Consider the following 251,343-nt stretch of genomic DNA (forward strand, 5'->3'; position numbering starts at 1 on the left):
TCTAAACTGATCATACATCAAAATTAGAGCCATATTGTTCCTTTTACAGTGAAACTGTTTATATAGGAAATATTGTAGCAAATGTTCCCTGCCTCCACCCGGGGTTGTGACTGATTGCAGAGTGAGATAAAAGCACTTGTGTCCACAAACAGGAGAAAAGCCTATATGCATGCAAGAAATGAAAAGAAGGTGTGATTTTAACACAAACACTATTATCAACCCAGGGGGAAAAAAAAGATTACTGGAGTTTATGCAAATTCAGAGAAAGCCAAAAGCATATACTTACACCCTGACAGACTGAAAATTAGGGGTTGGGTCAGATAACAGAATTCAGTTTGTACAGTTCGGAGTAGCTCCTGGATGGTGTTTTATTTCCATGCAACCAACGGAATTAAAGTCATTTAGAAGAGACAGAGATGGCCCTCTAAGGGGAACCGGTTTCCCACCAAGCTATGAGAAACAGTGATGGAAAGCCAATCCTTTGGCTCTTTAGCGTTTTCCCTGAAAGAGCTAAGCTGGTCTCATGAAGTTCAGCTGAATTTCCCCTCCTTTACAGGGAGCCTTTTTTCCTTTCTTTTCATCAAAAGCTTGCTCCAACTACAAAGTGAAGTGGGAAGTTGGCAATTATCCTACAAATCCAGGTTATGTTGTTTGGTCAACAGAACTGTAGATTTGGTGGAGCTCTAAGGAATTCTAGAGATTATCCTAGTCTGCAGCTTTCAGACTTTGAATATCTTGTCAATGGAATCATGTGTAGAAGAACCCCAACATGCAAATTAGATTCTAACTAACCATAACAGCCATTCTAACATCATAAATGTATTTTAAAAGCAGGCAAGAAGTCATGATTTTAACGTTTAACCTTTTATATCATGGACAAATGAGAATGACAAGACTGGTTTGACAAATAGAAAATATTGATACTTGGGTTTATGACAACAGTTTTACATCTGCCTCAGCATCTAGTTCCTTGCTTTTGAAAGCACCATTTCTCGCACAAATAAGCAGTGCACTATAGTAACAGTTTTATATTTTAAAAGTATAAACAGCGCAGCCCAGATGGCTCAGTGGTTTAGCACCGCCACCTTCAGCCCAGGGCCTGGTCCTGGAGACCCAGGATCGAGTCCCACGTCAGGCTCCCTACATGGAGCCTACTTCCCCCTCTCCCTGTGTCTCTGCATCTCTCTCTCTCTGTCTCTCGTGAATAAATAAATAAAATCTTTTTAAAAAGTAAAATATAAGTATAAACAGGAAACTTGATCTAAAAGATTTCAAATGTTGGGCTGCCTGGTTGGCTCAGCTCTGGATCTCAAGGTCATGAGTTCAAACCCTATGTTGAGCTCCATGCTGGGTGTGGATCCTCCGTAAAAAAAATAAATACATAAATTTCAAATGTCAGAGGACACTGTATTCCAAGGCCTTCGTCAAAACAAGATCACATGGCCACACAAATAAAAGGACTGATGAGCTGCAATATATAGAATTTGGGGGTATATGGGTTTTGTTATTAAAATTCTTAAAATTGAATAGAAATAGACTGTAAAATAAAATTCAAGTTAAATGGCTAAAAAACTCATGAATATGGTTTGAAAACTGCTGATGTAGTTCAACATCCATATTTTAGAAGCAGGGAAACCAAGGCCCGGAATTGAAATGGCTCCCCTGGGATGCAGCATAAGGCATGGGGCAAAGCTCTTTCAGTGCCCCATTTCTTGCATTTTCCATATCTCTGTAGATTGCTCCTTAAGCTCTAAATAGGTTTTATTTTCTCCTGTTTTTATTTATTTATTTTTTACAGATTTTATTCATTTATTTGAGAGAGAGAGAGAGAGAGAGAGCACATGAACGGGGGTGGGGGAGAGGCAGAGGGAGAGGGAGGAACCGACTCCCCACTGAGCATGGGGGACGGACGATATGGGGCTGGATCCCGGGACCCTGAGATCATGACCTGAGCCAAAGGCAGATGTTTAACTGACTGAGCCTCCCAGGTGCCCCCATTTCCCATTTTTAAAACCAATAAAATAAAGAAACAAAAAACCTCAGTGACCCAACACCCCAACGTCTTCATCATATTCTTACCTGCATTTCTACTCACTTTTTAAGTTTCTTGAAGAATATCTACAATTTCCATCTCCTCTTCAGTCAGCTCCACTGTGACTGCCACTCCTACCTTCCCAGCAATTCCAAGTCTACTTTCTTTTTGCTAAATGTTGTTGTCTGTCATCTACACTAGATTGCAAACTTTATTATGACAGAAATTTGTGTGTGTTTTGTTCATTGACGCATCCTGATTACCTACTCACAGTAAGCACTTAATAAATATTTGTTGGATAAATTAACAAGTCATGTTAGAGTCCTATCATTTGTGACTAAAACTGATTATCAAAAATCTCTAAGGGCAGAGTTCCATTTTCAAATAACACTTGATAAAGGACTAAAAGGGAAGGATATGGTTGGTCAAAAGCAACTGCCTAGTAAGAATCATTACAAGTATAATCATTTAATGGCTCTAGAAACACTTCTATTGTTATAAGAGACCAAATTTTAATCCAACTGTGGCACTCAAAGGCTTTCTCAGTCTTGAGTTGTATCACTGTAGATGACAAATGCTTCCACTTTCCATAAGTCCTGCAATTTGGAGCTTATATATGCCCTTTTAATTTTACCTGTCAACCTGCCAGTTCATTTTCAAGCTCATCTCTTCCTTGTCAAATGCAGCCACCAGAACCAAGGCATACTAGTAATATTCTGTTTCCCAAACTCTCATATTTCCAAGTAATTGTAGATGACATCCAATCAGCAGCTCATGATGATAAAGGTTTATTTCCCACCCATACTGCATGCCAGCTGTAGGACAGCTACAGCTCCATCCTATGAGTCTTCTTTATTTTAGGACCCAGGTTTAGGAATCAGTCTCTTTTGAGGACATTGCATTCTCATGGCAGAGGGCAAGAAAGGAATGGTCCCTAAAGCTTCTGCTCAGACATATAATGCAACACATCTGCTCACCTATCATTGGCCAAAGCAATTCACACGGCAAAGCCTGATGCTAATAGTTGGGATGCATTCTTGCCATGGAGAGGGAGGTCCTATAGAGAAAGAAATCTTATAAAGATGAGAGCAGTTAAGGGGGTAGTAAATATTTGGGGAAAGAAAAAGTAACAATACGGTCCTCCACAGTTACGGTTTGAATATTGAGAATGAGAGAAAGATTGTAGTCTAAAGAGACTCCCATGTTTCTAGTCTGGGGAGTAGAGCAGATTATGATGCTATGCCTCCAGTTTGGAAGTATAGGTGGAGGAGCAAGTGGTGAAGACAAAGATTATGGGTTCCATCTTGAACATGCTGAGATATTGCCAGCTGTGCCATTCCTGAATAGAAATGCCATTTGACACCTACTTAGACTACACTAACTTGGATTTGAAAGACAGTAACTGTGCCAAGATACAGTTCTGGAGTCATCCATCCATATGCATATTGTGGATGGAGGCACATGAGTGAATGAGATCTCCCAGGAAGTGTGCAGGAAGAAAGAGGTGAAGACTGAGGGAAGTACATTCTTGGAGTTCCCAATTCAGTTGTCAGCAGTAAAATGAGAACCTACAAAAGAAGAAGGAACAGATCTAGAGGCCCATGGAAATCAAAGGAAGAGAGTTTTCAGGAACTTGTAAACAGTATCAAAATACTAGTAACTGACAACTAGTAACTGATAACTTACTAGGTACCAGTCACTGTTTTAAGCCCTTCACACATATTATCTCAATTAATTTCCACAGCACCATAGGAAGTAGGTTCTATTTTGTGTATAAAGAAACTGAGATTAAGAGAAGTTGGATGACCTGCCCACGGTCACCCAGAAAGTGAAGGAAGAGGGATGTAGAACCAAACTGCATAGTTCCAGAAATCACTCATAATTCGAAGGTTATGGAAGGAAGAAAAGGGATGAGCTTCATTGTTAACTACATGGAAGTTGTTGACTACATGGAAGCTGTGGAAATGGAATAGTGTGGGAATCTAGAAAAGGAAACAGTTCCTTTTGGCTGAACTGATCAGGAGAAACTTCATGATATAAGGACTAAAGGATGAACATAAGTTGGGCAGGCATTCTTCCCTTCCTTGTCTCCCCTCACCCTCCCTGATCAAAGCTATAGTTCAGAATTGTGATCTTCTAAGAATTCCATCTAAAGGGCAGCCACAATTTTTGAATTTTTTCAACCTGAGTGAGTTGTCACTTCCCCGTAGTGACCATCCTGCCTTTGGATCTTGTGGCAGAGATGGCTGGCTGGTCACCAGTGTTTCCTCCTCTCCTTGTAAATACAACTACATCCCACAGCATCCTTTGCAGCAGAAATGGCCATGCAACTGCGTTCAAACAATTATACATGGAAAGTAATGCTGTGTTCCAGGCTTGGCCCATAAAATACTGTCCCATGCAACCCCACATTCTCCTCTCTCTTTTGCCTGCTTCTTTTGATGTCCTACATGACCTGTGCTGAGAAGCCACATTTGAGGATGGCAGAGCCTCTGTTCATCTCGACATCTGAATGACTCCTGAAGCAACCTCTTACCATTAATAATGAACAATATCTGGATGAGGCTGTTATATGACAGAGAAATTTTTATGGTGTTAAACCTCTAAGATTTTAGAATTTGTTACAGCAGCTGTTACACTCCTAACCAATACAGATATCTTTCTCTATTACAGCCACCTCGCATTTCCATTTCTTGAATAACTTTGTGTTTTCCTGGGCAATTTTGTACATCCCTAAACTTTAATACATCATAAGTTGTATAATCTCAGGAGAGCAGATAACAAGAAGATGAAATTCAAGTCTCTCTGTAGGAAAAGATCTCTAAACTCTAATCTCTAAACTCAAACCTCTGACTCTAAACTCCTCTGGGTCCCTTTTTCTTTATAGACAAAGAAAAGCACAGAATAGACATGGTCTAAATCTCTTTGTAGCATAAAAGGTCTCTCTCTGCAGTGTGGTGACAAGAATGTGAGCAAGAGCCTGCAGTGGTGCAAGGGTAAGGTGTCAAAGAGAATATGCTTTGGTGTAAACGAGAGGTCACCAGATTTCAGTCAGATCACCTTATTCCAGTTGCATGACCTCAGCCATATCCCCTAATCTCTTAGTTCCTTCACTGTAAAATAGGAATAAAAATATCTACTCTGTAGACAGTTTTGTTTGCTCAATCAACATTGATGAAGTACCAGAGAGGTAGTCCTGCCACATGAAATGAGCATGTGCATATATGGGAAGAGGTTTTGTAAGCAGAAAGCATTCAGCAATTGTTGATGACTGTGTTCCCATATCTCTCTAACTAGGTCCCTGCTAATGTGTGTCTATGCTCAAAACCAGTAAGACAGACAAGGATGTGCATCATCATTGTATTCAAAGGATTGTAATCTGTTTTGGAGACTACAGGAAAGGGTTTTATATAATTGGCCCCCATGTCCCACTAGCCACTTTGCTCTTTCCTCAACTTGGAAACACAGGTTTCATTCCTTGCTTCCTCTGTGTGTGCCAGCATCACCAACATTCAGTTTCTTGCTCTTCTATAGACTCTAGCCATCCCCAGGTACATCTGATAGGCAAGAGACAGAATTTCAGCCAATGGTAAGCAGGGAGCAGAGCCCCTCAGTCTGTGGCACCATGTCAACTCACCCTTGGAGAAAGGGTTTCACTCACTGTGGCAGCTCTGTCAGCATCAGCAGGGCACATCTCATCTCTAGGTCCCGCTAGATTTCAAGACCATGTAGAAATCTGGAACCAAAGAGCTTTACTCTCTCGTGACCACCTGCCAGTGCCACTATGGTCATCATCAAAGAAGGCTGCCTCAGATTTGGGACCACTGGTTGTTAAGACAGGACAGGAGAGCAAGGTTGGTAGGCTATTCTCTGGTTCATTTTCTTCCCCCTTCCAGAAAACATTTCAGATTCTGAAACAGTTCTGCAGCTAAATAACTACAGAAAGGTTTGTAAGACACTGAAGCCAGTGTCACAAGGTAGGTGACTTCCTCTCCAATATTCAATGTCCTCAACTGTAAAGTATGGGATATAGTATGCATTTCTGCCTGTCACACAGGATTGTTGTAAAGCACACATTAAATGATTTTCACAGATGGTGGAGGTATTATCCTCAGTATCTTTATCACTATCTTACTGAAGATCAGCCTCAAGACCCATGACTCAAAATCATGTCATTAACAGGCCATCTTCTAGGTCAACCACACTGTATGTAAGACCACATCATTTCACATATGAAATATTCAGGATCTCTCTGGAACTGAGGCTTGGAATAATAGTAAAATTTCAGGAATCAAGACACTGCAAATTCAGGATGTATCACTCCAAGGAGGGAGTTAACTAAACATGCCTTTGCACCAAGTACAAAAAAAGGACTGGAAAAAAAAAAAAAAAAAAAAAAAAAAAAAAAAAAAGGACTGGACATGTAAACAAGGCTTCAAGAGGAGTATTGACCCTAGTTTTGAGTTAATCTTCAAAGCATTTTGCTCTGAACTTTAAGAAATATTTTCAAAGCGACATCTTCCTATAAATAAGTAATACAGCAATTCGGAAATATTTTTACTGCTTTGTTATGGCAAGTCCCATAAGGATCTACTCATGAAGATTCTGTTCACTGAGATTTCTTAATTAAAAATGTATTTGCTGAAAATATTCTATAATTTATACTTTATAGTAAGAATAAAAATTACCTTTTATTGAGGGCCCATTGGGGCACACATCATCTCATTTAACCCTTAGGACAACATGACAACTCCCAGATATATTACAGAAGCTACTTTTTTCTTTGCTTTGTACCAACAGGAAAGTCTGGTTTGGGGAGCGTAAGTAACTCATCCAGTGTCCTAAAGCTAGAAATGATGAAGCAGAGATACAAAGCAAGGATTACATGATTCTCCTTTCTTCTAACCATTTTTTCTATTTTGTTTCTTAATTAAGATGACCTCGAATGCAGCTGGCCAACTTAGTAGGGACTTTGCTGCAATGAAATATGCTAAGAGGATCAGCCTTCACATCATCAGCTGGCGTGTTTCTAGAAAGCAGTAGCCACACTTGATCAGATCTTTATTAGGTCCGTTCAGCCTGGCTGGGTGTCATCATCTGTGGATGCCACAGGAGGCTTGATACTCATGATCACGACTTCCAAGTTCTCCTCATTGTCCGGGAACTGATAAGTCTAAGATATGACCTGGGTCACAAAATCCCCTAGCAAATAGGCAGTGGACATAGCAGGTTAACTCAGGGCCTATCGGGCATATCTACCATCTTCTCCTTGACCTTCTGCTGACATTGCTCCGCAGCAGCCCTGGCACTTAGAGGGAAGGTAAAGGACAAGAAACATTAGTCCTTCTCGATCCCTCCCAAGAAAGAAAAGAGACCCAGCTGGAAAGGGCAGTGCAGTTGTTTCACGGTAATGCAGGCTTTAGAGGGAGCTGGCCCCAACATAAGGAATGTGCAACTCTATCCGCTGCTGATTTTCTCCCCAAAGAGAGACCCTGTGGAACGTAAACTTCAACCAAGAATTGGATTTTTCTTACAATGTCAACAATTACTTTGTTATTAAAGAAAAAAATCTGGGAGGGAGACAGCAGATGGGCACATCTGACAAGAGGCAGGGAGGAGGGAGCTGTTTCCAGGTAGTAGAGAAATTGTTCAAGGACAATTTGTGTGTGAAAATATAACCCCTATAAATCTGCCAGAGCCAACAGGGCTGAAGACGAATCGCTTACAGCAATGTGTCGTCTCTCCCCAGCAAAGCTGACCACGGGCTTAATTTAGGTGCACACCCTGTTTGTACTGGGTTTCACATATTTTTTTAAGTGAAGCATGGGCAACAAAGAAGTAAATTGATATCAGTCCCCCTGCCTTGTCCCGTTAATAGCATCTTTTGCCTCCTGGTATTTTTAGAGCTTTGATTCAAAATATAAAAGTCTATGCCATAATCCAGATCAGCGAGCATATCATTGCCTTGGCAATAGAATATTGGCCTAAGAGCAAGAGAGCCAACTTTTTGTTCCCAATGCCATCATCAACTTTCTTGTTCTTGTCGGCATGACTAAAAAGGATGGGAGAGCTGATCCATTATTTAGCCAGTTGAGAATTGCCTAAGCAGCTCATTCAACCCATTAGGATATAAGTCACATTAAGGCAGAGATTCTTTTTTCTTTCCTTGTTCATGCCCTATCCCCAGTGCCTGAACCATGACTAGTTCATAGTAAGAGGTCAATCATTATTTATCACATTAATAAATGAATCATCCATCCATTTACCCATCCTTGAAGACGAATACAAAATATGCATATATTTTTTCTCAATGGAATTACAAATGATACTCATTACCTCACTCGACTTTCTCTCTGAGACTTGAGTAAACATATTTCCCTATTACTTTAACTGCTGGTCGACAATTTTGAAATAGGAACTCATCTCTGGGACGTCTTGCACCAATGAATACTTCCACTTAATTTTCAAACCCACCCCTACCAACTCTTTAGAAGTGGCCCACTTTCTTAACTTCATGTGCTCAACAGCTTGGATAATATAGGTTACAGACAATTAAACAAAGAGTTGTGCTCAGAATTATTGCTCTCTAGATTATCAGATTACAGTTTTATTCCATCATACTTTCTTAAAATGAATGATCTATCAGCTTGATATTAGAGGTTTTAGAAGAGAGACTTCTGATATGCCCTTGGCTAAGTCACTTCTTTCTGGGGCTCCATCTCCTCATTTGGAGAGAAATACTTAGACCAAATCAGAGGCACCAAGATGGCAACACTCAGAGTGGATGAAAACCATTCACTTCCTATTTGACCTGCATGAAATTTCTCTCTCTCTCTCTCTCTCTCTGTGTGTGTGTGTGTGTCTGTGTGTCTGTGTGTGTGTGGCAGAGGTGAGGTTAAGGGGTGGGAGAAGAGGTGGGTGAGTTTAGTTGCATAGTTGCCAAGAGATAAAGACATCTTCACATAACAATCCAAAAATCCAAATTCCTGTCTTCCCTTTAGAATTCAGACCAGACAACTACTGGTCTAAAGCCTCACACAGGAACATTTAGGAGCTATTTCCTTTCTAGTTTGATCTCTCTGGTTCTCCCAGTGCCCTCCGACTCACATCACTCCTTAATGCTGACCCCTGAACTGGGTGATCTCTGAAATTTCTTCCATATTGAGGATTCTAATATTATAGAATTGTATGCCAATACCATCATTTGGTGTTGGGTATCTAATAAGCATTTGATGAGAGTCCACAATGAGTAAAACTCTGTGTTGTCATTATATATGACTTATTTGTTTTTTAAGATCATGGGGACACTTGATGCTCTGAGTCTGTTTCCTCATCATTAATGAGAAGGGCTGCTAAACAGGAAACTATGAGGTCCAGATATCTAACCTGCTGCTGGCCTCACTTTGAATGTAAAGCTAAAGGATTAGAATGCTACCTCATTACTGCTTCTCAAACATGTCCAGATATTAACTTTGAATGACTATAAACTGTAACAATTTGCTCATTGACTTTCTCCTAGTCAATGAAGTGGATAGTATATGTTGTAAGCAGTACATTTTTCCTGTGGGACTCAATAAAGCTATTTTTATTTTGAATGGAAAATAAAAACAGCCCATAAATTTTGTTTATTTTTTTCTGAATAATCCCTCCCGTTTCTCAAATTCTCATTATCTCACTCCACTCAAGTTCTGTGATTCTATGAGTGCTTGTGTTTTTTAATGCCTTTCTCCTCCCAGAACAAAATACTCCAAAACTGGAGATGTTCTGCAAATATCATATTGACAGAAATTAAATTGAAATTGCCTAAATATGCTCTACATGCTTTTTAATACAATTACCTTCTGGTCTTACAGGGGCCCTGTAAAGTGATATTATCATCCTACTTATACTCTCTGAGGCCAATAAGAGCTAGAACTCAGTGCAGTCTGATTAGAAATCCCAAGCTTTTCCCACCATAAATCATGGCCCCCTACAGAAGTCTGTCTCCCAAACTGTAGACAGTTATATGACTTTAGATGGAAGGAAGCACCAATGAGCTGATTATCCCATCATTGCTATTAATAAGTAGATATAGTCTTCTCAGTGAGGAACTTACTTTAGAAAATTAGAAATCAGTATAAAATTGAAAATCTCTCAGGTTTATCAGTAATTACTTTTCATTGTTGAGTTTTATTTTAAAAACTTTTTTACAACATTTTTGTTTCCACTCTCTTTTTCTGGCTAGTTTCTATTCACTGCAAGTGACACATTTTTCTTTTTGTCATAAAAAGTTTTAAAAGTGAGTCAGTATAAATAAATAGTAACCAGGGGAAAAAATATAGGTGGCGAATTGAGAAACCAAAGATCAGAAAGAAAACATGCCAATGTTTGAAGTTGGAGAAAGACTAGTCTGAAGGAAGAGGTGTGTGATCAGGGCTCTTGGGAAGGACTTGCTCTGGTTACAAATTAATGAAAGTCCTTCCCCAGGGAGTCATCTTATTGGCTGGATGTGGAAAAAGACCAGAAATAATGAAGGGTCAACTAGGAGAGATGTTAATCAAGGAAGAGATCTCTTTTTGTCTTTGTAGTGTTTCTCATTTCCTCCTCCATACACCTCTGTCTATCTCTTAACTTCACCCCACCGGGGCCCTATTTTTTTTCTATGAGGAAGTGCATGCATCTTTAAATCCCACTTAATTGGTCACTGCCGAATCTGACTTCTCTCTTGAACATTGAAGTCACTCAACTCAAGTAAAAAGTTTCTTCTCTCCTCAGTAGTGCAAATGGAAATTATCTGCATAAAAGTAATAAAATAGATGAATAAAAACTCCTTCTGTAAGAAAGAACATTAACAAGAACACAAATTAGAAAATACCAAGTGTTTAGAAAGACTTCAGCTTCATTTTATTTAAATGCTCCATTGTTTGTAAAAAATTTCTTAATAGCTTGCAAATCCAATTTTTCCACTACCAATTTTATCCTTGGCCACTTGGCAAACACTGGCTTTTTTTTTTTTTTTTTTTTTTTCTGCCTCTGTTATTCCAGTGCAGAATTTGGAGATTTGGATATGTGAATCCTGAATTATGAACCATTGCAATAAAAATATCATCTCTCTGCTGGGAATAGCACTAAGAAGCATCAGGACCTAGACTGTTACAAATTATTGGGAGCAGACTCTCTCTCCACCCTACTATACAATGAAGATTCAGAACACACAGAGAGTAGAGACAAAAAGTCTCTAGAGGTAGTTGATCTGTAGTGAAACCCTTTTATAATTTAGTACACACAATTGCATCTAACTTTTATACTAAACACATATTACTCATTACATAATTATTGTAGGATTGAAAATGTGTGACAAATGTGCCATAACTCCTCCCACTCACACCACGGCAGACATTACTAATCAATTGTGGAACTGTTTCTTATTAGAATGAGTTTGGAAAAGAAAGGCCAGACAGGGTGTCTTGATTAACCTTTTCCCTCATAATAGAATCCATCTTTCCAAGGACTTTCCAAGTCATTTCCATGACTGCCAAAATCAAAGCCTCCCCTTTTATAATGCTGGATAGACATCATTCAAATCTTCCTTTTTTGGTTCTTATTTCAGAAGCCCCAAGCAGTTCATGAGCACTTTCTTTCTTCTGTCAGACCTTAATGCAATGGGTTGAATTTCAGTTTTGGCCAGGTTACTGCCCTTGAGAAAATTGAGGCTGCCTGCCTATGTCCCCCTTAATGAGTCATGTCTGCATTCTAAAGGCTGTGAGTAAAAATCTTAACTCAAACTTATTCGATCCATTCTTCTTCCTGAAAAATCTGTTTCAGAGATCAAACTTTGGGCAGTTACTTTAGGAAACCTTGCCAAAGTGCTATTTTTCAGCATATAACGTTCCGCCTTGTTTGGACATGAGCTATACTCATCTCCCTATGCCCACTTCAGCCACTTAGGCTCTCCTTAGTGGATGTCATTTCCAGGAAGTTGGCCTCATTGATCATGCATGAATTCTAAGTATTGACCACCCATCCTTATAATAGTAATCTCCTCTCTGAGATAAGATTTGGCTTGTGGTTTAAAATAATACCCAATGATGCCTTGGATCAAGGCTTTTTCTTTTACTTACCTTATGCTTATCTTATTTTGCTCTCACAATAGTTCGATTAGGTATGAGCCACTTTGTGTCATTTGTCCCATCAGCAGATGACAGAAACTGAGGTTCCAGGGAGTAACTGAGAATATGTCTTAGTGATGATCAAACTAAGTCTATAACCAGTACCTTCTACCACTCAGGCTTGACCTAGAAGCTAATTAAATCCTTGCACAGAATTGATTCTGGACTTTTCAAACATTTGAAGCCTCGTGTATTGAAGGCTTAGTCTGGTAGATTATGTCTAACTTTAAATCACTAGGCTTCTCTGTATTGAAATAAATAGGTTTGTACCACCCTAGTTATTGCTGTTGTTTTCCCATTGTTGTTATTTAGTAGAGTTCCTGTTCCTTTAGGGGAAGATCAATGTAACTATACAACTTATTCAGAGTTACAGCCAAAGAAAGCAATACACACTGCCTATGGAGTTCCAGGAACATTAAAATAATTCTCAGTTGATAGCATCAGAGAATTCTTCATAGAAGAGGGGTCCTTGAGTTGGGTTTCAATGAATGATGAGGAAGGGAAAGAGGAGTAGAGACATTCCAAGGGACATAACCATCATGAATAAAACTTCATGACAGTCATGAAGGTTTTTTTGTCCTTTCAAGATTCTGATTCCCACTATTTGAGACAGAATATTAAGAACCATGGATGGCAATAGTGTAAGCAATTCCCCTGTGTCTGAAGGCACCCTGAGGTTAGACAGACACCCAAGAGCACAAGGCGCATTTTTTTTTTTTTTTTTGCAACCAGTCACTGATGCATTAGTTGTCCTTAGAACCAAGTTGCTTATCAGTGGCCCATTCTTTGATGTACACAATATTTTCTCATTCTCATGCAAAATGCTATGCAAATACAAATTGGGAGGCTTCTCCCTGCTACCTCCTTCCAACAGTACTCCCACCCTTAGGGCCTAAATGTTTAGAAGTTCTAAAATTACTACAGCATTTACTGCTTCTGTACTTCCCAACTAGGATTTGGGAAAAACAGCAATATATCAAAGGAGGAGACTTTTCAGGATATAGAAGAGAACATCGTATGTTTATAGAGAGGAACTAGGAAGGGGAGAGATGGGTGCCAAGCTAAGCAAAATCCCCAAATTACCAAAATGAATTGAATTGACCTACTCTAGACTCCTCCTTAGATCAGATACCCTTTGTATCACATCTATTTAAAAGAAAAAAAAAAATCTACCAGGAAAGCGCTTTCTATTTGGCAGAAAAGGTAACTGGTAAATAAAGTTATTTACCCATCTTAGATTCCCTCAGATCTCAATTTCTAACAATGGATGGTTTAATCTTTAACCAGATAAACTTACCCTCTTTGGGGAGTTAACTAGCTAATGTGCCATTCTCCAGAAGATGGTGCTTTAACACCAAAGGGTCAACTTTATTTTTTTATTTCTGAATCCTACAAATTATTCACATCCCCTTAGAAGCTTCCTCTTTAGTGAATTTGAGCAAGTTATTTAATCTCTCCATGCTTCAACTGCTAAAAAGGACTGCTGAGAGTGCTTCTATCATAGGAGTTGTAAAGATTAAAAGAAATAATTCATTCCAAGTATTTAGTTGAGCTCCTAGGACATAATGAGTGCTCAATAAATATTAGCTGTTAATTTCACCTTGAACCTTCTCTGGTTATAGTCACTGCCTGTATTGCACATCTGCACAAAGTGTGCCAGTGGCTAAGGCAAGGAAGGTTGAGTACTTTTTCTCATACATACATATGTGTGTGTGTGTGTATTACACAGTAGAAATTTTGAAACTACCAAAAAGTACAAAGAAACATAATTGCCTCAATTACACTATTGACATAAACTTGTATGTTTTAAGTTAAAAACATTTCCTTTTTAAAACAACAGTATTTTTAATATCTTTCCATGTCAATAAACATGTTTCTATTACATTCTTAATGTGTGCCATGATTTTTATAGCACTCTTCTATTTCCATTACTCATACTTCTGCCAAATTTGTGTTATTTTAAATAACATTCTGGTGTAGATTAAATATTCTTTTTTGTGACCTTGTCCAAAATTTTCTTTAGCATAAATTCAGAGATGGGGAATTTCTAAGTCTGAGGATATGTTCTATCTAAAGGATGCATTATATACTGCCAAATTGTCTTTCAGAAGAACTGTACAAATTGGCACTCCCCTCCTTGGGGCAAATTCCACTCTCCTACTTCCATCCCAACATGGGCTACTCTTTAAAATCTTTGCCAGGTTGATAGGTTGTAAATCTAACTTCATTTTTAATTTAATTGTTTTTAAAATCAAAAGTAACAAAACAGCTTAACACGTTCATCAAATATTTGAAAATTTTTTCTTCTGTGGCATCCCTGACGGTGTCATCAAAGAGACGGTAAAATGTGTGTCAAGACCACATACTCTAGACAGGATTATCGGAGTATGAATGCATGCTTTATCTCATTCTAGCTGTGTGATCTCAGGCAAGTTACTTAGCCTCTCTGTGTGTGTCAGCACCTTCATCTAAAATGTGGATAATACTAGCACTTACCAAGTACATGCAGGCATTTAGGATATTGGTTGCCCATTTTTCAAATGGGTGTGTTGGACTTCTTTAGGTGGATATGGTGAAGAAGGCAAGGTGAAGGATATCCAAAACAAGGAGTGTAATAAACAAAAGCATAAAGGAACATGAAGTGTCATGCCAGCTCCTACATTTGAACCTTTCCAATATTTTCACATGATTTAAAGAATGAAAAACAAACATGGTTTCATGCATTATTTTTCACTTCACGAAACCCAATTTAAACCAAATGGGAAAAAAAAAAGTCTTGACAAATCAACATGAAATTTTCTTGATCTAAGCCTGACTGTCCCCCCTGGGTCCAGCAGCTCCCAGGCTGAGCAAGCATGTTGAAGTATGGCTACACTTGTTTGAGAATTCTATGGGCCCCTCTGCATCTCAAAATATAAATTGTAACAGAATACCTCCTTTCTCCTTGTTATGCAGCACAAAGGGGGATGGTTAGAATCCAATTTTGTGTTTTAATATTGTCCTCATGTGTGGGTAACACTACCTAGAAATGCCATCCCAGAAATTCCATGGAGAGTCGAAAAAATTCATCTGGTTCAACCTTTCCATTCACAGTGAAAGTTCTAGACCACTCTAGTCACAATGGACCCCAAAATGGGCAAGCAGAGAGCTCAGGGAGCTTTCTAACTTGTGGAGTTGAGGGGTGTTCTATGTAATTTGTTTAAAGATGTTTAACCTCAACCCCAATATTGACAAGATTGGCTAAACATGAAGAGACACAATTACTTTACCCCATTCTGTCCATACATCCCATCCCCAAATGGCTTGAGGTATTTTATGAAGGTGGAATTTCACAGCATATATTTGAAAACTATCTGTCTAATGTGCCAAACCTCTCTTCCCAGAGCATTGCCTTACAAAAGTCATCCAACACCACTTAGCATCTCTGGGTTTCAGTTTGCCTCACAGGTAAAACAAGGGTACAGTTCTAAAATGCCTTCTAGAACAAACATTTCATAATTTCACTTATGGTATCATGATTCTATTTATTCCATTTAGGCTATGTATTGACTCAAAGAACAGACTTTCCTGAGACAAGGCACTTTATGACAGCAGAAAATCACCACCCCCAAGATTACTATTCTTGAAAAATCACCCAAGGGGTCAGCAAAAATTATCAGCCAGGCACAGGATACAATTCAGGGTGCTTCAATTCAGACCTTGACAAGCCAGGTATACTCAAAATGGGCACTGCTTCCAAAAATCAAAACCGGAGTATTAACTTAGGCAAGACGACATTTTAAAAATCAGTTCACCTGACTTCACAAGCAGGACTTTTCAATACTTCAATACTTTCAACACACCCATTTGAAAATACTTTCAATTTCAAAGCCATATTTAATACTATCTTCTCCGAGATGTTTTCCCAAGCTATTGTCCCTGATTTTTCTCTCTGGTCTCACACTCTGGGATTCTCATCTTGGGTTGCACATTAGAATTCCCTGCTAGGGGGAGGAGGGTAAAAAGTCCCTATGACTTGTGCACCGACCCTCAGAAATTCTGATTTGATTGACCTGGGGGTGTGACACCAGTGTCCTATCTTAAAAACTCTCCAGATGAGACTGGCATGCAGAAAGTTGACTGCCACCGGTCTAGTAACGTACTGGCCCCAAAGTAAGGGGGGTACTTTATTAGCAGGCTGAACAAAAGTTTAGGAGGTCTTCTTATATGTACTGTATCTAATTCTTTTCAATTTCCTTATAATTTTATAATTTATGTCTTTGACTAGATTAGTATCTAGTATTGCACTTGTAATGGATTAGTGTAATGGTAAATATATACTTTACTAAAAAAATACACATTTATCTGGTGTGCATTCCAAAACAAGGGTTTTCTGATGGAAATATGTCCTCGGAAAGTTTGGATCTCAATAATTCATTGGGTAAGTAGCCATTTCTAGTAAGTGGGCCTTTCTTTAATTATAGTCTTTGAGGTCTGTTTTTAGCTAACTTGTATAGTGTTATTTGCCTTTCATTTGTGCATTATGTCTTGTCTCCCAAAGCAGATTGTAAATCCCTTTAAGGCAGAGACTCTGTTTCTTGCTTTTTACTATTGCTCATCTTTCTTGGCATGGTGACCCATGGCTGTTCAACTTTGGGCAAGACTTAGTTTCTTCATTCAAAAAATATTGATAATAATAGAACCAACCTCATAGCATTTTTATGAGGGTTAAATTTGAGACATGTTCCTAAGGTATGTCATGGGCTCGGTGAATAGGAATGATTTTATTACATGTTTGTTGAGTTGAACTCTTATCCCATCCATCTTATATGGAAAAGCATGTACCATACTAGAAAATGAGTAAAAAAATGCATAAGACATGGTTCAATTTTAAGGAACTCATAGTCTAATAACAACAACAGCACCCCAGACATTTAAACAAACATAAGGACACATAATAAATGGTTAGATTGGCACATGTATAACGTGCCATGAGAATATAGCTAAGGGAACAAGTTTTCCTAGGGCCTTGAAGCATGAATAGGAGTTTTCCTACAGACAAGCAAGAGGCATGGGTTTAGAAGACTAGCATAAGCAAATGCATAGAGCACTGGTTCTCAAAGTGTAGTTTGGGGACCTGTGAGAATCCCTGACACCATTTTAGGTGGTCCACAGGGTTAAAATAACGATCATGATAATTTTTTGCTTTTTTTTCACTTGCATTCTCTCACAAAAGTATAGTGGCATTTTCCAGAAGCTACATGACTTGGGATATTCAACAGATTGAATGTAGAAACAGCTATGAGAATCCAGCTGTCTTCCATTAAAGAGATTTGTAAAATGTAAAACAATGCTTCTCTCTTCACTAAATTTCTTTGTTTTGGAAAATATAGTCATTATTTATTAAAAAAAAGTTACGCTGACATGTAATGAGTTTATTATTGTTATTTTTAAATGAGTTAATGAATATTTTTAAATGTTTTTCTAAAATTTCAATTATAATTTATAAGATGTTAAATATCAAGATATAGATAGATAGATAGATATAGATATAGATATAGATATAGATATAGATATAGATATAGATATAGATATATATCCACCATAAACAAAAGCTTTTTGGGGTCCTCAACAATTTTTAAAAGTGCAAAGGGTCCTGACACCACCAGCATAAAAGCAGAAGATTGCATGGTCTGTCCAAGGAATAAATGAATAAATGAATACATGCAGTTAGCTGCCTCCAGTTCTTTTTGCAGGTAGACGGAGTATAAATTATAAATATATACATCACGCATTCACACACAATGAATCTGATTATCATATCCTCACAGCCCATGAATAACAGATAAAATACACCAGAATGCTGAAAGAGTTAAACTGAATTTATTGGTGATTTTTGAAAAGGAGGGGGGAGCAGATTTACTTAATCCAGTGAAAGTCATTGCATATAAATTTGCAAACTAAAATACTCCCTGGGCTGAGGTCATGTGTTTAATTTTAGCAAGCAGGGTGAATATGTTTGGGTAGGTATTTATACCAAGTGGTGGACAGAGCTGGAGATAGGTTTGGCAGTGGAGACAGTGATACAACCTTTATTATTTTCAATGCAAAAAAAATGAACTATTAATGTGATGTTCTGGTTGAGAATTTAAACTCTCAAAAAATCTGGAAATTCAAAGTCATGGTACCCATAGCAACCATAACTCTGCCCCCTTGCATGCCCAGTGTGGAGTATTTTGTATTGCAGTACATGCTGTGAAATCTATGCCTAAATGTGCTATATAGCAGAGTTACAGTTGCTGTGGGAACTGTAACTTTGAATTGCCTGCCTTTTGTGTCATTAAACTTTCAGCTGAAGTATTGCATTAAAGGAATTTTTTTTTCCTCCACTGCGTTCCCTCATTTAAAAAAAAAAAATTGATTGGGTATTTTTTTTAAAAGGATGTAAATGATGTTAGACTCAAATGGAAGGATAATGCATTCTTGTTTCCCAGATATATGCACTGATATAAGCATTAGTGAATTACCACATTTACATATTTCAACCTGCAATAACAAGTCATAAAATAATCCTCTATTTATATGGCACCTTTAATCCTGAAGGGTCCCATCTCACACATAGACACACTGTAACTGAACCACATTGGAGGAGAAAACTCAATAAATATTTAACAGCACCCAACAAAATAAAATTATACAGTGCTTTAGGACAGGCAGTAGGGAAGAAAGGTACTGTCAACCAGTGGTCAGAACACAAGCCAAGGAGCGCGAAATCTCAGGCTTCAGTCTCACTTTCAAGGCATTGGCTCTGTCCTTGCGTCAATGATTTAAATCCTTCACAATTCTGGATGTTCCATTGTCTCTGTTTACTGAGGAAGTATTCCTAGATTCAATGGCAAGAAAAGACTTCAAAAGGTCATTTGGTTGTGTCTACTACTTCCAACCAGGGAACATACCTACATATTCTAAAACAGACAATTTCTACTACAAAATTCTGCTACAAAGGGCACAATAGTAAATATTTTAGCTTTTGAGGTCCATACGGTCCCTGTCACAACTACCCAACTCTGCTGTTTTAGCGTGATAGAAGCCGTAGACAATACATAAATGAATGAGTATGGCTGAGTTCCAATAAAACGTATTTATGGACACTGAAATTTGAATTTCACATAATTTTTCTATGTCACAAAATATTATCCTCCTAGAGATTTTTTTCAACCATTTAAATATGTAAAACACATTCTTTGCTCATGTACAAACAGGTGGTAGGCTATAATTTGCCAATCCTTGCTCTAGAAGTTTGAGTTGTATGTCAGGCTCAAGGCTACCTTTAGACAGAGATGTGCTCGTAAATATTTAGCTAGCTTCCTATCCTTAAAAAAAAAAAAAAATGTGTGTGTCTGTTTAGATCTAGATATGTACATATGTAAATATCTAGATTTGGATATATCCAAATATGTGGGTGTATAAATTCATTATACATTTTGTTGATATACAGGAAGTGTAGCATAAGTGTGCAAACAATAATAAAATATACAACACTTTTCCCTGTAAATTTCATATAGCCAATCTATTCTCATAGAATGCTATTTGCTGAACTCTTGTGCCCAGGGCTAACCTATGATTGCATCAACAAATGAGTATAGTTCCAAAAAAAAAAAGCCAAAATAAGCAAACAAACAAACAAAAAAACAAGTGAGTATAGTTTCAATGTGAATGTTAGTTGATCTTTTCATTTATATTAAGGAGTAAGATGAAAGTGAAAAAACAACAACGATATATCTCAGAACTTCAATCTTTCATAAATGACATGAGCAACTTCTTTGCTGAATCAGATAATAACTTTCAAGTATTTCCTCCTCTTTTTTGTACTATTCGCAATATAATTGGTACAGACTTGACACACTTTTAAGTTAATTTGCATATTAGTCAGGGTTCTCTTAAGAAACAGAACCAATAGGATGTGTGGATATATATTGGCTTACATGATTTATGGAGCTGTAGAGTCTCAAATATGCAACTGGTAAGCTGGAGACCCAGGAAAGCTGATGGGCCAGTCTCCAGTCTGAGTCCAAAGATAAAGAATCAGGACGGCCATTGGTGTAATTTCCAGTCCAAAAGTCAGCAGGCTCAAGATTCATGAAGAGCCAATGTGTTAGTCTGAGTTCACATGCTGGAAAAGACCTACATCCCTTTTCAAGTAGTCAGGCAAGAAGAGTTCCCTCTTACTCAGACTTTTTGTTTTCCTCAGGCCTTCAACTGATTGGATGAGGCCCACCCACATGGAGGGCGAAAGGAGGCGATCTGCTTTACTCAGTCCACTGATTAAAATATTAATCTCATCCAAAAAATCCTCACAGACACACCTAGAATAACACTTGACCAAACATCTGGGCACCCATGACCCAGAATGATATGTAAATTTAATCATCACAATTTGCAATATTAACATTTTTTCTCCATCATCTTCTTAGGTCTAAGCAATCAACAAAACAATAAAACAAGCCCTGAGTTGTAATGTTTGCTGAGTTCTATGGTCTAAAAACTCCCACCACAGTCAAGTTCAAGCCACCAACATGCCAATGGACATGGACTGGGAAGAGATGCTCCGTAGTAGACCATCTTAAAGGATTGCAACAATAAAAATACAAAAGCTAAAAATAACCTCAAGCGTATATAGATAATAGTAAAATGTAGTAATTAGAAACTGATGAGTTTTGAGTATATATTACCTTTGTTTTTAATATAATACTTAATTGTGACTTCATGTAATTTAATGTTTACTACTAGAGATGTTTAATAGCCAGTTTACAAAATTCCTGAAAATGTAACCATCAGCTCTGGTGAGTAAGAAATGGTTAGTTCCAGCACACCTTGAGAAATGCCTTGTGTAAACCCTGAACCAGGGTTCATCTGGTCCCCTACCTTCTTCCTGAAAAGGCTGACCAATTTCTGACCAAAGTTTACTGAAGACGAGAACAGAAACAATCTCACTATTCTTGGTATTATCTTTCCTCTGAAGTACTCAGATCTCTTTACACCCTTAGTGAATTACTACATTTACATATTTCAACCTGTAATAACAAGTCATAAAATTATCCGTCTGTGGCATGGCAAAATGTAGGTGGAGGCAGCCAAGGGACTTGCTGGCGCTTCCCGTGGGTTTGGTTGATGGCCTAGCACAGGGGGCTGCCACGACACAGATGACCAGTCTGGATAATTCTGCCACAATTATCTGAGAAATCCTGACAAAGCCAGAATTAGGGTTTGAGTCCTGCAGATAATTATAGCCATGGACAAGGAGACATAGGAAATCAGTGAGGAATGGTCCCCTTGACTTTCTGTCTAGTGATTTACCTACCATACCCACTCTGCTGCTAAATAATGAGTTGCTTAATGCCTGTCAAGTAATTTTAAGTTATAAATCACCAAATACAAGGCATCATTAACGTCTATTTGAAACTGCACAGAGAAATTTTTAGTAGGCAGTATATGAGTCCCTTAGTAGAGCCAAGAGTCCATGTCTGTACATTTTCTCGTCTTCTTTTTAAAAAATCAGGTATGGCAAGATGTTTTAACAAATCTCAGATGACTGGGATCTCTGTTCTTAGATGATCTAAGATCGCCGTCCCCAGCAATACCATGCCGAGGGGCAATTTGATCAGATTCTTTATTAACATGTGGATCACAAATGAAGCTGAAGAATTCATTTCAGCCTGTGAGTTACCACCACCCATTCCCGTCCCCCCCCCCCCCCCGCCCCCAGCATTTCACCACCTGAGATGAAATGGTGTGTCATCCCAAGAGAGGAACAAGGTCCCGATTTAGTCAAATGTCACGTACACCACCACGGTGTGCGCAATTTAAAAAAGAAGAAATGAAGCTTATTTATTTCTAAAATAAATAACCCATAAATATCAAGGCACTGGAAGGCAATGAATTGTTAACATTTAAGGGAGCTTGGGTGTCTCTGTGATCAGGGTGACTGAGTGGGACTTGGCTTTCATTTACAAATAAATTTAGGAAAACAGATTCAGCGTTGCTACCATGGCTGGAAATGGCTTGGGCAAATTTGACCCACCTTCCCTGAGAATACCTAATTAATCTCAGACCTGGGAGGAAAAATCAAGATTAAGATAGGAAGTCTCCATCTGCACTTTGGGCAGAGGAACCTGGGGCCTCGGCGTCCGCAAAGGGCATCCCATGACCCCTCCCTGGGGCATCTTCTCCGAGGGAGGGCCTTGCTGCTCCCTTGGCTTTGGCCTCGAGTGCAGGAGAAAGCGGTACCCGGCTCCCTACCGACCTTCCCGCCCGCTCCCAGGTGCAGCCCCACGCCCCCCGCAGCCCGGGAGACCAGCCACAAATCGGAGCCCCACATTGAAGATGTAGCTCAACCTTTGACCACTAGAGGTCCCCTGGAAAGCAATGACCCGTATAACCCGGTTTATCTTCCTCCAACCCAATAGACTTGTTGCACTGAGTCTTGGCGAGCCAGCTCTGCGGGAGGCCGCCTTATTAATAACGCCACCCACCCCCAGCGCCGACGGCGGCGCCAGCCGTGGAGGGGGGAGGGGACGAGGCGGTGGCTGACCCTCAGACGGGGCTGCAGTTCCCATCCACGATCCAGTCTGCAGACTCCGGGGCTCCCCCCACCCCGGACCCCACTTCCTGACCAAGCAAGACGGGAGAGCCCCTAAGTCGAGGCGCCCAGGTGGGCAGCGCGGAGTCCCAGGGACTTCCAGCCCGCGATGGGCTAGCCCAGGGACCGGGGCTGCAGAATCACCCAGCATCAGGGCCACCAGCAGGCCGGGACCCACCCTCCCCCGGCGTCGCCCCCACTCTTTCCTCCCCGCCCCCCTTCATCTCCTCCCTCTGCCTCGGGATCGCCCAAGTGGCCCCGAGTTGAGCCGGTGGAAGGAGATTAGGGAACCATTCACCGTCCCTGTTCTGATCCGGGCGGTATTTTCTGCAAAAAATTAGCGGCTTCTAGCTGGAAGAGGAAAGGAAAAAAGGAGGGGGCAGCCGAGGGGGAGCTGGAAAGGAAACAGCCAGGTTGAATTCCCAGTCTTTATCAAGCAATTCGCTCACCAGTGAAAGAAAGCTGCAGTGGCAGATTCGAGCCACATGCGGTAGTGTGTAGCAATTAGTAGATAAAATGCTGACTAAAGTGCTAAAACATGAAGTATTATTGTAGCCAAGGTCAAAAATGCTTCAGTTGTCTTTTGCAATTTGGGGGAGGGGGAGGCCCAGAGGTGCGCGGAGAGGGTTGAATTTTCGAAATGGTTGCCTTCTTTCTTCAAACTGTACTTTTTTTTTTTTTTATGATCCTGTTTATTATAGCCCAAGCTGCCTAATTATGTCACTGCTGGTTTTTGCAACTAACTTAATCCTCCTGATCCTTTATGAAACGATTCACAGGCACTGAAAAAATGTGTCTACTGCTGCCCCCACCCCCTTGAGGGGGTGAGATTTAAAAAAAAATTTTTTTTTTTTTTTTTACCTCTTAAATAAACCAAAGAAAACAGAGTTGGATTGGGGGGGGGGGGCTAGTAAAGCAGCAAGAATATAGATGTGTGGGTATAGTATAGTATAAGAAAGAACCCAGAAATAGGGGGTCATATAAACATATACTGCTTTCTTTCCCACTCCTCTTTTATACACAGTGAGTCCCAGCTACAAGCTTTTTTAATAGATAAATAAAGCAGTTGCTTTCATGATTATAACTGTCCTGAATGGATTGTCTTCTTACAACATTCAATCTGTTTATGAGTATTTACTTTACATTAGCCCAAGGACCCTGCACTGCAGGAGTTTGCCTCTATTCCCCTGGGTGTCGGTGTCTCAAGTCTTACATCTGCTCTGTGATTGATGGAGCCTTGAATCCACGTTATTACTCTCTCACAAGCAGAAATCAAACAGGCTATTAACTACATTACTTCAAAGAACTGTTTCAATACAATCTCCTTATCTTAATTGAAACTTTCTTTGTATGGATAGTTGCTACACAGATAATTTACAGGTGCCTATCAAGCATCATATTAAAGAGGTAAAACAGAGGATATTTTTTGGTTTTTGTTGTTTTTGTTTTGATTTTTTTTCTTTTTTGTAAACACACACCACTGTGATCTGTGATTTTAAGCGCCATTTACAGGATTGGACCAGGGGTTTGATTTATTAGATTTTATTATGTTCGTGGGGGTGGTAGTGGTGGTGCTGTAAAAAAGAGGGAAGATACTCCAGTGATACAGTTTTGAAATTTAACATTCATCTGATTACAAGACTGCAGATATTCAAAAATATTCAGACCTAGATCCCTGCAATTGTTAACATCTGAAAAACCTTATCGGGAGTTTACGAGAAGAGAGATTACGCAGCATGCAGCCTAGTTCAGCGCCTACCTTGAAGAGACATAGAAACAGGGTTTCTAATTAGATGAAGTCCCTCACAGACACTTAAAGACTTAGAGCACCAAAACCAGCAGAAGTTGCTTAGATGCTCTAAAGAGCTGTGTATTTTTTAAGAGAGAGATTTAATATACAATCCAGGGATACCCTCAGGCATACTGTTGAGGTTTCCTGCATAAATGCTGCTGCATTGGTCATACAGGAAACTGACTCAGAGTCGATCTCAAATATGATCTTGTCAAAATACTGCAACTCAAGTTTTTAAATATAGGATGTCTTGAACTGGATGTATATATTTACGCTAACAGGATAGAGACTAACTGAAGCCTTAGGCATCTCTCCTGTATTTAAAAAAAAAAAAAAAAACTTAAAATGCCCTTCAGTCAAGTCCATTCATATGTAAAAAAATGAACAAAATGGGTTATTCTAATCAAACGTCTGCAGTATGCATCCTAAAGTTAAAGAGAGAGAGAGAGAAAGCAGGGGAGAGCTGTAATTTCTCTTTGTAACCCATGTTTATAAAATAGAAAGATCAGATGAAATTTCAAGGAAGATAATTAAAGAGTGATGTGCAAGTCATAATTTGGCTAATGCAAAGATGGGAGACTGTGAATTGTTACATTGTCCTCCTTCATTGTGCGGAGTTGTGATATTACTTTAAATTATTAAAATAGTTTTCATCTTTAAGAATACCGGCTCTTTGGCATGAGCTTTTATTACTTATTGTAATTGGAGGATCTGCCATTTTCTTTCGTTTATCTCTGTGTGTATAGAAACGAGATAGATCTTGCCTTTTATTACTTCCCCATGTTCTGAATCAAAAATGTGGTTTAGATAATGTTAAGTGCCCTAATTCTTACTGCAGCGGACGCAGACGTTATGAAAAGGCATAAAAAATACACACAGAGGGTCTTTCCACCTCAAGTCACTGAATATGAGGCATTTGTGCTCTGCCGGGTTTATTAACTTCAGCCATGTGAATATAATTTTCATTAAAGTAATCCTGTTTCAACTAGATGCTGTGACTAGAGGTGAAACGTTGCGAAAGCGTTAAAAATAGCTTACTAGTAATTTCAACATCCTGTAATTTTATCACAGATCAAGTTTCAACTGTCATACTATACAGACCTTATTCCCCATATAGTACATGTTTACTTTTTTAGCATGCCAGACCCACTTTAGAAAGATTGGTGCCAATATAATAAGATCGGGGCGGGGGGGGGGCGGGAGGTGCTGGAAGGAGTGGGAGGAGAACGGGGAAGGGGGTGGGGAGCGTGGGGGAAGCGAGTACACCATTTTACATCAACACTGCGAAAATGCAATCTAGCCTGGCGGAGGACGGGCAGCTGGGTCGGGGCGAGCGAGGGCTTTGCAGTCTCTGCCTGTTCCTTGTTCTGTCGCTCTTAAGTTTCTCTGTGTTTGCATAATAGCCGTGCATGCAAACCTCGCAATGCTCCAGGGCTCCGGAACAATAAATATACACATTTAAAACCTTTATTGTCTTACGGTTCGTGCCCCCGGTTTTCAACAGCTTAATTTCTGGTTGTATTTAACTAGTTTGCAAATGGATTTTTTGCAGTTTCAAACTATTATGAGGAAGCTCCCCTCCCTTTTTTTTTTTTTTTTTTTTGGCGGGGGAGGGGGTGGGGGTGGGGTAGGAGTCGGTATATTATTCCTGTAGCGCTGGGTTATATAAACACATTATCATTTGAGAGCGCCCTTGGCGTCCATCAGCATTGTAAACACGTACTAGTGTATATACTTCAAAATTAAAGAATGCACACGCAGAACCGGGAGCCTGAATTCATATTCCGAGCAGACTCGCTGCTCGCATTTATTGATTTATCATGCATCGTTTATTGTTCCAGTCCCTAAATGCAGTCACTGTCCGTTCAATATTGTTTGCAAAATCCTGAGATGTGTGTGCACTGCTCACTTGTCTTTCTGGGTTTTTTTTTTTTTTTTTTTGCTGAGTATTTTTTTTGCGAAGCGAACAAATGCGTTAATATTTATATGTTTATATAATCGATAACCCACTTTTCCCTTCCATGTAAATAGGCATCAAAAGATAATTTAACAGATTAGTTCTCGAAAACATGGCAGTGAGGAAGCGTAATTTAACTATCAAACAAATCTACATGTCTAATAACAGCAAATCTGCTAAGGAGCATTAGAAAGAGGAGCAGCGCCCCGGAATCTCTGCAGGAAATGTTCTTTATATTAGACATATACAAGCAGGTCCTGTCAGATGCACAGCGGAGCTCGCTAGCTCTCGCCTCCTCCAAAAATCTCATTAGACGACACCCCTAGACAAGGGAGATTGGGAAGAGGGAGATCTCATCTTCACACAGTTTTAGGGTGGATTTTATTTTTACAAGTCTTCCTATCTGGTTTTTGCCTTGATCCATCCGCTTCCCGCCGAGATCGGACGGAACCTTTCTTCCGATTATGAATTTGATCATCCCACATTTGGAAGGAAACCGACACAGTTTTGACAGGAGCTGAAAATTGAGTCGTCAGAGAAATATTAGGACATATTTTCAATCATTTTGGTGCCGAAGGGGAGGCAAGAGCTCAGTTTTATATTGAGACATTACGCCAGCTGAAGGCAGAGAATGTTTTTCCCTGCCAGGACCTGATGCAATCCATTCAAGCCAACAAGTTTGGAGAGAATGTTGAGTTCAATCAATTCAGAACGTCGAGATGGAGCCCAACTCACTCCAGGTATTTCGCTCTCCTCCGCTCCTCCGATCCCGGCACCCCCCGGCACCCCCCAGCCCCCCAGCTCACCCACACCTCTGCACCCACCCACACCCCCCACAAACTTTTCACCAAACTTTTACCCTCTGCATCCCCCCAAATCATTTTTATTGTTTAAAAAAATCCCTGCACTGATCATACATACATAATGTAATTTTACCGCCTCAGATGGAGAAGTAGGGAGAGGTGGCGGTGGGGGTGCCCGGAGTTTTTTTTTTTTTTTTTAAAGGGAGGCAGAAAAATTGTGGGCTCTATTATTTTTCCACCCAGCTTTATATCTGTTGGCTCTTCTGTATTAAGAGTGTGGATGTCTGTGTGTAAATGTGTCTGGGAATAGATGTTTGTGCTCTGATGGCTACGTTATTTATTTGGTGCTTTTTTTCCCCTGCAGTGGGTCGGCTCACCGTGTGGCTTGCACGGACCTTACATTTTCTACAAGGCTTTTCAATTCCACCTTGAAGGCAAACCAAGAATTTTGTCCCTTGGCGACTTTTTCTTTGTAAGATGTACGCCAAAGGATCCGATTTGCATAGCGGAGCTCCAGCTGTTGTGGGAAGAGAGGACCAGCCGGCAACTTTTATCCAGCTCTAAACTTTATTTCCTCCCAGAAGACACTCCCCAGGGCAGAAATAGCGACCACGGCGAGGTGGTAAACTTATATCTCCCTCTCTTCTTTCTTTATTATCCCCCCCCCCCCAACACCAGTAATGCTTATTACAGGGCAAGCTTGAAAATACTGTATTCACTTCTGCAGGCGAGCAGGATCGACTCCTTTTTTAAAGGGGTAGCGCCACTAGCTGGGGCTCGAGTATTTTGCCATTGTCAGAGTTTGGCTGTCAGCTTTACAAAGAGGATCCAACTGCTGATTTTAGTCAAGATCAAATAACTTGTTCGAGAAGGGTTTTGTTCAAGGATGTGTGTGTGTGTGTGTGTGTGTGTGTGTAAGAGAGAGCGCGAGAGAGATCGTTCGCTCTCTTGCTCCTGCCGCTTGAACATCACATGCTTTATATATATATATATATATATATATATATATTTTTTTTTTTTTTTTTTTTTTTTTTTTTTTTTGCCTTTTAAGATTTTTACCTTCGCGTCTGGCTGGGTCGGGGCTGGGTGGATTTCTTTCGGTGGGTTTCGATATGGTTCACTTTTTTTTTTTTTCTTTTTTAAAGTAAGTATTTGATATGTTTAAGAGGGCGGAAATTACGAAATGGAGGCAGAGTGAGATCAAAAGCTATTGAGTTGGCAAAGACGTGTTGAATAAAGTGATAAATGACAGGTACTGGAATAATACATTCAAATAACTTGCAGATCTGCCCGGGCGGATTTCAAAGCGGTCGTGTAACCGGCACAAACACGTTAAGCATTAACAACTATCTCTCGCCCCCACCCCCTCCCCCTCGGACAAGCCATTTGATGTTCTGGGTCTCAGTTACTCCACGCCGAGGGGACGCCTTCCAGCGCGGGGTCCGGGGCGCGGGGCGCGGGGCGCGGGGCGCGGGCGGGGGGGCGTGTGCTCGGGCCCCCGCCCCGCGGGTCGCTCGGGGGAGGGCCCGGGCCGCGCCGGCACGTTCCTGGGCGGCCGCGGGGGCGCCAGCCGCGCTCCCGGGAGGACGCCCGAGGTGAGCCGCTGTCACCGGGCGCCGGCGGCCGCCTCCCTCCGGCCCTGTCATCTGGCGTGTGGCCGCAGCTCTGCGGGCTCCCGGGTCAGCCGGCCGAGCCCCGCGCCGCGGCGCCCACCGGGGGCTGTTGGGGGGAGGCTGTGCCCTCGGTGCGGCGGGGAGGGCGGGCGCGCGGCCGCCTGGCAAGGCTTTGTGTTGCCCGGGCGCGAGCAGGGGGATCAAACGGAGACTTCCGAGCGCAGCTAGCTTCGTGCCAGGCCCTCGAGCTTTCGAGGGAGCCGTACGGATCTTTTTGTTAAATGAATGGTTCCCCGCTTAACTCATCCCGGAGCGTGGAGCTGCCTGCCAGTCCTTCCAGAATTGCTTGGTCTGATGGAGTTGATTGTACTTTTGGCATCGCCCTTTCACTCCCTCTCCCCGGATCGAATTACCCATCAGTGGTCTATGCCGGTTAATTACTGGAGTTCGTCAAAACCTTCGCCCTCGGATCTGCCTCCTCGGAAATAAGCCCCGCCCTCCTCCCCGAACGTCCCCCCCCTCCGCGCCCCTCCGCGCCCCCCCGCCCCGCGCGCCCTCCCCCCGCGCCCCCCCGCCCCGCGCGCCCTCCCCCGCCAGCTCTAGGTTTTAAACGTTCCTACTTTCCGACGTCTGCCTGCAATTTTGCAAAGGTGTTGTTTGGAAATACTGTGAAAAATCCTGCAACCTACCAACAGGTTGAGCTCTTTCCCCCTCCTGAGGTCTAGCTCGGGCCCCCTCCCCCGACCCAACTTTCCTGCGCAGCTGTCTTCTTCCCCTCCCCCTCCTGATTTCTTATTATTTGCTTTTCAAATTTATTACTTCAACATGGCCTGTGATCTGGAAAAGGGAAGGATTAAATATCCAGAAAAGAGCTGGTGCCTAATAGACTTCTGACTAAACCCAGAAGGAAATTATTCAGTGTTTTATGAGATATTTTTGTGGTCACTCGCCCTTTCTCTCTCTCTCTCTCTCTCCCCCCCTCTCTTTTTAATTGAAATTGAAATATTTTTAAAGACCCCGAATTTGACCCCACTTGGTCCAGTTTTAATTTCTGTTGGCGTAATTAAATACTGAATTCTGATTTAAGAATAAAAGCAGTATTAGCCTAAGGTTGCATCTGTTAGAACTGCTGATAATGAATAGTACACAGTATTTTTAAATACACGAATTAAAAAAAATTGTTCATTAAGGGGAAATGAAAGCGAGCCGTTGTAATGATCTGTACATTTCGTCACTGCTATATGAGCCATACCTCCGAAAATTAATCTTGCCATTTAAAAGTAAACTCTAGGGGGTTTGGGGAGGGAGATGGCTCTATTTATAATCCTCAGCTGCATATACATCGTCTAATATTATGCATGATTTGTTTTTTAATGCTAACACGGCTGGTAATTAGCTGTATGATTATACTTGTATATTTCATTAGGACTTTGGCTGATGTCATTGTGAATTATTCAGCCATATTAAAACAATTTTCAATTGAGATAATGACACGCCTCAAAATTATGCAAATGCAGGCTGCATTGTGCAAAATAATTATGACAAATGTAAAGCAGGTAGAAAGTTTCCCAATGCAGATCGGTTTTCCACCCTGGTGATGTCATTTCCCCCCTGGCCTAAGTTAGTCATTCATTAGCTGAATAGCAGCAGCAGTCTTCTCTGGAGGAGAGCCTACAGAAACCAGCATTTACTGCAGGCACCTAGAGGGGGCAACAGGGTCCTCTCGTTAAGAAATTTGCTTTGTTTTCACTTACTCCATTAACTTGTTTATATACAGCGAAATGATTTTTGTTATTGATTTTAAATAGTTTTGAATGATGCATTTAGCCATTTGCAAAGTGTAACTGAAAGAGAAAGGTTTCTTGGTGATGTGCACTGTTACTTGGAGAAAATGTTCAGCACATTTAATCAGCCAGTACAGTTTATTTTAAGTAACCAAATGGAGGTTAATAATTTCTTGATTGAGCTGACATCAGCATCCATTTCCAAAGGACAGCCAGGACTCGGTATGCTTTTTTGGTTTAAGAGAACCATTCTATTTATGATCTCTTGAAATGTAAAGACGTCAGTTCCAAAAGCAGGAAAATTATCATTGTGCAAGATTAGAAATAGCGTCCCTGTGTGGTGTGCTATGATCTGCGGAGGGCCTTTTTGGGGAATGCTTTATTGATCCTTGCAGTAATTGTATGAGGCTGGATAAGGCAGGACTTTGCATGCCATTTTACAGATGGAGACAGAGGCTTAGAGAAATTATATGGTTTGTCAAAGGTCACCAGGCTAGAACCTAGGCCTTCCTAAGCTTTAGGGTTAGTTTATTTTCCCACTGAATCCTACCCCTGGCACCAGAGTTTTAACACATCATATTATATTCTAGAAGTGTGCACTAATGTGGGCAGCTCCTTGTTCATTTTAGAATCATGACTAGTCAATCCATTTTGCCAAAGGTCACCAGATTTTGGGTAGCAGAACCATTCGTCTTCTATAAAGTTCAGCAAATTCGAGCTAGTGGTATCTACCAAGAACAGTTGTGTTTTAATACCATTATTAATAATCATTAACAATGTATTATTAGTAATAATAATTGTGATAATGACTTACTGCCGCCTTTGCATACTTCCAGCGCTGGCAGCTGGCGTTGAGGAAGAGCAGTCCGGAAGGAGTCACATATTGATTCTGCAGCTTAGTATTTGTTTGACCTTGAACCAGGATGAACACTCTGAGCCTCAGTTTCCTCAGCAGCAAAATGGGGACAATAGTAAGGCTTACTGTGGGTTGTTGTGAATATCAAGAGGCACTGTATGGGCAAAAGTACTTCAAATACGGCGCAGTCCTTAAATAAGTAGAAAAGAGTGATGATTGTGGAGGCCTTTATTCTAGAAATTCTTAATTTATAAACAATAAACAGGATTACTTTTATGCCTGTGTAGAGGTTCCCAGGCCTAATCATGATACTGTCTTAAATTACCATGCAAGTGAATAGCAGGGCCATCTACAAGGAGTTAAGTGTCTTTAGTAATTACCCACAATTGCCACATTCAGCCACTACTGGCAAAGTAGGCGGGTAATTGGTTCTGTTACTGGGTAACTTCTGATTACATTCATTTTCAAATTGCCAAGCGCTTAATCTATTGGCAATATACCCTCTTAAAAGACGTGGATGTGCAGGCTTGGATTTCAGCCTGGCCGTGGGCTGGATTCTACAAGAAGCTTTACTGGTCACCCGCAACTGTGCATGTGGATGAGTAAGCTAATGATGTCAGTAAGTCAAGATCAAGCACACTGGGCACTTCAGATTCTAGCATGTAGTCAGGATTTCTACAAGTGGTTACTTATCTGGTTAAAAATGGTCAAAAACTCATATTCCAGACCCCCGTTGAAACTAACTCGATTGGAATCTCTGGAATTGGGGCCCAGGATCCTGCATTTTAAACATCGCCTCACTTTTCTAATCTATAAAATGGAAATATAGTACCTGCTCCCTAGGATTGCCTTCAGGATTAAATGAGTTGATACATGTAACGTGCTCACAACTGAGATCGGCACATAGTAGATTCTTCAATAGTGGTTGACTCATTGTTATTATCGTTAATATTCGTATTGTCGTTCTCATCGATGTTTGAGACCACGACCACTGCCTTTCCTAAAGAAAGGTTTTCTCTATGAGAGGACAGCATATAGGTGAGTTTGCTAGGACAAATTAGCCAATACAGGTCTCCCAAAATCGGGTTGGCTTTCATCCAGATGATGGGTTTAGTTATGTCACCAAAATAAAAAGCTCCCTGAAGATTTACATTTCAGTATGAAAATATGTTGTCCTCTGGATCGGCAGGATTTGTTTAAAAGATTGCCTGACTGGATCACATCTCAGGTTCATCAGACACGTTCTAAGATCTAGGAGGTGCTGCGCTGACTCTGTTGTGGCTGTGGATGAGTGGCTGGCCACTCAGTCTCTGGCCAGTATCGATGAGCTGACTTTTTTAAAAATTTCTGAGCCCTCTTCAGTGACCTCACTGGCCTTGGACAATTTCTTTAGCTTTTCTGAGCCTGAGTTTTTCCGTCTGTAAAATGGATCTAATAATGATCTCTACTTTGTCAAGAGAATTAGAAACAAGCGAAAAGGGCCTGCCACCTAGCATAGCGCTTCCTACACAAGAGCTCAGCAAATGGGGGATGCAGTTACAGCAGTTTTTGGTAGTTTTAGTAATGACCTTCCACATGGAGAAGGAGTAACTTTGCTCTAACTGGTTGGCCCTTCAGAACTAGGGTGAGAACTCATGAGCTCTCTGGAGAGAATTTAGAGGACGGTGACAGGCATCAGTGAGCTCAGGCCTAAGGGCCAAATCTGGACCTCTGTTTTTGTAAAGTTTTATTGGAACACGGTCAAACTCCTTTGTTTACGTATTGTTTATAGCTGCTCTCAGGTTACAGGGGCTGAGTTGAGTAGTTGTGACAGCGACCATATGGCCTGCACAGTGGAAATTATTTACTGTTTGGCCCTTTACAAAAGCGTTTGCTGACCCCTGGCCTATGAAGTTGATCATATAGGGAACGGGATTGTGTACTTTTTTTTTTCTCTTTCTTACATGGGTTGGAGGAAGGCCCAGTAATACTAAGAAATAATTTAACAATATCTGTCAAAAATATGTACATAAACAAATCTGTTTCAGCATTGATTCTAATGATGTTAAAATTTGAGAATCAGTAGAATATGTACTGAGTTATATTTTGTGTGGTTCACATCCTAACTCCAGCAAATGTTGGTATCCTCTATCTTGAGTTAATCAAAAACTACTTGTTGAGTGCTAACCATGTACTCAGAGCTCTGCTAGGTACAGAGATGAATGTAAAACAGTTCATGGTGTGACCCTGTTTCTCAAGAAGCTTATCAATCTTCATAGAGAGATGAGATCAACACGTTTTTAAAAATGTAAAAACAACATAAGAACGTTATATAACACGTTGGTGAATTGTGCTGACAATAAATGTGATGTGTGTTCAAAGGAAGGCTCGCTACTGTCATGAGTTTGGAAAAAGCATTTATTCAGCTCCGCAGATATTGATTGAAGGCCTACTGTGTGCTGGACGACAGGCTACAGAGATGAAGGAGAATGGCCTCAGCCCTCAAAGTGCTCATCGTTTACTCCCATGGACAGACATTGGTCACAGAAAAGCCGTCACGCTCTTTCTATACTCCTTGGTTCAAGTGGAGATTAACCAAAGTCACTATTTATAGACTTTCCTGATTCTTTCTGAAAACTGGAAAGTATTGTCTTTATCTTTGAAGCCTCTGTCACTCAGTGCGCATTTATAGAGCACCTACAGAGCCTGTTCTGGGCCCTAGGGATACAGTAGTGAACGAGATAGACAAGAATCCTGCCTTCAGGGCTCTTCCAGGGCTGTGGTTGGTTTTACCCTCCCCTGTACTCTGCACATGTGCTTTCTGTGATGGTTATCTGTGTTCTGTTCCTTTGCCTGTCCCTCCCCTCCCCCTCCTCCCCAGCCTGCTGCTGTTCTCCGGAATGGAGGGCTGTGCCTTACTCACCGCTGGGCCCCCCAAAGTATTCAGCACTGGTCACTAAGTATTTCTTGAATGACTGAATGACATCAGTCATCTAAAACGTTTTTTCCCACAGCCTGCTTTCCGTAAGGTCAGCCCGGTTTCTTCCTGGCAGAGGACCTACGACCGAGTAGTCACTCACATGTGGGCTGGCTCCAGCACACCCCACCTCACCCATTTTCTTTCTCTTCTAAAATCCACAGTTGTTGCACACCAAAGATGTGAAAAAAGTGTAAAGGGTTTTCTTGAAGAGTACTCACCAGAGAAATTGGTGCATATTTGAGAGTGATGATGAGTCTAGAGACAGCATCCCCACGTTTGAGTACTTATCCCATCTTCAGCCTTCAGCTCATAAAAAGTTGGGGCTGCGGGGTGGCAGTCTGACCAGACCCCGGCTATCGAGGGAACAATCACTCCTCCTCACCTGAGTGTGGTTGGCAGTTCCTGTGAGCCAGCATGCTGCTCGGGCCGATGGTCTTAACTAGGCCAGTGTTTGATAGTGAGTCAAGATTGTAAGCAATTAAAACCTCCCTTGACATTTAGAGTGTCAGGCACCTACTAGGAAATGTTATTTTTATGAAGTACACGAGTCCATACATGTAAATACTTCGTTATTAATTATTAATAAAGTGTACCATTGTTCCTAGTGGCATCTAGTGATACATGACTCAAGCTCATTTATCAAAGTCTAGTTTTAACCAATATCCAGAATATAATTGCTCGAATCAAATGCATTTGCTTGTCATTTTTTATAGCCAGGGTAGTTGGATATTTGCCATCCTCCACTCAGAATAATACCGTAGCTAGTGATTACCCGTTGGTTTGGCTTTTAAAGAAATTTAGAACAAATTTATCGGTTGTTGGCTTAAAGATTCATCCGCCTCCCAGAAATGTGGTCTCAGATTTCCTGCATTTCTTGAAAACTCTGCTCCAGTGCCCTCGCACAGGCACGGATGGCTTTTTCCAGCCACGCCGTGATCTCTGCCGGCTTGCAGGAGATTAGAACCCAGGCCTTGGCCTTCAGAGAGCATGGCTCACATCCTGGACTGAGAACGTCCGTATCGACAACACATTTCTGACATGCAGATGATGATTATTGCTGAAAGGATGCTTTAGAATCATGCTAATGGCATCAGTCTCCAGCACACACTTGGGTAAATTAATTCCGCTTTTAAAATCAGATGCACTGTTAGCAGTGTCAAAGATGGATATTTGACATTTATCACACTAGACGAGGACGTGTGGTTTAATTACATGAATTTTCTCTAGAATCTTTGCGGCTGTATAAAGAGACGCACAGTGGCGTGTGTCCTTGCACGAGTGACCATGAAGTTCACAGCTCTGTCCCACCCCTGTGCCACGGCGAGGAACGCAGCAGGGAGAGGCCGTGCATTACTGTTCAATCCAGTGGCCCCAGAAACGTCTTTCCCCCTTACCATACCTTTCCTTCTCGTGACTCCGAGCACACCCAGGCTGGGTAACACACCCCCTCCTCCCCGGAGCTGAGTTCCAAGCCTGATCGGTGGCACTAAACATTAAACTCTTGTCTTTGAGAATAATAGGCTTTGCTTTCTACACCCTCAAGCATGTTGAGCTACTGTGCAGGCTGGAAAATAAAAATGTTCTAATTGTGTCTTTTAAATAAGCATAGGAGTGAATTAATTAGACCATATTTTGTCTTTAGTTGCTTAGTTACACAATAGTATTCCTGAGCACGAGTAAGATAAATTGGCTCTTTTTGTGCTGCCTGTCCTTTAATCATAATTACTGTATTGCTTAGGAGAGTAAAGCATACATAGATTTTGAATTTTTTATTAATAGTCAAAAATATGCACATGATATATAAAGTATATGCTGTGCAACCTGTTTTATATGCTTTTATGTGGGAAGAAGTTTTATTGTGGTGGTAACATTTGCATTAGTTGCTCAAAGATGTAGTTCTGGGAAATACATAATTGAAATGTTTTTGAATTGCTTTTTCTGGCCTTTTCAATCTTATTCAAAATAATAGTGCCTCCAGTCCTGGAGCAGTCATTCTCATTTGATTTAACATCTTTCTTTGCACTGCATTGCGAGGCCCGGCCTTAACCCTGCAGAGCCTAGACGGGGCTCCGTGATTCGTAGGCCTCAGACATCGCACCTTATGTTTTTGGGCTGAAGCTGTTGGGGGAGGGGGTGTCCGGGACAGCGGGGCAGCACAGCACCTGCATCCCGCAGCCATGAAATGCCCTTTGCCTTTGGCACAGTCCCACGTTCCTTGCAGAAGGTTCCAGGGTTAGAGATCATTAAGAGTTTGTTCTAACCGGGGCTGGACAATGCTATATTCTTGCCTTCTGGGGTCTTGCAAAATGGGATGTGGCTCCCAAAACTTGGGTTTCTGGCCCCCTATCTACACCCACCCTCCACCGAGGAGGTAGCAAGAGCTGGACAGCTTGATATAGTTATCGAACAATGGGAGAGTCTGGCTTAAGACGTAGGATGCATGCTGGGTAAATGTATGTGAAAATTGACCCCATTGTTCTGTTGTATTTGAAAAGCAAGTAAATTATTTACAGATATTTGCTAATTAAAGCACATGTTGTTTTACCAGCACAAAAGAACACAGTATAACTGGAGACAAAGAACTAAGTGCAAATAATTTAAACTTGCTAATTCTGTGTATTTTTCTTAAGGGAGGAGTGTTTTTAAAATATGTATAAATACATACATTATAAAGTGTGCGTGTATGTATATACGGCTCTGCATGTGTGGGTTTTGGTTTGTTTTGTTTTGACACCCCCCTCCCCCATGGGGAAGCCTTACATGCTACAGGCCGGGGTATCACCCGTTACTTGTCTGTGGGCCTTCCCCAAGCCTCCTGTGGAACATGGAGGTGGAAATCATTGTGAGGGAGTACTGTCTTCCCTTTGGTCCAAGCTCTGCTTGCCGTCCTCTGGTTTGAGCTCAGCTCCGGGTACCACTGGAAAAAAAGAAACTATCCAGGTATTATACCAGAGTATAAAAACGTTCTTGCTCATTGCCTTGTTCTCTGACTTCCCTCCACGACAGGACAGGTTTGGTTGTTTTTCTTCTGTGAAAACCTGACCTTGGCGATATTCTGGTTGGAAATTGGCATTGTGGAATGAGGGCCTCTGACATGGGGTGAAGGGTTCCGATGCAGAGAAGGTTGCTGAGAACATGCTCAGATTCTCAGAGACCTTCTCCTGGCTGGAATATTGGCGTATCCATAGGTGCAGCCGGTCCCTCTGGTCTGCCGACTGCACAGACATGTTTGGTTTCAGGTGTGACTGGCTGGACATCCCTTCGGCTTTGTTGATAACGAGGATCAAGAAGACTTGCAGTGGTTATCTAAGAAAAAGACTGGGCCTGATTTGCCATGGACATTTTAATAGACTTATAGGATATTCAAGAGAGCAAGTCCAGCCCCCTCTATTTAATGGATGCAGAAAGGCCCAGAACAGTCTTAGGCCTAGAAGCCAATGCCCTCAGACACAGTGGTCTGCTGCTTTGGGGAAGATGGGCTGCTCTCTTAAGGTTCTAGTCTGAGGAAAGTTAGGCAAGTGTTTCGCATGGGTGTGTCCCGGGTGGGTCATTCTAGTGCCCTGTCTTATACCAGTAGATGGTGTCTCTGTGTGACATCACTCGTATAAAATCACTAATGGGAATACGGACATTAGTGCCAAGATACTTACCCAAGGGTCAGTGATTATGAAGAAACCAGGCTTCATGTTCACAGTCCCCTCTTTAACATCTTCTTTCCTGAAGCTAGGAGGACCCTCAGATAGTATTATTTATATTGGCTTAAGAAAAGCTTTGCTGAGATGGCATTCTTGACGGCAGGTGGAATTGGCATTTCTGCCACTATCTGATATTCGTGGATGGTTTCTTCCATTCAGAAATGTTTGTTGCATTCCTACTATGTGTCATTTCTCTCTAGTAGGGATATTATGAGTGAACACAGTGACTAGCACACAGATAAGGAATTCTGTTCTCATAGAACTTACTCATTCTCTCATAGTAAGAAGCAATTTGATTGATTTATCCAAAATGGTGGAAAATCGTCCCCATACATTTTGGTCTTGGAACCACATTCGCACTTCCTTCTTCTAAAGTTTTCTTTTTTCTATGTCTGTGCAGCGCTTCCTGTCCCCCTCTCACTTTAGAAGATATTGAGGGGCTGACAATGGGGCTTTCATTATATACTGACCAATTCTCTCTTTGAATTTTCATGAATATGGTTTCTTTTAGTCCTTTATTTATTAGTTCAGCATATGGCTTCTATCCTGCTCTCTAGGAACGTGCAGACAAATTGGTGGTTGACAGATACACAGAAGACTCAGTAATAATACTGTGCACTTGAGGAATAAAACATTTAAAAGGGTTCCTTAAATCCCCCCCACCCACCCCAAGGCAGGCGTGTGGTGTATCTCACACATTGAACAGGAGAGGAAACTCAGCCTCAAACCCAGCCCCCCCCAAGAGCAACATCTGTGTGCTGCACAGGGCCCTGGAGAGACAGAGGTAAGAAACCAGGCAGATCCTGCCTTCATGGAGCTTCCCGTCAGGTGGAGAGTGCGTAATTAATCAAACTGTCATAAGCAATAGGTCATTGTGTGGCATGGACAGTGTGACAGAGTAAAAATACAGGGACCTATGACAGGCATGCCTGGTCTTGTTGGGAAGCTCTGTGAGAGCGCTTTGGAAGAAACAACATTTGAACTCAAGTCCAGAGAGATTCTGATGAGGACTTGGGAAGAGGTTTCTTACCAAGATGTGGAGGTGGGAGCAGTGTCCCTCCAGGAAGATTTCTGGGCTAAGCCTAGTCTTGGTGAATCCAGTAAACAGGTTAGAGATGGCCACTGATGCATACCGGAGGCACCTATTGTTCTAGATGTCATTGAGACACCTAGATAGCATCTTCAGAGCTGAATTACATTGGCCACCTGTGGAGATATTGAAAACAGGGGGTCAATAAACTAAGGCCCACTGGTCAAATATGGCCAGCTGCCTGTTTTGTAAATAAAGTTTTATTGGTACACAGCCACTCCCAGTTGTCGACAAATGGTCTTGGCAGCTTTCACACTGTGGTGGCAGAGTTGAGTAGTTGTGACAGAGACCATGATGCGCTAAGCCAAATATATTTACTATCTGGCCCTGTACTAAAATGACATTAATAAAGGGGATAGTCAAACGAGATGCTTACGGCTTCACTCATGACCTTTTATTTACTCCTTACGACCGTAATACCACGAGGTGGGTTCTAGCATTGTCTCCATTTTTGCGGGAAGACAACCTGAGAGGTTAGACAGCTTGTCGAGGTTTCTAAATTCCTTCACCAGGTAAATGACAGAGACAGAATGGGGACTTGAGCTGTCTCAATTCCAAAACACAGATGGCAAATGCATTGCACTGTCCTGTTGACAAGTGGAGGAAACACAGGCGCTATGAGAAAAGGGGTCTCAAATTCACTGAGATGTTCCCCTGTGAGGTGAGGCCTTGCAATAATGGGATCCCTCTTTCAAGGTCCTATTCAAAAGCCACCTCCTCCATGACATCTTCTACTGTGTAGGGAAGAAGGGGACCTAGGGCAGGTGCACATGCGTGAGTGCCCACCGGTCCAGGTAGGCAAGACCAAGTGGAATGAGGCCATCTGAGAGAAAATATGATGCTTGAGGGAACCGGGGACATGTGACTCATACAAATATTGCTACTCCCATCCAGCTGATCATTACGGGGCGGGAATGCCATTTCATATTGCCAGGTCTTTCCACTTTTCAAGAGAAGTGTCAGAAATCTGAGTTTTTGTGTGAGTTTAGTTGGCAGTTTAGTTCAACTTTCAAAGAACACTGTGGGCCAAACAAAACCTATCCTGGGTCTAGATATGGCCCCCCATCCCCTCCCTTACCCCCAGCTGCCACCTTGCACTCTCTAGAGCAGAGCTTTGGACTATTCCATCCTTAAACCGCTCTTGTATTTGGCCCATTTTCTGCAAATAAAGCTATTGGTCCTAAAGGGACAGCAAAGAAATGAGAAGGGCAATGCCAAGTAGGCAAAGCCTTCTCCCTTCTCTCGAGCCAGAGTTCCACAGGTCTGGAGGGACAACAGGAATGGCTGTGCTGAGACAGCAGGGCTCTGTCCGGGGGCCCGCAGTTAGGCCTGAAGGCACAGGACCTGAGATGCAGAAGGAAGCGTGCGCGAGTGGGAACATGGCCTGTGGTCGTGCTGCAGGACACCTGGGGAAGGGAAGCTTGGGAGAGGCTAGAAGATCACTAACTCTCATGGATGGGGTGTTCTGAGGAATGAGGGGGACAGAGGAGGACATTCATCCTTGACAGAAGAAGCCATAGGCAGATAGAGAGGAAGGACACGACAATATTGGCTATGGTCGGCTCTGGGTGAGAGGGCAGGGATTTAGTGGAAAATAAGGTCCACTGAGGCCAGACTTTAGGGGATCTAGCAGGTCAGGCTTGTCTTGAATCTGAAGGCAATGCTGATTAGTAATTTCACCTGTGCATTTTATCTTTCCGGTAGAAATATAAACTCTTAGTCTAGAAGCTTGAGAAAACCAAATGGGCATATATACTCTGCCAGTTAGTAGCTAGAGGTCATCTTGGTCTGCTTACTTAATCTTGTTGGGATCTCAGTTTCTTTACCTGTAAAATGGGTTCATCTTGCAGGGCCGTGAATATCCAATGAAATTTATATGGGCACAGAGCTCCAAACCCTGGCCTGGCGTCCTAGGCCTTTAGCAGATGCTAGTTATCGATCCTTCCTGGTCAGGGGCCAAATCATAACGTTATTGTCTCAATGAAGTATGTCAGGTGCTAGACTGTTAGTAGCTCCTTAAGTAATGGATTGGCTGAGTAGTTGGACTATTAACTATTGTTCGAAAAATGGTAACTAAAAAAACTTAATTTGAATAGAGTTTTAACTTCCTGGCTTCCCGTCTGTCCCGAGGCTTTTCTGGCTAGGTGCAGAGTTTTTGATCCATGTTTGGGGTTTCTGGTCAAGTCTCTGTTCTGATCTGTACTATTTAGGCCTTAAAGGACCTTGAGGGGGGCGTCTTCCCCATCATCCACAACAACATAGGGTGAGATGGGAGGATGATGGCATCAAGAGACAAAATCTGCCTTCCAGATGTTCCATCTTGGTACGCCAAAGAAAGTGCAAACCTGCTTCTCAGGTTCTGCCCCCCCACACCTTGTGCTACAAGGAAACTGGGGTTGATCTGCTGAATGTGCACAACATTGAATTTATTTAAAATCGTCTCCCTCACTTTCCCGCTGTTTAAAAAAAGCCTCTCCAATTTCCTATTCTTACCACCCCACCCCACCCCACCCCCGATCTAAAAAACGTGTTTGACCCCCCCGAGATGGATGCTGCCTCTCCCTCCTCCTCTGTTGGTGGTGGTGGTAGGGAGTGTATTTTGCACGTATCTTGAAGATGTACAAGGGCAGGTTCTTTTAAAAAGCAAAAAACCATCAGCAAAGGATGCAAAGGGAAGGGAAGGGGTCCCAGCCAAAATGGCTGGGGGATCTCAGACGAAGGATCTTCAAAATAGAGACTGCCTGCTGGGCCATTAAATCCTTTTGCTTTGGGTTAATCCCACAGTGTATATCAGATTACTGAATTCAGATGAAAACACTGCTGTAGTACTCAGTCTCCTCACCAAATTATTCCAAAATCGAGTGTACATGGGTTATAAATACAGAAAATAATTGAATTCTGTGTGTCTTAAGTGAAATAATCTGTTCCATTCTGTTTCTTGTGAATATTCTCCATAATAGTCTAATTGTGTTTTGTGCTCCTGGGAGCTGAATGTGCGTTCAGCAACAATGCATTGGGTTGTAAAATATGCATCCCCAACTATCTGGGCAGGCAAAAAGAAGGATCTAGTAAAAAGGCTGAAGATGTTTTTCCTAATGCAAATTATATGAATCACATAAATGGTAGTGTCTTTTAAAATTATCAACAGGCTCTGGTTTTTTTCTTTCCAGTTATAGGTCCTGTTTCTCACTCCACATTTTTGATGTTATAGATCAGTAATTCAATAGACAGCCAAGCAGGTGTTCAAATCACTCCTGACCCCCCGAATTCCTTAAATGACCCCTCGAAGCAGTGGAGTGAAAACATTCTCAGCATGTCAGAATATTGAGATATCTCAGTTGCCTTAATTTTTTTTTTTGGCTTTAATTTTTAAAGGCAATTTTCTGCCCTTTTTATTTGCTTGTTTGTTTCTCTTTTTAAGCAAAGAGAAGCCACATCTTGATCTTGGCCATGAAGATTGGAGGATTGTGTATCTACAGGGCCCGAAATTGTGTTCATAAGCAACACAATTCTGACTGGTCAGCTGTGCCAAGGGCTTTCCAAAGATGAATCTGGAAAAGGTGGGAGGAGGAAAAGAGAGACACAAGGCTTGGGCTTCTTCTCTGGTAGCTAAGGATGTAATACAATACTGCTCTTGAAAAACATTTCTATTTTTAAACATAGGCCTTTTGGCTGCAAATTTTTATTCAATTCAATTCAACCCATATTTATTAGTATATCCGGGGTACTTTGGGGGCAAAGAGATGAGTAATATCGGCTCCTTTTGCTTTAGTTGCTTCAAGGAGAGAAAACATAAAGTTACCCTTACTTGGCAAGAATGTCTTTTACTTTGCCCTTTCATCCAGGAACGTATGCTCATATTGTTAAATAGTGTTCTTGGAAATTTTTGTTGGTCCTCACCCGCCCAAAAAAGAAAAGTTCTCTTCTATAGGCAGTTGTTTCTGGATTTAGGCAGTTGCAGGAAGCGTTTTTCCACTTATCAACGGAAATTCGGCTAATTTTCAAGCGTAGTTGAAACTGGTATTTAGCACCTTCTTTTATAGACTTCATTTCATTATCATACAAAAATGTGTACATGTATCCCATATTAAAGATGAATATATTTAGTTATCTATTGTATAACAAGTTGTCCCGCAATTTGTGTCTTCAGACCACATTTATTACTGTTTCTGTGGGCTAGGAGTGTGGGTAAGGCTTAGTGGGGTGCCTCTGGCTTAGGGTTTCTCCAAGTTGCAGCCACGGTGCCCTCCTCAGCTATGGTCATTTCAAAGTTCACTTGGGTAGAATCTACTTCTAGGTGGACTCACTTGCCTGTTGGCAGGCCACAGGTCCTCCAGGGCTGTTGGACTGAGGGTCTCCTTCCTTCTGGCTAGTGGCCGGGGCCTCCCTCAATCCCTCGCTGTGGTTTCTCCATGGGCCAGTTTCCAGTGTGGTGGCTGACTTCCCTCACAGTGTGTGAGAGAGACAGAAGCCACAGACCTTTTGTAACCTAATCTCAGAAATGACATACATTTGCCTAATTCTGTTTGTTGGCTGATGTGCAACCCACACTCAAGGGGAGAGTATTACCCAAGGGCATTAATATGAGGAGGTGGGCATTGAGGGGAGCCATATTAGCAGTCAGCAATGGAGCCAGCCACTTTAGTGTAAGGCTAGTCTGATGAGGGTTGAATGATACTCTTTTTACCCTCTCTTTGCTCCTTTTTTTTTTTTTCTCTCTCTCTCTCTCTCCTTTTGTTGTTACGTATTCTCCTTGGGTGGTTCCTTCCAAATACCTCTTCGCTCTTCTGGGCGTTTAATTATAGGAGACGTACATGGTAGACAGCAGATTGCTTTAATCTTTTAAAGATTTGATAGTCTTAGAGCATGTCAACAAGCCATATTGGGTCTTTCTTAAACCTAACATCTTGATCAGTGAATTTGGAGAGTTTTGCTGGAAAGGGCATTGGTTCTGGTATAAGGCTGCAGAGAGAAGGGGAAGGAGGACCCTATACCTGATATAATTAAACAGGCTCCTTAATCTATAAGAAAACAAGTATGTTTCATGCACAGTGGTTGAGGAGGGGCAATAAATCAGATTGGTATATGTCCATGTAAAGACCTAAACGTTCAAATGAAAGGGACTGTTGTCCTGGATTGTGTTTCTGACGAGTGCGTCTACAGGAGATGAGCATGTCCTAGCTACCCACCAACCGTGTGCATATGTCAGAGAGCAGCTGGCCTTCTACCTTTTAAAGTCTGTGGAAATCAGCTATTTCACAGGAAAACTTATCTATTTCTCTTTCTGGGAAGATATAACCTGGTTTTTAACAAGCTGTTCAAAGCATACATGTGTAGGCATAAAAGTTTGAAGAAAAGATGACATTGAGCAAATTTTGGTCCATTTTTAACAATGGAAGTTGATTTCTAGGGTAGCTTCCATGTTCAACCCACAGGAAACGTAGAGAAAAGGAATCTGGATTCGGATTTAGAAGCATGCATCAGCTATAAGACATGCACCATGGTGCGTGCGTGCGTGTGTGTGTGTGTGTGTGTGTGTGTTTAACCTTGAGTTTGACATTGTGCCTGTGTATCCTCTGTTTTCTCTGCATGCGTGTTCTGTATTCTTTTTCCCCCTCCTCCCCTCCTGTCCTCACCTTGCTAGCTCCTTCTGTTCCTTAGGGTAATAGCAGAGAGTCTTCTCCAACCACTCGATTTTGAACTCATCCCCAGTAACACCCCAGTCTTCCATGATTGCCTCTTCTAGTTCTTTTCCTTCTGCTTTTGTTTATTACGTGGCTTCTCTGCCCCACCCCACTCTCCCCTAATGTACACACCCCATACATACGCTACACACTGCACTGAATGACGGTAGGCTCCAAGAAGATAGGGATTTTGGTCTGTTTTATTTCTGACTGTAACCCCAATGCCTGACATATAATTGGTGCTCCTTACATATTTGTGGAATGAATGAAATCACTTATGACAGTTTCTCATTATATAAATCATATTTAGCTGAGGGCTATTGTTGATTGTCTACCCAACTCCCCCCACCCCGACCACCAACCCCAGACAGGCAGCCATGATTCAGGGGTTTCTCTCCCAGCTACCCTAGCACCTAGCACAGCTTAGAGTAGATGCTCAGAACATCAAGAAGGGAAGAGTGAATGGATTCTCTGGCAAAGGACTAAAAAGAGAGGAGCCTTCATTTCCTAGCTGAGAATAGGAGGCTGCGAGCACCATGCATTTTTGAAGGGGCAGCACCAGTGTCTTAGGCATCCTTATCTCTCAGCCCAGTGCTTGGCACAGAGCACAGTCAATACAGGTCAACTGGATCAGATTGAGTTGAATTAGGGAAAAAAATCGCTCCTGACAATAACACTGGATGTCGCTCAGCATGTGAATGCTCCCATGAATGCATTAAAGATGGTTCCTTCTGTATTCCCTCCTGCACCTGTTTTGTCAGAATGTCCAGAAGGACATGTGTTCATTCATTTGTCCATCCATCATCCATCTATCCATCCATCCATTTGTTCATTCATTCACTCACTCATTCTTTAAGCTCCATGTGGGAATATACCAGATACTGGAAGGCATGGAAGGCCATGCAAGTTTCAGCCCTGCTTTCAGAAAGCTTACCTTGAAGAGACCTGGGGCTTTGTACTCTGGTTTATACAACCTCCCTGAGGTGTCAGAAGAGTTGGAATCAGGCTGTTGGAGTTGCTTGGGTCTGTCCCCTGTGCCAGCCTGCACACCACAGTCTTTGAACAGGAGTAGAAAGGTCACCAACTGTGGTTGCAAATTGGCTTTTGCATTAATCCTGGCTTATTCAAAAACACTCAATATTTTTCACTGAGTTTAGAGCTTTTGATTGAAGCCTGAATCATTTACCACGGCAGAGCATATCACCAGTATAGGAAAAACCAGAACTTAAAAATACAAAGCCCCTTTAAGTAATCCAATATAGGATAATTACATTATTAAATAAAGCTGTGGGCCTCAAATTATTCCACCGCCATAGTACACGTAAGGATAATAATGGGAACTATGCTAAGTGAACAGAACAAGAAAAAATGTTTAACAAGAGGGAGCATGTCTAAATCATATGTTTATGTTTAAATGGAGGCTACACAAAACAGGAAGACTTACTTGGTTTCTACATTAAAGCATTCTAAATAGGCATGAGGCTTTTGGTGATGTTCTGTGAAGACTGCTCTTCTCATTAATGACAGCAGTATTTTAGGACTCCGTGCCAGATCCCCAATAGCCCTGAATAATTCAGACAGCCCTGAATAATATGGTTTTCATATACCAACAGAGGCAAAGAGTCTTCTTCCTTTTAGGGTCCTTATGGTGTGTAGGTTCTGCTGAACTGTGTACCTGGGCAGGAGGTAATGTGCCTATAAAACTGGGTAAAAAAAGATCAGAAGATGTCAAAGGAATGGTTTGGAGTTGTTCAGCGTAATAGATCATCCGTGTTGGGTAGAAGTTGAGTTTGGGTTTTATTGTTACTGTTTTTGCTTTTATAGAATGTTCTCAACTGAACTTTAACACTCGAATTGGGCTCATTTATCTTCTTTTGCTTATGTTTTAATGGCCACAGCTAAGAATATGGGTGCCAAGCTAGTTTTTATTATAGCAACCTGTAGGTAGTTAAAAAAAAAACCTAGGCTGTGGAGTTAAGACCCTATTAATTTGGCCAAAGGGAAGGTGGGCGGGCTCCACCATTAACGCGTCTTTCAGTATATATCAAATACTTGCCTGTTTAGGGAGGAAATATCTAGGACGCTGGGATGTATCTTGCTTTCTGTGTAGACAGTTTTTAATCTCAGGGAGGAAAAAAAGGCTCATCCATGGTCAATCTGAAAGGAAAGATATGAAACAGGGAATTAATGAGAGGATGTTTCTGGGCTTTCTTTAGAGATGGGCTTCTGGTCAGGGGAGCAGGCTGCAGCCTAACAGGTTTTAGATTAGCCTGTATTAAAAATGTATTTAGGACCATAAAATATTTAGGATTTTTGAATTACTTGTTTGATACGCAAATGCCTTTGGCTATGCCGTGAAGGATGGTCGCATTACATCTGACAAATCACACCTCAGAGCAGTCTTCTGTTTGCTTACTCCCTCTAATTGTGCCAGGATGGATTTCCAAAGTTCATTGAGCCACAAGCTTCACCCAAACGTCTGCAGGGAGGGAGGGAGGAGGTTGAGAGAGAAGGGGCTGGCTTGGGAAATTGGAACCCAATACACTAATGAGGCTCCATGGCAAATCCATTTCATCATGTTCAGGGAGTCAAATTAAACCTTAGCGCATACTTGAGAGGATATCTTCATCACTCGGACAACAGAAAATTCTTCACATTTTTAAAAAGCACATGAACGGCAATTCCTGTAATCTTACTTTGGGGACAAAACCACAATACAAATCAAAAATTAAAATCCCTTTGGCTGCAGAATGACCTTAAATCCCACCCACCCCCAGCCCCCAAGACACTGTTAGGGCAGAGTTCCCTTATCCTAGGGTGGGAGTAGCATGGAGTGTTGTACTGAAAAGACCACAGAGACTAATCTGCCAATGAGATGAGGGTGTTACCAAATCTGGCTTCTGGTTTCACCTCAGTTTTCTCATCTCTAAAATGGGCCTGAGAGCACCTACCTCAGAGGGTCCTTGGAGAGATCAGATAAAAGCGTGTCTGTTAAATTCATGGATTAGTGTCTAGGTAAAGTAAAACATCTCAGAGTTTTCCACTGCTCTTTCTTCAAGGACTGAGGGAAATGACTTAGGAACCCAGACAATTAGTGACTGCTTTCTGGCCCAGCTTCCCCCTTGGAGGTACCTAGCAGTAACTACAGGTATCATTGTTCCCAGACAAAGAATTAAGAAGCGTTAGGAATACACACAGCTACTCATGGGTGGCATCTGGATACTCGTCACCTTCACTCCCTCATCTTCAGTTAAAATGATGTGATGTAGTAATAGTAATAGCCGTTGTTTCTTGGGTGCCTTCTCTGTGTTGACCATTGTACTCTGATTGCTTCAACATCCTGACTGCCCAAGGAGGCAAGGGTTTTTTTAATCTTATTTCCCCCCCATTTTTTTAAAGTGATCTCTATGTCCAGGGTCGTGAGCTGGAACTCACAACCCTGACTGAAATCAAAAGTCACATGATCCACTGACTGAGCCAGCCAGGCACCCCACCCCCACCCCATTTTTTAGATGAGACCTGGGCAAGATGATATCATGTCCCAAGATAAATATGGACATTAAACCTAGTAGAGCTGCATCTGGGTTAGGCAGACTTGGAAGCCAGTGCTTTCTGAGTGTCTCTTAGTTTCTCCCAACATGGAACAGCCAGAGATGGCATACTGTTAAAATAAGTAGTTTTGTGTGCTTTAGGCACAGCACAGTCCTTAGCTCTTTGGGAAGTCCAGGAGAGGTAGAAATTAAGCAAGGGTACCTGCCACTGAAAAGTTTCAGCGGTGTGGGTGTTTCCTGTAGAACACAGAATTATGCAATTCAGCATGAAATAGTGGTGCCTAATAAAGATTTACCATTATGTCACATGTAATAAGAACAGTAATTCCCAGTTCAGGGACCAACTTAGTGTTGATATCATTTTATTTTGTCTACTCAGGACGTTAAAAAACAACTACTATCGTCTATTGCCATCTTTATTTCTGAGGAAAAATGGATATTATTACACCAGATGAAAGGAGGAAGAATGAAGTCTTAAATGGGAAGAGTGTGCAGGGGCCCCGCTAGAGCAGCCCTGCTCCCTTCTCTCTGCCCTCTGACTGTTTCACTGGTTTGCTCCATCGACACAGCTCCTGGCCCTGTGGCTTCCAGTGGGGTTCAGCCATAGCATAGAGGTGCCCTGCAAGATGAGGGTAGGAAGGAGGGTGAAGGCAAGTATTTATCCCCTGTTCTTTCCTGTGAGGTTCCTCCGGACTTTGGTGTCCCTCTAAGGAAGAGTCACCGCCACCGATAGAAGGGTTTCCTCTCTTCTGGTAACCACTGGTTCCTTGGCTTTGACCTTTTGGCCTGGAAGTGATGATAACCAACCTGCGCTCAGCCCAAGTTCGTGTACTATCCATCTCTTGTGGTTCCTTTACATCCTATCAATAATTTTATCATTAGAGCCTTTATAAAATCTTCCTTGGATTTTCATTACACAAGTATTCCATCTGTTTCCTGCTGGGATGCTAACTGGTGCAAAGATCATCCCTGAAATCTAGCAAATGGAGCTTCACGAAATGCTCATGGCATTGTCTTTATTTTTCTCATTTCATGGCCAGCCAGTGAAAACTTCATCTTGTTGACCCATATCACCATTCTGTCCTCCCTGACTTTGTTGGACTCTGACTGGCAACCATGTGCCTGTAATGAAACCTTTATACTCATTCTGTAGGAATCCTGTTAGTGGAGCACACCAACATCTAACAGGGAGAGTGATCAGCCAAATGAAGGTGCCTAGAATAGCAGTCATCTGGACAGGGTTTGAAAGCATGCGAGTGGCCAACCCAGCCAGGCCCATTGGTGGCACTGTCTTACCTTTGCACACCATGGGCACATCTGCCTACCACGGTGGTTAGTGCACAAGCTGATGTGCTTGCACTGGTCTTTCTAAATGATAGCATTTAATAGAGGGTTTTGGGCTTCTTTTTTTTTTTTTTTTTCATTTTTAGTTTCTATCTAGATGAAAATATCCCACTCTTGTGGAACCAATTGGACTATTATTTTGGTTTCACTATTTATTTAGCTAACATATCACCTGTTGTCATGTTTGTGTTTCCAACATTTATCACATTTTGGTTGCTACAAAGAATATTTTAAAAATCTAGGATGTTTGGGGAAGATTGAGATGAATATGCTGTGTTTTCCTGTTCTCATTCAGTCCTCCTCCTGCCAAACCCTTTGATATTACATCTATGTGTTCATAATCTTTGGGCTTCATTAACATAGCTGAATATAGTTATCCTTTTAAAAGATTTTATTTATTTATTTATTTATTTATTTATTTATTTATTTATTTATTGGAGGAAAGAGAGCAAGCAGAGGAGGAGCAGAGGGAGAGGAACAAGTAGACTCCATGCTGAGCATCGAGCCCAACGAGGGACTTGATCCCCTGACCCTAAGATCATGACCTAGGCTGGGTTGGGTGCTTAACTGACTGAGCCATGTAGGCATCCCTGAATATAGCTATCCTAAGCAATGATTGGTTACTAGTTACCACATGATGTTATAAGGAAGGTTGTGTTCATGTTCTCTCTCCTGAGGAATGATATATTTATCATGATAAAGGTTTATCTGTGTGCAAGAGAGACCCAGAATTAAAATGTTTAAGTAAGTTGGGAGTTCAAAACCTCACTTGTGTCACCACCTACAGGTATATGGTTCAGGGATGGTATGGTGGTTCTGCTGCATGAGATTGCCTAGAGAGCCAACTCCTCTGTTTTTTTTCTCCTAAGAGATTTGTCCTCATGTGTATGTTCCAAAGGTATATCCATTCCCTTTAAGGCCATGACCTGGAAGTTGCACACACCACTATTACTCATACTTTTTTTTTTTTTTGTAAGAACTTGGTCACATGACTGAAACTAGCTATAAGAGGAGCAGGGGAAATGGTGTCTTTATTCTGTGTGCAGCAAATTAGCAGTTTATTACTAAAGAAGAAAGGAAGAATAGATTTTGGGGGAAAGCTAGCCACAGTTGGGGGATTTAAATTTCCCTTGTGTTGTCTAAGATCTTTTCTTACGATCAGCCAAATGGGCTGTGCAGTTCCACTAGGTGTGAGTTGATTCTGAGACATCAAATTGACAATATGGGACTAGAGTCTAGATGAATTTTTGGAACCAAACTGTAGAATGTAGTTAAAGGGTGAATACTGGAATTCCCATGGAAAATGATTTCCTCAAAGAGTAATATTCAGAGAAAGAGGATCTGGACCCAGACCATATCTAAGGATCTATGTTACCTACATTTTCCCAGTAGGGAGATGGAATAACGAAGAAGAGAAATTGAATGAAGCAAAGAAATATAGAGGTGGTAGGTGTTGGGTGGGTGTTCTTCATGGATCCATTGAGTTTTTGCACATCTTGTGAGCAGAGCCACTGATTTCCTGTTCTGGGCTATCTTTTCAAGGATGCCTATATAGTGAACAGCTTTGGAAGACAGAGCTAGTGTCTTTCTATGGAACAAAGAGTAGGCATGATTATTGATCAGTATTAAAGATTTGGGTTCTCTACACTCAGGGTCCTATCCTGTAATGCACCCCACTGCATGTTCACGTGTCATCTCACCCTCTTTGTATCCCATTTTGACAATTAGGTATTAAAGAAACAACACAAACATGGTATTTCACTGCAGCTGTTGCTGTGAGCAATAAACCATTCTTTGTCTCTGACCAGGAGTCTTCTGTCCTCTGCCAGCATCTGTAGAACTGTGGCAGGCCAACTTGTAAGTTTGAAAGTAGAGTAAAATCTCACACTCTTCACAGTTCTTAACAAGAGGGAGAGTTTTGTCGAAGGAAGGGTTGTTCTTTATCAAATGCCACTAAGAAATCAAAGGAAACAAAGAATGAGGAAAGGTCTTGGGTTCATGATATAATACAACATTGTCAAAGGTTTTGAACTCAAGACCCTTTATATCCAAATTATCAAGGACGCCGAGGAGCTTTAGTTTATGAGACTTATATCTATTGATATTTACTGCATTACAAATTAAAAATGAAGGGCACCTGAGTGGCTCAGTGGTTGAGCATCTGCCTTTGGCTCAGGTTGTGATCCCAGGGTTCTGGGATCTCATCCTGCATCAGGCCCCCCACAGGGAGCCTGCCTCTCCCTTTACCTATGTCTCTGTCTCTCTCTGCGTGTCTCTCATGAATAAATAAATAAAAATCTTTTTAAAAATTTAAAAAATAAATTAAAAATGAGAAGTAACTTAAAGTACTTGGTAATTCATTTAAAAATAAAAATAATACGACATCCATATGTAGAAAAAATGAATGTCAAGCTGAATCTCAAACATTATACAAGATTAAGCCAAAATAGATCATATTTCTAAATATAAAACTCTACAACTTTGGGAAGGAAACATAGGAGAAACTCTTTGTGACCTGGGATTAGGCAAAGAGCTCATAGGTGCAACAGCAAAGCCACGATTCAAAGAAGAAACAACCTGATCAAACTGGACTTGATCAAAATTTAAAACCTTTGAAGACACTGTTAAGAGAATGAAAAGACAGCCACAGAACGGAAGAAAATACTCCAAATCACACATCTGACAAAAGACCAGTAGATACAAGAAAATGCAATGTTAAGAAAACAAACAGTCCAATTTGAGAAATAAGCCAAAGACTTCAACATGTGCTTCACCATAAAGGATATATGGATGAAAAAGTAACACCTGAAAAGATGTTCGACATCATTAGTCATTAGGGAAATGAAAATTAAAACATGATAAGCCACTCCACACATATTTAGAGTAGGCCATAATAAGTTAATTAACAAAGATGGTATCGAGTACTGACAAGGAAGAGAAACAACTGGAATGCTCATCTATTTCCTGGTAGGAGTACAAAATGGTCCAGCCACTCTGGAAAACCGACTAGAACATTAGATCTACACTTACCCAGCAGTCCCTCTCCTGAGGATTTGTTCTAGTGAATTAAAAATGTATGTTCACAAAAAAACCTTCATGTGAATGTTTACAGCAGCTCTAGTTGTAGTCACCAGAGTTGAAAACAACCCAGCGTCCCTCAGTGGGTGAATGGATAAACAATTTTGTGACACATCCACGTCACAGGAGATACTACTCAGCAGTGAAAAGGAATCAGGCTGTTGATACATCTGCAACATGGATGGATCTCAAAGGCGTTATGCTGAGTGAAAGAAGCAGTCTCAAAAGATTTCAGATGGTATGATTCAATTTATATGACATTTGGAAAAGAGAACACAATAGCAAGAACAGATCAGCGGTTGCCATGTGTTAAAACTCATAGAGCTGTACATCAAAACAGGAAATTTTACTGTAAGTTAATTTAAAAAATAAAAATAGTAATATAAACCTATTATATAAGTGCCACATTTTTATGAAAATTAACCATATTTTGAAAAACAAAGAATTAGTAAAAACAGTGGCATTGTTTTACATTTTTATAAACTCTTTAGTGTCTAGCTTGAGAGAGGCAGCTGGATTCTCGTATCTGCTTCTGCATTTACTCTCCTGCCTTACCATATGTCATATAGTCTCTGGAAAACCCCACTCTACACTTGAAAGAAAATAAGACTGAAAGAAGCAAATAATGTCTTAGTATTATTATGATCTTTGTTTTGCTTGTACGGACCACCTGAAATAGTCTTGGGGATTCCCCAGGGTTCCTGGACTACGCTTTGAGAACCACTGACATAATACACTGTCCCAAATTTCAGTCATTTTCATAGCATCTTCTCTTTTATTTTATTTTTTTGCCATACTCACATGTCCTGTGTTTACTTAATGGTTTTGTTGAAATCAACCTATTTTTTTTAACTTACATTTATTTCAAGAGGAAACTTTCTAAATCTCCTATAAATGGAAAACCAGTACCACTTTCCCATAAATGGAAAGTAACCACAAAAATAAATAAGCAATGAGTAACTTATAAAAAAAAAAAAAAAAAAAGTTTACCCCTGAACCATCTAAACTCATCTCTGCATGGCACACTTTGGAAAACACCAGTGCAGAGGACTTATGACAATGAAAATGTGGCTGACTCCAACATCCCACTGCATTTATGTAAGCCCATTTAAATCCTCGCAATTACCTTAAGAGGTAGAGTATTATTGTCCTTTTTTTTTTTCAGTACATTAAAAAAAAAAAAACACAACAACAACATAGAAGCACAAGGAGGTTAAATAAGTTTCCTGGTGTTCCCAGTGAATAAATTGCAGGCCTAGGATCAAACCCAGGCAGAGACTCCGGAGTCCAGGATGAATGCTATGTTGGCAGATAGGGGACCTGAAGTCTTGTCCAAGTTCTATCGGAAGTTGGTAGGAGGCTATGTCACTGAACCTCACCATCTTTGTCAATAAAATGAAAGAGGTGGACTACGTCAGGGTGCGCAAGCTTAACTGCTGGCCGGCTGCCCAGGGGCCAGGCAGGTAAGGGAAAAGTGGACTGGCTGTAAGACAGTAGAGAGTGATGGGGTCACCAGTAAACTAGAGATCTCACATCTTCTCTAAAGAAAGCACCCACTTTCAGCTGTTTATTGTTTTTGTTTTGGCAGCTCTTTTGCATTTTATTTATTTATTTTTTTACCGTTTTGTTTTTATTTTATTTTATGGAAAGATGGAAGTCCAGAGACCTACTGGGAAGTTGCCCACTTTTTTGAACACGTGGGGAGGCCAACAATACACAAACAGGCTCATTTGTGACTTCACGCCTAGATACTCTCCTCTCTGACAGAGAGGATTCCATGATGGAATAAGCTGTTTTTATACAGTGGTACACACAAAATCCAAATGACAGAAACAAGCCACTTCAAACAATGGCGACAGGGGATCTGGACTTCGGTAGCGTCTCGACGCAGCCTCCATAAATATTGATTGGGAGCTGGGTTAATTGAATAGCCAAGGTACATTATGAGAATAACAAAGTGTATTCCTTTGTGTTCCTTTTGTGTTGTATTAGAGAAAATCAGCAATATTTATCCAGTGCTAATTCTTGGTTTGCAGAGAGCTAATGTAATCATGAGATGAGCTTATTGAAATTCTTTTCTTAGACATAGAGGCTTGCCCGAGAACGGCGAGTATTAGGAACTTTAGTCAATGCTTGCCCGGAATAGTAAATACGAACATGTGATTTATGCCATTGTGTGTACAAAGCAATGTTTCCTGAGACATTTTCTATATATATGTTAGCTGTTTTGTTTTTTTTGGGTTGGTTTGTTGCTTCCCCCTCCTCCGCTTATCAGATTTCCTTCTAAATCCTGGCATTTGACAATGTTGCAGGGCCAGTTTCTCTGTGAATCCACAGTAAAACATACTGGTGGTTGCACAATTAATCCAAACTTGGGTTTATGGCTTATGCGTGTTTATGTGAATTCCTGCATTTGTTTTTATATATGTGTGTATATTCATGAAGTCTGTTCCTGAGAAAGAGAAAGGGAGGAAGGACAAAATCTATAGACTGAATCTTGAAAGATGGGTTTATTCATCAGTGACATCATAAGGATTGTATTTTCTCTTGGTTAATAAACTATTTGTTTGGCGGGCGCTGTAAGCCAGCCAGAGCTAGTCATGCCATTTCTTGGAAAAGATCTGAAGCAACTGGTAATTGAAATGATAATCATTTGATCATAGTTAGAGCTATTTGAAAATAACACTCATCTCCAAACTGGCCTCTTCTGAGGAACCATATTTGGTAACATTGTTGCCAAATTCCATCTTTGCTAATATTGAGACTTATATACATGATAATTATTTTCCAGTATATTCTAAACTTGATTTCTTGTGTGCCCTGTCCAGAAGCTGTTCCCATATGCTTTGAAACCATACCCAGCCTGAATTTTCATTCTGACATTTAATAATCACCATGTAATAGCTATAAAATGCGTGACAACGACAGATCTTTTATTTCAAGAGGATGGTGTAGTGAATCTGAGTGAAATCATCCGTTGAAATGGTACTTTGTAATGTGCTCCATTGTTTATAAAGTACTGATTTTTTTTTTTTTCTTGAGCAGAGGATAAAAACAGTTTCCACTTTGGGTCCCATTCAGTGGAAGTCCATATTTAATCATGATAAGAGAAAGGACTCCATTACGAAAGTTTTACTTTTCATTTTTGATAGAGTATTTATTTTGCTGCTGCCTGACAAACTTTGTTCTCAGAAGCAGCTTGGAACTGGATGAGGAAAAGTGAAATTTTAGATCCTACCTTAAAACATTTTTAAAAACTAAATCCAGGGTTTCTTATTGTGTGAAGCTTATCTTAATAAACCCTTTTTTGTTTGCTTTGGAGTTGCATGTGTAGTACGTGTGTGCGTGTGTGTGTGTGTGTGTGTGTGTGTAGGTGGGGGAGGAGAAGGAGGAAAGAGTCATGTTTAACAGCAAAATTAGCCAAAATCACTTGTGAATTCCTTTTGTTTAATAGCTTAGAGACATCTTCCTGTTGTTGTTTGTCAAAAATATTTCTAAGATTTTGTAAGCTTAGGGGTTTTCACAGCTAAGCTTTCTTCAGAAATGTGAAGTAAAAGAAATGAAAGAAGTCAGTTCAAGTTGAAATGTCAAATGCTTCAAATAATTTAACTTAAAACCCAGTGAGATGATCTTCTTAAGCCTTTTCCAAAGAATCTTCAGTAAGAGAGGCCCTCCTTCACTCCATGGATGGATATCTATTAAATATCTTGCTGGATTAATTCTGAGTCAGAGAAGTTGGTTGTTCCCTGGAAGCAATTAGAGATGCTTAAAATTCAAATTTATGATCCATACGAGAAACTTAAGTTTCAACTACTTTTCTTAGATTCAAAGACTTTCTCTTTGCTCACCCTCTCTCCTCTTACCCATATGTATTAAAAGAAAAAAATCAGTTCATTTCTCAGCTTACAAAGTTTTTAAGAAACATGAGAATGTGTAAGTTTCTTTCAGTGGGAAGCACATAACATTTATGAAGTATTTCTTTTGGGATTACATCACAGTTTTATTTAATTTTTAGGACAAAAGTTAAATTCAATATTTGTGTATAAGCCAAGGGAAAATGTACCATAAACATAGGAATTTGGGGGTGAGTCAGAGTTCCAAGAATCCCAGATTACTTAGACCATTTATATAGAGACAGGCTAACCATTAGTCACCTAGTTCTCACTTTTTACTTTTGCAATTAACTGCACCTAAAAATTAGCTTTCACCGGAGTAAGTGGTCAGACAGGCAGAGTGGGCTTTGGCAACTGGCATTAAAAATGGCTATCAGAATCACTACCCAATTTGGGGAACACTTTCTAATCATATTACAAGTAGATCTTCTAAATTATTTTTCAACTAGGCAGCTAGCAGTGAAAAACCACTGAAGTGAGTTATTGAAGATTCTCTTGTCACCAAAAAGCACATTGTCTTCATGCATAAGGTTGAACCACTCAAATAGTATCTCAGAGGAGCTTTGTTGAACATTTCTCATTTGCCCTACAACCACAAATAATGTTTTGTTCTTCCCTGACCACTTCTTGCAGGATGAAGTCATTGCTGTTTCTGAAAAGGTAATCGTGAAGCTTGAAGACCTGGTCAAGTGGGTACACTCTGATTTCTCCAAGTGGAGATGTGGCCTCCAGGCTGGGGCCGTGAAGACCACGGCCTTGGGGAGGAATGGACAGAAGGAAGCTTTGCTGAAGTATAGGCAGTCAACACTCAACAGTGGACTCAACTTCAAAGACGTTCTCAAGGAAAAGGCTGACCTTGGTAAATATAATTTGTACTTCCAAATCTCATGTGTGGGTGTAGACAGTAGTAACCTACTTTTTTTTTTTTTCTGGTTGTAGGCCTTTCTGGAAACCCTGTCATATATATAATTTTATATAGACATAAAATTTATTTGACTTCAGAGGGTCTTGGGAATATGTATGGATGGATTGTTGGGGTATGTAAGGGATGGATGCTGGCTGCCGGATTGCAGGGCCTTCTCCTGGTGGGACCCTGAGCCAGGAACCAGGTGATACAACACATGGCCTTAGGCAGCTCCCATTTGGTGTCAAGGCAGAAGACTTAATTAGGGCACCTGAGATTGAATTAATGAAGAGTTTAAATATTTGTTCTGAGGAGATAGTATGACATCTCTTAACACCATGTCAGGATTTCATGTGTTTGTTTACCAAGGCTGGGTGGGAAGCAGAGCGAGGAAGAGAGATGAGTTACTTAGTGTGGAGCAATGTCAAATTGTTTCGCCTCCTAGTCTCAGTTTCCCCATCTGGAAAAGATGGGGACTTTACTGCGTCACTGAAATTTAAGATATAAAGGGTTTAGTTTACCACAGTGATGACTGGCGTATACAAGGGGCTTCCTGATGAATTCTTTTGCTTTTTCTTAACACGTTCTTCTCCAGAGGCTTTCTGTGGCCATTTCTTTTATCCTCTCCCGTCTATTTGTATCTCCCTGTGGTGCTCACTGACTTACTCTCCTAGCGTTGCTTAACACCAAAGTTGTTGACCTCTGAGTTAGACTAGTTATTTCCTCTTTAGGCAAAGAGGAACTTCACTTTTAACATATTAAGGCATCTTTTTCTTTCATTCTAGCACAATGCTGATTTTCATAGCCCTATTTTATGCCTTAATGTGACAACTTCCTGTTTTCTTTAGCCTAGGATTTAACTATTACAACAAACCCAGACTCTTTACTTAATTGGCATAAAGAGACTGCATAACAGCAGTAACTGTCTTTCCTGTGATTCTGATTTGTGATGAGCTGTACTGTGCATTGGGAATCATATTAATATTTTCTTGCAATTTGAGTCAACGACTAACAGTTTCCTGTCATCTTTTGGTAAATGTCAGGCGGTAATATTTTGGACATGGCAGCCTGACTTTTGAAGAAAATTATTAATCTGGTGTTTTATTTTAAAGCCCCCAATTTTTTTTTTTTTTACTAAATTTCCTATATATGCTGTTATATTCCCCAATTTCATGAACACACAATGACTAGTCTCTTGATGTGTGATAATGCTGGATAATACATGTGTTGTATTACTTTTCTAATGTTTGCTCTAAGTTGTATTGCTATTGTCTTATGTTCTCCCTAACATTTAAACATTTCTTTTGTTTGTTTGATTTTTTTTTTTAGTTATGGAATATACTGTTACTAATAAAAAACTAAACAGGAAACCCACGGGGGACAAAAGGATGTGTAGATGGTTAAGCTTGATGTCACACATATAAACAAGAGTATTTATAGCAGACTTGTTTTCTGTTTAAAATTGATAGTTTATTAATGAATCTGAAAAGAAACTCAATCTCTTAATTCTAGCAAAAGATTTAGAGGGTTTGATCTTACTGAATTCTAAAAAAAAGTCCATGATGTACTTTTTAATAATTAATTTCAGAAGAAATTGATTTATAGTGAATATTCAAAGTACTTAGTGGTTTTTAAACCTAGTGTTTGGTAGACTCACTAGGGGAATTTTAAAAATAATACTGATTGCTAAGTCCAGCTTCCCCAGATTGTTCATCCAGTAGGATTAAGGCAAGGCCAAGGAATGTGGCCTGAAAAAAAGACTTCCTAGGTGATTCTGAATTTTTTTTTCAGTCTCATTTGGGAAACAGCAATACAATTAGTGCTGAGAAAGGGAAAATAATCAACAGGAGATTTGATGGGGAGGCTCTCCTCTGGTGAACAAGAAACACCATGTTACTTTTTCCTTCTTTTTTTTTTTTTTAATGTAAAATACCCCTTTAAGGATAGAATTTGGGGCCTTGAAATTCTACTCAGTTGGTATGAACTGTGGGGAATTTGAGACAAATAGCTTTTGTAATTGGAATGCACACTGTGTTGTAATAATGTGGAAAGAGAAACAAAAACTTTCCTTAATGTAATGAGTTTCCATTATCTGCTTGATCTAAGGTTCACAAGCCTACATTGTTAGGATGTATATATTGGGGAGACAGGGGGTGTCACTTGCTGTACACATTCCTGTCCTAGCAACTTTCTCTTCAACCTCTTCCTTTTTGTCTGCAACATCAAAATATTTGTTGTCTGCACTTTTCTTTCTACACAGTGGTTTTCTTATCTCTCTCTCTCTGGGCCACACTGAAACCACTTCCAATACCACATTGTTAATGGAAGTTCACACACTTATTAGGTTTTTCCTTCTGTAGAACACTTCCAACTCCTCATTGTTCTTACCAAAGAAAGAAGATGAACTCTGAGATTATTTAAGACCCCCCTCTTTTTTTTTCTGGTGGAAGTAAGCAAAGAATGGAAAGATCTCACCTTTCTTGTGGCTAAAATAAAACTCCGATACGTTATGTTTTTAACCGAAGGATTTCATCACGTTAAAACATCAATAGCGACAAAATAATTAAGTTGACTCTTAGAGAAGGGATTTTACCATCTAAAAGCTAATTAAAGAACTCTTCTTGCTCAATGTTTAGGTAGAATAAGTTCCCTTTAATCCCAGTTTGTGTCACTTCCTGTCTCTCTCTGAAGAGTAAAAAAACAAGAATGTTCTCACAAATGTGTGTCTGCCAGCAAATTAATACTCCGCAAAGAGAAACTCTGCCCCAAATGGCAGCTTCCAATAACTGCTCTGATTCGAAGCACAGCTCTTTTTTTTTTTTTTAATTCTCTTCCCCTTCAAGGACAATATTTGTGGATATCATGTTTGCTTTTTACAAATCTCTGCAGTTTTCGTTTAAGATTCAAAATGACTGGTGACTAAAATGACACATCTAGATAGTGGGAAAACCAATAATCTTCAAAAACACTCCTGAGATGTGTTAGCATGCCTTCGTCCCTTTCCCTCCTCTTTGTCCTTTTCAAAGAAAGAAAGTTCAGTATGAAACCAATTCAAATTGTGACTTTACTCGGTAAGATGTTTTACCTTCTCCACAGACAGTTTCATACTGAAGTTTATAGGAAAAGGAAAAAAAGAGAGAGAAAGAGCTATGTTAAAATACAAGGGTTAAGGAATGTATAATTCATAAGCGTAATGAACACAGGAACCTGTTTTTCCAGAAGAATCGGGTTGATTAAATCATTCACTACACAAGCTTCTAGTTATTTATTTTTGTCTTTAGAATTACAGTAGTTAGCTTTTGTAATAAAGTGGACTTGATACCCATATTTGGTATGGCAGTTGGACGTCGTCAAATGAAGAATTATTTCATTTTACAAAATTTTTAGCAACGAAGGAATATAAACACTATCAGTTAAACATAGGAAACTTGCATTTTTTTATTCCTTGGGCTATAGTTTGAAAAAAATCAAATTATTTTATATAACACTGCTTCTTACAGAGTTCCTTTAAGTGAAGTATGAAAGCTGCAGTGTAAGCTTTATTGGCCTATAAATATGTCATTATAGTTGGACTACATTTATATGCTTTGGATTGTTGTTTAAGCCAAGAAAATATGTCTCTACAGGTTGACTTTTTATTGAAACCCTTTGAGGCATACAACAGAATGTATTTTAGGCCAAGGTTATTAAAACAGCATTTTCATTTTTTTGCAGCAGACTCATTGTCAATTATGCTGCCACAAACTGTCTGTGGATGGGCAGTTATGAATGGTTTCATCTCCAAATGTGTCTCTAGAAAAAAGAAAGAAAAGATAGAGCGTCTGAGCTGAAACTGAGAAAAGAGACCAAAGGATGTGGGTGTGGGTACAGCTGAATTTAATGATGGGGGTTCCCTTGGTTCAATTTCTGTTTCTAAAGGCCCATCAAATTGAGAAAGTGTGGCTTCCCCTGTCCCTTCTGTTGCCCGGATTTTGTTATACTTTGGGGAATAGACAACATGGTGGTGTTGAAAGAACAGTAAGGAGAAGGTCGGGAGAATCTTGGCTCTTCCTGTTCTGGAGATCTGTCACTTCCTCGAAGAGTCACTGTATGCTTATACCTTTAGCTGTAATTGTGTAAAGTAGCTGTAATAGTATGTACCCTGCGTTATCTCACTGGGTTTTTGAGAAGATCAACTGAGGAATAATTAGTGTCAATGGAATCATTTGTGATACTGAAGTCCTAGTATTATGACTGTGTTATTATCAGAAGGAAGATTTATATGAGAGGGAGCTATGCAGTATGATATTAGTTTATTTGTTCATTTTGAGCTTCCCTAATCACACGGTCTAGTGTTGAGGGCATGGTATACCCTTATTATTATGTGCCTCAAAAGAAGGCCGATACTATTATTAAAATCCTTCTGATCTTTGCATACACACACACACACACACCACTCACACTGTAAAATGATATTTTATATGTACCCTATTACATATTTATATGTTTCCTTACATATAGATATGTATATTTTTATGTTGTATAACTTTTTTCCTCTCAAAAATTTTGTCAAAATAAGCTGGCTCATAAGTGGCCAGTAATGTCAATGACTTCTCAAGTATTTTTAGTTAGAAATTGACTATAGTCTTTGCTTGGAAATTCTGGAGGCCTTGTATTTCAAACGGTTATTTCAGATCACTTTGGAGTTTGATATGTCAAGCTGCTTCCTGGCGTGTGGATATGGGTAGGATTCTTACTCTGCAGACAAAAACTGCTTAAAGGGCTCCAATAGGAAGCATGCTAAGGTGCTGATAGTTTATCAGGGAGGGTTTTTCACTTGGTACATCAAGTGAACTTACTAGGATTGAAGACATGCTTCTTATTAGGACAGTCCTTTCCTTTCTTCCTTCTTTCTTCCTTCCTAGATATAAACTTTCTATGTATATGAAACAGTCTTGTGAGCTTATTTGGTATTTATATTTAACTTCTGTTGCCATGTTAGCTGTACTGTTTTCCTTAAGGTAGAAATTTCCAGAGTTTCTTAGATGATATGTTGTTGAATTATTCTGTTCATGAATATCACAAGGAATCCCTATAGAAGGGCCTCTTCACTAAAACCAATCTGGCCTTTATAGAATCGTTGAGTTCAACATAGAAATCAATTACATATGGAGCTTATCAAAAATTTGTAAGGGTACTTTCTAAAGGATTTTCTCACAAGGCCCTATGACAGTATTGTTGTGTGAACCACAGATTCTTTTAAAAAGTTCATCGTGGCACCATTAACACCGGAGAAGCCTGCTATCCAGGGACTAACATGGCTGTGTCTTCAGGAGGTTGCTTCGTGCCACTGTAAATTGACAGCCCAAAGGACCTCTGAACAGGAGTATGTTCATATTTCCAAGAGTCTGTGTCCAAGACATCTAAAGCTTTCGAATAACTTTTCTAAGCATCTGGGAACAGATCAGGAAGGTTATTTATTTTCATTTTAAAGTCAGAATTCAGCTTGCCCATGTAATCAAACAGTTGAACATTGTCCTGAAATAATGGTAGAATGTGTGTGTAAGAACTGTCTTGAAAAAATGACAATCGTGTATTTTGTCTGCACTCAGCCATCTTGGCTGTTCCTGCTGGAAAGGAAGTCTGCAAAATCTAAGTATGTGTGAGCCAGTCGGCAGCTGGTCATGGATATTGCTGTCTGGATACTCGTATTGCCATCACTCATGATGGCTCATTCCAAGTTAAGCTCCTCTCGTTTGGAATTTCTGTTGATTGCGGATCTTCTAGTGTTTTCTAGAGTAATGAATGCTTTTTAGAATTCTAGATTCCTATCTTCATTTGATCATGGGCTGAAGATGGATAGTCAACAGAAGAGAAGTTTGTAGAATTTAGGAGTTTATTCTTTTAGAATGGAGATGTCAGGGCAGAAGTAGGAAGAAAAAAGTGAAATTGGAAGTTTTGGTGTTATTTTTAGTATTCAGGTTACCAGTATTCACCTCTTGGCTACAATGTGTGCACAAGGTAGGAAACTCATGCTTTTTTCAAGCTCTTCAGAGAGTTGTGAAGCTGGACGTTGGTCCAGTTGATGTTTCTCATCCCCTTTCATTGAACTAGTCCTTAGTGCTATTTCTATTTGCCTAAACAATCCCCATTTTTTCGATTCTTCCCCGGGATGTGGTTCTAAAAATCCCTCACCATCCTGGTTACTCATCTTAGGATCTACTTTGGGTGTTCTTTTATACCTGCTTACCCATTTATGTTTTATGAGCTCATCTGTGCTGAGAAACCTAGACCCAAACAGCTTCCAGTGGAAGAGGGACTGTGATACACATCCATCTGGCTTGGCAGCCTCCAGGTAGATCATGACACTGACTAAAGTATGGCACTCTTCTTCTCTACAGCTGTATGGCCTGGATTTCTAATTCTCAGAGCACAAAGGGGAAAACATGTTAATTCAGCGACTACTGAATTTTAGTTACTTGGTTTTTTGTTTTTGTTTTTAAACAGTAGCATTAAATGTAGACTATTATCTAATGAAAATTATTGTCCATTAAGATGGTGGGAGTCTCTGTGGCTCAATCCCAGTGCTGTGTTCTTTTGGCTTCTGCAGTTCTGTTGTTGTGTACTCTAGCATTTAAGGTGACACTTGCCTCAGCTGGTTTTTGCTTCATTAAAGGTCCACAGTTGAATACCAGCTTGGTGTCCAGCTTCTTTAACCTGCTCCGATCAAATAAGAGAAAGACTAACAAGTATTCCCTAAATTATCATATGTGTTAGTTTAATGCATTAGCATCCTCCTGGACTCTTAACTATTCTGGTTTTGTTTTCATTTTCTGTTTTTCTGGTATTTTGTCTTTAGTCGGGTATTCTGTGGCCATTTCTATGATAAAAGGACCACCATGGAGAAAGCAATCAACCTTTTTAATTTTGTTTTAGCTTCATTAATGAGAAATGTTAATTTCACAATCTGATGGGAAGATAACCAAAGATGAAAGAAATTCAGCTGCGGTCTGAGTCCTTTGCTCTCTCTGTCTCTCTGTCTCTCTGTCTCTCTCTCTCTCTACACACACACACACACACACACACACACACACACACACACATATAAATATATATACACTACCTTTAGTTCTTGGTTACATACCTGGTCTACTGGAAAGAGTCTTTTGGCAGCCTTAGCTTCTTGCAAGCTCATAAATTTCTGGTATCATAGATAGATTGATGAACTTGGACCAATAATTCTATTTGCATTTGGTGATAGGAGTGCGACATTGACTCTGTACCTCAAATGTGCTTTAAAAATAAGGTTTGATTCAACAGCTCCCCTTCCAGTTGGAGATGCAAAATGCTTTTCTCCTATTATTGTGACTCTAAAATGTTTTTGTTTGCTTTCCACCTCTCATCCCTTGAGCCACTGCATGGTTACTGACTGTGGGCCATTATTACAGCTGTTATCACAATGGTATCACCTTGGAACACAAAGGACATACATCGTACATGTGAATTGATGTGACTTTTCCAGAGGGTTTTGTGAGCAGATATTTGATTTGGGCATTTAGGCTTAATTCTCTTTAGTGTTGACGCTGATTCTTCCAAACAGCTCGTTTATCTTTTAGAGTACTTCAAATGTGAGGTTTTATTGCAAAACATTAATTTTCCTAAATGTCAAAGATTCACTCCCCTTGTCTCCTCCAGCATTATGTGTGTAAGTCTGTAGTTTGTACAGGTCACTGCAGAGAAAAGCCGAGTTTTGGACTTTTACCCCATTTTAATAAATGTATTTATTTAGGACAGACTGAAGTAATGGTAGGTTTTCAAAGCCTTTCCGAAGTGCTTCATGCACAGTAGGGGCTGAGCAAATAGTCCTGCCATTTCAGGATTTCTTGATTGCCTTGCCCCGTGAGTACTCCGTTAGTGTGCTGGGATGAAGTGGCAGTGCTTCATTCTTCCCCGAAATCCCAGAGCCATGCCTTGCCTCGAACTTTCCTCATTTGGACCTCTCCACTTGCTTTCTAAATTTTTATAATTTCTAACATTTTTATCCCGTGGACCCTTTTAAAATATTGCCTTTCAGCCTGTAGCCGCCCCCCGCCCTTCCCCCCCCGCCCCGCCTTGCTTTCTTGGATAACCTCATGCCTACCGGATAAAGTACGAATGTTGTAGGCAAGCTTCCAGTGAACTGTTTACCCCATCCTCTATTTCTTTTCTTTTTTATGAAATAACTTTCATTGTTGTGGTTTTTTATTACCAATGCTATCCATGTCCATATTACAAAATGTAGGCATTGCAAACAAAAAGCAGAAAAATGGAAGTTGCTTCTTTCCCTCCCATTCAGAAGTAAGTGCTTTTGGCGCTTTGATATATCTATGTGCCAATGTATCTAATATGTGGATAGACAGGAATTCATATGCATAAACTCTTTCCCCATAAAAATGAAATCTAATGTTTGCCTCCCCCATTGAAATCTATACAGATGTTTTTTGTATGGCAGTGCCTCCTGTCCTAAAATGCTCTACACTGTTTCTTTGCACCTGCCTAACGTTTCAATATAGAGGTATTTCTATTGTTGGACATTTGGGCTGCTTCTGTTTTCCTAAAACTCTATGAAGTTCTGGGAGCTCTGCATGTTTCCAAGACTATTTCCTTATATATCTATAAAGGTGGAATTGCCAGCTCAGAGTGGACACGGAATGTTAAGACCGCCTATCTCTCTACCTTATCTCCTACCCTTTATGTACACCTTCTTTAGTCTAACTCGTCTGACTGCTTGGTCTTCTTTCTCGTTAACAACATGGACCTACCCTCCTGCTCCTCAGTCTCTGCAGTGCATTTTGAGTGGCTCATGCCTTCACTCATTCTTGAAATGCCCCTTCCAGGACTCTTTACCTGTAGAAATGCTGTTTTCTTTAAGACCAAGTTAAGCACCTGAAGCCCTCGTGAGCCATGCAGCTCATAGGATTTTCCCTGCTTTTGGAGCTCTTAATCACATTGAGTGTCTCTACCATCTACTGAGCACCTTACTCTGTAACTAGCAATATAATTCAGTATCTTTTTCTTCTGTGTTTGTCTTATCTTCCCCGTAACGGTCTTAGGTCTATCATGTAGGCACTCTAACTTCAAAGTTACACCTACTAGGTTGAGTAAACATGTCACTTTTATGGTCAACCTCTGAAAACCTCTGGAGTTCTCTGCTCTGAACCAAACTAGAATCCTTCCGTACTTTCAGTGGTTGACTTGACTTCTTGTCCAGCACTTCCTAGGATGATACACTCTAGTGGAGGGGCTGTCTCATCAGTACCTGGTAGGAGAAGCAACCTGCTTGGGGCGGGGGAATGCCATTTTTAACTATTTTGGCTTAATTTGTAGTCAGCCATCTATAGACTTATTCTGAGAAACTCATTAAGAGGGATTTTGAACATGCTCGAAGCTAGCCTTCCAGCCTGAGGATTTTTGGTAGTGTTGTAGGGGTTTGTTGTGTGTAGACATTTTACGTATTAATACTGGCACTTATTAATTCGTCCCTTCCTCAAGGGAATCTTTTACATGTTTCAGGATTATAGCAGTTACAAAAATGTGCAGGGAAATAAACAAATCCAGACTGGACTTGCTCTGCTTTATCTTTTTTATTATCGGCTTGTTCGTAATCTGTCTTTTTTTTAGGTGACAGGTTATTAAGGAGATGGTTTTAGCATGACATCTAATGTTTCGTATTCTAGGCAATTGCGCTGTTTTAATCCTCGTCTCCCTTAAAATGGTTACTTGCTAATCATGATGGAGGATATTCTCCACCTTCCAACTACCCATTCTACTTCTTTGGTTCACAAAGAAGGTATTCTGTTAGGCCCTACAAAAACAATGCTTCATGCGTGGCCTATTCACTCAATAAGAAATAAAACATTGTTTTCATAGCAGTGCTGATAATAAGGCAGATTTCAAAGCATGATGAAACGTATACTTTTCTAGCAGAGAAAAACCTATAGTTACCTGGCTAATTACCCATCACGTGACACTTGTGTGTAAATATAGGCTTCTCACATTTGTAGCTTCTGTACAGGTTTCTTTTTTCTTTTTCTTTTTTTTTTAATTGAGAACACTTAGTTGACATTGTTTTGTATTAATATTTTCAATCAAAGATTTAGAATGAGGAAACAGAAGCTGCCATTTTAGGGTGTCTTCTTTTTTACCCTAAATCTTTGGTACACTAAAGGTGCACTAAACCTTTGCAGCCTAGACTTTAAAATAAGACAGGCCTGGATTCAAATTTTTGCTCCGTAAGCTCTATGACCTTAAAAAAATCATAATTCTGCTTTGATTGCTTATCTTTGAACCAGAGTTAACAATACCTGTCTCACGGGACTGGGGATGATTAAATTCAGTCACGCGTGAGGAATCATCAAGCACACAGTGGGAGCATTTAGTCAAGAACATTTTTTTCCCCCTTTCTTTTTTCCTTTAAGTAAACCCAGGGCAGCCCGGGTGGCTTAGCGGTTTAGTGCCGCCTTCAGCCCGGGGCAGGATCCTGGAGACCCAGGATTGAGTCCCACATTGGGTTCCCTGCGTGGAGCCTGCTTCTCCCTCTGCCTGTGTCTCTGCTTCTCTCTCTATGTCTCTCATGAATAAATAAAAATCTTAAAAAAAAAGAAAAGTGAACCCTACAAAATGCTGTTTCCCCCCAGAAAGTCAGTTAGACAATTGCAACATAAAAATATACCAAGATAATAGATAATCATAGTACCTGACTTCATTGAAGTTCATTCATAAACATTGGAGTAGCTATTCTAAGGCACAGAAGTTAATTCAGGGTTAAATAAGTCATGATCTCAGTTTTCTAGGGGTTAAGGGTTATTTTGAAGTGCTTTTAATGTGATATTTTAAAATTTAATTCTGTCAGAATTTACCTAAGTGTGTATTGTCCTGCAAACACAAAAGTAAAGGCAAATGGCCTGCCTCTGATCACCCTTAGATCATAATTAACAGCTGATCCTTCGTTGGTTAGAAAATTTGATGCCAGGAATTCAAATGTACGTTGGGATATCACAAGTGAAACACATGAAATACTGGCCTCATCTGGTGCTTCTCTGGCTGTTCATAAAAAAGAATATATATCTCATTAATAATTTTTATATTGGTTACATGTTGAAATAATGATTTTGATATGTTGGGTTAAATAAAATATATTATTGCAATTGATTTTACCTTTTCCTTTACATTTTTTATGGATACTAGAAAATTTTAAATTATGTGGTTCACATTATATTTATATTGGACAGTGCTGATCTAGAGAGATTTGAAGAACTATGATGGTTAGCCAAACTTGAAGTAGGATCACTGTTTGTATGCACCGAGTGCTTAAGAAGGCTAGGCACTGTATTTGCCATGGAAAGAAGATGAAGATGGCTGTGAACTGGCTGTTCTTATGGTATATTAGGTGTATATAGGTAGGCGTATGGTGTTTGTGTGTTTGTGGAATGGTTCAACCTGGAAATCTGTTTGTCCTTGAGGTGCCTAATTATTCTAAAAGAAACCAAACCACATTGTGAAGTGGTTTTGTGTGTTTTCTCTTGGAGGTCATGAGCAAGAATTTTCAATATACATCATGACAGCCTGCATTATGCTAAGGTATCAAACATCTCCAAAATCTCAGTGGCTTAACACAACAGAGGCTTAATTTTTGTTTATACACAGTTCATCATGGCATACAGGACTCTACAAGACAAATTTTCCCTCTGTGATGGCTCCGCCTTGGTGGTTCATGCTTATAGGAAGGGGAACAGGGAGGTAAAGAGCTGAGTACTAGAGTTCAAATGTTTACACTCAGTAGTAACATGAAGTAACACACATCACTTCTACTCACATCTCACTTCTTGTTCAGATTAATTCCATGGTCATGGCTTACTTCATGGAGGTTAGGATATATAAACCTACAGCATTCTTGGAAGAAAAGGAAAATTGATGTTGGATATACATTTGTAATGTCTCACACGTGCCCTTGGGATATTGATCAGTTTCATAGAATAATAAAATCTCAGGGTTGATAATTTAGTTACAAGTTTCTAGTTATGACATCTTTCCTGCACTTACTACTTCTTAAATGTCTTCTGCTGAAATCTTGATTAGTTGACCTTTTACTGTTTTCAATGATTGTGAACTCATTATCTTATAAGGCAGTTCTAGCTCATCTTTGATCCATCCCTGTGTTAGAAATGATGACTTATTGATGACTTAAGTTTGAAATGTATGGTTTATAGTACAAACTACTGTATTAATGGTATAGTCTTGTTACTAATTCTTGTAACAGCCATGTGAAACCAAATTTTCCTTTTCCTTGATGGTGTTTCAGATATTTGAAAAGAGCTGTCCCCAGCTTCACACTTTCATTCCCTAGGTCAAACACCGACAGCCTCAATCGCACATCCCACATGAAGCATGGCTTCTAATTCTTTCCCCTTACTGGTAGTCCTCATCTAAAGGAATCTCAGCTGTCCCTGCCACTCTGAGTGTAACTATATTTGTCTCTACTTAAAGAAAAGATGGAACTGTAACTCCTTAATTTTTTTATACAATACTTGCAAAAATTTAAACCATTTTCCCCTTAATTTCACTTTTTTATGATACATATAAAACTTCAAACCATTCAGAAGTAAAAGTCCTTCTCTTCCTTTCCAATGCCACTCCTTCTTTAGGACTTACACATTACTAATAATTGGTGGTTACTCTTCCAGTTATGTGTGTGTGTGTGTGTGTGTGTGTGTGTGTGTGTGTAAGTTGTTCTGCTTTAAAAATAGGATCTTACTGCGTACACTATCTTGCAACTTGCTTTTATCAGCTACTGAAGTAGCTAGAACTGTGTTGTCTAGTATGGTAGCCACTAACTGTGTTGTCTAGTATGGTAACCAGGAACAGCTACAGAGCTCTTGAAATATCGCTACTGCAGAAGAGAAACTGAGTTTGTAATTTTAATTAATTCCAGTTTTAAAAAATATTTGTGTGTGTGTGTGAAACGTAGCTTTATTGTTTTGGTAGGGCTCCATATCACTTTGCTGAATGTTTAGCATGCAAATTGCATGTACTATAAGTATAAAATACCAGATTTCAAAAACTTACCATAAAAAAGAATATATATCTCATTAATAATTTTTATATTGGTTACATGTTGAAATAATGATTTTGATATGTTGGGTTAAATAAAATATATTATTGCAATTGATTTTACCTTTTCCTTTACATTTTTATGGATACTAGAAAATTTTAAATTATGTGGTTCACATTATATTTATATTGGACAGTGCTGATCTAGAGAGATTTGAAGAACTGTGATGGTTAGCCAAACTTGAAGTAGGATCACTGTTTGTATGCACCGAGTGCTTAAGAAGGCTAGGCACTGTATTTGCCATGGAAAGAAGATGAAGATGGAAGAGACCCAGTCTCAGGAATTCATAGTGTAGTGGGGCAGACAGACACAGCTACGTTGTGACATGGAGATTAGCCAGTACATGGATGAAGGTGTAAGCAATGTACACCAGAAGCACAGAAGTTTCCTAGGTACATGTCTTGCAATGCGAGCCAATTTGAAAATGCTTAAAGGGTGGGGATTAGGATTGTTGAGTAAGTGAGATTCCCATCCCATGTGATTCCTCTGTTCTACCAGTATATTACTAGAAATGGAGAATCTCATGGTCATCTCTGGCTTAGATCTTTCTGAATGGCCTAACTCATCTCACTAAGAACTTGGGTTTTGCTCAGATTTGGCTTTCCAGGTAGAATTCCTGTGTTTGATGTTAAATGCTGACCTTTCATTGTCTCTGATAAACACATTGTGGTTCATATCAAGCTTGTCTTGTTAGCAGAAGAAATATGCGTATTATCTGTTCCTTGTTGAAATTCCTAATATTTTGTCAAAGCTTTAGCACTTCTGCCCAGAAAGTGTTCTGAGATGTTGAAGGGAAGATAATTAAGCTGAGGGCTCTTTCTTGATTTATTTGGGTTTATAGAGTTCCATTTGTTTCATAACTAGGAAGACTTTTATGCCTACCAATGCATTCTCTGATGATAAAAGGATATCAGTTGAAATTCAAAATGTTAAGTCTTTATCCTGTCATTGGATGTCCTTGATTCATCAAAGCAATATTTTCATGTGATATTCCTTGCTTGTATTACCTACAAGCTAAGAAAAAAGTTGGCAATTTTAGATTGCAAATGATAGAACTTTTCCATGAAAATGTCAGCTTTCTGCCTGGTTACATTATTCATAGTTGCAAATGGGGCTAGTGTGGTTAATCAAATCAATTCATATAAAACAATTTCTCCTGAAGGCAATGTTAGCTAGCGGTGGATCTCACAAAATCAGAGAATTTACCCTGGGCAGAGCTTTCTGGCTGAATGAAACTTCTGTCAAATCTGTTCTGGGAGTGAAAATAGGGATAGTATAGATCCATACTGCAGATAGCCAGTTCATGTTTGGCAGCCCATGTGGCAGCCCATGTACTGATGATCATCTGCTTTCTCCCCGCCTCCCCCCTCAAAAAAAACCTATAGCCCCTATAACTTAGGCTATAAGTCAAGTGCCTGAATGTTCTGAGGAATCATGAGTCATGGGTTTTTAACCCAGGATCAATGAATAAATTTTTGTGAAGATGCATAAAAACAACCAATGCCAAATCTTCGCAGAATTCTCTGTGCAAATACACATTGTCTTGGGAAATTATTCAGAGCATTCATTTGATTCCGAAAGAAGTATATGATGAAAAAAGGTTATGACATACTTTTTAAATGCCTGATTATCAGTTACCCCTGTCCCCAAAAAATACCCTTCAGGCACTCTGGCCAAATCTGATGTCCTGCCCTTTCCTGCTGATTCATTCACATGTTATTGGGAGGAAAAATAATTGGATTCTCCTGTCTTGATGGTGCTTAACCATTGGGGGAGAGGTGCCGTAGATGATTTTGAGAATCTAAAAAACACTATGGATCCACTGCCGAGAAAACATTTGCATCCACAAAACCGGAATGACATTTGAGGACACTCATGGATCCTGTTGTGAAATTGAACTCTTGGGTCAAGACTGGTGGTTGCTTCTCTCTGAAGAGTAGAAGATAATCATGCTAGGAAGAACAATAAGGATGATAATGTGTCCACTCACAACGCTGATGGGATTCTACTTTCAGATAGATATGGGGAGATTTCTGGTTTTTAAGTATGTGTGGCTCTCTCATCTCGTATATTTTTCTTCTATATTTTCAAATTATAAATTTTGGCAGCAGGGCTAGGCCATAGGCAATTCTTATTTTCTACTGTCTGGGTAATTTGGATCTGCTGTGTAGACATTATATCTTTATTAGTCACTTCCTCTATAGGGTGCCATAAAAAGACTTGCTACGGTGGGAAACCCTCTGCAGACTCCTTTTGATGAAGTAGAGCGCCCTTTTGTAGTGTAAATACATTTCCTATGGCTTAATTTTTATATATCAGATTTTCATAAAATTAGGCCTAAGGATTCTTTTGAAAGGCTTTTTGTCATATCGACCCAGTGGCCACTTCTAACAGCAATTTGTTTATTATGTGAATCAATCTCATGCTCAATATTCTTAATATTTATAAAATAATGACTTTTTGTCTTTTACTTAGGGAGCTCTGTATATTTGCTTATGGCTCTGCATTTGGTTTATTTCCTGGGAGTATGAGTTGAAGCCCAACATGAGAAATCTTTTCTATTTTATTCTGATCAAGACCCTACCTGCCATTTACTAGACTAAACTACTTACAGGGAAGGGAATGAAGGTCCCTCCCCAGACCCAACTTTTAATCTAAGATATTGTCTGGCATGCAGTAGGTGCTCAAAATGTACATTGTATAAATGGATGGGTAACTAGGCTTTAAATCTTTCATCTGGAGGCAGCATAATATAATTGCAGAAGTCTTGAAGACCTGGACTGGAACCCTGGATCTCCAATGAAAAAAAAGTTATAATAATCCCTACCTCTCAAGGATATTGTAGGATTTAATAATATACTAAATTTCAGGTTCTTAAGACAATGTCTGGCACAATAAAGTACTTGATAAACAGTAGCATAATTAAAGTCTTAGACCTTACATCACGATGTCCTAGACTTTAGTTATTTATAAACCAACAACACAATTTTTGTCATATTGATGACTCCCTATTTTATAATTTACTTAATATTTTTCTTTCAATTGGCTACTTTTTTTTAACCTAACTTGATTTAATAGAAAATTTTATTTCACTACTATAAATGGAAAACCTGTATCACTTGCTATATATAACAGTGAAGATAAATACAAAATTCTTTAAAAAAATTGTTTATCCATGTACCACCTAAAATTGACTTGGGTACCACTAGTGTATACCACACTTAAGTCATTTCCTTTGAGGCTTTTCTCTTGGGCAACAGCCCAGCCTGGCTTATTGATAGCAAAGAGACCTGCTCAGGCTGTGGCAAGCCTCATGTCAACAACAGGCTAGGAAGGGTTGGAACCAGTTACACTGAATTAATCTATAGGCTAGGAAGTGTAACTGCCACACAGATGTGAGGTCTGAAAATAACCCACCACGCACCTGCCCTTGTTGTGTGTGCGTTACAGCGTTAATTGAGCACCAATAGATGAGATGCTGTAGGAACAGTAGAAGAAAGACATGAATCTTACCTTTGAGCTGCCTAGACTCTTGTGAATGGTTTAAGACTCAGCCCGTGATTAGGGTTGCAGACTTAAGGATCTCAACTCTGGGCAGTTTCTGAACATGGATCCCAGGGGGTTAGGGAGAGGATAATTGTTATTACCCTCCACTGGCCCCACACAGTGATTGTGTAACCTTGCAAAACTGTAAAATTCGTTTCTTCAGAAATTTGCCCAGTTGCGGGTGATTGCTGATGCTGAATCTTTCAGGTTGCCTAGATTAGAACAACACTCTTGCCCAAGGGTTGTGTTCAAATAAAGCAGAAGAAAATAAACCCTCCTCTGAAGGAGAGTGTACTTTAGTGGCACACGAAAAACAAAGGTGAAGGCTCACATCTGTGTTGTGTTGCATAATTGATAAAAGCTGAAGAAGCCCAATTGGAAACCAGCTCATCATCCATACTACTCTCCTAATCATTTAAATATGGACGGCACGTTTTAGGATGCTTGTTAATGACTCTGCAGGCACGTTGGTAGTCAGAACATTGCATGTGGTTTGAGAAATGGGTCTGGGTGTGTTTGCCAGACAATTGGATTCCAACCGTGTACTGAAGACCAGCCTCAATTTGACTGTGCTCTACTCTGTTATGCTGCGAAAGAAAAAGATAATTCAGCCAAGCATTGCGCCGTTGGCTAGAAACACCACAGTTCTGAATACAAATATTACTAACGGTAAATGAATCATTAAAGGAAGAGTAGCATAAAATATCTGACAAATGAACGCCTGAAATTTGGACTAGAATATATTTTACCATCCAGGAGCAGTACCTTAATTCGTCAACCAAAATATTAGTTGTCCATTTAAGTCACCAAAAAACATTTATAGTCTTAGACCAAATGATTAGTAATTAGGACTTACAAGCTATAAATACACAGCAGGCATTTGGTGATACCGTAATAAACCACGAGAGAAGCTAGAGTGGTTTCTCATGTTAGTAGAACCTTGAGAAGTATTTAGATCCATGTTCTCAGTGCCACAGTTAGGTTTTTTTCTGGAGGATGGGGGGGGGGGGGGGGGTTAGAAGACATGTGCAACTCTTTCCCACCAGAAGCAGTGGGAGTATACTCACCGTCCTGAGGAAGTTAGGTCCTTGGTTTGTATAACGCTTGGATATTGTAACAAACAGTATAGACTTAAAGAAAAATAAAATTATTCCCTCCTGTTTCTTTCTCAGTCCCCTCCCTCCAGATCCCTTTCCTTTGAATGAGTTTTGTATAAATGAAAAAAAAAGACAACAATGGAAAGTTCCTGGGCCTCTCAGTTCCTCGTCCCCAGTTTGGCTGTTTTATCCCCTGTTTCAGGCTGTAAGAAGTAAAGCATTCATCATTCCAGCTCTGGACTTTGTTTCCCTATCTTTTCCCCTGCTGGCCTGCTAACGCTGGAGATGCTCACAGGGGTGCCGACCCACACCTGCCTCCTGGCTTCACTCACAGCTCCGGAAGGCGGCCCGTCGCTGGGAGGGCGAGAGCTAGGCCTTGTCCAGAAACAAAGTCTGGTGACATCAGTTCGGTGGAAGATCAGCCCAACAGCTGGTCTACAGGCCAGTGTCACTGCCCTGCAGGACCGGCCCAGCAGAGCATCTTATATTTGAGCAAGGAGCGAGGCAAGTCTTTGTAACATCCATTCGACCCACAGAGAGTTCCATGGAAATTCAGGCCAAGTGGTGTTGGGGGGCTGTTGAAAGCTGCTTGCCGCATGATAGCTACACTCCTCATTTCTGTGCCGGTAGCCCATTTCAGGAGATTTCGGGGATCCTCGCCTAGGCATTTCTGTGTGAGCTCACAACGACTGTATCTAGCAGGTGCAAGGAAGAAATGTCCTAAGCAGCCAACACCCCTACACTGTATATTTTTGCCCATATCTGTGGTCCTCAACTCCCTTTTAGATTTGTGTCTTTCTTGATTTTGAAGTCTGGAATCAAATCCAGAGTCCAGTTTACCAGAGAGTTGGAGTCACGGGTGAAAATCAGCGCATGTGCAAATGTTGGGTCCTCGGGGGACCCCAGTCAGCAAGCAGGGGCCCCCCCAGTGTGGCCAGAGTTGACCCACAGTGCCTGGACAGAGCAGAGTGTCCCAAGGGAGGATCCGGGGAGGCAGGAGAGGAGGCAGAGAGCATGGAAGACAGGGGCTGGGGGTACTGGCTGTTTACTAACTGGTAAGAAAGTCCTTGGAAACTGGCTAGGCCATCGTGGTGCACACCAGCCAAGGGCCCTGGCTCAGTGTGTTAACACGGGGGCAAGAATCCATCTAGATTCTGCTTGTAGCTGACTGAAAGCCCACCCTACAATGCTTAACTGAATAGTGCTCTTCAAAATGCACCAACTAAAAATAGTTTCATCTGCAGTGTGAACATAGTTTCGTATTTATACTAGCATCTGGCCTAAGGAATTGAAGACTCCAGTCTTTAAATAGCTCCACTCCAGCTCTTGAATACTCTGAGAAGAAAATCTATCCCAGTCAAACACCTTGTTTACATAGCCATGTTTCAATGCAAACAAGCTCCCTTTTTAAAATGCAGAAGAATATTAATTTGGGAGTGATGGTGCTTTGGGGGTAGTCTTTTTTTAGGGGGGGGGGGGAGTGACTCAAGAATGAATTTAAAAATCTGTCCATTTAGTAAAAATTTCTGAGACATCTACTGTGTTAACATTTTCATATTTTCCCAAATTAGATTTGCAAACATGTAAATGGTATGTGTGAATTTGGGGTGCCTCCTTTACTGTCATACGTGAAACCAGCTGGAATGAAGGTCTTGGGAAGAAAAATTTATGCTGCTGCTAATGCCCAACAATAATAGAAATATAAGCCTAGATATACTTTAACTTTTTCTACCAGCAAATGCTCTGGGGCCGGAAATCATTTGCCAGCAGGCAATGAATGTACTTTTGTTAGTCTTAGGGGGATACTAATGGTTAGTCCCCATGAAGAAAAATGTGAAAATAACACACTAAAAGTAAACATTACGAATGGATGGCTAATGATTAGCTGTTATAGTCCAAAGGGGCAGGGTATTTTTTTTTTATAGTTTTATGACCCTTGCCCAGCCTTTATTGAAAGAACAGTGTATATTCAGAGTTACATATTTCAAACATATACCTCCTTTGAACATCTCCATAAAGATCATAGCACATATTCTCCGCCTTCATTTGTATGTTGTGGGGGGAGGAGGATTTTTAAATACATACTGGTTTTAACATTATATTAAGGAAGAGGAAGAGACAGTTATTTTTAAAATTCAGCTCATGAACCCACAGGGTGGGATATAATAATAAGTCTTCCCTGGTTCTGAAAATTAAGTAAGGGTAGTGTGATTGCTCTGTTAGGGTAGGTGAGTTAGTACATGATTGCTACAGCATAGCCAAGATAGATCCCTGTCCCAAGTGAAGAGCTTTTGTGTACCCAGGCCTGTTCAGAGAAATAAAAATGTTAACAGGTTGCTTTTTTTTTTTCCTTATTTAAAACAAAAATGGCTTTTTTTGTGTCCCTGGGGGCTCTAGTTTTACAACTTAGATTAACTACTTTAGTAAATAAAAGAATGTCAGTAGAATATTGCCCACTAAAATGTTAACATGTGGGTATTTGGAGAGTCGTAACATAAAAGCAACTTCTCAGTCCTGGCTGTTGAAATTAGGTTTGAGGCCATGGGTTGTTCTTCACGGTCTAGGAAAGTAAATGCTCCGGCTGAATGAAAACTAGGTATATTCTTTACTCTGAGAAACAGTGAAATGTCATAATTTAGGCACCACTCTCATTTTTTACCAGCGGGACTTTTCTAGATAAAAATCCAATCTAATTCTAAATCATCCTTTTAAAATGTTTTTTTTTCACCATTACAAATATGGCTTTTTTTTTTCCTGCAGAAAGTAAAGATATGCAAAAAGAAAAAATAAAAATCATTCACAGTCCCATGACCCAGAGAGTACTACCACTGGTAACAGTTTAACTCCAATTTACTGTATTTCTTAATCCCAAGGTACCACTGGTTGTAAAGATGCATCACTGATTTCACAACAGCTTTTGGGGAACAAGAAACAATGTTATTCCAGTTTTTAGATAGGTACCGATTTCAGAAAATTAGTAAATTGTGAAGGGGGCCAAGGAGTGCCTTTGAGAATTGATTTTAAAAGGCCCAGCTCGCCCTTCTTTTCCCAAGAAGTTATATTACCCCCAGGTCCCCAGCCCACAGTGAATTCTGCCCGAATCCAAAACCCTTGGAATTGGAAGGAACCTCAACAGTTCAATCTAATCTCACAGTAATCCTCCCATTGATCTTCCTGGGATGCTGACTTGAGTTACCTTATACAACCATGGATTTTCTGTTTTATGTTTTCTGAATTTTAGAAAGTGCTTTGTTTTTATATTGGACCAAATAGTATATCCCACCACATTTTCCCACTGGGACTGGTTTCCTTAAGAAACCCCACAAGAGAGGGTATACATTCTTTTCCCATCCAAAAGTCCATTAGATATTTTAAAAGGCAACTGTCGCATTGCTTTCAAGAGCTCCTAAGGTTTTACTTGGTTCTTCTGACATCTTCTGATTTCTAGGTTAAACATCCCTTGTGCTTTCAACCTGAAATAATTCCTTGTATTCCTGTTGATGTGCTTCAATTAACCAGTACTTGTTTAAAAATAGCATCTGCTATTTTTAAAGACTATATATATTGTTTAACCAATGTGGCGTAAAATAAGACCATTACATTCTTTACTCTGGACCTATATTTCCATAAATTCCACCCGATGTTTTATTGTTTCTTCCTAGCACTATTTTCTTTTGACTTCTATGGAAATGATATTTAACTAAGAAAACCAGGTCTTTTTCATATGAAATGTTAAGATGGGCCACCACCATCCTGTTCTTATACAATATATATATTTTTTTCCTTTTTAAAACTAAGTGTAAGACTGTGTTCTCCCTTATTACATTTAGCATTATTTGATTTCAGCCAATTTTTAGCCCTTTAAGAGCTGAATATATATTTGGATCATATCTTTGGATCTCATATATTTGGATCATAGCTTCCCACTGTGTCATCTGCAAGTTTGAGAATTCTTCTATATCTTTACTCAAGTAGTTGATAAAAAAAAAAAAGCAATCAGCAAATAAACACAAGCCATTCTTATTATTTAGATGTGACCATATTCCTACTTGAATTTCTTTCTAAGGTATATCCTCCTAACTTGACTCCAAGTGTCATACAGAAAGAAGCTTATCTTACTAGTCAGTTTTGCATCTTCCAGAGCTCCTAGTTTGGAGTAAACTTTTGATGGATCTGTTGGCCATTAGTGAGTTATATGTCTACCTCACCTTACCTTCAGCCAACACCACTATTCTTTGTACATGAACAAAGGGAAAATTGAGTGGTGTAAAACCACACAATGGACACAATGGAGATAGTTCACACAGTGTCGTGTATCCTAATGCAAAAGAATCCTTTTTTCATCCATATGTTTTCTTATACAATGATAAACAGAGCTGGTTGATGGATAAAGGCTCATCTTTCAGCTAGATGATTTATTGTGTAGACAAACTGCCCAAACATTTAACTCAGTTTTTCCTTTTCCAAGCAGATGTTTTGCTAGAATGTAGATACAGCTTCCACAGATACCTTGCTGGCCTGTGAATGCTAATGTCTCTGTTAACGTATGTGCCATTTACAATAGAAGAATGATGCTGGCATTTTATTTAGTATAGCTAGATGTAATACAAGGAGCTGCCCAGGCCCATGGGCAGTTCATGTAACCTGGTTGGGATATGCTTGTTGTATTCATGCAGATAACTATCTGTTTGTACATTCTTATGCTAACTTATTTATTCATTGGTTTATTCATTAAACACTTACGGGTCTCTTGTGTTCAGGTTCTGTTAGACTTTAGCTTTATAGGAAGATTCTTGAAAATATTAATTTTCTTATTGTATGGCAGTATTGGGGATGGATCATTTCATAAAAACTTGGGTTAGAATTTGTGAGTAAACAAAGATACTAATCTAATAACGTTCAATAATTCATCATCATAATCATAAATTCAATTTGGTAGGCCAGTACACACACACACACACACACACACACACAAATATTTATAGTATATAAATATATATGTGTGTAGATATGTGTACATGTATACATATTTGAACCGATAGTTTCCCCATACCTTACTTAATACTACTATGAATGATGTGCTCTAGCATTTTCTTTTCTGTTACATTCTATTTAATTTTTTATCTCTTTTTTTTTTAAGATTTTAGTTTATTTATTCATGAGAGACACACAGAGAGACAGAGACACAGGCAGAGAGAGAAGCAGGCTCCATGCAGGGAGCCCGATGTGGGACTCGATCCCAGGACTCCAGGATCACGGCCTGGGCCGAAGGCAGGTGCTCAACCGCTGGGCCACCCAGGCATGCCTATTTAATTTTTTTTAAATGATGGTTGCAACCCACCTACTAGATTTGGTAATCCTACTAATAGGCTGCAAGCCTCAGATTAAATAACACTGACCCAGAAAGCATCATTTTGCACAGTGTCTTCTTTCTGGTTAAGACACTATTTCCAAACTGAACTGCTTGTCGATCTGAATTTGATCAACTGTTATCCAGAGTGTCCACTTCTTTAACAATTCCTACAGAAATTGTGTTTATTTTCCAAAATTTAGAAATGAACCTTCCAAGGTATCCTACTTCTAAGGCACCATTACTGGCGTAGTTCTCTGTTCTTACTGATAATCTAATATACAATATTGACATAAGTAATTAAGCTGTCCATGTTTAAAGTAAAAATAAACCCCCCATTGTAGTCTTTTATGACACAGTGCCCTTGGTTTTTCAAAACACGTGGGTAGGTTTGCTGTTCTTCCATATGCAGCGTGTTTAGAATTTATCTTTTAAGCATTGTCTGAATTGGTGTGTGACTCCTTGGTGGAGAAAAAGCAATAATTTCCTGCTTCTTCACCTTGGACCTAAGAGAAACTGCTTTCAACATCCCAAAGACAAAGGAGAGCTTCTATTTATAGGCTTCATGTGGTTTCTAAAGTTTTAACCAAAGTGACTAGAACAATAATAAATTGCTTTCACATTTCTGCCCATAGAATTGTTTATTTAGCATTTTCTGTAAAACAAGAAACCTTCCATCCTCATGAAAAGACTGTATTTTGATTGCCTGGGAGATTTGAAATGATTTCTAATCTTGCCACAACTGTCTTCTGCTGTATAAATGAAATGTTTCATTTTCAAAGAGACTGTCAGGATATTCTGAAGACAGTTCCTTCTCTACTCTTCATAGTACCCCCTCGCTTCACCCCCACCCCCTGCCAAATAAAGTGCTTTGCTTTGGATTTTTCACGAGAACAACGGCATTATTTCATATATTGGAAGATACGATTTTTAGCAGGTCCTAAAATGCGTATTTTCTACCACTTTTTGTTGTGGTTGTTTCATGAAGTTGCTCCAAAGATTTTCTTTTTGATTCACTAATTACCAAGAGTGGCCAGTTTTCTGGGGTGGTCAAAAGGACAGTAGCCCTTTGGATATGGAACAAGAATTGAACGTAAAATATTGTATGTATGCAAACCACTATCTCTTTTTTTTAAGTGTGGTGGGTGGTGGTCAGGGCAATAAATACCCACAACAGAACTCCCTTCCTTTGTTGAAATAGGCAGACCTCTTCATGATAGCTAGACAAACCATATCAAGGGACTGCCATTTTATCAGGGTGTTGAAGAGGACTGAGTTGACCTTATCAGTCAGCCTTCCTGACCTTAGGGCTTAGCATTTTCAAATAATTTATATGCTCATACCCCCTGGATGCCGATCTCTAGACCTGCACTAAGTATGAAGGAGGCGCAGTTTTTTAATGGCACTTGACCCAACCAGTTTTCACTGCAGTATCATCATGTTCTGTTGTCTCACGATCAGAATAAATTGACATTTTCAATTTACTAAGTGCTTTAATTTTGTTTAGAAGTAGCCCATAAGGCTATCCTTTTAGATTTTTTCTTTTGCCCTAAAGTTCTCGATTTCCATTCTAAACTATCTGACTGATACATTTAATAAGGAGAGTTTTTCATAATTACACTTAAAGAACTGGAAAAAGTCAATTTGAAAGCATATACTGTTATGCCATTACCAGAAAAGTGACTAACATCCAAGCAGAGAAAAATAGCCAGCCCACTAATTATCTTAATATATATAATCAGGTCTCCAAGCTGCACTTAATCAATATCTTCTTGCCTTGATTAGCCATATTGAAATACTTGAAACTCTGTCTTGTAATATGAAATTCAGAGATACTTATAAATGGTGATAGCTTTTATTTACTTAGAGTCAACAGTTGATGAAAAAGCTCTTACTTAAATAAATTGGCTTTGAGAACAAGGATACAAACAGAAACATAATTCATTCATTTTATAATTGTTCCTTTCTGCTGTGGACATTAGCCTTTGGCATCTGGTCTTTAACCATAATCTATGGCCAGATATAGCCAGGGCACTGGAGGCATGCGAAGGTGAATTCAAATCGGGTAACGCTTGAGAATTCCCGTTAAAACAAGTTGACTGAAATCTAAAACACACTGTAATATAGACAAAGGAATTGTTATTATAGATTAAATGTATGTCGAAGATATAGAAGGATTATTGTGTCTGTTTCAGATGTAATTTCATGCCTGAGAATTTACATTGAAGGAAAAATGGTCTGGATCCCATTAGCGAAAGGCCCTGTTTTGCTGTCAGTTTAATTAAATGGAAACCGCTGGCAAGAGCGCTCAGGAGGTTGATAGAAGCAATACTATTTTGTATGTTGGAACAGGAAACTGTTAGGTCTTCCAGTTTGAAAAGGATACAAGAATGAAACCTGTGATTCATTTTTGTTTACAAACTCCCTCCTAGTTTACAATGACCTAAAGTGATAAATTAAGTACAATAAGTTATACATAGTGTGCAGGACAATGGCTTGATCCCAAGATATGAAATGCTAATCTCTGATGAAGAAGGTAGAACTTATTTTAATGTGACTTTCCCCTAAACAATGCGTTCTTCAACAAAAGTAATTGTTTCCTTTGGTTTATTTTTTCTGTAAATAGATTGAGAAAGGGGGAGGGGTGTTTAGTTTGCTTTTAAAGTGTGCGTGTGTGTATGTGTGTGTGTGTGTGTCTGTGTGTGTGGAGCAAAAGAAAGAGAAGAAAAACAAAAGAAGAAAGGGGGAAAAGAGTAAAAGAGAGACCCTGAAACAGTGATTTATCTGTTAAGTGTGTTTGGCATCCTGCCTTTTGGCTGGAATTTTTGAGAGAAACATATTTGGTTTACTTTAATGGGCAAAAGCTCTGAACCTCATTTGTAGAAAAAAAGAGCATGTTTTCTTTTCCCTTTTTCAGTTCAGTTTATTATATCTTGACATTCTGTCTTGTAATTGAATAGTAATTCTGAATTTAGAGCTGGAGAAGAAGAAAATTTAAAGGAGAGGCCCTTCTTCCCCCTTCTCCTTTCCCCCTCCCCCTCCTCTCGCTCCTTTCCTCCCTTCTCCCCCCTCTTCCTCTTTACATTTCAGAGAAAAGGACTAGCTGATCCCAAAGTTTTATCTCTTTGCACAGCCACCCTTAGAACTGGCACCAAAAATGATTAATTTCACTGAGACTATGTAGCTGTCTTTGTAGCTTGGACTATGCTGGGGGTTGTTGACATGTTTGTGTCTATTCTAATAACATGAAGTCAGTGTGTGTTATTAGAAGGAAATATTCAATCTCAGTTTAAAAAAAGATAGCCAGCGAACATATTCTATATGATACTGTCATGGTGGACTCATGACATTATGCATTTGGCAAAACTCTCATAAAATACACAGAATGAACCCTAATGTAAACTATGGATGTGATTAATAACGATGTATCAATACATTGGTTCATCAGTTTTAACAAATATGCCACAGTAATGCAAGAAGTTTTAAAAAAAATATTTTGTAGGAAGTTACTAGCAGCAAAAACAAGGTTTAAGTATGTAAACCAAAATCTAATTTTCCCCCTTAGTTTGGTATTGCTGTTTTATCACTATTATTAACTAAATATATGTATTGGATTGTCATTCCCTTAATAAATATATTGTGAGGAAGTTATCAGAGTTACAAAAAAATAAGTTGGGTATATTATTTCAAAAAGATTTGATCAAATATTTGGACCACCCAACATTGGTGAATTTATATGGGATCATTTTCCCTCTGTGTGCCCACATTTATTTTCTTCATCTCTTCTAACTGTGCTTCTTTTCTTATAATAGAAGTACTGCATGGTTGGGGCACCTGGGTGGCTCAGTCAGTTAAGTGTCTGACTCTCGATCTCTGCTCAAATTTTGATCTCAGGGTTATGAGTTCAAGCCCCATATTGGGCTCCACCCTTGGCATGGGGCCTGATTTAAAAAAAAAAAAGTAATGCATCTTTATCATGTTAAGATGATATAAAGAGATTGAAAAAAAAAATAATTACCCATAATACCACTATGCTGAAATAACTACTAGGGATATTTATTGTCACTCCTTCTAGTCTTTTCTTTCCCTGCTTATATGTGAGCTTTAATTTTTTTTAATTTATACTGTATCTTCAGTTTCATATCTCTTTTCTTATTTAATGTGGTCTTTTATACACAAAAGATATTGATCTGAAGTATCATTTTTAATAATGGACTCCACTGTATTCCATTACATGGAAGTACCGTAATTTGTTCTCCTATTATTGGACTTTGGGGTTTTTTTTCCCTAGCTTTTGACTATTATAAACAGTACTCTCATGAACATCCTGAAATTATATCATTTTTTGTATCCTTGATTATTTCCTCAGGATAAATTCCTAGAAGTGGTGCTTGTGAGGTCAAAGGTCAAAGCTGAATTCAGAGGCTTTTGCTGAATATTGGTTCAGTTGTAAAGAACATCTCCAGCAGAATTAGGATATCACATACACTGAAAATCCTTCAATGCTTGGCATTGCTGAAGCCAATGTAAAATGAAAAATATGTTATCAAGTTTCAAGAGAAGTTGGGCAAATTTAGATAGAGATAATCTTGGGCAGATTTGTCCTTTGTGTGTAGAACATGTCTCTATATGCAGAATTCTGTCTCTAGTTCTTGCATTGTGATTGGGAGAGATACCCCAACTCTATCTAAGAGTGTTCCTAACCACTTTCTTCTCCACCTGCTAGAACTTACTATGATGTCCCTTTAGGGCTTATATTTCCCCTAAGCTTTCTACTAGAAGAGACACACGCTGCTGCCTTTTAGAATGTTCTAGCTCCATGCCGTGGGTGTGCGGTGTGTGTATGTGTGTGTATGAGGAGGAAGCATTTATCCCCATTCTCTCTGTGCTCTGCTGTTCACAGGTGAATATAAGGGATTTGCATTAGAGAGCTAGCCAGCGATAGGCTGGGACATCGGGGAAAGGGTTAAGCTGAAAGACCGTTGCAGCCAATGAACATTTATCCTGATGATGTCACAGTGGTGATATCAGAGGCTCCAGGGAATTGATTATGAAATTACTCAGAACTGGAAACATTCATTCCCCTCTTAGTAGCTTTTTTGAGTGTGACAAAAACCAGGATAAATTGAAGTTTTAGTAAAATAGGTCTATGTGTGTTGCTCCAGATTCATGAAGATCATTATTTTGAGTATAGTTAAATTAACACACAGGCACACACACACACACACACACACACACACAAATACATAACTCACATGCACGCGTGCACACTCACGCGCGCGCACACACACACACACACACACACACACACACCAGATGCCAGTGTGAAAAAGGGGAGGAGGGGAAAGCTTTTAATCTTTGTTATTGATTTTCTGTGTGTACAGTTTTATCTAAAGAGTATGGTTTACCATGTATTGTGGGATTGGGCTTTCAGGCCAATAAAAAGCCTTGGTTCTTAGAAAATAAAATGAGATATTCAGGCAGCTAGTTTATTTTAATTTCTTTTCTTTTCCACTTCATGACAGTATTTCAAATAATTAGGTTGATTTATGATTACAGATAGTTTTAAGATGTAGGATGCTTTAACAATGCAGTGCCAGTTTATTGTATCTGGCTTTATCCAATTATAAAATTGAGTTTAGTCATGTAATGATTCTCTAACTAAAATATCAATCACAGTGCATGGACTTTTCCAATGTATATACTGCGAGGCTATTTTAAGCTTCTCTCTTCAAGGCGCCCTCACATCTGAATATGCTTACTTGGCTTTACTCTTTAACATGTAAGAACACATGAAACTTTGGCTACATTTAGCCTCCAGAGTCTAATGCACATGCTTGGTGACAGCAAAGGGGGAGGTTTTGACGACGAGCAGAATATGATAGACTAGAGTAATTATTTCCGCAAGAAAATGAGCATCCTACGTTATTTGTACAAATAACACAAAGTGATTATTTGGCTGTGCTGTTGTAATGAAACAATAAAAATCATACTTAATTTAAAACAGTATCCCCCAGGGTCTTCTTTTTTATTCAGAGCATTTTTGGCTACTAAAACAAACATGATTTGCTGCTATGGTTAACAACAGCAATTTTAAAGGAGGGAGGGAGGAAAAGGAAGGGAGAGGGAGATAGAGGGAGAGAGAAGGGAGACAAGCACATCTTTTCCTCTCTTTCCTTTAACTCTAGCATTCCAGAAATCCTGATAAGGGCACACAAAACAGGAATGTTGAAATAAGTCACTTATTGAAGTAAGTCACTTATTGCACTATTCTTTCCATATTGTTCATATAACCATTTATTTACAATAATTTGAGTAATCTCAGAGTTCCTCCTAAAGGCTTTTTTTGGCCTGGATAAAAAGTGCAGCTTTAAGATATTTCTCCTAAAATAAATTTGAGACGGTCTCATTTATAGTCAGCAGTGCCTTGATTACTTGCAGACACACTGGAAATTTACATGCGCTTTTCTCCTTTATAAAACACTGATCTGTTCATATCATTAGTTCCCTCATGACTAGCGCTTGGCTGCTTGCCAAGCGGTCTAAATCTGTAGTTGTAAATCGTGAGTTGAAATAGCAGAAAGTGGATTTGTAACTTAAAAAGTGTAAACAGTTTGGAAAATGAAGTAATTTTGGAGTATGATTGATTGCCTTGTGATTGTACTTTAAATTAGCCTGGGGTCTTGGGGGCAGATATGTGCTCTAACTGCTTATTATACATTTTCAGTTTTCGAAGGAATAATAGCATTGTTGGTAGGCTTTTAAACAATGTATGCATCTCCTGGAGTGACCTTTTAGGAAATGAATAGTTTTATTGTGTGTCCATTACTTTGCCTGAAACAACATTTTTGAGTTATTAATTTGACTTGTTCTATAAATAAAGAATTCAAAATGCAAAGCAGCTGTGCAACCCAGAGCACAGTATATCATGCTTGTGCTTCAGAACCACTGTTTGAGATTGATAATCCACAGAACAAATGGTTTCTTGGGTGATAAATTAATAATGTTTTCTGGAGCCTATGGTTACCAAAGATTTGTCCTTCGATATTGCGGAAGCCAAAATTATTATTAAGGAGGACAATCGATTAGTTGGCCTTCTGGGGCACTGGACGTATAGGTCTGCTTTTGTTAGGGGATCTCAAGTCATTTAACAGCATAGATAGAGAGCAGGAATAGCTCAGTGGGTAGTTTCTGGGCAAAATATAGCAGCTGTGATAGGCAGAAAGCCTGAACCCAGGTATCTCTTACCCTGATTTACCAACTGAGTCATTAGGCAAGACAGCGAGGCTCCGTTCCACTTTATTCCCCAGCAATAAAATGGGTATAAGAATTTCAACCTCACGAAATCGTTGTGAGATTCAAAGATGTTAAACTGGGAAAGGATTTTATACATGTAGAATGCCTTGTATTCCGTGAGTATCATCATCACCAGCATCATTATTATTTTCGCCGCTACTGTGTTATTATTACACTGGCTTTGGTGACCTGGCCTGTCTGTTAATATCGTGAATGGCTCATAGATACAGGTTTTGAGCAATGGTCTCATTCAGTCTTCGCTTCCATTAGGGAGAGGTCTAGGAAAAGTTGTTTTGTGCTAACACTAGAATTTTAGTTTTTTGTTTATGGAAACAATTTTCCCAATATAGCCCTTTCCTTGTATTTTTTACTTTTCTTCTTTGAACTCAACATTTATTGGAGACCACATTTTGTTCCCGTGTTTAGAGATGAAGAATCTCAGTTCCTTAAGCAATTATTAGAGCTTTTACTCCGTGTCAGGAAGAGCCTGCGGTAGGCATCGGGGACAGAGAGGTGGCAGGAAGATTCTCTTTGCCTTTGCAAGTGTTCGAGCCTCGGGCAGCGCTCTCCAGTAGAACTTTCCGTGGTGATGAACCTGCTCTGTATCTGTGCCTTCCAATAAGGGACCACCAGTCACATGTGGCTGGTGACTGCCTGAAATATGATTAGTGTGACCGAGAGACTGACATGGAGCATTTTAAATTTTATTTCATTTTAATTCATCCAACTTCAGCCACCTGTGGCTGGCAGCTATTGTATTGGACAGCCCAGCTCCAGAATAAAGATTTGCTTGTTTAATTGCCAGGTTGGGAAGTAAACCTAAATATTTTGGAAGCTCATGGAGACTAAATTACCCATGTTTCTATTCTCCTTAATGAGACACAATGCCAAAGCTCAAAACATTGGCATTTGGGTAATGCCATTGGACAAAATAGATGAATTGCTTTTTAGCATGTGTGTTGTCGAAACAGGGAATTGGTGCATATCGGTAGGGAAAAAGGAACAAAATAACAGGGCTTCAAACCTGAGCAGGCGAACGGTGGTGGTGCTGAAGCAGGATCCTGGCCCGGAGGAAGCCCCCTCCCACCCACCCCCACCCCCACCCCCAGCCAAGCCAGGGAGGGCTGTTCAACTGGCTGCCCTGGTGAGTGCAGGTGATTTAGGGGCATCCATGCCCAACAGCTGTAGGCACAGAGCGAAGAACTCCTTGCCCCTCCCCCCCCACCGGGGAGAATGTGGCACTTGGCATTTTCATTTCGAGTTATCAAAATTCATTCATATCCACGGGACAGAAACCTCCAAAGGTACTGGGTGTGAAATGCGGCCATCCAGGACAGGAACACACAAGTCATCGGGGGAACGGCCCGAGCGCCAGAGCGCACCGCGGCTGCTGGGGAGCTCTGCACCCACAGCTCTGCAGCGTTGGACGGCGATGCATCTTTGCAAGTGACCTGGGTTCCTCAAAGTCCTTTCTTAGTTCCTGCCTTAGTGAGTTTCCTCTGGGAGAGGAAGCAGCTTTTGGCATTGTGGAGCAGTATTTAAATACTTGTGGTGAAAAGTCTAATATTAGAATGGGAACGGAGAGACTTTAGACATCATGAAATCCAATCTCTTTGCTTTGTTTTTACGTTTTGAATTCAGTGTTCCTGGTTGAGCAGCGGAGAGCTAACCAAGGATTTCCCAGAGTAGGTGGCCCAGTGGCAGAGGGGTTGGCTAAATCCCGCCCCCAGACGTGGCTCCAGCATCATTTCCCACCTGACCCTTCTGTCGCCCTGCCTCAGCGGCCAGCCACTGATAGGAGGTCTCTTCTCCATCCTTCTCCCACGTGGAGCCCTGTTTTGCTGAGCAACAGGGCTTAGGCCTCTCTGCTCTAGACTAGCTTTCCTACCCCCAGGTCCTCAGCAAACAGGGGCTTACACTTTGTCCTGCGGTCCAGGCAGGCACAGCACTGGGGAGGGGGGTGAGGTCCACAGTACCTTTCTAGTCACCCACAAAAATGTCTCCAGGGGAGAATACAACATTTTGGTCGAAGCAAATATTTTAGTACATAATATTTATATATTCGTCTGAATTCTAATGCAGTCCTACAATACAATATTTAATATTTTCCTATGGGGGAAAGGGCTCAGGGAGAAAAATGTACTTAAGGGCTTTTGGAAGTCTTTTTTAAAAATATTTATTTATTCATGATAGACATAGAGAGAGAGAGAGAGAGAGAGAGGCAGAGAGAGAAACAGGCTTCATGCAGGGAGCCAATGTGGGACTCGATCCCGGGACTCCAGGATCACGCCCTGGGCTGAAGGCAGGCACTAAACCGCCAAGCCACCAGGAAGTCTTTTGGAAGTCTTAATGGAGTGCTACCTTCACGTGGTCCTCCCTTCCTTAGAAGGCAGTGACCCCATCCTTTTACTGAGAAGAGAGAGAGTTTGCCCCAAATTACAAAGCCAGTGCCAGGTGTGCCGCTCCCTTCTGAGGCTGCTTCTTTATAGAACATCCAGGAGATTTCTTCTTAAAACGATTTATTCTGGGGCTGGTTTTTCTACACCATAATGTAATTGTGCTTTAATCAATAAAAAATTTCCTCTGGAACAACGGGGAGGGTGGGGAAGAGAGAAGCCTGGCAAATGTGAATTGTTGTTTATTTGTCTCTCTTAAACAACATTTCACGTTAAAGCAGCTGCAAATGAAATGGATTGTATTAAAACCTTCTTAGAAAAATAGCTGCTGATCTCATAAATTCATCGAGCTTCCAGGTTCCAAAGGCCTCTCTTAAAATAATCCTAAGTGTCGCACACTCAGTAAATACCTGCTTCCCTGTAGTGGGCAGTGCAGGAATTAGAATCACAAAGCCAGACTGGGCCCCTCCTGCCTCCCTCCAAGGGACACTCCTTGGAGTGTCCACCCAGCACAGCAAAGGGGAGGGTCACAGCTTCTCAGGACTCTCTCCTGTCCCCATAGTGTATGACACCTGGATCTCCAATGTCATCACTCAGCTGAGAGATCGCTCCCCTGGGCATCCCTCTGGCCCGGCGCACAGCTCTGTTCTCAGACCTGCCCCCGTGCAGCTCCCTTCGTGTCATACGTTTATCTGGGCATAGGCAACTCTCAGCAGGCCGGAGCAGTGGCTGTGACCAGGGCCTGTGGAAGAGGCCGACCTGGACCAAGCCACTTTAATCTCTCTAAGCCTCAATTTCCTCATCTATAAAATGGAAGCAGTAAACATCTCCCTCAGGACTGCTGCAGTGATTAAATACACATTAAGGGCTTAGCGCTCGCCTGTCTATAGTGGATGTTTACTGTACTGGGGCAGGACAGGGTGGGATGCCTGAACCCCCAGACGGGGGGCCCCAAGATCCTCGTTTGACTTTTTCTTTTGTGGGGCATCCAGCTCTGTGATGACTGTGGGAAGAATAAACATCAGAAAGCGTGCCTGGCATTTTGCAAACTGGGCTGTATCTTACCGGTCCAGGTGTGTGAGATGCTCTCAGGGCATGGTCGCAGGTCAGTCACACTCAAGTTTTGTCAGAGATGTGGCCAGTTCGTCAGCTTAAGATCTTTTCCAAGCCCATGATGTGCATCCCTCAAGGCAGATCTCTCCACACCTGTCCATGGCCTCCTGTTGGTCACGGGAGGATGCATTCTGCGGAAAAGAAATACCTGACTTGGGTGGAACTGAACTCCATGACCTCCTGTCAGATGCGCCTGGCAGGAGAGATGCCAGTGTCCTCCCAGCAGGAGTGTCACATGGGTTTCACCAACTGTCTCTATAGAGTCTTCTCTGACACAAACGGTGTGACATTTTTAAATGCGTTTTCTTTTTTTACAGGTCTAGAAATCTTATTTAAATCAATGTAATGAGACACTTTGAACAAAATGTAATCATTCTCACTTCTCAAGGGTTGGGAGAAGCAGTCTCACAGCTGCAGAGTGGGGCTGAGCTGGTTGTGTCCACACGGGCTGGCGTGCTCGCCGTGTGCTCTGACTCCTCACAGGGTAGCCTCTACGTAGGATTGTTGGTGTGTCTGCATTGAGTGAATTATATTCTGGAAGAATGAAAAGGGCTGTTATTTCACTATGATTTTTGAAAGAGTGGGAAACCTCAGATCCAAGCAGAGTTGCTGGGCCAGACCTCTCTTTTCTCTTCTGGGCTGCCTTCCTGTCTTGAGAAGAAGCAGTTCTCCAGCTTTTCGGAGGCTCTATTGAAGCAGAGGTGTACAGTTTCATTAAAGTGCCAGGGTCTGTGAGGTCAGGAGAGTCTTCACTTTGTCTTTTGCAAGAATGTATTTATATATTACTTCTGAAATTTTTAAAAATATGTACTTTTAAGAAGGCATCAGCAAAGATAAAAGAATTATCTCATTTCTTCTGGCTGAAGCAATCTGGTCTCCTCATGGTTACCTGTGAAGGAGCCACTCATTGACACTGATACAGAACATTTTTAACCCAAGATGTCATGTGGTGGGAAATTTTGTTGGAAGACTCTTCCACTAACCTGGGCACAAGAACATTTGTCCCAGCTTGGAAGCCCAGCTCAGTTGGAGAAAGGTGAGAGGAGATGCAGCCAGCAAGAAAATGGTGGTGTTGGAAGCCCCCTGGTTGGGTTCTCCTTATTGTACATGTAAGGATGAGACTCTAGTTCTAGATGTCAAAGCGTGAGCAATCTTACAATAAGAATAATCCCCTCCTCCAGGTGGTAAATTATGTTCCTTTTTAAGAAACTCAGGCACATGAGTTTCTTAAACTTTCTAGGTATTTCCATACCTAGAAATAGGTACCCTAAACAGAAAGAACAGAGACGACTAAATCATCTGCTTGATTTGAAGGCTGGGGGAAGGCAGAGGGATCTGATGGATCTTGGGGCATCTTTCTTGGCTGCCTAAGACCGTGTATGGAGGCTCGCTCAGATGCCGTTCATGTGTGCCTCTGACTAAATCCTTAGAATAACTGGTGTTAGAAGCCCTTTAAGCTTTGAGATTTGTTATTGGAGCAAGGAAAGGGTGTTTGGGGGTGTCCCACTCGACTTCAAGGACCTGAAAGCTTAACAGCCAATAAAAAGAGCATTGGTGGAAGATGAGTGCTAATTTTAGGCAAGAACAGGCTATTTCCTCATGCAAGCCCTTCACTCTCAACTTCCATTAAGACCTGAAGAGCCACAATGGCTTTGTCTTAAGGTAGGATGAGAGAGTGGGGTGATTTTCTCAAGTCAGGAGGAGACAAGCATGGAATTTGTATAACATGCAATATTCGCTGGTATGTAAGTATACTTTGGTGGCATCTTGGCTGGTGTTCAGAGACTTGAAATCATCTTGATTGTAAAGAGTCACTAAAAAGAGCTGTTAAATTACGCTTCTTGAATTACATTTAGCTCTGAAGTATTGGTTCTGTCTTGGCCTTATAAATGATAACGCCGATTACCTAGATGTTCTCTGTCCACATCCCACCTGAGGAAAAAAATCGAAATGGGTTTGAATTTCAGTTGAGGCAAAATATATTAATAATATCCTTCATTATTAAAAGAACTATCGACCACTTCCATGCACAGAGCATGAAGCGCTTGCCCTGTAGAAGGGGTGGGTTATTTGTAAGCCAAGTGCCAGATATAAAAAGGAAAAAGGAAGCATTTCAGTTGTAGGTGACATAGGTGATGTATTCGTTTTTCTTCTGCCGGACTCTGGTCCTAATCCAAACTGCATTTTTAAAAACACATTTTTGTTCAAATTATTTCACCAACCATCGCTTTTGAAATTTCAGACTTGAACATGATGAAATAAAAAACATCACTTCCACAGCTGGGGCATAAACACCTCCAAAGTGTGGAGTTCCGGGTGTGCTTTGCATTTTAATTCTTTGTCCCTTGGGCCCTGTAGTTCTGTTTGGAGCCACCATCCCTTCTTCACCTGGGGTGTCATCTCCTGGCTTCTGCGCTGGAGCACAAGACTGGGCGCTCCTAGAGGGTGAGCCCTGTCATGTTCACCGATGAAAACTCCTGATGACCAGCATCTGGCTCTGAGCAGGAACTAAGTAAAGACTTGTTGAATGTTCGACTAAACTGCAACACATTATTCTTGAATATCTGGTTGATCCAATGTATGATACCCTTCCTGGGATCTTGGCTTTCAACGCTGGCCACCATGGCCTCTTTCTCCCTTAAAGAGACTTGATTGGGATGTTGAATATTGTCCCTTCTGAGCCAGGGCCAGAGGAGCTTGCGCAGGCTGCAGGGGCAGATGGAGGGCTTCTCTCCTGCGATGAAAAGGAGGAAAATGAAAGCCAGGGTTCAGATCTGGCTCTCCCCTAACACATCTTCCACCCTTGCTCAAATGAATCAAGTACGATGCTTGAATGGTACTCCCAGTGCCTTCAGGATTTACCCTGGACCCTGTACCATGGCCCCCGAGGTTCTCTGCCTCTGCTTAAGTGCCAAGCCTGCACTCCAGCCATGGCCCTTTAACTCCATCGTCTTCATCGCTCCATAGCCCTTAGACCCCAAGGCACCGAAGATGTGCCTCTTTCCCTTTGAGATGCCAGCAGCAGACAGCCCTGGACTCTGGGCTCAGATCCATTCTGTAAGCCTCCTTAGCCGTGTGACTGTGGCAAGTCACTTCATCTTTTCATCAGTCTCCTCATCTGCAAAATGGGAATAATAATGACTTCCTATAGAGAAGGAGAGGGATGTGTTCATGATTAACTCACAGAAAGGGGCTGAGCGAGTGACTGTGTTTTTATCAGCTTTGGGGATGTGTATCCTTCAACACTCAGCTCAAACTTTGCCTTCCTGAAGATTTTCTTGACACTGTGTTGGTGCTGAGGACCTACCTCTGCTGTGACTCTGTGGGAACACTATTTATCTGTTCACATGCCCACCGCTTCTCCCAGGCTGCACATCCCTGAGAGGAGGGACACTGGCTCTGTGATCTTCGTCCTCCCGCCATCTATCACTTCCTAATCCACAGGACATGGTGTTTGACCAGTCAATGGATGGCTGGTAATGTTGACATCAAATGCCACCTTTTTCATGATGCAGAGGGTACAGTTGTGTGAGCTATATGTGTGATAAAGATAAGATGATTTGTGGATCTTTGTCCTGGGACCCAAAAAGGGGGAGAAAATAGAGAGAAATAACACTACTGGCTTCCCTGAGCCTAACATTTGCTTCCTGAGGGGTTAAAAGTGGAGAAGTATGCTGGTGAAGGATGTTTTATACAATGGCAGTCTCTTTCTGAGATTATCTTCCAAATAAGGCAAAATCAAGTTTCACTTTAGGGATTGTTTTGAACATGAGACTGGAAGGGATACTTTAATAGCGCAACCTGAAACGAGAAGTTTGCTTCTCTTTAGTTCATAAAATCACGAGGATTTCCAAGGCCACTGGCCCATTGGAGAGGCTCACAGAGTCTCTCAGATCTCATGAATCTTCCAGACCCCCTTTCAGAGCTTTGGGGCCAAACTGAAGGCAACTGGGGTGTAACGGAGATAACACGATATTTCGTGCCAGACGACCTGTCCCTGTCATTAGCTGGGTAACCCTCAGTAAGTCCTTCACCTCGTCGAGCTTTCTGGGTCCTCTTGTGTAAAATGAAGAAATTCATAAGAGACTTCCAAGGGGGTTCTGGCAAGATGGACTGATCTAAGTATGTGAAGGGGCTTTATAAATTCTGAAGTGTTCTACAGAGTGATTATACTATGCATAGTAACCTATTTCTAATTTAACAGCGTTAAGCAGGATATGTATGCAAGAAGGGGAGGTGCAAGGAGCTGGGCAGTGCTGTAATCAACATTTGAGTGAGTAGTTCCCAACATGTGATCAGAAAACGCTAACCTCATGAGGTGAGCCATGAATGACCAAAAAAAAAAAAAAAAAAAAAAAAAGCAGGGAAGGGGTGAGAGAGGATTCTATGGCAAAATAAATTCAGGAAAGGCAGCATATTCCCTCCTATGGATTGAAATGCCCATTAGGGTGTTGAAGACTCCAAGAAGCCCATATGTGTCACTTTGTTAAACTCAGCATTTCCATACCATGGTACCCTTTCCCACATAACACTTGATTATATGCTCGCTCCCTTCTCTCCCTAGGAGCTAGTGTTGTGTGGAACACTTTGGGAAGCCACTTGCAAAGCGGTCCTAATAGTGAACATCTAGCGAGTGTGTAGTGTGCCCTACACTAGTACTTTTCATCTTTTAACTCATGTATGCTCCCAGGAAAGTACTGTTTTTTTATGTCCATTTTAGAGATTAGGATCCTGAAGCTCTGAGGTTGTCACTCCCCAGATCTCATGGCTGGGAGTTGGAGTTAAACGTTCAGCCCTGCTGCTCTGTCTTTCATACATGCTACTTTGTTGAACCCTACAAATGACTGCACTATAGGGCTCCTGCTTCCCAAACTCTCAAAGCAATTGCTCTTAATGCTCACTAATAAACTGGTACTGACGACAGATAGACTCCGGAAGCCGTTATTATGGAATATGTGATTTTTTAATGTGTAGCCTACTTTAAAGAGCTAACCTGTGTTACCAAGAGAAGAGGAAGTCCCGCTTTTAGCTGCAGCGCCACCTGTGGTCGACCGGTAGAGAGCTCTGACTCTCTTTCTGCTTAATCCTCCTGTATTTGTGCATCCGACTTCAGGATTTTTCAAACACTCTGCATGCTTCAGACTGGTTTTCTCGTTCTTATTTTCATCCTGCCCCCAAAAGTGAATCTCACCATCTGTTTCAATAGGTGCTTTAACACCTGGGATACTTGTTACAGAGCACTAATCAATCCAGAGACAGTTTCATTTAGCATGGTGGCAGGCTGGTCCAGGAATCTTAAGACCCTCAGCGGTTCTGATACAACTGGCCCACAGAACATATGTCCTCTCCTGGTTTTCATTTAAACTTGCAGTGTGGGGACATCCTACTGGCTTACCACTTGCCAAATGAGAACCCTGGAGGAGTATCAGTCAAGGTTAAGGCAAAACCAGATTTCTACTCAGAAGGTTCAACCGAAGAGATATGATCAAAGGGAAGGCTTGTAGAGGTGTGGTTAGGATAAAGGAAACCAAGAAGGGTGGTTGGGGCACCCAGGTTCTAGTAACAGCAGGAAGCAAGGAAGGAGATATTGCTAGCTGGTGAAAGCTGGAGTCCTTGAGGAACTGCTGTGAGTTAGGGGTGCAGCCACTGGCACAACTGTGGTGCCAGAGCTGGGAGGGAGCAAGAAAGAAATACCCCAACTTCTCTGTTTCCACCAGCTGATCTCCTGTTGGTGTTTTCTGTCTGCTGAATTAAGAAAAAGCCACGGTATGAGGAAGCCCTGTAATACAACCCTTAGAGCTCACATAGCAAGGTAGAGAGGCTAGATAATAAGTAGAAGACACCAAATAGTGAATAACCAGAAAGCATTAATTTGAAATATCAATTGAGCATTAATTGAAATTAACATCAGTTGAAAGCCTACCATGACTTCACTTGTATCTATAATGTTAGGGAGTCATCCAGACGTGCTAGAGACCCTGCTCCTACCCTTCAGAAAACCCACAATCTAGAAGCAATTAGCTGTTCTCCAAATTAGGGATCAGCAGAGACAGGGACTAAAGAGATCAGATTTACTGTCCATAAAATCTCTGTCACAATACAACACCATAACTATGCACCTCTGCTGCTGTTACGCAAACGCAACCATACTCTGTCAATGAATGGAAATGGCTGTGTTGCGATAAAACTGTATACAGATAGGTTTAGGGCCAGAGTTAGCCGGTAGTTTCCTAACCCTTGCTTAACATAAACCATCTCACAGAAATATCAAGAATAGGGGTGCCCAGGTGGCTCAGTCGCTTAAGTGTCAGGCTCTTGATTTCAGCTCAGGTCATGATCTTAGGGTCATGGGATCAAGCCCTCCATCGGGCTTCATGCTCAGCACAGAGTCTGCTTGTCCCTATCCCTCCCCCTTGCTTGTGCATGCGCTCACTCTCTTTCTCAAATAAATAAATAAAATCTTTTTTTTTTTTAAGAAATATCTAGCCTGGGGATCTGTAGCACTGGTAACTCGTGATATGAAACCGCAGAATTATTAACTGGAATTAATATATTAGTCACCAGCAATTTGTTTATTGTGTCTTTTATGAGAAAAGGAAGTAGGTGTGGATATTAGAGATTGGGGAAAGGAGGAATTTTGCAGTGGACATGATTTTCAGCGGATGATAGATATTATGGGAAATGTGAATAAACCGGATTCTTCCTCTTGCTGTCTTATATCAGCTTACTCACAACACTGTATAAAAGGAAGCAAGACAGAGCATAGCCATAACATCAGCTTTCAATGATAGTCTTCCACCATGCACTGTGAGAGTACATTAGAAGGTGCTGGGGTTTTTATATGACTGCATTGCCGTGAGATTGAATAGTGGTTTCAGTTTCCAGTATGTTTTATAAGTATCTCTTTCCTTCAGATGTTAAACTAATTTTCATATTGCACACACTAGAAAAGAAGAAAGAAGAAAGAAAGAAAGAAAGAAAGAAAGAAAGAAAGAAAGAAAGAAAGAAAGAAAGAAAGAAAGGAAGAAACCCATTCTGAACAACTGATGTTCTCTTGGCATTGTGATAAAAAAAAAAAAAATAGAGCAGATGGTGTGTGGAAATGGCACCAGGTGAACCTATAGTTATTTAGAGCAGGAAAATAGATAGAACTCAGAGAGAGGGAGTTTACCAGGTTTTATAGTTGAGGCTTTTTTAAAAATTTTCCTTTGAATGATTTTTTATCATTCATCAGAAAACCAAGGGTGTCAAGCAAGAATCTCTGCTGAAATAATGACGCAGGGTTGCTTGCAACCTTTTGGCCTTTGCTTGGGGCTTGGGGTTATCAGAACAATGAAGCAACAGCCACCTGAGGCTTTCCTTTCTTGTTCTCCTCTTCCAGTTGTGTTCCTGAACCTCTCTTCTTTTTTTTTTTTTAAGATTTTATTTATTTATTCATGAGAGACAGAGAGAGAGAGAGAGAGGCAGAGACACAGGCAGAGGGAGAAGCAGGCTCCATGCAGGGAGCCCGATGTGGGACTCGATCCTGGGTCTCCAGGATCATGCACTGGGCTGAAGGTGGCACTAAACCACTGAGCCACTGGGGCTGCCCCTGAACCTCTCTTCTTAAGGTTATAGGGTCCTAGAGTCCAGGACTGAAAGGTATTGTGGGGACTGTGGCAAATACTCAGAATAGCCCCATCCATCCCGGCTGTGCCTTCAGGCCCAGATTGTCTGACACAGTGGCCTTCCAGCTTCTTTTCTGGTGGGTTCTCTACTGCTTTGCCATCCGTATGACAGCCACCAGCCACATGTGGCTATTAAGCCCTTGAAATATGGCCTGTCCAAATAAAGAGATACTACAACTGTAACACATGCCAGATTTCAAAAACTTAATATGGAAAAAAATAATGTGAAATATCTCCCTAGTAATTCTTTACATTGCACATGTGTTGAAGTAATATGTGGGTATACTGGGTGAGATAAAATAGATTTTTTTTAAAAGAATGTACTCTAGAGAAACACTTGCACTTGTCCTATGAAATAAGACAAAATATTTTCGCACTTTATACATGTATCATATCATTGTATTGTGTGCCTTAAATTAATACAATATTATCTTCGGTTATATTTCAATAAAACTGGGGAGGGGAAGACAAAATATTCATTGAATTTTGCTTTTAATAGAAAAAATAGAGCCAAAAAAGATAAATAGATTATTAAAGTTATTTACATTTTCTTTTTACTTTTTAGATTTTACTTGCATATTTGGCTCTCATTATGTTTCCATTGAATAGTGCTGTGTTAGGGCTGCTTTAGATTTCCAGAACATCGTATGTGGGCTTTACCGGTTTCCAGTGGACAGCTACATTTTCTCATCATCAGTATGAATGAGTTTTTTGTAAATAGGAGGTAGCAAATGTTAAACATGATACAGCTGGCAATTGATTATAATTAAAATGAACCTATATGATTTGATAAAAATCTTAAGTTTCAAAATCTGTATTTATTAAAGTTTAACAGTTTTGAATAAATCATATGAAAGGTTTTATTTAATTTACTTCAAAAAATCTGGTAGACTTGCAGAGCATTCTACCTATATTTAAAGGGATAAGCATCATTAACCTTAATTGCTCTGGCTTTTCTGAATTCAGAGCATCCTAAACACAGGCCAAAGTACTCTATTTCTATTGCCAAGCTTCTTTAACAGAAATATGTGGAAGAAGGGAAAGAGCAGAAACCTATGGTCTAAAGTGCCTTGATACAGCAGTAAAAGAGGTTTCTTCAGAACCGAATTTTGATTCGTCTCTTTAATGGTCCTAAGACCAGGAATGAGTGATAGATAAAGAAAAGGATTGGCTGTATTGAGCGCAGTCTCATTCCTGGGCAGGTGGATGGAAGAATGGGTGATATAGACATAGAGGATGTGTCCCACACCTCTGTATGTTCCCTAGAAGAGTCCTCTTGTACCCGTTGGATGGGGGATTACCACTTTGAAGACCACTGATTTAGGATGAACCGCTGAAACCAAACAGGCCCTTGCTGTTTTCTCCTTGCTAACCCTCTCCAGAAGCCCTGCAATAATAAGAAAGAAAACAATGCAATCTATACAACTCTTGACACCTCAAGATATGAGCTCCTGGAGGTCATTACAATAGTTTGGAGGTGCTCCAGCACTCTGAGGATGGTCCACACACTCCTCAAGTGGTGAGATTATTCCAAAACCCAAAAGTTCCCAAAATGAGATGTCTGCCTAAACTCATGACCCTTCATCTGAAAGGTCTCGTGACCCGTGACTATGGTGCCATTTGCTGGACAACTTTCTCCAGATTCCCTCGGCCTATAGGAAGAGCAGCTGGTCCGGAGCCTAAGGTAAACCAAGGACATGACTGCTCTCACTCCAGGATGGGAGGATCAGGTGCTAACTGCAGTGCGGTCGGCAGGCAGCTCCACTCACCAGCACCCTTGCAGGGGTCTGGGCGGGTAACAAGAATTGAGGACATGGATTTATGCCCTCCAGGAGTTTATATCCTAGTTGCTCGTTGGACAGACACCTCTCCTCCTCCCAAGAACAGCTAAAAGCCCCTTCACACAGAAAACAAACCCCTTCCAGACATTTCCCTTGTTTATTGTGTAAAATATCCATAACATTTACCATTTAATGCTTTTTTAATGTACAGTGGCATTAAGTACACCCATGACGTTGTGTAACCCATCAGCACTATCTATTTCCCAAACTTTTCCATTAAGTTTGTACCCATTAAAGGAAGCTTTGTACCCATTAAGCAACAACATCCCATTCCCTGTCCCCTCCATCCACAAGCAGCCCCTGGCGACCTCTAGTCTACTCTGTCTACAAGAATTTGCCTATTCTAGAAGACACGCATAAATAGAATCATACAATATTTGTCCTTTAGTGTCTGACTTATTTCACCTTGCTTAATGTTTTCAAGGTTGGTCCATGTCATAGCATGTCCCAGAACTTCATTTCTTTTTATGGCTGAATAATAGTCCTGCATTTATATATATCACCTTTTGCAAAGCTGTTCATCTATTGGTGGACAGTTGAGTTGGTTCCCCTTTTTGACTGTTATGAATAATACTGTTATCAACATTGCTAGTGCAAGTATCAGTTTGAGTCCTTGTTTTCAATTCTTTTGGGTATGTACCTAAAAGTGGAATTATTGGGTCATATAGTAATTCTATATGTAACTTTTAAGGAACTTCCAGACTGTTTTCCACCACAGCTGCACCATTTTACATTCTCACTAGCAACGTACGAGGGTTTTAATTTCTCCACATTCTCACTGACATTTGGAGTTTTTACCTTTGTATTTGTTTTTTAAATAATAGCCACGTTAGTGTGTGTGAAGTGGTTATTGCACTGTAGTTTTGATTTGCATTTCCTTAATGATTAATAACATTGAGCATTTTTTCATGTGTCATTTGTATAGCTTCTTGGAGAAATACCTGTTCAAGTCCTTCGCCCATTTTTAAATTGCATTGCTTGTTTTTTTTTGTTGTTGTAAGAGCTCTTTATATATTCTGGATATTAATCAGATATTATCAGATATATGATATGGAAATATATTCTCCCATTCTGTGGATTGTCTTTTTACTTTTTTGACAGTGTCCTTTGATGCAGAAAAGTTTTCAATTTTGATGATATCCAGTTTACCTATTTTTAAATTCGTGTTGCCTGTGTTTTTGTGAAATCCAAAATCATAAAGACTTTCTGCTATGTTTTGTAGCTTTGGCTCTTAAATTGGAGTCTTTGATCCATTCTGAGTTCATGTTTGTACATGGTGTGAGGTAAAAGTCCAGCTCATTCTTTTCCTCTGAATATCTACTTTTCCCCACATCATTTGTTGGAAAGACTGCCCCTTCCCCAATGAATGGCCTTGGTTCCCTTGTCAAAAATCAGTTGGCCATATAATGGAAAGTTTACTTCTGGATTCTTTATTCTGTTCAATCACATTTTGTCCTTATGCCTCTACCACACTGTTTTAGTTACTAGAGCTTTGTGGTAATTTTTAAAAAGATTTTATTAATTTATTCATGATAGACAGAGAGAAAGAGAGAGAGAGGCAGAGACACAGGCAGAGGGAGAAGCAGGCTCCATGCCGGGAACCTGAGGCGGACTCGATCCTGGGACTCCAGGACGGCTCCCTGGGCCAAAGGCAGGCGCTAAACCGCTAAGCCACCCAGGAATCCCCTGTAGTAAGTTTTCAAATAGGGAAGTGTGAGTCCTCCAACTTTGTTCTTTTTCAGTATTGTTTTGACTGTTTGAGACCTCTTGAAATTTCATATAAATTTTCCCGATATTCCCATCTTTATTTATTTTTTTAAAGATTTTATTTATTTATTTATTTATTTATTTATTATTTATTTATTCATGAGAGACACAGAGAGAGAGAGAGAGAGAAAGCGAGAGAGGCAGAGACACGGGCAGAGGGAGAATCAGGCTCCATGCAGGGATCCTGACATGGGACTCGATCCCGAGTCTCCAGGATCACGCCCTGGGCTAAAGGCGGTGCCAAACCGCTGAGCCACCCGGGCTGCCCTGTTCCTATCTTTAAAAGAGAAAATAATCACTGGTAATCTCACAACCTAGAGGCATTCATCTACTATGAATGATTTTGAAGCATTAAACAAAACAACATGGGCTACCACTTCACATCTCTAGGATGGCCATCAAAAGACAAATTATAACAAATGATGGAGAGGATGTGAAGATGTCAGAAGCCTCATACACTAATGGAGATCATGTAAAATGGTACAGCCTTTTGGAAAAACGGTCTGGGGGTCCGTGGGTGGCTCAGCAGTTTAGTGCATGCCTTCGGCCCAGGGCATGATCCTGGGGTCCCGGGATCGAGTCCCACATCAGCCTGTGTCTCTGACTCTCTCTATATATATATGTCTCTAATGAATAAATAAATAAAATCTAAAAAAAAAAAAAAGCCAGTCTGGCAGTTCCTCAACAAGGGAAACACAATTACCTCATGACCCAGCAATTCCACTTCTGGGTTATATGCACAAGAGAAAGAAAAACATATGTCTACATAAAAATCTTTACATAAATGTTGATAGTAGTACTATTCATAGCCAAAAAGTATAAACAACAACAATTCATCATCTGATGGAACGAATAAATAAAATGTGGCATATCGATACAATGGAATATTATTCAGCAATAAAAAAGGAAGTACTGACACACATGACAATATACATGAACCTTGAAAACTTCATGCCAAATGAAAGAAGCCAGTGGCAAAGAACACATACTGTATGATGCTGTTTGTGTTAAATGTTCAGTATAAGCAAATCGGTAGAGACAGAAGATTAAGCGATTGCATAGGACTGGTGAAAGTCAAGGTAGATGTGGGAGCAAGAGGGTTTAGGGTTTCTTTTTGGAAGAATGAAGATATTCTAAATTTTATTGTAGTGATGGACGCATACTTCTAAATAGACCAAAAGCTCATACACTTTAAATGAACGAACTGTCTGCTATGTGACTTGGGGCTTAGTAATGCTATTGAACAAAAGACATAAGTTTGAATGTATTGTTTTATACTTTACTTTTTTTTCACTTAATGTAAAGGAATCTTTGCATGACCTAAAATTGATTTACTTTTGCTAATTTTAAGGGCCACACAGTTTTAATGAAGTAGATGTACCATTCATTACAGACATATGCACACGTATGTATATGTGTGTGTATGTATGTGTACATGTATAAAATGTCTCCAAAATGCTAGGCATTGAGTAATCCGTACTAGTCAGTTCTACACTCTTTTGGTGTTTAGTTCTCCATACACATTTGTTTTTGTTTTCCCCTAATATTAACCACTTTGGAATTTATGAGACTTAGCATGATCAGTGTTCGTGAAAAGTCATGGCAAATAGTGATTAGTCATTTGGTGTAAGGCACACATTTGGATCTTACATGCTGAGACATTGATGTGAGGAAGTTAATTATTCTGCTATTGATCTGTCCTGTATCACCCCTTAATGGAGGTTAGTCATGAGTGTGGGAGCTTAAAGGTCTCTCAAATGTAAAGGGTTTATACAGATGTTGCATAGTAGGATTGTGGTTCTTGCACTGATGGCACGTGTAAGATGCAACTTGAAAATAAAAAGCCATATATATAGAATATATATATATTCTATATATATGAAAAGGAAACATATATATATATAGAACATATATATGTTCTATATATATAAAGATGGCAGAAATTATTATGATTTTTAAAGCCAGTTGGACTAATGAGGTCAGGTTTTTTTGCCTTTCAATTGTCGTGGCAACCATAGGGGCTGACTGGATCATAGTTCTCATTCCTTGAAGTCAAGACAAAGTTGAGTTTAATGAAGTTCAAATCCACCGTAACAGCCTTACCTGGCCCACTAATAAATAAATAAAGGTGTGAGTTAATCTCTGAGAAAACTTTTGCCACGGTTTTTAGAGTAGGAGGAATTTTGTCTAAGCCCTGGCTCCCTGGCGTTCTCATAGATTCTTTATATTTTCTTCTTCTGATACTGAAAATCATTTATCCTAATGAATAAAGAGAATGGCTAACTATAGCCTAACAATTTGTGAAGGGGAGGCAGGTTAAGGTAGGTCAGGCTTCTTAGAATCCCACTCCAACCGTGGTCACCCCGTTACCCACTTGGCAGTCTGGCCATGTGGTCTCAGGAGTAGAGACACTTATTGCCTAGCCACAGTCACGTGCAGCACTCACATTCAGCTGACATGAGCCATATGGAAGTAGATGCAGAATTCTCAGAATGAAATCTAGAGTGGCTCCTGAATGTGGCTTAGGATTCAGTGACCACTTGGGAGAACCTTGGAGATTGAGCTGGCTTGCTTCCCAGGGGGTTCGTTTGTTACTCAGAGAGATGGCAGTGTTTGGTTTTAGTTTAGCCTGGTATTGTTTTCCTTTTGGAGTGAGGAAGCAACAGTCAGGGCAAGAGCCAATATGAACGTACTAATACATATTTTTATATTTGTGTGTCCATGTAATTTGAAGTGGCTGGCTTTGGGAAACAGCTAGTTAAAAGCCCCGATTTTGCATTTGAAATATTCTTTGTTCTGTTTACAACCATGCACAGAGAGATTTTCCCACATTTTCTTTTTTATAAGTTCTCCAGTGATGTTTTCGTGGCCTATCCTGGGAAGATCTGTCTTTCCATTTATCAAAACAAATGGCAAGCTGGGGACCATTTAAAGTCGTTTTTTTAGTTAATAAAGCCAATCTTCTTGTTCTGTTATGTTAAAAGTACATTATCTTTTTATTGCCAGCTCTCTATGGCTAGGTCTGTTTTCCGTCTTAGCAATCTCAGGGCTGCCCCCATTTGCTTACTGTGTAGAGAATTACAAAATCATCACGGGTGGGGCAGTACCAGCTGACTTACAGTACAAACCATTTCTCAAAATAACCACAACAGTGCAATACTGATGTGTCATTGACGTCACAGTATGTTTTTATGAAATAGTTTGTGGCATTTTCATTTCTATTCCGGATGGAATCTTGTTCTCTCTCCCTTTTAATCAGGCATTTAATTTATTTTTATTATTAATATTTTCCACTCCTTGTCTTGGCATGCCTCCAATTTAACAGCTTTGATGAGGGGGAAAAAAAATAACAACTGACGACCCATCTTCCCCCACCCAACTCTGCAACATCAGTTAACTGCAAATGTGTTTTCCCCTTTGATGTGTATTTACCCCTGGTACCAAGGGTACCTACTGCCTGAGGAGAGATGTAGAAATATGGCGTGATGCGTTACACACTCACACCAACTTGCGATCAGGAATTGATAAAGTTGATGTACAACTTTGGAATCTGAAACACTTTCTACCCATCCAAGCTATGTAGTCATAGGCACTGCTGCATTTTGCTTTTACAAATATCTTTCTGTATAATGTCCTGTAATTAGAACAGGAAATCATTGAGTAACTGTGAGATGAATAAGAGCACTTAGACTGAAAAGAAAATCACCTTCCGAGAAATTATATTCTCTCTCTCTTTTTTCTTTCTCTCTCTCCCCCCCCCCCCTTTTTTTTTTTCTGCGTGTTACAATGTTGGTAATGATAGTAACAGCTGTAGCTGCTCTTATCTGTAGAATTTTCATGCTTAGGTTTTCTGAAATGAAAAAAAAAAATTCCTTTTCAGTAATAATCAAAAGCGAATGGACAGAAAATAGGAAATGCCTAATTATGACAAATATTCAGTGTCACAACAGAGCAGCAATTAAATGGAAACTTCAGTATAATTGTCAATAGCAGTAAGAATTGGACTCATGCCAGGTACATAAAGTTGATGCTTCGCCGTTGGTTGGTTGCTAGGAGCACGGTGAAAAGTAGAAAGCTTTGAGAAAGGAATGCCTAATGTAATAAAGTAACAGAAAGAAGCATAAATCATTGTAAGAGCCTCTCGTATTGACATTATTTTACTTAAATTGTCTCAAAACTAGACATCAAGTTTTATAACATGAGCAAATTCATATTTGCTTGGGGAAAAAAAAAGAACACTGTATGTCGTCTTTGAAGGACTGGGGACTTTGTGTCTCAAGCATAGCCTTCATACATATTTGGAATCTTTTAAGTGAAAATCTTTAAATGTTTGTTTCTATTGGCATCCAAATGCATTTGCCCTAATACGATTAAGAGAACTAAAGGGCAAAATACTTGGCAGATTTTTCAGTTGAGGTAATTAGGTGCAGGAAGGAACATGCATACTTTTTCCACCAGGCTCTATAAAATCCTAGTGCAAAGATTTTTTTTTAAGGTTTTTTTTTTTTTTTTAAGCTTACTGATTTTAGAAGTAGATTATAGTGGTTTTCAGTAAGCATAATAGTGTGATGTTTCCGCAACAAGCCTTCCCTTTCCCCCTCACCCCCCAGAATGAAAAAGAAAGTTACATTTCTAAATGTTGTGTGAAAGATAAAAGCAAATTTCTCCTCCGGAATTTATGTTTTCAGCCTCCTGTGCGTTTGGTCACCATTATCTATTTTTAAAAAAAATAGCATTATGGATATTTGAAAGTCAATGCTCCATTAATTCATTGTGTTTGCTATTTCATGCATCTCTCTTTGTATAAAGACAACTTGAGCAACGTGCTATTCAGAATGAATGCCTGCTCTTACCCTCTCCCCCTCCACCCCTTCCCCATTCCCAGCCCAACTCTGAGGATTAAAGCAATGGTATACAGTTACTGTTTGAAAAGCTTGGGTGGAGTCTCACGTTATAATTACAGTTTCTCTGTGGAATTCTGTTTTGGACTTTGAAAATATATAAATAAGTGAAAAATTGACATTGAGAGAGGTTAACAAAACGTGTAATTATGATATAAGCACAGGATTAGGGTAATTTTGGTTGAGCATTACAAGCAGTGTACTTTAGGTATTAACTTTTAATAGGCAAAATTCTTCTCATTGAAGTTGAAATGAGGTTTAGTAATTTTGGGTCTCTTATTCCCTTTGAATATTTCATTTAAAAATAGGCATATTCAGTTTTTTTTTCTTTTTTGGTGGAGAGGGAATTGAGGAATGGGATGACATTTTAATAGTGTATCATAATATGGCTTAAAAATTTCAGTCTTTGCTAGCAACAATTTATTGCTGATCATTTTCTTTTGACAGAAATCAAGTAATGCCTATATAACCCAACCAACTACAGCTGACTAGAATGTGTTAGAGTACGATTCCTTGGGGTAATACTTTGATTTCTTTTCCAATGTGGGTGTGGTTGAAAGAAAATCTTTGTTCCAGGAACACTTTGTTTGTCTTTTGCTGAACAAATGTACAATTTAGCCATTCTTTATTCATTCTTAGATTTATCTGCTAGACCTATTATGAATTAAAAAGGGGAAAATGTCCTATGCAGCATTTATTGGCAGCCTCTGTTTCATGGGTAACTGCATACGAGTGTTTGTTTATATGTACATGAAATGCATAAGGAAGAAAGAAGTAGTGAGGAATTTAAATAAGAATTCTTGAAAGGGTTGTTTGGCTTTATTTGTTTCTTAGTGTACTAGGGCAAAATAAAATATGACAGCTGTTGAACAATTTAATAGTTTTGTAGCTGTATGAGGAAGAAGTTAATTTAATGCAAAGGCTTAGGGGAAAGTTACGGGATCATAGAATTTTAGATCTGGAAAGCTCTTCCAAACTCAAAATTTTATTCTCTGTTATACATACCTTTCTTGTGAAGGTGACCATGCTTTGTCTCGAGAAACAAAAAAAAATTATCTGGTTAACTAAGCATGTCTACTGAAATTCATCCAGGGTAAAGTTTCTCTGAGGTATCTTCAATCAGAGAAACTTTACCCTACATGAATTGTTGGTTCTTCCAGGTCTCACCTTTACTCTGGATCTTCTCTGTGCTCTCACCTAGAACGCTTGTTAATTTTCTTAGGAGTCCTGAGGGTCTCGTGGGCTTTGTTCGGTTTTGTTGGGGTTTCATTCATTCTTTTTTTTTTTTTTTCGGTAAATATTAAAGGCGATTCCTATGGGGATGTCTAATTGTAAGGTTGGAAATTTGCCTCTGTCCAAACAATGCCAAATGGAGGGTTCTTTTCATAAGGAACAAAATTATCATAATTTTTGTGTTGGTATTATTAAACATTGCCACATTAGGTCAGGTCCCAACTGGGCCTCTAGCCTCTTAGTATGGAGGAGGTTCATGAGGCTCAGGGGTTCTGGACTTGCACAATCTAAAGTTGGCTTTATTTCCTATTATGTGAGTAGAAAGCAAAAAGTTGATATACCTAGTACCCCCCCTTATCCATGGCTCCAATGGGTGCCTGAAACTGCATATAACACCAAACCCTATCTCTATAGGGCTTTTTCCTATACATACATACCCATGAGAAAGTTTAATTTACTAGTTAGGCACAGTAAGAGATTAACAATACCTAATAGTAAAATCAAACGGTAAAGTAGGCTCTCTCTCTCTCTCTCTCTCAGATTGCCTTATTGTACTCGCCATTCTTCCTGTGGTGATGTGAGGTGATAAAATGCCCTTGTGATGAGAGGAAGGGAGGTGAACAACATAGGCACTGTGATGTAGTGTTAGGCTACTACTTGACCTTCTGATGATACATCAGAGGGAGGGTCATCTGCTTCCATTGACCACCGTTGACCACAAACTGCAGAAAGTGAAACCTCTGGCAAGGGGGGGGTTGCTGTACGTGAAAGGTATGTCAGTACTGTTACATCATGATGGTGTGAATTACTGTTTCCCGAAGTCACAACAAGCTGATTTATTTAACTGGAGTAGAATTCTGGCCTATACCTGGTTGAACTGTACAGTCCTTGATGCAACAGAAGTTTCATACTTTATGTGACCAAAGCCTATCATCCTCATCCCTAATACTGTACATTAATTAAATCTCTAATAATAAGATGTCAAATAAACAAAGATTATCTTTCAAGCACGCCCACATAGGAAAAGAAATCAAAGTATTAGCTTAATGAGCATTGTAATTTTGCTATTATTAGTAGGTGTGACATTTTGTCATAAGGAAAATCCCTTGAACTTGGAATTAAAAGACTGGGTGACAGTCTCACCTCCATCACTTTCTGCTTCCTGGAGATCCCGGGCTAGTCACTTGGGTATCTGAACCTGTTATCCTACCTCTGGGTTGGGGGATATTAACGAGCGCTAATCCTACCAATAGGGTTGTTGTGAGGAAGAAAAGAGATGTGTTTTGTGGAAGACCTTTGTAAATTTTTGTGTTTTACCATCAGTACCAGAAATCATAGTAGTATTTCTAAAGAAACCATCCTTCTGTCCCTCTTATTTTTAGTTGAGAGGTCTTTTTTCATTTGCCATCTTCTGTGCTTCCCTCGACCATCCTGGGAGAGTGGCAAGGAGAAGGGAATTTGATCCTATATTCTGTTCTGGGCACAGCGGGGGTGTGGATAGAAGCAGATAACTGGAAACAGGTTATAAGTACGTGTACACTTTGGAGCCCCAATTTGTGATGTTTCAACAACAATCTTTTGACTTTATGCTAGTGTAAAAGCGATAGGCATTCAATAGAAGCTGTACTTTGAATTTTGAATTTGGATCTTTTCCCAGGCTAACCATACATGGAGCAATACCATTGTGGTGCTGGGTGTCAGCCACGAACCGCAGCTCCCAGACAGCCATGCGGTCACGACAGTGACCATCCAACACCCAGCCGTTCTGTACCTATGCAACCACCCTGTTTTTCACTTTCACTACAGTAGTCAATAAATTACATGAGATAGTCAAATAGTCATTATAAAATAGGCTTTGTTTTAGATGATTTTGCTCAGTGTAAGTGTTCTGAGCACAGTGAAGGTAGGCTAGGCAAAACTATCGTGTTTGGTAGGTTAGGTATATTAAGTGCAGTTTCAACTTAGGATATTTTCTACTTACAAGGTGTTATCAGGACATAGCACATCAAAAGTGGAGAAAGATCTGTGTGTGTGTGTGTGTGTGTACACACACACACACACACACACACACATTCAGAGAGAGAGAGGGAGAGATCAAAACCCAAACTAAATAAATTACTATAGGTCTACACAAAAAGGTAAACCCAAACTCAGAGATAGTGATTTCAAAGTTTAATGTGCATAAGTTCCCTGGAAGCTTGTTAAAAATGTAGATTCCTGGGCCCCAACTTTAGATATTCTGAGTTAGTGGTTCTGGACAAGCCCCTAGAGTCTGCCTTTTTACAGTCACCCCAAATGATTCTGATGGGGGCAGTCCCTAGAGCATGCTCAGACCTACTATCTCCAGAATGAATGGACATCACAGGACACATTTCCAGGACTTGGACCCAAAGGAGCTGGCAGGTTTTTCCTCCAACAGAAAGAGGATTCATGGCTTGGCTTGTGCTTTGGGAACTGCATGAAGAAAGAAGGATAAATGTTTCAAGATAGATTGAGGAAACAAACACAAAAATCAACCAACCAGCAAACCCAGGTCATTTCTAAGCACTAAAGATAGCCAGGGAGCTGACCACATCCAGAACAGAGAATTAGGAAGAGGTTAGAGATGGCATTATCAGGAAAAATGGGCAGAGAAAAACAGAAGGAGAATAAGGGGACAAGAAGGAAGGCCAATTCCCCCCAGCATCCAGGTGACATCTTCTGCTGTAAAGGTAACTGTTCCATTCTTCTGCCATCATTCATCCTGAAAAGCACAACTTCCTCCGTTTCATCTTACGAACACTGAGAAACTAGTACAATCCCAGTACAGAAAGCCGATGGCACAACCAGGATAGAATTTTGGAGTAGTGTCTAGATTCGCACAGTATTTACTATTTACAGGAGGTGGTAGTAGGTGTGGGGCATGCTGACAGAAGTCCTGGGGGTTCATGGTTACATCCCTGTCCCTTGTCCACGGTGTCTTGGACAAGAAGAGTATGACAATACAATTGATGCATTTGGGGGCTGCTTATTCAAATAGGACTTAGGTACCCTGGAATCCTGATGGTGTTCAGTGATTATTTCCAGTATAACTTTATGTGCTTTAACTCTATAGAAAGCACAAATTCGAACCCAAAGTGTGAACCGGCATCTTGGTCTGCGGTAAAAATCTCAAATTGTAACGTCTTGGGATGTATATCAGCATTTAAAAACTGAACTTCATTTGGGGACTTGCCTTCAATGTAAACATATTTCCTTGTAATTAAATATGCCAGCTGACAAAGTGGCTACCCACAAACCAGGCAGGAGTCTAAGAAATGTAAACTGTTAAAAGATGTCATCTTGAAAGCAGCTAAACATCTCCATTCTCGAAGAAGCCTCCAGCCCGAGGAACTCAGTGAACATAATTAGAAATACATCTGGGTATTGGCCTCCTATCTGAAAAGGTCACATGCACACCTTCCACTGGTACTGGTTATATTCCATCATTTGTTCTGTCCTTACTCATTTGTCTCCCACTGGTTACCAGATGGCCACGATAATGTTGGTATCCTTAACAACTGTCTTGTGCAATTCCCGGCAGCATGGTAAGGGCTCAAAATATTGAGTGTTTTCCCTTTGGATAAGCCAGTGACATATCTGGGAATTGCTTACAAACGCGCTGATGGTGTGGTTATAGAGAGTGATGGCAGACCAGGTCATGGAGCCTAAATTCAGCTTGACGTTATGCAGGTGGCAGGCTACCAGAGGGGTGCTTTTGCCATTTCTCAAGCTTCAGGTGAAGGAAGGAGTCCTCCATGCAGAATCTGGTTTTTATAAATAAGCACTTAATATAGTGAGGTGTAGATAAGCATTAAGATCATTGTAAAAAGGAGCTTCATGGAAGTTGCTGAAATGTTCTGAGCTAAGTTGGTTCTGATGGAGCTGTCACAGGATGCTTGGGGAGTCTTCTCAGCATGGTTCTCTGAGTTGTGCCAAGTTACCAGATGGATTCAAGGCACATTAGAAGCTAAGGGGCAAAGGAAAGGGGGGACAAGGCAAGTGGATGTATCAATCAAGTTGGGATAGGTCATGCTGCAAAAACAAATAACCCCCCAAATTGCAGCCTCACTTAAAACAACAAAGGCTTCTTTTGTGCTTGTGTTATATATCCATTTAGGACCAACGAGGGCCTCTGCTCCATGTCGCTCTTGCCCCAAGACCCTGACTGACGGTGCAGCCGCTAAGCGGCAGGGGAGCGTGTTGTAGTCAAGCACTGGCCCTTCAAGTCACTTCTATCATATTTTTTTGATCAAAACCAGTCACATGGCCCCTTGACTTGAGTGGGCCAGGAAGCATGGTCTTTCCACAAGACCGTAAAGAGCACCAGAAATATTTGCTGAACAGCACCAACCACCACCCGATGAGATGACGATACTGTTTGAACTTACAGGCGTCTCTCTGGGGCCAGATGACCTTTCCAGAGACTTCTAGCCCTGAAAGATTATATAATCTCAAAAAAAAGAAAAAAAAAAGCAGACTCTGGGAAAATGTATAAAGAAGCTCAACCAAATTGTAATTTTGTTCTGCTGATGAGGCCTTGAATGCTTGTAATATAAATGAGGCTCTTTCTACTGCTTGCAGGTGGCCCAAACCTCGCCTCATCTGTCCACCTGGCCTTTCCTCCGCGGTACCCCGAGGCCTGCGAGCGGGACTGGGCTGGGGAGGTGGGGCCGCCGGGGTGGGCCACCACGCAGCCTGTGTTGGGGATGAGGTGGGGGGGAGTCTTGTTTGCAGTCTTGTTTCCCTTCCATTCGAAAGCAGAGCGATCGTTGGGATTGTGGCATGGCCACGGCTGCCCGGTGTTGGGGGGAAGAGGCTAACAGACGTGTTCTCTTGTTTGTCTAGGGGAGGACGAGGAAGAGACGAACGTGATCGTCCTCAGCTACCCTCAGTATTGCCGGTACCGGTCCATGCTGAAGCGCATCCAGGATAAGCCGCCTTCCATTCTGACGGACCAGTTTGCGTTGGCCCTGGGGGGCATTGCGGTGGTCAGCAAGAACCCGCAGATCCTGTACTGTCGGGATACCTTTGACCACCCAACTCTCATTGAAAATGAGAGTATATGTGATGAGTTTGGTGAGTCTTTTTATTTTGTTCTCTCCTTTATTTTGTGCATGTATGTTTGCTGGTTTTCGGTGCCCACCAGGAGCGGTGATGGGGGACAGGGCTTAGCCCCCCCGCCCAAGCTCTGTGTGCCCCCCAGATGACTGTGGCAGAAAGTGCCATCGCCTCCTTGGCAGCCTCTGTTCACCAGGGTAAAGGGTAATTATTTAGAATTTGTTGTTTGATAGAGGGTCTGAAGTTGCTTGGTCGACCTTGAAATTGGACTTCAGGACAGGAAGCTTTCATGTTCGCTCTTTCTTAAAAGGCTTTGGCTATTCAGATACTGATTTTTTTTTTAACTAATCACTCCCTTTTCAGTGTGATAAGGAACTGTAAAAATGCACCAGTTGTCACCACTTCAGTGCTATAGGGCGAATGGATAGATTGATGAGAGATAGATCCCTGTGCCCCTTCATTTTTTCATATGTATGTATGGTTACACATATATATCCATCTTTGCTGGGCACAGTGTATAAAAATATGTATAGATATTTATATATGTGTGTGTATATATATCTAAATTCAGATCTCTCTCTCTTTATATACTATGCCCCCCAAAGATGGATATGCACACATAATTTTATCTGCATCTCTTCTAGCCAATCAGTCATGTGTCTCTATAGATAGAAGCAAAGGAGAAGATATATCATAGGTTTGGGAGCCTTTGCATGATGCAGTGAATGACTGGAGGCAAGCCAGGATCACATCTCTCACATCTTCATTTTCTCATCTGTTTGTTGAAGAGATTGGATCATATCAGTGATTCTCAACTGGCTAGGCAGGGATATCAGAATACCCTGGGGGTGCTTTATCAAGCTATACATGTTCCTTGGAAATTCCTGTACTTACAGAGGCAAAGAGGCTGAGACCCATGGCCCAGATAGAGCACTGATAGGGTCCCTTTGAGTTGAAACATTCCTTGATTCTGTCGTCTAAGGTTTTCCCAAGGATCCCCAGTTTGTGGATTATTCGGATTCGGAGTTTTTGCTTACTGTTACAGGCCTCAGCATGGTTTGGGAAATCCACTGTGGCCTCTCTACTCTCATTATTCGTGACCCCAGCAGCCCTTTACCTGCTGCTGCAGGGGGATATTGTAAGTAGGGGTGAGGGTGAGGGATGTTCCAAAAGAGAAGGGAGGAAAGAGGAAGGAGACCTTGGTTCATTGGACATGGCATTTTTTTCCTTACAGACTTTTTTTTGGATGCCTTTCACAACTCTGTCTTACCAGATGACCACCGGTCTATAAGAGAACAGCAAGGTTTATACAAGTTATTTATCCCTTCTTCCAAGAAGAATTTATTGTCATATTTTTAATATTCAAATAATCATTTTATTCAAGTAGGTGAAGTATCCAGTACATTAAAAAAAAATACCCCTCTTTTCAGATCAGCATTTACAAATCTTCCCTTTCTAATACTTCTGTTTTGAGTTGTTGTTTTTTTTTTTTTCCATATCCCCTACTCCCAAACCCTCTGTCCTGCTTGCCACTCAAGAGGTCTGTAAATTCCTGACACAAAATAAAACTGAAGGAATGCTTTCCCTCATTTAAGAGTAGTCAAAGTTAGAGTATCACAGCATAACATAGTGAAAAATGTTTTAACCTTTTTGGCTAATTTAAGAGTTATTAGTCATTGGGCTTCAAAGCTATTGCGTCTGGAATTGGTAATAGAAAGAAGTTCCAATTTAACAGTGATCACAATGGTTGTTAAGAGTTACTAAATTAGTTTTAAACGTTCTCACAAACACAAGCGTCTGACTTTTGAATGTTTTCCCGAACTTTTCTTCTGGTAAAGCTAATTTTAATGCTGTTTTTTCTTCTCCAGCCTCTTAGAATGGAAACTTTCTTTTGGAATAAAGGTACCTTTACAGAACTGCTAGATGGCCAGTTTAATAATTAGAATATTAGATTTTTTCTTTTCATTGAGTTTGTACTTCAGATAGTTTGTATTTCGTGTAGTATTTCGTTTTAGTAAGTGAACCCCTCTTCCCCCCCACCACAAAAGCTTATTTTTGACCTGATTTAAACACTTTGCCAGCACCCCACCCCCGCCTTCCACTTTTGGTCCTACATCTAAATTTCCAGAGAACACCCTTTTAAACTTCCAACTGGTTGTATTTGAAATCAACATGGGTTAAAGCGTTTGTTAAAACGTGGGGTTGGGTTTCTCTAACCAACTAACAGTTGGTAGAAGAACATAAATTTAATTAGTGACTAGCATTAAACAAATGTTCCTAATATTAAACACTGCCAGATGACCGAAACACTTCTGTCAGATTACCACGAGTGCCAGGGGGCCCACAGACGAATTTTCTACACAGTATATATTCTGTACCACACGTTTGGTGACTTCAGTAATTGGTCAAATGTAATTTAGGTAACAGTATGCCTAGGCTGTAAAAATCAAATTTTATTAGCCATATCACCAGGTGGATGAATGGTGGAGCTGATGGCAAAGAGTTTATAGCATTTAGCAGCTACACCTTTGACACATGAAATTCATAAATTGCCATAAAATACCTGCAAGGCCCTTCTCAAAAAGGACAGTGTCTGCTTTCCTATGATTAAATAATGTTTATTTTATTAACCAATATATTTTTTGCTTTCTTCTATTAAATGGGATTATGGAGTGGGGGTGAGAGAGGGTGTTCAAAAGATAAATAAAACACAGTTCTTGCTTGTTTGGAGGATTTAAAATTCTAATTGGGGAAGACAGGATTAACGCACCTGAAAGGTTAACTAATGTTACAAGAAAGTCAATGATTAAGTATTTGGTGAGTGTTGCAGAAAGCAAGCACAGGAGGAATTTAGCAGTGGGCTGGTGGGGTGGGGGGCTTGGGAGGGTGATCATGAGAGGCGTCAGGGAAAGCTCCGTGAACAAGGCAGGACTCGGTCTGGTTTTCAAAAACAGGGAGAAAGGCTAATAGAAAATTTTTCGGAAACAACCTAAATCACTTAGAATTCATGTCGTGACTCTCCATGTCAAGAATGGCTGCCTTCACCGTGGGTCAACTGTTGGCCTCCACTAGGTTTGTTTGCCCTTCATGAATGGTCTGGTGCCCTCTCTGCCAGGAGGACGTGAGTGTGAGTCCACGGACCAAGGCTGGGGCAAATCCAGGCAGTGGCTCTGGAAGTGGCACTAGGCTTTCTTGGGCAGGAACGATCCACATTTTCTCTGCGTGACCACCTTTCCCAACTGCTCAGACACCTCCCCCTTCCCTCCATTGTTTAAATGTTGTCCACGGAATAACAAGTTTAATTGAACAATAAAAGTGAGGCTTTTAAATCTACAATGAATCCCTATAAATAAATTCTCCGAGGAATTTTATGAAGCTGTTTAATGAAAAGTTTGATTAGAAACTATTAAAGAAAAATAGAATCGATGAAATTTCATCATTTAGTCCCACATTACAGTGGTGTCATTTTGATTTTTATTTACATTGAGATATTCAGAATAGAGTAAATATATCCTGGTTTTAATTAACTATCCTCCTTACTTGGGAAAGGTTATTTTAGGCTTGAAGGGTTTTGATAGCGTACCATCTGCTTTCTTCCGTGTGTTTTATTCAAGTCCCTTCCCTGCTTACAGCGCTGTGTAGTGTCTAAACCTATGACATAAGCATAAATTGAATCATATTAATGGCAGGTGATTGAAAAGCTTCAGCCTTGACATCCTGCCTGAATCCTTCTATCTTGTCAGTAACAGTGCTCTTAGAGGCAGTGTGATCTTTTCGCAGCACAAGAGAATTGACTATTTTTAAAACTAAAGCAACGGACTCCCCATGAAAGCATTGTGAAGACTGGTTGTATTGCACATGCAATTAGGAAATGAGATTATAATAATAATGAGGGGAAAGTGACATTATGAATGACAATTTTTTATAAAAATCTTCACCCTGCATGTAATTCCTGCCCCCACTGTCCTGTTAGAACCTCCTAACGTGAGGCATTCTTCGGCTATCCCCACCTTGCTTTTACCTTTTTATAATTTGATTCCTCTTTTGTAAAACACATACCATCGTTCATATTGTTACTATTGTCTGTGCTGTAGAGAAAACAGACATGTGCAAACAGTTGGTCTATTTTTCCTGTTAGAACAATTAAGTGTCCACCAGTTTGTAATGCACAATGTTTCCCTTAACACCACACGGATTGATGTCGCGTGTGCGAAGTGTTGACAGCTAAATCCAAACAGAGGCGTGCACAGTACAGTCGATAAATGGATAACTTTAAGGTACTTGCTTTTGTCAGAGAGATGTAAGGTGGGCCCAATATATATAAATGAGATGAAATTACTGCTAAAATGTGGGTTGAACTAACTGGATTAAGATATAGTTGATTAAAAAATAATAAAAGATAGTTTATTTTAGTCTGAATTTTGAACTGCAAAGAGACATAAGTCATGCTTCTAAGTTCTTCGGAGTCAGAGTGTGTGTGTGTGTGTGTGTGTGTGTGTGTGTCGGGGGCAGGAGGGGGTTGCTCCTTGACTGAGGAATGGGATGGGGTTAAAGGAAGGATGTGGTATTCTCCTGAAAAGAGCAGAGATGAGATGGGGTGCCGTCTTGACGTTTGGTCCATGTTAGGAAACCATGAACCCTGACCCTTAGGGAGAAGATGGCAACATCGGTATTAAAACATGTCTTTTGCTGCAGTGCAGGGAGGATAGCACAGTTTAGGGGGAAAGTGCTAGGCTTACAGATCCGCTAGGTATTAATCCAGGCTCACCTGCCTGATTTGCTCTTCCTCCAGGCAAATGAGGTGAGGCGCCTCCCTCATCCCACCTTTCACACTGGGTGGTAATAGCTCATCACCAGGCTCAGACTAAGTCTGTATTCACTTGATTTAAAAAAAAAAAAAAAAAAAAAAAACAAAACAGTCCTCATGATCAGTGAAGATTCTCTATTATTTCTAGGAGAATCTTAGGTCTTGGACAGCTTACAGTCATCCAAACCGATCTCGCTCTGTAAATAATAAAGGATCCATTTCTCTAAGGCTCTGGGACTCTTCCTAGAGCCTTCATGGAAAAGAAAAGTTTTCTACTTTTTACAATATGTTTTAAAGAAGCTTTTCTGACTCTGCCCTGAACTTTCCCTTTCTGTTTTCCTGTTGGGTGAAATAATGACATTTTAGACAAAAGAAGAAAAAGCCAAGGGAGGGAAGAAAACAAAAGAGGGGATGAAACCTTGACTTTTTATGAAGGAAAATTCAGGATGTGTAACATTATTTTGAAGCACAGAGGACGAGCTGGACTCTGCCTCTTCCCCTCTAAACATCACATGTTTTGCTGGAAATGAAAGGAAAGGCAGTTGTTTTGTTAAGGATCATGGGAATTTGTAAGTGAGTAAACATTTTTTTCCTTGCCAAAGTAGGTTTCATGGTCACAGTGGATTTTGATGATCAAATGGCCTTGTTCCTGGCCCCTGTCCACATTCAGCCTTGCGCTGCCTGCCTGCCTGCGGTGCCCACCGATCGCCCAGATGATAGCAAGGCAGATGTTTCTCTTTAACTGAAGCTGAGTGGGAAAGGAGTCAGGCTTCTTCTATACTGCAATTTATGCAGAAGTCCTTACCCTCCAGAGATCACTCTTGGGGGACTGCTTCGTCCTGGAAATTCTCTAGAGGTTCTGTTTATCATTAAAGAATGGTCTAACCAAGACCATGCTTGGTACCTTCTCTTTGTTGCATGTGCTGCCCAAGGAAGGACAGTGGAAGGTTGAAGTTCATCACACAGTGGGGTCAACTGAACCCAAATAAGCCTGCTGGTTGTGGTATATTGGATGTGCTCAGTAGTACATGTAATGATTCACATATGGTGTTGGCTTCCAGGACACTGGGACACAAAGAGGGCTGGGGAGCAGACCTTGGGCAGAGGTGTTGGAAGCTAGGGTACCATCTCTCTTAAGGGTTAATGACCAGAATTGTTATGTTGTTACTGTAAACTAATTTTCAGAGTCATGATATATGGAATGGGTCTGATTCGTGAATTTCTTTTCTATTTTTGGAACTTGGAAGGATACTTTAAAATAACTCTGGACTCCTTTTTGTAGCTTAGGGGACTCAATGGGTTATTAAAAACTATTTGGACTCATGGGTACAATAAACTCTTGTTCACTCCAGAAGAAAGGATTTGTGTCTATATTGGCTAATATTTCACCTAGCATTTCATTTAGAAAAGCAAGAAAGTTATATCCCATTACATTAGCAAGATCAACATATTCCTCTCTAGGGTGAAACAGATATTTTTATCAGTTCACACACACACACACACACACACACACACACACTATAGGAAAGAACCAGGTCATTGAAAAATCACAGGCAAAAGTGCTAGTTAGGGAAAGGGATGGGAGAATGAGGTTCAGAATAAGTATGTATTCACTTGATTTTTAAAATCCTCTTGATATCAAAGATACCCTCCAATCACCTTCATTGTATCCTGTCAAGGGAATTGGACTGATTAAAGTTCATTGGACTGCTGGAGAAGCTGTCTGGGGGTGCCGAGAGCCCACCACAGTGCCTGACACACAGTACATTCTTGTCCATTTATGCATTTCACCAATATCTATTATCTGTTCACACCTACTGTGTGCCCAGTATTGTTCTGGTCCCTGTGCACACAGTTGTGAACAAGACAGAAGAATTTATGCTCCTAGTAACCTTATAATGAGGGCTTTGGGGAGAGGCTTGGGAAAGTATGGGATAGCCATGGACCGTATGTCATGGATCTAGACCATACCTCATAGAGCTGTGGGGATTCAAGCACTTAGATGGTACATGGCACGTACTACTTAAGTACTTCTCATTAACTAAGTCTCCTTGTACCTCTTGCACCACCACCCAACACAGCCATAACCATGTATCGAGTCCATAGTAGTTCATCAAAAAACATTTACAGACTTATTTCATACCTATATAGACTCTTGGGGAAATGAGGTATCATTTACTACTAAAAATCATTCAACATCGGCTCATTCCAGAAATACTTGTTTGTTTGTCCTTCTGCATGGAATGTGTTTCCCCAGATATCTTGGGTCTGGCTCCTTTTCATCATTCCAGCCTCAGCTCAAATGTCTGCTCCCCAGAGAAGTCTTCTCTGACTTTCCCCTTTTTGCAAGTCTGGCTCCACCCCATCACCCAACATATAATTATCTTCCTGTAACTTATCACTATCTGAAATTAACTCTCTTATTTGTTTCTTTATATGTTTATAGTCTGTCTCCCCCATCCCCACCTGTGCTATAATGCAAGCTCTTTGAAAGCATGTTCACAACCGTGTATCCAGGGACCAGAACAAGACTGGGCACATAGAAGGTGTGTAATAAATATCAGTTAAAAGAGTGAATGGATACATGCATATCATGTGTCAATACCATTGCTCTTTGCCATTTTGCAGATAAGGACACTTAAGCAACAGCAAAGTTCCATGGCTATCAAGTGGCAAAACCAGGGTTTGAACCTAGACGGTCTGGCTCAGTATCCAGGCTTTTACCAGTTACACTAGATTGCCTTTCAGCTTGGACCAGGCTCAGAAAGATCTCTCCAGCTTCCTGAGATCTGGCTACCTAGAAACAGATAACTGATCACCAGCTCTCTAGATAATGAAGGCTCAGTGGGTTCTGTAGGATTTAGAGAGATCGATGTGGGGAAGGGAAAGATCATAATGATGCAAAATCTGAAAACCATTGGATGGGATCAGGAAACTTTGATAGCCAGGCACCGTCCTGGCTTGTCTGTATTACACCAGCCTCCCTGATTGAGCCTTTGCTGCCTTGTGGTCTCTTCCACACACCAGCCAGACGGATGCTTCCCATCTCAGAAACAAGCAGAAGCAGATAAAAATATAGAGCCCTGTAAGAGCTGCAGGTTGAAAGGAGCAGAGCGTAAACTGCCCCGTGTTCTCATGGGCTCTTTCTGAGGCATGGGGTTGCGACGCTGACAGGACTTTGATTGTACACCTCTCTCTAATTTTCTGCTTAGAACGCGTTGGCTTTCCCAACTTGGCATCCTCCCTTAATGAAAAAATTATAGGTCTAATTTCAAAAAATGAAATGTATGCAAGCTTTCCTGCTTCTGTCACTTCTTTATTCCTGTAGCACATAAATCATTTCCCTTTTTAAAATTAAATTTCGCTTGCCATGATTTGGTAATGGGTTTTCGAAGGAGGCAGAGCAGCCAGGCTCTTGGCACAGGCGCGGGCTCCGCTGCCTGCTCAGGAAATCTTCTCATTGCTGGCTGGCGAGGGCCTCGATTCCATCATCTGGGCTTTATGCTCCCTTTGGAAATTGCCTAGAAATTCTCTCCCTTAGAATCTCTTTTCTGAACGGCCTTTTTGGCTCTCCAGTTGCCATCATGGAGGACTGAAGAACAGATGGGATTTGGGCAGAAAAAGACTGGTACCTTCTAATGCTTCTGGGTGCTTACATTCATTCATTGAGCACCGGCTCTGTTTACGGCAGAACTCCAGGCATTGTTGGGATGTTGGTCTCTGCCGTCAAGATGCTTAAAAATCAACTTGGCCAAGATAAGACGTAGAGTAATGGGCCACTACAAATCTTATTGTGATTTTCTTAAGAATTCTGCTTCTTGGGATGCTTGGGTGGCTCAGTGGTTGAGCGTCTGCCTCTGGCCCTGGGTGTGATCCCGGGGTCCTGGGATGGAGTCCCGCATTGGGCTCCCCATCGGGAACCTGCTTCTCCCTCTGCCTACCTGTCTGCCTGTCTCTGTGGCTCTTATGAACAAATAAATAAAATCTTTAAAATAAAAAAGAATTCTGCATCTTATCATGAGCGGCCTGATAACATAGTTTCTGCAGGATCACAGATCTAGCATGTTGTCAAAGTTAGCAACCCCCACCCTGGTCCCCTGACCCTGGAGAACATACTTTTCCACCCCAAAGTGAGAGGGGCATGGGGCTAAGATTCAGGACTTATTTTGATGTTCAGAGGAGATAATATCTGCCAAGGTTTACAAATGGGAAAGCTTTGCCACATGGTGGACACCGCGAGGAAGTCCACTAAGGGCTAACTAGAGGAGGCCAAACTGTAGGCGCCCCTGGAGTTAAAGGATGTAAAAGAGGCCTCTGAGAGGAAGTGGATCTTCAACCGGACCTTGAGGGAGTCAACAAAAAGAAGGAAGTTATTTCAGGTGAGGAGGTGGAAAATACTCCAGACTTTGAAGCTCAAAGAAAGGTTGTTTCCTCTGCCATTTTTAGCTGTCAACATAGACATTTAAAACACACGCACATGCACACACGCATACACACAACACAACAAAACAAAACAAAACAGCCTCTGCAAGCAAAACTTTTTTCTTCCTAGAAGATGTCACCTTCCCCTGAGGGAGCCAGGTGCCCCTGAGTCCTTCTCCCAGAGGCCCCGTTGTGGTTAGAACCCAGGGGAAGCCTCTTGGAGGAAAAATCAACTTGTCTCTTATTAAATTGGAAATTTCCCCTTGGGCCTATAAGAAGGAAAGGGAGGGATGCATCAACTTTGCAGTGGAGGGTAAAGGAGTGGAGTGCCTCGTTGTTTTCCTGGGTGTTTAAGGGGAGGCTTCTAGGTTGAAATTGTAGCTTCTGAGGAATCATCTAGAACACTGTTCACTCTGTGTCCTCCTTCTGTGCTCCTCAGTACTTTTCCAAAGTTGCTTTTTTTTTTTTTTTTTTTTTTTTTTTCCGCTTGGTATTAAAGTTAATGGATTCTATTGCATTTCTCTTCCCTAGACTCTAAGCTTCTACAGGGGGTAAGAATCATGCCTGACTCACCTCTGCATCTTCCACATATGTTTGTGGAAATAATATAAAAACCCTGCTAAATTACAGAAGGCTTCAAATCATCATTTTATCTCCTTTCTTAGAGTCAAGTATTTCTTGACCTCAATCTTTAAGGTTTAGCTCATTGCCAGTTGATTTAATTCTCCAGGGAAGGTATCTAACTCAAAGGAAATTTTTCTCAACATTTATTCACCTCTTCAAACCAGAGGAAAGTTCTTCATAAACTGGTCAAGATCTTCGGTTGAGATTATTAGTTTGTTAGGATGTTTAATAGATCCTGGGATCTGCACAGGCTAGAAAGGTGTTCTCTGAGGAAGTCAAGCAGCATCCGTAAGTCGAGGCAAGTGGTAGCCTGTATCTAGAAGTCACCACACTGATTGATCTTAATAGTCTGTAACCTACAGATTTCTGAATTCAGTGTGAAAACCAAGGAACGGTGTCAGTCATTAGCATATAGGACATTGACAAGTTCCAAGGAAACGTGGACTATATGGATCTGGAAATAATAGAGATCACAGTTCAGGCTGGAATCGTTCGGAAAGTGTTGAGAAAAAAAGGACTTAGCCAGTTTAATGTTCATTATTAGGAAGATTACTTGCTGGGTGGCACTTACACCTGAAGGATACTTTGTGGAGCATTGACTTGCTCCGTGGTATTTGTAGATGAGGATGAGGCCTTCTGTCTCTCAGGAGAGCTCCATGGAGGAGAGCTCCGCCTTTGGCCGAGGCAACTTCACAACACACAGAGTTGAACAGGTCACGCTTTCTTCGTCACAGCTCCAGACATGAACATTAGGTCTTTAAAATAATAGATAAGCTATTTTAGCAAAGATACCACACACGGGGTGCCTGGGTGGCTCAGTCAGTGAAGCGTCTGCCTTCAGCTCAGGTCATGATCCCGGGGTCCTAAGATCGAGAGCCACGTCGGGCTCCCTGCTCCATGGGAGGTCTGCTTCTCTCTCTCTCCTCACCCCCTGCTTGTGCTCTCTTTCGATATCTCCTTCTCAGATAAAACCTTAAAAAAAAAAAAAAAAGATGCTACACACAGTGCCAGAAACTATACTGCCCCGTCCCCAGCACAGACACCTTCCAAAAGTGAAAGGATGTTGGTAAAAGTGTGTTCTTCTGAGGTTTGTCTTTATCACCATCCAGATGACAGGTCCCATTCTATTGAGAATTCGTTCTATACCATAGTTGTTGAAAGAAAGGCAATCGGAATGTGTCAGGACTAGATCAAAGGGGACAATTGGGAGCCCTCATGAAGTGGTCTTGCTGACCATTGGCACCCTTGTCATGGGCCAGGGCTGGGATGAGAAGTGGCCTCTGAAAGCAGAGAGACTGTGGCTTCTCTGCTCCCAACCCCGGTAGCTACTCAGCCCACCCTCAGCCTGGCCATGAACAACTCAGGAGAGGAATGTCCATCACGTGGATGAGTGTCCCTCCTACTTTTCAAATGGTCTTTACCCCGTCTTCAATGCCTTGCCCCAGAACTACCTTGTATAACCTCCAGGACCAGCGTCCATGACCCTACTGGGCAGTTGAAGAACTGATTTGGGAAAGTCAGTAGCTAAACGTGAATGCAGTGGTGATAAGACCACAATGGGCTTGGACACCCCCTTCTCAGTCTGCGCTCTTGAGGCCGTTCCCCCGAATGGGGCCCAGTCCTGAAGGGCATGGCCTCACAGCTGCGAGGTGTGTGCAACAAACCCTCATCAACCAGGATCTTCAGTCAACCAGATGCTACCTATTTCTCTTCCCCTTTGTACAATGTGTCAAGGAGGGAAAAAATAAAAAACAGCTCTTATGTTTTTCAAAATATTTTTCTCATTATCAAATTATTGCCATTATATAAAGGATAATAATAATAATAATAATAATAATTAATAATAGTTGCCACTCTTCTGTGAGCATGTGTACCATATGTTGGGCCTTATGCTAAGTCCTTTATGCACATGATCTCACTTACTCCTTAAAGTGCCCCTGGAAGGAATCTCATATTAACCATCACTTCACAGGGAAGGAAGCAGAAGCTAAGAAAGGTCACATCAGCCCAAAGTCACACGGCCCATAAGTGGTCAGGCTGGATTCCAGATCAGGTCTGTCTAGCTTCAAAGCTGGTATGCTTATCCACTCTTTGATATTGCCTCCCTAACTATCGTCAGTAATCTCATCAGAGTTTATCAATTCCTTCCAGACTTTTTCCAAAGTGTTTTTATTTACTGGAGAACATTTTATATATGCAATTGTTACATCTTAAAATTTTAGTCATTAAAAAATAAACACTCCCCTATATTATTATGGACAGTTTTACAAGCACCATGTTAACGGTTACATAATACTGCACCAAATGACTTTATCAGAGTTTACATAATCCTTTTCTATTAGAAGTTTGTTTTCGTTTCTTCTAGGGTTTTTAGTGTTGTTGCTTTAATGTATAATGTATAATGTATAATTAACACTGTAATGAACATCTTTATATATAAAACCATCAGCATTTTGATGGTTTCTTTGGGATAAATTCCAAGAATCTCTTATTGCCAAAATTATTTTCCTTCTGAGCAATAGCAGAGCCGTGGGCAAAGCAGAGCCAGCTCTGCGCTTACTCAATTGGCCCTTTCTACTGGATCTTCTTCAGCTACCGCTGAGGACGCTGAGAACCCAGTGTTCAGAATGAAAATCCAGAGTTTCTGTGTGGCTCTAAAGCACAACAGGAAAGAATCTCTTCAATGAATACTTGGGGGGGGGGGGGGAGGCTTAGGCAAGAAAGTGAGCTCAGGCAAAGATTTTCAGTCTCCTGAAAAATTCACTAAAACTTTGATTTTTAGCCTCTGACCTCCTGAATTTGAATGGCCAACATCCTGTCACTGGTATATTAATCTTACTTGATGCACACTGAAGATTGAGACTTGATGCTATAGGGACACCTAGAGTTGTAGCTGGTGGTAGGGGTGATGGGGAATGGAAGTTGGCAGTGTAATGACTACCGCCAGCCAGCTCCTCCTTGCTTCATTGCTTCCACCCAGGTGTGATGCTGGGACAGCTGAACCATGATTGTGCTGATGTGCTAGAGTGTGGTGACAAGTAGCAACAGAAGGTAGGGTATGTTCCCTGGGCAGTCACAGGCCCAGGTAAAAGGCCTCGCCTTAAGTAAAAGTGCAGAGCCCTGTGGCTCAGTCAGTTAGTATGTGGTTCTTAATCCCCACTCAGGTCTCCATCTCAGTCAGGGTGGTGAGTTTGAGCCCCACATTAGGGTCCATGCTGAGTGTGGAGCCTACTTAAGGAAAAAAATGTGCAGAGCTATGATTTTAGAAGCATACACTCTAGTGCTATTAATTACCCAGAAATTAAGAAAAAACACAATGTACCAGAAAGGACACTTGACTGGGAGTCAGGAGAACTGGGTTCAGAATCTGACCCTCTTACCAAATAGGGAGCTTCAGCAGCTCAGTTAACTCCAAGTTTCCAGTGTTACACATAAAATGGAAGATTGGACTAGATTTCTGAGCTTTTTTGAATCTTAGCCCGATTTGAGAATGTGAAGAAAGCTACTGAATCTTCTTCTTATGAAAATGTGCATCATTGTCATCATTATCATCATGGTTTTGAACAATGTTAGCAAAAATGAACATATCAAACAAATACAGGAAATCCGCATATATTTTTCAAGACTTGTCCACTCTGTACAGTCTTAGATTATGAACTTTTACACCAGGTGATCTTTCAGTTCCCTTTCTGTTCTCACATACTTGCACTCTGTCTACAAAAATAATGATTTGTAACAATTCTCTGTCAACTTTATATATGGTTAAGTAGGACAACTCATTTCCTGAGAATTCTGGTTAATTAAAAAATAAAATAACCAACTTGTACCTTTTATTGAGAGCATACTATGTGTCAGGCACCATGTTAGGTGCCTAACCATAGTCTGTGTCCCTAAATGCTATCTATTTAATGAATCCTTATATTTTATATGATTAATCACTTCAATGGAAAGTTTAGGGAAGCCAGCTTCCACACGTACCAAGCACTTAGTACATACATCAACTCCTTAAATTCTCACAATACTTTGAGGTAGGTAGTGTCCCTGTTTTGCAGATGAAAAAAATTGAGCTTCAGAGCCATTTAAGAGGAAGTCATCCAACAATAGTCAGGTGGTGGAGCTGGGATTCAAACCCAGCTCTGTACTTTACAGCCAGTGCTCTTCTGGGGTGTTCAGTGTGGCTCTTTGTAGTAAACTGTCAGCCCCACTGATTCACGTAAATAACAATTGCAAGAGTCCAACCTGTGCTCAAAAAAGAAAAAAAGTCCCCGTGGAAGTAGCTGAGTACATTCTTTACATTCACCTGCACAGTGTGTGTTTCCCTGCCCCCTGGACAGTCGCCTTGGGATGATTCCTGTGAGTTTAAGCACGGTCGGTCCCTTCGGCCTTCCCTGACACAGACTGAGCACCTGCTGTAGGTGAGGTGTGACATGGGAAGCCCGGGGAGTAGGTTTGGCTTGTGCCCATTGTGGGCAGCAAGCCCAGGGTTCCCTCAGCGCGCACGGGGTCCCTTCTTACACTGGGCTAAATAGGGCAAACCCTGACCCCTGGGTCACATCTGGCCCATCGCCGTCTTCAAGAGTTTTATTGGAGCCCTGCCAGTCTACACTCATACACTCCTGTCCGATCCACGACTGTTCTTGGGCCTCAACAGCAAAGTCGAGTATGCCCTGCAAGGCTGGAAATATTTCCACTCTGACCCTGTACAGAAAAGTTTCCTGACCCTGATATAGACCAAACGTGGAGGTGCTATGTGTCATCAGATCAAAGACCACATCATTCATAGTACACGTCATTTTCATGTGCATCACTAAGAAACAAAAAAAAAAAAAATTGTGATTTTCAGATGCCGCCAACTGGGAGACCACCGATCCTGGGGACCTCAAAGTGTGATAAGAATTATGTACCTTACAATGGAAATTTGGTACTTTCCAGAGAGATATTTTAGAGACGTTTTTAAAAAATGTAAATATGGATTGTCATGAAGACTATTTTCCCTTGCCCATAAATCAACCAGGCTGTTGACTCCCCATGAAACCTATAATAACAGACCATGTGATGGGACCCAGTGAATCAGAAAAGTGCTGGCTTTCTGGCATCTGTCTTGCCAAAGACTGTTGCTATTAATGAGTAGAAGAAATATTTTGGCTTTGTTCTCTGATACTATTTTCAACTCCCGTTAGTATAAATATTTAGGGTGTCTCAGCACAGTGGCTTGTGTGGCAGTAAAATTGTTAGTTCTTTTATCTTGGGGCTGGAATATTTGAACAGTATGCTTGCTCTTAAAATGTGTTATGAGGCTGCATACGAAAGGCTTTGTAGTAGTTTGGAATGGGAAGCTTCTCAGATGCTGCTTATGGTCAGATTCTTAGCAGTCTGAAAAATATGCTAATTACACAGAAGGCTCTGAGCTAAGAGTGAACTCAATATTACGATTTTAAACTTCCTCAAAACAAAAACAGGACACCACTTTAGGCGAGGTAGCGATTAATGGCATAAACGATGTGTGCCTTGCGTGGGTTCACAAATCTATCGCCATGTGGACACGCATTTGTAGACACACAGAAACTGCCCAGAGAGCATCGCTATTTGCGAATATAAGTCATGGTATTATGTTTTGTTTTTCCTTCAAAAATAGAAATTTAGGAATTCTGAGTCAGACCACTTATTATTTGGCTAATTCAGCCACAGAGTAAATTATTAATGACCCCCAGATGTTGTTTATAGTGATTGGATATTTTCAGTTGTGAAGTAATATTTTCTTGTGTGTGTATGTGTGTGTGTGTGTGTGTGCAAGTGATATTTCTTAATATGCTCTATGGCATCTAAATAAAAGTTTGATGGCAGAACAGTTTGCATGTCCAATGTAATTGCTTCTAAGTGAGTTCTTCATTCTTCACATTTTTAGCTCTAATTGCTTTTTTTCCCATATGTCTAAAAATAAATATTTGCAAGTTTTGCGTTCTGCTACTCATTGTAATACATAAAATATTTGTACACTGAGCAAAATTCACTGATAATGTTCGCAATGGGCTATTTAGAGAAAGTAAGGTTTGTGTGGTAAGAGGAGATAAAATACGTTTTTATTAGTATAAATGCCAAAGAAAGCCATTTATCATATTTTGAAAGAATATTTTTAAAGGAGTGGCCAGATATTTGACCTCTGGGACTATTTAAATAGATTCAGTTGGAAAAAGCTATCCAGAGTCAAAAATAGTCTGTTTTGCTATATAATGGATATTATAAATGATCTTTGGAAGGTGGCAATTAATTTTTGATTATCAGGGGCAGGGGCCCCACTCTGTAGATTGTCCAAGTCCCTGACTTCCTGGGCAGACCTCCTCTGCCTTCATTTGAGTTCATTCCAACTCATTAGCACCTCCACCCGAAGGTTGGCAGAGAAAAGGAGAGGAAGAAAAAATGAAATCACTTCTGCTGCTCTTAATGGCCTTTGGAAAGAATGGATCATGAATGAAATAGAAACTAGTGGGAAAAATAAGCTATTGGATTTTCAGGGTTTTCTCTTATCCTTGCCTTCCTTCGTTGACACAAATAATCAATAGTTGGCTTAAAGACTTTTAAATGAACTGTACATTGGAAGGCTTTGCAGTTATAATAGCAATATTATTCCCTTTACGCTCCCAAAGACTGGGTGAATTCCAGAGAGGTAAATATTGCCCAGTCTCCGTGTTGGCATGTTTCTGAGCTTGGTGCCTTTTGTTCTGTTGTTGTTGTTGTTTTTTCAACAAAAACAAAACCAAAAACCCCTGCTCCCAGTCGGTCTTTTAGTGCACAGAATTCCCCTCCCTCTGTCCCCGTATTAAATTTAGTAATTATTTGTGTGTGTTCAGATATAAACATCTGCTTGGCCGCCATACCCTGTGATCATGTCTCTGATACTGACCTGGTGATACTTTGCGTTAATGAAAGTTGGCAGGTTTGGTCTTTCTCATCATATTTGCTTCTTAATGTGTTGTTGTATTTACAGTTCCCCCAGAACAACTTATGACAAAGGTTTGCTTTTATCATAACAGCTGCCAGATTTATACCACATCTCAAGGTTCTATTAGACGTGACAATAAAGCAATTCTTCAGTGTTTGCATTACTTAGGCATCTTTTTGGTATATATTCTTGAAGTTATTATCCTGGCTACATGCATCTCCAATTTCAGTCCCTCTCTTGGACCACCATGCAGCCCCGGAGCTTGTGAGCTTTGTCTTGGAAGCTCCTTCCATCAATCAGAATACCAAATTTACATTGTTAGGTTCCCTGGAGGTGTTAGAGCTCTGGATTCAGCAATTATTGTGAATAAGAACCTTGCAGCCAGGGTGAGTGCCAACATTCCAAGTGCTAGCACAATGGAAAAGAGAAGTGGTTTATGTTAGAATATGGTCACATTCTTCTGATTAAACCCACTCAAAAAAGACAACATTGTAATATTTTCCAATGACTGTTTATCATGAATTACGTCAGCCTTCGTTTAAATTGCTATTATTTCTCCTTAATGTTTCTTGGTGTCTGCATAATTTACGGCTCTGGCAGCCTCGGGACTATGAAATAACCTTTCACAACCAACACACAATAGTAAAGAACATGGCGTTTTTGTTGTTAATTATTATAGGACTCCTTTAACTTTTACAAAGTGACATAAAATATTGTTGAGGTATTTATGGCTCGAGCTACTTTTACATGGATCTATTTTGCTTCTGGCTAGTTCTTAAGTAAAGCAATCATTTGTGGTTATTAGGCCGCCGGAGATATTATGTCAGAACTGGTTTAAGAGTATTATTATGTATCACATGTCATACACTACATGTCAGCACTTGAGGCTGTCTTTCAATAAAAACAAATGTAATTTTAGTTTGTGCTCTTTTAGGGATCGGTGATTTGTAAGCTAACCTGAGTTCATTTGAAGGTGTCCCAACCGTTCAGGAGGGAGCCCGTCTCGGCCTTCCATCATACCCTGTTAGGCCCTTTCCTGTGGATTTAGGGCCTTTCCAAAACAAACTTTGGCAAAGGTTTAATTCAGAGTGAAGATTTGCTTCTGGAGAGCAGCAGAATTAGCAAGGACTAGTTCAGTGCCCATGGCTGAGCTGGTTGTGATTCCCCCATGCGGTGGTTCTTCTCATAGATTTCCTAAGCCCTGGGTCTTCCAGTTACGGCCTTCCAAGGAAGGGAGGAGAGTAGAGTCCCAGCCCATAGATGACCCTCCTTCCCTCATTCACAGGGGCTACCCCCAACATCCTGGAGATGAAGTCTTGGGTGCAGGGTGGTAGAAACAAAAAGGATGGGAACTCGTCTGCATTTCCACAAAGCTCCACTTCCAAGCAAACTTTGAATTAATATGTCACTCCCCTGGGTTCCAAATACTGTGCATATTTTCCAGTCCTTGCTTATTTAAAGCAAGAAAGGAAGGGCGTGCCAGAAAGTTTTACAAAGAATGAAAACACATTAGTGACTCATGTGAACAATTACTGATTTTCTTAACATATAATTTCTTAATTACTGTCAACCAAAATAATTTGCATGATAATATTTTCCCCTTCCCACCCCCATCTGTGTTTAAAGAGCCATAAAATAGTGATCAAAGAGCCTGTTTGATCAATAGTAGGGAAACTTAACTCCTTAATGCTTGGTGGATTGATGGGATTCTGACATTGGATATTCTTTAGAATAATCACCTCCAACACAATGGGCAAAATGAGCTTTCCAGTAAAACAAACAGCTTTGAAAAGAGCTCGGGGGCATTTTCTTTAGCTTGAATTCAAGGAGGAAATTGTGACTTTTATGAAACTTGCATAAATTTACATGTATCCTGTCAGAGTTTTAAAATTAGACAACATGCCTGAATGCCCTGGAAATGAGTCTGCCATCCAGATTTAGAGTGCTTTTAGCTTTTTTAATTAAAGACATTTCACAAGCCAACCCCAGAGAAGAAGAGAATTAAGCATTACATAAGAATGTAGCAAAGTTTGAGATTTAATGAGTGAATATTACAAATTTATAAAGGAGATAAAAGGTGTGAAAGGAGCAGTTATTGGGAGTTTTCTGCCTTTTTTTTTTTTTTTTTTTTTTTTAATATATAAAAACTGGAAGAAGTGAAAAGGCCAGGCTGCCATTTGCTGTAGCCCTCGTTCTGGAACTGGTTCAAAGCTCGCAGAACTGACTGTGGGCTGTGAGGCTTGTTAATGAGCACTTGTGGCAGTGAACTGGGATCATGGGCTTGTCACATGAATATAGATACACATATATATATAACTCAGAAGATAGAAGACAAGAATTGTGGCTGCCGTGTGGTTGTGAGAAGCTCAAAACAATGAAAATCACCCTAAAAGCTGCATTTTTAAAAACTCCGTGCCGAACCCTACAAATGCTCATTTCAAATTCTTTAATAACTGCTCAGGGTGAAATATAGTTATTGAAAATTGTTTTGAGCTACATATGTTATATCATTTAAAAAACTTAGACTAAATACTGTCAGCCCATGTTTGCTTTCCTAGCATGTTCTTCATTTATTGAGAAATTCAGAATGTAAAACATCTGGGAATAAGCTGCTGTGTGCAAAGTCATCTTTAAAATGTGTATATTTCAGAACTTCTTTTGTGTATTTATTTAGAAATATGGGAAAATTCTGTAAACATGTTCTGGAATATATGTAGCATTTGAATATGAAAGAGAAAGTTGGCATAACTGAAAACCCAAATTTCATTTTCTATAAATATTACTCTGTTGGAGGAATGGGTTTCTGAAATTAGAAAATTCAGATTATGGTTAGCGATATTTACAGGGAAGTGTCTCTCTTTGCCCTGGACTGAATGTGTGAACCAGAAATGTCCATTCTGGCTCCTTCTGGGGTGTGATGTGATGTTTATGTCTAAATAAAGGAGTTAATTTATTTCAGCATTTCAAGGCCCTCGATGGAGCTGTACAAACCTGGTGGTGTAGATATAATAGAGTCCGACCAGAAGCGCTGCTCTGCTGGGGTGTTAATAGCTCCCTGGTTTTGTTCGACAATTAGTCCATATATTTTATAGCTGGGCCTTTAAGAAACTGGCTCCATCAGCACAATCACAGTAATTGGAAGATGACACAACATAGAGAGGAGTCAGGAAGGGAAGTTATTAATGATTTGTAATTTTCTCCTTTTGGGAAAAGTAGAAATAAGACCCAATATCACATAGTTCTTTTCAATTCTTGTAAATTTCACATTCTCTAATCACTCTGGTAGCTCTGAAGCCCCAGGGCCATTCCCTCTGCCCCGGGCTCTTTAGTCCTCTTCTTTTTTTTTCTTTTTTCTTTCTTTCTTTCTTTCTTTCTTTCTTTCTTTCTTTCTTTCTTTCTTTCTTTCTTTCTTTCTTTCTTTCTTTTTTCTTTCTTTCTTTCTTTCTCTTTCTTTCTTTCTTCTTTTTTTCTGAGATGGAATTCATGCTTTATGATATGAGCAGAGCTTATGTAATTAAGTTGGTTGGTGTAGTCCTGTGGATTGGACTAGATGAGCTCTAACCTCCTCTGAACACCACTTTCTTGGGTTTCTAAAACCCATTTTGGGGATGAGATTCTCCAGACTGCGTACAGGACTCCAGCTAAGGGGCACTCCAGCTTCATTTGAACTCACTGGGGCCTGGGGTCCTTTGAAAACCTTCCTGCTTTCCCCTATGCCTCTCAGCCACTGCGATCCAAAGCCATTTTCTGGCTTTGTCTCTGGACTTGATATGATTTGAGGGTCACTGTCAAAGGAGTGTTAAAATCAACGTGTTTTCTCTGGACAACAACTCCCAGGGTCTTATAAAGAACCAAAATGAGGGGATCCCTGGGTGGCTCAGCGGTTTAGCACCTGCCTTTGGCCCAGGGCACGATCCTGGAGTCCCGGGATCGAGTCCCGTGTCGGGCTCCTGGCATGGAGCCTGCTTCTCCCTCCTTCTGTGTCTCTGCCTCTCTCCCTGTCTATCACAAATAAGTAAATAAACAAATCTTTAAAAAAAAAAAAAAAGAAAAAAAAGAACCAAAATGACAGAAAGGAACTGGGAGCATGCTTTCCAGCAAGGAAATATGACTTAAAATTTAAACAAAAAACAAAAACAAACAAACAAAGATCCACAGAGATCTCCTGTAACTGGAGTACAAGGTTAAATTTGTTCATTGACCAGAGCAGCAGAACCCATTGAGCCAGTGTCAAGAACCATCTCTTCTCTTGAGAGTTTAGATGAGGTCTCTAGATCAAGGAAAATACTGGGACTAAGCCAAAGAGACATGCCTCTGTGCTTATCTCTTTCTTCTGCCTTGACTTCCGAGACACTGGGTCAAGTCTCCCACTCTTTCCCTAGCACCTAGCAGCTATGGCAGAACCATGTGATCGTGGATGATTCAGCAAAGACTTGTTTTGAGGATTTTAGCACGTTGCTATGGATAACTCTTTTATCTGTTCATTAAAGTAACACTGTTCTTTGGACATGCTTTGCTAGTAGAGTCAAATGTTTGAAAGTAACAAGATACTTATTAGAATATTCATCAGTTCAGACTGTCCAAGGGTTTGCTCCTTAAATTTCAGTGAGGAACCTCTTCCCACAGTGTCTCCTTCGGCCATCATTCATAGTATACAGTTGACAACCCTGAAATAACTATCACTGCCCTCCGAGTTCCATGAGTACATAATAACATAGAGTCCTTTTCAGTCTCTTCACACCCAACATGACCAAACGGCATATTTATACAGATGTGGGCAGGTCATTGCCACATTTCGAGGCATATTCTTATACCAGAAGAATGAAATATTGAAGTGCTGCAGGGCTTGGTCAGTTTAACTTTGTTTTAGAGGGAGAAGAAGCTATACCATCACATCAGAAACAATGGACTCTTGTCCAGGAAAGGGGGGAAAAAAAGAAACAAAGGATAAGATAGCTGTGACTCTAAAAATAGAGACAGATAGTGAGATGTCACAGTAATCAAGAGAAGGGAAGCCTTACTTACAATATTAACAAGAATGGTACTTTTGGACAAAGTCAAGAAGGATATTTCTGATCTGCCAGTCAAGCCACAAATATTTATTGAGTGATAGCTGTTCTGCCTTGAACTATGCCCCAGGCATAGTGGGGAAACACAGCCTTGTTGGGAGAGTTAGTAAATAGACTTGAACCAATTCATAAAACAAATTGTGAATAGAAGAATAGGAGCTAGCTGTGTTATGAAGACTATGTGTAATTGAAAAAAGTTAATAATTATGGCCAGGGTGGTCAGGATAGCTTCCTGGATGGTCTTTAACTTGGAGGAGGATAGAAAAGACTTGGGTATGTCCATACTGTGTGGCACACTCATGCTGTTTGAACCTGATGAGACTTTATGTCCCACTTCTAAGGGCTGACATTCAGAGCAGCGCATTTTACAGCCTACTGGATATGATGGAGTTTTGGGTGAAATAGCTACAGAGCACATAGCCACTAATCCATGGAGACGCAGCCTTTCTCTGGAGGTTATGAAGGTTTTATGGGTGATTTTTCACACCAGTGCCTCACCTTCCTCCATCCCAAATGATCACAGTAGCATTTAGCTGGTAAACTATGATTCTTCTTGTTCCTCCCAGAGTCCTTTGAGTGGATGGAGGAAAATAACATGAGCCCATTATCACAGATGCAGAAACAGTGTTACTGGGACTCGTCACATAAACGTGTTAGTGGAGGAGTCTGGAATAAACCTGATTCAAGTTACTGTTGCTGCTTTCATGTTCTAGTGATGAGATGCTGAGTTAGAGGCTTCCTGTGGCCTGAGAAGTGAAGCCACCATTTCACCATCACTGCTGTCTGCCCACCTCTGGGTAATAGATAATAGGTATTGAGGAAATTTACTCCCAACTTGCATAATGTTTGGTCTGCTTTCTTCTTTATTCTGCTGTTGTTAGTTGTTTTAATTAACTTGAAAGAGCTTTCTTCATCTTGAATACAAGAATGACAATACCTGTTTCCCATGGTTTTCATAAGGATTGGCCAACATCTAGGAAATGTTTAGCACAGTGCTCCTGCTACTATAATAGCAATAGTGGTTATGATCAAGGCCACATAGAGATGGAGCTGGTGGTGTACTCTCTGCTGCTTCACTCCTTTTATATCTTGGATAAAGATAAGAGACAGCATCCTCAGCAATATCCACACAAAGACATGGTGGATGTTGATTTATGTGCCTGCCCCCTCTACATAAGCAGTTTCACATTCGAGCCTCAGGTTTCTTAGCTTTAAAATGAACAAGACAATCCCCTCAACACAGGGTTCCTTATTCATCCATCTATTTTCCTTTCTGTTGAAGCCACCATTCCTATGTTTAGGGAAAACTTATTATGTATCAGACATTGCATTAGGACCCCGATTCAACCTTAGTGAATTAAATAGGCATAAGTACCTTGTCCTCATGAAGTCTAGAGTCTAGGAATGTGACTAGTAAGCAAGGAGATACATATATACAAAAATGTGTATGTATGTGTATATATAATCACACACACAAGGAATTACAGGCCATGATAAGAGCAATAAACTCCAAAAGACTGCTATCTGGATTAAATGAAATACTGTATGTGAAAATGCATCAAAGGCTATAAAGTGTAGACCTTCAGAGACTCTTAATTTTGACTAACATAACACCTGCTGGCTTTGGCAGCCAGTGGCTACTGCAGAGCTTAGTGCGTGAGGTTTAGTAGTGACACCACCACTGCTTTTTCTTTGAGGCTTATTTCAGAAAGGAGAGTGGAAGGGAACCTTTCTGTTGAGTTTATAATAGCAATTATGAGCTGATAAGGGTAGACCATTCATCAAACGATCATACCTCCGGACTTTATCTCTTTGGGTCAAATGTTTCCTGATTGATATTGACTACCATATCTTAAGCAGCTTTGAACAGATAAGAAGCTAGAAAAGAAATTCCTTTGAAGGAGATTTGACAAAATTATGTTTTCTGATTTTTTTTCTTTTAGAAGAGAGATTAACCTCTCATTGTTCTTCTAAAGGGTACAAAAGCTACCAAACCATTGAATTGAAGAAAATCTAGAAAAGTTTTCATGGGTAGATATTGACTTGAGTTCCCACTAAATACAAATGATCATCTGTATCAATGTTCTTTTCTTGTCCTGAAATTGTTTGGAAAGAACTTACAAAGTACTGAGAATGACCCTATACCACAGATACTTAGAAGTAGACAATTATCCCAAGAAAAGATCCTCTTGATGGCTGTATATAAATGCCCTACTAGAAACAGAGCTGGAAGCAAAAGTCTTGTAGGTTAAATATAATTTATTTTCATAGAACATTATTTGTAGAAGCAATGTTTTAAAGATGGGGAGAGTAGATTTCTGACCGTGGGCCTGATATCCAGCTTTTAATAGAAATGACCATCAACATTGCAATTAATCAACTATGTACCCAATTATAAAGTATATAATTACATTCTGAATAGTAAAAAGCTTCCTAAAGTGTATATAAATCAATTAAACAGGGCAATACAGTAACCGATCACATAAAATTATATTTAATGAGATGTGTCATCTATCACAGTGTTTTCCACACAGTTTTTTATCATACATCTTCGTGATTCATTTGTGCCTTCTTTTTTGCTGGAACGAAGCTCACAGTAAAGGAACCTCTTGATCTTGGACATAGAATTTAGTGACAGGGCCGCCTGGGTGGCTCAGTTGGTTAAGTGGCTGCCTTTGGCTCAGGTCATGATCCCGGGGTCCCGAGATAGAACGGGGCGGGGGGTGTCGCAGAGGGCTCCCTGCTTGGCAGGGAATCTGCTTCTCTCTCTGCCACTCCCAGTGCTTGTGCTCTCTCACTCTCTCTCTCAAATAAATATATAAATAAAATCTTTTTAGAAAAAGAATTTAGTGACATTATTTTGAGCAGACATATATGGGTGTCTTAAAAGAGAGTTTGGAGTGGGGAAGACTTTGGGTCATTTCCAATGGCTTTGGGGAAAGGTGACATGGATTTGTCTGTCTGCCTTTCCTTGTTATACATTTCCCTGTAGCAAGAGTGGGCATTTGCACTTGTGGTCTTGCTACTGTATCCACAATCGGCATCTATTGCCTTGAAATTAGCTGGATGATCGATTGTTTGTGTACTTCTGCAACAGCTGCTAGATAGGACAAGAGAGGTGTCATTGGAAAAACCTGTTAAATACAAATCAGCTTGATCAAGTCACTGTGAGTTGAGAAGTGTAGGTGTAACTCGTGACCAAATTGCGGTGCCTATATTAGCAGAAGTCCTTCAAGTTTCCTGTGTATCATCAAGCAGATCATTCCAAGTAGGCTGACCCGGGGCCACTGGGACTGCAGCAAAGGAAAAGTACATTTGCATTTTTAACTTTGGCAAATTGGAAGGACTTCTAAAAATTTTTGATAACTATAGTCTCTAATGACTCTCATTAAGTGGATGCTCAAGAGGTGTTTGTATGTGGCAAAGACACACCAAAGACCTTGGTCGCGCAAATTCTGACATGTGCCTCAGGAAGGATTACAAAGGAATAACTAAGTGGCTGCTAAAGGTCTGGCTTTCCAAGAAGGTGATGATGACACTCCTTTCCCTCCTTCTCACTCCTTTCAGAGCCTAAATGGCTTTTCCATAAGCGAAGTCAGTCTCATGCTGAGTAATTATACCCAATCCTTGTTGTCAGAAACAGAACCATACAGAACAACTGGCCAGGGCAGGTCTGCCAAATGGGGTGATTTGAAGGCCTTCTCTGTCTCTCTGGGAGCACATGTGGTTGTTTTGATCCCCACTTTCCCACATTACATACTTGCAGTGTGAACAGTTTGTTCATTTACTCCTGTGTCCAGCAAACATGCTTTGATGGTCAACTCCGTGATTGCCTGTTGCCCCGTGTGAGGATACAGAGCTAGTACCATATAAAGAACACAACATAGAGCTGACCTCAGAGGCGCTCTCATGCTAGTGGGGGCACCCCTGAATTAAACAGACACTTAGTATTTAAGTATTGTCTTTAAGTATTTAAATAGCATTTAAGTGCTAAGTGAATCCTTCTTCTCAGATTTAGTAGGAGAGAGGAAGATATTTATTCTTTTTTTAAATTTTGATTATTCCCTTGAATATTTTACTGGAACTAAGGTAATTGAGGGACTGGCAAGTTTTACAAGTGACTAATATATTAATCCCACTCTTCCCTGCTGCCTTGTGGGATTGTCAGTTGAGTCAGGGCTTAAAAATGGAACTTGACGAGATTTGCTCTAAAGATGTTGACTAATACCAATTAAACCCCTAAACATCACAGATTGATTACGCCTTATCCACTTTTTTTAAAGACCGAAAGATGCACCTAGTTAATAACTGGCTCCATGTCCTTAATAAAGAGCAGGCTAATTAAAAAATTATTTGCTAGCTGAAAATGAATAAATTAAGAATCACATATTACAACAGTCACCCTCAACCTGCAGAAGGAGCCGAACAGGGGCTGGTGGGGAATGAAAGGAGTCATTGTGAGTCCTTTATCACCCAGCATGACATGTACAAATGTAGAGCCCTGTCACGGAGACAGGGTGCTGGGGCAGGAAGGCTCTGGGCAGGGCGAGCGGCCAGGTTGGTCTTCCCCTGTGTTCCTGATATGGAATGAAAGAGCAGGGGAAAAAAAACAGGGTGTGTGTGTCCCCTCTTCCTCCCTCCGTCTCTCCTAATCCTGCCTGCCTAGCCATTGGGCCATCCTGCCACAAGTCCTACACTCACCTCCTTGAATCCCTCTGTGTGTCGCTAAAGCCCGCAGCATAGAAAGTCTTCACCACAGTGATGCATTTGTCTGGTGGTGTCTGGTCAGAGGACAGCATCCCCTCGCACCCCTCCCCCTACCCCACCCCCAGTGGTGGTCTATACTGCCAGCAGTCTGGGACTTTCTCGGGTTCTTCAACTTGCTGTCCTCTCCGTTGACTATGTCTCTGTCTTCGTATATGTCTTTTCTGGAAAAGATATTCTCATTGTCATTTCACCCCTCAAACTGGCAAACTTCCCCAGTCCTGCTGGCCTTAGCTTAAACATCACTTACTCAAAGAGGTCTTGCCAGGTGCTCCCAGGACTTGAGCACCCCGCCCTGTTCCCAGCGCTTCTACTCTTGCTTGTGGACAGCACCTACCCATCCCCTTTCCTGGAGCTTCAGCTTTGTGAGAGCAAGGCCAAGGGAAGTCTTGGGAAAACCCTGTGTCCCCAGGAAGTAGCCTCCCGTATCCTAGGTGGCCAGTGAATGTGGAAGGCTTATGCCACTTCTGACTCCCAACAGACCAACTCAGTTCCGCTTGCCTAGAAAGCAAGAAATGGGTTTCACGTTTCTTTGGTGACCCTCACGAGGCTAATTGGTGCTCAAAAAATATTTGGTGAAAACAATTCTTAGCTGTGGTATTCTATTTACCTTAGCTAGGAATGAGAGGAGTTTCCTTTAATAACGTGTGGGACAGGGAGAGACATGAACGAGCTCGGGCTTGCTTCTTTCTTAGTTTGAAGCAGTTACATAAGCACCAAAGCACCAGCGTACAGTCCTGAGTGAGCAAGCGTGTGTTAAGTGCGTGCCAGTTGTCACTGCAAGCACTTAGCAGCTTCTCCCCCTGGACCTCCCGTCTGAGGGAACAGAGTTTACCCCCGCCCCCCCAATAGATCTTTGAGCCGGCTGCTGTGCAGAGGCAGGAGCACGCCAAGAAGCCCAACTCTTATGCCACATGGGTCCAGGTCTCAGTCTCCACTCACCACTACATACTACCCTTGTGCTCCCGCGCAACTCCTTCACCTCTCTAAGCTTCAGTTTCCCCATCTTTAAACTGGTGTTGGTGATATTACCCACCTCCAGGGGATATCATATGAGGATTAAGTGAAGTACTACACCTAAAGCTCTTAGCACAGTGCAGAGCATGGAACACTTGCTAGAGATCGACAGTGTGTACCACAACTCACCTCCAAGTCGAGGGGGATCTGCTAGCCTCTGCTCTCTACTTGTGGGATAGTTTGAGGTGGCAGTAGGGACACAGAGAGGCCTAGGATTGATCTCTCCAGAATCTTCCAGAGCCATGATGTTCTTGTGTCTCTTTTCATCCTCTTCCTACCCCCATAAGCATTCTACGCTTGCACGTGCCATGAAGACTTCTGTCCATTCCAGGTGCTCCATGCCCTCTCTTTATCTCTGTGGATTTCCAAAAGTCAACCTGAAAGTGTAGTATCATATTTGTTATTTAATACAATTTTATCTCTGATAACAACTTCTGTTGAGCCCCTCCTCAGGCTCCAGGCTCACCAGGGAGTCTGCTTATCCCTTATCCTTCCTTCACTACTCCTCCCCCCACTTACTCAAGCATGTGTGAGCATGCCTGCTCTCTCTCAAATAAATAAATAAATATTTTAAAACATTATTTCATAGGGAAGATGTAATCCTTGATTGGAATTAACCAAGATGAGACTATATGGCCAAGAAATGGTAGGAAGAACAATCGAAGGCCCAGAAATGATAATAATAATAGTAGTAGTAGTAGTATTGCTGCCAGTGCTGCTTATATGCCATTTACTATGTGCCAGGCATTATTCTGAGCCCTGAATCATTTTCTCCATTTTGCAGATGATGAAACTAAGTTACCCATGTGAACCATATAGTGGAAAGAGTATGTAATTAGCCTAGTTGGCCCTTAGGACTCTGATGGAAAATTCTTTTTCTTCACTTAATATTCAACAAAAAGGGAGAGATCACATTGCCACAAGTTAGTTCTACCTTTGTTTAGTTTAGACGTTTGACTCAATTTATGGAAGACTATGTCTTTGTAGCTTGATCATGACATTGGAATGTCAAAAAAAAAAGTGCAGGGAAAATACACTATAAAATGAAGTCTGCATTTACTGGTAAGAAGCACAGAGCATTTGGCATCAGCGGAAAGCATAGTCTTTGATGTGGAAAATAGAAGAGTTCTTGCTGTTTCCATTTGGGTCAGAGAAAGAGACGATCGCTATATGATAAGTTTAGTGGGTTCTAAAGCTAGATGTAATAAGTGACGAGACACAAGTTATCCTGCCCCGAGGATATGCAAGTATGAAATACACATGTCAGGAAAAATGTGGTCAGTGAGGAACCACACAACAGGAAAGCAGAGAATATTTAATAAGATAAGTCCCAGTTATCCTGGGAGTGAGATTTGAAGAGGAGGCGATTTACATCTTTGAGTGAGGGGTTGTGGAGGGATGATGGGAGATTCAGAGTCAGTAGGGGAGAAATTTATGGTGAATCATCTTACCCCCTGACATACAGAAGCCAGGACAGCTACCTAAGGAGGAAATGTTTTATTTTAGGTATGGCAGTGTCCTCAGTTTTAAACAGTTTTCCCCCTGTTTTTGAAAGTGTTCACACAATTAATGCCTCTTGCATGTATTCAACAATAGTTGCCTAGCAACCATCAAGAAGCATTTTTGGAGCGCAAAGGGTCTAAAAATGAATGAAGAGTGAATACAGTTTGAGTTGCAGCTGAGATGACTGGATTTCAAAGTAGATCCCCCAGGAATCAGGCCATGCATCTTTCAGAGTAATGAGATCTGGTCTGGCATCCTTGGAGACCCACTGAAATGTCCTATTCATCTTGGACACATGCAAAGGGGGAATATGTTTTTTAAAAAAAATGAAGCTTGATATGCTTTTCTGCCTTTAGGCAGGACTGCTTTCTACACAATCCCAAATCCATGTGGAGATAATGAAGTTTTGGAAAGCCCCTAAGAAGAAGGATGATAGCACCTCCTCTGGTAACCTACTTTAGGATCTTGTAACCTTTGGACTGAGACCACTAGATATAGAACATGGGTTATCAGGGAACTGCCTCTTTTCTGCAGATTACTGATTTATACCATTGGCTGGCTCTCACGATCATACTTTATTTGAAAATCTAAGTGAGCTTCCAGATCAGAGGTCACAAACTCAGGTACTCAGAGGTGTCAGCAGGGAGCTCAGAAGGAGAAGGGCAGGTGAGGCCTGTAAGAAATCAGGAAGCTGTGGGTTACCCAGGCTCTGTCTAAAGGAGCAGTTGCTTTTAGCTCCAGTCTTCTGCTGTATTGCAGGAACATGAGCTCAGTGTTGTCAGAGCTCTCAACTCTTTAAAAGCCAGACACACTGATTTTTATGTGAAAATCTCAGATTTTAGATTAATGACAGTGATAAACAAAAAACAAAAAACAAAACAAAACAAAAAAACCCTGTACAAGCTAAATAACCTATGGCACCAGGCAGATTTGGTCTGTGTATCAGTCTTGTCTAATAAACCCCTAATGCTATAGATGAGAAAATACTCCTGCTGAGGGGTATACTTATTCAATTCCATGAAAATGTGAACTCGTTAAGTCAGGAACTGTGTTATTTTCTCTGTTTTATCCCCAACTGGACTAGCACAGGGTCAGGCATGTGATGGCAATGCAACAAATATTTATGAGTCAACAAATAGTGGATGTGAGAAACAAAACAAAACAAGGCATTTAAAATGTTTCTTAAATGACTCCTTTTTTTCCTCCTAAGTGACCTTCCATGACTTCCATATAGATGGAGTTTCCTCTTCTCTTTTGCCACCTAATGGCCTTGTTAAAGTGAGATTTGATTCGTAGAAATGTTCTTATAAAAACCCAGAGGAAAGCCTTGTACTTTTTCTGGGTTTCAGCCTTCTCATAGATTTGCCTATACTGGGACATCTGTGGACACTAGGTTGCTTTTCTCCTTGGCCTACCATATGCAATTCCATTCAATTGATTGTCTATTTATTGAGCTCCTACCATGTGCATAGTTCTCTGTGTGGTGATTCCAAGGTAGAGGGGATTCCAATGATCCTGGGGGCCTCAGGAATATTCAACAATTCTAGAGAATGAAGATACTTAACATTGTCTGCTTTTTTCTTTTCATTTTAATGTGTTTTTTAAATCCTATTTAGGTAACACTTTACTGTGTGGCAATTTTCTTTCTTTGCTTTTTGTTTGCAGATTTAAAGTGGTCTAAAACTTATAATCAATTATTACCAAGACATGTTCTCCCCTTTAACAACCTACTTATTGCCTCTATGTTGAAAGGCTCTGCCAGAGTAGACGACAGTTAGCCTCCAAGGAGGTATACCAGGTGCTTGTGTCAAATGATCCTCGAGCTTTCATTCTACTTATTCTTTCTTCCTGGGTTCTATGAGGTGATTATCTCTGTGTCGAAGGCTCAGGTAGTTCCAGAGTGTCAATACCTCTCCCACCAGAGAACCACTGGCCTCTTGAAATGTTTAAAGTGTTGTACTATTCCCTCGTGTCCATGCCTGTAATAGCAATAATAATGGCATCTACCATTTATTAGTGTCTTCTGGGTACCAAATAATGTGCCAGGCATGTTGTCTCATTTCATCTCTTTCGTAGTCTTTCTCCACCATTCATAATCTTTCAAGAGAGAGATACAATCCCGTTTTGATACATGGGCAAACCCACCCCCAGAGAGAAATGATGACTTGCCTGGGATCATACCGGTTGCCTGGTCTGTGAAGTAAATGAACAGCTCTGTTTTCAAAGTCTGCACCCTCTTGACTTCCTTGTGAGACTTGGAGATCCAGCAGCAGTTTTACCACCTTCACCAGTGTTTTGGAGATGAAAGGGGAGATGCTTTATGGCTTTTTCAGAAGCGAACTCTAGGGGACATTTTAAACAAAGTGGATGATTTTGCATGAGACTGTGTTTAATTTCAGAACAGTGTCCTTTGCTGGTGAAGATAATCAGATGTAATGTCATCTGCAACCTCTCTGAGTGCGTGATTTCATAAAACTGGTGTAGCAGTTTATTATTATAAAATTAGTATAGCATAGAACAAACCCGGGATGCAAGCCAGATGAAATAGACAATGAATAGTTATATAAGGTTTTGGAAGCACATGTAGTAGAACACAAGCTCACTGTATTTTCTTCTCAATTGTCTGCTGTTTGTTCATGTTTCCTTTTCAACATGATTGCATCTCAGTTTAATAGCACTTGCCATCTCGGGCTTTATGGTGCCAGGCCTGACATAGTTACATCCCCTCTGTGCTAAAAATATTGCATGTATATATTCAACTGCAGCCCGACATGTTTAGCTAATGGGTTACTCGGAGCTATGCGCTTATATAATTAAGTGATGTATGTAATTTTGTGTTAACACATTTGCAATGTGTGTTTTCCTGGTGATTGCAATGGTTTATTCTGTGTAAAGTGTGACATTTTAATTCCCGCTGAACAATTTCCTACCTTGATTCGCCTTGTTTTTGTGGCAGGGGATTATTTTGCAATCAAGATAAAAGCATTATTTATGAAATTTTTAGACTATCCCATTACTGGGAACTTTTAACTGAAGATCAATCTCCTATCTTATCGATCCCTTTGTTAAAAATCTTTATTGGAATTTAAATTTAATCTCTACATTATAGATCTGCTGAGACTTTAGTCTGTAGGCACATTTTTTTTAGGCAGCTGCACAGGGATGGGGACCCTTAAGAAGTAATTCTCACTAGGCAGCCTGCCATCTTATCTTCCCCAGGGAACTTAATTTCTCTTAGGTGTCACTGACTTTTTCCCTGTTTAGGGTTCTCCAGGAGAGCCAGCGTCTCTGCAGGTTGGAGGGTCTTGGCAAACCAGGTCAGATTTATAGATTCACAGACAGGGCAGATTTCTGTTAAGCATTTAAAGTGATTGGCAGTAGTCAGGCCTCACAGTTTCAGAGTGGGAATTAACATGTGGGGATACACTCTTTCTCTTCACTAATTGTAATTTTGGCCAACAGAAAGTGCTACAGGCAGGAAGGTGAGCCACCAAGGACAACCTAGCTCCCTTGCCCTCTTCAGAGGTGTTTATTTCCTCCGGTGGGATCAGCGGTTGGGGCAGTTTAATAAACATTTGTTAGACCCTTCCCAGGCAGTACTTTCAAAATATGGTAGGAGAGAGTCACTGGTTCAGTAAACATTTATGGAGCACCTTACTCTGTTGAGCACAAGACAGAGTCTGGTGAGGGGGACACGTCCAATTTCAAAGTGGGAAGATAGGAGCTAGGATAGAGGCATGCATGCTAGAGAAGCTACAGAGTTCCCCCTCCAGCTGGAGATGAGGGGAATGAGGGAGCTTTTTGAAGGGGGTGTGGTGGCCAGTGTCAGCCTAGGAGGAAAAGTAAGAGTTGGGACAGGAGGGACAAAGGTGAAAAAGGAAGGGTATTATCAGAGGGAAGCTTGTGAGCATGGGCCTGTGGGGGTAAAGCCATGAGCGGTGCTTGTGCCCCCCAAAGCATCCGTTATTGTTGGATGAGAACAAGGCCAGTCCAAAGCAGGGTCTGCTGTGGTCCATTCCCCCGGCGCCCAGGTCCTGAGTGCCCAAGGCCGCCCCTCATCCGAGGAGGGCCCCTTCGTTTCTCAGCACAGCCCAGCGACAGCAAGCAGGTGGCAGGCGCTGATGCCAGTGCTGGAGGACTGCCCCGTGGCGTCCCGCGTGCACGCCTCCTAGTCCCTCCCGTTTGGGTCTGAGCACACTTTCTATGTGGTGCACAGAAGTTTCGCCAGGAGGACCCACAGGCCGTGCGCTCCAAGTGAGCTTTCTCAGTTGTATGTTTTGGCATTTGGACACAGTGGGAATGTCCTTGTCAGCTCCCATTTGACTTTATTAATTGCAGTTCCTTGGAAAGTGTGTTTTAGTAATGTGGTCTTGGGATGAGAGAGCTCACCCCACAGAGACCCAAGAGGAGGTATTCAGGGCCCATTGAAACACCATCTGCTGCCAAGGCGCTGCTGCTGCTGCTGATCCCGTGCGGCCCACAGGCACCAGTGTCTCCCGCGGCTCTGCCACTAGCTGGGTGACTGCGGGCGAAATCGCACACTCTCTGGGCCTCCCTTTTCTGGTGTGTAAAATAAGAGTTTGGACTAGTGGTAGCTAAGGATCTTCTTAAAGTCTGGAGTTAAAGCATTTTATAAGTTACTCAGAGGAAGAATCCTACCGTCACGACACCTGTGGATTCACCAACTCCTAGCAGTGAAGTCGTTTGAAAAGCCAAGAGGCGCTCTCTGTACTGCATGTCTTGTAATGATTCTCTGGCTCTGTATTCGAGGAGATCCTCTACCCCAGCCCTTGGATCTAGGTTTTGATTTTTTTTTCTTTTTTTCTTTTCTAAGATATAAAGGGAATCATTAAGCCTCTGAACATTGCTAGAATATATGGCCCTATGGATCAAGTAACCCATTTTGTCAGTGCTGTTGCAAGAGGCTGTCACCTAGCAGCTCTGCATTGTTTCTAGGCCCCGCCCCCCACCCCCACTTCCCCGAGCCCCGAGGCTGTGGTTAATAATGTCAAAAGAATGTTTTAAAATTGCTCTTCTGTTGATTCCAAAGAGTCAGAGCCCTCACGTGGTTAGAGTCCTGGGCTAGGAGTCAAATTCTAAATTTAATTCCAGCCTCTATGAATGTCTTCGTTTCTCGCCTCCTTACCATTTATCGTGTTTCAGTTTTCTCATCTGCAAAATAGGCACAAAGTGCCTTGCTCCACAGAAGTGTGTTTGCAGGCAGCCTCGTTGGAGATCAGGATTAGCTTTATATCAGGGCAGAATATAATTTTCCATTCTGTAATAGGCATGAAACAAAAGCTCTTTGGAGTGTGCACCTTGTATGAACGCCCCACGCTTAAATTCTCATGAGTCTCCAAGGTCGGCAAATCCCACTCCCTTCTTTATTATTTTTTTGGTTGTTGTTTAAAGCTAAACAAGGCTAACTAGGGAATTCATTTGGAATAGAAAGACATGAAAGAAAGGGTATTTCAGCTTGCACAATAGTGCAGAGAACAAGAATCATCATGTTTGCTAAAGAACTCACAGCTGTTTAATTTTCTAGTAAAATTACTTTAAGAACTTTACTAATTCAAAGACAAAACCAAACAACTGTTGTTGCAAAACTGAACTTCCACGTGTGAGTAGAAAAGCCAAGCTGAGATTAATCTGCCCCTAAACTCGTATTAAACTCATAATAAACTCATATTAAAAATACAGAGCATGTTTGTGAAAGCAGAATGGAGGAGCGGCCTTTATCTGAAAGGAAAGGCACATAAAGAAGGAAATGGTACATTTGCTGGTAATATGACAAAAAATAGTTTATGTGCTCATGTACTTTGCCCCCAGCTTTTTCTTAAGCTGCTCAGTCTGTTTTAATACCAGGTCTGTTTGCTTTTTGGGGATGGGCCTGTCGGGCAGGAAATTGTCGAAAGGCGTACAGCAGAAATTTTAAATGATGTTTTTAAAAATTAAAATTAAATACCAAATGGAGTAACCAATTATTACATTGGCAGTTCAGATTTTTGTAAAATTTTATTTTTAGAGGCTATGAATGAAATTGTGCACCTACACTTAGCTCTATAAATGGCAAGTTTCCATATGTTGCCTATTGTCAAAAACAAATAAACTGCTCCTTATTTTTTTAAAAAATGATTTTCTTCCATATTAGGAAATTATTCAGACTTCTTTCCTTGGTTCCTATAATTCCAAACCAGTTGGAACATCAGTCTATTTTTGGTTAGGAAGGAACTTTTAAAATGTGGGCATGAGTTTTTTGAAGTTTCTAAATCTCATAAAAATCAATTTGCTGCATATATATAATAGTTATGGTAGTAAACATAGTGAAGTCATCATATGCCAGAAAGACAAAGTTCTCGTTTCCATCTTACAAGCCCCCCTGCCATAGCAGTCCCTCCCCCTCCATCCTACTCTGCATGGGAGGGCTGCTAAATGTAAATTTTAAAACACATACGACAACATAAGGTTGTGATTTGTGACTGTGTCTGTCAAGAATGAAGTGCTTACCTGTATTTGATTAAACTCCTAGTTTCTGGGTTTTTTATGGTCTTCCCATCCCATCACAGAGACTCACCACGAGAGGGCAACCGAGAGTTGACTTTCAAGCTAACAAAGCTAGAAATGGCTTTAATATCAGCTAAGTGTTTTAACTTGCTAAGGATTTCTTTCCCCGCCTTCCAATTGCCACACATGCGGCCTCCCAAGTTTCAACTCACAGCGAATAATAATCCAAATAAAGTTCTTCTGAGGGGAAATATAGACAGGCTGGTGCAGACAAAAGCTTTTGCCCAAATAAGGATCCCTTTTTGGAGACCCCATGTGTTAGATAACCATCAACTGTCAGTTGGTCATGAGTTAATAATGTTGGATGCTGAAATATGCATACCATGTGCTATAAAAAATGTTTGGAGGACAAAGACAAATACTGGTAAAGTTAGATAGCAGAAACATCCCAGAGGTGTGCAGACTGCTTGCCTAGTTATAGGTGGAACCTGCCAAATAATTTCATTTTAAAAATGTTATAAGTACTGCGAAGTACAATGTGTAACATTCCCTGCACAATTTGTTGGCGTTGTAGGGATTTGCTCTTAATCTCTCTGCATGTTACTGCCTTCGATGCTATAGCAACTTCTGCCTTCTAAGAAAAGAAAATATTTCCTAAGCTTATTTCCATTGCTACCATTGCTCTTCTTTTATTTTTACAATGGGAACCCTAATAGGAGGGGCCAGGGAGGGTCTCCATAAAAGAATCTAGGAGGATGTGTGGCCCTTTGATTGGCTGTTGTATTTGGAGAGCTGTTAACCTCTAGTTCTGTTTCCCTGTTGTTGCTGCCATGGGAATCAAAAGGTGAGGGGGTGGAAGGAAGAGGCTTTGATTTCAGCTACTGTGACCAGTTATTTGGGAGGCTGGGACATTGGGCCAGGTGGCCACTGAGCAGCTGCTGTCTTCTTAAAGTGACACCCCAATGGCTTTTGGTGCTAAGAATGAATGGGGAAAGAATGTGTCTCCTCCTATGCCCCCTTGAGTTCAAACCTTTTTGTTCTATCAACTTTTCAGGGCTCATTGGAGTGCTTTGTCTTTAGGGAATCAGCTCACTTTCCTTTGTATAAAACCATGGGACTTGAAGCACCGTGGCAAAGCCAGGAAGGCCATGCCCTTGGGTGCCTTTAGGACCCACTCAATCCGATCTCTCTACCTACTTGCAAGTCAAATCGCCAAAAAGGTAAACTCAGGCAGACCATGAATTTATCCAACAATTTGTGGTTAAGAAGCTTCTACCTTCCAACCAGCCCAAATCACTCAAGGTCTGTTTTCTCTTACTCAGTTTGCAAATGGCTTACATTATACCCAACCCACGTTGGTAACTGGAGAGAATAGTTAGTAAAATTAATAATTAGACAGCCTCTCTTTTTCTCTGTCTCTTCCCCTCTTCCCCCCAAGTGTCCTGTCAAGGCTGAACATTTGCTTTGACATCTTAGTTAAGGAAGTTAATGAAATAATATCTTCATCGGGCCGTTGAGTAACCTGGAGTCAATGATTACCAGATTTGAATTTTGCAAAGGAAACACCTCAGCTTTGGCAAAATTCTCAGATACTAACATCGATGCATGACTATCCTTGTGTATAACAATAAATGGAAATCTTAAATTTCAATGAGACTTTGAATCATCACTTTTGCCCATGATTCTAGCTTCAGATGTTAATCGTGTTCTGTCTACTTTTTAACACGTTTTGAGGACATATCTGTAACCATAACCTTGAATTGTTGACTAAACCAGCATCCTCCAAGAGAAAGATAAAGAAAGCCACATGTAACTTAACATTTTCTAGTAACCACATTTTAGAAGTTAAAAAGAAACAGGTAGAATTGATCTTAATAATGTGTCTTACTGGGCAGCCCGGGTGGCTCAGCGGTTTAGCGTTGCCTTCGGCCCAGAGCCTGATCCTGGAGACCCCGGGATCGAGTCCCACATCGGGCTCCCTGCATGGAGCCTGCTTCTCCCTCTGCCTGTGTCTCTGCCTCTCTCTCTGTCTCTCATGAATAAATAAATAAAAATCTAAAATAATAATAATAATACTGTGTCTTAATCCAGTATATTCAAAATATCATTTCAATATGTAATCAATATAAAGTGTTATTAATCAGATAGTTTACATTTTATATTTCCTTCTGGAAATCCAGTGTGTGTTTTATGCTTATGGCACATCTTAGCTTTGTACTTAGAAGTATTTCAAGGGCTCAATAGCCCCACGTGGCTAGTAGGGACCGTGTTAGAGCAGCTCTGAACAGTTAGAGAAATGTTTTATCTTACACTGAAAAAAAATGGGAGGAAGTTCTAACCTCTTGTGTGTGTGTGTGTTCTCTTTGTTCATCTGATGGTTATCTGTCCATGTTTCTCCACAATGTGGCACACACTCAGTTGCACTAGCCGAGCGCTGTAGCTTGCCCTGCCCCTCCACACACAACCCAGACTCTTGCTCTTCTCAATCTGGACCCTCACTTCACTCCGCTTCAACGTACACACAATTCTCCACCAGGTAGGGACTTCCACGGTGTCACAGTCGAGTTTCTGAAATCATTCGCCAGTACTGCGGCTGTGTGTAGCCACAAACAAATGAAGCCCAGAGATGGCACTCATAGCTCATAGAAGGAACGAGGGCTGGGAGGGCTTTACCTGAGCAAAAGAAATGTCTAAGAGCTTCAGACAAACGAGAACAGTCATCCTTTTTCTTTTAGGTAAGAGACTGCCCGGCTCCTTAAATTATTCTTTCTGAAAGGTAGAAAAGCAAAAGAAAGTGAAAAATCCCCTTCAGGTACAAACTCCTTTTGGGATCTCTTAAAAAAAAAGGGGGATTGGAAGCTTATTCCTTGATGACCTTTTACTTTTTCGTATGTGTATGTGTTTGAAAAACTGAACCGTCTCTCATAACGTGTTAGTCCAAAGTCTGTAAGAAGTTAAATACCTCCATGTTAACACACACACACACACACACACACACAAATGTCTCTTTTACTTATTTCCAAGTAGGGAATGTTTTCTTTAGAGATGTAGCAAATCAATTATCCTCCATGTTGAAAATGGAATATCTTATTTCCAAACCTGGAGAAATGTCTGAACAAGAATGTTCTGTTTATATGAGTTTAAAAACTGTTCTGATATTTGCTGCTCCTTGCAAGGCTATTCAGCACAAAAATGTAACTTTCACTTCTGTGCTGTCATGTTCAATATAACACTATGGAACATATCAATCATGGACTAGAATGAGCGGGTTTATTGATTGTAACAAAAAGAAAAAAGAGAGACAAAAATTCTCTGTGTTTAAGAGGTCCCATCTTTATAAACTCCATAAATTAGAGAAATCCAAATGTCCTCAGAAAGCATTTTCAGACTAGATCCTTAAAATAGCCTAATTGTTTAAAAAAAAAAAAAAAACAAGTACCTTAAATGAACATTCTATTCTTACTATAGACAAGCATACCAACAAAGACTAAAACTGTATTTAGTGAATAGTTTTCAAGAAATGGAAACATAAGTTATTTCAATATCTTTAAAAGTACACAGTAAACACTGAAACGATGCACTTCATCTAATAGTTGATAGCTTTCAGGCAGTTTTTCCTCAAGATCCCACACGATCCTCTCCATTAAGAGCCTGAGACCCAGGGCCTGGAAATGGACCCTGGGTACCCAACATCCAGGGGGAAGAACAGCAGGAGAAATGAGCAGACGAGTAGATGCGAAAGTAGGAGTGTGAGCCCCCGTGGCATTGTTAGAGACCGTTTTTGATTTTGCTGGGCTTGTGACTTTGTGACGACGAGACCTTGTGGCTGGGGAAAGAAATCAGACACTTTGTGTGCAGCATTAGCACCTAGACCGCACTGCCACCTGTACTCTGTGTGCCAAGCTAAGCCCTCAGGTGTCCACCCTGCCCTGATGTTTCTTGACACAATTGTAAAATTTGGGCTTTTAAGGCAAGAGTCATCCATCGGCTCCTGATGCCATGGTACATATGGAGACCTTGTCACCTCAAAAACAAATAAGCATTTTCGAAACAACTGCGGACCGCCACCTATGTCCCCTTAACAGGCCTTTTCTGAGAACGGACCCCCTGGCGGCTACTGTGAGTAGCCAGACCAAACCAAAGGGAAGCTGAGAGTTTGGAGGTTGGGCATGGATTTCAATCTCCTGCCCTATTTCCAAAATTCTCTCCTGAGACACTCAGTCTCCTGAAAACCCAGAACCTCTCCTCACTCTACACCTCGATGCGCACCCCCCCCCCACCATCCTGCAAGTTGTAGTGAAAAATGTGTCTCTAATCACCTTCTTTGCCAGGGCCCTTGTAGACAAGCCTATGATACACTTCTAGAACATTTCTGCATTCCTTTGGAATTCACTACATTGTTTCAGAATAATATATAGATAACATTTGGTCATTTAAATTTCTCTCCCTCTTCAAGACACAGAGGGGAAATAAAGATAGAAATCTGCCTGTCACTGCTGGGAAAACCTGAGGGAAAGAGGTTTGCCTGTGTTTTAATGGCAAGAACGCGTGGAGTCACATGCTTTCAAACCAATTAGCAATACAGATGAGCTAGCAAATCAAGTTCCATTTATAGGGTGGGGGGAGGGGAGAAGTCAAATAATCTGTGTTTTTAAGTGTTTCTGAGAAATGAAGACCTCCGGGGCAGAGAGAAGGCGGATCAGGAAATAGCTATGCAAATCACATGCCAATGAAATTACTAAAACTTTGATCGGGGGCATTAACAATCGCTCCAGCATTCACAAGTATGAAACAAAGCGTGAGTAAGACTGGGCATGTTTTGGAAGGGATTACAAGAGTGTTTACTTACATGGTTTGTTGAGCAGTCAATGAAGTCCACGGCTGTTTGGACGTAAGCTGCCCAAGCAGTCCAGGTACGACAAACACACTGGGACATTCCACTCTCATTAGTGACTCGTGGGGATCCCAGTGATTCTGACCAAGAGCCAAAGTGGCTGGGCCCCACGTAAGGCCCGCTTCATTTTCAGCCCCCCCCCGCCCCCCCCCCCCACCCTCTTTCTAACAACACAACTGCTCAGCCTTCACAGGAGGTGAAGGGGACCGGGCTTGTGGTCCAGACCAGGCCAGGGCAGGGCTTGGGCCGAGGCAAACGTGGACGCGGAGGGCGGCCTCGACCTCCAGGGTGGCAGTGCGCTAGGCCCTCCGGGGGCACCCGAGAGGGAGGGCCTGTGGCTCCTCCTGCCTCGGTTCACCCCTCCCAACTGTTCTCTTTATTTGAGAAAGAAAAGGACCCTTGCGAAGGCAACTGGCAGAACAATTGTGGAACATGAGAGCACTCTTGCAGCGGGGGTTGTTTGTGTTTTTGTCTTACCTGGCGTCTTGCTTCCAAGTCATCGCTTACGTCGGAAGGTCCCACAGATGGAGGCAGGCTCCTCAGTGGCCCCAGGTGCTCGTGTCTCCGCCGACGGGGTTGCTTCCCAAACATTCCTGTTGGGTGTAGAAGATTGTTTATGGCAAAACAAAATCAAAGTAAACTTGAAAATTGTTAAATCGATGCTGTCGTGAATGCTTTGCGAATTCGCAGAAAGACTGGACCCTTAACAGACTCTGAGCAGCACAGCGGCCGTCCAGGCCCCACGCTCTCAGGTGTGCAGCAGTGAGTGCGGAGCATAGTGCGGACTGGGAAGAAACCTTTCAGGGAATCATCTATGAATTTTTAACATAAAAACCTTGGCTTTAAGTTAAAGCCAGAATGAGGGCTGAGAGCTTCTGTTTTTCTTTTCTTTTTTTCCCCAAGTATTTGAAAACTGAAATTCTGTAAGAGATTATCTGTGAAATGCCTTTCTTTTATTACACCCATAAATTTCAGGAGTGGCTTTGATCAAGCCTTCTGCCATGCTTGGTTTCTAAATCTTTTACTCATACATTAATAACTTTAAAAACACTCATCCTATTTTTGTTGTAGTGAAAGAGGAAGTTTCTAAATAGTCAAAAGGGAAACATTGAAAATAGAACACAGTAAATGATAACTAAATTAGGGTATTTTTTTTTTCCAGCAAGAGTAATACTCCGTGCTGAAACTTGCCAGAGTATTTTAAGATTATTGTCTATAAAGAAAATATACCAGAGAATTAAGATCCTCAGAGGAAAGGCATTACAGAAATGCAAAGTATTATCAGCAATGTGTACTATACATGGAACCATGTTTGTCAGTCCCTAATACATCAGTCAGAGGAGTTTAGTTTTCTGGCTTGTGTTTAGTGCTTAACACACACACACACACACACACACACACACACACACACGCCCCACAAGGGCTCTAGCACAACTTGCAAATCAAGTGAGTTAACGCTCTGCCAACTTCCTCTAGATATTGACCCTGGGGGTCAAACTCTTAGGAAAATGATGCCTGGTTTTCCATCCCCCTAATTGCAGTCCCCACCAACGAGCTAGTCCTATCTCTAAGTGGAAGCTCACAAAGAATTTCTCGAGAGAATATGGAGCTGCTTTGGCAACAGAATCCTCTCTGCAAAATGAGAAGAAAGAGTTGTTAACTGATGAGTCAATCCAGCTTTTATAGCAGTTTATCTTCGTGGTATTTCCAAGAGCATAAATGTTATAAAAAAAGAGAGACGGTCATGACAGGAAGAACACAGTAGAAAAAAAACAGGAACGTTTAAGCCAAAAGCAATTTACTTTGCCAGTAACTGGTTACATTTCCTTTGTTTTATTATTATTATTTCAAGAGTTGGGGTTGAGCTGAAAGTTTCCCACACCTGCACTGCCCTGACACATAACTTGTCAGAACCCATAGTGAAGTGAATATATAAATGAATGCCTGGAAACTCTGAGCTTCTAGACACTTTAAGAAAACAAACAAAAAAAGCCTTGTTTTGCTATGCTGTCAAAAAAAGAGGGGGGGGCCTATATTTTATTAATATTTGACGGAATTAAGGAAAGGAAAAAACAAAACCCATGGGTCAGATGTCAAAGTAGCCTGGAGCACTGGCGGTGGCTGATTCTCCCGGGATTAACGCCTATAGAAATAGCAGTGACTTCACAAAGGTGCATACTCGTTAATTTCATGACCCTGAGTAAGAGGAACAGATGGGTAGTTGGAAAGGAAAGATTTTTTTAAAACCACAGAGATGTTCCACTGTTGAGGCCAAAGAATCAGTGGCCCACTGCAAAGGGGTAATGTGCACGGTGCTCCAAGTTTTATTAGAACTGTGTGGCTTTAGTGGAAACCTTTCACCTACTGCTGAGTCAGGTTGACGGGGACCCGGCTCCGTGTCAAGTCTGTAGGATGCTGTTGCGGCCCGAGATGGCTCTAGCACCCTTGTACTCTGTGGTATTTGAGTGTTTTCATTTAGGGAAAGCTCCCTGGTGACTGCCAGCCCAAGTTAATCATATAAATATCTCATTATGAGGCAGAATGAGTGCCTGTGTCTGTCTGTTAAAGTTACTTAAAACAAGGACTCTGGATACAGTCCAGCTGCCTGGGTTGGAATCCTTCTGCTCCCAGTAACCAGTTGCATGACCTGTGACAAAGTAATTTCATCTCTGTCTCAGTTTCCTGGTCTGGAAAATGGGGATAATAATCTCACCTTCCTGTTGGTTTGCTGTGAGTTTTAAATGAGTTATTGTATGCAAAGTGCTGACTGGCACAGAGAAAGTGCTCCGTAAATACCAGCTATCATTATTATTTGTGTGTAATATTGAAAACATTCGTGTAAAGAGCATTGACTGAAGTCCGTGAATGAGCCAGGCCCGGGCTGGGCTGTGGATTATATACACATGTAAAAGTAACCGTGCATTTATTGCTTCACACTTTTTTTTTTTTTTTTTTGGAGTGGAACTGACTAGAGCCAGTTGTGCTATCAGCAAGTGTACTGCTGGCTTCCCACACTCCTGACCACCACCACACCATAAAGCATTTGTATTCACTCGCCTGCCTAGCAAATGATTTGTTCTCTTGACTGTAAGGGGGAAAAAAAGTAGCCTGGGAATCAGAATTTTTACTCCTCCCTCCCCCAAAATACCAGCCCCTCAATCCCAAAGCTTCACCTGGGGTCTTATGGTTCCAAAAGGTTTCAAATTGTATCACGGGCCTCCCACCCAGTCCTGCATGCTCCATTCTCCCTGGGACGTAGAACATCTGGTCTTCAGGGCACTGGTGCACTAGGGACAAGATCACAGCCCTTCTGAGATGCCAGACACAGAGGCTTAAGAGTCATCAGGAACCAAGGGCCTTTGGCTTTTCTGTCTCAATTCCCAGAGGAAATTTTCAAGTCACTGGGTTATGTTCCCAGAGCTCAAGTGTAAATAGTAAAAGTGAGTACAGTTTTACAGGTGCCTGGTGTGACAGGTACACAAAGGGCCAAGTTGGTGGGTTTGGATCTTGAAGACTTGAAGAAGGTACACGTGGGCATCTTTATTTCCATTAGTCACTTATTCATTCCACAGATTTATATTATGTAATGCCATCTCCTGGGTGTGTGCCGGGCAGGTGACAGATGCGTCTCACATGGTTCTGCCCTTAAGGACTCTCTGGCTGAGGATAATAATAACCCATAAACCACAGCTAAAGTACCAAGAATACAGTGGTACTCTCCAGAAGAGAAAGTCAGAGAAGGAGGGCCGAGGGGAAACCAGAAGAGAGGTGTTGGAGCTTGAGGCTTGAGGATTGGTGGGATTTGCCTAGCCTACCTGAAATGTCAGCCACGTGCCTCATCAGGAACAAAGGGCTTTTTTTCTCCTGATCAGATCCCATTTAGAGTTTAAGTTTGTGTGACCAGAATATTAGGTGCTAGCCTGTTCTAAATTTACAATTCTGAGAATCTGCTGGGGAAGGGCATGTGCTTCTCTGGGTTCTGAAAACAGCTCAAAGAATGGAGAAAATAGACCCGAATTGAGGATGACCTATTGTCGGTTCCCGGAACCTTTGCCTGTATTTAAAACAGCCTGTTCAGTACAAGTTCTATCTAAAAGGCCTTTGGGATTTGAAAGCTTTCTGGAAATAAATGCTTTTAGCTTTAAGTGGGTTTTTTTTTGTTTTTTTTGTTTTTTTTTTTTGCCAAAATGTGAGGAAGGAGAGATCATAGTTAACAAGTCTGAGAACAGAGGCGATACTGTTTTGTTTCTTTTCCTGAAATGTCTCAGACCAACCCCAAGTTCTGTTCCTCTCTGTCAGCTCTCTGCTCGGCTATTATTTTGATAAGGGACATGAAAGTACATCCTTCCCTCTGGGTCATTAAAGTCTTAGCACTTGGGGCAGTTGTGGAAACACTTCTGTGCTACACTGAGTCTTCAAACCAAAATAGTCTGCGCCTTGGCTCGGGGCTGGGGCCCGGCCGGTTCATGGAAGGTGGCATCGGGCTGTGACAGGGGAGCGGGAGGTCAGGAGCCAGGGACCGACCGGCCGATGAAATCACCAGCCCCGTGCAGGGAGGGGGAGAGCAGAGCCTCCCTGCCAGTCTGGCAAGTCGGCGAGGTCCTCAGAGCTCATCCCACACACTCCGTGCTAGTCACCGCCGTGTGTTTACATGAGTAATGGAGCTGCCGGGGGAGGGGAGTTGTAAGCAGAGCGGCCGGCCGGCGGCTCGCAGTCGCAGTCGCAGTCGCAGTGGCAGTGGCAGTGGCAGTGGCGGTCGCGGCCGGGCGGGCGCGTGGGGAGGGAAGCTGACATCCACCGACTCCAGGCTCCAGGGCCGGGCGGCAGTCACATGCTGTGGCTTTCATGAGCACAGACATCCTCGGGCAGATGTTCGTCGACTGGAATGGGTAATCGCTACTTTCTCTTTGCTTGATTTTCGGGCTGTGGGTCTGTTTACCTGTGATCACTCCAGGCTGGCTCTGGGGGCCGCACCTGTGCACACTCGTCTGGGGGGAACCGAGGGGAACCGAGGGGACCCCGGGGCTGGGAAGGGGGAGCCTGAGCCCCACAGCCACTTGGTAAACTTTGGCCGGACTGCAAAGGCAGCCCGGCTTTGCTGAGCGTCCCCAACAGCAGAGCTGTTAGCCACAGTGGAAAGTCAACTGAGGGGGACTCATCCTGTTGGGAAGAGGGGTACACAATACCAAAGGTCTTAACCCCCTGGTTCAGGGGCTGATGTAAGGAAGGCTAGCGACAATTCAAAGCGCTCCGAGTTGTTCAGATTTGGCGCTGGCGTAATCTTAACTGAAAGCAATCAAGGAAAGTGTGGGTACGTCGAAAGGGCTGGAAAAAACTGCTCCGGGGGATAATTCACTCGTTTGGAATTGTTCAAGGGCTGCTCGGTTAGTGGTTTGTTTTAGTTTTGCTCGGCTTGGGTGACTGATGAGGCTCAGTGTGAAAGCCGATGCCGATGCCGGACAGGACAGTCGGAGAGGAGGTAAACAGCTGCAGCCCCCTTCTTGCTGCTTTCTGTATGGATCTTAAAGGGGATTCAAGCTCGACATGAAGGATGAAGCAGAGCTTTGAGTCGCGTCTTGTCTGTGGCTTTAAGAAAGTATAATCTCCACGGAATCAGGCTAACCCCAGTGTGATCTTTGCAAGTTATTTTAAATGACCCTCAAGATCTTTGTAAACACTATATTGAAAAGGAAAGGGGAGCGTGCTGATCTGAAGGTATCTGCCCGATTTGTGGGATTTGGAACATGCTGGGCGCAATACTGCTCGTCAATACATGTAAGAGTACCTTTCTGATTGTTACCATGAACGCTCTTCATGTAGCTCTCTCTCTACTTATTTGTATCCGATCCACTCATTATCCGATCCACTTATCCACTTATTTATCCACTTATCTCTCATAATCTAAGAAAATGCTCATGTCTCCAGTTTTGAGGAGGGAAGTTACAAACGCTACATTACTATGATACCACAGGGGGCTTGCAGATCACCTAGGTTTCGGAAAACGAGATACAAAGCAAAAACAAAGAATTAATCTCCGAGCCTGGCCCAGGGTTGTCCTTCAGCTCAGCATGTTTCTTTTCTAACAATAGGGAAGTGCATTTTCCTTCTTACTGTCCTTGAGAGCCGAGAGCTTCAGTTTATTTATACTAATTAGACACGTTAACGTGTAATAGATTGGCTTTGGGGAGCGTGTACAGAACCGTACAGCCCACTGAGACGGGCCCTGCGGAGAGAGGAGCGTACGTGAGGGCTGGGTACGCTCCACACGTGGGTACGCCTCTGAGCGGTGTGGAGGGCAAGAGGGCACCGCGCTGTCAACATTCCTGGTCTTTAATAAGGAAACCCATGCAAATGAAAATGTACATCAATTGTTCTTCTTTTGTTTTCAGCGCCAAACCTTAAAGGCAGACCACGCAAAAAGAAACCATGCCCACAGAGAAGAGATTCATTCAGTGGTGTTAAAGATTCCAACAACAACTCCGATGGCAAAGCTGTTGCCAAGGTACGGTCCTTTGGTCCCTGCTATCCGTTTGGCTGCATCGTTCTATTTTCCCTTTTTTCTCTTTCTCTCTCTGCTCTTGTGTCTTGGTGGCAGTTTTCAATTCAGAATCTGACTTTGGTATGCACAGCCCTCTGTGTCTGTTCCCGCCACCTCCCCTCCCCTGGGTGGTTGGGGGAGGGGGGAGTGTAGGCATTCTGATTAGTCAACAGAAAGACTTCCCACCTCCCAGTCAGGCCTGTTGGGGGAAAGGACAGATGATTAAGCGCCCACGTCATTGAAGCTGAGATTTCATAGTAGGTGACACAATGACATAGTTTACTCTGCTTGTATCAAAAATAGACCAAGCTGAACCATCCTCTTTCTGAACGTGTTCATCTAAATATGTTGCAGAGATTAACAGAGGATGAAATTAGAAATGGCTAGAATTGAGTTTTTTAGTTATATATATATATATATTTTTTCAAAGTCACCTCTAGTTTACCTTAGATTAAAACTGAAGATATTTACCTGTATGGAAAAAGAGTTACATGTATACAGGTACCCATATATGCATCTGTATCTTTGTAAAAATCTCTACTAACACTGAATGAAAATCCAAACTCTAAATGGTTTTTCAGGGCGCAGGCCCATTTTGCCCAAGCATTCCTTGGAGTCTCGAAAGTACATGCCTGAGGTATTTAGCCCCATGAAGGGTGAAGTGTCACTTTGTATATTTAGACTTATCTTTTTGACTTTTGTGGGGTTGGTCAGATTTGCATGGTTCTGTTTACTGGGTGTTTGTGCTTAGGTGTTGATTCTGTGCCAAAGACAACAATAAGCCCTTTAGGACCTAAATTTGAAGATCACGTGCCAACTGATACTATGTTTCCAGATCTAAGGTTTAATTTTATGAAAACGAGAGCATTTTAACTAGTGGTGGATTTGGGAGATTCTGATGTAGAAAAATATGAATTTAGTTCTGTGTTGGCAATCTACTGTTTATCTGCCATGTAGGCCACTCCTCTTCCCTGTGTTCATGAAGCCAGTCCTTCACATTTTATAAATCTTATTTTCAGCAGATGATTGTATTTTCAGGAAGTTCTGAGCACTTTCTGGGTAGGATTTCTTCATGCTTCCAAGAATGCAAAGGGTTAAAAAGAGATCAACCAGTAGAAATGTGTATTTTCTAGCTAAACACAGATCTGTCTTTCCCCAAAGTTATTTGTGTCTTGCTCGTTTAGCCTTGTGCAAATGAGTACACATGGGTACCAAGAATGACATTTTCTGGTAATTTGGACATCTCGGCCCTAGGACTACCTATCAGCTTCCATGGTCTTGAAGAATGTCAGGAGGAACAGTTTATTCCCTGCGATGTGGTTTGCAAGATCTGTAGAGTGGAGCGAGAAGGTTTTAGGATCTTAATGTTCAGCTGAGCTCCCACTGCTGGTGTCTTATGCTGGCACCCTGCCCCATACCTCCAAGGTGACATCATGTGTTTACCCCAGTATGTTCTGTACCTGAGCCCAGCAGGATGAAGCTTCTTCTCATGTCATTTGGAGTTACTAACAAAGTATGCCTCTGGAAATTTTACAAAACTCATACAAATTGACCAGAAAGAACTGTACCTCCAATATTTCTCACCATGGAAGGCCATTCAAGGCTCTGACTTGGACCCATAAGACTGGACAGGACAGAGGCCTGTTCTGTATTTCATTTTCACTGATTTCTTAGGAGGAATCATAGTCAAACCTGGGTTTTCTGAGTGACCCTTTCCACCACCACCCGCTCCACCAATGCTGCCATTAAGAATCTATACAAGGAGGTGGATCATCCATCCAGTGTTGGTTTCAGTGGTGAGTGGATGAGGCATCTGCCGCTGTCAGCTCCTGGGCACTGGTCTAAATCCCCCGCTCTTCTCAGGGTCTTGGATTACAGTTCTGCTTTGATTGCTTTCAATGGGTCTGGCAAGACCACTTCAACTAAAAGAAACAGACTCGTAGGTATGAAATATGGTGGGCTTGTACATTGACACCAACAGATAAATGTAAAGTCTCTACAGGATGAACAAGCCACCTCTGGGACCCAGGACGATCACTAGAACGGCATTTATGCCTTAAAGGGGTCTTTTCTCATGGAACACTGTAATAGAGATTACAAGCCTGTGACCATCTGATCACTTCTAAACTGGAGGCAATATTTCAGGTGACAGTTTGGCTTTATGACCAATACCTGTGTGACTGTGTTTTACAAAAGTGCCTCAAACAGACTATTTCTGATTATGGATACATACCAGCTTCCTGCACACAGCAAAACTCTCTAGATTGAGAACCTCCTGGATTTGTGGTCATCTGCATGGCTGGAAGAACAGTGCGAGCAATTTGCCGGTCTCTCAATGAGCATGTAAAAACCAGCTTTGCAAGACTCTTTTTTTCAAGGGACAGAGAATTTCATGGCTTTCCAAAAACCGCAAAAGTCACACGGGGAAAGAGGCTACCAGTTCTCTGAAGATGTCTTCAAAATGTCCAACCAAATCCTGCTATTTCCCTGGGATGATCCTCTTTTGGCAGCAGATATGGGCTCAAGCCCATTCATGTGGTGATCTATACAAGAAAAGTCTTCTCAGTCCAGGCATCTAATGGGAGGCCTCCACTGATGGAAGGCAAATGACGTTTCACACTCTGTAAGCACTTTCAAAAGGCCAGAAGTATGTTACAGGTGGCTTATATTCTAAAAGGAACAACAAAAAAAAGGGAAATCACGGTGTGCCATGTTCTTTCACTTAAATCATAAACGTTCCCTTTGATATTTCACAAATGTGATGCTTTCACTATCTTTCATCCAGTTTGGTCCTCAGGAAGCATCCTCAGGGATTATCCTTCCTACTTCCCTGGGAAGAAAATGAGGGTCTCCTAGCAAGTTAGTGACCAATTCAAAATTAGACTGTAGCTTCATCTTTCTTGCTGGGTCATCACATCTTGCTGCCCCAGTTGAAGATTGGATTAGTTATAACTCAGTCCAGTGAAAGGATGTGGTTAATATCAAATAGGTGGTGGATCATTGAAAACATTAAATGTGGATTCTTTAATTAGCACTTCCCTCAATCGCTTTAGAAACCCCAGAGCTCTGAGTCAACTCAACAAGAATAAGGTGTTCAGGTTGGGAAAAACAGATCTAGTAATTAACTGTCACCATCAAAAGATTGGATTTCCTCAAGGTCAGCATGAAGACCAGCTCCTGTTTAAAATTGCAGTAGATTAAAATGTTAAGTTAAAATGAGACTGTTCGGGGTAAATGTGCAAATAGGTAGAAAGGAACTTAGCCAGGTCCTACCCAGAAACAGAGTAATAGCCTAAAGGGCAGCCTGAGAAAGGAAACCACTGCTGACTTCTTACAAAGCACCTGTGAACCCCCACCTCCCACCCCTGCGAGGAGAAATCTGCTGGCTCACCCACGGAGGTTCCGGACGGAGTTCAGTAGGTGGCAGCCTGGCTTTACCAGGAGCCTTCTCTACAAAGCAGGGAGTCTGAATGACTTTGGGCCTGGTTTGTATACCTCGTCCATGCTTTCTTTCTGTTTCTGGGTGATTCTGCAGTTTGAGGCAGGAGGTTAGGCGGCCACCTGGACTGCCTAACCTATGAGGTCAGAAGCACCACTTCTGACCTCATAATATAAATAATTGGCCCATTATCGCTGCAGATTTAAGACTCGGCCTGTTTTAGATGCAAATCTTAGATCTACTCCTGTTTGTGCAAAACCGGGGTTTGGAGTGAAGCCGACCTGAGAGTCTAAACCCAGAGTTCTTTTGCTGCCATGAGCCAGCTAACAAAATACATAACCTCGCCGAGCTTCATTTTCCTCAACTGTAAAATGGAGCTGGAGGCCGCCCTTTGATGGTTGTTAGGAACATTTGGTAGACTATGTGAAGCCCTCAGCACTGTATCCAGCTCATTGTAGGAGCTCAATTGATACTGGTTTCCTTCCCTTTGCTCAATATACAATAGAAGGAATGGAGCCCTTTTATACTGTGGAAACCACCTAGCTTTATCTTATATTCCTCATTTGATAGATCACGTTTCTAAGCTGTAGGTTTTTACTGCCTAGTAATAAGATACGCTTTTAATTGGAAGTGTGTTTTGACTATCGATTCCATTTTTTTTAATGAGTATCAGTAAATTATAGTGTTTAATCCCAGAAGCCCAAGAGTGAGACCACCTGGGTTCAGATCCCAAGCTCATCACTTACTAACTTGGACATGATCCTATTGCTGTCACCCATCCCCTGTGTGCCTCAGTGTCCTCATCTCTAACACAAGAATAATCACAGGCCTCACTAGCTTGTGGACAGAAGATGAGATAATACCTCAAAAAGTGCTGAGAACGGAGCCTGGCTACATCGTAAGCACTCACAGAAGGCCAGGGGCAATACAGATTAAAACTGGAATGATTTTATGATTTCAAAAAGCCATTCAATTAGAGATTTCATCAGAACTTGAGGCTCAGTCTAAAATTTGGCAGTGAGAAATGATGACGACATAAAGTTTCACAGGATGTTCACCTTAATATAATGAGACAAAGTACCAAAGTTTGAAAATATCGTCAGTAAAAATTCTACATGGAAAAGTGTTTTAGTACCATTTCTAATACCCCCTTAAAAAATTAAAATCTTATCTAGAGTCTAGAGGCTCCAGTTGAATGAGTTGTACAGGAAGTTTTATTTTTTCCAGAGCCAGTCTAAAGATATTAACCTCGCATGTTCACTTGAGAAAAGAGGTTAAAGAAAGCCCTTGCAGGAGGATACAATTCCCTTTTATAAATAAGCATAGCCTTTTATATTCTTAAGGCCTGGGAAGGAGACGCCGAAGGGAAAGAGAAAGAGCGGTCAAAATCTGAAATGGAAAACAATGTCGAATATGTGGGACATTTTTATTCATAACATTTCCCCAGCGCTTGCCCTCTTCTCTCCGATGTTAGATACGGAGATGTAAAGAATATCGGAATGTACACATTCCCCATGGGCGCACTTGAACTCAAAAGTCTGACCCTTTGTACTTCCCCCTTTTACAATTAAAATAGCTCAGCAACTTGGCGTTATATTTAACAACCATCAAAGGCCTCTTGTAGAACATGGCAGTGAGGAGGGAACATTGGGTTAGCCACTCAGTTTTTCGAGGCCCACATTCGCCTAGAGTGTGGAAGGAATGACATCTGGCACAGTGGCCGCCATTAGTTTTTTAATTATGGTGCTTTCCACTTTAGTCTCCATGGGTTTTTAGCTGACCTCTACTCTTTCCTTTGTGGCAAGTTTAGATCTCCTATTACGTTCTCAGAGCTGACTGAAGAGCCAGGAGCCCTCGTTAAGGAGTGGAATCTTTTGTTTCCTTCTGAGGGGGTATCTGGGCATCACCGTCACGTGACAGATCTTGCTGTTATTCCTGAGGCCAACATCCTCTGGCATTGACATGTGTTTTTTCAGGTTGCTGGAAATAGTAGCAACAAGCTAAGTTTACTATGAAGAAATAAACTTTCTTTCATGTTGATACAAAGTGCAAAGTATGGGACTCTTCATTAAGAAGACAGGGTTTCATCCAATGACCTTAACAGGTGGCGGCCCTTGGGAAAATGAATGTGGACAAAAAAGCAACAGAATGGTACCACCAGATCCCAACACTGTTTCTGGTTTCACATCAACATGCTTGTAAGGACTCTAACAGAGGCTGGAAAATTTGGCAAACCATGGCCCCCTCACCACCTGTTTCTATAAATAAAGTTTTATTGGAACACAGCCATACCCATTCCATTACATGTCTGTGACTGCTTCTATGCTAGCTGAGTGTCTGCAACAGAGATTATCTGGCCCTAAATCCTGCAATATTTACTACCCGGCCCTTCACAGAAAAGTCACCACCCAATGGTATTCAGTGTTGCCGCTAAAAAGCTACTTCAGGGCAAGGTTATTTACTGGTTCACCCTTCCCACACTGTGCAAGCTGTCACTGGCTGTGTCTGTAAGCGTTCCGAGGCTGTACTTGATTTGATGTGGCATATTTTTCCCCCACTTCCAGGTGAAATGTGAGGCCAGGTCAGCCTTGTCCAAGCCGAAGAATAACCATAATAACTGTAAAAAAGTCTCAAATGAAGAGAAACCAAAGGTTGCCATTGGTGAAGAGTGCAGAGCAGATGAGCAGGCCTTCCTGGTGGCACTCTATAAATACATGAAAGAAAGGAAGACGCCAATAGAACGAATACCCTATTTAGGTTTTAAACAGAGTAAGTATGCTTGTTTTCATTTCTGAAATATCAAAACTGCTCAGATTCTTTAAAGTGGGAAAAAAAATTGACTCAGGGTTATGTTGAAATCCTAATGTGGGGATGATGCTCTCTCTGTTTATACTATATCTACAAATCATCCAGGCCACGGATTTTTCTCCCTGCCCCTTCCCGCTACATTGTTCCCTACTGGGGCAGTTGCAGTGAGATATTTATAGGCTTGAATCCACTGATTATGACTGGAAATAGACATGTTGAAAGTTTCTCATTTTCTGTTTTGTCAATCTTGAGTGTCTGCAACGCCTTTCTTCTGAGATAATAATATGACGTAGCTTTATCAGACACAGATGTTGCCTGCAAAAAAGGCAGCTTTCAAGAGGAAGACATTTAAAGGTGGACAAAACAACCAGAAAGCAAAAACGTATTTCCTAGGCCCCAAATTTGTGAAGAGATAACAAAAACCTGACTTCACAGGAAACCCGAAATACACAGATGGGAACCGAAAGCCCAATTTTGGATTACTTTGATGTAGACACTTAAGCATCATAATACATTTTTAAGTAGAAAAGGAAACTCACAGCTGAGCAGAATTCCATAGAAAAAGAGAAGAAACCCAGATCCAGCCCTGATTTCACAACCGAATATATATTTTGCCTCTGTCTGGATTTTGTAGCACACAAAGCAATGAGCCCCTGGCTTGAAATAATATTTTCTCCAAACGTATCTTCCTAGATTAAAACCATGTGTCATTTTGATGAAGAATGTCAAACCTGTATGTTTTACATAACAATTTACATACCTAATAGCAATTGGCACTGATTGCAAGAGAACCCTCACAGCCATTATAAACTTATATAACTACGAATGATTACAATGTTTGTCTGAAAACTGGTTGCTTGAAATAGAAGTAAAATTAATGTACTATGAACAGCTTTGTTGCATTATGCATTGGTTCAGATTAAATCAAGGCCGAGGCAGGGCTCTTGATAGCTTTGAAATAGTGCAAGGTTCAATGAGGCTTTTCCAACATGTTGTGTCAAAGAGCCTTTTTTTTTCTTTTAATTTTAATTTTATTCTTCATTTCCCTTACCAAGGAATTACTTGAAATTCAACTTTCCCCTCTTGTAAAAGAGTCAAAGCCATAGCAGTCCCATTCCATAGTATTTGGGACAAATGAGCAGGATTGCTAGCAATTTGGCTGAGTTGTTTAACAGCATAAATGTATGCAAGCCCCACAAAGAGAAATCTGTTCGAAAAAGGTATATATTCGAAATATCACACAGGCAAGTGAGGAGGAGACTAAGTGGACTCAGGACTCAATCCTTACTGAATGAGTATCTTCCTTCCCTTTGATCTGTTTTATCACTACTACTTCAAGGGTAAAATATGTGTTTTCCTACTTGTTACAAAGGCACCATGTGTTAGTGAAATACGGTATGAGTTCTTAATATAGTGCTGCCATCAGACATTTATACTAGAAAGGTAATCGTGTATTAAAGTGGCTGTTATTTATTGATTATGGTAAATTCTTATCTGAAGGAAGCATTATATAGTACCCTTTAATCAATGGCTTCTTTCTACGGGTTGAACAAGACCAACCCTAATTTTGAAATCTCACACTTTTCCCAAGGACGCTGTAACTTAGCTTCTCTGGGTCTGCTGATGGCAACATGACTAAAGCTGTGTTATCCTTTATCCCCAAAGTAGAACCATTTCCGTATTTGTGACTGTTTCTTAAGAAATATTTTAAGTGGTAATAATATATCCTGTTGTCAAATGCCCTTTGGCAAATTGTTTCCTAAGAACTTAGCTCTCTGGGGTACTAGTTTTGTTTTTGCATTTTTTTTTTCTCTTTCTCATTGAAAACAAAACAAAACAAAATGTTTTAATTGACATTTCTTGGAAGTATGTTAATGCAATGCTTATCTAAATACTTATTGTCCCTCTAACAGTTAACCTTTGGACTATGTTTCAAGCTGCTCAAAAACTGGGAGGATATGAAACAGTAAGTGTTTAAGCAACTTAAATGAAATAATTTTGCAATCTAACTCCCCCACCCCTTCTTTGACCAAAATGGAGAAAATGTAAAAGCAAACCATCACTGACTGCCTTCTCAAATGGCTCCACACTTTTGGGGGTTTATTGGGCCGCTTTTGGAAATGATCCCAATTAGTTCCAGGTTTGGCAAAATTGTAAACTTGTCATAAAAACTACAAGTGGAAAACATATGTAACTCTCCCCTGTCAGGGAAATTAGTTGGGTCTGTAATTTTTTCCCATGTTGAGAAAGGGCTATTATTGTACAACAAGCCAAGATTGCATAAAAGAAATTTCCCTTGGCAACATACCTGACATCTGTTCATGTCTAATATGGGAAATGTATTAAAGGCTTTCAAAAGTAATCAGTATTGGCCATTAAGGAATAGAATGCAGCAGAATCTTCTCTTATTCTAGGGCAAGGAAGCTTTATTAGACAAGGGTCAGTGCCGCATAAACAGGAAGTTATCAAACTTATTCAGAACAGGCTCTGACACTCTTTATCAGCTAATTCTAACTGACAGGAATGGCTTATTTTTAGCCCACAGGAAAATTTGATGGCCACGGGTTTTACAGCATGTATTTTGAACCAATAAAATGTTAGAGCAACAAACTAAGATTAAAATCTTGAAAGAAGAAGAAAGAGCTGTATTAATATAGCACGCAGAGATGAAATCTGTAATAAAATCAATTGACATAGGAAGATGTCGTCATTGGAAATATTTTCTCCTCCACACAATGATCAGATTAAGTTGTGCAGTCTCTTCTGCAATTGAATAAGAAATTATTTTTTTCTTTCCTCACAAAGTAACCTGGGATATCTTTATATCACAGTAAAATGACAGTATGAGACACAAAGTCAAGAAAATGAAATTCATTTTAGCCCCACCATAATAACCAGTGTTTCTTGCCAGATATAGCATATTGTTCCACAAACTAATATAATGGTTTGATGTCAGGGGTTTGGAATGGGAAAAGATGGCTAGCATGAAGTGATTCAGATAATCTGGTATTTACTTTAGAGATACCTGCTATGAATTCTGACTCAGAACTCTAAGATGTGAGTAAATGTGGGTGTAAAATGTTTGTGTAAGACCTGGGATATACATACCCGTATATAAAGCAATATAAAGCTCATATGAAGCACTATAAAATGTGTGTTTCAGAGACATGAATTTACTTAAATACTTGTTTTATCAAGTACCCTGGGTAAAAATAAATAACATAATTTTTCACTTGGTTGGATCTGTTGATAAGACAGAGAGATTGACTTCTTGCCATGGTGGCTTCATACTTTTGCAAAACCTTAAGCTAATTCTAGCTTTTGTCCATGTGAAAAAGATAACTTATTCAGAGCTAGTCTCATGGCTGCAGGAGTCAGCCCCATAGCCTAGATTTTTTAAGTCTAACGCTTGATATTAAGAATAGGAATGCACATTTGTATGGACTGCAGATAAGTTACATGATACTGTACAATATTATGAAATGTCTTTTTTTAAACCCAGAAATGTATTGTTGTCTACTGATAGGGAGAGTGCCAACAAATTTCACAGAATCCGTTTTTCCTGCTTCTTTGTATCCTCTGTATCTTCACAAGGATCTGTTTTCCCCCCATGCAACAGCAAGTGGGTGTAGAATGCACAAAAGAAACTTCTGATAAGTTTCAGGGCATTTTCAGTATTCTGAACCCATAATAGTTTTTTTTTTTCTTTTGTTGAAGGAGTAGAAATAACAAATGACCTCGCAATCAGCAGATCACCTGAACACACATTTAGTACGTCTTATGTGTTCGAGGCATTGTGTGGGACGCTCTGGAGGACGCAATAATATCTAAGCCAGTGGTTCTGGTTGCTTGCTGTCCAGGAGAGGCAGGGATTATAATTAAGAGACAAGGTAGAAAAAGATCCGTTCCGTGATCAGGGAAAGTACTACTTCATTTAGAAATGAGGGAAGGAGGACTTGTGGCTCTCGTGCCATCTGAGCAGAATTTTGGAGAATAGATGGAATCTAGATAGGAATGATCATGGCCTTCCAGGAAGAGAAAGCCAGATGGAGAAATCAGATGTGGAGGTAGAATGATGTTGGACATAGAGAGTTTGAGTAACTTAAAGTGGGTGACTAGGTGGCTGGGACAAGTGACCTCAAAGGGGGGTCCAGAGAGGATGGAGCCCTGTGAGAGGAGCTTTTTGGTTGGTAGCCCCTGGAATTATTCTGTAGTCTGGCTGGGGGTGGGGGTGGGGGTGGGGGACGAGTGGCGTATAGGAGATTGATAACAAGCTAAGTTACGTTTTGCCACTTGTTCTGCCTTCACTGGGTGTAGGTGGAGCCAAGTGGAGAGAGGCTGGGATGGGGGCATGTGGGAGACTGGATCGCATCTGCTCCCCATCTGCTGATGTATGAGCTGCAGGCCTCTCCAGCCAAGCCACAGAGAGGACTGGCAACCCCTGGAAAAGCTGCTTCCCTCCTCCTCTCCCTATTTACCCATCAACTCCCTCATTGTTCGTTGGGCCCCTGCCATTCCTCACCTCCAACGTTTTCATCTCCTCTGAGGCAGGGAATCTACTTAGAAAACATATTTCTCTGTTCGCTATAAAATCTACATCCAAGGTCATGAACTGGCTGAAGCCGGTTGGTCGGTTGGTCAGATTTTTCCTCCCTCCCTCCCTCCCTTCCTTCTCTCTTCCCTTTCCTTTTTATCTCCTTAATGCTCCATATGATCTTGCTGTCCCTATGGGCAGGGAAGTTTGCCACTCCCGTGCTACTGGAAGCTTTTGAATCCCCCAAGTACAGGATACATTTTTCTATTGGTATATGTTGACCAATAAATGAAATGAGATGTTCACTGAGGATTCGATTTTGAAGTCGGTCCAGCAGGTGTATGAATAAGATCCCGTCCAAGGGCTTAAGTTGTATCACTGGGTTATTGAAAGACATTTATCTATGCGATTATCTGATATCAGAAGCAAGTGCAGATTTGTCATTAGAGCTCAAAAGAGATCTTGGAATCTTCTAGATCCGTGGTTCCCAAAGGCTACTCAAGAACTAGGGCTCAGATTTTCAGAGGGGAACTTTGTAGTATTCAGAGCTGTGTAGACGTCCACCCTGAGATATTAACTCTGCGGTGGGCCCTGGGCCTAAGAACCCAAGAATCCTGTTTTCCCAGCACTCCGGGTGATGTCAATTCAAAGCTAGTGGTAGAAGTGACCACTGGCCCTCGTGGCTCCTTGCTTCACGGTGTAGACCCATCTAAGTCAAGCATCAAAGATTAGAAAGTTGTCTTCACGCTATTACTAAAGAAGCCCGCCAGAATATTACCCTTTCTTTGGTTCCGAAGCAGCACAGAATTTCCAATGAAGGTTTTTCCATTTGGTGAAGCGGTAATCCAACTAAGTTGGGACTCGATAAGCCATTTTCATTTTGAATGCGGGAAAGCATAGCATTGAAACCTTTTCTTGTTTTGCAAATTGGCCTTGTATTTACCCTGCTCCAGTCCATACCCTCATTTTACAAATCAGGAAACTGAGGCACAGCGAGGTGAAATGAGTCACAAGGTGTCGTTGTGGGCTTCTTTGGATTCTGACTTGCAGAGAATGTTTGTGCACCATTGCCATTACCTCTGTAGCAACACTGGGAGGAAAGAGATGCATTAAATGACCCTTCTTTGTCCTTCCACCCCCAGAAGTCTCCTAGGTGTCTACAATGCCTTCTCCCTCTTTGGGGTGATATTTTGGGAAAAGCCACTAATAGCCTACCTTTCAGTCGGTTCTTTGTACCTACCCCGATCCTTACCAGGCACACTGACTACTAGCTGAGATTATCAGATTCTTGAGAAAAATGTGTGAACCTAGGAGATGGGTCGAGAGGGCTGCATGATGAAAACATTCAGTCATAGTAAAACCTTGCAAGTTGAAAATGTGTAGATGTATCTCTTCTGCTGTTAACTTGTGATTGGATAAAGACATCTCTCTGGAATTCCTTCTGGTTTTAAAAAGAGGCCATCTTAATTGGCTTGTTTTTGTTTGTGGTTATAAACTATTCCAAACCTTCTGGTTTGAATTGTGGATTATGGATTATTTCATTGCAGCCCTTCACAACCCTCAAATTGAATTAAAACAACAACAACAAAAAAAGAGGAGCAGAGGTTTTATTTTAAGCCTTTATAAGCATTTGACTAATGACTATATTCAGTTCTCTTGGCCTCCTCTGCCTTTGCTGGATTGAATTTGTGTCTCTGCATCCTTAGGTTTAGAGATCCTACAGGGCTTAAATGGATTTGATTCCCTAAAAAAATAATATCCTGGCATTTTGACTGGCTGGCAGTGAAGATCCTTCCTCTACAATCATACATCCAACTTCTCCTTCCAAGCATTTTAGAGTGTAGGTCACCTGCAGTTGCTGAGGGAGAATGGGATAAAGCTGCATTGAGCAGCGAGCAAGGTCTTCACTCTAGTGTCTGGTGAAGCAATTACAGCTTGAAGAGTAGCTTGGGGTATTACCAGGATGCAGCGTGTTGAGGGTGGTTTGCTAACGTGATTTCCATTTGGCTAACCATGTGCTGGTGAACCAGAGGCAATATTTGGAAAGAAGGTAGAGTAGGGAAATGGGTCTTGAGAAAACCTTGTTCTAGAGGCAGAGGACCACGCAAGCGGTGCCTTCCAAGAATGCCCAGTTAGCAGCTCCATCTCTCTCCACGGATGAGATAGGACCATTATTTCTCATCTAGAGGAAGAAGTCACATGTCTCTTTGCTGGAAGGATTAGGCTTTGACACCAGATTCTGGCTTTGACATCATTTCGAGACATCCTCTGAATCTAACCCTAGTAGACTGGACGGACAAAGCCTCTTGCTTAATTCAGAATTCTCGAGGCCAAAGATGATGTCATGTAGTTTTGAAAGGCTCCAGTTCCTGGAGTACTACCAGGAAAAAAAAGTCATCTTCCTTGAATTCAGTCCGCCCTCAAGGTGTCCCGAGAAAGAGGCTGTTTCTCAGAGCAGCCTGGGCAACACTGTATGCAGGCAAATGTTCCTTTTGACTTCACATCTGCTACATTCTTAAGCCATAGACACACTAAAGTCCTGCAAGGTTCCTGATTGCCGTTTCCTAACCAGGCCACAAAAATTCTAAGATTATTTCATCCCTGCAACCTCAAAGGTAAAGAATGCAAGGCTCCAAGGCCATGTCTTGGGTTAAAATAGTTTTCCAATTTTTTTTTTTTTTTTTTAAGGACCGGGATAGTTTCATCAAGTAAACTATAGACAAGACAGATTTCTTTCCCACCCCCTGGACCCGTTTTCTTGGCCGCGGTGTGGAGGTTAGTTTCAGGCCACCTCTAAAACTGGCTTCCAAAGAGTGATTTGAAAACCACTATATTTAGAAGCAATGAACATACACAAGCATAATGGGTATGAGTGCTTTTCACTAAGTTTCTTGGGTCTTACTCACACCAGGGAAAGGAATAACTGACAAGTGTCTTCAAAGTGAGATGAGGTCTCCATGCATGAGATTGATTTGCTTTCCTTGGGTGTGGTCTGCTCAGTTTTTTCTCTTGCTTTGTGATTAGTCATATGGGATCATGCTTCCTGCTAAATTATGAACCATTGAAAGTAGTAACTTCTCTTTCTTTTTTATAGTATCTCCCCACCCTCAACCCTCCATCCTCTACTTGCTCCCTCCATGCCTCTGTACCTGGCACAGTGCCCTAAAATAGCAGGCAGTAGGTGATGGGTTGATTGTCATGAATCCCTATCATTTCAGTGAAGATCTTGAAGGAGATGACAGGGGAAGCACAACCCGAGAGAGATCATTGCTTGAATGAATTTGGCCATTTTCTTTAGGAAACAAAGAGCCAGAGTTCTTCGTATCCTTAAAAACCTAAAATAACAGAAGGTCAAATTGAAACACGAACATGACCAGGAGTCTCCGGCTTAATGACAATTAGTCAAACTCACCCCGTGGCTAGATCAGACTTTCCACCTGAGCGGAACCGGAGGGCTAGCGACTACTAGGTAGACATTGGGTTTTCCCAATTGGGGTTTTAAAGATAACGCACATTCTGGACAGCAGAATAAAAAACCTAAGCAAATGCACGCTTGGGCATGATGAAAGCATACTAGTTCAGGAGGCACACTTGTACAGGTGAGAGCACAATGCCCAGTAGCTGGGCCAGGAGCAACTCTTGTGCCTTTCCTTTCTCCTTTTGGACTCTCGGACCCACTGTGGGTTTGGACCACGGGAGGATTTAGATGTTTCTTGCCTTGCAGCCTGTGGATAGCACTTGAATTAAAAGCGCATCTGGACACAAAAAATGGAGATGTGTACCCAGGAGAATTGTGTACTTAAAAGCATAAAAGCATTTAGCAGTTGGAAAGAGCACATTTTATGACTTTCCTGTGGAAAGAAAATATCTCAAAATGGCCTGATTCATCCAGGCTGGCCAGTGGAAGTTCAGTAAACAGGGACCACTTCCTGGAAGGCCTGGCCCTTGTCTTTGCTCCAGATGAACCCTCACTGGTAAAAACTGTATTTAAACACCAGAAACTGCTAGCAAGGGTTATCGCAGACCCCTCGCCAACCGTACATGGCTTACTATTGCCAAGTAATCCTTGATGCTGGCCCCCTGCTGCCATAGTTTCAGTCCTAGAGTAAGGAAGATTTTTTCCCCTCCTTTTGATAATTCATTATTTGTTCTTAAAGAATTTTGTCATTTCTGTGAAAGGCAAGTGTTGACTAGGATACTACTTCCTAGTCTAGATGATAGGGTATAGGAGTGGGGCGCGGTCAGTTTCCACACATTAAGTATCCCATCATCAGTGGTCTCTGTTCATTACATTTTTCACAACCTTTATTATTTGGTTATATGTGTGGTCCTTTGTCTATGGTATCCCTCCCCCACCTCAACCCCACATGCTAGGATGTGGTCATGTTGGATGTTGGGTCTGGTTTTCACTGTTGCTTCCCAGATGCTAGCATATCACCCAACACGTAGGAGGTGTTAAAGAAATGTTTGGTGAATAAATGGTCAAGTGAATGGATGGATTTGAATATAATTGAGAGTGATTGTGATTCAGTGGTGAACATAATAGAGAACCTCTGTTCTAACAAGATACACAAGTGGTCAGGGTAGAAGGAGCCATAGTTTTGCTGGATGCAAGTAAACTTTCAGAGCACTGTTAACCTAACCCGCTTAGATTCTTGCTGACCTTGTCGCTGTGCTATTTCCCCACTAGTAAGAGACCCACAGCTCAAAATTGAGAACTTATAGCAGAAGCTATGATTTCCACAGTCCTCTGCCTCACGTGAAGCACACGATCCCCAGATTCTGTATTATCACCCTGCTATACACTTGGACCATTCACCAGCTCATTCTGATGGGGAGGTTGTTTTGATGTATGAAAAAAAGTCTGCTCTTGGGACATAAGACATTGGTGTGAGTCCTGACATGGCCATTCTACTGCTGTGTGTCCTTGAGCAAGGTGTGCAACCTCTCTGTGTCTTACTTCCTTCATCTCTGACAAGATTCCTATAATCTACCTCAGGTTGATGGGAGGATGAAATGATACCATGCATGTGAAAATACTTTATAAAATATGAAATAGTGTGCACGGAAGAGATACAAAGATGACAAGAGTGGTGATTTCCTCTGAAGTGCATGTAGGGACATACATAGGCTATTTCCTGACCATTCCAGGCACGCCAGGGTGCACACACATCATCTGAGGGAGGGAAATACGGAGGTGTGTTCAAGGGGCCTCAATGTTCTAAGGGCTTTGAGGAATAACATAGACACGTGGGAGGGGATCCTGTTTCGCTTCTTCCTTGACACAGATCTTGAATAGACCAGCCTGAAAGCATATTATTTGAAAGATCGGAGGGAGCTTGTATTTAAATATAAAATAATTACTAAAATATGTATTTTGAGTGTTTTGAAAGGGGTTTGAAACCATTTATTATAATCTAAGCCAAGCTCTAAATAAAGGAAGATTTTATTTCTAGTCATACCTGCCAGTAGATGTAAGACGTGGTTCTGTCTAGAGAGAACTATTGAAACAAATCGGTTCAAGAACGCTTCGTGGGAAATTGAACAATGCAAACCTCCCATTGTCTGGAGGTTGAGAAGGGCTTATAGAAATAAAGGGGGTTTTATTTGAAATGGAAAAGGTGCCATTTACCCTATAATATTTAGCCACCCCTCCCCTCCTCGTTAGATTACAGTTGACAGAGCCCCTGTTTACAAGTTGAGATTTTTTTTTTTTCTCTCGGATTGATGCCTTTAGCCCGTAAGTGAACTCCGCTGGCAGCTCTGCGGGGCTATTTCAAAAGAAGCCTGGTGCTCTGATTGCAGCCAGTGCCACTGGCACCCCTGCCACGCCCTGCCCCCTGCACATTCCATTAACAGAGTTTTCCTGTAACTCTGTTTAGAAAGGTTCACAAGGACCTCAGACTGTGCTCTGTCTCCTGGTTTCAAGGAAATGCTAGACTCGCTCGGATGTAGTAGATGACGTGGTTTCCCCAAATTCATCATTTGCCAGATCATGCATCTGTTATTTTGTAAAATCTTAATTTATGTACAAAAGTAAAATTAAAGAAAGAAATTAAACAGGACCATAATGTGCCTCTCGGTAGTTTTGCAAGCTGCCCGGTTTTATTCACCCAGCGCCACAGTAGACGTAGCTTGTGTTTTCCCTTTGGAATTTGTTTGGTTTCGTAGGATTTGATGGATAACCCGTTTTGCTGACCTAAGTGAATAAAAGTAAACAGGTTGCAACGGACACAGTTTCAGATTTTGGTTTTGTCTTGGTGGTTAGAGGAGCTGGCATAAAAGTATCCCGGAGATGACTGCAAATTCCATAAGCAATTTGATCAATTTAATTAACTTATGTAGTAATCTTATTTAGTGTTTAAAGTAGTCAACGCATCACATAGGTCAAAAATCAGAAGATACAAGAGGAAGCTTGGTGAAAAGCCTCTCTCTTTTTCTATAATCTTGGCCACCCAGTTCCCCGCCCCTTATACAACCAGTGTTAATTCTGATTATTTTAAACTGACACTTTAGCTGAAATCTTACTTTATGGGGTGCTTTATCACATGACCTAAAGGATCAGAGTATGAGTTTGGGTCCTTGAGGGGAAAGAGCTGCATAAAATATCTAGGGAGATGCCTTAGGTGAAATGCTCTAAGGGTGACAAAATATAGAGCCCAAAGCAGAATTCTATGTTTATTGTAAAGAAAAGTACCACGAAAGAGATCCCACTGTGAAACCCCAAGTCTCCCCATACCCTCCTTTGGACTTCTGTGTCTCTGGGTTTCCAGAACAGACTGTCCTTTTCTGCCTGTTGCATATGTATTGAGTCCTGGCACTGTGAACCTCTTATGATGCAAGATTGAATTTCCCATTGCCATTTTTTCAGATAACAGCCCGCCGACAATGGAAACATATTTATGATGAATTAGGCGGTAATCCTGGGAGCACCAGCGCCGCCACTTGCACCCGCAGACATTATGAAAGGTAAGAAGCCCTTTCTTGGAAAGCCGTTGCTTAATTAAAAGTGTGTTCATTGGAAGAGGCGTCTGGTGAAGGATAAGATAAGGGGAAGTCTAAAGGACCTTTCTGGAAATAGAAAATATCCTCTGGCATTTTACCTTGCATACCGCCTTGTGATTTTTTAGGGGACATGGCTTTCTCTAGTTACAGGGGCTAAAATTAGATGTTTTTTTCTGTTTGGTTTTATCCTGTGATCACCTATTTGACAATACCTCCCCACCCCCCACAAGCCTGGATTACTCAGTGTGTTCTCCATAGGTTCATTTACTACAAGAACCTTCAGCTTCTGGCAATCATAAGTCTGCAGTGTTACTAGGAGGTTGCCATGTAACCGTATTGACATTGAAATGTATTAATGTTGAATGTATTAATATTGAAAAGTAAGCATTTCTTTAATAAGGAAATTGGCCCCAGATAAGATCCATTGTTTTTTTGCCATCTTGGTATCTTTTCTTCTACGGCTCTGCTTTTGACCAAGAAAATCCTTTCTTGCCAAGCTTTGCGTGGTTCCATTTTCTAACAGTTTCAGCTTCTCTCAGAAGGTAATGATCATGCAAACAAGAAGTAATGCCGAATTAGCTACTATGACGGTTGTATCCACAGGAGTGTTTCCTCTTTGCACTAGGACTGTTGTTGCCCACAACAGTGCAGATCTGCTAGCAAATTCATGCATTATCCTTGCTCTGTGCTCCCACTCCATACTTGATTTGTTAAGGTCGCGCCAACTTCTTTATCCCTGGTCTTTCCCTGCTGACATGTTGACTGAATCAGCAACCTGGTTTCAGATTCAGAGCTTGTAAGATCCAAGTAGAGATGTGTGTGTGTGTGTGTGTGTGTGTGTGTGTGTGTGTGTGTTAATAACGGTCATGAATGGAATGAAGTCAAGACCCAGATGAACAAACAGGCCAGTCGGCTTGCTAGTTTGAGAGGTAAAACAGAACTGCTAAGTGTAATAGTTGCTCTTTACTATTCCAACTTCAACCCAGATGCTCAACACCCGCCTTTGCATCCTACAAATGCATCTTCAGATCATGTTATCTAGTAGATCAACTCTTAGTCATATTTTTTGAGTTCAGTTATATTTTTATCTGTGTTGCATTTAGCAAAGAGCCTCTTTTAGTATAGCCATTCAGTGAAACTTAGAATAGTTTTTGTAGGAATAATCATAGTAAACTGGGTTGGGTTTAGTACCCCATGAATAATCCCCACAAAGTATTCCCAAGAGATTGCCTTACATGTTGGGGTTATGGTCCAAAAGAATTTTTAAAAATTGGTAACAGGAATTTGAATTATTACTCGTTTTCAGTACATTATATCAACTTTTCAAATGTGAGTGTTATTTCTCTCAGTATTTAATAGAAAACCTACATTCTCACTGTACATCACAGGGACACCACTGAAATCCTCCTACAAAATAGTATCCATATCTCAGGTGAGTGTTGTGTAAAGAGCGCTTGAGGGAACACATTTGGCTGGTTTTGACTTAGGAGTCAAGGCTTTAATCAGAGCATTTTCATTAGAAACACTGTATTTTCGAAGGACTTCTATTCTGATGGGAAACCCCCCCCTACCCCTATCTGCAAATGTTCCCAACACCTGAACCATCAAACTTCAAGGACCAGATAGCCATTAAAATTCACAAGAAAGAGTGTATCCCAACTGTTAGCTAACTTATCCAGTTAAAGAATGAAAATTAATCAAACATATTACAGAGCTATCACATGGTAAAAAACAGATTGAGTTTGGGATAGAAAAAGGATTGGATCTAATAGTAGAGTGAGTGTGTATGTGTATAATTAACTCAAGCAGTTATCTGGATAAAAATAGCCTCAATCATCATCATCTTTTTCTCCTTCTTCTTCTTCTTCTTCTTCTTCTTCTTCTTCTTCTTCTTCTTTTTATTTATTTGAGACAGAGAACACACAAGCAGGGGGAGGGGATAAAGGGAGAGGAGAAGAAGACTCCCCATAGATGTGGGGCTTGATCCCAGGACTCTGGGAGCATAACCTGAGCCAAAGGCAGGTCCTTAACTGACTGAGCCACCCAGGGGTCCAAAGAGCCTAAATCTTAAATGAAATACCAGTATATATTCTTTTGAAGATTGTGTACTTTGTTTCATGATCTACCTCACCTGGAGTAGTAGCATCCAAAATGCCTTCAATCAGTCAAATTGGAAAATTCTAGTAGAGATACCTCAAAGTTTACTGAGAAACATATTTAAGATTCTTAAAAAATGTCTCTTCTCTCCTCATTCTTGGGAGTAAAAGGAGTATTTCATAAAGGTTAGATCTCCCACTGGATTATATTTTTTGAAAAACTATGTCACTCCCTCTGCTAAATCTGGAATTTGTTGGGTCAGTGTGTATCAGGATACAGTAAGGAAAATAAGAACTACACTAGGTATTCAACAAAGAGAATCTATTGAAAAAAAATGTCGTAAAGTGCAACATTAATATAGAGGTAATAACCACAGGTTCCCTAGGACCAGGAGAATAGGGTAAGAGGGTTAGGGTGTTGCCACCTAGAAGTTTAGAGAGTATGCCTCACAGAGCTGGGGTTTAGATCCCTCCTGGGGACAGGCTCTCAACCAGTGCTGGTCCTTACTGAGCCCAGAGGTGGAGCACCGAGGAGCTGCTCTCAGACCTGAGGAGGCGGTGCTCCCTGACTGGTGTTGGACCTCAGAGCAAATGCCATGAAACTGGTCTGGGATTGTTGACAGGAGCTAGAGGCTGGAACCAAATGCTGCTGCTAAATTACTGTTGGGTTGGCCCTGAAATGAACAGCAAGCAAAATAGAAGTCCTTCCTCCCCTCCCTGGTTGGCTAGGGCCCCATTTACAGAACCCCAAAAGGAAGACAGCTGACAAAAGAGGCCTGTCATCTGCAGAACCCTGGTCCCAGAATCACCAAGCATAGCAGAGTAGATTTGGAGCTACGACAATAGTCAACTGCCAAGTGGGCCCCCCAACGTGGAAATCCCTGCACAGATTCAGAAACTCCAGTTACAACAGGGTGATTAGCAAGGTCCTTTACCCTTCCTTGTATATCCTTTCATCATCTGGGCTCCTTTCACATTGCTGTGATCAGATACCAAGGATGTCTTGAATGACTAATAATTAATAATAGTGAAGTACTAAAATTGGCAGAAATTGACTTTAAAAAAAGAGAGAGAGACTCCAGGGAGCACCTGGGTGTCTCTGTCAGTTAAGTGTCTGCTTTTGGCTCAGATCATGATCTCAGGGTCCTGGGATTGAGCCCCATATTGGGTTCCCTGCTCAGTGAGGAGTCTGCTTTTCCCTCTCTCCCCCTTGCTCATGTTCTCTCTCTCTCTCTCTCTCTCTCTTTCAAATAAATAAATAGAATCTTTAGAAAAAAAAATGAGACTCCTCTTATAATTATACCAGCCTCACTCATTTTGCACCAATCATGATCCGAAAGGACTCATCCCTGCTCCTGTGTGTTGTGGTGGGGAGAAAAATCTGGGGGCAACTACTCTAGGTGTCTTACATCTTTCTCTTTAACACTTCTCTCAGAGAAGGGCAGAGGACACTCAGATCTGTCCCAGGGACTAGAAACAGTTCTGCTTTGGTCAGAGAAGAGGCTGGAGCTCTTGGCTGAATCCGTGCTTAAAGACTTGGCCGATCACTTTCCTTCTTGCTAGTTACAGGCTGTGCTAACACAAAACAGAGTGGCCTAGATTGGTGAAGGTTCACCATTTTCAAGAAGGATCAAGAAGTAAGAAAGACAAATATCAGGATGTTGCGGGCAGACATCTCGTCCGGAGATGCCCATGGACATTTTTCATACCTTTCCCCATCAGATCAGAATGACTGGGTTGCTCCTGTGCAGCCAGTCATCTGGTCTCACTCTTTTCACTCCGGTGTACAGACTTGATCCCTTTCCCCCTTCCCTATCGCCAGCTTTGCTTTCCTAGAAGATGAAGAAGAAATGAGTGATCTGTGCATTATCCTTTGATTTATTTTTCATGTGGTGCGGTTCGTGTTTCCAGTAAATGTTTTCATTTTCCAACAAGAAAAAAGTAGCCGGGGCCTCAGTAAATATTACTTGTATATTTAGTTGAGCACTTTTGGTTTATTAATGAGTGTAATAATGAAAGTGTGGGTTGTTGAAAAGAATCAATGGGTGTTTTTATTTAAGGCATAACAGAAATGGTACAATGCCTGTGAATGCATCATTGTCGCTGAAGGCCTGACTCGTCCAAACTTGCCTCTGATTGGTTTAAATCAAATAGGTCCAGGCACTTCATAAAAATGTCTTTGTCAGCCTGGTTTTGCTTCCAAACCTATTCATCTCTGTCAGTTTTTAATATTAGTACCAGGCTCCTGGCCATAGTCCATTAGTACTGTACTTAATTGCTCATGTTACAGCTGATCACCAATATAAAAAGCATTCATGTTTCCCCATCGCGAGACCGTTGCTACGTGGATGTCTCAAACTCAGTAAAGCTCATGAAGTGTGATTATTCTGGACACTTCTTGCTCAGGATATATAGTCAAGCTACCAGAGGTTGGAATGCAAAGAAAAAATGCCCACTGTCAGCTGGGTGGGACCTTTCTAAGTAGAACACTTTCTTTCTCATCCATCTCTGCATTGAAGGTGTCCCGAGTCACCTTTATGAGTAAAGGAACAAAAAGGGAAGATGGTTATTTTTATAGAGTCCTCTCAGCTTGATTTTCTGGAATAGTAATTCACCTTAAAGACTTTGTTTTCACATGCAGATTTGTTTTCTTTTTTAGAAAAATGTCTTTTAAGCACATGCCAGAGGGGGACAAAAAATCTTCACACAGAATACCAGATTACTGGTTTGAATTTTCCTGGATAAATTGCATGGTGTGTGTCTGAGGAGCACATGAAGTTGTTATTAAGGATGGAAAAAGGAGCATTAAGGCAAAAGGACTTTATGATGTGCTTTGCCGGGTATTTAGAAAATCAAAATCATAAACAAATGTATTTGCTTATGGGGAAAATGGGCAATTATGCTTCATCTTCTTATGTACGTAATGCCCAATTTCAAATTCTAACCTTTGGCTTTTCCCGTAAGCATTCCCCAGGCAAGACTGTTCTGCTGCAGGGCTGGGGGAGACTTGGGGGGACCCGAAGCCAAGCCAGATGCATCTGGGTAGAACCCAAGTGACAGTCTGCTGAACCTCTTGCCTTTCTCCTCTGAAGGTAGAAAAGGCAGTGTGTGGGAGGTTCACGTTTTGAGGAAGATAAATATGTGCTTTAAGGTAAATGCCAAAAAGATATCAAGTTCTAAGGAACTTGACTAATCATGTCATGAGGAGAAAGTCAAGGGGGAAAGTAAGGGGAGTTGCGGCTCTCCCTATGTCCAGGACACAATTTGATCTATTCTTGCTCATTTTGATACCCTTGAAGTTAATCAGAACCCGATTCAGAAAGATACAGGCAGGGTCTCAGCATTTTAGATCTGAGAGGTCCCTTAGTCATCCTCTACACCAGTACTAGTCTGTGAGGCTAGTGAGGCTTTCTGGCCTGTCTGTGCTCCACGAACAGAACAGTTTACAAATAAGCATTGTTACACTTATATAGCAATTTGCCAGAATAATTTTATGTCCATTGAGACTAATAAAACATTGGGGGTATTTTATGTGCCTTGCTTTAAATTTCATTGTTTTACTAATCATTTTCATGAATTATGAATTTAACAAAAGTGTCCCGTCAGCAAGACAGAAAATTTAGAAACCCAGTCCTTCATGTCAGGTCATTGAAGAAGCACAGCTCCACACCACTGGTCACAAACTCAGATGTTTATGGGGGACATAGCATAGGTGGATGCAGGTGGCCAGGTAGGAAAGTAGGAAGCTGGTACATACAGCCGAGCCAGAGAGGTCCAGTGGGATCTGCCAACACCATTGCTTTGGGCAGATAGAGTCTCAGTGCTGTCAGACTTTCCATGGTTTCTTGATGACTTTCATGTGAAATCACCTGATTTAAAAATAGTAGATCCAGTATTTCTGAAAATATAAGTTAAATTAAACCTACCTTTGGGCAAAAGTAGCCTATAGGCTGTCAAGTTCTGTGAGGACTGAACCAACTTTGGCACTGGGCTAATCCAGTCTCTGCTCAAATGCCCTGCGGTTGAGGGGTGAGAAAGAAGAACCATCACTGAACGTGCTTTTCATCTAAACACTCTTCCACATACTGAGCAGGACACCTTCTGTGGCTTCCCAATGACCCTACCTTGCCTGTGGAGGCTGACTTTCTGTGCATGCCATTTCCTTGGTGATGGGCCTCCATATGTTTGGCTCCCTTCTCACTTCAAGTCCTCCTATTCCATTCAGCCAAGCCTCAGAGCACGATTTATGGATTTTCACCAGCTTGGCCTGCTGTCATGTAGATGCCTCCAATTTGTGTCACTCAGAATACCCAGAGCGATTCCAGATGTGGCATATAGTACTTCTTGGGATGTAGCAGTATCAGTCTATCAACATAACCTAAGATTACATTTGAAATTGGTAAGAAGCCCTCCTAGTTGCTGGGTTATTTTTCTGAGGTACGATAGATTTGCCATTTGAGCAACTGCCGTTTTTCCTTTGCTTCTGCCTTCACGAGCCAATGGGTGTTTTTTGAGTGTCTACCACTTGCAAAGCACCCTCTGGGATAATGAAAACGTATGAACCAAAGAGTTTGGAATAAGGCTGGCAAACAATGAGGAAGTGCCCATGCTACCAGAGAACGCGAAGGAAACACGATGCTGGTTTCCACAAGCCCAAGTTCAGCTTCAGAACTCTCCTCAGTATGGCACGCGCAGGCCATTACCACTGACTCATTAGAACTGGAAGTTGCTGTGATCCTTGGCTTACCTAACATCATACAATCCAACTCATAGTCCATACATATCTGAAAGAGAGTTAAATTATTTGAGGTTATAAAAACTTCAGGTCTATAAGAAATTGATACAAATAACAAATTCAATAGGGATCAAAGAAAGAATAGAGAGAATTTTCAAGCTGGAATGAGCAAAGTCTTCAGGAGGATCTACAATTTTGACTGGGTCTTAAAGAGTTAGGTTATAACTTTAGAGATCGATCATCATACATTGCCTAAAATGTTCAGCTGTTGAATTTGAGACTGATAAAGATACTAATTTTGAGGGCAAGGATCATGGGCTATTGGTTTCCTGGAGTCTCCCCAGTGGACCCAGGAGAGTGTCATGAACATTTCAGGGACTCAGGAAATTGGGATTGAATGAATTAAATTAAATTTGAACAAAAAGGATGGTTTTCTCTAGGGAATGTGTGTTAAGAGGTAAGGAATGAGGTGATGGAAGAAGCTATTAGGTGAGTACTAAGGCTGAATTTCTGAATTGGATACACCGATGCAGGTATTACAGTTTACCTTTATAGTGCCTATTGACTGTCTTGCCCTGAGGTCCAAAGGGTAGACCCTGTTCCATCTTCCCCCATGGGCACCCATAGTGGGGTTGAGCAGTCTATGGACTTGCAACTCCTTTCTAATCATCATCTCAATGATGGGGGCTCTGGCCAGTGGGCACAGCAACACCTCTTCAATACTGCCACGCATGCCCTCTCAACCTTTTCTCCTAAACCCACAGAAGGCCTCTGGCTCTTAGCAACACCCAGCGGTCAGGGAAATCTAACAAGGCACCAAGATTCAGACAGGCTGAGGCATAGCCACAGCCCTTCTGTCTACACCCCACCAAGCTTGTTCTTGGGGACCTACAGAATTTCTCCCGAAAGGACGGTCAGTTAACTTCATAAGCAAAAGCCTCCCTCTGTATCCCTCAGAGTGCTTAAAGTGCTCTGCTACCTTTCCAATGCCTGAGTATTTCAAAAAACTTCTAAAAAGGAAAACAAAGCCCTTGCCAGGCCCTGGAGTAGAAAAACTGGTTTCTGTTTAAAAAAAAATAAACAACAGCCTTGGAAAAAAAATCTCTATTTAAAAATTCTTAAATTTGCCTCTAAATGCAAGTTGTAATTAATAGAAGTTGGAGTTTACACTATAGAGTGTAAAAACACCCTCAGGCACAAACTAATCAAGTGTGTGTGTCATGCTGTAAACTACAGCAAGTTCTTTGTTTGACCCAAAAAAAAAAAAAAAAAAAGCTTGCCAAACAGCAGTTTTTCTTTGTCAAGCTCCTTTATTGTCTCATTTTCGTTTTCTTCCTACCTCCCCCCTAACTCACCCCTTTGAACCTGGCTATAGTATTTAAGAAACTTTTCAGGTCCAATGTTTTATTGATAGTTTTCATCAAGCATGAATTTAAATTTGAGAATAGATTAGGTGTCTTAGCCCCTTTTCTTTTTGATAAATAACAAGAGGTTTCTACTTATGATTTTCTGTCCTCAGGGCTTTATCATTAAGATTAAATAACTGTACTCTCAAGCATGCCACTGCACAAACATCTTTTCAATTACGTGAGTAACAGATGCCTTCACAAAGGAACTATTGAAAATTCAGAGAGCCTGTTTCCAAAAAAGAAAGAAAAAAAGTATCAGATGACAGAAGAATGTAATTGTTTACCATTAAAATATATCCTTAACTCTTCCACTGAAAACCTCTTGGAACATTTTGTTTTTAGATGAGTTATTACAAAGTTCGATCAAAATAATAAATGTTTGGGGGACCTGATGAACATTTCAGAAGCTCCATAATCCATGCTATCTCACATACATGGGACCTAAATGCAATAGTTCTTTGCCTGTTTTTACATAATGAACACTGCCTGCCTTCATTTCTGGGGTGCTTATTCTGTTGAAAACACTGTAGTTGTATTTGTCTATTATTCTTGAAATAATGTTCATCCGCCCTTGAAATGGATCCGCGCAACTTGATTCTGAGTCAGTCATTGTTTTCTCATCGAGAAGAATAATTGCCGCCACCTTTGCTTGCTGGCATTGTGGAGGGCTGGGTGCTGCTTTGGGTCTATGCCCTCTGTCGTGAGCGTGTATTTTAATCCCTAGGGGCATAATGTCAGCCTTTCTTAAATCCATTCCAACTTTCTTCAGTGTGGTCTTAAGTTGAAAGACATGGGGCTAATGTCAGTCTAGACCCTCACGGAAGTGGCAAGGAGGCACCCTAGAAGCAAAGCCCCTGAGGAGCTTTCATTCTAGATGGGGAAGCCATGAGAACCTCAAGTGTGTGGTAAGATTCAGTGCTACAGGCTGAAATCCACGGAGGATATATTATTCTTAATTTTCTCTTGCCGTCCAACATCAAGTTGGGCCTGACCTAACCCTGAGTTACCACCTTTTAGAGAGTCATGACATAGTTATCCTGCTGGCATTTTGTTAGAGGAGAATTGTGCCAAGTGCCCAAACCACAGGGCTGCTTCTGTTGTAACGGGCTGACTCCTTGTGGAATGGCCACATGAGTGTTTTATAGGACTACTGCTTCTGAGAAAAGGAGAACGCTCACCCTGATTTTTTAGTGCCTTAAGACATAGGATTCTCTTAAGCCAGGGGTGATCAGTTCGTTCAGTGTCTCCTCGGTGTCGGTACTTTTAAGACAAGGTATTTAAATGCACTGCTACCCTGCTGATATGAAAGCAGCTCAGAGAGGCAGGTAGATCTGTGTTTGAACTCAAATTTTGACATTTACTAGCTGCATGCCTTTGACTAGTCATTTAATTATTTCACTCTGAACCTCAGTTTCCTCAGCTATAAAATGAGGATAAAATAAGGTATCTGGATATACATCTTTTTGTACTGGTTGCAACTTAAGATATACAAAACGCCTGGTATTGACAGGCACTTAACACACGGTGGCTACTATTAATATCATTATACCTAATCAATATATGAGAGCAATCAGAAGTTGCCCTCCCCACCCTCCCACCTCACCTTTTAACCAAGGTCCCCATAGACCAATGTAACTCCAGTTCAGGGGGCCTCTCATCCTCGAACCACCTCTCTCACATTGACAATCATTTATAGGAATCAAGCCACCGTCTTGCTGGGGCTTTGGTCCATGAACCCTTTTTCTCTTGTTTAGTTAGGGTTACAGGCACTCCAGGACCATAGAGGAAGGTGTCAGAGTCATTAATGGGCTGAAGAAACAACCCTCCCACCACTTCCAGGGGCAAATGGACAGTGTTAATGCCCTCAAAAAAAGTTTCTTGTTCATCTTCTAATGCCTCTTGAGTAGGTAGTGATAGGCAGGTCATTTTCCCAAGAAAGAGCTTTTCTAAAGACTAGTGGCCGTATAATGCTGTTGATAATAATGTGCCACATACCTTTTGGGTGTCTTACACAGAACACAAAGATGCTATTTACTACACCCACTTCCTTATTAAAGAGCTCGGTACAATTTACCCTTGGTGAGCTCACGGGCTAAGCTAAGTCTTCTATACAGAATCCACACTGCGTTTTCCCATTGCTTTCCTGTCTCCCATGAGTCCTGCCATAGACTCATCCTCCATGACCTCCATGTCAGCATGGACTCTCGCTCCATGGCTTGATGGTCAAAGTCTTCAATTCACCTCCTCATCTGTTGGAGAAAGACACCGGAGACCTCTTTCTCAGCTCTCATGGTTACTGATATTTTGCTCCTCATACTCTGCACACTTTTTTTTTTTTTTCTGCTTTTTTTTTTCTGAAACTCACACCATAAAATCAAGGAGATCTTTACCCAGGGCCCACATCTTTCTTAGATGGAGCTTGGCTTTTAAAAGAACAGGAACAAAGTTTCTTTTGTACCCAGTGAGTGTTGTGCCCTCCGAGGAAACATCCCACTTCTGTGTGTGCTGCCACAGCACATTTGTGTATTTGACTTTTGTTTTGGTGCTGTCACCTAAATGCTCTTCCACCATTTTTATGGTCTTGGTCTGGGCCATTTTTATGGTCTTAGTCTGGAACCCTGAGAGGTGAACAGTATGTGAGATTAGAAACTTTCTGTTCTTCTTGGAACCTTAACCAGTGTGCATACATCATCTTCGAAAAAGAAAAATATACCTTCTATTGGCTCCATATTTGGTGAAAGATTGCTTCCCACACTTCACAGTGAAGTTATATTTTCAATTTCTGGCTGAGAAGGGAAATGTCTGGCCAAGCCTTAGAATTTATCAACCCTGGAATCAACTTGGAGGTATAATGACTTCATTTGGGATCAGATCAGGTCCGAAACCCCAGTGGAACCAATATGACATTTCTTTTCTACGACCGTGAAAAAAAAACCTAATATGTATAAGAATAGCAGTAGCATTTTTGCCTTGACATGCACACCAACTTTATTTCCCTGTGACCCTAAGATATTCTGTTCTAAGGTCACCAGCAGATCTTTGGGCCTAGACTTTTTCACAGGTTTGATGCCACGAGAATGTCTATAAAGTAACTAAGGTGAGTTCGAGAATCAATTTCAACCCTAAAAATTTCCTACTTCTTTCCCCAACTCTCCAAATTGAATCAGTTCTAGACAGTATTATAATACCGTTTTGCAGAGTTCTATAAATAGATGGATTCTCATTTCTTCTCCTAAGCACTGTTTGCTCAATGTTTTGGCCCAAAAGTTCAGTCATTCCACGCAAGCATTAATCAATACAGAAGATTATTAGTGGTTACTCGTTCAGATGAGATTTGACATTATTTTCCCTCTGCCTATGGTGAGGGAAGGGGGAACGCTGCCTAATAAAGATGAAGAGTCTTTCTTCTTTTGTATGAAATGCAAATGATGAGGACATGTGCCATATACAGTTCTTGAATGTGAGGCTGCCGGTTTTTGTTAAGAGAAGCAAGACCCTGGAGGATTTTAGAATTTGTAAATATAAAATTATCTGCCTTGGTGTTTCAAAAAAAATAATAAAAGGGAGAAAGAGTTGGCAGGTTGCCAGATTACTTACATTACAGTAATAGATTTGCTGACCCCTGACTTCTGCTGTAGAGAAATGTATTGAATTTTTCATAATATCAGATGAGGCCGATCTAAAAACCTAGTATACGGAGCACCATTATTTAACTTGAGATTTAACAAAGCCGAAATCTTTTCAAAGCAGCAATTTCTTGGATGATGATAATTTAGTGGCTCAGATGCTAATAAATCAAGGTTATCATGCTATTGATTTGTTAATTTTAACTCGGGTTGATTTTGAGTCGTCTTTATTTAAAAAAAAGAAAAAGAAGGAGAAGGAGAAAAAAAATCTTGCTTTCACAGTGACTGAATTTAATAGGAATCTTGGTGATAGCAAAAGGCTCCCCTACTGTTTCTGCTTTGGGGTGGAAAATGTTATTCTTGTATTATTCCTAGGGAAAAATAAAATCTCATGCTGCTACAAATCTTATGCCTATGGAAAGATGTTATTTTTTAATACACGATGGCTTACCTATTTCAGATCCATTAATGGCATCGTAAATAAGCATTTTGCTAATCTGAAATGTGAAATCTGGGTAATAAGAAAGGCCCATTTATCTGCCTCGCTCTCAATTCCCAGAGTAGATGTAGATCAGGGGTAAAAATCTCTCTGGATTTTCTAATGAATATATTGCTTCTCTTCCCCATTACTTCCGCCCACCTAAAACCCAACCCACATTCTTAGAGTTGCAGCCCATTGAAAATATTTCTCCTGTGTAATGAGTTCTTGGGGGCTGGGGTGCATTTTTGCTGTTATCTGTATAGTTTAGAAACTGATTAAATCTTTGTCGTACTACAAATATTTGAGGAATAATCATCCGCAAGGCATAGGCATGTTGCATTATACTAGATTCTTTATACAATACGAACCTACTCAGCTTCCTCTATTGGGCAATGTTGGCCTTCATATTGGCTAACCTGTTTTTAATGGTATCACATGGACGCTGAACGTTTAAATGTTCAGAAACCTATAATAGCTCTCGTCCTCTCGCACTGTAAAAACTTCTAATAATCAAATGATAAGATCATATCCTGTGGGGTAATTGTGTTGTACCGTGACAGGATAACTGAAAAAACATTCAGTGAAAATCTCACCAAACGGAAATCACTATATGAACAGCGATTGTTTGTGTGCCGGGTGAGACCGAGCCCTGTTCTTCAGGGCTTAGCTGGTCATATTTCTACTTGTTTCCTTTTAGCTGCTGCCTTTCTTGTTTTATTTTGGGAACCTTTTTTCCCTGAGCCACTATAATTATCTTTCAGTGATTTAGAAGGGCGGGGGGGGGGGGGGGGAGCCACTCAATTGACCTTTATACACACACACACACACACACACTCACTCACTTGCTCACTCACTAGCTCACATATACCCTCCCTCTGGAAGCCTTGAACAAGCAAGGCCTGTGTTTGGATTCAGTTTTACCTTAGTCATGCCTCTTTCCAGATACAAGAAACATTTAATTCCACATTTCCTGCTTCTGGCTTTAGGCCTTTGACCAGCAAAGTGAAATGTATTTTTTACTGCTGTCGGCCAGCCAGCTGCTGAGTTGAGTGAAAAAGGAAAAAAAAAAAAAAAAAAGAAAAAGAAAAAAAGAAGGGGGGGGAGAAAAAAGAAAGAAATGAAATGGAAATGTGGCCCTGCTTCTTGAATCTGCAGTTGTGTAAGGAAATTCAAGTGTCCTTGGCGCCCACCCCTCTGGGGGGCCTGGTGGCCCCAGGACAGTCAGACCCGGAGGTGAGGGGTCCTCTGCGGCCCACGCTGGGTGGGTCTCCCACCCAGTTCTCTGCCTCCTGTCACCCTCTCCCCACACTCAGAGGTAACACTACCGTGCTTCTCTGCCAAGAGAGCTCCTCAAGGTGTCGCCGTCTCAATTAGAGAATGGAGTCGAGGGCAGGGTGGTCCCAGTCCCAACCAGCAGCCACCACTGGAATACCCAGACTTCAGTGCTGCTCAGGTTCCCATGGCAACCAAACACAAGTAAAACAAACCTATCTGTCCCAACAATAAAAAATGTTTTCATTAAAGTCTATTTAAAATATTTTTTTCCAATTTAAAATATTTGATGTGTTTGGCTCCCAGACAGTAATCCCCAACCTGCTAAAGGGGATCGAGTCCCTGGCAGGACTGTGTAGATAAAAGGGATCGGGGTAACGTTGGGGACTTATAGACGAGACGGGATAAATTCAAGTATGAACAAGATTGCTTTTTTCTCTCTTCTTCTGCTTAGTTATGCTTTTTATTATATAAACATTAACTGTAATATTACAGTGGGAAGCAGGTATTTGGCAGCCATATATTATTTTAGTAAGTCGACATAGAGAGAACAGTTTCCAGTTTTAGCAGCTGTAACATGTTTAAACTCAGTTTGTAATGGGATCTGAAGATAACTATTCCCCATGGGCTGTGTTGATCTTCATGGCTGGCCCACTGCCAGATGGAGGGCTCGAAACTATTATTCACGCCTCCTTGCACATACCTTGTCCGAGCATGCTCAGTAAACGAATTCTGTTTCTAATACGTTGTAAATTGGGATTTCATTTTCCCATAATTTACTTGGTATTTTATTAAACACTGAAATATTATCACAAATGCCCCACGTCTGTACTCGCAAACCTGAACAGTTGTGTATGTTTAAGGGGCTGAGATCCAGATTGCGTGGTTAGAAACCAATTTCAGGATAGCTAACAGATATCCAAACCCAAGAAGTTTTTGCCTGGAAGTCTTAGTTTAAAAATAATTAGGGTTCCCAATATTTGAACAGATTTATGTTGTTTAGAAGCCAAGTACATTTTCTTCATTGAGTCAACTTGTCTTATTTAAAACAAATTATGTTTGCTGTATTAAAGTTCATATTTTTAAGGCTGAGTCTTGTATTAATCCCACAGTGAGTCATTAATCATACCAAATGCATTATAAAAACTTTAATCACTGAAGTTGAAACTGAGATTGTAATGCAATCCATCCCTTTTAATTACATCAGCTATTTTTCCCTTTCAGATCAAGAGCTATGTCGCAAAGGGAAAACAGATTAAAACTAGAGCTGTTTGATGTTTCTCTTTTTAGAACAATTTTATGTACTTTGTTTAAAAAGTTATATAATTAAAGCGCTTGAATTTTTCAGCCCTCTGATTTTTGTGGCTTGAGTGGTCTGTCCGCCCTCCTGTTGACCGGGGACTCTTTTATTCGGCACCCTAAAACTGAGCTCATACCGGAATCCCCTACCCACCTCAGAGCTCAGGAGAAGACAGCTGTCTCTCAGCCCCACTGTGCTTGCCTCCCGTTAGCCTCTTTATCTGAAGTGTCTGGTCAATATTTTGACATGAATGGAAGTATCAACTTTGGAGGCAGGCAGAAATTCCATCTCTAACAAATGGTGTGCTGCTTCGGCAAATTATTTAGCCTTTTGGGGCCCTCATCTGTTAAAAAGGAAATAATAATAGTAGTGGCAGTGGTAGTAGTAGTAGTGACAGTTATAATAATACTCCATAAAGATGTGGAGATGACATGGAATAATCTAGGACACTAACCTGGCACATACTAGTACCTCCTAGACTAATCATCCTCATGAGGTCAGAGGCTTTGAATATTTTGTTCACTGCTGTATCTCAGTGCCTTGAACACTGAGTACACAGTAGGTGCTCAACAAGCAGTTGCTGGCAGAATGATAAACGAATGGCAGCCGTCATGAGTGTTGCTCTTGTTGCTGTGCTGATGTTGTTGGCACTTAGCCCTGTTTCACAAGCTATGATAATGATGTTAACTTCGTGCGCTTCCGTCGGCATCTTTGGTATATAGATTCACAAAACCACAAAGATGTCTTGCAAAGAAGTAGGTATGTTACCAGGTACTGGTTTTTGACTGAGGGAGTATATCCCTGAACCGTGGAGTAAGTTTCTAGAAATGCGCTGGTGTCACTGGAGATGGAGTCATCAATAAACTGCTTGTATTGAGAAAAGAAACGAAACCCCAATAGCATCGATGCTCCCGGAATTGCCTCTCATGATTGATCGTGTCTTCTGATGTCATTCCAGATTAATCCTACCGTATGAAAGGTTTATTAAAGGGGAGGAAGATAAGCCCCTGCCTCCAATCAAACCTCGGAAACAGGAGAACAGTTCACAGGAAAATGAGAATAAAACAAAAGTATCAGGAACCAAACGCATCAAACATGAAATCCCTAAGAGCAAGAAAGAAAAAGAGAATGCCCCGAAGCCCCAGGAATCACCAGAGGTGAGTTGCTGTCCTACACACACACACACACACACACACACACACACACACACACACCCCTCTGTGAGACTCGTCCTGTCCCAGGTCTCCTGAAGCCCCGCGTCACAGCCGGTGCCTGCACACCCGCAACCCCAGACTGAGAAATCAGACCGTCTCAGCCCCACCGTTCCCCAGAGGGTGGATCTGGGTCTGCTCAGGAGCTGGAACGCAGTGCGTGGTGTTACATGGGATAGGCCAGGAATCAGATCTAGAAAGATGGGATCATCCTACAGAAAGCTCAGGTAGCGAATGCCAGCTTTGAGATAGAAGGAGCCAGAGCTTCAGCTCTTTGAAGCCAAGGGACTCCAGTGTGAACGATGTGGCTTCTTTGCCATTTCACAGCCAGTCTATGTGAGGAGTTGGTGTGACATCGAAACACACTTTTGTGGGTTCTAGCGAGGAGGAATGTTGAAGTGATGTGCCGTGTCTCTGCAGGACTGTCCTCAAAACTTCAGAGATTTGTTGGCCTCCCGGAATTGACCTCTGTGCAACAGCCTTGGGTTGAGACCAATTTAGAAACATCTTAAGTACATATTATTTATGGGAGAATTTTGAAATTGTTCCTCTGAAACCATTATTATCTCTCATGTTAACAGGTAGTTTCTGAACCTTTTAAAACCAGTCCCAGCTACCCACAGCCCCCAGCAGCTCTTTGGTAGAAGCCATTACTGTCAGCGTACAGCCGGTCATGGAGGCTGATCTGGGCTCTGTTTCAACATGAATAATAAAAAACCCTGCTGCCCATAAAAAACAAAACAAAACAAAAAAACTTAGCAGCCACATTTGGAGACAGCATGTTCTAGGATTCAACCCCAGAGGGAATTTTGGTACTGATATTAAACACCCCCTAAAAATCAGGTTTATAATGAACACATAAGAGACTCCTTAATTAAACATTGGCTTGAAACACAACACACAGCAACCTCCTAACTAGAAATTAACCTACCCAACTGACTCCTGTTTAAGAAGATGATAGGAGTACCAAGAAAAGACTTTTTTGTTGTTTTTATTTTTGTCTCATAATTATTCTAAGCTTCAGTAATTAAAAAAATGGGGGGAAAGAGATGATGCAGAGATTTCTAAACATCTGCAAGCTTGCAACATAAATGGCCAAAAGCAAGGAAATTCCAAGTTAAGGCTCACATTCCATTCTTCCTTTATCCTGTTGGCCTGGTGATTTATTATAGGGTTTTGGATCAGTGAGTTCTGTTAGATACCATATGCACAGCATTGCCAGAGCACCAGAGGACAAACTGAGGCCAGAGGCCAGCTGACCTTTGAGTGGCTCCACTTTGGGGATGAAGTTTGAAATGGTGGTTTTGTGAGGTGGGGGGTGGAATCCTCAGCCCATTGCCCTAAAGCCCATCAGTGTGGGAGATGCCTGTTACCAAGAGTAGGGCCCGACTCCCTCCAGCTCAAAGAAACCCTTAAGGCCCTCAGGCTCCCTGTTTCTTATGGGCCCCAATGCCTTGGGGCCCTGTAAGTGTCAAGGGTTATCATGATCAGGTCACCTGAACAACCTGGCATCTCATACCCTCTCCAAGGTGCCCATATGGTAAGAACTGCTTCCCCACCTCCAATGTACACCCATGTGTTGGACCACGTGTATTCCTTCTCATTGACTGGGTGTTGGGGGTTTGGATTTTATTGCTGTCATTGCGGTTTTTATGGTCCTTAATTTTTGATGTTTTCAATATGAAGCTGTGAAACTCAATGGAGATAGGAGGTTTTTATAAAGCTCTTCCAGTCAAACCCACTGTCTTCAGGTCATTGGATTGCAAGCTGCCTGGTGGGAAGGTACCATTAACCTATCAAGGAAGATCATAAAATGCCATCCTAGAAAAAAGGTCATCACGTTTTTTCTGCCTAGTTTTCAGAGACCCCCTAAACCTGTTTGTTTCGGGTTTGTTTGTTTTTGTTTTTATTTTTTTAGATTTTATTTATTTATTCATGAGAGACCCAGAGAGAGAGGCAGAGACATAGGCAAAGGGAGAAGCAGGCTCCCTCTTCTGGGGGTTTTACGATGAAAACCATAGAACGCCCTGTAACCAAAGGCCTAGGTCACAGACACTTCAATGAGACTGATATCCCCTATAGCTTCACTTCAAACAACAGCCCCATCAGAAACTAACATTTAAATGCAATTTGCCTTTTTCCCTTGCCAGACTCCTTTTTCTGTATTTTCATGTAGTGTATGAGCTCAAGAGACCAATGGTGATTGTTAATGTAGAACAAGTAATGATATTTGTACTGGAAAAGGCAGCTATTAGTACAAGAGAGAGAGAGAGAGAGAAAAAAGGAAAGGAGAGGAGAGGAAGAAGGTAGAAAAGAAGGAAGGAAGGAAAGAAGAGAAAGATGATAAGCAAAAGCTCTTAGGTCTAACACATCCCTCAAAGACAGGGATATCTTCAAGTGGATCTCCGAAAGGGTTTGATTCCTTAAAATTTTTGTTTCTGTGCATCCCTACACCAGCATCTTCAGTTTTACCCAAAGATGTTAATGTGGTCGACACTTCTTTTCTTAACAAAGAAGAACAATGTTCAAGGGACGAGATGGAGTGGGGCCCGAGGTGGGGGGGGGGGGGGGCGGGGATTCCGGGTAGAAGACCAGCTCAATACAACTGTTTTGTGACTGTTCTCTAAGACATGTCAGGGCAGAGTGACAGTTTTGAAAGGGCTTGTCAGCCAGCTGGGTCACAGATGGAAAGTTAAAATGACCTTCTAAGGTCAAACTTTGCACAGCTACATAAAGCAATGAATGGGTCAAATTGTGCCCACAATTTCTGTCAATAGGGACACATAAAGAGCATCCATCTCATTGACTACAATGTATTCCAGTGAATAGAAAAGCTGTATTTGTGGTGGTGCTCACTGGCTGAATTTTGATAACTTCATTTTTAGCTTTAATAGAACTGTAGTTTGCTGCAGCCTAGCAGGCTTCGAGTCCTTCTGTCCCCAGGTAGACAAGGCTGGTGTGGCATCTGCATAATTTTCCAATATTTTACCATTTTCTGCATGTCATATGGCACCGGGTAGAAATGAACACTTCCGCGTTGCTAATTTTATGCATGGCACCAGCCGCATTGGGATGGGATCTGCCCTCTCAAAGAAGGGCAAGGGGTTCTAGTAAGTTTGTTGCTTGTTGTTGACACGGGGTTGTTGGTTGGTTTTTGAAAGAGAGATGCTTAGGGGAAAAAAAAAAAAATCTTTCTCCAAAGTGTCATAAAGCACAACATGTAATTTAAAACCCATTTGGATAATTGACTGATTTGACAAGAAAACAACCTCAGAATTAAACTATATATTGGAATCAAGGAGTGATAGGGTTGTTGTATACCATCAGTACATACCACTTTGCGATTCTGATAGGTGTCTCGCAAGGGACTTGGCGAGGCTGCGTGTCTAGCCCAATGTTTCCGTAATTTAGATTTCTTTGTTTAGAGCTGTGATCGGGAGGCAATAAAGCTTTACCGATACTCCCCGAGCTGATTGACAAGCCTGTTTTCAAGAAAAACTGCTGCGTGTAATATTTTGCTTCATAGCAAAATGTGTCAATGCGCTTGGCTTCCTTCTGACCGCCTTTTGAAATATCTTATCAGGTTTCATCAGAGCCAGAGAAGGAACAAGAGACTTCGAATCAGAAGAGCATCACTGAGCCCCTCCCAGCAGCAGAGGGGAAGAGAAAAATGGAAGGGTACCAGGATTTCGCGGCGAGGCCCGTGGGGTCCCGAGCGGACCCCGAGAAGGACAGCGATGCAGACCGAGGTGCCGGCGGTGCGACGGCCGCAGAGGAGGCGGGGGAGCAGGGGCCTGTCCCCCCGCTGCCCAGCGCCCCTGCCGCCCCTGACAGGGGCCCGGCCCTGGGCCCCGGGGCTGGCAAGCAGCCCCTCACCTCTCCCAGTGCCCCTGCGGACTCGAAGCAAGAGCCCCAGCCCTGCTGCTTTGCAGAGAGCCCGGACAGCGAGCCCCAAGAGCCCCCCTTCCCCGGCTTCCCCGCCGCGCAGCCGCCTCTGGCCAGCCAGAGCGAGCTGGAGGAGGACAAGCTGCCCGCCATGGCCGACTACATCGCCAACTGCACCGTCAAGGTGGACCAGCTGGGCAGTGACGACATCCACAATGCGCTCAAGCAGACCCCGAAGGTCCTGGTGGTTCAGTCCTTTGACATGTTCAAGGACAAAGACCTGACCGGGCCCATGAACGAGAACCACGGGCTTAACTACACGCCCCTGCTCTACTCGAGGGGCAACCCGGGCATCATGTCCCCACTGGCCAAGAAGAAGCTCCTGTCCCAAGTGAGTGGGGCCGGCCTCTCCGGCAGCTACCCCTACGGCTCCCCGCCCCCTCTGATCAGCAAAAAGAAGCTGATCCCGAGGGACGAGCTGTGCTCGGGTTTGCCCCAGGCCCACCCGGGCCAGGGGAGCGACCACGCGGCGGTGAGCCGGCCGTCGGTGATTCAGCACGTGCAGAGCTTCCGAAGCAAGGCCTCGGAAGAGAGAAAGGGCCTCGGTGACCTTTTCAAGCACGACAAGCTGGGGCGATCGGAGCCGCACCGCTGCAGCTTCTCCAAGCATCACCTCGGCCCGCTCGCCGACTCCTACGCGCTGAAGCCCGACGCCCCGGAGGGCAAGGACAAGCCGCTGGAGAAGAGGGCGCTGCCCCACGCGCACGTGCCCAGCTTCCTGGCCGACTTCTACTCGTCGCCTCACCTGCACAGCCTCTACCGGCACGCGGAGCACCACCTTCACGCCGAGCAGACCTCCAAGTACGCCTGCAGGGACGCGTACCGGGAGTCGGAGAACAGCTCCTTCCCCGCCCACAAACACCAGGAGAAGCTGCACGTCAATTATCTCGCCTCGCTGCACCTGCAGGACAAGAAGCCGGCCCCCGCCGAGGCCCCCGCCGACGAGCAGCCCACGGACCTGAGCCTCCCCAAGAACCTGCACAAACCCACGGGCAAGGTCCTGGGCCTGGCCCACGCGGCGCCCGGGCCGCAGGAGAGCAAGGGCGCCCCCCAGTTCCCGGCGGGCAACGGCCAGAGCCGAGACGGTCACCCCAAGGCCTGCCGGGTCTCGCCCATGACCCTGTCGGCCCCCAAAAAGTACCCCGAGCCGCTGTCCAGGGCGAGCCGGCCGCACCACGTGAGGCTGGAGAGCTTCCGCAAGCTCGAGGGCATGGTGCACCCGGTGCTGCACCGCAAGGCCGGCCCGCAGGCCGTGGGCGCCGCGCGGCCCATCAAGCGCGGCCTGGAGGACCTGGACCTGGTGATCGCGGGGAAGAAGGCCCGCGCCGTGTCCCCGCTCGACCCGCCCAAGGAGGCCTGCGGGAAGGACAAGGGCGCGGAGCTGGAGGGCGAGGGCGGCAAGGCGGCGGCGGCGCACGGCGGCCCGGGGGGCGCGGGCGGGGGCGCGGGCGGGGGCGCGGGCGGGGCGGCGGCCGACGGCCACAAGGCGGCGCTGTCCTCGCCCATCTTCCCGGGGCTGTACTCGGGCAGCCTGTGCGGCTCGGGCCTCGGCTCCCGGCTGCCCGCCGGCTACTCCCACTCGCTGCAGTACTTGAAAAACCAGACCGTGCTCTCTCCGCTCATGCAGCCCCTGGCTTTCCACTCGCTCGTGATGCAAAGGGGGATTTTTACGTCGCCGACAAATTCTCAGCAGCTTTACAGACACTTGGCTGCGGCCACCCCCGTGGGAAGCTCGTACGGGGACCTTTTGCACAACAGCATTTACCCACTCGCTGCTATCAACCCTCAAGCTGCCTTCCCGGCCTCCCAGCTGTCGTCCGTCCACCCCAGCACGAAACTGTGAGCCCGGCCCGGGCCGGCGCGGCTCGCGGAGCTCCTCCCCTCGCAGCCCCGGGCGCGGCGGCGGCGGCGGCGGCGGCGGCCTTAGGAGTCAGTATTTCCTTCTAAGCCCGGGGGCGGGCGGGGGCGGGCGGGGGCGGGGCGGGCCGACCCGCCTAAGGGGCCGCGGAGGCAGGTGGACAGAGCTGAGCTGAGCTGCTTTGTTCTGGGACGCCTGCCGCCTTGGCCGGTCAGTCCCGAGCCCCTTCCGCCGCAGATGCCCTTGCACCTGGATGGTTCACTGTGCACGTGGGTCTCGCGAAGGGGGGTGCGTTACCCGGGAAGAATTTAGGAGACCCCGTCTTGAGTTCCGACGGTCAGGAACAATCTGGGCAAAAAACAAATAAATAAGTAAAAGGGACAGGCGTTTCACAGGAAGGGGCAAGGAAGACTGGCAAAGCGTTTGCCAAGGGATGCCCCTCTTTTCCTAAAACTCTCCAAGGTTCAATCAATGCAATGTATAGTGAAACTTCAATAGATCTTTCATTTTGACACTATTAAACAATCCAGAGAAGTAAACACTGTTAAAATGACTGTATATATTTGCTTCTTAAAACTACCCGTATCACTGTTCGCTCACCTAATTTATATACAGGTAGTTCCATTTTCTCCCACTTCCTCCTTGTCCTTTTTTTTTTTTTTTTTTTTTTTTTTTAATTAAACAGTATCGCTTTTGTTTGCAGGTCTTTTGTTTTCGTTTTGTTTTATTTCGTTTTGTTTTGTTTTCAAGGCTGACTGACTGTCCTAGTTGTTGATGTGTGTTTGTAATTTTTTCCACATCTTATCATTTTTGAGCAGCTTTGGGTGGTAAAGTTATTGTTTACAAATTGAAGCAACTGATTCTAGTGGAACTAATGAAAAAGAAACAGTTGAGCACACAATAGTGCAAAGAATGTTCCTTTGCAGATCCGCAACTTAAGGATTTTGTTCCTCATAAGTGGCATAGTTGAAAGAGCTTATACACTGCTTACCCGGCCAAATGCTTTGCTTTGAAGTATTGGGGTCTGTGAAAATATCGAGCATTGTACTTACCTTATCTAGGCTGTGAAACTGTCCTACATACCAGAGGAATCATAAAAACAAAAACCTCACCGGCAGCAAGCTGCTGAATAACAAGAGTCTAGAGGACATATTTGTGGGCTGCACAGATATTTTAGGAATTTCAGAAATTAGAACAGAAGCCAAAATGATTTACATTGGTGTTGGCACTGATCCCTTTAAACAGTGTGGGAAAGGGGGTTGGGAAGAAGATGGAGCTCGTCTCTCCAGAAGAAAACCAGCAGCTGGAGGCCCGGGCACCAACCAGATACCTTCCTTGGGCCATGGTCTTTTGAGTAATAGGTAGCCACATTGCCTTCATCGAGTTGGCTTCTGGTTGTTCCCGAGAAGAACCTCCCAGGCCACATCTTTGGGGATAATTGGCATACTGGATTACCCATTTCAAAAGAAAGTCCTCTTCTTTGGGTTTCTGGGGCGTTAGATTTGGGTGTGTGCACACATATTTGGTGGTGCACGTCGTGGTTTTAACCGCCTGGCAGTACGGTCCACTTGATGATTTATTTTATCGTTGGAAGAGATGGTCATGTTGTTCAAGCAGTCAAAAGATGTGGAGAGTGTGGATTGTCATTCTTGCCACATTATTCCCTTTGCTGCTGAGCTGTAACGGTCAAGGTGGATACATTTTCTAAGCCTGTTAAAAGTCCATCGATACAGAGTGGATTTTTCTTTCCCAGTCCCATCCCTGCTGATAAAGACTGCTTTGATGAACTCCCCAGCCAGCCCTCTCCCCTCCTCCAACACTCCCCAGTAGACATTAGAACCATAGTTAACCAGTCTTTTACCTCTGAGATATTTAATTCTATGAAAATTGATGACAATTTTCAACTTCTAAATAGGTAACTCGACTGCAAAATAATCAAAACTGGTAAACGATGACACTGCGGCTCTTACACAAAGCCATGCATGCCGTGCATTTGTATTGAAATGTCTCCATGATATGAAGCCAAATATTCAATGTAACATACTTAATATCCAAAGGTGGAAACAAAAGAATGTAGAGATCTAGTGTTAAGAGTTCCATTTGCTTCAATTAATTATTTACCTTCCTGTGGAATTTCACATATATATATATATATTTAAATATATATATATATATTTAATAGAACCATAGATAGACTAGTAGAATATAGATTATAAATGTGTGAGTGCAGATTATCCTGCTATTGCACAAGATAGAGGGGGAAAGAGATCTCAATTCCAGCTGGCAGGATACTAGCCAGGACACCTAGAAGAAAGTTGCACTAGAGTGAATGGTGGCCGAATCAGAAGACATGGAACAACAAGGAATCTCCAGCATTTCCGCAGCAGACATGGGCTAGATGGTGTGCAGTTTCTAGGAGTTTGTGTCTCCAAGAGATGGGGGCCTTCTGTCCCTAGTGGACCTCACCTATCCGTTTGGAATATGGGCATTTGTTTTCCCCACTACAGTGATTTCAGTCTGGTTTCATCATGTTGGAATTCGATCACACCATTTTCAAACAATGTTAACAGAGTCCAGCTTTTGTTTTTCTCATCTCTTCCGAGAGGAGACTCACTGTTTCTGTCTGAGGAAGCTCATACCCTCGGCAAAACATCAGGACAAATAAAGAGAAATGGGGGTATACATTCCCAACAGAAGCAGTGTGTTATTTGTTTTAAAACTCCGGACAGAGATCTTGGAAATCTTTCAAAAAGACCATTGAATTCTTCATTGGCTGAGAACTACATTTTAAAAAGTCTTAAATAGGGCTTTGTTTGCATTGTTTGAGTTCAAGGGGCCTTATTATTGAATGGAATTGCACAAGCCTTTCTTTGTGCAATCAAACCATTGTTATTGGTAGTTTAGTAAAGGAAACTGTGGAATCTAATTGGCAATGGAGTCATAAATCTATTTACTGAGCGTGGCTTCCAAGAAATGTTGCAATTCAAAATAGCACTAAGTCCATGATTTACTGGAGATTTGGAGATTCTAAATAATATTTTTTAAAAAAGAAAAGAAAAACCTTTCCATGCAACTTCTGGTTTAACTTTTGGCAACTCAATAAAACAAAACAACAACAACAACAAAAAACACAAAACAACAAAAAAAAAAAAAGAAAAAAACGAAAAAACAAAACCAAAAAAAAAAAAAAAACCTATCCCAGCCCAACTGAGTTTCAGAATTAAGTATTCTTCTAGTAAGTGATTGGAACTTGTAATATTTGCCACAGGACTGACTTATTTATTTACTAGCTAGAAGCTCTTAAGTTCACTTGTTTATCAGGGCATATACAGAAGGGTTTGTTAAAACTCAATGTTGACTTTACAACTTTCTGACCTGGTGCATGAATTCTCAAGTACTGTATTTCAGTGTGTTGGTGTGTCTGATGGAAATTTCGAGGTGATCCCACAAAAATATTTTATGTAGTGTGCCTTCAAAGAGAACCATTTCTTTCTCTTCACTTGTTGTCCCACAGAGTCACATTTGGTGGTGGTCAGCCAAGTCCCATCTGGTCCAGTTTTATTCTTGTCCCAGTTTTAAAGAGAAATGGGAACAAGTTTGCCCTGGTGAGACCCACACCATTGCAATGATTATCTTGAGCACTTAAATTCCAGTGTTGGCTGTTGATGTATTTGATATTCTGCTTGTCTCCCCATGGTTGAAATATGTCTGAAAAATAGCAGCATAATCTCTTGGCTGTTTATACTTTTTTAAACTTTCCTGTGTTGTAAATATTGTATACTTTTGGTGATTCCAGCTATGTAACCTCTATGCTCTGTAAGGTGATTATTTGTATATAGCAACATGGCCCAGTGATATTACATAGTTTCCCAATGGAGAGGTTATTGAGTAACCTTTGCATTAGTTTAAACACTACCAGAAGAATGCTGAGCCAAACTATAAACACTCAATTTTGTATGTTTTCCAAATTGTACTTATTACTGCTTTTGATACTGTATTACGTGCCAATAGTTTCCCAATCACATAGCAGGCAAGAGATATTTTGTACTTTTTGATCCACTGTAATATTTAATAAAAAATGTTACTATCTGTTTCCTTTTGGGTGTGAGCAATCTGTTACTTTTCCCTGAGGAGTACTGGGGCCTCACAAGGGCTCTTTCCACCCCATTATCTCCAAATTGGATCACAGTAGTGACAGTGATGGTGGTGGTGGCAGTGGCGGTGGCAGTGAGGATCAGCGAGGATGGTGTCTGTAGTTTGTTTAGAACCTGCCGGGTAAAAAAAAAAAAGAACCTGCCGGGTGCCCAGTTGGCATACAGTGTCTTTAGTCTTCGCAACCCCATGTGAATACAGTATGCCCATTTTACTGATGAGAAAACTAAAGCTGAGAAAGGTAAATCAACTCACCCCAGATCACCTGACTCGCAAACCATCAGAGTCAGGACTTAAACCCAGAGCTCTCAAGTCCATGACTTCCTTTGTATGCCATAGTCCTCTCCTGGAAGATGACAAAAGTCACTTCCTGTTTACTTGGTCCACAGAGATTTACTCGTGCATCAATTGCCAGGCATAGTGTTAGGAGCTGGGAATACAATGGTGAGTAAAAGATAAAGATTGTCTCTGGAGCTTATATATCTTATGAGGAAGAGTTAATCAAGTAGTCACCCATGTAAATACAAAACTTCACCCTGACCTAGTTCTCGGGGAGAGGAGGGTGGTAAATTAAAGTGATGCATGAAGAGGAAGTGGTGACCTAACTGACATGTGAAGGAAGAGTATGAATTGACTAGGAAAAGAGTAGTCCAAACACAGGGCACCACATGTGCGAAGGCCCTGTGGCAGGAAAAAGTTTGGCTTATCACAGGAAAAGAAAGGAAAGAGAAGAAAGAAAGAGAGAAAGGAAAGAAAGAAAAAGAAAGAAAGAAGAAAAAGAAAGAAGAACGAAAAGAAAGAGAAGAAAGAAAGAAAGAAAGAAAGGAAGAAAGAAAGAAAGAAAGGAAAGAAAGAAAAAGAAAGAAAGAAGAAAGAAAGAACAACAGAAAGAAATACAAACCTGTGTGGCAGAAGCATGATTTACAAGGTCCAGGGAATGAGGTTGAGGTGAGGTGAGAGAGCGTAACAGAGGCCAGCTGGGTAGGACTAACAGGCCAAGCTGAGCATTTTGGTCTTTTTCCTAAGTAAGAAGAGTTTGAAGCAGGGAGGTAACTTGTTCAGATTTCTTTCAGTGTCACTTTCTGAGAGCAGGCGAACACCAAGCTGGTGGTCATTTCATTGTGGAATGGTAGGGGGGACACAGTTCAGGGATACTTAGAAGGGTGAGGAGACTTAGCAATGGATTAAATGGGACAGTTGGCACCTATTCCAGAAGGGCCAAGAAGCTGGGAGAGCAGCATGTTCTGACACCGAATGACGATGGACAAAGAGTTCTAATGGCCTATCCCTTTAACCCTCTGCCTCCAGGCTTCCCCCTGGTTTTGTTCAGCTTGTCATGAGCTGAAAGGAGGTATTCGCAAAGTAGTACCCACCCCGCCCCCATGTGCTCCCTTCTAAATGGGTCCCAGAGACCGGGGCCAGGGAGAGGTTGAGGAACTTCAGTGGGGATCTTAGTTTACAACCCACACCATCTGCTCAGGATGGACGTGGGAGAGACAGAAGAGAGTAAGGTGCTAGCAAGCGTGTCACCATGATTTTGGGGGGAAGAACGGACAGATATTCTGATAAAAGACACTAGATCCTTCTTCCTATCAGGGGAAGGACCAGCAGCAATTGCAGCAACATGTCCTGGGCTTCACCCTCTTCTTGCTGGCTGTCATCCCTTTGTTACTCCTAACCCTCCAGACCCAGGAAGGACCCAAGCCCTGTGGTCTCTTGCCTTCACTCTGATTCACGTGGATTTCACCATATCACGTGAACTGCCATGAGTACATCAAAAAAAATGTTCTTCCATCTATGACACATTCAGCATTTATAGATCTGATACTTGAATCATACACAACAGGAAACATCATGATAACTTATCTATTTTTACCAGGCCTGGCTGGCAAATACTGTTGGGAAGGAGGGTGCTTTTGCTAAAGATGTCACTCATAGTTAGTGCAAAAGCAATGAAAATGCCCAATGATTTATTCTAGGAACGTGGCCAAAGTTGACAAATGTTTTAGGGCTGATAGTGACCAGGAAGTGGATGATCATTTACATCAACAAGTATATAAGGGGCAAGAGGTGGGAGCAGGGTAAGGGGTGACCTCTGGCCAGGAATAATGTGAAAGAAAGCATAGCCTTCAAGGTTGGCCCAGAGAGTATAGTAAATCACATTAATTTGGACTTTGCTAATTCAGAATTCCTAAATTTTGGAATCTCCAGGCTAAGTCCTGGGATAAAAAACATTCCAAAGTATTTGTTTAACCTGCTTAAAAGAACAAACTATTTTTAATCATGCTAGCCATAACTCTAGGCATTCAGCCAACCAAGTAAGGACAAGGTGATCTGTTCCCTGAGGCATCCATTCAAGAACTACTATTTTAATTATTGTTGAAACTCTCTCTAGAACAGAGCTGTCCAGTGGAACTTCCTGGACGGTGGAAATGTTTTACAATTCAAAGTTTTCCAACACTGTAGCTACCGGTCAGTGTGGCTACTGAGCCCTTGAAATGTGCCTCATGGGATAGAGGAACCGACTCTTTAATTCTATTTCATTTTTATTTGTTTAGAGTTAAATAGCCACCTGTGGCTAGTGGTTCCTACATCGAACAGCACAGCCCCAGAAGGTCCAATTGGTCAATGTACAAGTACAGGTACAGACTCAGCTGCAGACGGGTCAGTATCTGCATGCAAACTTTAACACAAACACTAAAGCAGACAACACTGAGTCTCTTCCTGGCAAAACTTCATTCATCATTTGGGGGTGGCTATATATCTAACTATTTTTTCACTCAGGATCAACACATCATAGTCATTTAAATACTCAGCTAAATGAACAAATAAATCATCAAGCACACATTAAGAACTAAGTCTACAATTAGGACATTTTGTAATCAAGTCCTGCCTTTTATGTTAAATCTGATTGTGTAAGTAAGGCTGGAACGCAACTTCCAGAAAGTCTCTGCAACGTTTCTGTGGCCATGTCCAAGCCACACCACCTCACTCCATGGAAATTGCATCTTTGACTCTGGAGACTGGGAGTGTATTCAGCATGAGGGAAGTGATTTGGTGGGGAGAGGAGGACTCAGGGACCAAGTGTGGGAGGAATCCATGACCAAATATTTTCAGCGTCTCAGTCCTTGTAGTTGAAAGCTGGGCTTGTCACTTTATTTCTCCTCTACACACAGTGACAACGACAGCAACTCATGATGCAGAGTGACATCTCCATGTGTGCTGGCCACTGCTTTACGTGTTTTGCTTTGTTTGTCGGTTTGTCTTTGGGTATTGATTCATTTGATCCTCAAGCACCGCGTTGTAGCTATTATCTCTATTCCTACCCTATAGCTGAGGAAAACGAGGCCATTACTGAGTTTTTGATGACCGGTAGAAGCATGCAGTGGCCGCCCTGCATTACCAGAAGACTCTTCCCAAGTTTTTCTTATTGTGGCCTTCTCTCCTTCTTTTTCCTGCCACCCTGACTCTGAAATTCAAGTGATCAGCCAAAAATGTCACATGAAACCCTAAAGTTGTTTGTCAATTAATGAGGCAAAAGAAAAGAGAAGGCACCAAGAAATAGAATTAAGAAAGAGAAAGAAGTAGATGTTTTAAATTATTAGAGAATAGCATGAATTTTAAGCTTCTACATTGGAAAAGTTAGATGAAAGCAGTTCTTTTCTACAAAAATAGAAATTAACAAAGATTTCCCAAGAAATAAAAAAATACAAATGACAATGAAAAGTTTCATCAGGAGTCAAATAGTTCTCCACAAAAAGCACTGAGCCCAGATGGTTTTAAGAACTTCGTCAGAGACTTGAAAAGAAGAAAAACTACTTGATCCTTTTTATGAGTTTATTTTGACCTCATTACCCAAACTCAAAAAGGACAGCGAAAGGAAAAAAAAAAAAAAAAGATCAGTCTCATTTATAAACCAGATGCAGCAATCCTAAGTAAAATTCCAGAAAATTGTAGAAGTTTATGTACATTATAGAATATATGTACATTTATACACACACATAAATATGTATTCTTCATATATATAAGTGCATGCATAATATACTAAAATGTCATGAATATTTGAAATGTATTAAAAACAATATTATACTATTACCAAGAAGAATTTATCCTAGAGATATAAAGTTGGTGAAACATTAATAATTCTTTTAATGTAATAACATGTAAAAACTAACTTGGAAAAAGTTAAGGTAGGCACATACCTCAAACAATATACAACAATACACAGATTAATTTTACAGAAGGAAACATGTTCTCATGTTGTTTTATAATCTGGGAGTGGGGAAAGTCATTCAAACTGTGATTCAAAACTCAGAAACTATAAAAAATGATTTCCTGTCTATGTAAAAATTAAATTTCTATACGCAAAATGTAAATTCAAAATGCAAACTTTATGTTGGTAATAAATATTGGATTCATAAAAAATCAGGAAGAAAATGGGCAAATGACAGTAAAATGTACAGATCTTAAGTGTACAGTTCAGTGAACATTGATAAATGTGTGCAGTCATGTGAGCATGACCAAGAACAAAATACAGTACATCTCTATTTTGGCAGAGAGTTTTCTCATGACACTTCCCAGTCAACTGTCCTACTCTGACCCAGTAGCAATCACTATTCTGATTCCTATCATCAGATTGGTTTTATTTGTTTTTAGCACTCTTAAGATTTGAGAACACAAAGATATTTACCATCACGCCATTGCTTTTATTGAACATAATACTGTAGGTCCTTTGCACCGTGGTATGATAGGGAAAGGAAATGAAAGGTATAAACTTCAGAAAGAGAAATAAAATTGAAATTTTCGTAACAATATGATTGCTTATCCAGAAAATCCAAGAATATTTACAGATAAATTATTATAATGAATGAAGGGGCCCAGCACATTTGACGGATATAAGATTAAAACACCCAAGTTCATAATATTTTTATCTACCAGCAACAATGGAAATGACACTTGAAGAAAATTCTCCTTTAGAGTAGCAATAAAAGCAAATGTTAACTAAGAATAAATCTAACAAAACAACTTGGAAAGCAATTTGGCAAAATCTAGTCAAGTTGTAGATGTGCTTACTCTAAATTCAGTAAGAACACTTCTGGATGGATCCGGAAAACCCTCACTCTTGTACTAAAAGGAGTAAGGAGGGGGATATTGTTGCAGCACGAAGGAACCCAGAGAAGCAAAACAACATAAAGATCCAGTAACAAAGAGTGGATAAGTGAGCATATGGATTAGTATACAGTGGTGACAACGAATATTTTGAATGTCTATGTACCCATGTAAAGAAGTAACCAAAAACTTGATGCTGAGTGGAAAGAAACTGCAAAAAAAGTTCACACAGTATGATAAGAATTAAAAACATAAACTAATAGGGTAATACTGCTTGTGACTATAGTTCATAAATATATAAAGACCTAAGCAGCAAAGCATCAACATCAGGTTATTTATAGGAGGGAGGAAGGAGAATCTGATGGAGGAGGAAGAGGCCTTTTGCAGCCTATAAAATGTACTACTTTTGAAATCTGGGGCAAAATGGCAAAACGTTAATATTCACTGAATTTGAGTGGAAACAAAGTAGTGATGTATTAGGACATATTTTGTGTATTTGAAATTATTCCTACTTTACGAAGTAAACTAACTGACACATAACACGGCAGGCAGAGTAAAGACACGTGGATTTGCGGGTTTGCGGCCTCCAAGCCTCAGTAACTCATCTGTAAACAGGGGAGTGGAGGGGGTGGGGGTTGAGGGGGGTGGTGTCAACAGCCCCTGCCTGGCCTGTCCTGTGCGGCTAGCGTCATCGTCGCTGCTGATGAGTGGCCCTGTGACACTGTCGACGCTGTCGCCGCTCCTGGGAGATTACCAAGTCCTTCCCGGGCATCAGCCCCTTGCTACAAGCCTCAGATGTTTTTAGCCAACGTGCCCTGGGAACAACCTGGAGACACAAGTAGATGCAGGCACAGAAAGGCTAAGGGCACGCCACAGGGCTCCTGGGGAAGCGGGTGGAAGATGCAAGCTTTGGTCCAGGCCCATCTCATTCCAGCCTCAGCTTGGGGTCACTGGCTGGCTACCTCTCAGCCCAGGCCTGTCAGTGTTCACACAAACAGACTTCCCAACACACTCGTGTGTGATGGAGACTCCTGCCTACTTCTTCTCTTCCTACCCCCTCAACTGACCTTCTGGGCAAGGTGGGATTTTTTTTCCCCGGTTGCCTAACATAGAGGGTGAGGCCTGGCATCTCCTCAGCAGGGCTCGGATCCCCCATAGGGCACATCATTCTATCCCTCAGCTCTGCCCTGCAGGGATCCTCAGCCCGGGGCCTCAACTGCATGCACCCCTGGCCTCAGATCCAGGTGGGGCTGGCCCTCAGTTACTCCACTGGTGCCCGTGGACTGAACAAGAGCACCCTTCTGCTTTTCTTCTGAAGCAACACTTTGCAGATTTCAAGAACAGAATGGGAATGATTTCCAGCTTAGGCTTCTACTCCCTGTGTGGGTGGGACACTGCTGTGTGTGGAATAGCAGGCGGGCCTACCCAGTGAGGGAGGATCAGAATAGGGTAGGTGTGGGTGTCCAAGCTCTCTCCTGAGAAACTGAGACTGCAAAGTAATGGGACCAGTTTTCACGACCCAGGAGGATTCATTTACAATTTCTCCTCCTCCACTGTGTGTGTGTGTGTAACCAGGTACTATGTTTAAGTGCTGTCACATATATAATTTTCTCATAACAATCCTTCAGGGATATGTGATTACACCTTCTTTACAGCGGTGGACACTAAAGCTCAGAGAGGTTAAACAACTTGCCAAAGGTCATCTAGAGCATTTCTGACAAGCCCAGACCTTCTGGTTCTAAGAGCATGTCTTAGACCATCATCTCTTCTATCATAGAGGCTCTAAGAGGGCAGATGTTTTGCTGTATAGTAGAAAAACATCCTCCTAGAGGCTGTGAGCATGCTCCCTCACTTTTAACATAATGTCTGATTCCCAAAAGATGGATGTTCCACCCATGTGCTTAAACCAAGTCATATTCAGGAAGTAAGTCAAGCTTCCAAGAATTTGGGAAGTTCTAGAAGGGAACCGAGGATCAATGGTCTTCACCAGGTTGAGCGTCTTCTTAAGCAAGTAGCTTAGATCTGGGGATTCAGTGTCGGTGGATGAAAACTGGACTTTTTTGCACGCTCTGATTTAAAGACCTTGGGAGACTAATGCCTTTTGCTCATTTGTTGCAGTGCAAACAAGGCACTGAGTTCTTCATACGCATAATTTCATTTTTTCATCGAAATTCCTTGTAGGGCAGCCCCAGTGGCTCAGTGGTTTAGCACCGCTTGCAGCCCGGGGTGTGATCTTGGAGACCCAGGATCGAGTCCCACGTCGGGCTCCCTGCATGGAGCCTGCTTCTCCTTCTGCCTGTGTCTCTGCCTCTCTCTCTCTCTCTGTTTCTATGAATGAATAAATAAAATCTTAAAAAAAAAAGAAAAGAAATTCCTTCTAGATGAGAAAACCAGGACTCAGAAAGAGTAAGTGACTGGCCCCTAACTACCCAACTAGAGTGAGCACTGTGATCGTGAACACAGGACGAATGGCTCATGTCGGAGGGCCCAGCCTCTTGCCCTGAGCGGACCCAGCAGGAATTCACCTCTCAGGATTTGCACCTTTGCCGTCAGGCTCTCGATGGGGGTGAACGTGAGGCTCACATCTGGGCACTTGGGCTCTCCATCTGTGCCTGGCCTTTCAGTGACTGCCGTCCTCCAGCTTCTCCAAGTCTATCAGCCAAACTTGGAGCAGCACATCTTTGGGAGGTTCATTTATTTGTTTATTGTGTATTCTTGCTCTACCGCCACACACACAGCCTGTGGCATGTTTGTAGCAGGCCGTTTCCTCTGCGGGCCTGTGGTCCAGCCAGACATCACCAACCCCTCACCACAGCCTGCACTTCTGTGTCCTGCTCACGCAGATGACGTGAAGGAGCCCACAGAAAAGCCACAGAAAAGCATGAATGATAAAGCTCCTCCACTCACCTCCAACTAAGATCCATAGAATAACTTTACTGGGAAGCTAAATCGTTCTTAATCTTTTAAGTTCAAGATGGAGAGTTTAAATCTCTCGCAGCTCACAAAGGCAAGGAAAAACCATGTCCATCTCCGGGGTCCTAATTTATTCCATTAAAAAAAGCAACATGATTTTTATCATGAAAATAGCATAGATATGTTCTGTAATCGAAGGCCAAATTCCTTGGAGTTTTAAGAATAAAACCAAAAACATCAAAAATAGCAAATTTGGGGCACCTGGGTGGCTCAGCAATTGAGCATCTGCCTTTGGCTCAAGTCTTGATCCCGGGGTCCTAGGATCCAGTCCCACATCAGGCTCCCCACGGAGTGTCTGCTTATCCCTCTGCCTCTGTCTCTGCCCCTCTCTGTGTGTCTCTCATGAATAAATAAATAAAATATTAAAAAACAACAACAACAAATTTGCAGCAGGCTGCTTTAGGCTGCGATCTGGCAAATGCTCATTGGGTGGCTCCCATGTGCCGGGCATAGTGAAGAATTCCCAATCATAGCTCTGAGGAAGGCAGCAGTCTCTGTTTTTTCTAGAGCTTGACATTTAGCAAGGAAAACAGATATGGAAGCAGTGCTTCTACATGTGTTGAGTATTACGAGAGATAACAAAGAGCTGTGAGAGCATAGAGCAAGGGGAATGGTGACTGCAACGAGGATTCAGGGAAGGCTTCTTGGAGGAAGTGACTTTTAAGCAGAGATCTGGAAAGTGATGAATAGAGAAATAAGGCAAATGAAATCTCACAGACAAGAGAGCATGGGGTGTTCTAGGAACTGAGAAAGAGCAGAGAGGTGGGTGGTTGAGTGGGAGTGCAAGGCTTTTGGGGTACTTGAACAGGGAAGTACAAAGGCACTGACTTCATGCACCCCAACCATAGCACATCCTCCCATAGAATAGGGACATCAAATATTAGTCACATAAGTGATTTGACAAATATTACCGCGATGGGGATAATTTACATTCTAAGAGAGAATGCCATGCACAGAAAAACCTGAGAAAACCACTGGAAAACAACATGAAACAATGAGAGAATTCAGAGATGAGTTGCAAAGTACATATATAAAACCAATAGCGTTTCCTAAACCATACTTGTTAGAAATTGTGGTAAAAGAAAAGGTATCATTTAAAATAGCAACCATAAAGTGACATGAATGTAACATATAATTTGCAGGGCTTTTATTTAAAAACACTTTAGCCATCTATCAACAGACCCAAAGATGGCTTAAGACATCAAAAGACAAAGTATTTGTCTCTGATGGGAAGATACCAATTCTTCTTACATTCATTTATAAATATAATGAAATCTCAATTAAAAGAATAATTTTTAACTTGAAAAAATGATATTAAAATTTTTTTGTATGAAACAAATGTTTAAGATTAATCAGAAAACTTCTTAAAAATAAAACACAACAAGAACCAGCCCACGCTGATGCCAAAATCATTTTAAAGTTGTAATAATGAAAACAGTGCATTATGAGACAAAAATAGATCAATGAATAAGAATGAAGTGTCCATAAATGAAACCAAATTCATATGGAAACTTGATGTTTGAAATGGTAACACTTCAAAATAGCGAGGAGAAGGTGATTAGTCAATAAATGGTATTGGAGGAACAGACTAATTGGAAAGAAAAATAAAGCTGGTCTCTGCCTCATTTATTACATTAATATCAATTCCAGATGGATCAAAGATCCAAATGTAAAAAAGAAACTATAAAAATTCTGGAAGAATAAATGACCAAATTCATACACCAGGAATTAGAAAGTCCTTGCTAAGTAGGGCTCAAAACCCAGAGCCATAAAGGAAAAAAAGACTGATAAGTTTGACTGTATACACACTGGAATTTGGGGGATAAAAATACACCACAAATGGAGAGAAAAGACAAATCACAAGTTGGGAAAATATGTAACTCATGTGACAGGAAAAGGGCTCATTTCTTTCATTTTTAAAAAGCTTATGCAAATAAAATAGAGAAATGACAAACAACAGTCATTAGCAGTCAGTTACCAAAAAGTGAAATCAAAAGTCATCATCAGTCAATATGAAAATACACTCAACATTACTCATAAGACATGCAAATGAAAGAGCAACAAGAGACTTTTTGGAACTCAGACTGTGAGAGAGTAAAGTGAGGAGGCGCATTCTGAGAAGACTGGAGAGGCCAGCTCCAGTAGACGCTGGGCCGCCGCGTGGGGGGTTGCGGCTGTGGTGGGTTGCTGGAAGGAAACTTGGCAAGATCAATCTGGTTTTAAAGGTACTCCCATTGACCATATCTGGGTCCTCCCCACATTCCCATGTTCAGTCCTCCCCACCCTTCATGTGATGGTATTAGGAGGTGGGGACTTTGGCGGCGATGAGGTCCTGAGCATGGAGCCCTGTGAATGAGATCAGTGCCCTTCTAGAAGAGACCCCAGAAAGTTCCTTCAGCCCTCCCGCCAGAGGATACAGAGCAAAGATAGTCTTCTTTGAGCCAGGAAGGGGTTCTCACCAGAGGCTGAATCTGTTGGCTCCTTAACTTTGGACTTCCCAGCTTCCAGAACTGTAAGAAATAAATTTCCATAACTTATAAGCATACAGATATGTGTCGTTTAATTCAGCAACTATCCTGCTAGGAGTTTGCCTATATAAACAAACCTAGAGATGTTGGTCAAGAAATATGTATATGAAATGTATTCCTATTACTTAACTACCTCTTGGGGAGAGAAAGACTCGCCAAATGGTTATGAAAATAGAACAAAGTGAAAGAAAAAAGTATGTGCAGGTGTATTCACTGAGATATGGTTTGTAACAACTGATCGAAAAGCTAAAGTATGGGACCCCCATGTGATGGATTCTCATGCAGCCATGAAGATGAAATGGTTTTGTGCACAGATACAGAAAAAAGACAGTTATAAGACCATGGGTCCAGCATCATTCTTCTTATGTTATAATTTTACAGGAAGAGATACATATAAATGGATGATGATAGGTAGACCAACAGACATGCACATTGGTACATATGTAAACAAATTTTCTGCAAGAAATCAAAAATAATTTATCTTTGGGCAGAGACACGGGTCTGAAGGGTGAGGCTTTTACCTTTTGTTTCATACCCTGCTCTACTGTTGGAAGTTTCTAAACTTATATATTAAGTACTTATATTTCTTAAAATATGAACATGGATTACCTGGGCAGTGAGATCATGAATTCTTTCTTCTTTGAATGTTCATAGTTTTAAGACAAAGTTTGAGTGGTGGGGAAAGCAATAAAGAAAAGAACACCAGGGATGTCTGGGTGGTTTAGTGGTTGAGCTTCTGCCTTCAGCTCAGATCGGGATCCCAGAGTCCTGGGATAGAGTCCAGCATCAGGCTCCTCGCAGGGAGCCTGCTTCTCCCTCTGCCTGTGTCTCTGCCTCTCTTGCGCTCTCTCTGTGTCTCTCATGAATAAAGAAATAAAATATTAAAAAAAAAAGAATGTCATCCTTATTTGTGCAAGCATGTCCTTTCTACAGATGACAAAACCTGATACAGCATCAATTCATGCCTTGGCTTTCCCTCCACTGGGTTGGGCAGACCAAGACAGCTCACACCCATTCTACCTTCCTCTGAGTCCTGCATGCCTCAGTGGCCCAAATAGGCAGCTGGCTTCACCTGGATTTCAGGCCCTCAGGACTGTGTCCCGTGACCTTGGCTGGGTCTTCTCCCCAACATCACACATTTCTGAGGCTCTTCTTCTCCTGTGCCCTTCTGCTGAGACCAGTTCTGTGTGGGGAATCACGTGGGGTACAGGAGATGGTAAAACTTAGCCTCTTCACTGAAAGAACTGCCAGATGCTTCTGAAGAATGTCAGAAAACAACAAGGCAGCAAAAGCAGGTATTTAAAGAGGGACTTTCAGCCAGGATTTTGAGATGGAGCAGATGTGTTGTTTGACCCCATCTCCAGCTAATCTTCTCTTCGTCCGTACTGCAAGGATCAGCCCCATGACATGGTTCTGGCAAAGAGATATAAACAGAAATTTTGGAATGAAAAAAAAAGAAAAGACTTGTGAAAAAGGCAGATCCAGTCAACATATTCTTTTGGCCTTTTCCCCTCTTCCCCTTTTTCTTTCTTTGGGGATGTGGCCACGAGGCTGGAGGTGAAGTAGCCATCTTACAAAAAGAGAATGGAGTCTCCACTGGCATCGTTGGACCGCTGCACTAGACCTGATTCCTGGCCTCCTGATTCTGTTCTTTGGGAAAAATAAACTTTCCATTTGTTGAGGCTGCTCCTAATTGAGTATTCTGTTATTTGCAGTTAAATCCAATATTCACTGATATACCTGGCAGTAAGAGGAAGTCAGTCTGATACAGTGGAATGTGAATTGGTCTCGGGACTGAAGGATTTGGCTTCAAATTCTAGTATTGTGGTTTAGTTGGATGAATTATTCCTTAGGTTTTCTGGGCCTCTGTCTCAATACTATAACATGGGGCTAATACAGCTACTCAGAAATTTGAAGTCTTCACAGAAAGGGGGGAAAAGCCACTGCATACAAGAGATCCCAGCTCAGTAAATAGCTGAGAAAACTTTTGTTGGGAATATGGAAAGATATGTAGGAGGTGAGGCTTACCCAGAATGCAGGTAGAGCAAAATCAGGTGGAATGTAATCCAGAAGTAGATCAAGGAAAGCCTCAAGAAATGTGAACAGGGGCAGCCCTGGTGGCTCAGCGGTTTAGCACCACCTTCAACCCAGGGCTTGATCCTGGGGACCTGGGATCGGGTCCCACGTCAGGCTCCCTGCATGGAGCCTGCTTATCCCTCTGCTTGTGTTTCTGCCTCTTTCTTTCTCTCTCTGTGTCTCTCATGAATAAATAAATAAAATCTAAAAAAAAAAATGTGAACGGAAAGGTGCAGTGGGCCAATCCTCTTGCCCCTTGAAATGGACCTGGAATCTAGTATCCCATCAAAATCTTTGGGCAAATGGAATTGATGTGACCCAGGAGAGCACTTCCTTCCTTTCTCTCTCTCCTTCAAGGTCAAAACTACTTCAAAACCACGTAGAGAAGACATGATTTGTTCTGATACACAATGAAAAGATGATGGGGCTAGTTTGTCAATCTTCTAATCTATTAAACCCACATAGAATATTTCTGCCTTCTTCTGTTTCCTTCCAGTGGGGCAAAGCACTACGGTTTGGTCACTGTGTTTCAAAGAGTCAGGAGGCGTCTGTCCCACCCTGTGTGCATCCTTGGATCTTCTAACCATTCTGAGCTATAGTGTCCTCATCTATAGAACAGGGATGTGGGACAAGGGGGAAAGATAGGGGAGGAGTCGCTTGGAGAAGCTCTTGGGTTCATTCTCCTACTTATGGTTTCTTGTGGTCCCTGGGGCATCTCAGGGTTCATTCCATCACTCATTGATTCCATAAATACCTGTTGAGCATCTTCTCTGTACAGGGCATGGGCGTTAACCACTAGAAATACCATGGTGGATGAAATACACAACATCCTTTATTCTGATGAAGGGGCAGACAATAAATGAAGAAATTTATCCCTTCAGAAAGGGATAAGAGCTGTGAACAAAATATCACTTGCAATGGACCAAAGCATACTGGGGGTGATGAGGCTAGTTGAAGAGGTGGGTCTGGAAAAGCCTCTCTGAAGTATGAGTCTGTGCTTAGCCCCAGTGAGGAGCTGGCCACACACTGGCTCTGTGACTGGGAATGCACACTTGGCCTCACTGTGAGCATGTTTCCAAGATGGCATGCCTTGAGTCTGTGAGCGCATCCTAACAGGCCCTGACTGTAGTCTTCATGGCCCTTCATCCATCAAGGTGAGTGTACGCCAGCCTAGTGTTATCCAAAGGAGAGGCTAGGGAGGCCAATGGCTGTGCAAGCCAATTCAGGAAGGCAGAAAATTCTGCACTTCCATTTTATCTATTATTTATCAGATCGTTTTTATTTTTTTTTTCAGGAGGAATATTCTTCGTAATGAATATGGTATATACTGTAATAATAATAGCAAACAATAGTGTTTAGACATTGTTAGTGTAAGATATAAATGTATTTGGACATTGTTCAAGGTGTTCACATGTTAACTCATGGAATCTTCACAACGACTCCATAAGAAACATGCTGATATTATCTCTATTGTACAGATGAAGAAACAGAGGCTCAGTGAGTTAAGTGACTTTTCCAGCTCAGGAGTGGCGGAGCAGGACTTGGAGCCAAGCAGGCTGGTACCATGGTCAGTTCTCTTAACCATTTCACTGCGCATAAAATACATGTAAAATTTGTGTATTTGTTTCTAAGCATATTTATTTATGGTTTTACTGTTCAAGTTTTGAAATTTTTAGAAATCTTCTGTCAGAAGTTTAGACACCAGGGGCACCTGGATAGTTCAATCAGTTTAGCATCTGCCTTCGGCTCAGGTTACGATCTCAGAGTCTTGAGATCAAGCCCTGTGTTGGGCTCCCTGCTCAGTAGGGATTCTGCTTCTCTCTCTCCTTCTGCTCCTCCCCCTACCATTCTCTCTCTCTCTCTCTCTCTCTCTCTTTCTCTTAAATAAATAAATAAATTCTTAAGAAAAAAAAAAGAAGTTTAGAGACCATACCATTGGCTGTGAAATCAAGGAGAACTGGGCCTAAATCTCTGTTAATGAAAAATATTATTCATGACACTTGTTAAAGATGGTAAAGCAGACTTTATTCAAGAGGGCTACTACACTAGGACTTAGCCATAGAGGAGAGATCAGGCTCAACAACAAAGACAAGCGAAGATTTATAGCCAACAAGAAGAGTGGGGGAGAATTACTAAGAGGGAACACGAGGTAAGGAGAATTCTGGCTGAACCAACTGTGATGGGATTTTTGCTGAAACAGGCCAGAATGGAGGATCAAAATTTTGTGGTTTTTTGGTTTTGTTTTGCTTTGCTTTTCCATTTAATTATTGTTCCATCATGATAAGTGTACTCCTTAGTCCCCATCCGCTATTTCCCCCATTCCTGCTCACCTCCCCTCTAGTAAGCATCAATGTGTTCTCTATAGTTAGGGGTCTGTTTCTTGGTTTGTCTTTCTCCTTCTCTTTTTTTCCTTTGCTCCTTTGTTTCTCTTTTCTTAAAATTTATTTGAGAGAGAGAGAGAGGGAGAGTGCATGCAAACAGAGACACAGAGAGGGAGAGAGAGAACCTTTAGCAGACTCCCCACTGAGTGTGGAGCTCAATGCAGTACTCAGTCCCACAACCCTGAGATCATAACCTGAGCTGAAATCAAGAGCTGGACACTTAACCAACTGAGCAACCCAGGTGCCCTGTTTTGTTTCTTAAATTCCACGTATGAGTGAGATCATGTGCTATTTGTCTTTTTCTGAATGACTTCCTTCGCTTAGCATTATACTGTCTAGCTCCACTGTGTTGTTGCAAATGGCAAGACTCCATTCTTTTTCATGGCTGAGTAATATTCCATTGCATATATATACCACCTCTTCTTTACCTGTTCATCTATTGATGGACATTTGGGCTGCTTCCATAGTTTGCTATCGTAAATAATGTTGCAATAACCACAAGGGCACAGGTATCTCTTTGAACTCGTGTTTTTGTATTTTTGATCAGATGGCAAGGGTGGAGGCATTTACTAAGCTGATCCAGCAGGATTTTGCTAAAACTGGACTAAATGGGACAAGGACAGAGCCCAAGAATGAAGCCTCGTCAGAAAGAGGCCCCAGAGGAGCCCAAGTCATATTTGGTTAAAGCACATCTGGTAAAAGGAAAAGTTTGGTAAAAGCCTCTCCAGCAGTAAGGGAACACCCTCAAGCACAAGGAGGCAGATGTTGGTAGTTGGAAAGACCCGAGGAGATACAGACAGGCTTTGTATCTATTAATCAGAGTTTGTATCTATTAATCAGAACTCACTACAGACACTGATGGGTCATGGGTTCTGAAGTAAAAGGACCCGAATTAAAGGTTCAGCTTTATCACTTGGGATGAGCCCCTCTACTTTCCAAACCTCATTTCCTCATATGCAAAATGTGGGAGGGAGACAATAAAAACATGCATCTCATAGGATTGTTGTGAGGATAAAATAAAATGATATATATGAATGTTTCTTGCTATAGGCAACATGGTTAATAGGCTCTCGAGTTTTCTTTCATTTAAAAATATGTGGATGATGATAATACACTGAATAAAGATAATACTTGTGAATTTGGAATGGAGTCATGTTCATCTTTGTTCACTTAGCTCTTGAACAATGATCAGCAATGTTCAGAATGAACCCAGGCGGGGGCCTGCTGGATTTTCTTTAAATACTCAGTTTTGTTCATCTACCTTTGAATATAGAAATTATTATGGCAGAAACTATTAACTGCTTACCAATATTTGATGCCTCTTCTACCTGGGCTCACAGATTAGGTTACCAAGCCTCCTTGCCCTAGGGAGAGGCCATGTGACTGAGTACCAGTCAATGTCATAAAATGTGTTCCATTGTTAGTCTTGGTCCATAAGACCTGCCACAGGTCCCCCAGTTTTGTGTTCTTTCCCCCTTCTGGTTGAAATGGAGAAACTTGCCAAGGTGCCTTTGGAAGCCACATGTGAAAGACAGCACAACCTCTATTCAAATGGGTCTCTGGATATCCCACCAACATAATCTCCCTTCTATTACTGTTACATGAGCAAAAATGCTTGGTACTTCTATTAAATTCAAACCACTATAGATTTTTGGATTTAGTTGTAGTGGCTACCACAATCTTAACAATTAAACCCATAATATATTAAAAAGATTTCCACCAAGGACGTTTTGGCTTAAATCTGGATTAATAAATTTTCATTAAGTATAGCTGGCTTTTTCAAATATTCTTATTAACTGTGGCGGTGTTGGAGGGAGCTATGACCACACAGGGCAGTGTGGAATGTAATCAGTGTGCTATGAAGTTAACTCCCAACTGATGGCCTTTCCAAAGCAGTCCTCCACCTGGAAAATTCATCCTATCCTAGGCTAGCCCCAGGAAGAGAGCAGAGAATCATGTGCCCGTCATAGCAAACATTCGCTAACTGAGATTCTTCATCTTCAGGTATCTCTTAGATAAGGGCAGGTAAGGGGTATTAGATACATTTTTCATGAAAGACCATTTGAGGGTAAGACAAGCAATTTCTTCTTCCTTCCGGATCTAATGAAAGATCTACTATGGAAAGCAGCTGAGACTCTGAACTTTTTATGTTTTGCTTTAGTTTTTTTTTTTTTTTTAAAGACAATATCACCTCTTTTCCAGTTATTTATTGCTGAATAACAAACTACCCCCGAATTAATGTCATTAACAGCCATTCTATTCTGCTCACAAACTCTTTGGAATTCAGACAGGGCATTGGAAACAGCTGTTTCTGTTCTAAGATGTTTGGGACCTCAGGTATGAAAGACTGCCTGTCTGGGAGTTGGAATTTTCTCCAGGTGGAGGATTCATATGCATGGTGCTTAGGCTGAGATGAATCAGTAGTGGGGCTCAGCTGGAGCTGTTGACTGGAGAGCCTGCACATGGCCTCTTTATGTGAGGACTTTGTCCTTCTCACAACATGGTAGTCTCAGGGTAGTTGGATTTGATAACTGGCAGGTTGGGGATTCACAAGTGAGTATTCCAGAGACCCAGGATGATGGTGGAAGTCTTTTTATGAACCCACATTGGAAGTCACATAGGGTCATTTCCACTATACTCGTTAGCCAAAGTGATCCAAACCCACCCACATTCAAGGAGAAAGGGCATAGATACCACCTCTTGATATGATATGGTCAAAGAATTTGCATCTATGTTTTAAACATGTCACCATCTCTAATCCTACCACCCAAATATAACTGCCACTAATATTTCAGTTTACTTGTTACCAGTTTTTAAAAATCCCCAACTGTTTAAAATAATATTGGGAGAGAAGTATTAATACTGTTAAAATATTCTTACTATCCAAAGTAATCTAAAGATTCTATGCAATCCTTATCAAAACTCTAGTGGCATTTTTCAGAGAAATAGAACAAACAATACTAAAATTTGCATTTTAGTAAATGCATTGCATTTTGCATTGAATCACAAAAGACCCCAAACAGCCAAAGCAATCTTGGGAAGGAACAGAGCTTCCTTACACTCTCTGATTCCAAACCATACTACAAAGCTATTAGTAAAAAAAGGAGTATGGTATTTGGCATAAAAACAGACACATAGATCAGTGAAACAGAATAGAAAGCCCAGAAATAAACCTACTCACATATGGTCAGTTAATTTTTGACAAAGAAGTGGGATGCCTGGGTGGCTCAGTGGTTGAGTGTCTGCCTTTGACTCAGGGTGTGATTCCAGGGTCTGGGATCGAGTCCCATATCAGGCTCCTGCAGAGAACCTGCTTCTCCCTCTGCCTATGTCTCTGCCTCTCTCTCTCTCTCTCTCTCTCTGTATCTCTCATGAATAAATAAATAAAATTTAAGAAATTTTTTGACATAGGAGTTAAAGGGAAAAGACAATATCTTCAATAAATGGTTTTCGAGAAACTGGACAGGTATATGAAAAAGAATGAAACTCAACCACAATTTTACACCATACAAAATTAACTCAAAGTGGGTTAAAGATTTAAATGTAAGACCTGAAACCATCAGACTCCTAGAAGAAAACATAGGTAGGTGGTAAACTCTTTGGCATCTGTCTTGATGATGGTTTTGGGGGGGTTAATTTTTTACTTAAATTCCACAAGTCAACATATAGTACCTCATTACTATCAGATGTAGTGTTCAATAATTTATCAGTGGCATATAACACTCAGTGCTCATCACATCACATGCCCTCCTTAAGGCTCATCACCCAGTTACCCCATCGCCCCACTCACTTCCCCTCCAGTAACCCTTAGTTTGTTTCCCAGAGTTAAGAGTCTCTTATGGTTTGTCTCCCTCTATTATTTCTTTCTATTCAGTTTTCCCTTCCTTCCCCTATGATCCTCTGCACTATTTATTATATTCCATGTACGAACAAAATCATATAATTTTCTTTCTCCAATTGACTTATTTCACTCAGCCTAATACCTTCCAGCTCCATCCAGTCAATGTAAATGGTAAGTATTCATCCTTTCTGATGGCTAAGTAACATTCCATTATATATGTGTATATATATGTGTATATATATATATATATATATATATCCATTGTGTATATATAGTGTATATATATGTGTGTGTATATATGTATATACACACACGTATATATACACACATATCATCATATATATACACATATATACATATATATACACACACATACACACACACACACACATCTTTATCCATTTGATTATTGGTTTTTTAATTTGAATCCAAAAGCAAAAATACACAAGTGGGACTATATCAAACTAAAAAGCTTCTGTACAGCAAAGGAAATCATCAACAAAATAAAAAGGCAAACTATAGCCTACTGAAAGGGAGAAAATGCTTGTGATACATACATCCAATAACAGGTTAATATCCAAAATAAATAAAGAAATCATATAACTCAATAGCAAAAAACAATCCAGTTAAAAAATGGACAAAAGATCTGAAAAGACATTTTTCCAAAGAAGGTATACAGATGGCCAACAGACACATGAAAAGACATTCAACATCATTAGTCATCAGGGAAATAAATATCAAAACCACAGTAAGATATTGCCTTATGCCTGTTAAAAAGGTTATTATCAAAAACATAAGAAATAACAAATGCTAGTGAGGATGTGGAGAAAGGGAACCCTTGTGTACTCTTGGTTGGAATGTAAATTGGTGCAGCCACTATGGAAATTAGTATGAAGGTTCCTCAAAAAATTAAAAACATAACTACCATATGATCCAGCAATTCCACTTCTGGGTATTTATCTGAAGAAAAGAAAAACATCAACTCAAAAAGATATATGTACCTCCATCTTCATCACAGCATTATTTACAAAGGCCAAGATATGGAAACAATCTAAGTGTCCACTGATGGATGAATGGATAAAAAGATGTAGTGTATGTATGCAATGGAATATTACTCAGCCATAAAAAGAATGAAAGTTTGCCATTTGCAATAACATGGATGAAACTTGAGGGCATTATGCTAAATGAGATAGTCAGAGAAAGACAAATACTGACTGATCTCACGTATATGTGGAATCTAAAAACAAAACAAAACAAAACAAAAAAACTCTCTCCAAACCCAAGATTACATATACAAAGCACAGATTGATGGTTGTCAGAGGCAGAGAGTGGGGGAGATGGGGTGAGCAAAACGGATGTAGGAAATCAAAAGATACAATATAAAATACATAAGTCATAGGGATGTAAAATATAGTATGGATACCATAGTTAATACTGTGTTGTTTATTTGAAAGTTGCTAGGAGAGTAGATCTTAAAAGATATCATCACAAGAAAAAAATTGTATAATTACATATGTAGTGAATATTAACTAGACCTATTGTGGTGATAATTTTGTGATATAAACAAACATCAAATTATTATGTTGTACACCTGAAAATATATAATGTTATATGTCAATTATACCACAATAAAAAAAGAATGAAGTAAAATAAAATAGGGTGAAAATTTTGGGTGTAATTTTGTGTTGCAATTTTTTTTATTTTTACTTTTTTAAAGACTTTATTTATTTATTTGAGACAGAGAGAGTGAGCAGTGGGGAGACGGAGGGAGAATCCAAAGCAGACTCCATGCTGAGCCCAGTGCCCCACACAGGGTTCAATCCCCAAACCCCAAGATCATGACCTGAGCCAAAACCAAGAGTCGGATGCTTAATGAACTGAGCCACGCAGGTGCCCCTCATTTTGACCTTTATTCATGTAATATCCTTAGTGTTTCTCCATGTCATGAAAAATTCTTTGAAAATCTTTTTTTAAAGACCTTTTTAAAAAAAATAATGTTTTGTAGCAAGGGTGTTTCTTAGTTTACTTAATGCTTCATTCGTCGTTTGCCATTTGACTTTATAACTAGCATGAACAGCTCTAGTTAGACCTTTAATATATCTAATTTTTCTTCTTTGTTAAAATTGAGGTATAATTTACAATACACTTAACAAAACGTAAGTGTACAGATTGATGAATTTTTACATGTCTGTGCACTTGAAATACAATGCAAATTAAGATATAAGAACATTTCGATCACCCGAAATTTCCCTTGAAGTCCTTTGCCAGTTGTCTCCCCACTCCTGGAGGTAATCACTATTCTGACTTTTACTGTCATGGATTAGTTTTGCTTGTTGTTGAGTTTCAGACAAGAAATCAAAGGGTATATACTAATGTGTGTCTTACTTCTTGCATCCACATAATTTTTTAATATTCATCCATGTTGTTGCATGTATCCATAGTTGTCGTTTTCTTACTGCTGAGATATTTCATTGTGTGAATATACCACACGGGATATATTCATTCTCCTGTCGATGGAGAGGAGATGGTGATTTCTCGGTTTGGTCTATGATGAGTAAAAGTGCTACATTCTTGTATATGACTGTTTGTGGATAAATTTACCCAGTTCTTTTAGGTATATATCTAAGAGCAGAATTTCTAGGTCATAGAGCAGGTGTATATTTAGTAATTACTACTGAGTTGTTTTATAAAATGTTTAAATTAGTTTATATTCCCATAAGCAATGTATACAAGTTACAGTTGCTCCATATCCTCAACAACACCGGGTATTTCCAGTTTGTACAATTTTAGTCATTCTAATGGGTACATTCTACTATTTTACTGGGGTTTTAGTTTTCATTTCCCTGATGAATAATACTGCTCAGTACTTTATCATATACTAATTAGTCATTTAGATATCCTCTTCTGCGAATTGCTTCTTAAAGTCTTTTGCGAAGTTTTAATTGTGAATTTTTGGTCTTTCAAATATTTATTTGCAGGAGCTTTTAGTATATTCTGGATTCAAATCCTTACTTATGATGAAGTCCTTTGTAAACAGAAGTTCTTAATTAAATCAATTCCAACCTATTAACTTTTTTATAATTAGTGCTTTTGGTCCAGTTTAAAAATCTTTATCTATCCTAAGATCATTAACATGAACACACATAACACATACTTTTGTTCTAGAAAATTTCAACTTTAGGTCTATATCTACCTTGCGTTAATTTTTACACATGGGGTGAATAATGATTGTCCTTTTTCTTTTTGTACAGAGAGGGGTTTCAGAAACATTTATTGAAAAAGCTGACTATTCTCCACTGAATTACTGAATTGAAAAAGGATGTTTTCCGTAAATCATACGACTGTATACGGAGTAGATCTATTTATGGCCTCTCTACTCTGTTCTAACAATTCATTTGTCTATGCTTATGCCACTATCACATTATCTTAATTACTGTAACTCATAGTGATATTCCAGGAAGTGAAGAGAATTAGAGGTTTGAGTTCAGTCATGTGACCAATGACTGGATCTTTCATGCCTACATAACAAAACACTGATAAAAACTGGATACTGAGGCTTGAGTGAGTCCCAGTTGGTCATTATACATTGATGTGTTAGGTGGGTGATATATCCTAAGGACAAAGAACCTTCATGTCTGGGACCCTCCCAGACCTCACCTCACCCTATGTGCCTTTTCATTTGACTGGTCCTGATTTGTATTATTCACAATAAAACTAATAAAAAAAAAAGTAAAGCACATAGCTGAGTGTTGTGTCATTCTGACAACTTATCTAACCTAGGGGGTAAATGGAAACCCTCAAATGTGCCAGTCGTTTAGAAGTGTACTTAGTCTGGGAACCCTGTGCCTTACAGCTAGAGTCTAAATGAGGGGAGTTTTGCAGAGAACTGAGGCCTTCATCTGTGAGGTCTGCACTAACTCTGGGTAGTCAACAGCCCAGCTGCATAGCAGGCACAAGCACAGATAGGATTGCTGTATCTTTTTAGAGAATTGGCCCCCTTCCCATTGTGCAATTCCCCTCTTATCCTTGGTAACTTTCCTTATTCTGAAATTGACTTTGCCTGAAATATAGCTACTATAGGTTTCTTTTGATTCATGTTAGCATACTCTATATTTATCTGTTGCTTAACTTTTCATCAATCTGTGTGTGTGGGTTACCTGCTGACAACATTTTGTTGGGTCTTGTTTTCCTTGGCTGTTGTTAAATCCTCTATGAGAATCTCTTTTAATTGCTGTATGTAGATCACTAACATTTATACTGATTATCCGAATGGATTAATATCTACTGTATTTGTAACTCTTTTCTATTCGCTGCCCTCCCTCTCTTTATTTATCTTCCACTCTTTTTTCACCTTCTCTGGTTTTAATTGAACTTTTTATATGATTCCATTTTCTCTCCTATCTTGACATATCAATTATACTTCTTTATAACTATTTTTTTATAGTGGTTTCCCTAGTTAGCAATATACATTTTCAGGGAAAACAAGCCCACTTTCAAATAACACCATACTGCTTCGCTTCATGGGTAGTGTAAGTACCTAGAAAACAGTACATCCCCAATTCTGTTCTCCTGTATCTTTTAATATCATGGCCATTTATTTCAGCTATCCATAAGATATAAATATCCAAAACACTGTTGCTATGGTTTTGAAGACACTGTTATCTGTTAGATCAATTAAGAAGAAAAAAACAGGAGCACCGGGTGGGTCAGTTGGTTAAATATCTGCCTTCAGCTCGGATCATAATTCCAATGTTCAAGCCCTACATTGGGGTCCTTCTTCTTGGGAAACCTCGCTCTCTGCCTGTCACTCTCCCTGATTGTGCTCTCTTGCTCTCTGTCAAATAAATAAATAAAATAATTTTTAAGAAGAATTGAATAAGTAGGGGCACCCAGGTGCCAGTCAGTTGAGTATCCAACTCTTGGTTTCAGCTCAGGTCATGATCTCAGGGTTCTGAGACTGAGCCCCAAGTCAGGTTCCATGCTCAGTGTGGAGTCTGCTCAAGATTCTCTCTCCCTTTCCCCCTCCCACTTTGCTTTCTTTCTCTAAAATAAATAAATAAATAAATAAATAAATAAATAAATAAATAAATAAAATCTTTAAAAAATAATAAGAAGAAAAAATATTTTATTTTACCTTCATTTTTTCCTTTTCTCATGCTCTTCTTTTCTTTATGTGGGTCTGATTTTCTGACATATATTATTTTCCTTCCCTCTGAAGAACTTTTAACATTTCCTGCAAGGCAACAAATTTCCTTAATTTTTGTCTGAAAAAGTCTTTATTTGTTCTTCACCTTTGAAGAAGAGTTTCACTGGTGGGTAATCACCATTTCTAGGTTGGTGGGGGTTTTTTTGTTGTTGTTTTATTTTTCAACCATTAAAATATTTCACTCCAATCTCTTCTTACTTGTATCGTATCTGAAGAGTAGTCTGATGTAATTCTTATCATTATTCCTCTATTGTTAAGTTGCTTTTCCTTCTCTGGCTTCTTTCAATATTTTCTCTCAATCTTTGACTTTCTTCAGTTTAAATGTGATATAATTGGTGTAGCTTTTTCTGGCATTTTTCCTGCTTGGTGTTCTCTGAGCTTTCTGTATCTGTAGTTTGGTGTCTGTCATTAATTTGGAAACTTCTCAGCTAGTATCACCATTCAAATAGTTCTTCTGTCCTTTTCTCCCTTTTTTTCCCCTTCTAATATTCCCATTATATGCATGTTATACCTTTTGTAAAAGCTCCATAGTTTTTATATTTGGTTCCTTTTTCTTTCTCCTTACATTTCAGTTTTTGAAGTTTTTTATTGACATATCTTCAAATCCCCTGATTCTTTCCTTGGCTGTATCTCATCTGCTCATAAGCCCACCAAAGGCATTCTTCCTTTATTTTGGAGTTTTTGATCCCCAACATTTCCTTTTCCTTCTTAGAGCTTTGATATCTCTGTTTATATTGCCCATATGTTTTTGCATGTTGCCCACTTTTCCACTAAGGCCCTTAACATATTAATCATAGTGATTTTAATTCCAAAATCTCTGGTGTGTCTATGTCTGGTGCTTATTTTATTTCTTCTGGCTATGAGGGGTGTTTTTCTTTTGCCTTAGCTCACCTTGTCATTTCTTGTTGAAAACCAGACATGATGTACTGGGTAAGAAGAGCTCAATTAGATTGGCCATTTTGTGTGAAGTTCTATGTTTATCTGACTAGGAGTGAGGTGGTGTTATTGTTTGCTGGAGCTGTGGTGTCAGGAAATAAAATGCCTTCTAGTTTCCTTGTTTTTCTCTCCCTTGTTGTTTGGGTTTTCCTAGACACTTTAAAAAGGGTCTGAGGCCAGCAGTTTTGCAGCTGCAATCCTCTGTTACAGTACTAGAGCTGGATTGATGTGGTAATAAGGTGGAGGGGGAGGGGAATTTTCTGTCGTCCTATAATTAGACTTTAGGTTTTTAGTGAGCCTGAGTTGGGTATTTTCCCTTTCCCCAGGGTGGTTAGGCTTCAGTAAAACCACAGTAGAGGAGACACTGTATGTTAGTTTCCCTTGAAGGCAGGTCTTATGGAGAGGAGAGTGAGCTCTGGCTGTATTTCAGAATGGCTATTTTGCCCTTCCCCCTGCTGGAAGCATGAGGGCACTTTTCTTCCATCTTCACATTGAGAACCTTGGGAGAACGCAGGGAGACAAAACTCACAAATGTAGGGAGTCCTCCCTAAAGTTGGACACTCTCAGAGTTTCAGACTTTCATGCTTCTCCACACTGAATCCTCAGCAACTTGCTAGTTATAGTTTAGAATATTCCTATCAATACTGGCTGCAGTAAAGTGTTTCTGCTCCATGTAAGCTGTGCTTCTCTGCAACCACCTGTCTGTCTAATTACTGAGGCAGCAGTTTCCCCTGTGACCACAATTCTTTGTTAGATCTAAGAAGAGATGCTGATTTTCAGTGGATTCAGCTTTTTTTCTTGTGAAGACACAAGTGAAGATTCCAAGCACTTTACTTGTTGGACTAGAAACCTAAGTTCACCGGGTCTGTTTTTGAAAACTAAATTAACATATTGAGCCACCAAATGTCCATAGTGGCAGAAAGTAATATGTCTTTATGTTGGAAACTCCTGGCTGTATTGTCCAAGAATACTAGCATTTAGTTTATTTAGTTAGTTGGGAGCTTTCTGGTATTTCACAGAGAGGAACTGTAAAATCAACCAGTCCACTAACAAATGTCCCTTTTTATCCCATGTCACTGCAATGACTATGTTAGACTGTCACCATTGAAAAGATGTGGCTCTCCCAGCCCAATGATGCCCACTGCTCCCATAATGTTACCTGCAGCAGAGACTATAGTAGATGTTTGAGGGTGACCTTTGCATCTCAATGTTATGCATGTATACGTATGCTCTACTTTTGGACTCCTGAAGTTATAATGTCCTCCCTCACACATTCAGTGAATGTCCCCTAGTGAACCTATGATGCCAGGGTAGATCATTTAATAGGGGCATTTACAAACCTATACTACCTTGTCTTCAAGGTGAATTTCTTCCAGCTTGAGCTTTCCTATAAGTAGGCCTCATTCAGATCCAATAAACTGAGACCCCATCTCAGTGTATCAGATCTTCAAAAGGGAAGAGTTCAGGTCTAGGTCCATTTGATTCACCTACTCACTCTCCAGAGATTGGTTGCGTGCTCCAAGATGTAGAGAGAGAGATACAGTGTGGGCACCTGAGGATCTCTGAGGGTAGGAGTGTGTGGCTTGCCTTTGCTTGGAGCTAGAAGTGTCTGGAAATTTCTATCTAACATCTTCCCCCAACTGCCATTCACTAGAGTCCTGCTGTGTGCTCCACCAGGAGCACACAGGAGCCTCAGGCTGGAGGTGAAATGAAATGGAAAAGTTTTTTCCGAGGGATCATGGTGAAGCTACTTCATATCCTTACTTGGTTTCCTTCCTTTCCTTGTCCTTCTTCCTCCAACCTTACTCATTTCCTTTGGAAACACTTCCCTAATAACCACTTCCTCAGGGCTCTCAGCTGAGAGTCTGCCCCTGGAGAACTCAACTTAGGACACCATCCAAAGAGCTAAAGAGCTCAAGATGGTGAGTGCCTTCTGACTCACATTTTCACAGCCAAAAGGGCTCTTCCCTCGACTGACCCCAAGAAGATCTACCTCTTCCAAGTGAAGTGGCTGACACCATTTAAGTGGCAGCTGCTCATACAAATAAAGGAACTTTTCTATTCCTGCCCAACCAAATTCTTTGCCATTGGTTGTTTCCAATCTTTTTACTTTATATTTTTCTTGTGATTAGCCCTTGGAGGCCTGCAAATATCAGGGTCCATAGTAGCCAAATAATCCCTCTGATTGATCACCGTATTCAAAAAAGTTTGCTTGAATATTTACTCTGCAATCAGTGTAGACTTTCTGACTCCTCCTTTTCCAGGCTTTTTCTTTCCCAGTGACTTCATTCAGGCAGAGGCCACCCACATCTCTCCTCACTTGCCCAGTCAAAACCTATTCATGAGAAATGATTAGTGGCTGGGATGCCCAGGCTACTATTATTCTCTTAGTAAGGGATGGGGAGGGGAGACTCAGAGTACTTAAAGTACACTCTTTCCTTGCACACTAAAAAGCTTCGGGTGTTATTCAAGATATTTCAGGGGTCAGACAATAAGTGTGAGAAGAAACTTGGAAGGTGGGGCCCATGAAGGCCTACATGATGTGGTAGACAGGCATCGGGTTCAGGAGAAGACAGACTTCGTTCAAATTCTGGCTCTGCGCTTGCCAGCTGTGTGACCTTAAGAAAGTCACTTAACCTCCTTTTAGCTCCATTTCCCTGGATAGAAAATGAGGATAATAATACCGGTCCCAAGAGCTGTTATAAAGCATAGATCAAACATGTACAATGGCTGGTACAACGTAAACACTGGGGGAATACTGATCCCTCCACTCCCTCTGTGATGCAAGTTTCAGCAAATGATGTTGGGTTTATTTGAATCATTGTTCTGCTTCCCTGGTTCAGAAACTGACCCCCAGTTAATTCTCCAAATTAATGTTCCAGAACATCAAAATTAGAAGGTACTTTTCCATCGCCTTGTTCAACCCATCCATTTTGCAGAGGATGAAACTGAGACCTGCAGGCTCTGGGAGCCTTATTTAAAAGCCTACTATTTCTTCTCTGTTGCTCTTTGCCCTACACCTTGTTAATTATCACCTTTTTGAAGTCTGGTTTACAAATCCCAGCTAATGTTTAGTTGTTTGCATCTCCAGTATTATTTTGTGAGGTGTTGCCACATGGGGTTATTTTAGGTCTTTGGCAGTGGTCTTCCAAAAGGGCAATGCAGCAGATTGCTCACAGCTCTGGTATCAGGCTGGTGCATGGCCACTACCAGGGGCCTAGATACTACACTCCCGAAAGAGGGCCATTCTCTCTGGACACAGCTGTCCCCTGGTGGAAAGGCATTCTTCCCTGGCTGCGGTGGTAAAACCAGAGGGGAAAGTCTTCCAGAGGGTGGAACAGTTCAGTCGGGCTCCTGGCCTTTCATAGGTGGCTTTGCCAAGACAGCTGTGCTCTGGAGGCGGGAGGGGGCAACCCTTCCTCTGTCCCAACCCCAGGGTCTGTGGGAGATCCAGGGCTTCAGAGGATTATCTTTAGGGCCAGAGGCCTCAAGCAGCCCCCAGAACTGCATAGCCAGCCAGTTTGCCCTTTCCCACAGAGGAGCCCACACAGTGCCTTCATGAGCAGGAAGTTAGGAAGGCAGCCTAACCAGAACACAGTCAGGAGGGCCCAGCAGCTTCCAGAAGTGCTATCCTTACAGTTCTACCAGAGGGACCAGGGCAGCCATGACTGAAACATCCTTGGAGCTTGGTCAGACCACAGAACCTCCCAATACCACTTTCCCCCCCTGCCCCTGCTTCTGGGACAACTTCTGGAGATTCCAAATTCTGCATGTTGTTAGATGGGTAAGCAGACACATCTGAAGCTGGCTGTGTGGGGGTCATGGGGGATGGTGGGTGACGGGCAGAGAACAAGTCTGTGCAGTCTCCCAAGATGATACTGATGAACTGCCCCCACCCCCCAGGGTTGCCAGATTTAACAAATAAAAAACACAGGGCACCCAGTGAAATGTGACTTTCAGACAAACGCAAGGAACGCCTTGTAGCATTCCTATGTACTATGTGATGCTGGGTTCGTACTTATACTAGAAAGACGCGTTTGTCTGAAATTCAAATCTAACTGGGCATCATGTGTTTGGCAACTCTCCCACCCTTTCCACCCTCAAACAGCAAAGTGACATTTTCAAATACCATTTTTAAAAAGCATACATTCACTGTTAAAAGTGTAGAGAAATATGAAAAAATAAAATTAAAACCAGTCATCATTTTACCACCCAGATTTGTTAACCAATGCTAACATGTTAACATTTTGGTCTATTTCATATGTACATCTGTATGTGTGGTTTATTGTCAGGCATGTATTTGCAAAATTGGGATTATACCAAACATCCAAGTATTCGGTTTTTATTATGCTTTTCCCCTATAACATTACATGTATGTGTGTATGTGTGTGTGTGCGGACATACAAAACACTTTATTTGAAATATCATTACATATATATTTACTACTCTGTATTTTCCTGTCATTAAATAACGTCCATCAGCAGGTCTTTTAATGGCTGAAAAATGCTCACGCTAATTCCCAGCATACAGGAGAGTGAGAGGAACAGAGCTTCTCAGACCCCCCTCTGCTTGCAGACAGCAGTTAGCCATCAGATGTTGATATGGAAGGTCCTGAACCATGCCAGCCCCATAGGAGGGATTCCAGAAAGGCTTACTGATCAAGCGAATAAATAAATAAATGAAGCCCTTTAGGCCCTGGGAGCACCCTAGTCCAAACACTATACCCACATTGCCAGGTACAGGTTCCCTCTGACCAGACAAGGAGGTCCTCAGGACTTCAGTCAGTGATTGACAAGTCAGAGCTCAGCACTGTGGCCTCCGGCGTTGAGCCTTGGCAAAGTCCTGATTCTTCTTTAAAAATTTTAAAGTCGGTAGCCGTTTAGTGGTCCCACTGCAGGTACTGTGGGTACAGACATGAACGGCATAGAGAATTACATTCATGTGAAATTGGATTAGTGTGTGTGGTAGTGGTAGGGAGACAGACAATAAAAGGGTAAATAGATAAACATAATAATTTCATAGAGTGATGAATGAGAATGAAAACCATTATAGCCACACAGCGTACTGCTCATGCTAACACAATTAAACTCTTTGGCACTCAGCATTAACATGACTGCAATACTCTGGAAAATTCCAGCCCCAAAAGATGAAGTTGCAAACAATGTGACTATTTGTGTTAGGAACTCGCTTAAAACCCATTTATCTGAGCAGCAGACTCTTCACTTGTCCTCATCACGGTAGTCATCCCCTTCTCTGAACAACCCAGCTAGGAAGGATATTCTTCAAGGTCCCCTCCAAGGCCCACACCTCGCTGTGGTAATCAGTCCTAGACTATTGTATCACACACTTTGCACAGCTCCAATCAGGGCTCCACATTGAAAGATCCATCTTAAGCTAGACCCTCCAAATCCTATCAATATTCCACCCTTGACCTCTCCTTTCTAAAGAGCTTCTATGATTCCATCAAAGTGATAGTATCTCTTACTGCACTAAGCAATAAACTTGGCTTTGTGCAATCAGCAGGCTATTTCAGTAGTCTGTGTAGGAACCAGCCATCAACGTGAATGGTCCGAAGGAAAAGAAAGCAGGGCCATTCAGTCCATAGTGATGGAGGTGAGGCTGGCAGTGGTGGTACTTTCACAGGGAGAAAAGCCTCTCAAAATGGTTAACAGTTGAGTTGAGACTTGAAAGAAGGAAAGGATCTGGCCTTGTCATATCCTGGGGGTAAACCTAAGCACCAGGAATAGTAAAAGGGTGAAAGTTGACAGCAGAGCAAAGGAGATCAAAAGGTGGGGGTTGGGGGGAGGTAGATGGATGCCAGATGAGGAAGCTTATTACAGGCCAATGTAAGGAATTTGGAATTTATGCTAAATGTGATTTTAAAAACTGGAGGATTTAGGCAGGAAAGCTACTTTCCTGCATCCATCTGTCTGGTCAATGAACATGACCTGAGATCCTGCTCTTGCCTGGCATTCTTGGGTAGGAGTGGTGCTAGAGAGTTAACATTCTAGAGGAAAGACAGATACAAATAGTCAGCATTCAGAAAACAATTCCCACACATTGGAGGAAGTATGAGAAGGAAACAATGACCCATAAGTCACAGAACCAGAGAAGGTGGCCCTTCCTTGGCATGCTTCTGGCTCCCACATCCCCAGGGTCCCACAAGCGTGGCCTGCTTGGTGGTGGCTTCCAGCCCCCAGGGTACATGGAAACCAAGCCTTGGGCTCCCCAGGGGCAGCAGGGTGGGTTACTTTTATTTATGTGCCTAAGGAACAAGCATCATACCTGGCACCTAGTAGGTGCTCAATAAATGTCGGAATTGATAGTCTGCTTCTTAGGGATTTCAGAAACTGCTTTGAAATTCACACAGAACTACATATATTATTAAAATATGAAAAAAATATTAAAAATAATTTATTTTAATAATAAATCAGAGAAAGAAAATGTGAAGGTAAGGGAAATAAGATAAAATTAGGGTTAAAGTAAATGGTTAAAACCCCTAATGAGTAGTTTTGGATAGAACTACTAGCAGCCGGTGACTAGAGTGCAAAGTTCAGCAGCTAGATTCACAGAAACACAATTAAGAACAATAACAAGAAGCCAGGGACTTAGGAAGGGCCCAGCTCTTTCTAGCACTGAGTCAAAGAAATTTTTTTATAGTCTTCATAAAGAGGTTTTCTGTGAGATAGTATATAACAACGCCCCTAAGACAACACAGTTGTGAGTTTCAAATAGCTGTTTCTTGAAGCACCCCCGGGGAGCATTATCTGGGCATCATCTGAACAAAATCCCACCAAGGAGACCGGGCCAGGGAGGAATTCTGATCTGCCATTTGCTGGTGACGACAGCGACAGTGTAGAACAGTAGAGGGACTGGGGGAGGCTGGGGAGCCAAGGAAGGTCAAGCTGGCTGGGACGCCGTCACGCTGGAGTCTGGTGGAGCCCGGCACGTGCAAACACCCTGCATACTTTTGGAAGGAATTAACTCAGAAGGTGGGGAACACTGTCCCTTCACACCCTTTGTGGAGCAAGCTTCTGCCCCCCTGGAACAAAATGAGGGGGAGGGAAACCTCCAGAGAGGAGGGATTTGTAATGAGGGGAGAATCTTCATGAAGTGCGATAGTAAACACCTCATATTTCAACTCTGTGAAGAAAGCATCTCTTGGCAAACAAGCTCAGAAAAATGTGCGCAGTTTGTGGTGGGGTCGTCCAGGGCCTGCTGGCGGCTCCACTGGGGTCCCCCATTTCCTGGGCCGTAAAAACATGCTCCTGACTGATGGCTGACATATGGGGTGACAGCCTAGGAAATGGTTTCCTCTGGCTGCGTTTGTGTGCCCCAATTTACAGTTCTCCTGGTAGTAGCAAGGGTGGATGTCTCCACTGCTGTCACCTGAAGTATGGAATCCCAATTGCTTCTTCCTGGGGGAGAGCACTTGGTTTGGAAAAGGAAAAAAGCCATGGGGAAATAAAAACAGAAACTGTCTGTTTAAAAGAGACTTAACTGTCTCTTTTAAATGTTGTCATTTTTGAAAGATTATAAATACAGCTTAAATTCATTGGATTTTCCACCCAGACCTGGACGTGCCGACATAACCAGTGCTATGTTCTGATGATATCAAGCACTTGAGGGGAGAGAACTTTTATCTTTTTTCAAGTGTATATTGTCTCGCTGGATCCTGACATGGCTTGTAGATGGGAAAATGGAGGCTCGGTGCAGGTTAAGTGACTTCTCCAAGGCCACACAGGCGGATTCTAAATCCTGTCTCTGACCTCCTGGGCAAGGGCTCTTTCTGTGAGATGATGTTACTAGGGCCCATGGCTCTGTGCTTGACTCTAGTAGTAGGAGCCCAATAAACATTCATTTCCCCAACTCTTATTGGTCTCTTCTCTACTTTTCTTTTAAAGAGATGCTCTTAGATTGAGGGCTAAGAGTGCAGCCCCTTCCATACTCTTACCTACGATTTCCACTTGGCCCATGGATCTGCTTTTCTGTGAGTCCCAAGTGGAAGTGTCGAAACACATGAGCCTCATGAAATGCCTCAGAAGCCAAAGAAGGCTGTAGAAGGTTGTTGAGCCTCAAATCTACAAAGTTGGCATGAGAATCCCCTCCAAGCCTTCTGACCCAGCCCTGTCTCTCTCTCTTTTTCATACAGCAGGACAAGGATTTCGTGAAATGCTTACATCTGAACTATCAATGCCACGGGCTGCACATTCTGGGGGACCCATAAATTCTTAGACAATAAGGTCAAGAAAATAAATTATTTGGGTGACAATAAGGGGCTGGTGGAATTTATCAGCATGATTACTGTGCTGGATTTGTACTGTGTTCAGCTTAGATTGGAAAGTCAGCAACCATGCACTGTTGAGATACTCTGTGATCAGGCTCCTTCCATTAGGCATATAATTTAATAATTGTTTCAGGCTTAGGAATACATTCTAACTTCATATTATGTATTTGTTTTAAGTGATATTGTAGTGCAGGGAAGGAGGGGCCAGAGGGTGAGGCTAGGGCAAAGACACAGTGCCAACAAATGCAGACCCTAAAGAGATTATCCTCTAGGCAAACATCTCTTAAAGGTCTACCTGTTGAATAAACAGACCTAGCTCAGGGAGGGTTTCCTGGTGATACAAAGGACCATAGAAGAAATAAATTTATAGCGATTTTTTAGTAGCAGAAGGAGGACAGAGATACCTGCAGTAGACTCAAGGTGAATAGGAAATTGATCAGTGCTCCAAGCACAGGAAAGGAGACTAAGGTCCTTTCAAAAGATCTCAGCATCAAGGGTTGGAACAAAGGTTTCGTCTTCTAGGAAACAGAACACTTTACTAACCAGATTGGGCCATTCCTTGACATTTGTCTATTTGCAGTCTCTGATCCCCAAGTCAACTTCTAGCCAGCAAATTCTCCAAATATGATTACCTCCAGTATATGAGCTCATTTCTCTGCACTTACTCCCAAATGGTCGACATCGATTTGTGACATTAATGAAGTAAGTACCCAACTATCTCGTTCATGAGCTATTACCTCGGTATTGATTGTAGACTTAATTGACAATTACTTGAATGGGCTGGGCTATACTGAGCTTTTATTAATTTTCCATGGTGATGCTCATTACTAAACTTCATTGCAATCGTGTAACAACGTACACTCCCCACTGTGGCTACTGAACTGGAAAGTTCCACTGGTCATTTCCCAAACCTCTTTATCCTGGAAAATAAAGAATTGGGTATTGTTAAATTTGATATCAGGATTCTAGACCTCGATTCTGTGGGAAGAGAATTGGCTGTGAAAATAAATAGAATTTGCTACATTATTTTTCCTTGCTGTTGTTTCAGAGAACATGTGGTACCCACAGACTTTATTCTACCCCTCACTGCCTAGAGAAACAGTGAACTCCATGCTGCTGTAAAATTATATCCGTTCTTTCTCCCTTTTTTTTTTTTTTGTTGTTGTTTTATTAGGGGTGGGGAAGAGGCAGAGAGGTGGAAGAGATTTTGTGGTTTTAGGAAGGAAGGGTATGGGTTTCTAGGAGTGGTAAATTGCAAACAGGTATATTGATGAGGGAAATTAATGGTAGACAAGGGTTATTTAATAAGGTTTATTTATTCAGGCCCATCTCTGTGTCCTCTCTATCCTGCATCCTGGCTGGTATGGGAGAAGGAAGCAGAACACTGTCACCAAGGAAAATTTATGCTCTGGTCTTAGAGAAAACTTAACAGAGATGAGTTTACGTTGAGTACAATCATCTTTGCTTTGTATGAAAGGCTATGTAGTATAGTGGAAAATGCTCTTCACTAGGAATCAAAATTCTTATGGCTTAATGCCTCTGGACCTCATTATAAAATGAGAGGTTTGGCCTGTATAACCCCTGAGATGCTTCCTGTGCTCTTAAATGCCACAATTTTGGTCTTGAGACATTGAGTTGCATGAAGATAGAATAATGGAAAGAGCACTGCGCTGCAAGGCCAGAGTATTGCTTTGGGTTGTCGTTTCCCCAGCCAGCTGTGTGATCTCAGAGAAGTCACTTCACCTTCCTGGGTCCACCTTCCTCTGCTATACCATGAGGTGCTACTGAGCCAGGTAGCCTGTACAATCCCTTCGTTTCAGATTCTTCAGTTCAACAAAGTAAGCAACAGCTCCTGCTGTGATTACTTCTACACGCGGACTTGGTGAGACTCTAGTACCCAGTTAGTTAGTTGTGTTGCTGTGAAGATTGTTTTGTCCATATGCTTGACATCCACACTCAGGTGACTTGAAGTAAAGCAGATTATGCTTGATCATATGTGCAGGCCGTGTCCAGTCCACTGGAAGTTCCTAAGAGCAAAAACGGAGGTGTCCCGGAGAAGAAAAAGTTCTGCCTCAGGACTGCAGCTTGAACGCCTGCCTGAATTTCCATCTTTCCAGACTGTCCTGTGGATTTCAGACTTGCCAGCCCCTACAGTCAGATGAGCCAATTTCTTAAAATAAATCTCTTAATATACACACACATAAATACACATTTATCAAAAAAAAATACACATTTATCTTATTGGTTCTGTTTCTCTGGGGAACCCTGGCTGATGCAGCACTCCAGGTGAGAAGATAAATTTGAGGCCATCAGAGGAAGATGCACTGATCTTTCTTCTATTTGTTGTGGTAGGAGGAAAGAAATATAGAGCATGGGTTACCTCAGGAGCTTAGATTCAGCCTACAAACATTTTTCCGTGGGCCTACATGGTTTATTTCTTTTGAATTAGTTAACAACATTTAAACATAAGGAGATAGCACTTAAAGTGTGACTTTCTCTTTAAATAATTGGAGATCAAGCAATCTGAGGCCTGTATTCCTGCATGGGAGCAGTCAGCTTGTACTAAATCCTCAAAGTGGGTTACTTGTCACCCTGGGGGATACACAAAGGTTTTCCAAGAAGTATCAATATCCAGACACCCAACTTCCATATGTTCTCATTTCTAAGGCTGATCTGTTCGGCAACCTGCTTGCCTTCTGAGCCCTCACATGTGTCCTTTCTCTCTCTCAGGTCCCCTTTAAGATCACCTTTCTCCCACCTCACAAATTGCAGTAGACACAGAAATGTAAATGGCAAAGAACTTGCTGCCCATGGTGGATTGAAAGGTGACCCTCAACAGATATGTCCATCTGGCACCTCAGAAAACATGGGATAAAGGTTTTTGTAGATATAATTAAGGTGGGGATCTTGAGAGAAGATCTTCCTGGGTTACAGGAGATAGTCAATCCAATGGCAAATGTCCTTATAAAGAAGCTGAAAGCAGAAAACAGCCATGGAGACACAGAGGGGGAGGCCATGTCAAGACAGGAGCAGAGAGCAGAGTGATGCGTATAAGCCAAGGGGCACCAGGAGCTAGCAGGATCAGCAAGACAGACATGGGACAAATTCTACCCCAGAACCTCCCGAAGGCCCCAACCCCTCCAACACCTTGATTTCGGACTTCTGGACGAAATAAATTTCTGTTACTTTAAGCCACCAAGTTTGCAGTATTTTGGTTATGGTGGGCCTAGAAAACCAGTATACTCTGTGCGGAGCTCTTTCAGGGTTGGCCTCAGCTGCAGGAGGCCACCCTGACTGAAGTCACACCCTTCCCTGGACAGCCCCCTATCTGGCAATGGAGCATGTGGGGTACCTGTCTCCAAGACAGCTCTAAGGGGTAGTGTTCATTTCAGAGCTGCCTGCTGAGAAGGCTTCATCAGTTTCCTCTTATCCAGGCTTGCTCCCACTTCCTTCTGTGCACTTGTGATCCCAAGAAAACACCTCGCTTCCCACACTCTGTCTCAGCAACTGCTTCCAGAGAACTCAACCTGCTATGCAAAAGAAATGCACACCTTTGACCCATCTCAGGTCTTACTACCGTGCATTGCTACAGGGTATTACAACCCTCTGGGGAACAACTGACAATTTGCAGTATTGATGTTGATGTTGCCATAACAAAAAAAAAAAAAAAAAAAGGATTCTATTCCCATTTACTTATTTAATAAACCATTTTTCTCAGCATTTATATCTATGAACTTCAAACACAGGAACAGATTTGGTGCAGAACCCTACCTCATTCTAGATAATATTCATGCATGCATACATGAACTAATTGGAAGAAATAAAATCCCATCTATCTCGTGTAGGTATGCAGTTTAAGTAAAATTTTATGTTTAATAATTATTCATAAAACTTATAACTATATTCAGGTTATTTTAATAAATTTTTCCAGAAGAAAAATATTTTAAGACCTATGGCCTTATGGTCACAGGAAATTAACTTTTAATTTGTATTTTTATTTATGTTGCAGAAAAGTATGGAAGTGTGATGAATAAAACACTTTAAATCAAACATTATAGGTGAATAAAATTTTGTGGGGAAAGAGTAATTAAAATATGAGTTCAGGGAGAAAAAGGAAGTAAAATTTCTCTTCGTCAAATAAGAACTTGTTTGTGTATTCTTTTTATGGTTGATGGTGGTTATCAAATTGCTATGGGGTCTAAATTCTATTAGAGTGATGTAAATGACTTTAAAGTGTTACCATTTACAGTACACTACTACTTTTTACGAAATAACGATTAAGCATATGATTAAAATTTTAGATGTTGGGCAGCCCGGGTGGCTCAGCAGTTTAGCGCCGCCTTCAGCCCAGGCCTGATCCTGGAGTCCTGGGATCAAGTCCCACGTCGGGCTCCCTGCATGGAGCCTGCTTCTCCCTCTGCCTGTGTCTCTCATGAATAAATAAATAAAATATTTTAAAAAAAATTTTAGATGTTAACCTAATAATCTGGTAAGGGGTATATGGTTTTCCAAAAATCTGGGAAATGTTCATGACTACCACTGATTTGCTCTGCCTGCTGGCACCTGTGGCATTTTGGTCAATGATTCCTGCCTTAGCAAAACAGCAGAGCAACTCTATGCTAAAGCCTGTGTTAATCCCCAAGTGAAGTTTTTGGGAGCATTATTCACCCTGCCACCCCCATCCCCACCCCTTGCTAGATCTCTGATGAACCAAAGACATATCTGCCTTTGGGAGATATGTCTCCCAAAGAGGAAGGGGCTGAATGAAATACAGAGGACGGTTAGCTTTTTTTAATTCTTACAAAAACTCTTTAAAGGCAGGGGCCACAGAGGAGAATGCTCTGATGGGCAACAGAGACTGATTTGCAAATTCCCCCAAAGAAATTTAAGACAAGCAGCTCTTCCACATTCTGTTCCCATACCCCTCACATCTGAGCTTTCTTTCCCTTCTCTACATTAGATTCCATTCCAGGCAGAGGAGAATGAGACTTATGAGGAAAATGTATTCATTTTGCACCATTGCTATTCTTTCCAAAATAATAACTATGACTATAATAAAGATTGCCATTTATTGAGTGCTTACTACGTGTCAGGCAGAAAAATGAATTATCTTAATAGCTGACATCAGATTCACTGCAGGAAGGGAATTGTCTTTTGAAAATCTCTTCATTAGTACTCTTAGGAACCAATTATAAAAGCCATCCAGAGGATGCATAGGAAAGCAAGAAAATTTGGTGAAAGAAGTTATGACAAATAATAATAGCCAACACATTTATAAATGCTAACTATATGCAAGATAGTGCTCAAAATATTTTATATGTAGAAATTCATGAAATCCAAGGCACCTGGGTGGCTCAGCCAGTTAAGTACCCCACTCTTGATTTTGGCTCTGGTCATGATCTCAGGGTCCTAAGATTGAGACCTGGGGCTCTGCGCTGCATGGAGCCTGCTTAGAATTCTCTCTGTCCTCCCCTCCCTACACCCCTCCCCTCCACCACTTGTGCATGTGTGCACATGCGTGCTGTCTCTCTTTTTTAAAAGGGGGGGGGGAGGAAAAATTCATGAAATCCTCATAATCATCCTGTTATTATCCTCATTTCCAAAATGGGGAAACTGAGGCCAGAGATTAAGCAACTTGTCTCAGTACTAGTAAACAATAAAGTGTCAACTGGCTCCAGGGTTTGTGCTCTTATCTATATGCTATATCTATGCTCTTAACCACTGTACTATGCTCTATCAGAACTTTTTTTTTTTACAAAACAATAGCAATTAAGCCAAAATAAGACCATCTCATCATAGAATAAGGAAATAGAATAAAGATAAGAAACAGACCCACATGTAGAAAATTAACATGTGATAATCAGGCATATCAAATCAGTAGCAAAAATAAAAATAAATTTCTAATTCACACCTAAATCAAATTATATTTCAGATGGATCAAATGTATAGAAATGTGAATCTATTTAAAAAACTTAAGTTCTAGGAGAAAATATTGGAATATTTATATAATGTTGGCATTTCCTTATAGGCATATGAAGCACAGTATCTATTTTTAAAAAGATTTGTACCCTTAGCTAAATATACGGTAAAAACTTCTATATGGAAAACAACACACTGTAAGTTGGAAGAAAAACAATACTCTGAGAAAATATTGCAAATATATGATAAACAAAGAGACAAACCAAAATATATAAAGAGCTTTTATAAATCAACAAGGAAAAAAAACCCCAAACTGCACATAAGGATGAGAAAAGAAAAAAATACAAACATGAATTCACAGAAAAATAAATGCAAATATTCAGTAAGCCTATAAATAGATGCACAATCATATAAAAAAACCAGAGATGTACTAAATTTTTAAAAAGAGATATCATTTTATTTTTTTTTAAGAGATATCATTTTAAAGAAAAAATTAGCAAATATTAAAATGTTTGAAAATACAGCAGATGGAAAACTCTAAGATCCTATCGGCATATTGACAGTAGTGTAAACGGCAAGCCTTTTGGAGAGAATATTGGCGGTAGCTATTTCAACAGAAAATGCATATTCCCTTTGTTCTAGTAATTATAGAGGATAATTATCAGGTCTTCAATGTTCAAAAACATAGAATGAATCCACATTTCCCTCCTGGGTCAAACTTCTGCAACTCAGCCTGGTTTGTGAGGCCCTCCATAATCTGCCTATCCTGTACACCAACCTGTCACCCCAAGCATGACAGATACCAAATCATGCCACCTCCCTTATGCTGCTTCTTCTCGAAAGATCCTCCTTTTTTGCTCCCATTTCTCCCAATCTGTCTCAAGGCCAAGCTTGAAGCTCCATCTCCTTCATGAAGTCAGATCCTTAGCACAGACTCTGATATGTTTTCATTACAGTGAGGTTGGAATTTTCTGGAAGACAAGAAACACTTTGGGCTTCCCATGTAAAGGCAATATAGTTTACAGGGTTTTAAGATAAGACAGACCTGGGTTCGACCTTGATCTGCCATTTTCTGCCCATGTTTCAAGTTATTTCACTTGTGTGTACCAGCCCATAATACATGCTAAATCGTTATTCTAATGATTACAGTTGCTTACCTTCTCTCTGCATCATACTTGCTCCACCCCATCAATGCCAAAATAGAATCAAACCCATGGAAAGTAGTCAGAAAGCTCTTCTTGAAAGTTGATTAGCTAATTGTCGTGTGTTCCATCAAATACATTCTAAGTGATATTTTGTGTGTGTGCATGTGTGTATGTGCTTTCATTCATTCATTCATTCATTCAATTATCTAAGAAGAACTCCTCTTAGTTTGCTTTTAAGTGAGCTAGTAATTAGTCTCAGTTTAGAGCTAGCCAAGACTCAATCTTGACCTGGTTGCTAGGAAACTCTGTCTTTGGAGCAGAAGTTAAGAATCAATTTCCCCATGCTTTAAAGAACTTGTATTTAAGTAAATGACTTTCTCAGAAATATTGATTCATTCCAAAAGCATTTAAATAATATAGAAAACAAGATTTTTATGTGAAAGCTGCATCTTGACAGCAAAGTAGACATGAGCTTAAGAAAAACATATTTACACATATAATCTACATCTTGTTCAGAGAGAAAATAGACTTTAATGTAGTAATAGGACTATTTATGTGATGAACTCTCATGGGCTGTTGCATAAATAATGATTCCTGAACTATATGAATGTTTTCATGTGAAAAGTGCCTTTGCAAACTTTCATAAAATTTTAGTTTTGTGATTACACCAAAGGTTGAATTTATATTAACAAATGAAGTTTTGTGAAGACACGAAAACATTTTCAAATGGAAATATCATAATTAGAAGCACATTTTCTCGATAGATGTGTTTTGAAGATGCTTGTGCCTCCTCATGGCCTCAATGTCTTGCAAAGGATTCTCTTGGTCAGCAACTGGCTTCTCAAGCAATTCTCGGACCTCAGCAAGCCCTGCTCTAGGGAGGGATGCCAGCCAGCCTGTGAAATATTTCTGCAAGAACTTTTGGCTGCCTTAACTGCCTAAAGCAAATGTTTGTTTGCTGCAGTACGTGAATCAAATGCTTTTGTGTGAAAACACTTACTAGAGAAACAAATGTTTGTTTTGGTAATCGACATTTGGACTGTTGGAACATTACCACTTAAGATATTGGTTTGAGAAATATACATTTAATTTGGAAAGCACCAGTTAGGATCAGGCATGTGACACAAATCTAGGCTGTAAGGAAATGAGGTTGAAATTGGACCCCAATATTTCACTTCCTCTTGTCAGATCTGACTAGGAAAATGGTGCCTTGTTTGACATGTTGCTGTATAATGTTACTGAGCAACAGCATAAAAGAAAAAAGTGATTTACTTCCTTCTAGAAGTGTATGACTTATAAATTATCAAAGATAGCAGCAAGAGTGTATTTATCTAGTATTAATATTTAAATGCCATCTTCCTATTGAATGTACCACATGCTCCATATTAATCTTTTAGATTAGACTTAGTACAAATTGATGTTTCCTAAATGGAAGATTTCTCCTTACAGTTCACTTTTGATTATCCATGCTAACTGGCAGGAGGAAAGGTACAGATACTCCAAAACAGCAGGTGATACAGAAATCAGCTTTGGCTTCAGAGAGCATTAAATTTTTTAGTAGCAGAAAGAAACTAATTACATTTTAAGGGAGAGAGATGTTCAGAAGGGAGTTTGATGGCAAGAGGATGATTTTTATTTTAAACACATTTGGTCACAAAAAATCCATAAATAGAAAGTCAAACGATAGGATACTGAGCTCTAGTTTAAGTACTAGAGCAAAACAATTTTTAATTAAATATTTTATTTCCTGTATATTTTAAAGCATATTTTTAGTTCTGACAAATGCCAGGATTATATGTAAATGTATTTGATTTTTTCCCCACTATGTTTGAGTTCTTCTCTTTTGTGAAAGTAAACTGCAGGACCTAGGTTCATCTGAAAATTTATGAGCTGAAACCTATAATCAAATCACTATGTACTTAATAATAAAATAAAATTATAGCCCACATTCTTTGCTGCTGGCCTTAGTTCTATTTGGTCTTTAGCTGAAAAATAAAACCATACTTTTAAGTAGAAAAGGAAGCCAGAATAGCCAAATAGAAGGATTACTCACTAGAACATCGAGAAACATGACTTTGTATCCTGAATCTACCCATTGCCGTTCCCATTTGTAAATTTCATTCTACTGTTGAGAAAGATAAGTGATATAATTCATATATATTTGAAGTACTTTGAGCTCCCTAGAACTTAATAATTCAAAGTATTACAGTAAATTCCCATTTATTCTGAATCCAAACTATCAGAAAGCTGAAATAATGAGATTTTTTTTTTGTGCAATTTATAAAATGGTAATGTCCCTGGAGCATTAAAAGATTCTAAATTCTTCTGAACAGTCACAGAAAGATTAAATTTTGTTCAGCATAATTTTGTGGTAAGATGTTTGATAGAGCTCTAATTCTTTGAAGATAGTAATTAATCCATGTGTAGCCTATGGTAATTCTTCTTAACTTCAATATAGAAATAGTATCTTTGCATTTCCAGGAAACATTGGCTTTGTATTTCTAGCCTAATCATGCTCTAAAATGTAGAGCACATCATAAACTTAACAAAGTTTGATAACGGATCACAGATGTTCTACTTTATTAACTATAAATGATTCATGTGATTTCAAGTAAGAGACACCCACCCACTCAAGCTAGCTAAAGGAAAAGATATTCTTTATTACTCTGATAGTGGGCTATTCTATGGAACCCACAAACAACCCCTTGGTTCACTGTGCTCAAACTAAGTATTGGAAGTCTGTGGGAAACCCTGGGAATTTATTTTTTCCTCTCTGCCTCTCAACTCTACTCTCTTTGTTTATCTGTTTCATTCTCTTCTTAGTCTGCAAACCAATTCTTGCTCTGTTACTTCCACTAGATGGAAAGTTGGGTCCAATATGGTAACAGAGATTATGTATTATGGGACCAGGCATTGGAGAGACATCAGCACTTTTTAGGCCCCACTTGAATTGTAAGAGAATAAGATAGGTATTCACTCAGTGCTCCACTTCCCTTTCTGTCCCCCAGTACACTGATGGGGAAGGAGCATAGCCTAGGCAAATAATCAAACCCCATGGACAGAGGAAGGGGCAATTATCAGAGACTCAGGCTCAGTGTAAGCTGGGAGGTATCACTACCAATCTTATCTGAAGAATTTTAAGTATCGAGAAACTGTCACATTCATGGTGACAGATACAAGTTTTCTAAAATTCTAATTTTCACTTGAAAGCTTAAATTTTAGCATTGGCAAAAATTACTGTCAATTGCCTGACTGTGGTGACAGGCTGACTTCATTCATTTTTGAGAAAATGTCTGCCAAATAACCAAGTCTAAATAACCATAATTTGTCTGTCAGTTATTCTTTTAAGTAAAAATGTTCCATTTAAGAGAAAGAGAGAGACAGAGAGAGAGAGGCTAGTGGGGCTTACAACTCAAGCAGTCACACTCTTGAAGGTAACCATCATACTTTGGGACACAGTGCTTTATGCATACTTATTTCATCAGATAGAATATTAAAAAATACATGTAATCAAGGGTCAATATTTAATAAACGTAATAATTTTTAACTGCTCCATCAAGGGCATTAAACAAAACTGTCTTCTTTTTCCCTCTACATGGCAGTTAAAAATAGCATAACTACTAGCTGGTGTTCCTGCCAAGATGCCAGTTTTATCCATTATTTCTTCTTTACCATCAGTGCAAACATCAATATAGTGAAGAAGGCAATTTATCTTTTTAGTGTTATTTTAAAAATTGTTTTGCTTTCTCATATTGCTGAAAAGGTCTCAGAGATACCCCATTACCTCCATAGCCAGGGATCTGTGGATCACACTTAACCAGTGTTATACACCAATCTGCTAAATATATATTCATATTAGCTGAAATCATTGAGCAAGGAACTCTTATTCTTTTGGTATAGTATTTTCTTGGGACAAGAAAATGTACATCCATATTACATGGGACAATACCACATTTAAAAATTATAAACAAATTATAACTTTTTAGTATTTCGTTTTCAGGAGAACTTAAAAGACTGATAAAGTTGGTAAAGAACCCCAGAAGTGATGGAATTCAACCTAACATCCAGTGGAAGAATATTTAAAACAATTAATACGATGATTTTGGTTTGATGGGTTATTTTCCAGGAACTGAGAAGGTCATGCATGGAGCCACGTGATATGACAATTTCGCAAATAATATAAAATTAAAAATTCAAGGCAGTACTGTAAGTCCTAGTCACAGCAATCAGACAAGAAAAAGGAATAAAAGGCATTAAAATTGGTAAGGAAGAAATCAAACTTTCACTATTTGCAGATGACATGATATTTCGTATAGAAAACCCCAAAGACTTCACCAAAATACTACTAGAACTAACAAATGAATTAAGTTTGCATGATACAAAATCAATGTATAGAAATCCATTGCATTTCCATACACTAATAACGAAACAGTAGAGATTTAAAAACCTTCCCATTTACAATTGTACCAAAAACAATAAAATAATTAAGAATAAATTTAACCAAAGAAGTGAAAGATCTGTACTCTGAAAACTATAAAACATTGATGAAAGAAATTGAAGACGACAAAAACAAATGGGAAAAGTACTCCATGCTCATAGGCTTGGTGAATAAATATTGTTAAAATGTCTATAAAGTGTCTATACTACCCAAAGCAATCTATAGATTTTTTTAAAAGATAAAGTGTCTACATAGATCAATGGAACAGAATAGAGAACCCAGAAGTGGACTCTGAACTTTATGGTCAACTAATATTCGATAAAGGAGGAAAGACTATCCATTGGAAGAAAGACAGTCTCTTCAATAAATGGTGCTGGGAAAATTGGACATCCACATGCAGAAGAATGAAACTAGACCACTCTCTTTCACCATACACAAAGATAAACTCAAAATGGATGAAAGATCTAAATGTGAGACAAGCTTCCATCAAAATCCTAGAGGAGAACACAGGCAACACCCTTTTTGAACTCGGCCACAGTAACTTCTTGCAAGATACATCCACGAAGGCAAAAGAAACAAAAGCAAAAATGAACTATTGGGACTTCATCAAGATAAGAAGCTTTTGCACAGCAAAGGATACAGTCAACAAAACTAAAAGACAACCTACAGATTGGGAGAAGATATTTGCAAATGACGTATCAGATAAAGGGCTAGTTTCCAAGATCTATAAAGAACTTATTAAACTCAACACCAAAGAAACAAACAATCCAATCATGAAATGGGCAAAAGACATGAAGAGAAATCTCACAGAGGAAGACATAGACATGGCCAACATGCATATGAGAAAATGCTCTGCATCCCTTGCCATCAGGGAACTACAAATCAAAACCACAATGAGACACCACCTCACACCAGGGAGAATGGGGAAAATTAACAAGGCAGGAAACCACAAATGTGGGAGAGGATGCGGAGAAAAGGGAACCCTCTTACACTGTGGGTGGGAATGTGAACTGGTGCAGCCACTCTGGAAAACTGTGTGGAGGTTCCTCAAAGAGTTAAAAATAGACCTGCCCTACGACCCAGCAATTGCACTGTTGGGGATTTACCCCAAAGATACAGATGCAATGAAACGCCGGGACACCTGCACCCCAATGTTTATAGCAGCAATGTCCACAATAGCCAAACTGTGGAAGGAGCCTCGGTGTCCATCGAAAGATGAATGGATAAAGAAGATGTGGTTTATGTATACAATGGAATGTTACTCAGCCATTAGAAACGACAAATACCCACCATTTGCTTCGACGTGGATGGAACTGGAGGGTATTATGCTGAGTG

General features: G+C 41.1%; 1 protein-coding gene and 4 long non-coding RNA genes across 11 annotated transcripts; 2 read left to right on the forward strand and 3 right to left on the reverse strand.

Annotated features, from left to right (window-relative positions):
- Positions 1 to 10,241: 10,241 nt before the first annotated feature.
- Positions 10,242 to 15,228, reverse strand: LOC119871620. The gene is made up of 3 exons (XR_005357571.1): positions 15,114 to 15,228; positions 14,677 to 14,737; positions 10,242 to 10,805 (listed from the first exon to the last, which is right to left on the reverse strand). It is a non-coding gene; the product is annotated as an uncharacterized LOC119871620 (long non-coding RNA).
- Positions 15,229 to 26,837: 11,609 nt separating this feature from the next.
- ARID5B (AT-rich interaction domain 5B) lies at positions 26,838 to 201,069 on the forward strand. Of its 3 annotated transcripts, XM_038534033.1 has the most exons (10): positions 26,838 to 27,287; positions 27,715 to 27,969; positions 57,531 to 57,756; positions 114,004 to 114,234; positions 161,150 to 161,262; positions 167,302 to 167,506; positions 169,459 to 169,511; positions 178,951 to 179,048; positions 194,962 to 195,160; positions 198,798 to 201,069. In XM_038534033.1, the coding sequence occupies exons 1-10, from the start codon at positions 27,267 to 27,269 to the stop codon at positions 201,000 to 201,002; spliced, it is 3,606 nt and encodes a 1,201-aa protein (XP_038389961.1). In that variant the 5' UTR covers positions 26,838 to 27,266; the 3' UTR covers positions 201,003 to 201,069. The 3 variants fall into 3 exon arrangements, with proteins under 3 accessions (XP_038389961.1, XP_038389963.1, XP_038389962.1); XM_038534035.1 differs by lacking the exons at positions 26,838 to 27,287; positions 27,715 to 27,969; positions 57,531 to 57,756; positions 114,004 to 114,234 and adding an exon at positions 159,129 to 159,649; XM_038534034.1 differs by lacking the exons at positions 26,838 to 27,287; positions 27,715 to 27,969; positions 57,531 to 57,756; positions 114,004 to 114,234 and adding an exon at positions 160,059 to 160,239.
- Positions 154,392 to 155,416, forward strand: LOC119871458. The gene is made up of 2 exons (XR_005357876.1): positions 154,392 to 154,779; positions 155,150 to 155,416. It is a non-coding gene; the product is annotated as an uncharacterized LOC119871458 (long non-coding RNA).
- LOC106558696 lies at positions 161,205 to 164,875 on the reverse strand. Its single transcript, XR_005357875.1, has 3 exons — positions 164,690 to 164,875; positions 163,532 to 163,968; positions 161,205 to 161,497 (listed from the first exon to the last, which is right to left on the reverse strand). It is a non-coding gene; the product is annotated as an uncharacterized LOC106558696 (long non-coding RNA).
- LOC102151124 lies at positions 182,798 to 192,869 on the reverse strand. 5 transcript variants are annotated; one of them, XR_005357879.1, is made up of 6 exons: positions 192,757 to 192,869; positions 189,399 to 189,573; positions 185,928 to 187,550; positions 185,305 to 185,558; positions 185,107 to 185,196; positions 182,798 to 183,713 (listed from the first exon to the last, which is right to left on the reverse strand). It is a non-coding gene; the product is annotated as an uncharacterized LOC102151124 (long non-coding RNA). The 5 variants fall into 5 exon arrangements; XR_005357881.1 differs by having other exon boundaries at positions 182,990 to 183,713; positions 185,928 to 185,964; XR_005357877.1 differs by having other exon boundaries at positions 182,800 to 183,713; positions 185,305 to 187,550.
- Positions 201,070 to 251,343: the final 50,274 nt, after the last annotated feature.

Source organism: Canis lupus, chromosome 4 (genome assembly GCF_011100685.1).
Source record: "Canis lupus familiaris isolate Mischka breed German Shepherd chromosome 4, alternate assembly UU_Cfam_GSD_1.0, whole genome shotgun sequence".
Classification (NCBI taxonomy): domain Eukaryota; kingdom Metazoa; phylum Chordata; class Mammalia; order Carnivora; family Canidae; genus Canis; species Canis lupus.

Excerpts from the sequence above, each read along its gene's own strand:
- ARID5B (XM_038534033.1), top strand. The coding sequence starts at position 27,267 with ATGGAGCCCAACTCACTCCAG. Across the intron at positions 57,757-114,003 it reads CAAGGAAAAGGCTGACCTTG|GGGAGGACGAGGAAGAGACG; the intron begins GTAAATATAATT and ends TTGTTTGTCTAG. Across the intron at positions 179,049-194,961 it reads ACCCGCAGACATTATGAAAG|ATTAATCCTACCGTATGAAA; the intron begins GTAAGAAGCCCT and ends ATGTCATTCCAG.